Below are 265636 nucleotides of genomic sequence, written 5' to 3'. Positions count from 1 at the left end.
CCTCCTGGCCTTTGCCCAGGCTGTGTCCACTGCCTGACGGGCCCTTCCCCCAGCGTTATTCCAGGGTTTCTCTGCCCTGGCACTGCTGACATTTGGGGCCAGATCATTCTTTGCCATGGGGGGCTGTCTGTGCTTTATGAGATGCTGAGCAGACCCAGTAGATGCCAGTAAAACCACCCCCAGTTGAGAACCACTGGTTTAGAGTATCCCAAGCTTTTCACTTTGCAAACCAAATCCTTGGTTTTTGCACATAATACCCACCCCCTAAGAAAGCCATGTTTGGAAAGATGCCATCACACTATGGGTTCTTTCAAGTAATGATTCACAGCCCATTTTTATCAGCTGTCAGCCACCAGGAGAGTCAACAGGATAGACTATCAACTAATAAACGGAGACAAGTGATGGGAATATAGAAATGCCCTTTGTCAACCACCAAGAAGGTAGCTGGTTCAGGCAGGATCATAATAGACACTAAGGCTGATGATAGGAGGGGTGGAAAGAACAGGTGATTGGTGTAGACACAAAGGATCTGCTCGCAAAATACCTACCAATGACAAAAGGAAAAACAGAGCCTCATGGTGGAGACCCTTGTTGTCAAGGCGTGAAATTAGAGGACACAAGACCACCCTCACTTCTTTTTTTTTTATATTTATTTATTTATTTATTTGGTTGTGTCCAGTCTTAGTTGCAGCACGTGGGCTCTTTAGTTGCAGCAGGTGAGCTCCTTAGTTGCATCTTGCCAGCTCCTTAGCTGTGGCATGCGAACTCTTAGTTGCAGCATGCATGTGGGATGTAGTTCCTGGACCAGGAATCAAACCCAGGCCCCCTGCATTGGGAGCGTGGAGTCTTAAGCACTGTGCCACCAGGGAAGTCCCAAGACCACCCTCACTTCTGACACCAACTGCAAGTTTAGGAGTCCTAAGACCACCCTCAGGTTCAATAATTTTCTAGAAGGATTCACAGAACTCACTGAAAATTGTTATACTCACAGTTACAGTTTATGACAGTGAAAGGATATAAGTTAAAAACAGCCAAGAGAAAAGTCTAGGAGAAATCTAGGCATGGGTTTCCAGAAGTGCCCCCCTCCCCCCACAGTGCAGTCAGGAAAGAGTTATTTTCCTGGTAATGATGTGTGACAACCCACATGGTGTACTGCCAACCAAGGAGGCTCATCCAAGACTCAGTGTCCAGAGTTTTTATTGAGGGGTCCAAGGTCAACTGTCCATGTGGCTGACCTTTAGTCTCCAGATCACCTGGAGGTCAAGCTGAGACCATATGGCCTGAGGCCCCCATCATAAATTAGACTATTTGGTGTGGCCCAAGGTTCCAGGTAAACAAAGACACTCTTCTTAGGCAGGACATCCCAGAAGTTTAGAAGACACCTCCAAAGAGTCAATGGCAAAGGCCAGACTCTCTTTGAATCAGGTTCAATTCTTTACTACACACAAGATAACACCCAGTGGAGGACCAGATGGCAGGGGGGCCTCCTGATGTGGTGTCCTGAGAAGAGTACATCATTGATTCTGTGGTTCTGCCAAGAATGTAGGGCCTGACCCTGGACATAAGGATATACTGATAGCTCCAGATTGAGGGTCATCTACAGAATGAAAAGTCTGTATTCTTTTTTCCCAACAGTTTTATTGAGATATAATTCACACACCATACGATTTGACCATTTAAAGGGTCCAATTCAAGGGTGTTTTTAGTATATACACATGTATGTGCGACCATCATCACAATCAATTACAGAACATTTTCAATTGGCTCAACACTGTAAATCAACTGTACTTCAATTAAGAAAATAAAATTTTTGGGCTTCCCCGGTGGCGCAGTGGTTGGGAGTCTGCCTGCCAATGCAGGGGACACGGGTTCGAGCCCTGGTCTGGGAAGATCCCACATGCCGCGGAGCGACTAAGCCCGTGAGCCACAACTACTGAGCCTGCGCATCTGGAGCCTGTGCTCCGCAACGGGAGAGGCCGCGACAGTGAGAGGCCCGCGCACCGCGATGTGGAGTGGCCCCCGCTCGCCACAGCTGGAGAAAGCCCTCGCACAGAAACGAAGACCCAACACAGCCAAAAATAAATAAATAAATTTATTAAAAAAAAAAAAAAAAAAAAAAGAAAATAAAATTTTTTAAAAGTATTGTAAAAACAAATGATTGGCACAGCAATGTAAATCAACTATATTTCAATTAAAAATAAAGAAAAGTAGGGGGCTTCCCTGGTGGTCCTGTGGTTAAGAATCCACCTTCCAATGCAGGAGACACGGGTTCGATCCCTGGTCAGGGAACTAAGATCCCACGTGCTGCAGGGCAACAAAGCTGGCGTGCTCTAGAGCCCATGCATCACAACTAGAGAGAAGCCCACGTGCCACGACAAAGATCCCACCTGCCACAACTAAGACCCAACACAGCCAAATAAAAAATTAAATAATTTTTTAAAAAAAAGTATTGTAGAACATTTTCATCACTTCAAAAAGCAACCTCATACTCTTTAGCTATCATAACAGCTCTCCATCCTCCCACCAGCCCTAAGCAACCACTCATCTGTCTTCCGTCTCTATTAAATCTCTCTTTAAAACTATCAGAGCCATGAAGGCCAGGGAAAGATTGAGAAATGTTCTAGGCTAAAGGGGCAGTTGGAGTCCAAATGGAGTCTGGAGACTGCCCGGTGGTGCCGCCCTAGTGGTGGTGTTGGATTCATGCAGTGGCAAGCAGGTTTTGTAGGAGAGTGTCCTTGTTTGGGGGATAGCGTCAGGGTGATAGGGCAGCATGTCTGCCAATTGTTCTGGGATGATTCAGAAAGAAAAATCGCTACGATGAGTGGAGATGTAGAGAACAAGGAGCAGGGGGCAAACATGATAAAATTCCACCTTCGGGGAATCCAAGTGAAAGGGGGTTCTTTGGATGGTTCTTGCCATGTTTCTGCAAGTCTGAAATTATTTCGGAAGAAATTATGAAAATGATTTAAATTTTTATTTAATTATTTTAAGTTATTGAAATTTTTAAAAATCATTTAAATTTTTATTTTTCTTTATTAAAAAGTATTTTTTAATTTAATAACATTTATCAGATATATTCATATTACTTTTTCTCTCTAATTTTTCACATATATTTGCAATCATTGCAATGTAATCACTACTGTATTGCATTTTTTTTTTAATTAATAGATTTTTTTTTTGAGCAGCTTTGAGTTTACAGAAAAGTAAACTGTAAAGTATAGAGTTCCCCTTGCAACAGTTTCCCCTATTATTAACATTTTGCACTGGGATGGTGTATTTGTTACAATCGATGAATGAATATTGATACATTACAACTAACTTAAGGCCACAGTTTACATTAGGGTGTTGTACATTCCATGGGTTTTCACAAATGCAAGACGTCATATAGCCACAATTACATGATCCTACAGAATAGCATATTCTTTTAAAATTATTCTAAAAGAGAGAGAGGGGGAGAGAGGGAAGAAGAAAAGGAAGAAAAAAAGTCAAAGTCACTCTCCTGGTCTTTCTCCCTCTCGCCTGTGCTGGAGCCATCACCCTCTCCTGCCCACGGTCAAAGATCAGCTCGACAGCAATGGAGTGGGGAAAGAGGTGGTCAGATCTGGTCCACTGCCCTTCAGTCGTGTTACATTCCAGAATCCAACCTGAGCCAGGAGGCCCTGCCCCGCCCCCCTCCTGAGCCATCAGTCCCCAGAGACCCCTCAGCCCCAGGACCCCACTTGGCAGATTCACTGTCCTTCTGTTTTATTTTACATAGGACACTAAAAGCACACGCAACAAAGGAAAAATAGATTAATTGGACTCTATCGAAATGTAAAACGTTTGTGCATCAAAAGACTATCAAGAAAGTGAAAAGACAATGCACAAAATGGGACAAAATATTTGCAGACCATATAGCCGATAAGGGATTAATATCCAGAATATATGAAGAGCTCTTATAACTCAACAACAACAACAAAAAAGGACAAACAACCTAATTTAAAAATGAGCAAAGGACTTGAATAGACATTTCGCCAAAGATGATACACAAATGGCCAGTAAGCACGTGAGAAGTTGCTCAAAATCCCTAGTCATCAGGGAAATGAAAAGCAGAATCACAAGGAGATACCACCTCCCACCCATCAGGATGGCTACTATCAAAACAACAGAAACTAACAAGTGTCCATGAGGATGTGGGGAAATTGGAACCCTCGTGCACTGCTGGTAGGAATTTAAAATCGTGTGGTAGCTATGGAAAACAGTCTGGCAATTCCTCAATAAGATAAATATGGAATTAGCATATGATCCAGCAATTCTACTCGTAGGTATATACCTGAGAGATTTGAAAACAGGGACTCAAACAGGTACTTGTACACGCACATCCACAGCACTAGTCACAACTGCCAAAAGGTGGAAACAGCCCAAATGTCCATCAGTGGATGAAAGGGTAAACAAAATGTGGTCCATTCATACAATGGAGTATTACTCAGCCATAAAAAGGAATGAAGCACTGACACAGGCTACTATATGGATGAAATCTAAAAACATCATGCTGAAATAAAGAAGCCAGACACAAATGGACAGATAGTGTATGACTCCATTTATGTGAAATATCCAGAACAGACAAATCCGCAGAGACAGAAAGCAGATTAGTGGTTGGGGGTGGGGGGACAGGGGGCGTGCTTCAGCAGGGGATGGGGAGTGACTACTCATGGGGATGGGGTCTCTTTTTGGGGTGATGGAAATGTTCTAAAATGGACTATGGTGGTAGTTGCCCAGCTCTGGGGATATACTAAAAACCATTAAGCTGGACCCTTTAAAATGGGTGAATTGTATGGGATGTGAATTGTATCTCACTAAAGCTGTGATTCAAGAGAAAGAAGCCCCACGCACGGCTCTTTGGCGGGAGCACGGCTGGCAGGGAGGGTCTGGCACTGCTGGCCACAGCCAGGCCCTACGTGCCTCTTGGGCAGCAACCTGAAGCCCAAGAGGGAGCTGGTTAATTTGCTTTGAATTTGGATCTAGAAGTCCATCCTGGCTCCGGGTCCCTGTGCTGAGAACGGCTTCCCTGCCTCGGGCCTCCGCCCCTGCCCCTGGGATGCCAAGGTTTTTCTCTGTGGTGCTGTTGCAGGAGTGACAGCTTCTCCTTGGCTCAGGGGGAAAATATGCTGAGATTCAGCATCATATGAACCTGGACAGGCCACAGGGGACGGTTCTGGTCTGTGCCGAGCAGGAGAGCTGGGTCCAGGCCAGCATGGCTCCGCAGACACAGGGGACCACTCAGAAGTGGAAACCCCAGGGCAGGAGCTGGGATTTCCTCTCTACCTCTGGTCATGCATGGGGCAGGGGCTGTGGGACCTTCACTCACAGAGCCTGTTCACCTTTTCCTACCTGCACTGCAGGGCAGCCGGGGGGGTGAGGGGAGGGGGGCAGGTGGGCGCACATTGACCTCTGCAACACGGACAGATGTGGGGAGGTCATATTGGAAATTTGACTACTGGCTGCTTTCAGGATTCAAAGGAAGTAACTGCTAATGGGGATGGGGTTTCTTTGGGGGGTGAAAAAATGTTCTAGAACTAGACAGAGGTGAGAGTTGCACAACATCTTGAATATACTAAATGCCACTGAGTTGTTCCCTTTAAAATGGTTACTCTTCTGGTATGTGAATCTCACCTCCATAAAAGAAAAAGAAAAGAGAAGAAAAGTAAAGGAAAAAATCCATCTTGCTGCTGAGGAACCCAGGGTGGCCAGGGTTTCAGAGGGACCTGATAAAAGAAATTTTCACCTATTGAAATATAGGGAAGTCATTCTGGCTTATACAAGAGTTAACTTGAATTTTATGCTAACTAAAATAGCCTGTTTGTGGCCTATCATACATATGTTGTACATCTGCTTTAATTATTTAAGAAAAGGGGATGTTGACCAGAAGTAAAGAGTGTCCACGTTAAAAATAAAGATTAAATGCCCCTCTTCCTGGGATGCCAATGCTGGTCTTCCTTTGATGATGAGTCCCTTCCCAGGTGCAAGGCCATGCTAACTCGCTGGGTACGTGCTGGTCTGTTTTTTTTTTTGAACCACTGAAGAAATGTAACCCTGACTTGTTAAATGTTCTTTGTTCTGACCAGATAGAAAACTGTGCTGAAAACGCTGCTGCTCCGGAGCAGCTTCTCAGAGTAAGCTGGGAAGATGGCTTCCGGGCTAGTCCTTAGTTTGGCTCAAATAAAACTCTTTTCTATTCTTATTATAGATTGTTTATTGATAACAGACCCCTGTATAGGGCAGCCATTCAGTGGAGCAAGTGAATTTTGGAGCCAGATGTAAGTTCAAATTCTGACTCTTGCATTTACCAGCTGTGTGACGTGTAAGAAGTCAAGCCTTCTAATTGCCTCGGCTGTCAAGGGGAGATCACAACACTTCCTTGCAGACCAGTTTGGGGATTAAAACTCAATTTGGAGGGACTTCCCCGGTGGCACAGTGGTTAAGAATCCGCCTGCCAATGCAGGAGACACAGGTTCGATCCCTGGTCCGGGAGGATCCCACATGCCGCGGAGCAACTAAGCCTGTGCGCCACAACTACTGAGCCCGCATGCCACAGCTACTGAAGCCCACGCGCCTAGAGCCCATGCTCCGCAACAAGAGAAGCCACCACAATGAGAAGCCCGCGTACCACAATGAAGAGTAGCTCCCGCTCGCCACAACTAGAGAAAGCCCACGTGCAGCAACGAAGACCCAACGCAGCCAAAAATTAATTAATTAATTAATTTAAAAAATTTTTTTAAAAACTCAATTTGGAGATTCAACTCACTGGGACAGTGCCTGGCATATAAAAAGCACTTGATAGAAAGGAATCATGTCCATCCAATGGAACACAATCCATGAAGCAATGAAAAGGAAAGAAATACTGACACGTGCAACGATATGGACAGATCTCAGAACAATGATGCTAATTGAAAGAAGACAAAGAGTACTTACTGTACAGTTCCACTTATAGAAAATTCTAGAAAGTGCATACTAATCTAGAGTGACCCAAAGTGGATGCTTGAGAAAGAAGGGGAGGGGCAGGTGGGAGGGATTAGGAAGTGTCCTGTTATTGTCTTGTTATTGTGATGTAACAAGAAATCTATATCTGGTCTTCATCCCCAGCTCCTGGCACAGAGCTCCTAAAACACCTGTCATCTCCTAAGTGATAAGAGCAACAAGAGTATCTGTTGTTAAAATATTTGGTTTCCGTCCCCAGTTTCTGAAATAGGAGTGTCTTTTGTTGTTCATAACAAGCCACTTTCAACCACACCTGAGCTTCTGGTACTAAGATGACTTCCAGAAAGCACCTAAAGATGAGGGCTGGTTGCCCGGGGAACTAACCACACAATTAGAGGGTTGGACCTTTCAGTTCTACCGCCCGACCTCCGGGGAGAGCAGAGGGGCTGGAGGTTGATACTGAATCACTAATAACCAATGATTTAATCAGTCGTGCCTATGTCGTGAAGCCTCCATAGAAACCCAAAAGGGTGGAGTCAGAGAGCTTCTGAGTTGGTGAACACGTGGAGGTGCTGGGAGGGTGACCTTGTCCAGAGAGGGCACGGAGGTTCCGTGCTCCTTCCCACATACCTTGCGCTGTGCATCTCCTCCATCTGGCTGTTCCTGAGTCGTATCCTCTATTTAAAAAAACAAAAAACAAACAACAACAACAAAGTAATTGTAAAGTGTTTTCCTGAGTTCTGTGAGCCATTCTCGCAAATTGTTGAACCCAAGAAGGGGGTCTTTGGAACCCATGATGTATAAATGGTCTTTCAGAAATCCTGGAGGCCTAGCCTTGCGACTGGCACTGGAAATAGGGCCAGTCTTGTGGGACTGAGCACTTCACCTGAGCGCCCCACGTGTGGGGTTTGCGCCAACTCCAGGGGGGCTAGTGTCAGAATTCCTTGGTGTGGAAAACCCACACGTTTGGTGTCAGAAGTGCTGCGGGTAGAAGACAGCAAACAGTTTTCTTTTAGGTCCTGAGGGACTTTTGGGGGGGTGACGGTTGTGTCCGCTCTCTCGATTGCGGTGGTGGTTTCACGGGCAGATACATGTGTCAAAACTTAGCCAGTTGAATACATATGTGCAGTTTATTGTATGTCAGCTATACCTCAATCAATCTGTTTATAAAAAACATACTTTTCTGATGTTTAGAGTGCACATAATTTTATTTGTTGCTGTTTCATTTTTTGTTTGGGTTTTTGTTTAATTTTTAATTTTTTAATAAATGTTTTTGATTTCATCATTATAATTTTAATCAGTAGGAATTTTAATGTCACATATACTTTTTAAAAATATAAAGACTTTTAAAAGCTGTATTTTACAATATGATATCAAGAACACAGAGCTGATACAGGTTGTATAGGTAATCATTTTGACTATGTAAGAAATCTGATCAGAATACTGTTATGGTGAAAGAAAAGCACCTTCCTTTTAATCATTCATATTCAGCAATAGTGAAAATGCTCTATGTATGCACTGGCTCTGAATAACATGTTTCATTTCTGTTTCAAACTTGCTATGCTATTATTGTTTTGATGATTACATAGTTCAACATAAAAAGGCATTCCCACTCAGATTCTCAATAATAAGCCTGATAAGGCAGATAACCTCCCAATCATAAAAGCTTTTAAGACAAGTATTATGCAAATAAAGCATGGATATCAGACTCACTATAATTGGGATTTAAAAGACAACTATAAGAATACTGCACATTGAGGCCTATTGTGTTTTTGTGCACTCATCTTGCATTCCCTGCCTTTCTTCCTCCTCTTTGAAGTGCTAAAGTGTATTTATACTAGAAAGTTACTAATAGACTTAATATGAGAACTATGAGTTTGAAAAAGCAAGACTTTCTAGATAAGAAATCTCCAAGTATTTTCTATTTTATATTTTTATGACCTTCTTTATAAAGTGTTTTATGTGCAACACCTGCAGACAGAAATAAATCTACATTTCACTCAAACCCAATCGAATATATCAGATACAAAATATAGACATGAAGCAAAGTATGATAGCAGCAGTGATTCTTGGGGGCAGCATGTGCAAAATCCAATCTTTTGCTATCTATTTACATCACAGTGGTCAGAACAGAAATGTGCTGAAACTCCCTTTCCCATTCCACTTGAACTGGTTCCCCACAATTGAAACAAACATCTCCTGTGACATTAAGTTGTCATCAGCTTGCGTGATCCCCAGTTCACTCAACCTTTTCTTCTTCATCTGGCCTTTTTTGTGTGGAGGCAGCAACTAGTTCATTTACAATTTCGCAATTGCTTTCAACTTGCTCAGAAAGGTCAGCTCTCACATAAAGCTCCATTTTACCAGTTGCACATTGAATCAGCTCTTCTAGATCCACTCTTTCAGCTACATCTATCTCTCCACTTGTCTGAACTTTAAGTGCTTTATTATCTTCAGTTTCATCTTGGGCTTTTTCTTGCAGGTCAGAGAAAATTGTAGGTTTCACCAAGACAACACCATAACCTTCGTTATTATGTATGACATTATTCACCATGGATATTTTGGGAATGTCATGATGTTCATCTAAGAAGTCCTTAATGAGGATCCCTTCTTTGCAGTGATCCCTTCCTTGCAGTGATGGATCCGATTGTCACTCAGGGTGCACTTACTCCCGGGATATATTTCTATACCTGCACCCTTGGCACCATATAAATCTGAGCTCTTCATTAAAAATTCTGCTGATGTTCGTACTGTGACTCCTGTAGTTTCACACTGTAGTTTTCCAATGTAGTCTTGCCACGGTGAATAATTAAGATTCCTTCCACGGCATCATGCTGAACAAATTTTATGCTTGGGATTTTAATATCCACACCCGTACAATCCACAAAAGTGTCTCCTTTGCCTCCCTTTTCTATCACAATATCATCTGGTAGACCATACCCTTCCAACTCAATGGAGTCAGCAATGGAGAATGTACCATGTACCACGTAACGGCTGGGACAAACAATAACAGTGTTGCCCTCATAGCAGGCATTTATAGCAGACAATGGATCACTATGGAACTGAATTTCTATGTCTTCCTTACAAGGCTCTGGACAAAGCTTATCCCTGAGCAGGGACTACAGCAGACCAGTCGTCATGGTGGAGGAGACCACATGGGTGACCTTCTGGCCATTTGGACGGATGCCCTTTGCTTGTATATTAGAATTCTTCTGATAACCAAACACATATCTCAACAAAGGATTCTCAATGAGTTTTAGCTTTCGCTTCAACTGTTCGATCTCTGAATACAATTTCAACCCTTCCAGCATGGAGATGTTTTCCTGCTCAGAATCAGAGTTACAATTTGACAAACAGCTTCTCAGATTTAAAAATTTCCTGTAATTCTCCTCACATTGAGTCAACAGATTTTTTTTTTTTTATTTTATTTATTGATTTATTTTTGGCTGTGTTGGGTCTTCGTTTCTGTGCAAGGGCTTTCTCTAGTTGTGGTGAGCGGGGGCCGCTCTTCATCGCGGTGTGTGGGCCTCTCACTATCGCGGCCTCCCTTGTTGCGGAGCACAGGCTCCAGACGCGCAGGCTCAGTAGTTGTGGCTCACGGGCCCAGTTGCTCCGCGGCATGTGGGATCTTCCCAGACCAGGGCTCGAACCCGTGTCCCCCGCATTGGCAGGCAGATTCTCAACCACTGCGCCACCAGGGAAGCCCGAGTCAACAGATTTTGATAGTCAACAATAAGTCCTGAAGGAACTTGGTCTTCAAGAATGTCATAATGCAATCTCAGTCGAGGTTCAACACATCTAACAAAATAATCATACTCATCCTCTTCTTTTTCAGCCCAACTCCTCCAAACGTTCTGATAGAAAAACCTGACATGCTCGATTGCAGGTGCTGTCTGGTCAAATACTCCAGAATCATCAACCACCACCCACAGCTCCTGCAACCAGTGTTCCTTCAGATCAAGGAGCTCTTTCATACACTCCAAAGTAAAAGTGCTCACTTGAGATTCACAGAGGTACGGGTCCGGGTCAGCAAGCCTCACCACTGCCTTCAAGGCTGCAAAGTCCACATCTGTGACTGCAACCAGCACCTCGAACACATTAGTGTGCCAGACTGCCCGCCGTCCAGATGATTCAAGGACCTGCTCTAAGAACTCAGCTGTGAATTCTTTTACCTCAGAGGCCTTGCAGTCAGCTAAAATGTAATCTTGATAAGCGCTGAATCACTCATAGAACAAAAGTTGACTTTCTGGCACAAAACTTGGTAAACTAGTACCTGGTTTATCATGATTGCTACAATCACTGCAGGAATCTTCATCTTCGAACAAACCTTTCTCGAGGGGCCCCGGCTCCTCTTCCGCAGCCCAGCCGGTGCGCTCGGGGTCCGGCGCCATAGCCTCCGACCCCAGCCCGCCACCTGCCAGCACCCCGTCATCCTTTTCAAGTTTCCGCGGGCAGCCACCCAGCCCAGTAATGCGATGACGCAGCTGCTTCTCTAATAAATTTTTAAAGGTCACACTCTGTTTACACTTATTACAAAATACTGGCCATATTCCCCTACATTTATTTTTTTAAAATGGAGACGCAGGAGAATGGGACACAGGACCAAGACTTTCAAGGAGGGGGAGACATCTGAGAACTCTGCCGAGTGGGACAAATGGGCCTGAAACATTCTCTTGGACTCTGCCCTGCCTGGGTCTGGGAGAAGCCAGCAGTCCCCAGATGCCCCTCTGAGCACAGCGATCTCACATAGTGCCCTGTCGACAGGAAGGAGTTTGTGCCTGCTCCAAGGAGCATGGGGAAGTGCGGAGGGTTGAGTCTGGCTGCTGTGGACCATCTTGGAATGGGGGTACCCAGAGATCAAGCCAGGCTCCTCTCTTGGCCCCATGGGGCCCATCCCATCTCCTCGGGGCTGGGAGTGCACACAAGCCCGGTGAGGGCAGTGATGGGCAGGCGGTCCCCGGGCCAGCCATGTCCAGCCCGTCAGTTCTCAGGTCAGATACGGGACCCGGGGCAGTGTCAGCGTGGCCCTGAAGGCCTGCAGATGCCTTGCCTGCACTTCTAAGCGCATGCACCAGCCTTGCTATTCCACACTTGACAGCAGAAACATCTGATAAGATGTCCCCAGAATCACCTCCCTGAAACCCCAGTTTGCTGGGTTTTCTCCTTCAGGGCAAAAGACACACCCTCCGTGATCATCAGACCCCAGACCGCTGGTCAGCTTGTCTCCCTTGGGGCCCCCAAACAGCCACGTTGTCGCTGGGACAGACCCCAGGCATCCCCTGCAGGCCACCCTTGGGGGACCACTCAGTGATGCACCCTCTGCACCCCTGCGGCTCCTTCTCAGCTTTCAGGTCCTGTTCAGTGCTTCATCATTGTGAAGCCCCTCCTGGGGTGCTCCCTCACCTGGGTGACTGTGCCTCAAAGTGAATCCCCCTAACATGTGCTGTCTGCACCCGCCCACCTGACCTGGGGGCTGTCTATACCTGCCCACCTGACCTGAGGGCTGTCTACACCCATCTACATCACCCAGGGCCATAAACCTTCAGGGAGAGTGCCATCTGAGGCCCTTCTTACCAGCACCAGAGACCTCAGCATGGCTCAGAGTCAGACACCTCCAGGCACCGGTGTCAGGGGGGTCGGCACCTTTGTCTGTCCCTTGGGCTTCAACCTGGCCTCGATCATTCATTCTTGGGGTCTCCCGAGAGGTGAGAGAGCAGGAACCTGCCTCAGATGGCAAGCCAGTTCTGAGATCTGATGGAGGAGAAAACCGAGGGCCAGACAATTCAGTCCCACATGGGCGTCCTGGCTGGTTCTGCCTTCTGGGCAAACAGGCTGGAAATAAAAGTGCCACAGTGAACACTCTGGCTCTGCCAGCCAGGCTGTTTCTGTCCTGGGGAAGATGCCAGCTCAGTGCCAGGAATGTTCTGGACACGCCCTGGGCCAGGAGAGAACTAAAGAGTCACTAGGCCACCAGCAGCTCCAAGCACCCTCTGCTGTGTGGGTGGACTCACCTGGCTCTGCAGGAGACTGGGTCAATAGCGGGCAGGGCCTGAGATGGCCACTGGGCCAACAGTACTGCTGACGCACTTGCAGGGGGACAGGGGCAGGCCCCCCCAGATGAGGTAGGTAGGTGTACACAGCTCCCAGGTGATGTGGGCAAGTGTAGACAGCCCCCCAGGTGAGGTGGGCCGGGGTAGATAATCCCCCAGAGTGTGGTGGGCAGGTGTAGATAGCTCCCAGGTGAGGTGACTACTTCTTCCCCTTCTCCCCTTCCCTCACCGAGTACTATGGAAACCGCCCACAAGGCCAGTGAACCACCTGCTCAAAGATGGACCAGGCTGGCCCAGCCCTCAGCAACTCACAATATTTAGGAAGATCAGTTCTAACAGGTGAGTTCCAGAACCTCTGACAGCAGGGCTCACATCCCAGGGCATCAGTGGGGACCGAAAACCGGGATATAAAGCCAGCCCCAAGCCCAGGGCATAGTCCATGGTCCGTAGAGGACAACTCTTCCCACAGCACAGGTGGGTGGCCTCCCAGGTGTGACACAGGGACCAGGCAGCCCAGGAGCAAGACAGACCAGCTCCCAAGGCAGCTGCTTTGCAGGAGGAGACAGTTCACGGCTCCTTCGTGCAAACCTTCCGAGGCTCCCTCATCACCCTGGCTCCCCAAGCCCATGCCGCCCCCCGCCCCCCGGCACTCAGCCTCCCGCTGCCCTGTGAGCCAGAAGGGCTCATGCCCACCTCCCCCAGCTCATCCCTCCTCACCTGCCACATCTCGTATGGGCTTCAGCTCTGGGGACAGGCCTCACCCCTCTCCTACCTCTATATGGAGATATAGTTCACTTCCTAGAAAGTTCACCCAACTGGATAGATACATGTAAAGAATAAAATGAGAACATTATCTAATACCACACACAAAAATAAACTCAAAATGGATTAAAGACCTAAATGTAAGACCGGATACTATAAAACTCCTAGAGGAAAACATAGGCAGAACACTCTTTGACATAAATTGCAGCAATATGTCTTTGGATCTTTCTCCTAGAGTAATGGAAATAAAAATAAAAATAAGCAAATGGGACCTAATTAAACTTAAAAGATTTGCACAGCAAAGGAAACTATAAACAAGACCAAAACAAAAAAGACAAAAAGACAACCTACAGAATGGGAGAAAATATTTGCAAATGATACAACCAACAAGGAATTAATCTCCAAAACATACAAACAGCTCATACAGCTCAATATCAAAAAAACAAACAACCCAATCAAAAAATGGGCAGAAAGGGCTTTCCTGGTGGCACAGTGGTTAAGAATCCGCCTGCCAATGCAGGGGACACGGGTTCGAGCCCTGGTCTGGGAAGATCCCACATGCCGTGGTTCAACTAAGCCTGTGCACCACAACTACTGAGCCTGCGTGCCACAACTACTGAAGCCCGTGCACCTAGAGCCCATGCTCCACAACAAGAGAAGCCACTGCAATGAGAAGCCCGTGCACTGCAATGAAGAGTAGCCCCCACTCACCACAACTAAAGAAAGCCCACGTGCAGCAACGAAGACCCAACGCAGCCAAAAATAAAATAAATAAATAAATGAAAATAAATTTTTTAAAAAATGGGCAGAAAATCTAAACAGACTTTTCTCCAAAGAAGACATACAGATAGCCAGTAGGCACATGAAAAGATGTGCTAATTATTAGAGAAATGCAAATCAAAACTACAATGAGGTATCACCTCACATAGGTCAGAGTGGCCATCATCAAAAAGTCTACAAATAATATATGCTGGTGAGGGTGTGGAGAAAAAGGAACCCTCCTACACTGTTGGTGGGAATGTAAATTGGTGCAGCCACTATGGAGAACAGTATAGTGGTTGCTTAAAAAAACAAAAATAGAGCTACCGTATGATCCTGCAATCCCACTCCTGGCATGTATCTGGGGAAAACCATAATTTGAAAAGATACGTGCACCCCAGTGTTCACTGCAGCACTATTTACAATAGCCAAGACATGGAAGCAACTTAAATGTCCATCGACAGATCAATGGATAAAGAAGATGTGGTATATTTATACAGTGGAATATTACTCAGTCATGAAAAATAATGAGATAATGCCATTTGCAGTAACATGGATGGATCTAGAGATTATCATACTAACTGAAATAAGCGAGACAGAGAAAGACAAATATATGATATCGCTTATATGTGGAATCTAAAAAAATGATACAGATGAACTCATATACAAAACAGAAATAGATCCACAGACATAGAAAACAAACTTACGGGTACCAAAGGGGAAAGGGAGGGAGGGATAAATTAGGAGTTTGGGATTAACATATGCACACTACTGTATATAAAATAACCAACAAGGACCTACTGTATATAACAGAGAACTATACTCAGTATTTTGTAATAACCTGTAAGGGAAAAGAATCTGAAAAAAAGAAAAAAAATAGATATATATGTATGTATAACTGAATCACTTTGTTGTACACCTGAAACTAACACAACCTTGTAAATCAACTAAACTTTAATAAAAATAAATAAATAAAATTTAAAAAAAATAAGAAAGTTAACCCATTTAAACTGTACAATTCAACTGTTTTTAGTATTTTACAGAGTTGTGCAACCATCACCATAACCTATTCTAGGACATTTCCATCACCCAAAAAGGAGACCCCCGTCCCCATTAGCAGTCACTCTCTAATCCCCCCTGCAGCCCCTGGCAACCACTAATCTGCTGTCTCTATACATTTGCCTGCTTTGAAGATTTCATGTAAACCGAATCATACAACGCGTGGACTTTGGGGCCTGGCTTCTCTCACTCAGCATGATGTTTTCCAGGTTCCTTCCTGAGGCATGCTTCACAGCTTATCAAAGTTGGTGGAGAAAACCAACCATGGTTCTGCTGAGGACTGGAAAGAGCCCCACAAAGTCCCTGATGTGAAAAAGACCGTCAACAACAATAATAGCATCAATAATAATAATAATAATAATGGTTGGCCTTTATGATTGTGGTTCATCATATACCACATACTGGGTATGAATCACGTCATTTTTCTTTTTTCTCATAACCACCTCGAGTAAGGATGACTGTTCTCTGCAGTCCTCACATGAGGAGGCTGCGTCCGGGAGATGGTGGCTGTCCAGTGACAGAACCAGAATCTCACCGCCCTCCTCTCTCCCTCGCCCACGTCCCCCAGCCAGGTGCTTCCCTCCTGCGCCCTGCTCTGGGCACTCAGCCTGGAAGGCTGTTCCCAGCAGCCTTTGCATGGCCCATTCCTTCCTTGGGGGGGTGGAGCCCTGCAGCTCCCTGCACCTACAAGGGTTCCCCGGGATGGCAGCCTGGAGACTAGGCACCAGGCAGAGAACTTGGCCCCAACTTAAATGTTCTCAATGGAAAAAAAAAAAAAAAAAAAAAAAAAAAGGGCTTCCCTGGTGGCACAGTGGTTGGGAGTCTGCCTGCCAATGCAGGGGACGCGGGTTCGAGCCCTGGTCTGGGAAGATCCCACATGTCGCGGAGCAACTAGGCCCGTGAGCCACAACTACTGAGCCTGCGCGTCTGGAGCCTGTGCTCCGCAACAAGAGAGGCCGCGACAGTGAGAGGCCCGCGCACCGCGATGAAGAGTGGCCCCCGCTTGCCACAACTAGAGAAAGCCCTTGCACAGAAACGAAGACCCAACACAGCCATAAATAAATAAAAATAAATAAATTTTAAAAAAACATTATTAGATATAAAGATATAAAACTCAGTGTTAAAAAAAAAAAAAAGATCAACAAGGAGCTGTTTCTCAGCCAGATGTATTGGACAAATCCGTGAGCATCTTAAAAAAAATTTTTAGAATCCTCTGCTGGTATTAGTGCATGGACTAAACTCTGCATTGCATATCGTAGTTTGTCATCTGCTGATAATTTACTATACCAGAATAGTGTTGGGTTGGCCAAAAAGTTCGTTCGGGTTTGGCTGGTCTGGAAAACCCCGAACGAACTTTTTGGCCAGCCCAATAGAACTGAGTTCCCAACTTAAGTCTACACTACTTCCATTAAGATACAAGTCTCTAAGAAAATGTCTTATTTACCATTAATCCACAAATGATTTGTTTCATAGTATTGAGATTAATTTGCTGTTTGTCAGTAAAAAAGTAAATGCTGTTAGAATTGAAGGAGAAAAAGAGCTTGACCCCTGTAAGTGAGTTGAAATGTATCCCCTGGCAAAAAAAATTATATCCTTAGTCCTACTTCTTGCCCTGGAACTTGTGAATGTGATCTTATTTGGAAATAGGGTCTTTGGGTCTCCAGCTGTCAAAGGAGACGCAGGGAGACAGGAGATGCAAAGACATTGCATGGGACGGGGGTTAAAAAGGGTTACAGGAAAGAGTTCACGAAGAGTGGGATGCGCCCCAAATCACTTTTCCCCTGTGTGACTAGATTACAGGCAGTGATTAGATCACAGGCGGTTAGAAAGTATAGCTCATAAATGTTTGTCTGTTCGAGGGTCATCATGTAATTTCACAAGTCATTTTGCATAAAATATCTTCAGAATTCTTCAAGACATGTCCTATTCTGCTTCATAATTGCAGAATAATTGCAAATTGCTTTGGCTCAGCCATTGCCTGGGCCCGCCTTGCAACTCCGCAGATCTGCCCCCCTCCCTGTTTGTCCCTGACACTAAATCTGTGGATGTTGATCCCAACGGCCTCGTGTTCCCGGGCCTCTCAAGACAACTCAGGGGGGCTGATGCAGACACCGCCGTGTGACTGCACAAATCGCTGGCCCGTGGCCAGGTCAGCTCTGGACCCGAAGGCCAGGAGCTTCTAGCTCTCTGCGGGCAAGTGTGGTGCCAGCAGGAAAATCTTTGTTTGGTTTGTAAGTTGAGCCAGCCCACTGTGGAAGTGATGGAAGGGATAATAAAGATGGAAACCCTTGTGGTCATGGTGTGGTCAAGGCTCTGAACTTGGCTTTGATGGGCAACGTCGCGGGCATGGCCCTAGGGGGCTCTGCAGAGAGTTGACGGACATGACCCTCGACCCTTTCGCTTTCTGAAATCATCAGACATCTGCTGAGTGAGCTGTTTGGGAACTGGTCCCAGGCCAAGGTCGTGGAGGGAGCGGAGTGTGGGATGCGGGGCAGATAATCTCAAGGGCCCTTTTCATCAGGAACACACATGAGTCATTTTTAATCAATCAAAGAAAAGAGACCAAATGCAGTTAATGAAGGCTCGCATACCATGCTGTGATGAAACTTCCAGAAGTCGGATGGGCAACATTGTAAAACCTTGGAGACAGCTTAAATGTCCATCAGAAGGGAGAATGACTAAGTAAATAAGGTTACCTCCCCACAATGAGATATCAGGGAGCTGATAAAAAGAGCAAAGGAGAGCTACGTATGCTGACACGGAAAGATATATGACATATTGTTCAATGAAAGAACAATCTGCAAAACAGTCTGTATTCCTACAGCTGCTGTAACAAATTACCACCAGCCTGGTGGCTTAAAACAACATATACTTATTCTCTTACAGTTCTGGAGGCTAGCAGTCTGAAACCAGTGTCATCAGGCTAAGTCAAGGTGTCGGCAGGGCTAGTTCCTTCTGGAAGCTCAAGGGGAGAATCTTTTTTTAAAATATTTATTTGGCTGCGCCAGGTCTTAGTTGCGGCACGTGGGATCTTCGTTGCTGTGTGTGGGATCTTCGTTGCGGCATGCAGGATTTTTTTTTGTGTAGTTGCGGCAGTTGGGGTCTTCAGTTGCGGCATGTGGGATCTAGTTCCCTGACCAGGGATCGAACACTGGCCCCCAGCATCGGGAGTGCAGAGTCAGCCACTGGACCACCAGGGAAGTCTCTCAAGGGGAGAATCTTTGCCCTTGACTTTCCAGGCATCTTAGGCTGCCTGAGTTCCTCGTCGAGTGACCCTTTCCTGGATGGCACCCACCTCTTGCTTCTGTTGCCACATCTCCTATTTCTGTGTGAGACTGCCTTCTGCTCTGCTTCCCTCTCATAAAGACACTTGCTTGTGACTACATTTAGGACACGCCTGCAAATGCAGAATAATCTCACTATCGTCTCAAGATCTTTAATATAATCACATCTGCAAAGTCCTTTTTGTCATAACCATGATATTTACAGGTTTTGAGGATAAGGACACAAATATCTTTGGGAGGGGGGAGGACATTATTCAGCCTACCACATTCATCCTTGAGGGTGGCTGAAATTGTGTCTAGTTCTACTGACATATCACAATTTATTATGTGTCATAACATAGTGTATCAGTCAGGGATCAAGGCGGGAAACAGAAGCCACTTGAGATCTTTTAACAGAAAGGGGTTTAATACAGGAAATCCACAACAACTCAACTCTGCCACTGGAGAATGAAAGCAGCCACAGACGATATGTAAATGAATGAGCATGGCCTTGTGCCAATAAAACTTTATTTATAAAAACAGGCTGCAGGCTGGATTTGGCCTGGGGGCTGTAGTTTGCCAACTCTGGGTGATACCACACCAAACAATGCAAACAAATGACATAGCCCTCACTTTTCTGCTCCAAACCCCCTGTAGGCTCCTGGTCTGGCCAGAGCACTCTTGCCCCAGGGCCTTCGCACTGGCTGTTCCCTCTGCCTGTAATATACTTCACCTGGATACTCCCATGGCAAAACTCCTCACCACCTCCTCAGTAAGAAGTACAATTGCTGTTCTGACACCTTGATCTCCTCACCCTCCTAGCCTTCTCAGTTGTTGTTGTTTTTTTTTTGTTTTTTTACTTTTTCATAATATAGTTAGTCCTCTGTATCTGAGGATGTGGAGCCCACCAATACAGAGGGCTTACTATACTACACAATTCTATATAAGGAACTTGAGCATCTGCAGATTTTGGTATCTGCAGGGGGGTCCTGGAACCAATACCCCGTGGAAACTGAAGGACAACTATGCAGGAATACCTCATTTCATTGTGCTTCGAAGCTACTGTGTTTTTCACAAATGGAAGGTTTGCAGCAACTCTGCACCAAGCAAGTCTATTGGCGCCATTTTTCCAACAACATTTGCTCACTTCATGTCTCTGTCACATTTTGGTAATTCTCGAAATATTTCAAACTTTTTCTTTCCTTTTTTAAAATATTTTTTGGCTGTGTTGGGTCTTTGTTGCTGCACATGGGCTCTCTCTAGTTGCGGCAAGCAGGGGCTACTCTTTATTATGGTGCGTGGGCTTCTCATCGTGGTGGCTTCTCTTGCTGTGGAGCATGGGCTCTAGGCGCGTGGGCTTCAGTAGTTGCAGCACGTGGGCTCAGTAGTTGTGGCTTGTGGGCTCTAGAGCGCAGGCTCAGTAGTTGTGGCACACGGGCTTAGTTGCTCCACAGCACGTGGGATCTTCCTAGACCAGGAATCAAACCTGTGTCCCCTGCATTGGCAGGCGGATTCTTAACCACTGCACCACCAGGGAAGTCCATCAAACTTTTTCATCATTATTATATTTGTTATGAGGATCTGTGATCAGTGATCTTTGACTTTACTACTATGACTCACTGAAGGCTCAGACGAGGGTGGGCATTTTTTAGCAATAAAATATTTTTAAATTAAGGTATGGACATTGTTTTTTAGGCATCATGCCATTACACTCTTAATAGACTACAGTATAGTGTAAACATAATTTTATATGCACTGGGAGACCAAAAAATTTGTGTGACTGGCTTTATTGCGATATTTGCTTTATTGCAGTGGTCTGGAACCAAACCCACAATATCTCCAAGGTATGCCTGTGTTTATTCCTTTCTGATATACTATATAACTTATTTATTGTGTTTATCGTGTCTTGGCCTTCTCCCCTCACTAGAGGGTAAACCCCACCAGAGCAGGGATCTTTGGATCAATTTTCTACATATGAATACCTTTTGGTTGAATGAGTGACAGTTCTGCGTGCGTGTGCCCGCACATGTGTGTGTGTGTGTGTATGCAGGCATGAGTGTTCATAAAGATACATACACATATCAGGAAAGGTCCACGCCAAACTATTGGAGAGAAACTAGGGAGAGATTCTCTCTTTTTATCTCACATACTTTATAAGAGCCTGGAACCAATAGAAAATGTATAAAGGGAAAACACTTAATTTGGGCATACCTTTTAGTGAGGAAAAAAAACCCAGGATTTCTGAGTGAAAATGGACAAAATAGCCAGGGTCTCTTTGTAATCTGTTTTGGTCTTAGAGTTCACGTTGTGATGAAGCCATGTGTTAAAATGCCCTGATGAAACAAATGGGCAGATCTCAGCGTGGGAAGTGGGAGGAACAGACATATCTGGAGTCCCCTGGGGCAGGCCCTGGGCTGGGGGTGCCATCCAGAGTCAGTGTTGCACCCCAGATGGGAGGGGGCTGCACAGGGAGACCTGAAAGTTCAGCTACTTCAGGTGCGCTTTTACCAGCTGGATGAATGTCCTGGGGCTGCCATAGCAAAGTACCTCAAACTGGGTGGCATTAAACAACAGGGATTTCTTCTCTTATAGTTCTGGAGGCCTGAAGTCTGAAATCAAGGTGTTGGCAGGGCCATGCTCCCTCTGAAGGCCCTAGGGGAGGAACTTCCTTGTTTCTTCCAGCTTCTGGGGGCTCTAGGTATCTTTGGATTGTGGCCGCATCACTCCAATCTCTGCCTCCGTCTTCACACGGCTTCCTCCTTCCATATCTTCACACTGTCTTCCCTCTATGCTTGTCTCTGTGTCCAAATTTCCCCTTCTTATAAGAACACCAGTCGTGTTAGATTAGGGCTCGCCCTAATGACGTCATCTTAACTTGCTTAAGTCTACAAGACCCTATTTCCAAATAAGGCCACATTGCGAAGTACTGGGAGTTAGGATTCCAACATGTCTTTTTTAGGGGACATGATTCAACTGGTAACAGAGGCCGTGTCCTCTTCACAGGGCACCAAGAGATGATAGGTGTCTGTCTGTCTGTCTGTCGGGGACAGCTGAGGGTTATGTGTGCCAGGCCTGCCAGGTGGACTCTCATCCTGCAGCCGCGGATCCTGGAGAAATGCTCACCTCTCTTCTCTACCTCCCAGTAGCCTCTGGCCAGGTGAGCTAACCCGCTGGAGTCAGGAGACAGAACAGGCTTCCACTGTGAATAAACTGTTACCCAGCATATCATGCCCATCACACGCTTATCAGAAGGGCACCCATGATGGCTATAGGGCAATTACTGGAGGGAGAAAACAGCATTCTCAAAGACTCTTATTTTGCTAAAATGTTAAAAGTGAGAGGAGGGAATTCCCTGGCGGTCCAGTGGTCAGGACTCAGAGCTTTCATTGTGGTGGCCCGGGTTCAATCCCTGGCTGGGGAACTAAGATCCTGCAAATCCCATGGCGTGGCCAAACCAAAAAAAAAAAAAAAATGAGAGGAAAATGAATCTCTCCCACGGTATGAACCAGAACATTCTCACTCAGCACAGGGAGAAGGAAAGAGAACCACAAAGGAAGAGGAAGGACGAACGCCCGCCTGAGCCCCCTGTGACGGGATTAGCAGGACGCCAGGATTCGCCAAGCACAAGCCAAATCCCACCCGGGTCCGCAGCGACGGCGTCCTGGCCTGAGTTCTGCATCCACAGCAGCGGTGCTCACTGTGTCAGCAAATGCTCCTAATTGCTTAGGGTCAGCGGTTCACTGAGCTAATCCTCAGGATATCAGAGGTCTCTGCAACCGCTGAGGGGGGCTTCCGGAACTCCCTGGAACCCAATCAGTTCCAATTAGCCGAAAAGGCAGGAATGTGGGCTGTGGATGGAGCCGGGATGAAAGGGCTTCTCAGCAGGAGAGGAAGTCTGGTCCAGGGGCTGCCTCGTGGAAACAGGCGTGGGCTCCGGCCACAACCAGAGGAGGAAGGGAAGGAACCCGGGTTTCGTGGTCAGTGGGGTCTCCCTGTTTGGCGGGGCTGCCAGGCCATGGGATCAAGCAACACTACCCTTTATAGTTAATTTGATCATTTAAAAGCCACGTTTCAGTAAGCTAGACAGAGAAGGACAAATATTGCATGACTCCACTTATATGAGGTCCCTGGAATAGGCAAATCCTTAGAGATGGAAAGTAGAATTGAGACGACCAGGACCTGGGGGTTTGGGGGTGCGAGGCGGAAGGGGAATTTAGTGTTAATGAGCAAAGAGTTTATGACGGGGCTGACAAAAATCTTCTGGGTATAGATAGTGGTGATGGTTACACAACATGGTGAATGCATTTTATTCCTAATTGTGCACTTACAAATGGTAAAAATGATAAATATTATGTTATGTGTAGAGTCTATCACACTGCATTCATCCAAGGCAAAGAAAACAAAAAACAAACTGTCTTGTGCATAGAAGCCAGCTTCCTCGGAAGTGACCGTCACCGTCCCTGTTTGCAGGGGACGGATGTGCGGTCCAGGGAGATAGCTCTGTCTATCCCACGGTCACCTGGCGCACCATGGGGCGGGATTCAAGTGCAGCCTCTGGCTCCACAGTCCCTCACCCCCACCCATGTTCACTGTCATTCCTCGAGGTCAAGTGGAGTCTGCAATTCGCCTGCGTGAGCCCATTCCAGCCCCTGGCTATGGCAGGTCCTTGGAAAGGAGTGTCTGAACTTGAGTTATGGCAGTGAGATGGTCCAGATCCAGATTGTTCTGCCTTGTTCTGATAACGGCCCAACCAGCTCTCACCAGTTAATTCAAGGCTTTCTCACTCATCCGGGTGGATTCCTCCCCGCCTCCCCTCGCTCACTCCAGCGCATACACATGGCGGCCACAGCTTCTGCCTTGGATCGAGGCAGCCTAGGGAGGAGTTTGAAAGCTGCTTCTTGTCCAGACTCACTAAACAATCTTAGGCCAGAGGACCACACCCCAATCTGTGCAGTGAGAGGGTCAGCCCAGGAGACAGAGGTGGTCCCTGGCAGCAAAGCCGAGGCACCCTCTTTTTCCTACAGAAGCCCCTTCATGTATCTGATTGAACCCTGTGTTAGTTTCCTAGGGCTACTGCAACAAATAGCCACAGACTTGGTGGCTTAAAACCACAGAAATTTATTCTCTTGCAGCTCTGAAGGCCAGAAGTCTGAAATGAAGGTGTCAGCAATTTATGGTTACCAAAGAGGAAGGTGGGTGGGGAGGGATAAATTAGGAGTTTGGGACTAGCAGATACAAACTACTATATATAAAATAGATAAACAACAAGGTCCTACTGTATAGCATAGGGAACTATATTCAATATCTTGTAATAATCGATAATGGAAAAGAATATGAAAAAGAATATATATATATTCTTTATATATTTATATATATATATATATATATATATATATATATATATATATATATATATACACATATGACTGAATCACTTTCCGGTACACCAAAAACTAACACAACATTGTAAATTAACTGTAAAATTTTTTTCAATTTAATAAAAGAAAAAAAGGTGTCAGCAGGGCCATGCACCCTCCTAAGGCTCCAGGGGAGGAGTCTTCTTGCTTCTTCCAGCTTCTGGGAGCCCCCAGCATTCCTTGGCTTATGGCCGCATCACTTCAATCTCTGTCTTCACACGACTTTCTTTTTTCTCTGTCTCAAATCTCCCTCTGCCTTTCTCTTATAAGGACACTTATCACCAGATTTAGGGCCCACCCAGATAAACCAGATGATCTCATCTCAAGATCCTTCACTTAATTACATCTACAAAAATCCTTTTCCAAATAAATTCACAGTCACAGGTTCCGGGGGTCAGGATTCGGACGTAACTTTTGGGGGGGCCAACATTCTCCCTACTACGGCCCCCAAGCACATTCTCCGTGAAGGCCAGGTGTCTGCCTGAGCCTCACCAGATCTTTGGGCAAATCTCCTTCTTTTTATCTCCCTCCCAGGTAGTGCCCAAAACAGACCCAACCTTCTCCTGATGCAGAATTTTCTTTGAAGACCAACAACCCCAGTATTGAAACCTCCATCACGTGAATCCCCTGTTAAGACTCCGTGCTTTCACTGCAGGGGGCGTGGGTTCGATCCCCGGTTGCGGAACTAAGATCCAGCCTGCCCCACGGCGCAGCCAAAATAAAAACCTCCACCACAGTTCACCATCACTCGAGTGCTCCACGTGACGTAGTCAGACAGGCTACACAAGGCCAGGCAACCATCCAGGGTGCAGAGCTGAGAGGTTCCAGGAGAGAGTTGGGGCTCATCCCCCACCCTGACGATGCGGGTGCAGCACCAAAACGTGAAACAAAGCCATAAAGAGTGATGACATTCAAGGACACTTGTTACAAAAAGATGCCCATGCTATTGCAGATGGCAGGTTACCAGTGTATATTTCCACTTCATTTTTGTCTGAAATTCGAGTGGAATTTTATGCTTCAGAATGTGAGTTGTGCTTATCTCTCACTGGTGACAATTCTGGATGATTTGCGACCCTCCTCTTGATGATCTCAATTTTCTGCAATGAACCTGTCAAAAGAATTCCTCTAAGATATAAGAAATACTGAAACACGAATACAATCTGTGAACGTCGAGGTTTTATTTTTTTTAAAGTGTGAAAAGACATGAGCAATTTCATCTGAATTGATGGGTGATGGCCTGGGCAGGACAGAACTGGCCAGAGGGCTGATAAAGGTGGATGCTGGCAAGTCAGGGACTTGCTGCCCCCTAGAGTCCGTCTGGAGAACCTCAGCACCAGGACCAGAAGAGGGAAGATGGAAGGGCATTGAAGTCAGGCAGAAAGGCTGTGTAAGACCCCTCTGCACAGTGTTCTGATGCCTGCAAGCCCCCCTTCCTCATCTCCTCCTTGAAGACCTGGCCTGGCAGTGGCCCCTCAGGGGTGCTTTGCTCCCCCACCCGCACCCAAGAGCAGGGGCGCTGTCCACTTTGGGCCCCCAGTTTACTTCTCAGCTGACCTGAGTTCCGTCCCCTCGACAGAACTGCCACCCAGCTGAGGACATTGCAGAGAGTGGGTGCCCTATCTCACCTCCCAGCCTGGCCGCCTGGCCAGAGTGGGCACCTCAAAGATAATTGGAGGCACAAGTGACCTCAGGACTGCATCTCTGTGGCCTCTTCCTTCTGGTCTCATCTCCTCTGTCTAGTTCAGTCCATTCTGTGTGGACTAGAGGTTCCAACATGTGGTCCAGCAGTTCCACTTCGGGGTACCTATCCAAAGGAAACAAAATCACTAACTCAACAAGATATATGCACCCCCATGTTCACTGCAGCATTATTTACAATAGCCAAGACAGAAGCAACCTAAGTGCCCGTGGATAAAGAAAATGTGAGATATGTATATATGTAATGGAATATTATTCAGCCATAAAAAGAAGGAAATGTTGCCATTTGTGACAATATGGGTGGAACTTGAGGGCAGTATGCTAAATGAAATAAGTCAGATAGAGAAAGACAAGTACTGTATGATCTCATTTAGAGGTAGAATCTTTTAAAAAATGGACAAAGGATTTGAATAGATATTTGCTATGGACTGAATATTTGTGTCCCCCCTAAATTCATAGTCTGAAATTTAAATCCCCAGTGTGATGGTATTAGGAGGTTGGGACTTTGGGAATGATTAGGTCATGAGGGTGGAGTCCCCATGAATGGGATTAGTGCCCTTATAAGAAGAGATACGAAAGAGGAAATGATCTCTCTCTCTCTCTCTTTCTTTTCTGCCATGTGAGGATACAGCAAGAAGATGGCCATCTATAAATCAGAAAGAGGGCTGTCACCAAGAACCCAACTATGATCTCAGACTCCATCGGCCTCCAGAACTGTGAGAAATAAGTTCGTTGTTTAAGCCACTCAGTTTATGGTAAATTTGTTATAGCAGCACAAACTGAGACAACATTTCTCCAAAGAAGATATACAAGTGGTCAGTATGCACTTGAAAATGTGCTCAACATCACCAATCATTAAGGAAATACAAATCAAACCCAAAATGAGATACCACCTGGAATGCACTAGAATGGTTACAGTCAAAAGTCAGATAATAACAAATTTTGATGAGGATGAATTAAAAATTGGAAATCCCTTAATTGCTGGTGGAAATGCAAATTGTGCAGCAACTTTGGAAAACAGTTTGGCAATTCCTGAAAAAGTTCACCATAGAGTTCCCATATGACCTAGCAATTCCACATTTAAGTATATATACCCAAATGAAATGGAAACATATGTCCACACAAAATTTATTCTTGAATAGTCACTTCAACTTTACTGTAACAGCCAAAAAGTGGAAACAACCCAAATACCATCAACAGACAAATGGATAAGCAAAATGTGGTACATCCATACAATTGAATATTATACAGCTATAAAAAGGAATGAAGTTCTGATTCACACTGCAATGTGGATGAACCTCAAAGCATCATGGTGAGCAAAAGAAGCCAGATACAAAAGATCACATAGTGTATGAGTCCATTCATATGAAATGTCCAGAATAGGCAAAGCCACACCTACCGAAGGTAGACTAGTGCTTGCCTAGGCCTGGGGTTGTGTGTGTGGAAGGGTGGGGAAAGGGTCTGAATGCTAGAGTATGGTGATTCTTTCTGAGGTGATGAAAATACTTTAAAATTGATTATGGTAATGGTTGCACAAGTCTGTGGATATACTAAAAATCATTTAATTATACACTTTAAATGAGTGAATTATGTGGTTTGTGGATTATATCAATAAGTATATAAAAAAAAAAACCTTGTAGGTAGAGGTCAAAAAGTAATAATAGACCCACTATTATATTCTCACCCCCAAGTTAAAGAGTTGCTGCTCCCTGATTGTAACTTCCTTTTTTTTTTTTTTTTTTTTTTGGCTGCATTGGGTCTTTGTTACTGCGTGTGTGCTTCCTCTAGTTGTGGCAAGCAGGGGCTAGTTTTCGTTGCGGTGCACTGGTTTCTTATTGCGGTGGCTTCTCTTGTTGCAGAGCGTGGGCTCCAGCACACGGGCTTCAGTAGTTGCAGCACACAGGCTCAGTAGTTGCGGCGCGTGGGCCTTAGAGCACACGGGCTTCAGTAGTTGCAGCGCATGGGCTCTAGGGTGTGCGGGCTTCAGTAGTTGTGGTGCACAGGCTCAGTAGTTGTGGCTCGTGGGCTCTAGAGTGCAGGCTCTGTAGTTGTGGTGCACAGGCTTAGTTGCTCCACGACATGTAGGATCTTCCCAGACCAGGGCTCAAACCCGTGTCCCCTGCATTGGTAGTGGATTCTTAACCACTGCGCCACCAGGGAAGTCCTGTAACTTCCTTTTTGAAAGTAACCATAAGTTTGTGTGTGGCAATTGTTGTCTTGTTTTTTGACAGTTCTACCACCTGTATGAGGAGCCCCCATGATATATTTTAGTTTTGAAAAACCTGAGTGTCACCCAGATAAGACCTAGCTCCGTTCTATTCCAGCTGCCCATGTTGCTATTGAGAATTCAGACATCATGACTTTCTGTTTCTTCTTCTCTGCAAGTTTGAAAATCTTTCCTTTAGTCCCTAGTGTTCTGAAACATACGCAGACTTGTTCAGTGTGAAAGGCAGCTTCTAACATGGCCTTTGGGAGATGATTAGGTCATGAGGGTGGAGCCCTCATGAATGGGATTATTGCCCTCATAAAAGAGACCCCAGAAAACTCCCTTGCCCTTTTCACCATGTGAGGACACAGCAAGAAGACGCTGCCTATGAACCAGGAAGCAGCCCTCACCAGACACTGAATCTGCTGGTGCCTTGAGCTTGGATTTCCAGAACTGCAAGAAATATAGTTTCTGTTGTTTGTAAGTTGCCCAGTCTATGGTATTCAGTTATAGCAGCCCAAACGGACTAAGATAACCTGTTTTCAATTCTTTGGGGTATATAACTAGGAGGGGAATTGCAAATGTATTTAATGGCAGAAGGAGAGTGTGAAACAACTCTGATTTTCAGGTAGTGATGAGCATGGTGGCAAATTTTGTTTCAGGTATATGAAGTTAAAAATCCCTCGCTCCTTATTGGAAGGGTCAGAAGAAGGAGCTGGCAAAGAGTTTTGGTGTGATGGCAGATTTGGGGGGTATTGCAGGGTTAGGGAGGATGTGGGGAAGTGGGGGGAGTTTATAACTCCCCCACAGAGATGGTCACTTCCTTCCCTGTGTGCCCCCAGAGAAGAGCTGTGTCACCATGGTGGCACTGCTTTTTTGCATTATTGCTTTGTTTTGTGATTGTTTCCCCCGCAGTGCTCTGACAGCAGGATTTTCAGAGAGGATTTGAGTATGCCTTGAGTTGTGTCTTCTTATCTCCCATCTGCTATGATAGCCTCCCCAACCCCTCCTTCTAGAAGCAGTCACCAAATTGATATGAAACCACAGTTTTTCTGATTGTAGACCTGACATGTGATCATTACCAAAAAAATGGAAAACGTAAACCAGGAGGGCGGAAGCTCACTCATGATCTGTCACTCAGACCATCACTGTCAGCATATTTGGTGTTCAATTCTAGTCAGTGTGCTCATTCTATAAGAAGTCTTGGAAGGTCCCTCGCCAGCGCAGCACTTTTTCCAACTCCTTGCATGCCTGCTTCTCCAGCAATAGTGGACAGCTTTTCTCCTGCATGGGAGCAATTCACAAAAAGCAAAACTCTTTCTTGGCCCACAAACTGTCATTCAAAAATGGTGACAACTTTTGAGTCCCACAGGAAAAAGCTAACTACGTTCTTTTACACTTTAGATTTCCTACTTTACTGTTTCGATTGGGGTCAGCAAACTTTTACTAGGTCAGATGGAAAGTACTTTAGGCTTTGCAGGCCAGATGGTCTCTGTCACAAAGACTCAACTCTGCCATTATAGAGTGAAAGCAGCCACAGACCATATGTACCCAAATGGGTGTGGCTATGTTTCAATAAAACGTTATGTGAAGGCATGAGAGGAAGTTCAGATTTGGCTTGAAGTCTGTAGTTTGCCAACCCTTGTCGAGATTTTTGCCAGACTTTGTGTTAATTCTCAGCCCAGTCATGGTCAAGAAGCAGTCACACAGAGCTGCATTCTCGTCTTTTCTTCTGCAATGAATGAATGAGGTCAATGAATGAAGACGGTGTGGCTGATGGGGTGGGGGTGGGGGCAGGCACAGGGAATGGGCCTGCCCCATCATAGGGGTTACCACACAGAGCAATTCCAACCCTTGGGGTCACTGCGCAATGCCCAGACACGTTTTTGGTTGGGGGAATGCTACTGGCATCTGGTGAATGAAGGTCAGGGATGATGCTCAACATCCCTCAATGTGCGGGATGGGGACTTCCCTGGTGGTGCAGTGGTTAAGACTCTGCACTCCCAATGCAGGGGGCCCAGGTTCAATCCCTGGTTAGGGAACTAGATCCCACATGCATGCTGCAACTAAGAGTTCGCATGCGGCAACTAAGGAGCCCACGTGCCACAACTAAGACCTGGTGCAACCAAATAAATAAAAAAAGAAAAGAAAAGAAAATGTGCAGGATGGCTTCTGCTGCAAAAAAATGATCTGGCTCCAAACATCAACAGTGCTGAGGTTGAGACACCATAACTTGAACGTAAGCATGGCAATTTAGAAAGCCTGTTTGCTTGAATTCCATGCATGAATTTCTTGTGGAAATGTGATACATGCAGATGAGAAAATACTTGACCAAAGCAACACAAAATGCAACAGGAATCACAAGCAAGCATCCCTCTAACCTCAGGGTCCCCAGTGTCCCCACCCTGGACACAGCTTCTCTCAACACATTTTTGTTTATCTTTCCAGATTTTTAGAAATTTTAACACAAATTGTTCCACACCCTACACATTATTTTGACCAGTTTTCATTTAAAAAGTCATGGCAATCTTTCCATGTGATTCATCTTCACAATGAATAGTTTTTTCTTAAATAGTTTTAAGTTTAGTTCCTAACATGACAGAGTGTATTTTACATACCATCCGTTCATTCTGCAGCCCTCTGGAGCCCTTGTTTAATTGAAGCATGCAGTACACCACTGCCCATTTTAGACGGTGGGTGGCATAATTTCACAATTGTTAATAGAGGCCAAAAGATGAAGGGAACTACAGGGAAGATGAATAGTCTAAAAGCTGCTGGAGAAAGAAGAAAAAACAGCAGAGGGAAAAACAAGCATATGGCAGATTATCAGACACTTATATCCTGAATATAGGGCAACAGGAGGGTTTGGCCTAAGTGCTAGAAGTTTGGACTGTCATTGGTGGAGATGGGGAAGGCTGCAGAAGGAGGGTTGTGTATGTGTGCATGTGTGTGCTTATCATTGTAAAGTGTACCATTCAGTGGTGTATTTTTTCCTGGGTCTGTCATAACAAATTAACACAATCTGGGAGGCTTAAAACTATGGAAATTTATTCTAACCATTCTGGTGGCCAGAAAACTAAAATCAAGGTGTGGGCAGGGATGGTTCCTTCTGGAGGCTCTACGGGAGAATCCTTCCCATGCCTCTCTCCTAGCTTCTGGTGGCTGCTGGCAATCCTTGGCCTTCCTCAGCTTGTAGCTACATGGCTCCAATCTCTGCCTCTGTCATCACATGGCCTTCTTTTCTCTGTGTCTTATGTCTGTTTTCCCTGATCTTTTCTTATAAGGTCACCTGTTATTGGACTTAGGGCCCACTGCCAATCCAAGATGATCTCACCTTGAGATCCTTGTGTTAATTACATCTGCAAAAATCCTTATTCCAAATTCGATCTCATTCTGAGGTTCCAGATGGATGTATATTCTGGGGGTCACAATTTGACCCACTACAAGTGGTTTTTAATATATTCAGAGTTGTGCAACCAATACCTCTATCTAGTTCCAGAATATTTCATCACCCTACAGGAAACCCCACACCAATTAGCAGTCACTCCCATTCCTCTCTTCCCCCAGCCGCTGGCAACCACTGATCTGCTTTCTATCTCTATGGGTTTACCTATTCTGGACATTTCACGTAAATGAAATCATAAAACACTTGGCCTTTTATGTCTGGCTTCTTCATTCAGCATGTTTTCAAGGTTTATCCATGTTGTAGCATGAATCAGAGATTCACTATTTTTTATGACTGTGTAATATTCCATTGCATAGATGCACTACATCCTGTTCTTCCATTCACCCACTGATGGACATTTGGGTTGTTCCCACCTTTTGGCAATTGTGAATAGTGCTGCTATAAGCATTGGTACTCAAGTATCTACTTGAGTCTCTGGGTTCAATTTTTTTAAGGTCCATACCTAGGAGTGAAATGGCTGAATCACATGGTAATTCTACGTTTAACTTTTTTTTTTTTATAAATTTATTTATTTATTTTTTAGCTGTGTTGGGTCCTCGTTTCTGTGCAAGGGCTTTCTCCAGTTGCGGCAAGGGGGGGGCACTCTTCATCGTGGTGCGTGGGCCTCTCACTATAACGGCCTCTCTTGTTGTGGAGCACAGGCTCCAGACGCACAGGCTCAGTAGTTGTGGCTCACGGGCCCAGTTGCTCCGTGGCATGTGGGAATCCTCCCAGACCAGGGCTCGAACCCGTGTCCCCTGCATTGGCAGGCAGACTCTCAACCACTGCGCCACCAGGGAAGCCCTACGTTTAACTTTTTGAGGAACCGTCACATTTCCACAGAGGCAGGACCACTGCCCACGCTTCTGACACCTATTGCAAACTGGAGGGTTCCCAAAACCATCTCAGGTGGATTTGAGATGGTTAATTAATAATTAACCAATAGTTAATTATTGGTTAGTTAATAATTATTGGTTAATCAATAGTTAGCTATCAGTTAATAATTAACTGATAGTTAATTATTGGTTAGTTAATCAATAATTCACTAGAAGGACTCACAGAACTCATTGGAAGCTGTTATACTCACGGTTACAGTTTATTACAGTGGTAAGATACAATTAAAACCAACCCAAGAAAGAGATGCACGGGGCAGGGTCCAGGAGGGGTCCAAACATGGGGCTTCCAGTTGCTCTCTCCCTAGAGACTCACAGACGGCAATTCCCCCTCCCAGCCACACTATGTGACAACACACACCAATGTTGTTCACTAGGGAATCTCACCCAAGCCTCAGTACTCAGAGTTTTTGTTGGGGCATGGTCATGTACAGCTGCATGGCTGACTTTCAGTCTCTTCCAAAGGCAGTACTCAAGCCCCCCATGGCCCAAAGTCCTCATGCACACAGATACTCCTATCCAGCAGAACATTCCAGTGGCCTAGAAGTCACCTCCTAAGAGCTGAGAGCAAAGGCCCAATTTCTCTTAGGCAAGGTTAGTTCTTCACCATACACATGTATTGAAGAGTTTCTTCTGCTATTGTTTTCTCTCCTGTCTTCCTGGATTGTGAATAATTACTCTCCCCCCATTGTTTAAGTTTTTGTATTGTGGTAAGAAATACATAAAATTTACCGTAGTAACCATTTCTAAGCATACAGGTCACTGGTGTTAAGTATATTCACATGGGTGTGCAACCATCAGCACCATCTTGCAAAACTGCAACTTTTTCAGACTTTTCATCTTGCAAAACTGAGACTCTGTCCCCATTAAACCCTAACTCAGAAACCACCGTATAACCGAGGTCAGAGAATGTGGGATTTGCTAGAATGACCCTGGCTCATGGAAACATGGGGGTTGGGAAGAGAAAGGATGAAAGTGTTGGGGGTGAGGAACCTTGGATTCTTGGGTGAACGTCAGCTTAGCTGCCATCAGTTAAAGATAAAATTTACCACTGAAATGTAGAGCTGGATCCAACTCCACTGGTGCTTAGGGAAATGCAAATAAACAAGAAAAATGGTGAAGTCTAACCTCTGGCTATTGTTATGAGCAGTAGCCCTAATGAAAGTAAAGAGAATGTTTGGTCACACCTTCCTGCCAGAGCAAGGTCAGATTTCTATAGATCTGAGCTTTGGCCACCAGCCCATGAAGGGAAAAGTTATGTGGGGACAACAGAGTGCCTCTTAGGCCTCTGGTCACCAGGAAGGTAATCCACATGACATGCGGGCGGGCGAACCAAGAAACTACTGATAGTGGGATGGGGTGTAATGTCAAAAAGTTGCTTGTAGATGGGAACTGGTAGCTGTCAACGGAGGCAGGCTCCATGGGAACCAGGAAGACTGCCAGGGCCCACGTGGTGTAGACAGAAGCCCAAGCGTGGGCTGGACCGATCCTCTGTGCCATAGTCCCGAGTGGGGTGTAGATCGCAGCTATGGCAAAACCGCGTAGGCGTCCCCCAAGGATGGCCACTGGGACTTTGGACTGGATGGGGAATTTCCATTTGAGGGCCAACTCTGAACTTGCTGTGGGTTATTGAACAGAACTGCCCTGTGACTGAAGGACATGAAATCATCTTGAAAGTGAAATACAGTTTACCCTTGAACAACACGGGGTTAGGGGCTGTGCGGTCGAAAATCTGCATAGAACTTATAGTCTGCCCTCCGTATCCGCAGTTATAAATCGTGGATTCAACCAACCACGGATCGTGTCGTGCTACAGTATTTACTACTGAAAAAGATCCACGTATAAGTGGACCTGCAATTCAAACCCACAGTGTTCAAGGGTCAACTGGACTCATAATGTCTGTGAGGTTCTGAGGCTCAGGACCAGCTCTTTGGAATAAGTTGGGACAACACGCGCCTTCCACTGCCCCTTACAGAGAAACCAAGGCTCAACTGCAGAACACTTTTATTTGTTAAATTATCAAACGAGATTATCATACGAAACAATAACTATACGGCTAGGCTAAGTGTATAAAGTGCTCAAGTTTCCAGAACATCATATGTGGGTCACTGCAGGTCCACCCCCTCTCCCCACCCCAAACAAGGGGCACAGGACGTGCTTCCTTCCCCATGGTGTGCAGGAAGGTCCCCACTCCGGTCGGGGACACAGCCTGCGTGTGGATTCACGGCTCGTCGTGGCCCGAAAGGAGCAGGCTCCTTAGCTCTCCCTGAGTTTCCCCACCAATGGCCTCTTCAGGATTGAAATACCACTGGCTGGGGGCCTTGGGGCCCTGGGCCTTTTCCCAGGCCTCCTGGTTGATTAAGGCTGCCTCTTTACTCGCCTCGGCGGAGAGTTCCATAACGTGGGTAAAGCTCCTGTGGAAACAAGACGATGATGAAAGCTTTTCACCCTCTGTGCCCGAGCACCTTCGCAGCTGCGATGTCGGGGTGGGGGGGGCCGGTTCGGGGTGACCCTCCTTGGGCTCGTGGGAAAGCGGCGGTGAATAAGTTTTGTCTGAACAGAACTCAAACAGGGAAGCCCTGAGAGCAGGACCGGGCAGGTGTGAAAGAAAAGAGTTGTTTACTCGACAAATACTTAGGGAATATCAACACTTTGACAGGAACCATCCTAAGAGTGGGAGGCAGAGCCATGAACGGGGGACCATCCCAGCAACCACACAAAACAAACGGCAGTGGGGAAATCAGCACAAAACGAGCGTGTTTCCCCATTCACTCCTGTGACCCTGGCCATCTAGAACACTTTGGTGTGTCTGATTTCATCCCGGGGCACATAGTAATGAAGGAGATGCCATAGCAGGTGGTGTTTATCATGGGTACCTTTCAAACCTCTCAGGCACCTCGGGAAGTACATTTGGCATCGTAAAGGAGAAGAAAACTACATTCTTTTTTGGAAGAGGTGGAGGAAAGCCTCATGGTTAGAAATGTCCTGGAGGAGAGAGAGAAGGGGACCGGGTGGCTTTCGGGGGCTGGACATGGACTGAATGGACCTGGGCACTGGTTACACAAGGGTGCCCAGTAGTGAAAGCCATTGAGCTGTACCGTTACAATCTGTGGCTTTTCTATATGTACTTATACATCAATAAGAAGTTCCTGGGAATTCCCTGGCGGTCCAGTCGTTAGGACTCTGTGCTTTCACTGCCGTGGCCTGGGTTTGATCCCTGGCTGGGGAACTAAGACCTCATGAGCCACACAGAGCGTCAAAAAACTATCTGAGGGCCCCCGAACTGCTGTGTTACCCCAAGGAAGTGATCGCCCCCTTCTATTTTGGCTGCTCAAGAACGCACACAGGAGTTTTGGTTGGGTTGAAGGCATCTTGCCCATTCCCCTCTCCCTGCCTTGCTGGACCCTCGTACCCTCGGCCCCTGCAAACACCAAAGCTGCCCACCCTCCGGAACACAGCACACCTTCCACAGGGCAGCCGCCAACAGCCCATCTCTGCCCGACGAGGAGATGCGGGGAGAGGGGCGCTATCTTTTTTTTTTAATATTTTCTGTAATACCTTTGGAGCTCCAGATCCTTCTCTTGGGTCATTTCCTTGAGTTCCCTCAGCAGGTCCAAGGCCGTCGCGTTTTCTTCTGAGCTGCTGATGCCAAGTTCTCCCAGCAGATGGCATGTGGTCGTCAATTCCCCCTGCAACTTGTCTGGAGGGGAAAAGGGGTTGTCAGCCATGGTTTCAAGGTGCCCCAAGCAATGGATGCACGAGCTGGCTAGCTGACTGTATTTTTCTCCTTTTGCTGGAATGCTCTCATGTTATGCAGGAATTGTGATGAACTCAAACGCAGAAAGGGTCGTGAAGGAAGATATTCGTGCACTGGTACTGCCTCTGTGCCCCTTTGCCTGAGACCACGGGGCTCCAAGATGGTGGGCCATGTGTGTCTGCCATCCAGGCAGTCATCGGAACATACCTGGAATGGTGCACTGGTGTCCTCAGCAGAAGCAAATCCAAAAGACAGAGAAGATCTGGGCTAGGAGTAACTTAAGAACAAACCCACGGTTCCCACTCCCGGTTCCCAGCACTTCTGCCCCCAACGCCCCCCCAGCAGAGAGCCGCCTGCAACCGCGCTGGGTGCCCCCTGCTCTAACAAAACCAGCATCTCTCCGAGGCCAGCACATGTCCCAACTGTAAATTATAACACCTGGGGAACCTTGTAAGTGTTCTTACAAACACATACCTTCTTTGCCAGGGGACTGAACTGTGTCCTCCCAAAAAGACATGTTCAGGTCCTAATCTCAAGTACCTGTGAACGTGACCTAACTGGAAATGAGGTCTTTGTAGATGTAACGGAGTTAGAATGAGGTCATTAGGGAGGGGCCTAATCCAATAACTGGTGTCCTTCTAAGAAAAGGGCAGTTTAGACACAGAGGCGCTCAGAGACAAGGCCATGTGAAGACAGAGGCAGCAGCACAACACTGTAAATCAACTATACTGCAATAAAAATTTTAAAAAACAAAAAACAAAACCAAAATAAAATAAAATAAAATAAAGCTTGGTGACTTCCCTGGTGGTCCAGTGGTTAAGAATGCTCCTTCCAACGAAGGGGACGCAGGTTCGATCCCTGGATCCCACGTGCCGCGGGGCAACTGAGCCCACACGCCGCAGCTACGGAGCACACAAGCCACAACTAGAGAGCCACAGCTACAGAGCCCACACACTCTGGAGCCTGCACGCCGCAATGAAGAGCCCACACGCTGCTACAAAAAGATCCCGCGTGCCACAACTAAGACCCGATGCAGCCAAAAATAAACAAATAAATAAATATTTTTTAAAAGCTTAATAAAAACAATAATAATAAAAAAAAAGACAGAGGCAGAGTTTGAAGGAATGCTCCATGAGCCAAGATTGCCAGACCACTAAAAGCCAGGAGAGAGGCATGGGATGCATTCTCTCCTAGAGCCTCCAGAAGAATCCAACCCCAATGACGCCTTGATTTCGGACTTCTAGCCCCCTAAACTGGGAGGGAATAAATTTCTGTTGTTTTAAGCCACCTGGTTTGTGGTATTTTGTTACAGAAGCCCTAGGAAACTCAAACAGTCCCCAATCCCAACTCCTGGCAACTATCTAGGGCATTTATCAGAGATGGAGACCAAGAGATATAGATGTGCAGTTGGCTGCCGTAATTATAAAATTAGAAACCCGGACACAGATGATGGTTCAACATGGCTCAGTTTTCAAGGTCCCGTTTCATACATATACTATTTCACGTTAGAAAAGGCTTGATTTTACAGTAGTAAAATCAAGCTAAACATGTTCAGGTGGCTCATGAGAACTTTGCTTAGAAATAACCAAACTCTACGTCATATGATACAGCAATCCCAATCCTGGGCATATATCTGGACAAAACTATAATTCAAAAGATACATGCATCCCTATGTTCATAGCAGCACTATTTACAATAGCCAAGACATGGAAGCAACCTAAATGTCCATGGACAGATGAATGGATAAAGAAGATGTGGTAGGTATATACAATGGAATACTACTCAGCCATAAGAAAGAACGAAATAATGCCATTTGCAGCAACACAGATGGACCTAGAGATTATCATAGTAAGTGCCGTAAGCCAGAAAAAGACAAATATCATATGACATCACTTATATGTGGAATCTAAAATATGACATAAATGAACTTATCTACGAAACAGAAACAGACTCACAGACACAGAGAACAGACCTGTGGTTGCCAAGGGGCAGGGGGAGGGATGGAGTGGGAGTCTGGGGTTAGCAGATGCGAACTAGTATATATAGGACCCACTATATGGCACAGGGAACTATATTCAATATCTTGTGATAAACCATAACGGAAAAGAATACAAAAAAAAGAGAATGTATGTGTATAACTAAGTCACTTTTCAGTACAGCAGAAACTACCACAACATTGTATTGGTAAATCAACTATACTTCAGAGAAAGAAAGGGAGGAAGGGAGGGTGGGGTGTGGGGGAGGGAGGGGGGAGGGAGGGAGGACCAAACTGTAGGGCAGCTGTAGACTTGTTTGGGGAAGATACTTGTTCTAAAGAGAATTTTAGGATAGAGGATGGCACTCTTCACACTTGCCGCCTTCTTCAAGTGAAGTATTAGGTGGGAACGCTGTACAGGAAAGGGACCCTCTCAGCTCTGCTTAGAAGGCAGGACAGGGTTGGGGTCGGTGGCCCTGTTGTTCCCCAGCCGCCAAAGCACCTTTGTAGAGACTGCAGGCTCCCCAGGATGCCTTTCAGCAGGACGGGAAATCACTGCGGGGGTCCTACAGACCTAGGTTCAAATCCCAACACAGTCCTTACTCAGGGCATGACCCCAGACAAACCGCAGCCTTGCCCCCTGTGTCCTCTGCCATTTGATGGGGTACGCGCCATCTACCTGAGAGGAGGCCTATGACCTGACACGAATGGATAAAGGTGCCCAGGACACAGGAGATGCCAACACGCACTGGGAGGTTCGTCCCACCCCTTGCCGGGCAGTCGCCCCGTTTCCTACCTAAGAAGCACTGCCCGTCTCCATCCAGGTGGACCGATCTCACAGGCAGTTCATGCCTCGTGGTGTCCAGGGCTGTCGCAAACGTCTTGTATCGTTCCTTAAAGCAGCCAGCTATGGCCTCACAGGGGCTCAGCATCTCGATCTGCAGGCAGAAGGGGAAGGAGCCTGTGGGACGAGGCCCGGCACTCACCTCCCCAGAAGTTTACCAGATGGCACCTGTGAGGTTAAGACACAGCACTGTTCTGCCAGGTCTCCCAGAGAAACTTCCAAGGGTGTGGTGGGCTCTCCCCTCACTCCCAGGTGCCCCCAAGATGGCCCGGCCAGTAGCAAGGTGGCTTGGACCTCCTCACCAGGAACATGTGTCCGCCTTCCAGCTTGTTCCAGGGCTGGGCCCTCAACCGGGGTCACAGTGAGGAGGGCCCGGAAGGCTGGGCCCTCCTGCTTCAGAGCACTGAGCTGACATGCCTGCCCCCACCAAGGCCATGCCCGGCAACCCCCTTTTCCCTTGTACACGCCGTCTGGGGGTTGTAAGGATTCATTTGTTTGACTGTCTTTCCTTTCCCTTCCATTGTGAGTTCCACGAGGACAGGGAGCCTGTTCTCAGCTCAGGGCCAGGCCGCCGGGCACACTCATGTGTACATGCTGGGTGTTACGGGCTGAATTGTGTCCCCACAAATTCCTCTGTTGACATCCCAGCCCCCAGCACCTCAGAATGTGACCTGATTTGGATACTTTACAGAGGTAATTCAGTTAAGGTAGGGTCATTAAGCTGGGCCTTGATCAGTATGACAGGTGCCCTTACAAAAGAGGGAAATGTGGAGACAGACACTCAGAGGGAGAGAGCCAGGTGACGAGACACAGGGAGAAGATGCCATCGACAAGCCTAGGAGAGAAGCTGGGACACATCCTTCTCTCATGGCCCTCGGAAGGAACCAACCCTGCAGACACCTTGATCTCAGACTTACAGCCTCCAGAACTGAGAGAGAATAAATGTCAATTGTTTAAGCCGCCGCGCACTCTGTGGTCCTTTGTTATGGCGGCCCCAGGATACATACTTACTGGGTGAGGAGCCCCATTCCCTGATCGGCCCTTTCTAGGCTCCCAGGGTTCGCTGTGACCTTCCGTGGCGTGGACACTCCCGTCCCAGCACTGACCACACAGCACCAAGCCCAAGTCTCCCACCAGCACCCTGGCCCAACTGGGCAGGTCTGGAGTACATCTGTGTCACCGGGCACAAGTCTCAGGACACAAGTCACAAGAATACATGCCCATGTGTGTTGAAGAGACAGAGCCCTCTTGCTGGTTGGTTCTGACATTACCGCCTTGTCCTCTGATAAACTGTCACACAGCAACACCCAGTGGTGTCAAAAGTCGGGCACAGAGTTAGAGCCAGGAAAGGCGCGACGCTCACGATAAAGGCTCCCTCCAACCACCCCACCACCACCCCCATGGGACAATGCTGCCGGGATGCGCCTCTTGGAGGCTGCGGTCACCCCTGACCTGCGCGTCCAGGACATCTGCCAGCTCCCGCTTCCTCTGACAGAGGAGAAATTGGCGCTTCAGCTCATGGGCTTTTTCCTGGAGCTTCTCCTTCTCTTTGCACATAATTAATAAATTCTTTTCTGCCTTTTCTTCGAATGCAGCAAGACCGCTTTCCATCTGGGAAATGCAAAACAAAAGCTCAGGCCAGAGGGGAGCTCACCTCCGCGGCTGACAGTGGCCACCCTTCCACCCACGACACGCGTGCAGGAGGCTCCATCCTCACCTTCAGGGTCAGCAGAGTCAGGAGTAGTGTTTGGGATTCCATCATTTCCATCGCTTCGGAGAGATCCTTCAGGAGAAGAAAAAGATACTCCTGGTTCCCCGCGAACTGGTATAAAGCCAGCTCTCTTCCCCGGGGAGGGGCAGAATCCTAACACGTCTGTACTTTTTCTCAATCAGTAATTCAACAATTCTAGACTGTGTATCGACTCGTTTCTATTTCCTCATTTAGTCTTTCGAGTCCTCTGTGAAAAGGAAGGTGGCCCTTCCTGCAAGCTGGGCCGTCAAGCAAGAGCTGAAGGGCACCCACCAACTTGTTGCCTTGCCAGAACCAGGACTTGGGGTTCCCACCTGGGTGAGACCACAGCCTGGCCGCCCTCCCTGCCGTGAACAGGGCCTGGCCTCATGTCTTCCCTAGCGTGGCATTGGCAAACAAGGCCTCAATCTCATTTTTCACATGATCCTGCATTTGTATCCCCTCCTGTACATGCAGCTGGGGAAACTGAAACTCTGCAAATCCTCTAAGGATGGGTGAGGGTTTTGTTCTAAAAGGCACAGCTGGCTTGTTCATTCTTGGAGCCCCAGGGTTTCGAGGGGCACGTGGCACAGGGCAGATTTAGCCAACCTGCTATAGTGGCTTCTTCCCTCTCATTTCAGAGACTTACTGGGCTCTTTTTCCTCGAGGCAGAAAATGATGATGACTCAGCTTTCTTTGACATCGTTTTTTCTAATTGTGGAGTCTTTCGGACCACACTTTTGTCTAAGATCAAGAAAAGCGTTTTATCCATAATTTGAAAAGATACATGCACCCCAGTGTTCATAGCAGCACTATTTACAATACCCAAGACATGGAAGCAACTTAAATGTCCATCAACAGATGAACGGATAAAGATGATGTGGTATATATACACAACAGAATATTACTCAGCCATATAAAAGAATGAAATAATGCCATTTGCAGCAACATGGATGGACCTAGAGATTATCATACTAAGTGAAACAAGTGAGACAGAGAAAGACAAATATCATATGATATCGCTTATATGTGGAATCTTTAAAAAAAAAAATGATACAAATGAACTTACAAAAAACAGAAACAGACCTACAGACATAGAAAACAAACTTATGGTTACCAAAGGGTGGGGGGGGGATAAATTAGGAGGTTGGTATTAACATATACACACTACTGTATATAAAATAGATAACCAACAAGGACCTACTGTATAGCACAGGGAACTATACTCAATATTTTGTAATAACCTATAAGGAAAAAGAATCTGAAAAAGAATAGATATATATATGTATAACTGAATCAATTTGCTGTACACCTGAAACTAATACAACATTGTAAATCAACTATGCTTCAATAAAAAAAAAAGAAAAGTGTTTTTAAGGTGAGAAGAGCATATTTTGGGAGCCCTCAGACATGCATTGCAACCCCCAGCTGGGGAAAGGACAGGTACAGCCAATGACTTACCATTAATGGCCGAGAGATCCAGGTCAGGTGGGGCAGTGCCGTGCCCTTCCAGCAAGGTAGACTGCAGGTCGCCTTTGCCAATTCCACTGCTGTCTGTGGGCCCAATGAGAATCCCCAGAAGTCAGCACAGTCAGCAAGATACTCTATACTTAAGCCCAGGAGCAGGTAACTTTTCTGTACAATATCACCTGCTTCTAAAAACTCAGTTTCTTACGAGGGAGCAGTAGAGAAGGCTGAAAAACCTTTGGAAATTCCCACCCATCAATTTGAATATATTTTACAGTAGAACTAGAAAAGAGATGCAGTCTTTATAACTGAAAGATACAAATAAGGCTTTCTGCTTGGTTTAAGTACAAGATGCTGTGTACAAATGAACTTATTTACAAAACAGAAATAGACCCAGAGACATAGAAAACAAATTTATGGTTACCAAAGGGGAAGGGGGGGATAAATTAGGAGTTTGGGATTAACATATACACACTACTATGTATAAAACAGATAAACAAGGACCTACTGTATAGCATAGGGAACTCTACTCAATGTTTTGTAATAACCCATAAGGGAAAAGAATCTGAAAATATATATATCTCTGTGTGTGTGTGTGTGTGTGTGTGTGTATATATAAAAAATATATATATATGTATGTATAACTGAACCACTCTGCTGTAATACCTGAAACTAACACAACACTGTAAATCAACTATACTTCAATTTAAAAAAAAATAAAATAAAATAAAAGATGCTGTGTTCAGGATATAAGAATCTAATAACACATGATATACTTGTTCTGCCCTGTGCTTTTTTTTCCTTCTCCTGTAGCTTCTGGACTGTTCGTCTTCCCTGGGAGTTCCCTTCATCTTTCAGCTTCTATTTAGAAATGTGAAACTATTCCTGATATCATCTAAAATGGGCACTCAGTGTACTGCACGCTTCAACTAAACAAGGGTTCCAGAAGGCTGCAGAAAGAGCAAATGGTATGTAAAACGCACTGTTGTGTTAGCAAGTAAACAGCAAACTATTTAATGAACAACTATGCAGTTGAGGAAACGAATATGTGGAAATGAAAAGAGTGAAGTCACAATACGTATAAGTTATGGTACCATTTGTGTTAGAATTTTTAAAAAATGCTAGGTAGATAAATAAAAATCTATCAAGAGTGGTTGCCTCCTAGGTGAGAAATGGGAACTAGAGGTGGGAGACGATGACTTTTTATTGCGTTTCCACTGGTTTGAATGTTCTGTCATCTCCATGTATAGCATTTCCATTAAGAAAAGTAATTTCCTATCAAACCATACAATGGAACTCAAACAAGCAGTCCCTCTCAATTATCATGACTATGTTTAAATTATGGTTTCTCAGCCTTGGTACTATTGACATCAGGGACCAGATCATTCTTTGCTGCGGGCAGTCCTGTGCACTGTTGGGTGTCAAGCAGCATCCCTGGCCTCCACGCACCAGCATCCCATACCTCCCCCCTCAATAACCCACAGCTGAGAACCCTGATTCATTTATTTATTTATTTATTTTATTTATTTATTTTTGGCTGTGTTGGGTCTTTGTTGCTGCACGTGGGTTTTCTCTAGTTGCGGTGAGTGGGGGCTACTCCTTTGTAGTGTGCGGGCTTCTCACTGCGGTGGCTTCTCTTGTTGCAGAGCATGGGCTCTAGGCGCACGGGGCTCAGTAGCTGCAGCACGTGGGCTCAGTACTTGTGGCTCGCGGGCTCTAGAGCGCAGGCTCAGTAGTTGGAGCACACGGGCTTAACTGCTCTGCGGCATGTGGGATCTTCCCGGACCAGGGATCGAACCCATGTCCCCTGCATTGGCAGGCGGACTCTTAACCACTGTGCCACCGGGGAAATCCTGAGAACCCTGATTTTTAAATGTGGCAGGCCCAGTTTTTGACCCCTCTGGCCATGCCAGCTTTCCCAGCTTCACACATGGCCTTCAACCCCACTGCATGAGAAAAGACTAGAAGGCTGGTTCCAGCTCCATGTGCTTGCTTCTCAATCATGCCTGGGTCAAGGAACAGCACAATTTCTGACAAACATCCAAGCCAGGATCAGCGAGCTCTAGCATGTAGGCCAGATCCAGCCCACTTCCTGTGTTTGTAAATAACTGGGACACAGACACACCCATTTGTGTACACATTGTCTGTGGCTGCTTTCACGCTGCGATAAGGCAGAGTTAAGTTTCTATGACAGAGACCGCCTGGCCTGCGAAGCCTAAAATATTAACCACTGGCTCAGAAAAGTTTTGCTGACCCTTGATCTGAACGATAAAGCAGGAAATCTAAGCTGTAAAAGAACATACTAGTATTCTACTATGGGACTCAAAGTTGTCACCATTTTGAATGAGGGTTTGCAGGCCGAGAAACAGTTTTGCTTTTTGTGACTTGCTCTTATGCAAAAGAAGAGCTGCCCACCACTGCTGGTGAAGCAGGCACCGGAGGACTTGGATGAAGTGCTACTCTGGAGAGGGGCCTTCCCAGACTTCTAGAATTGATGCACACTGACTAGGACTGAAGAGCAAATATACCAACAGCGATGGTCCGAGTGGTAGATCATAAGTGAGCTTCCGCCCTTCTGGGCTACATTCTCCAATTTTGTTTAATAACAAACACATATCATGTCTACCACCAGAAAAACTGAAAGTTTTTCATATCACTTTGGTGAAAGCTTCTAGTAGAAGGGGTATGGGGAGACCATTACGAGGAAGACCCAACCCAAGGTAGTGAGAGGCAGGAAAATGAGGTCTCATACCCTCTCTGAAAGTCCTGCTCTCAGAGCTCTGGTGGGGAAACAGTCACATGATCAAGGAACTGGTACCCCAAGGGAGCACCATGATGGCAATGTGGCTCTTCTCTGGGGTCACACAGAAAGGAAATGACTCCCCCCCCATTCCCCTGCCATCCCCCTTCAGATCTTCATATGCCCCAAATCTGTCTTTACGCTGAAACTCTCTGCCAAGCTCCTTTTCCTCATACTTCCCAGAAAGGAAAGGGAGTTTTAAACTTGCATACTTAAAAACAAAAACAAAAAAACAAAACGCTCATCACTTCATAAGCCTTGGTGCTGTTTCACACCCTCCTTCCATCTTTACGTACCTTTGCTCTTCTGGAGTGGGTTGGGTTTTCTTCCACCTTCAGGCATCTTCCCACTGGCCTTTAATGCATCTGCTGCAGGAGCCTGTTAGGGGAATACATGACATTCAGGGGACAAGACACTTTCCTTCCACAAGAAGGGGCCCCTCTTCAGTTTGCAAGGTCTGCATCTGCTCTTACCTTGAGGCAAGGGATAGATTCAAGGAGTTCCGACATTTAATTGCATACATACAGGATGAACTAATTTTGTCAAAAGGATACCCTCACATGCATAGAACATAGGAAACCACCAAAATGTTTGCTGGTGATGATCTCTGACATGGCAGATTACAGATGACTGATTTTCTGTATAATTTTTAGTACTGGCCAGTTTAGGAAAGAGAACATATTACTTCGGTTGTCAGAAAAAACAAAGCTTTTGTACAGATATTAATCTTCAAAACTTATTAAAAAAGCAAGCAATGCATGGAGCTAGCAAGCCACTATAACAATATAAAAGCAAAAAGAGGGAATTCCCTGGTGGTCCAGTAGTTAGGACTCGGCACTTTCACTGCCAAGGCCCAGGTTCAATCCCTGGTCAAGGAACTATGATCCCACCACAAGCCACGTGGCGCGGCCAAAAAATAAAATAAAAAAAAGCAAAAAGAAGACCTTATAAAGAGTGAGAATATTTTGATGTACAGACACCACTCCTATTCAACCTCGCATTGGAAGTCCAGGAATAAGAAATAAAAGGCAAACAGGTTACAAAAGAAGAAATAAAACTCTCTTCTTGCAGACATGACTCTTCACATAGAAAATCTCAAAACATACTAAAAAACACTACTAAAACTAACAAGTTTAGCAAAGTTGCAGGATACAGGGTCAATATAAAAAGATATTTCTAGCAATGAACAAGTTTGGAAATTGAAATTAAAAGACAGCACCATGGGACTTCCCTGGTGGTCCAGTGGGTAAGACTCTGAGCTCCCAATGCAGGGGACCCAGGTTCGATCCCTGGTCGGGGAACTAGATCCCACACGCGTGCCGCAACTAAGAGTTCGCATGCCGCACCTAAGAAGTCTGCATGCCACAACTAAGAAATCTGCACGCCGCAACTAAGAGTCCACATGCCACAACTAAAGATCCCACGTGCCACACGAAGATCCTACATGCCGCAACTAGGACCTGGAGCAGCCTAAATAAATAAAAAAATAAATTAAAAAAAAAAAAGTACCATGTAAAAGTTCCGAGCAAAGAAAAAAATTTTGTAACTATGTGCGGTGATGGATGTTAACTAGATTTACTGTGATGATCATTTTGCAATATTTGCAAAGATTGAATCATTATGTTGTACATCTAAAACTAATATCGGGACTTCCCTGGTGGTATAGTGGTTAAGAATCCACCTGCCAATGCAGGGGACACGGGTTTGATCCCTGGTCTGGGAAGATCCCACATGCCACAGAGCAACTAAGCCCGTGTGCCACAACTACGGAGCCTGTGCTCTAGAGCCCGTGAGCTACAACTACTGAAGCCCGAGTGCCTAGAGCCAGTGCTCGGCAACAAGAGAAGCCACCGCAATGAGAAGCTCAAGCACCACACTGGAGTGTAGCCCGCACTCCCCACAACTAGAGAAAGCCTGCACACAGCAACGAAGACCCAATGCAGGCAAAAATTAAAAATAAATAAATAAAATTAAAACTAATATAATGTTATATGTGAATTATTTCTAAACAAACAAATAAAATTTCTTCAAGAAAGAAAGAAAAAAAAAGATAGTACCTTGCATAATAGCAATAAAAAAACACCAAATACTTAGTTGTAAACCTAAGCAAACATGGGGAAGGTCTGTATGCTGGAAATTACAAAAACACTGATGAAAAAAATCTAAGATCAAATAAAGGGAGAGGTATACCATGTTCATGGATTGAAAGACTTGGGTGTTTTTAGGATGTTATTCTCCCTGAACTAATGCATAGATTCAATACAATTAAAATCCCCGAAGTTTTGGTAGGAAATGGCAAGCTAAGGCTAAAATTCATATGGAAAGGCAAAGGAACTAGAAGAGTCAGTTTTGGAAAAGAACAGAGTGGGAAAATTCACACAACCCAATTTCAAGACTTACTATAATACAAAGCTACAGTAACCTGGGCAGTATGGAAATGGACTAAAGATAGACATGTAGAACAATGGAAAAGAATAGAGTCCAGAAATGATGCATACATATATAGTCCATTGCTTTCCAACAGAGGTGATGAGACAATACAACAGGGAAAGGAAAGTCATTTCAACGAATGGTGTTGGAACAAGAGGACATCCATACACTTAAAAACGAACTTTAATTCCATCATCACACCAGATACAAAAATTAATTCAAAATGGACCACAGACCTAAACTCATATAGAAGAGAACATGGGAGAAAATCTTTATGGTCTTGGGTAAAGCAAAGATTTCTTAGGACACCAAAAGCACATTTCATAAAAGCAGAAATCGATAAATTGGACCTCATCAAAATCGAGATCTTCTGCTCCTCACCAGACACTTAAGAGAATGGAAAGCCAAGCCACACACTGGGAGAAAATATTTGCAAATCACCATAAAGAGTTGGTATCTAAGATATAGAAAGAGCCCTCAAAACTCAATAATAAGAAAACAAACAACTCCATTTTTTTTTAATGCGCAAAAGATTTGAAAGGACACATCACCAAAGATATAGGACTGGCCAATAAGCACATGAAAAGATGCTCAATATCATTAGCTGTTATGGAAATGCAATTTAAAACCACAATGAGATACCACTTCACACCCACTAGAATGGTTTCAGTCCTAAAGTACTGACTCTCCTCTGTGGCTCATGGGAATGTAAAAAGGGGCAGCCACTTTGGATAACAGCTGTGCAGTTACTTACAAAGTCAAACAGACATTTACCCTACAATTCCCCTCCTGGGAGAAATGAAAACACATCCACACAGAATTCTGCACAGGAATGTTTAAGGTGCCTTTATTCCTAATTGCCAAAATCGGGAAACAAACCAAATGTCCTTTGCCAGGGAATGGCTGTGCACACTGTGGTCCATCCATACATTGGAATATTCTTCAGCCATCAGAAGGAACTAGCACTAACTGTAAAAGACAATGACAGGGAGGGACCTTTATATGAAAGCAACCAGACTGCAAGAGTCTGCATCCTGGGTGGCACCTTTTAAATGAGCCTACTGCAAAGGCAAAGTTACAGGGACAGAAAACAGATCATGGTTGCCTGGGGTGGGGAGGGGCTGGTTCCATGGGAGCACAAGGGGACTTTGCGGGGGGCGGGGGGGGGGGTGGTGGTGACAGAGTGTTCTCTATCTTGACTGTGGTGGGTCTGTGACTGGATGTGTTTGTCAAAACTCAGAGAACTGTACGCTGAAGAGTGACACTTCCTCTATGTAAATTACACCTAAATTTAAAAGATGAAAAAAAAAAGAAAACGGAGAAGCTCTTAAAGATCTAAAATACTAGAGCATGCAAACACAAGGAGGTGCTGTAACCAAGTCTGCCAGGCAATGTTAAAATTATGAAGTGTGGACTAGTATCCTCTGTTGAAAATCATTTCAATACTGTAAACCATGGACTCTGGGTAAGGATGTGTCAATGTAGGTTCATCGACTGTAAATATGCCCCACTCTGGTGTGGGATGTTGACAATAGGGAAGCTACGCATGTGAGGGGGCAGGCAGGGGGGTGTATGAGAAATCTCTGTACTTTCCACTCAGTTTTGCTTTGAACCTAAAACTGCTCTAAAAAAATTAAGTCCATTAAAAAAAAATCACTCCAAGAAGCATATCAGTTTGCGTAAAGGTATCCTTTTTCTTCAAGCCAAATCTTAAGCCACATTAACCTGCCATTCACCCTATCAGAGTAAAAGAAAGGCAGCAGAAATTAATATTTAACTAAACTTTATCATAAACAAAGATTTGGAAAATGGAATAACACAACCTTCACCACACTATCAGTACGTACACACTGAAACAAAATATGTCATTGGGTAATCTAATGATTATTTTCATTAAACATCACACAAAGCAGGTTCCCAAGTTGTTAAGTGTTCCATGCCATCATTTTCAATGGTTTCATCATTTCTGTGGTGTGGCTAGTTCACTGAACTCTTCCTGTAACACTGGGTGATTCAGCCATGTCTTTTTTCCCCTAAAACCCTTTCTCTAAAACTCTACGGGTATTTTTTACAATACCAGCCAAGGCCAGGTAACCACGTGCCAGGCATTAGACAGAACTGTTTCAGGACAGAATCCAGAAAGGAATTACCGGGTTGAGAGACAGGAATAATTTTATGATTCACTAGAGATCATGGCTTTGCAAAAGAGATTCTCAAAGTGATCAGCCACCCACGACAGAGATCCCTGCCTTGGCACGAAGGGCATGACAGCCCCAAAGGCAACTGGACCAAGTCCCCAAAATGCTTCTTTCAGGACCAGGCTGTGTCTGGCCAGCGTGACTTGTCTCAGAATTCCAAGTTTGTCAAAACTCTGTTCAGAACTGTTTCAAACGTACATTGTATGTTACCTTTTTGGTGGTTTTCTTCTCATACTGCAAGTACCGGGACTCGACCACTCTTCCACCTGTGGGGGACACACTTGGTTTATAATTAAACTATGACATGGACTGTGAGGACCCACCATGCACCTAGGATGCCCACCCCCCACCCCGAGAGCTGCGTGCTATCAGCCCTCCCCGCTCAGCCTCAAGCACGTATGGGACACCTACTGCATGCAAGAACATATATGGAGGGAGTTCCCTGGTGGTGCAGCGGTTAAGAATCCGCCTGCCAATGCAGGGGACACAGGTTCGATCCCTCGTCCAGGAAGCAACTAAGCCCATGCACCACAACTACTGAGCCTGCGCTCTAGAGCCCACAAGCCACAACTACTGAGCCCTCATGCCACAACTACTGAAGCCTGTGCACCTAGAGCCCATGCTCCGCAACAAGAGAAGCCACCGCAATGAGAAGCCCACGCACTGCAACGAAGAGTAGCCCCCACTCGCCGCAACTAGAGAAAAACCCGCACGCGGCAACAAAGACCCAGCACAGCCAAAAATAAATTAAAAGAAGTAAATAATAAATTCTCTTTTAAAAACTTTTTTAAAAGAACATATATGGAACACCTACTGTATGCAAGAACATTTATGGGATACCTGCTGTATACAAGCACCAGGGCTAGAGGCGGAGACACAGAGACCCACAGGAGCTACGATCGAGGAAGATCAGGAATATGTGCCAAAGATCAAAACAGAAAGTGGACTCAGGGGCAGGGCAGGGAAAGTAAGAAAGATCTTCCAAAGATGGCCACCTGCTCTCCTCCTCTTCCCTCCCCAACTCACTCCCTGTGGTCATGACCCCAACTGCCCTTCTCCCACCCAAGCCCATCTATGACCCACTCATGGTACTGCCTCTCACATCCCCCACACCCCTCACCTAGCTCAGGACCGCTCTCCTGAGACACGCTAGGCACCGATGCTCTTCTTGGACACGTCTGTATCCCTTGGTGACAGCCCAGCCCCAGGTGCCCTTCCACCCTGACACTGGGGCGCTGAAGGTGTGTGAAGGAAACCCATGTGTCCCCCCAACCTCCAGGGGCTCTCGCTGCAGCCCCTGTGATCATCCACAGTCCTCTGTTCTGATCCCCCAGAACCCTCTCCCAGACCCTCCTGCCCACTTCCTACACCGGGCCATCCCTCTGGTCAGCTGGTAACCTGTTTCCTACTTCATTGGGAAGACAAAAGCAGCCCCAGGAGATCCTCCCACCTGGGCATCTAGCTGCCTCCCAACCTCAGGGCCATATCCTGGGCCCCCCATGTGGAGCGACCTCTGTGCTTTAGGGTAAAACAAACCCCCCACCCTGGGTGCTAGAGCCCAGCCCTCACTCCATTAGGAAACTGCCCTGGCAACCCCTCTCCCCCTGCCCCACCCTGTATCACCCCACTTCCTCTCTCCAATGGTCACACTACTCATCCCCCCCTCCCCTCCCCCCCCCCACTTCTCTGCTCCCCTTTGCCATGCCGGATCCTCTTCTTCTCCTCCCTCCTTCCCTTGAATCCCCCCGCACCCCAGCCTGGCTCTCACAGTCACCACGGCACCAGAGAAACTCCTTTCACCCAGACCACAGAGATCTCCCTGCTCTGATGCCCACCCGCCCCTTCTCAGTCCTTGTTCTGAGCCAGCGGCAGCGCTGCACACAGCGCTCACTTGCACCCTCCTTCTTTTTCTTTTTCTTTTTTTTAATTTATTTTATTTATTTATTTTTGGCTGCACTGGGTCTTCGTTGCTGCATGCAGGCCCTCTCTAGTTGCAGTGAGCGGGGGCCACTCCTCGCTGTGGTGTGCGGTCTTATTGCAGTGGCTTCTCCTGTTGCGGAGCACGGGGTCTAGATGCATGGGCTTCAGTAGTTGTGGCCCACGGGCTCAACAGTTGTGGCCCACGGGCTCAGTAGTTGTGGCTCGTGGGCTCCAGAGCGCAGGCTCAGCAGTTGTGGCACACAGGCCCAGTTGCTCCGCGGCATGTGGGATCTTCCCGGACCAGGGCTCGAACCCGTGTCCACTGCATTGGCAGGGGGATTCTCAACCACTGTGCCACCAGGGAAGCCCTGCACCCTCCCTCTTGAGACGCTCTGTCCTCCAGGCTGACTGGCCCTCTGGCAACTGCAGCAGGCTGTCTTCCGGGTCCATTAGCTGGTGAAGGGTGAGTGCCTCCAGACACCTTGCAGGTCCCGTGTCACCTGTTCCTCCAGCCAGCGGGCACATGCCACCCCTGCCGCCTTCACGACTCTGCTCGGCCCAGCCCCTCCCTTAGGCCGGAAGCTACCCCCATCCTGCTGTTTTATCCACAGCCACTGTCATTGTCCAATACACCCTGTGTCTCCTTATGTCTCCTGATTCACCGCCTGTGTCCAGGGTGGCAAGCCCCCTGAGGGCAGGGATTCTTGTCTGTTTTGCTTGCTGCCACGTTCCACCACCTCACAGGGAGGAGGTGCTCAGCAATGTGTCAAATGCATGATTCTGCGCTTTTCCTAGGTGCCCCCAGAGCTCAGGGGTCTCCCTTTTTACCAGGGAGAGTGATGTGGTCAGTGTCACCTGCCTTGACAGTTCAGTCCCGAGACTGGGATTTCAACTACATTATCTTCATGCCCTAATTTGCATCCTTCTTTAGATGGGGGTTGCAGCCGCAAGCTTGAGTGGAAAAGAGGTACAACCACAGTTAACAGGCTGCCTGGAGCTGGACACAGAGGTGTTGGTTGCCCCGGGCGTGCCCCAGGCAGGGATGAGCCGTGCCTGCAGGGAAAGTGGCTCAGACATTCAGGCAGGAGGCACCTAAGGGTTGAGGCCAGGACCAGGTGGGGTCCAGGGGAGAGAATCGAGCCACACCTAGGGTCTGCCACTGGATGTCCAGTGAAGGATTGGGGCGAAGGACACCCCCAGTTCCAAGAGGGGGAGACCATCCTGCATTGGGTCTTTCTAATACCATCAGCAAAGGGTAGGAAGGAGGCTCTGGGTTCCTTGCACAGTTGAAAAGCAGTTTCAAGTTTCTGGAAAACTAGAATGCACCTGTTTGTTTTCAACAGTGGTGGATTTTCCACAGAAGCAATGTTATAATGAAGGATATAATTTGCGTCCAAGAACTAGACCCTGTGTAAATATAACAGATGTTACAGACCAGATCATCCAGCGATGCTGTGATGCTGTAACATATAAACCTCCAGCCATTTGGAACTGGAATTCTGCTCCAAGTTCTCTGAGACCTGCACTAGTGCACAGGCATAAAACAATACTTCATCATTAACAGAGGCCTGAGATCCAACGTGGGAGATGCTTGGGTCTACAGCCCCAAACTGGGCACTGCCAAGAGTCAAGGGGGGCTGTTGACAGTGACCCCGGACCCACAGGTGGACATCGGACGTGTGGGCACCCCCAAGGGTCTGACGCGCTTACTGAGAAGAAACAGACTTTGATGTTTCCTAACGAATTCAGCTCACACTCTCCTCACCCACACTTCCAAGTGATGAGTCCTGGGTACAACCCGTGACCCCCATGGCCGGAAGGGCCCACTGCCCTAGATGACCCCACCAGGTCCTGCCACACCCCTGGCTGCAGGGCTGGGTAACCAGACTTGGGGTCCCCAAAGGTGTGACTAGAAAGGGGTAAAGCCCCAGCTCCCCTGCTCTGGCCTGTTTTTCTCTTCCCCAAAAGCACTTACTTGGGGGGAAGAAAAAATCAGTTTTTATTCCAGTGTATTCCATTTCAAAAGGGAGATTCCAATTTTACTCACCTTGTATTCTTCTTCCTCTCGTCTTAGCACCGCTAGGAGTACTGGGACCCCCTGCAGAAGGCTTCCTGAAAGAGGGAAACGGGGGTCTTGTTAATGCAGTTGGATAGAAAGCTCAGGGAAGCCAGCCAGGAACCTGGGCTTCCTCGGGACAGCCCAGTCCCAGCACCCACCACCCATGCCCATCTCTGCGAGGTGGGGCCGCCTCCATGGCAGGAGGAAAACGGAGCCCCAGCCCCATCACCTGGGGACAACACCTAAGTGAGAAGAGCGAGCATTTCTGCCGAACCTCAAAGGTCTCGATCTCATTAATTCGTCGGGCGTTTGTGTGTCAGCTGTATACCACTGAGGATACAAGGTGAACAGCAGACAAAGCTCCTTCCCTGAGAGGGATGACCAGCATTTTCCTATCAGGCAAGCGTGAAGAGGGAGCACTCCAGACAGGTAAACGGGTGGGGATTGGGGGTGAGTGACAAAGAACCATTTGCTCAGGTACATGAGGAAGGATATTCCCAGACAGGGATCACCAAGACCATGGGCACAGGCGCAGAGGAGAATGATGCGGAATTGGAACTGATCAGCCCTATGGCTTAGCTGGAGAAGACTGAATTTGAGGAGGGGGTGAGGGATGATACAAACATTCAGTCCCTAACAGCCTGGCAGACAGGAGGCACTTGATAAATATTTGTCAGACAAATAACTCAGGGGTGCTCACTTGAGGGCAATTCTGACTCTTAGGAGACATTTGGCGATGTGTGAAGACACCTGTGATTGTCACAACAGAGGGGGCTGTTATCGGCTCAGTGGGTAGAGACCAGGGATGCTGCTCAACACCCTACAAGGCACAGGACGGCCCCCATCACAGAGATGATCGCACCCCGGATGTCAACACTGTCACGGTTGGGGGACCCCTGGCATGGTGAAAGAGTGATCGAGAGCGCGGGACGGAAGTCTGCTGCAAAACTCCTGTCAAGAAATAATGAACCCTGGGGCTTCCCTGGTGGTGCAGTGGTTGGGACTCCGCCTGCCAATGCAAGGGACACGGACGGGTTCAAGCCCTGGTCCGGGAAGAGCCCACATGTCGCGGAGCAACGAAGCCCGTGCGCCACAACTAACTAAGCCTGCACTCTAGAGCCCGCGAGCCACACCTACTGAAGCCCGCGTGCCTAGAGTCCGTGCTCCGCAACAAGAGAAGCCACTGCAATAAGAAGCCTGCGCACCTCAACGAAGAGTAGCCCCTGCTCGCCTCAACTAGAGAAAGCCCGCGCACAGCAACGAAGACCCAATGCAGCCAAAAATAAATAAATAAATAAAAAAGAAATAATGACCCTGAATACTATTAAGTCCTAAAAAGGAATGAAGTACTGATAATGCTGAAACGAATTAATCTCAAAAATGTTATCCGGAGTCAAACAAGCCAGGCACTAAGGCCACGTGGTGTATGATTCCATGGATATGAAATGTCCAGAACAGGCCAATCCAGAGAGACAGAAAGCAGACTGGTGGTTACCAGGAGCAAACTGAGGAGCATGAAGGATGGGGGGGGGGGGGGGTGGTGACTGCAAATGGACACAGGGTTTCCTTCTGGGCTGATGAAAATGTTCTAGAACTAGGCAGAGGTGGTGATTGCACAACGTTGTGAATGTCTTAATGCCATCGAATTGCTCGCTTTACAATGGTTAATTTGACGTTATGTGCATTTTGCCTCAATTTAAAAAAAGAATGAAGCCTGACATGATAGAGGAGAGGGTCCCATGAAGTAGGAATCACTGACTAATCAGCTGGTGGGTGTGGGAGAGTCAGGGATGCCTCCCAGGTGTCCAGTCTGGGCGAGCGGGATGCCAGGCAGGGGTCTGGGCGCTGTAAATCCTGCTGTCGTCACAAGATGGGCTCCACTGGTGACAGCAGTGGTGGTCCCCTTGCTCAGCTCACTGCAGCCACCTTCTGTGTAGTGGGCTCTGGGGACTCCAACGTGAGACCCAGGCCATGCTGGGGGGCACCTCCAAGCCACAGTGGGGAGAGGCAACTTAACAAATGCTGGCTGGGTGCCAGCTGCTCTGCTCCTTCATGGAATCCTCCCGACCCTACAAATACCTAACTGTTCGCCTGCTTTATCTTTGTTTTCCAGACAAGGACCCAAAGCTTATACAGATCACCCCTGGGGAGTCTCAGAGCTGGAAAGAGACAGAGCAAGGATTCCCTCTGGGGTCTGAGCCAGGGCTCTGGAGCCAAAGCAAATGGACTTAGGCCAAACCTGCAGGGACACTGGGTGGGGGAGGGGCGTCACTACATATATTCCAGCCTCAAGTACTTCCCCTGAACCTCGGAGAGGCTAACGTCAATCTCACAGCTAGGACAAGGGGCTGTGGAGTAAACAAGTGATTTCACATGGCCCACTAAATTTTAATTCGCACAGGCACAATAAACATCGGCAGAATGAACAAAGCCCAGGAATCACGCCCGGCACCAGGTCATTGTTCGACGTCTGTCTCCCTTGTTCTTGTTGTGTGAGCCCGGGCAAATGACCTTCCCTCCCTAGGCCTACATCATCTCATTTGTAAATGGGGAGAATAGAAAAAAGCGTGTGGGAGAATGAAAGGAGATACTTCAGTGGTCCAGCAGTTATCCACTACAAAGCGGTAATCGTAATAGCGACGGACCACACTTAGGGGCCAGCCACTATTCTAAACGCTCTTAAGCCTCACACTAGGCCTACAAAACTGAACGGCAGCGTCATCAGCCCGGTTTCGCGACGGAGGAAAGCGAGGCACAGAGAGGTTAAGCCACTCGCTGGAAATCGCCCCGGATCGAAACGGCTGACCAGGGACCCGAACTCGCCCTAACGTCCTGAACCCACGCTCCCGAGCATGCGCAAGGCCGCATCCCACCTCCCAGAACTTGCGCATCTTCGGTGGTTCTTGGAGGAGTCAGAGCCGGACTCACGCCAAGGACCCTCCCTCCCCAACTCTGCTGCCCCTCTGTCCCCAGCCCTTGACCAGGGCCCTCCAGCTGGCACCCATAAACCCAGACCCACGGCGCCTCGACTCACCCAGCACCACGCCCCGAGGTATCCGCCATTTTCCCGCCTTCAACTCAAAGGCCGGGTCTTCAAGTCGAATCCCCCCGCCCCCGCCCCGACCAGGCCATATTGCGAAGCTACGAGAGGGGTGGCCGCGGGCCGTGTAGAGCGTGGCTGTGGGCGGAGCGGGCGCCTCCTGCGCGCGCGTCTCTCTGTCCTCCCCTCACACTTGGTTTCGCCCAGCAGCGGCAGGGGGCGGTGACGAGGCCGGGTCGGAAGTGATGGGCGGGGATTCGTGTTTCTCCGCCCCCTTGGCGCCCTGGCGTCACGCCCCCGGGCCCTCCCCTCCGGAACCCGGAAGCGGGAGCGCGCGGGGGAGCGGCGGGAGCGGCGGGCGCGGTGGGGCGGAGCGCCCGAAGAGCAGCGGGCTGGCTGCCGGGCGGGGACCCGGGCCGGGACCGGCGGCGCGCGGCGGCCAAGGCCCAGGTGAGTGCCGGGCGGCCGCGGGTCGAGTGTTTGATCTCGAAGCTCGCATCGGCGGGCTGCCTTGTAGAGGGACGGGGCTAAGGGTTAGTTGGGGGGGGCGCGAAAGCAGGGGTCGAGGAGGCGGGAACGAGCTTGGGGGGTCGTGGAGAGTTTGCTGGAGACGGAGTGGGAACGGGACGATGAAGGAGAAAGTTGATGTGATGGGCCTGGTGAGGGAGTTTTTGGGCGGGTGTGGAGGCAGATCTTGTGGCTTTGAGCAGCTTCTCTGAAGAGGACGTGGCTTAAGTGGTAGTTGGGGGGTCGCAGGAAACGGGGCTGGGAGGGGGAGAAGCAAGGAGGCGGGGTTGAGAGGCCCAGGCTGGGGGTTGAGAGGAGCAAGGCCGGTGGGGGAACAGCCGGGGTGCGATTGGGGGGGAACGGTGCAGGACGGCCTGGGGGCGTCTGCCTACGGTGAAGAGGTAGAGGAATGGTGCCTGAGGGAGGGCAGCGCCTGGGACTCAGTGGGTGCTCAGTAAATGTGAGGGGCTCTGAACCCACTGGTGTGGTGGCCGGCCGAATTGGTAAGAGGGGAAATGGGGGATGGGAGGGGAGGCAGAAGGGGGGTAGAAGCCATGGCAAGAAGTGAGGTCTGGTCCAGGGAGAGCCTGGGGAGAAGGGGAGGAAAGGAAAGGACTAGAATGGCCCCGTTCAGACATTGGGGTGCAGACCATGGAGATTTGGGGGCCCGTCTTACCCTCTTGATTCATCTTATCCCTGACTTCACCCCCAACTGCTGGGTGACCCAGGCTAGTTTCAGCGCCTTCTGGGCGGTATTCAGGACTGGAAAACCCAACACTGTCCTCCTAAGAGCGGACTGGCTAGAGCCTGGGGGTTCTAGGGAGCAAGGAAGGAGCTCTTGGGCCCACCCCCACCCCAGCTGTGGGGCCGGAACTGGGTTTCGGGGGGGGGGGCGGGTGCGCACACACCCGCATGTGCTAGGCTGTCACCACCTCCTCCGAGTTGCATCCTTGGACTTAAATGGGTAAAACGACATACAGGAAATCTGTCCCCCGGTGGCTGTGAGCTCAGCCTGGGAGAGGCACGGTAGCCGCAGGCAGGCGCCTTGTAGGCCAGGAGTCTTTAAGGGAAAGCCTCTCCCACACCTCTTTGTCTGAGGTGGGAGCTGGTGGGGACATTGTGCCTTACAGTTGGAGGGTCCCAGCTCCTACCTTCCTGAGGTATGTTCTGGTCTTGGAGTCTCCAAACGCTTAAGGCATCCAGGAGCAGTGGGAGGTGACATGGGCAGCTGGAAAGTTGTCTGATGGGCCTGGCTCTAAACCGTTTTGATCAGCATTAATTTCTCTTCTTTCTGACCCTGGGGATCCTTGTCTGGGACCTGCTAGAAGGGCCAGGGAGCCTGGGTTTATAGTGCGTTCAGGACACGAGTCTGGATAGCTTGAATGTAAAGAGGGCCACAGAAAGATAACCACCCCGTTCACTTCTAGAATGTTCTGGCCCTTATGGAAGCTTCCGTAAGCAAGACCCTCAGCCTCGCTTGCCCCAGAACACATGATTAGAGCCCACAGTCATGCCTCGTGCAGGTTCTGAGTATGGGCCTGCCCTGGCTGGGACACTCCCACTCCCCCTCTCCCCACCCCCATGAACTGGACCAGAATCTTCTGGTTCCACAGCCCTGCTGTTGTCTCCTTCCTCCGGGAGTGTGGCCAGGCAGGCTGTCATGGAGGGTCTTGTGTTGGGGGTCCTAACCTCCGTCAAGTCTCTTTGTCTGTTTCTTTACTTGCAAAATGAATGGATTGGCCTAATCAGTGTTCTGCAACTTTGAAACCCAACCTTGGTGTCTCCAGCACACAGCCCTGTCTAGTTTTATGGAGCCCCCAACGGGTGAATCCCCACCGCGGTGATCCCACTTTTGTTGGGCTTTCCATCCTACAGTTTATATCCGAATATGATTATCTTACTGCTTCCTTATCTTTCACGTGGGAAATTGCAGTGCCAAATGTGCTTTTGCACATCATACCTGTTCCCAGGGTTTCAGCTGTATCCTTCTGGCTGGAAATCCCTGGGTGAGACCCTGCCTCAGGTCCAGGCCTGTGACTTGGTGAAGCAGGTGGGGACTTGGGAATCTCCCCATTCTGTTTCACTGTAGGATCCATCTTCTATCCCCAACAGAGGCTTGTTAACTTGCCGCTTCCCTTTCCTTGTCTCCCTGAAGTTGTGTGTCTTGGGTGGACCCAGAGTTCAGTGAAGCAAGGGCTGATCACGCAAGGTGCTGTGGGCTGGGTCCCAGGGGCAGAGATGAGCCCTTGTGCCCTGGGGGAGGGACATTCTAGTGGGCCGCCCTCCCCAACAGGACTAATGGAGTTCAGAGTAGTTGGTCAGTGCAGCAACACAGGTGGCACAAGAAGTTGTGGGGACAGAATCAGGAACGACCAGCACAAGCTTCAGGGCATGGGGGATTCCAGCAAGTTTCCTCAGGAGAGGTGGCTGGCCCTAAGCCAAGCCTTGAAGGATACAGAGGTGTTAAACCAAGTGGGGAAGAGGGAACCACATAAGCACGTCCATGTGCAGCTCTTTATTGAGCATCTTCTGTGATAGACGCTTTTATACCCAACTCTTTTATTCTGCCAACCAGCAGCAAGGGGATTGCAGTTCCTATTTTCTCGATATAGAAACTAGGCTCAGGCAGGTGACAGCTTCAGAGATGGCTCCCTGTGCTTTCTAGAAGTACGAAGGATCATTAGTAACCTCACTTTGGCGAAGACCAAATTGCTACAGCAGTTTCTCAACTGCAGCACCATTGACATCTGGGGCCGGGTCATTCTTTGCTGTGGGGGCCACCCCGTGCATTATAGGATGTCGAGCAGCATCCCTGGCCTTCACACACGAGATACCAATAATACACACCCACCCCAAGTTGTGACAACCAAAAATGTCCCCAGACATGGCTGTGTGTCCCCTGGGGGACAGGAGCACTGCTCTGTAGTAAAATCTGGTTCCCGCTCCAGGCCCACCATTGCCTCAGTGGGTCTTTGGTGTTTGCTGGGCTCCCAGCAAATTGCTGCCAAGGGCAGGCGTGGGGAAAAGAGGCCAGCAATTGAATTCTGCCATCCGCTCGGTTCTTAATCTGGAGTCCTGATAAAAAGGAGACACCACTGGGAATGGACTGAGGGGGAGTTAGAGAACGTGCCCCGAGAATGTTCAGCAGAGGAGGAAGAGGAGGTGAGCTGGGGCCGTCATCACTCGCTGGCACAGCAGATGCCATTGTCTGTCTCTTCTTTGTCTTCCCACTGACCTGTATTTCTGCAGGAACTGTCCTTGTCTCGGAACAAATTGTTGCTTTTCTTCTGAGATTAGAGGTATCAGATTCTCCTCTCAAAGACCTACTTTGGAAGTAGCCCCAGATCACTGTGGCTCTTGAAGCCATGTTATCTTCTCCCATTTGCCCTCTTGGCTCCAGACGCCAGTCCGTCCTCAAGCACAGACTAAGTTTTACTCTTCATGTGTCCTCCTCTGCTTGTTCCCCGACCATGACATTGCTGCTTTAACTCCAGGGGAGGAAACCGCACATTCTGGGGCCGTCTGACCCCTTCTGGATGCTGCCCTCCCCCCAGTCCCCATCCACCAGCCCTTTGTGCACCCAGCATCCCCAACCAACTGTGCCAGGCAGCCCCTGCTCGGCCTCCCCGCCGAGCAAGACAGGCCCTTCTCTCTGCCCTCGTCCCGGAGACGGAGGGACAGAACAAAGGGCTCTGTCTGAGCACCGCCGGGCCCCCAACGAGCCAGCGCACTGCCGGCCGAGGTGCAGAGCCCATCACTTCACCTCTTTGCTTTTTTTCATGTTGGCCCAGAAAGGGCCTTGGAGATTAGGCATGTCTCAAAAACTCAGCCGATGAGTTTGGGTTCTACTCATTTCCTCGTTGAGACTCTGAGCCCGAGCCCCGATGATAAATAAAGTAGTGATTCAAGGGTTCGGCCTGTGGCTTAGTCGGAGCAATGAATAAGCTGTCCTGGTCTGACTCATTCGTTTACATCCCAGCTCTGCCCCGTTTCTTAGGGTTGTGTGTGCGAGAGGGGAGCCAGCTCCAAGCATTTCATGACTGTCACTGCTGCGTGTACAAGTTTCCTGGGGCTGCCGTAGCAAAGTACCACAGGCTAGGTGGCTTAAGCAACAGAAATGTATTGTCTCATGGATCTGGGGGCCAGAAGTCCAAATCAGGGTGTGGGCAGGGTTGGTTCCTTCCAAAGGCCACGAGGGAAGGATGCATTCAGGCCTCCCTCCTTGGCTTGTCGACGGCTATCTTCTCTCTGAGTCTTCACCTCTGTGTGAGTCTTCACCTTACTTCTGTGTGAGTCCGTGTCCTGATTGTCCCTTTGGATCAGGGCCCACCCTAATGACCTCCTTTTAACTGAATCACCTCTTTAAAGGCCCTGTCTCCAAATACAGTCACATTCTCAGGTCCTGGGAAGTAGGACTTCAACATAATGAATTGGGGGCGTAGGGGGCAGGCACACAATTCAGGCTGTAACACTGGGTAAGAGACAGATTTCATTTTTATTTAGTGAGGGAATTTTCAATAAATAATGGTAGTTATAGAGAATAAGCTCGTTTAGTTTTGTCTCATTTATTTAAATAAACATTTTAGGGTAGCTAGGCAGGTTGGCCATGTCAACTTTGGAAGTGCCCTGTTAGGGAATTTTCCAGATCTTGCGCAGGTCCTTATACTTGGGGTGACAGTAGAGAGGCAAGAACAGAACTCAGGGGGAGCAGACCTCGTGGGACTTTACAAGGGGTGTGTTTAGAGCCAGGCCTGGGAGACAGTGTGTGCCCGCCCAGGGGCCGGCCAAGGTTCATAATTGGGGTGTACGGGGGTCCCTGTCCTCAGTATTGCCAGGGTCAAGAGGGGAGTCCAAAAACAACCCATTCATGGAACAAAGTGACTTTGGGACCGGCTGCTGTCACAGGTGATGAGACAAAAGAAGTTTCTGGAAAATCTGAAAGTCATTCCGCAAAAAGCGTTAACAAGCCAGGTGCAGATTTGGCTCTCAGAGATACTGAGGGAGTGGGAATAGCCCTCATCTCTCTGCTCAGAGCACAGATGTCCGGCCAGCAGTCATGTCCACAGAAGTCAGTTTACCAGCCCGGTGAGGGCCGTGAAGTACCCGGCACCAGCGAGCTTGGAACGGGAGCCTGGGCCTGGCTTGAGCTGGCTGATGGAGGAAGAGGAAGGCCCAAGGGCCCTGGCGTGGTCATCTGCCTCCAAGGCCGCTGTTACTGCTGCTGCTTCCTCGCAAACAAAAGCAGGACAGTGTCAGCATCAGGACCGACTGGGGCTTTGCCGCTATCTTCCTACTCATCTCTCAGAGCCTGTCCATCCCATTCGAGGGAGGACGGAACCTGGTGAGCCCAGAGGAGACTTTGAGATTTTGCTTCTCAGATCCTGGGGACGCACCTGGGGCTTTCATTTCCTGGCAAGCATGCCAGGGTCCCAGGCCACTGCTTGGGAAGATCACCAGAGTCCTTGGCTGTCACGCGGAGATCCTGTTTATCAGAACGCATGACACAAAGAAAGTGTAAGAGCGTAGGCTGGCCCATAGACCCTCAGGGGGCTGGTCCCTTTCCTCCTGGTGGTCTCGAGGAAGTCTGCCCCCTGGTTTAGCAGGGAGAGGAGAGGATGAAAGTGGGGAAGCTAAGGAACAGGGTATCTGGAGTGGAGAAAGTGACCTGAACGGGGGCAGGTGGCCCTAGGCCCCAACAGCTGGGGCAGTCACCCCACAAAGCCAGCTCCCTCTCTTGATCCCTCCTTCTAAATATTGTGTAGTCGGGTGAACATGGGCTTGGAATCATGCTAACATCTTGTGTGCCTGTGAGGCCCTGGGGAGACCCTGAAGTGTGCAAACATTTTTCTTATTTATTTAAAGCATGCTTTCTCAGCCTTGGCATTGGTGACGTCTGGGGCTGGATCATGCTCTGTGGTGGGGCCGTCCTGTGCACTGTAGGGTGTTGAGCAGCGTCCCTGGCCTCCACCCACCAGATGCCAGTAGCACCCGCCCCCCAAGTTGTCACAACCAAAACTGTCTCCAGGCATTGCCAGGTGTCCCCTAGGAGAAGAGTCACACCCAGCCCCCGGTGACCGGGCTGGCACAGCAGCCTCCAGAGCCCTACCCGGGGATCTGAACTGCCTTTAAAAGCCAAGCGGGGTTCCCTTGTTCTCCGGGAGCTGCTCAATCTGGTCTCAGGCAGGGCTTTTGTGTGTTGTCACCGCAGCTCTGCCCGTATAAGGTTCTCAAGGTGGCTTTCCACCAGGGCATGATGACAGGTGGACCATGTCATTGGAGAGGAGGGTCCCAAAGGGTTCTCCTCTGCCTGCCCAGACCCACTTCCCAGGCTACTTTCCATGTCTTTATGAGCCTACCGGTCAACAGGGAAGGACCCGGAGCCCAGCCCCCCACAGGGCCTTGCAGCTGTGCCTTCCCCTTGTAACCGGAACCCACCTGTGTCCCATGGGCCTGACCCGAACCACCATCAGTCCCCCCAACCCACACCTGCAGGAGCCGCCGAATACCTGCCCCCCACCCCAGTCTGCCTGCCACACTAGGCTTGGCTGATCCCTTCCTGATGTCACTCATGTCTCGGTCCTCCCTGTCTCCAACTAGCCAGGGTTCCCTATCAGACTTGCATGAAAATCCGGACTCCTTCCCATGTTCACAAGGCCCTGTGGGATCTGACCTTCCTGACCTCGGCCCTTCCCCCTCCTGCCGGCCACACTGGTCCCCTTGTTCTGAGGCCAGTCCCAGCTGCCCCTGCCCATGGCGCTCACCGCCCTCGCCTGGGCCGCCATCGCCAAGCTCAGCCCGTCCATCCTGTCTCACTGAGCAGGCCTCGGCAACTATCTCCTCTGAGCGCCTCCCTGCCTCCTGGTTAATCCAAAGTGACCAGCCTGCTCTGGTCAGTTTCTGTCCCCATGACGGCACTGCTGACGTCCAGGGCCAGATCATTCTCTGCTGTGGGGGCCTGTCCTGCACATTGTAGGGTGTTGAGCGGCATCCCTGGCCTCCACCCACCAGATGCCGGAAGTACCTCCCCTCCCCCCACCCAGTGGTGACCACCAAATATGTCTCCAGCCATTGCCAACTGTCCCATGGGGTAGGACAGAATTGCCCCCCCCAATCCCCACCCCGTTGAGAGCTGCTGCTTGAACACACTGCATTTTTCCTGTCCAAAGCACTATTGCTGTTGGAAATGCCTCGTCTCTGGTGGGTTGATTTGTCAAGTTCCCTGAAGGCCAGACACTGCCACATTCTTACTCTATTTTGCTGTCAGCCTGGCCTGGCCCGGGGTGGGGTGTGGGCAGTGGAGAAACATTTGTTGACTGGACAGACTTTGAAAGAAGACAGCCTCGTTGGGGACATAGCCGCAGACCCCAAGGAGAGGAATCAGCCTCAGGGACAGGTGAATGGACCAGGCTGCCCCAGCACTTGCCTGGAGGAAGAGCTTTCTCTAGGACTCAGACCGGTTGGGCCAGACTGGAAGGCCTAGGGGAACGAATTAGGGAAGTAAGGGACAGTCATGAGAGGGTGTTTGGGATGGGCTTCTCCAGGGATATTTAAGTAAGGCAAAAGAGAGGTGGTGGCCGTTCCTGACCATGGCCTCAATCAGAGCATCCAGTATCTTCTGCACCAGACCCCTGGATTCGTGTCCTGGGGCTGCCGTAAATTGGTACCACAAACTGAGTGGCTTAAACAATAGAAATTGATTCCCTTGCAGCTCTGGAGGCCAGAAGTCCAAAACCAAGGCATCAGCAGGGCCGTGACTCTCCAGAGACTCCGGGGGGAGACCCCTCCTTGTCCCTTCCAGCTTCTGGGGGCTCCGGACGTTCCGTGGCCTGTGGCTGCATCCCCCCTCACCCAACCTAAACCCTAAGCTGTTCTCCAGCTCTGAGCTGCCAAGACTGAGAAACATACTTCTTTTGTAGCTATTTCTCAGCATGTCCATCTTTCCAATAACTTCATGTGATCATTTCCCTAAAAAAATCCCAACAGGTTCAAGGAAACACGTGTGGAAAAGTGGAAACGCGCTGACTTCTAAACGGTGTTTCCTAACTGATTCTGCTGTAACGCCGGCCTTCTCCTTTTAACTTGAGGATGATTTCATCCGATAAACATGTGGCTTCAAATTATGGCCTTATATAAACGAAGCGGCTATGCTACACTTTTTGGAGGCCCCCGTCCTCCTTATTTTCCAGTCAATTCCAAGTCATTCCCCAAGCTGTTCGGCAGAACCTCACTTTTTCACGCATGAGACCTTGGCCGGGCCTTGAGAGCGGCTCATTCACATTTGTCCACTCACCCCGAGGCCCGAATTTTTGGTTGCCTCCCCCTCTTCCCTGTGCCTCCTTTCTCTGAGAGCATGAGAGAAAGGCCCTGAACTGAGGCTCACATCCCCTCCAAGCGCTGAAAGGACACCAGTATGGCGTTTGCAAAAGCCTTTTTAATTTTTCAATGTTCAGGTTTTTCAGCGGGAATTCATTTTATCGTGCACAGAAGATTGGCCATTAGTAACATTTAGATTCACAGTGATCTGCAGCCACCACCTCTATGTAGTTCCAGAACATTCCCATCACCCCAAAAGGAAACCCTGTCCCCATCAACAGTCTCTCCCATTGCCCCTCCCCCAGCCCCTGGCAACCACTAATCTGCCTTCTGTCTCTGTGGATTTGCCTATTCTGGATGTTTCATGTCAATGGGATCATACTTAGTATCTGGCTTCTTTCACTCAGCATGATGTTTTGGAGGTTCATCCACGTTGTAGGGTGTGTCACCGCTTCATTCCATTTTATGGCTGAGTAATATTCCACTGGGTCGGTGGACCATATTTTGTTTATCCACTCATCCTTTTTTTTTTTTTTTTTTTGGCTGCTCCGGGTCTTAGTGGCGGCACTCGGGATCTTTGTTGCCATGTGCAGGATCTTCTTTGCGGCATGTGGGATCTCTTAGTTGCAGCATGCGAACTCTTAGTTGCAGCATGCATGTGGGATCTAGCTCCCTGACCAGGGATCGAACCCAGGCCCCCTGCATTGGGAGCTCGGAGTCTTAACCACTGGACCAGCAGGAAAGTCCCATATCCACTCATCTTTTGATGGGCATTTCCCTTCCTCCTTTTTGGCTCTTTCATCCAGGAATTTTATAGTCTGCCAGTTTGGTTTCCATTTTGTGATGAGGGCATAGTTCTCCGATGAGTTCCAGGTAGACGGAGCCTATCCGTTTAGGGATGGGTTTTGCTTCCTGTTCACATTGCGTGTGCTTCTGTGAGCATTAGTCAGAAGGCAGAACAGGCATTTTAACTTCGGGGCATTTGAAGAGGCGGTTTGGCTCAAAGACAGACACATGGGTTCTCAGGACCTGCTGCCCCCAACACACGGCCACAGCATGCAATTGCCACTTCGCCGAGCTATCCCCCCTGGGGACCCAGGGCCCCCAGTTCCTCAGTCCCAGACCTGCTTCCTTTCATTCCAGACACAGTCTGGGGATTCTTGGGGTGCAGGTTTCACATCCACTTGTGGAAAGGACCTTAAGCCACAGCATGACTGGCTTCCAGGTCTCAGGCTCTGTTAAGACTCCGTGAGGAAGACGTGCTTAGAAGCCAGAGAAAACAGCTGAGCTCCTCCAAGAGAGATGTCACTGTTTAAGGACATCCCCTGGAGTCGTGGTAATCACAGTGTGGCACCACGCAGGTATCAACAGCCCAGAGGCAGACCCGCGTGTGTAACATAACTTAACGTATGATCTTTAACAAAGGAGCCTCCCTGGTCTGGGAAGAGATAGATTCTTTAAGAAAAAGCATTAAAACAATTGCTTCACTCTTTGGAGACCATCTGGATTCTCCTTGCACTTCCCATACTGTACTGGGTTGACTGGTGTCCCCCAAAATTCATTCCACCCGGAACCTCAGAAAGTGACCTTGATTAGAAATACGGTGTCTGCGGATGTAAAGGTCTCAAGGTGGCTTCATCCTGAATCCAATAACTGGTGTCTTTATAAGAAGAGGGGAGGACACAGAGACAGAGAAGGCCTCCATGTGATGTTGGGCCAGGAAATCGGAGTGATGCACCTACAAGCCAAGGGTCACCAGAAGCCAGGAGAGTCATGGGATGGTTTCTCCCTCAGAGCCTCCAGAAGGAGCCAGCCCTGCCCACACCTTGATTTTGGACTCATCCAGACATGTCTCTTGTTTTAAGCCACCTGGTTTATAGTACTCTGTCACAGCAGCCCTAGGAAACTCTCACACCCTCCAGTATAATTTCCAGATGGATAAAGACGGAAATGTAAAGAGTAAGTCGAGGGAGGGAGAGGAGTACAGAGTGTGGTTCCATGTTCATCAGCTCTGGGAGGGGAATGGGTGATAGACATCATGAAAGAAATGACCCACAGATCTGACTGCCTGGAAAATGTGGTATTTGTATCAAAAAACACCATACACAAAAGTAAATCTGTATGAATTAGATTCATCAGACGTCGCAAAGAGTTAATACCCTTCCTATACAAAGAGCGCCTCCAAATCAATGAGCTAGGTAGGCATGGTTCAGTGGGGAAAAAAGGGCAACTGACATGAACAGCTTCCAGAAACAGAAAAATCGTTACTGAATACAGTGAATTCTCAAAAAACCCAGCCTGACAAAGGATTATAAGTGACAAAATGCTCTTTTGTGCCCACTGATGGCCATGGGTTGGGAAAAAATATTGATCCTCGGTGCCAGTGAGGATGCTTTGAGGCAGCACTTCTCAGGCTGCTCCGGGCAGACCTCTCACTTGGGTGGGCCTCTCCGGAAGTCACTTTGGCAGAAGGGGTCAGGGGCCTTCATAGTGAGGATGTAGAGCGGATCAGATCAGCCCAGTGTTTAGGTTCAAGTGGTGCCACCTGTAGAATGAGGAGTCTGTGGGTCTAAGAGGGTACATCCGCATTGGGAACAGAGCTGCCTGGGATCTGGTGGAGGGGTCCGAGGGGCATTCCAACCTGAGGACGAGGACAGGGGACACGGATGGCATTGGAAGGAGGCAGCAGTGTGGGGCCGGCCCCCGTCTGAGATGCAGGGGAGGGAAGGGGAGGGCAGGGTGCCAGGCCCGTGGTGATGGCCTGGTCAGTGTCTCATGGGGATGCAGCCTGGGCTGGGGGAAGCAGACTTCCCCCTGTGGGTTGGGGGCTTTGGGCAGCTTCTCCGTGACTGGAGGGGGCCTGCAAGCCTGGGCCTGGCTGGGTGGGGAACAGCCAGAGTATGTCCAAGAACTGCTCCCTGCAGCAGCCAATCTACCAGAGTGGGGGCTGTGCTATATGGGCCTTGATGGCCAGGGGCTGAGGGCTGGCCAGAGGGGGTCCCCGAGGGGCTCTGTGTTGGGACACCCACACCTAGACCGATGCTTCCAGGCACTGCCCTGCAGTGGCCCAGAGGATGGAGACAGCGGTCCCTCAGGGGCCCTCCTGACCTCCTGGTGAGAAGAGAAGACTGTTCTGGGGACAGCAGACAGGATGTGGTCAGTGGGAGGAGCAGGGAACAAACACCCTGGGTGTTTGGGGCTGGAGGTGGGGTGGGCGTCCCTGGGCGCGAGCTCAGCCCCTGATGGGGGAGTGCAACAGAGTGGATGGGCTCCAGGGGCAGGTCCAGGTGACACCTGGTCCCCACGGCTGCAGAGCAAGTGAGCAGGACCAGGAAAGACGTGATTGGCAGGAGCTTGGTGGCATCTTTGGAGAGGGGAGCAGTGGTTTCTACTGCACGGGGGCATAGCGGACCGAGGGACAGGTGGGAGCAGGAAGGGCCAGCTCCAGGCTGCGTGGAAGCCAGGAGGGAACTCGACCCTGGGCTGGAGAAGGATTTACTAGTGCCTCTGGTTTTCAGGGCCATGAGCTATTTCAGTGGGAGGGTCCTCCCCCGGGAAGGGGGAAAAGGGAGCCGCTCTGAGAGGAGAGTGCAGGCTCCCTGGGGAGCAGGACCAGGTGAGGCTGGCTGGGCGTGGGGAGGGCCCCACAGGCAGGTGCAGGGTGGAGTTTCCCAGGATGCAGATGTGGTGGGCCTGGGTGGGCTATGGTGGCTGGAGGGGCAGCTGCTGCAAGGTGGGTCGGCTGGGCCCTGCGGGGACTCCCGTGAGGGCCCCCAGCTGGTGTCCACCCTGCCCCCCCCTTCTCTTTGGCCGGCCCGTTCCCTGCAGCTCCAGCGGTCAGCAGGCCCCTTGAGCAAGGCTTATCTATTAATACTTCCTCCTGGCCTGGGGGTGGGGTGTGCATTGGCTGGACCTGTGACTGCCCCCATGGCCCCCAGTCTCAGAGTATGGAGTCCCCTGCTCCTCCCACCAAGGGGCCCAGAGCTGTAAAAGTCCCCCGTGGGCTCCGAGGGTGCCTCATGATCAGTGAGCCCTGGAGGATGTGGGACAGCACAGAGCTCAGCGGGCCACACAGCCTTCAGCCTGTCCCAGCGTCAACCAGACCCTTGTCAGGGCAGGTGACAGAGGCCCCGCGGGCAAGATCACGTGGTTGGGCCCTGATGGCTTCTCCTCGCTCAGCCCAGCTCGGTGTCCGCTGGGAGGAGAAAGCAGGCGCATCCATGTGACCTTTCTGCCGCCTGCATCCAGGCAGCTTGGGCGTGAGACCATCCAAAGCCCCTGGTCCTTGAGCTGGAACGTGCCCCCAGAAGTTGTGGCGCTCGTGAGCCGTGTCTCCACGAGTGCGTGTCACAGAGGTTCAGGCTCTGCCTGAAGCCCTGGGTCTGCGCGCGCGTGTGTGTGTGTGCACGCATGTGAGTGTGGGTGTGTTCAAATGAAATTCTGTGCATGTGTGTCCACATTTGTGTGCGTGCGTGTGTGAGCACGGTCGTATGAGAGTGTGTATTCAATCACGCGTGTCCGTGTCTGCACGTGTGCTCACATTCGTACATGTATGTTCACAAGCACACACGTGTGTTCATGTGGCCGTGATTAAGGTGCAGCTCTACAGTTTGGGCTCCTGCCTCTCTCACCAGGCTTGGAAGCGCATAAACTACCCACCCTCCACAGCCTTCTGGGGCTGCCCAGGAACATCCTGCAGTTAGCTCTCAGAGTTTCCAGGGGACGGTCAGGTGGGCGGCACCACCTGGCACCTCTGAACACAGACAAGTTCATAGATTCCCAGCCATTTCCTTGCAGTGGCATCTGAGGATCTCGGTGGCTGGGCTCGAGGATTGGGCATTTTGAAAAGTAAGCAAGAGGTTTTTAAAAGTTGCACTCCTGGGGAATTGGGTCCTTTCATAATCCACATGCTTTGTTTTAAACAGCTTTATTGGGTATAATCGATACACTATAAATGGCACTTATTTGAAGTGTGTGATTGGATGAGTTGTGACACATGCAAGCACCCAGGAGCCCACGACCACGATCAAGATAGTGAGCACATCCATCACCCCAAAACTCTCCCTGGCTCCTTTGTCCTCCCGCCCTGTCCCCCTCCTCCAAGCAGCCAACAATCAGTTTTCTGTCTCTAATTAGTTTACACTTTTTAGAAATTTACGTACAGTTGACCCTTGAACAACACAGGGGTTAAGGATGCTGACCCTCATATACACATGCAGTCAAAAATCCATGTATAAGGACTTCCCTGGTGGTCCAGCGGTTAAGACTCCATGCTCCCATTGCAGGGGGCCCAGGATCAATCCCTGGTCAGGGAACTAGATCCTGCATGCCACCTAAGAGCCCGCATGCACAACTGAAAGAGCCCACATGCCGCAACTAAAAAAGATCCCACATGCCGCAATTGGAAAAAAAAAAAAAAAGATCCTGTGTGCTGCAGCTAAGACCAGTCTCAGCCAAATAAATAAATATTTTTTTTTTTTAAATTAAAATTAAATCCGTGTATAACTTTACAGTTGGCTCTCCATATCTGTGGCTCTCCATCCTGGGGTTCAACCAACCACAGATTATGTACTACTAAAGTACATATTTAGTGAAAAAATCTGCATATAAGTGAACCCACGGAGTTCAAACCCATGTTGTTCAAGGGTCACCTGTATGTGGAATCATATATGTACTCTTGAAAATTTTATTGAGATGAAATTTGTATAACGTTAAATTAACCACTTAAAGTGAACAATTCAATGGTATTTAGCATATTCGTAATGTTTTGCAACCATCACCTCTATCTAGCTCCAGAACTTTTCCATCACCCCAAAAGGAAACCCTGTGTCCATCAGGAGTCTCTCCCCATTCCCCCACCTCTTCACTTCCCAGCCCCTGGGAACCACTGGTCTACTTTCTATTTCTATGGATTTGCCTGTTCTGGACATTTCATATAAATGGGCTCATACAACATGTGGCCTTTGGTCTCTGTCTTCTTTCATTCAGCATAATGTTTTCAGAGTTCATCCACATTGTAGCATGAATCAGTAACATTCCATTGTGTGGATGGACCACATTCTGTTCATCCATTCATCAGCTGATGGAAATTTGGGTTGTTTCCACCTTTTGGCTATTGTGAATAGGGTTGCTGTGAACGTGTGTGTGTCCAAGTATCTGTTTGAATCCCTGTTTTTAAGTCTTTTTGGGTCCATACCTAGGAGTGGAATTGCTGGGTCTATAGGTACTCTTTTTCGTCTTCTGTCTTTCACTCAGCACACAGATTCTGAGATTGTTGCGTGTTGTTCCATGCTGTTGTGAGGACTGTGTTGTGTCCCTTCTCACAGCTGAGTCATGTTCCATTGTGTGGCTGGTTTATTCGTCCATTCACCGGTTTGTGTACATTCAGGTTGTTTCTAGTCTGGGACTTTTAGAAACAATGCCATTAAGAACATTCATGTAGGGACTTCCCTGGTGGTGCAGTGGTTAAGAATTCGCCTGCCAATGCAGGGGACACGGGTTCAAGCCCTGGTCCAGGAAGATCCCAGGTGCCGCAGAGCAACTAAGCCTGTGCACCATAACTACTGAGCCTGCGCTCTAGAGCCCGTGAGCCACAACTACTGAAGCCCGCGCGCCTAGAGCCCGTGCTTCACAACAAGAGAAGCCGCCACAATGAGAAGCCCACGCACTGCAGCAAAGAGTAGCCCCCCCTCACCGCAACTAGAGAAAGCCCACGTGCAGCAACAAAGACCCAACACAGCCATAAATTAATTAATTAATTAATTTTAGAAAAAAAGGACATTCATGTACAATCTCTGTATGAACATCTGCTTCATTTCTCTTAAGTCCTAAGAGTGGCTCCTAGGAGTGGGTCACATGCTAGGTGTATAATTAACTTTTAAAGAAACTGCCAAAGTGTCTCCAGAGTAGATGAGCCCCACCGTTTCATAGAATTTTTCTGCAGGATACTGTGGCTTTTTGAATAAAGACACTTATCAATGTTCACATCCATTTATCTGCTAATTCTACATGAGTGAACTGATCCCAAGGAAATGCTCAAACTTGGACATGAAGATGTGTGTCGAAGAACTCAGAAATCATGTTTCAAAGCATATTTCATGACACGGAGAAATGTTCATCTGTACCAACATACCACATTAAGAGCAATTCAGGTTTTATTAAAACATGTAACATCTATTAAACTGGAAGGAAAAATTCCAAAGTTACTTAATAATTTGGGGGAAAGTTTAGAAAATTAAATATTCCCATCTCCCCCAACCTTCCTACCTGTTGCCACTACCTACCTACCTGTTTGTAGCAGCTTCATAATGTCTAGTTTTGTTCAGCCTCACCCATCCCCCACCCTCCTAACACTGCTGTGGGACTCAGTTTCCCAGAACCCAGATCGTCTCAGCCTCTGAGTCATGCTTCTGCCCAGGGCAGAGGTCTGCATACTGTTTCTATAAAAGACTGGAAAATAAATATTTTCAACTTTCCAGGTCTTAAGGTTACTAATCTGTGTCATGACTATTCACTTATGCTGATATAACAAAGGCAGCTGTGGACAGTATGTACATGAATGGGCAGAGCTTCATTGTGAATTCCTCTTCATCCTTCAGAACCCCTCTTAGATGTTACCATTCCCCTAAAGCCTTCTCTGGCTCTTGGGAACAGTAACTTCTCACGCTCATGGTTGATATTCTCTCACATTTGTTTGCATATCAGCTTCTCCCGCTGGGCTTTGAGCCAAGGTCTGGTTCATCTTTGTATCTTCAGCCACGCTTGGGTGGCACACAGTGGGCCCCCATGTGACCCACACTGCCTTTCTGCCTTTAGCTCCAAGACACAAAATGAGCTGTTGCCAGCATTGGCTGCCTTTTCTCTCTTTCCCGAAATGTCTTTAGGAGCAAATGCATTTTGTCCAGGGAACCCTGTTACATTAAGTCATCATGTCTCCCCAGTTTCCTCTGCCTGGGATGACTCCTTGGTCTTTCCCTGTTGCTCATGACCTTCACAGTCTTGGGGAGGACTGCCGGGCGTCCCACAGGATGCCCCCAATGTGGGGCTGATGTTCTTGTCATGATTGGAATGGGGTTGTGGGTTCTAGAAGCAAATGTACTCTGAGCAGTTCTCTCGAGCGAGTTTTTGGGGGCCCTCCCTGACTTCATCCTCCTCAGTGGGGTTTCAGGTACCCGGGGGTTTCAAGGTCCCTGAGTTTCGGGGCAGGTTCAGTCTTGCTCATCCCAACCTTCCTCTCGCAACCTTCCTCATGTGTTTTGGGGACATAACCAAGGCCCATGGGGCCGCGTCTTCGTCCGCTTAGGGATCTGCCAGGGGAGGTTTTGTCAGAGAGGAGAGTCCAGGAAGGGCTGAGCTCTGAGATGGTTGTGGCCATTGGACTTGAGGGTTGAGAGGCTGGTGGGGAGGGACGGGGCCTGGGACGGAGCAAACTCCAGGGGAAGGGTTTGATCTTGGCAGGAGGGGCCTGGTGATGTCGCTCTGCAGGAGCCACAAACCTTAGGTGAGTGTCACGTTTAAGGACAGATAAGGCTCTTCGGCCCTTCTGGCTCTTCAGGAGAGCCCACGGATTCAGGCCATGGGTCTGAGGCTGTCTGTCCAGAGGTGAATGTCAGTGTCCCCCCACCCCCACCTTCGCCCTTCTGATTTTGCCACCCCCCTCCCTTCCAGCTCCAGGACGCGCGCCCCGAGCCCGGGAGGCATGCTGAGGCCAGGCCGCCGGCAGGATGAGTGTGAAAGAGGCGGGCAGCTCCGGCCACCGGGGGCAGGCGGCCTACCACCTGCACATCTACCCGCAGCTGGCCACCAGCGAGAGCCAGACCCCGTGCCAGGCCTCGTGCCGCGTGACAGCCACCAAGGACAGCACCACGTCCGACGTCATCCAGGACGCCATCACCAGCCTGCAGCTGGACGGCAGCAAGCGCTACGTGCTGGTGGAGGTCAAGGAGACGGGCGGGGAGGAGTGGGTGCTGGATGCCAACGACTCGCCCGTGCACCGTGTGCTGCTGTGGCCACGGCGGGCGCAGGACGAGCACCCCCAGGAGGATGGCTACTACTTCCTGCTGCAGGAGCGCAACGCAGACGGGACCATCAAGTACGTGCACATGCAGCTCATGTCCCAGGCCACGGCCACCCGGCGCCTGGTGGAACGTGGCCTCCTGCCCCGGCCGCAGGCGGACTTTGATGACCTGTGCAACCTCCCCGAACTGACCGAGGAGAACCTCCTGAAGAACCTCAAACACCGCTTCCTGCAGCAGAAGATCTACACGTATGCCGGGAGCATCCTCGTGGCCGTCAACCCCTTCAAGTTCCTGCCCATCTACAACCCCAAGTACGTGAAGATGTACGAGAACCAGCAGCTGGGCAAGCTGGAGCCGCACGTGTTCGCGCTGGCCGACGTCACCTACTACGCCATGCTCCGGAAGCACGTCAACCAGTGCATCGTCATCTCAGGCGAGAGCGGCTCTGGCAAGACGCAGAGCACCAACTTCCTGATCCACTGCCTCACCGCCCTGAGCCAGAAGGGCTACGCCAGCGGCGTCGAGAGGACCATCCTCGGTGCTGGTCCGGTGCTGGAGGTGAGCGGGACCGCTCGGCGGGAGGGGCCTTAACACGTGGGTTTGGTTATCGTTCAGATAACGGCCGTGGAGGAAACAGTTATACTCACGTTTTCCAGAAACAGGAGGCTTGGCACGCCATGCAGGGCCACACAGGGGGACACCAGGGCTCATCAGGAGGCAGCAGGAGCCAGGGGAGGGTGTAGGCAGGAGTCTGTCGTGGTTTTCGCGGGAAAGGTCCGGTGAGGCAGGGTAAGCAGGCTTAGGGTGGCTAGTTTGAATAATTTCAGAGTTTGGGAGCATAAGGGCTGCCCTGGTTGTCTGGTACTTGGCCCTGGGGTGATCAGGGCAGGGAGAGAGTAGCCCTGAGTGTGAGAACGTGATAATGGTGGGGGGCGGGCGTAGGCTCTGAAATGGTTGGTTTGTATTTGGAAGGCGTGTTTGTAGGAGAGTCCTTTGCTCTCTCTAGGACTCGGCCAGCCCTGGCGGGGGCAGTCCCTCCAGGATCAGCCAGGCCCCAAGTGTCAAAGCATCAGAATAGAGAAAATAACAAGGCCTGATCAATGCCTTGATGTCCTCTTAATGTACTCCCAATGTCTGGAGGGGCGGCAGTCTGCACTCTGGGTCCCAGAAAGAAAAGGATGGCGTGTCCAAACTGAATAGTTCATGGCGGGGTGTTTCTGGCAGGGGGTGGGACCGTGGGGTAGACAGAAGCCAGCAAGGTGAGTTCAGGCCTGGGGGCTGGGGACGGGCTAGAGGAGGGGCTGCTTGGCAGTGCCAAAGAGTCAGCGGGGGAGGAAATGCCCCAGCTTCCTGCGCCCTCTCCAGTGTTCCCATTGGCCAGACCCCACAGGAGTCACGGATGTGTCACTGTGTGTGAGCCTTCTGGACATGGGGGCAGTGGAAGCGATCGCAGTGATCACTCACTCTCAGGGTCTTAGGACAAGATGCATCCACGTCTCAGAACATAACTTAACCGTCGTCACCTGGTGAGGGCCAGGGCCGCGTATGGGCCCGGGGTGTGCGCCTCTGGGTTTGGGGTCTAAGACTCTGCTTGCTTGCTTTCTGCTTTTAATAAGATTTTGCAGTGATTAAATGATTTTAAGTATGTAACTTAAATAGTTAAATTTTATTAAATATAATGACATAAGTCACTCTATTTCTTCGAGCAGTTTTAGGTTTATAGAAATACTGAACAGACAGTACGGAGAGTTCCCGTATTCTCCTGCCACTCCTGCTCTTCCCCCTGTCATTAACATGTTGTATTTGTTAACAATTGGTGAGCCAGTATTGACACATTATTATTAACTAAAGTCCACGCTGTACATTAGGATTCACTCAGTGTTGCACCTGCTGCGCGTTTGTTTGGACAAATGCACAATGTCACGTCATCCCCCTCCCTCCCTCCAGCTCCTGGAAACCACTGATCCTTTTACTGTCTCCATAGTTTTGCCTTTTCCAGGATGCTGGATGGCTGGAATCACACCGTCTGTAGTCTTTTCAGACCGGCTTCTTTCACTTAGTACTAAGGTTCCTCTGCATCTTTTCTCGGCTCGAGACCTCATATCTTCACGTTGCTGAGTAACACCTGCTGGATGTGCTGCAGTCTGTCCATCCGCAGGACCCCAGACCCTCTGTCCGAGGAGTAGGCTCGGGGTGGGGTGGGGGAGGGGGTAGGTTCAGGGGTCCCACCCGCCCTGAAACACTGACCTCCAGCTTCTTACTGAAATTCACTGAAATCCCATCTGAGCTGTGCCGGCTGAATACGCTTCAGTTCCTCTTCCTCTCTGACACTCTCTGAGATCATGAGCAAGAAATTAGCTGGGGCTGTACAGCCTGGCCCCGTGCCAGCACGCATGGCCTATATCTGTCTTCTCCTATATATGTAAAGTAAAGATTCATTGTCATTTTTTGCGCAAGCATTTCAAAGACTACCTAGTGATCTGGCCGCAGAACGGACGCTTTTCTCTTCAGTGCTGTGTACCCTGCATACGTTCCCTCCTCTAATCGTCCATTCATTCTGCAAATATTCCACGTGCAGGCACCGTTCTTGGCACTGGGCTATGCAGTGGCCAAAATCAACACAGAGGCCTGCCCACAGGGAGCTGCCACCTGGTGACGAGGAGGCAGGCAGCGAGAGAGACAGCGGCCTCGCATGTGAGCTAAGAGCCAATAAGAACAGTGGGCAGGCTCACAGAAGAAGGGGTAAGGGGGCAGGGGTGAGAAGGTGATGCCGAGCAGGGCCCCGAAGCGGGTGGGGCGAGCGATGCGGCGTCTGGGAGGGGGTCACGGCCAGTGCAAAAAGCCGGAGGCTGGACCGTGCCTGGCGTGTTGAAGAAAGTCAGGGGCCCTGGAGGGCACGGGAAGGAGCCGGCGTGGGGTGAGCAAGGGGCAGAGCAGGAGGTGGTGGGGACAGGGAGGTGACAGCAGATCATTCAGGGCCTTGCAGGATCACGGGGTGGGCACTGTGTGATGTGGGAGCTATGGAGGGTGTCCCAGGTTCAATCTGGCTCCATCCCAACTCTGGAACTCAGCTGCCGTGAAACCACCAATAGCCCCACTGTCCTCCCAGCAATGGCCGGGGCCCATAACAGGTGCTCTAGGACGGCATAAAACAATGCAGGCCCTGAGTGACTTTAGAAACTGGGGACAGGAACAAGAGGACGGACCCAGCAATTACCGAGCAGGGCATTTTGCCAAGTGGGCCCTTCACCCCTCACAGAACCGGGCAGGCGGGTGGGTGTGACAAGGTTTGATGAGGATGCCAAGCCCCAAGGTTTCAGTGCAACACAGCGAGGAGACAGGTTTGGCCCCGCGGTGCAGCTTCCTTTTCTAGCTGAGGACCATCCAGGGCACCGGGATGAGGTTCCTGGCGCTGCCCTAACAAAGTACCACAGACTGGGTGGCGTCAGAGAGAGGAATTTACTCTCTCTCACGGTTCTGGAGGCCCGAAGTCTGAAGTCTAGGTGTGGGCAGGGCCACACTCCCTCCGAAGGCTCTAGGGGCAGATGCTTTCTTGCCTCTTTGCACTTCTGGGGGCTCCAGGCAGGCGCTCCTTGGCTTGTGTTGCTCCGATCCCAGCCTCTGTCATCACATTGCCTTCTCTTCCTATAAAGACACCGGTCATCATTGGGTTTAGCGGCCGCCCCAATCCAGGATGACCTCATCCTAACTAATTACGTCAGCAAAGACCCATTTCCACATCAGGCCACATTCACAGGTTCCAGCGTCAGGACAATATAGACGAGCCTTTTGCGGGGGGGGACACAAGTCAGCCCGCAGCAGTCCCCCGCCAAGCGACAGCTGGACGTGTCTTGTGCCTTCTTCCCCAAGGGCCGCCACTGGTGCTCCTGGGGGCCCATCCGTCCTCCTGCTGGCCTCCATGCTCCTCCCCTGCCGTTGCCCCGAAGGATTCTGGCACATTCTACGAGGGCCGTTAGTCACCTCCGTGGCGGGTGTCTGCACCCCGTGAGTCAGATGCCTCTGACCTTGCCCGGCTGCCTCCCTCGAGCCTCAGCAGTGGGGGCCGGCAAGGCCACATTTCCCCAGGGGTTAGGAGCTGCTGGAGGGCGGTGCCCATGCCAGCCAGCTTCCAAAACAGGCTTGAGCCAGATCCACGTCACAGCCATAAATGTGCTTCCTGAGGCGACCATTTGGAAAAGGGAGAAGGTTGTTTTAGTTTAGAGCCAGGCTTTGCAGCCAGAGCACCACTGACGTCTGGGGCCAGGTCAGTCTCTGGGCTGGGGGCCATCGTGTACACTGTGGGGTGTTGAGCAGCACCCCTGGCCTCCACCCACCTGATGCCAGTAGCACCCCCTCCCCCCAGTGGCAACAACCGAAAAATGTCCCCAGACATCACCAAGTGTCCCCTGGGAGCAGAATCTCCCCTGCGTGAGAACAGCTGCCTTAGTCACAGCTTGTAATCCGACAAGACCCAGTCACCGTTTCTTTCAAGCGTTGATGGTTTAGAAATTGTCCATAAGTAAGTCCCAACCATTCTGAGCTAGCTTGAGAGTTACTTTCTAATAACAGGAATAATTAGCTACCGTGCCTTCGGGCCCACTGTATGTCAGGCTTTGGGTGCCACGGTCTTCATCCATCGTCTCTCTGAGGACTCACAACAGCTCTGCTCATTTTAAAGACGAGAAAACAGAGCCCCAGAGAGGTGTGCTGGTGTGCAAATGTCCTGGGGCTGCCATCACAGAGTACTATAAATGGGAGAGGGTGGAGGTGGAGGGCTTAAAACAACAAGAATTTATTCTCTCACAGTTCTGGGGGCCAGAAGTCTGAAATCAAGGTGTAGGCAGGGCTGGCTCCTTCTGGAGGCTCCGATGGAGAATCCATCCCGTGTCTCTCTCCTGGTTTCTGGTGGCTGCCAGCAACCCTTTGGCATTCCTTGGCTTGTGGCCTCATCACTCCAGGCTCTGTCTCTGTGTCCATATGGCCTTCTCCCCGTCTGCCTCTGTATCTCGAATCTCCTTTCTCTTACAAGAACACCGTCATTGGATTTAGGGCCTACCCTAAATCCAAGATGATCTCACCTCAAGATCCTTACTTTAATTCCATCTGCAAAGACCCTGTTTCCAAAGAAGGTCCCACTCACAGGTTCCAGAGGTCAGGACTTGGACATATCTTTTTGAGGGACACAAGTCGACCCAGTACAGTCTGGGTACCCCAGGCCACACTGCAGGCAGCCACAGCCAGACCACCGTTAGAACCCAGCCTGAGTCTAAGTTCACGGTACCCCTCTGCACCTTCGTGAAAGATTTCCTCTCTCAGCTCGGCTGGGGCTGCAGGAAGCCGATCGGGACTTTTTCTCAGTTCCCTGAAAGGAGAAGTTGAGTTGTTTTGAGGTTTGGGTATCGCCGGGCACCCCCCCAGGCAGGGGTTGCAAACTTGCTGTGCAATTCTGACCAGAAAACAGGAAGGCGGCACTGTGGAAAGCCGGTGCCAATCAGCTGATCTGCCCACCCGCTGCAGTTAACTGTTACTGTCACTGTTTCACACGATGTCGCTCGGCCACCCTGCAGCCTGCCCCCTGAACCGCCCCCAGAAACGCGACGTTTGTGCAGGAGTGTTACCTTAGCTCAGAAATACTGAAGGTGCAGAAGGCAGGCTCACCAGGGCAGTGCAGTCTGGGGTCCGTTACCCATGCCGGGTGCCCTCTGAGAACCTGGCGACATTGTGATGCAGCCGCCCTGGCATCAGCCACTGGGCTGGCCACAAAGCCCACCCAGGACGTGCCCCTCTGCCTCGGCATCAGGGCTGAGGGTGTAGGGTGCTTAGGCCAGGGTTCTCTTTGTCCTTCCTGAACTGTAACACACGCCACTGACATTTGCCAACGCGCACAGGGTTTTAATTTCGAAAGCAGAAATGAAACGAGGATCCTTGCTGGCTGGGCCATTTTCCCAAGCAGCCAGAGGCTGGGGTTTCGGGACCTCCATGTAGCCACTGTGGCCTGGCCCACGCAGAGAGAGAAGGCTGGGAGATGGTGGCACCCCGAGCTGCCTGGCACACCCACAGGAGGCTGGTGACCAGGACAGCAGGGCGTGGGACCGAGGGTGTCCTGGAGCTCTCTGCTGCCCCTGACCCACCTCGGGGGCCCTGAAGGAGCCTGTCCTGGGACTGGGATGTGTGCCGGCCTTGGTCCTGAGCACCAGCCCCGACTGAGGGCCCCACAGACCCAGTGTCACATGACCCCAGACTCCCCCAGTCTCCGCCCACCCCTCAGGCCACTGGGTCTGTTCCCTCTACCCTCTGTCAGCACTGGCCGGCCTACCCGAGCAGGTCACCCTGAACCAACATGCCATCATTCACCTTGACCTTCACCCGCAGCGACACCTGCCCAGAACATGTCTTTCCCTCCCACAGGGTGAGGATGGGCCAGCCTCTGCCCGTCACTGGGGACACACGGGCAAAGCCACTCAACCGGTGTGACACAAGGTTCCAGAACGAGGGGTGTGCCTCTGCAGTTAGGTTTTCTGTTTAAGAGCTTTGTTGAGGTATAATTCACCCATTTCGAATGAACAATTCAGTATTTTTTTTAACAGATTCACAGTGTTGTGCAACCTTCACCTCTATCTAGCACTAGAACATTTCCATCACCCTCAAAAGGAGACCCCATGAGCAGTCACTCCCCGTCGCCCTTCCCCCAGCCCCTGACAACCACTGATCTGCTTTCTGCCTCTGTGGGTTTGCCTGTTCTGGACACTTCATGGGATCACACGAGATGTGGCCTTTTGTGTCTGGCTCCTGGCGCTCAGCTTGGTTTTTTCCGGGTTTATGCGCACTGTAGCGTGTGTCAGTGCTTCGCTCCTTCTTCTGGCTAACAGTCCACTGTATGGATAAGACCACATTTTTTTTACCTCTCACCAGTTTTCTCAGGATTTCAGTCCTTTATATGGCTGACTCTGCAGTTGAGTTTCCTCCTCAGTCCTGACCCCCTCCCTGCCCCAGCCAGGCCAGCGTCCCCCCATCAGTGTCCCCCGCCGTCAACAACGGGAGGGTGGAGGGTGTGGGGCGGAAGTGGAGGTGATGCCACTGGAGACTCTTGGGATGGACTGAGCCGAGCCGGGGAGGAGAGCGGAGCCCTGGCCAGCAGCCTGCTCCGGGTGTGCGGGCCTCCCGGGCGTGCCGAGGGCGGGCCAGGGGCGGGCAGACACACCTAGGTCCGTCCATCCGTGTCATCCATCTACATGGGCCTGCCACACCTGTGAAGAGGCTGGTGGCCAGAAGGGGGCTGGCGTTCGGGAGCAGTGAGAAGTGAATGTGTGGCGCAAGCCACCCGAAGCCTCGAAAAGCAGACCGGGCTCCCCGAGCCAAGGTATCAGATCAGAGCAGACAGAGTCCAAGGGGGAGGAGGAGGCGGGCTCAGAGATGGCTGCACAGCGCTGTCGGGATCTGCTCCCCGGACGCTTGTGAGGACTGCGGTCTGGGATGCTTCATCCAAGGGATGCGCCGGCAGCACAAAGACCCCCTTGACCCCAGCCTTGTCAGGCCTTAGAGGTTGTCCAGTCACGCAGGAGCAAGCGGCAAGCTGGGGCACCTCCCGGCCTTGCTCATTAGCTACGGGAGGAGGTAAGTTTGCCAGGAGGAGTGAATGTTGAGAAAAGGGCATGGGGCCACGGACAGACCTCTGGGGACCATTTTGGGGGCATGGGCCCCAGCAGGGAGGAGACTCAGGATCAGGTCAGAAGGAGGGAAGTTACTGATGTCGCACCTCTATCCCCACGCCCAACCCGCAAAGGGGGCCGGGGCATTCACAGCAAGAGGGGTATCCGGGCTGGGAGCCTTTATCTGGGGCTTGTCTGTCTGTCTCCAGGGTCCTAGGGCCCCAGAGGCCCAGATTGTGTCTGCTTTGCATTTTGGGGTGTTTCTCTGGTCTGTTGATGGGAAAGTCAGGCGTCAGCAGGCAGCTGGGTGGGGAGGCAGCGGGATTAGGCTCGGGAGAGTCTGGGGCAGCAGCATGGGGCACTCCAGGGAGAGATGTGCCAGCCAGACATCCCCCGACCCCCAGCCAGTGGTCAAGGCTCAGCTGGACCTGGGCTGTCCTCGAGGCTGGGTGGCTGGAAGGTCGGCACTGTGAACATCGGGGTCAACACTCTACGCAGGGGAAGGAGGGGAGTGAGAGCCAGGCCAGGGTGGGCTCCCGGGCGAATGAGCATTATAGGGAGACAGGCAAGGATGGAGGAGAGGACGCCGTGGGGCCTGGAGGCTGATCGCTGAGAGCCTCAGAGGGTTGTCCCACCCGGGCAGCTACAGGGAGGGAGGAATCGAATTTCTGGCTGCTTCTGTGCCCCTGAGTGGCTTCCCCAGGATGTTTGGGTAAGTCGTTGGGGGGCCCTGGGTTGGCGGAGCAGCCCGAGGGAGGGCAGGAGCTGAGGCTGGAATCCAGGGTAGGAGGGAGACAGCAGGAGGGCCGATCCCACAGAGGATGACAGGGTGAATGAGGCCTCGTGTGGGGTCAGCTTCAGGCCTCGCAGACAGAAACGCAGAGGGGCCAAGGCTGTGCTTCTGCGCTGCTGACACCTGGGGCCAGATCCTTCTCTGGGGTGGGGACCGTCCCGTGCACTGTGGGGTGTTAAGCAGCACCCCTGGCCTCCACCCACCAGATGCCAGTAGCACCCCCTCTCTCAGTCAGGACAATCATAAATGTCCCCAGACATCACCAAGTGTCCCCTGAGGGGCAGAATCACCCCCGTTGAGAAGAATTTTTAGGCTGACTGCAGGCAAAGAATGATTTCAGTGTTACAGATGTCCTGTGCCCAAATAGGTTCAAATTTGGGGGTGAACATCGTGCTGTTGTACTTACACGTCAACCCAGCTGTGCTGAGTTCTGTCTCACCAGCTTAACAAGGGGTGGCTGGCGGGTGGGGATGCAGTTTCTGGCTGGCGATCTGCTTCGTTTCCGGGAACAGGTGGCTGGTGCTTTTTCCTGCCCTGTGGCCAGCGACGGCCAGGAGAACGGCCACTGCCCACCCACCACCAGAAACCTCACCTCTTTCTCACCAACAACAAAGCGTGTTCGGATGCAAGGGTCAGGTTTTCCATCCAAGTTTGGTCTTCCAAGTGCACTTGGGGCGAAATCTTCAAGTGTTATTTGAAAAGCTGCTCATCAATACAAAAAAAAAAAAAAATGCAGTCACTCACGTGGTGACCCCCAGAGCTGAGAAGTCACACACTCCCTGCGGGTTTTCTTGCAGGCGAACGTCATGAAAGAGCTTTAGTGGATTTTGGGTGTGGTTCGTGCTGGTTCCTATGCGCTGGAATTTTGTCATCCCCTCCACCCCTGTCCTCCTGCGGGGTGACTTTCTGAACCTCACGCCAGGTGCTGACTGTGGTTCAGCTCTTCTTTAAGTGTCTCCCCAACAGGAAACAAACCAGGGCTGCCATGGTGGTTTTTGCTGCCAGGGAGCACGCGTGGTTATCCGCCCCACTTCGGTAAAATTGTGACATTATTTTGTTATAGCTTTTGGTTGCGCCTTGGTGCTTTGCTTTGCTTTGTTCAGATAACGGTTCATTTTTTTAGTATCTTTTTCCCTATTTGACGTATAATTTCTTTTTGCATGTACCAGGGATTGGCCCACTACAGCCCACAGGTTAAATCTGCTTGTTTCTACACATAAAGTTTCATTAGTACTCAGCCACGCCTGCTCATTTACATATTGTCTGTGGTGGCTCTCAAGGCAGAGTGGGGCAGTTGTGACAGAGACACTGTATGGCCCCCAGAGCCAAAAATATTGAACCCCCGGCCCATTACAGGAAAGGTTTGCCAACCCCTTGTACTTTGTGCACATGGAACATGCTAGAACATTCCAGTTACTTTCTCTGTGCACACTTCTGTCTTCTGCTCTGCTCTCCCTTCCCAAACATAAGGAAACCAGGTTCCCACCCTCGTTCCAGATGACTCCTGTCACCAACTCAAATTTTCTGCGTTGGTCTGTGCCACATGTGTATTCATATATTCATAAACATACACCTATCTACAGGGGAGTCTGAAAGCGGTCTTGGGGGGGTCAGAAAAGAAGGACTTGGATGTAGGTGTCCCAGAAGTTCATCTCATAAGTTCACCTTTCACCTCTCCCTCTCCTGCTCGAGCGCTCTGTGTTCCACAGGCAGCTGGGAGCGCTTGTGCAGCCAGGGTGTTTGAGCTCTGGCTGGGGGTAGTGGGAGCTGTGTGTGGGGCCCCTCCCGATCTCGCATATCCAGGAGGGGCCCTCGGAGGGTTTCCAGCCGCACCCTGGGCCCTAAGACCACCTGCATCCTGCCTGCAGGGCAACACGGTCTGCCGGGGCAAAGCAGGACGAGGACACCAAGCAAGACCCCAATGCCTCCCGGACCCACCCTCCCCCCCCCAACTCCAACCCCTGGACCCTCCCTCCACAAGCTGCCAGGAGAGGCAGCATGAACTCACTGGGGCTGATGGGGCCAGGCCAGAGGTGCACACCCAGGGCCACAGCACCCCTGGAGGAAGCTACCGTCTGGGGTGCCAGATGTGTGCCCAGGAGGATGCGCTGGAGCTCACGGCAGAGGGATAATTCAGCCAGAGAGATATGAGCATAAGGACAAGCTTCTCGTAGCCTGGGGTTGGGGTGGCTATGTTGCCAGCCCTGGTGCTTAGTACGTACTAGCAGGCATGGGTGTTCCCAGCTCACCACAAGGATGTTACAAGATGTGGAAAATGGTGGGAGCCGCTACAAGGAGCCACGTGGATCGGAAGGAGGGAACGGGGGCAGAGTGACAGACAGCCCAGAGACTGCCCAGCTGAGAAGTAGGGCCACACCAGAGCAGGATGGGGGTACAGAAGGGTGAGAGGTTGTCTTTGGGGGTGTGGAGAGGATCGGGGTGCCCTACAGCCATGAGTGCCTAGGCCTTTGATAAAGGGGACCTTGGAAGCGTTAGGGAGGGGACGGCCACCTGGAAGCTGTGGCCCACCGGCATTCTCTACCCCTCCCATGCCCTGCAGACCCGCGAGGCTGCCTTTCTGGCCTGCTGCCTAAAAGGGCAGAGCCCTGACGCATTGCAGTAACCTAAGGCTATTTTAGACCAAAGTGGAAGTTATATTTTTGGGAACATTGCATCTAAGAGAAGAGTGAAATTATGGGTGTATTTTAAGCAACCAGAAAGGCTTCCTTGGAATTTGCCAAAAGAGTTGATTAAAAGGCAAAGCATAGCTCCGGGCCCAGGGCACCCCTGCCATGACCACCGCCCTTTCAGAATATTCTGGGCACTTTGCTGCACCAGGGCTGGGTGGTGGGTGGGGATGTCCGTCCATCATCTATCAGCTACATCTGCCTCGCTGTTTGGATGCAGCCGGGCGTCGAGTGACCACAGGGCCTGGCAGCCGATTTGTTTCCTAGCGATTATCCAGGATGGAGTGGCTTCAGGGCCCTGTCCCCAGCATCACTGGGGAGTTTCCCTCTGGAAGTTTCCTTCTGTGTCATTCAGCCGCTGCTGGCTGCAGCCAGTTCCCAAGGCCAGGCCCAGCAAGACCTCAGTTACCTGAGGCCCAGAAGTGATCTGTCTTTTGGAAAGGCCAAGGGGTCAAGCCCAAGGCTCTCGGTCAACCGCCCAGCCACTGACCAGCCCTGCGACCCCCGCTCATGGCTGTAGACCGGCTCCTCCTGGGTGGGGGGGGAAATGGCCACCCGCTGGCAGTGGTCAGGCGCCCGGACCCAAAGCCTTCCATGATGTGAGCTATCAGGATACGCTAGGTGGTATCCTCACCCCTTTAACGGAGTGTAAGTCACAGCAACCTGTGAGTATTTACACACTTCCACTTAGCCCTTCCTGAGGGGCCAGGAATCTCCAGGGCAGCCAATTTTTAAAAAAATTTTTTTTTAATTGAAGTATAGTTGATTTACAATGCTGTGCCAATCTCTGCTGTACAGCAAAGTGACTCAGTTATACACATACAGACGTTCTTTTTTTTCATATTCTTTTCCATTATGGTTTATCACAGGATATTGAATATAGTTCCCTGTGCTCTACGGTAGGACCTTGTTGTTTATTCATCCTGTATATAATAGTTTACACCTACTAATCCCAAACTCCCGGCCTTTCCCTCCCCCACCCCCCCTCCCCCTTGGCAACCACAAGTCTGTTCTTTATGTCTGTGAGTCTGTTTCTGTTTTGTAGACAGGTTCATTTGTGCTATATTTTAGATTCCACATATAAGTGAGATCATATGGTATTTCTCTTTCTCTTTGTGACTTACTTCACTTAGTATAATAATCTCTAGTTGCATCCATGTTGCTGCAAATGGCATTATTTTTTCTTTTTTATGGCTGAGTAGTATTCCATTGTATATATGTACCACATCTTCTTTATCCATTCATCTGTCAGTGGACATTTAGGTTGTTTCCAGGTTTTGGCTATTGTGAATAGTGCTGCTATGGACGTAGGGGTGCATGTATCTTTTTGAATTACGCTCGGTTCTTAGCCAGGGGTGATTCTGCCATCAGGGGACATTTGGAAACGTCTGGAGATGTTTTTTGGTTGGCCAAGGATGCTGCTCAACATCCTACGGTGCACAGAACAGCCCCTCTACAAAGGATGGTACGTCTCCAAATGCCAGTAGTGCTGAGGCCGAGAAACCTGCTCTAGTTTAGGGGCCTTTAGGATGTACAGTTGAAAATCAGGCCTGGGACTCTGGACAGAGTCTGCAGGGAGCCGTGTGGATCCAGGAGCCACTGCAGGGACAGAGCTGCTTATTGGAGGTGTGAATATTGGTGAGATTGTAGGGAGGGGGAGAGAGAAGATTACAGGGACCTGCAGCCCCAGAGGGAACTTCTCCAGTTCTGCCAAAGTGCCTGGACCAGTTCTTTCCCCTCAGCATGTGACTGTGTCCCTCCCCTCAGAATTTACCACCTCCAGGTCCTCTGGGCCAAGAGCCACCTCTGCCAGGAAGCCCGACTCAGCAGTGCATGTGCTGTGTGACCTACAGCAAGTTGACCTCTCTGCTCTGCCTGCTGATCTCTCCTGCCCCAGGGCCTTTACACATGCTGCACCCGCCTACGTCATCACCTAAAGGCCACCCCGAAGCCTCCTGGGAGAGGCAGAGGAGAGCTCCAGAAGGTCACGAGGCCAGCAGAGTCCTAGCACAGAACCAGCACAGTGTGGCTCCCTGCCCCACACCCTGAGGCTCTGAGGGGCCCTTTGGTGTTCAGGGCCCACTTGTTTTCTGCAGAAGCTAGTCTAACTTAGCAGCCCCAGATTTCAGCTATGACAGAGCAGGGAGTGAGTGCGCCCTGGGATGAGGTCCTGGCAGTGCTGAGGTTGGGGGGACACCTCATGGGGATCCAGCCCTCCTGTGCATGGGCAGCCTTCTGCACCCGTTCCAGAGCTGCCCCATAAAGAAGATGGGAGATGCCAAGGAGGGGCCCCCCCACGAGAGAAGCGAAGGCTGGGGCAGGCCTGTGATGGAAGGTCGAAGGGAGGATCGCATCCACCCGAAAAAGAGGTGACTGGAAGCACTTTACCCCAGAGCACTGGGGACATCAAAGGGCCTTTGGACCCAGTGATCCTCCTGGACTCAGGCCAGCACCAGCCGTGGCTTCCCCAGACCCAAGGAAGATGGAGCAACCCACCAAGGCAGGCCTGGCCATTGCTCCTCCTGCCCCTTTTCAAAGAGTGGATACAACGGAGATCACTCAGCCATGAAGAGGAATGAAACACTGACGCACGCTACAACGTGGATGAACCTCGAAAATGTTATGCTGAGTGAAAGAAGCCAGACACAAAAAGTTACATATTTATGGTCCCATCTACGTGAAGTGTCCGGAACAGGCAAATCCAAGGAGACAGAAAGCAGATTAGTGGTTGCCAGGGGGCCGGAGGAGGGGGAATGGGGAGTGGCTGCTCACGGGGACAGCATTTCCTTTTGGGGTGATGAAACGTTCTGGAACTTGATAGAGGTGACAGTTGCACAACATAGCGCACATGTCAAATGCCACTGAATCGTACGTTAAAATGGTGAATTTTATGTTATATGAATTTTAGCACAATTAAAACAGAAATGCAGAGCAAGCTGTACACATCCGGAACACTCCCCGTCAGGTCCACAACATCCACCCCTCGGATTCCTTCCCATCGATCTTGCAATGGGCAGACAGGAGCCCAGCCATGCTAGAGGCGGTCCTATCAGCTCTGGCCTCTGGGGTGGCCCCAGGGGTACCTGAGCTCCATCTCCCAGGGCCTCACCCCAGCCCCTGATCCAGCAGCAGGATGTGGGACTGGCTTGAAGTCAGACCTGAGCCCCATCCCTACGGAACAGGCCCCCTTAGGTGGAATTTCTCGAGCAAGTGTGGGAAGTGCCTCCAGAATGTTTCATCCAGCCACTTGTCTTGAACATCACCAGTTCCACCCATGAATGTTTGAAGTGGAACATTCATTATGCTAATTGGCAAAACCCTCCCCCAAAGTTGAGTGACAATAAAATTGGCCAGAGCGGGTTTGCAGTGGCTGCTCCCGTGGAGTGTATCCTGGATCAAGCAGTTTAAGCTTAAGCCCTGACATAGTAGTTTATACCAGGGATCTGCAAACTGTTTCTGTAAAAGGCCACATTAATTAGCATTTCCAGATTTTAGTGCCACACAGTCTCTGTCACTACTTAGCTCGCAGCTACTCCCTCTGTATCCTAGAGCAAAAGCAATACGTAAACAAACGGGTCGGGTCGTTTGCCAGTAAAACTTTATTTGCAAAAACAGGCAGTGGGAGAGAAGCATCAAAGATACCCAGATTGAAAGACATTTTACAATATACTCAACCTGTCCTCCTTAAAACTGTCAAGGTCTCAAAAAACGAGTCCGAGAAACTTGGCGTGGAGCCGTCAAGGAGATGTGAGGACCGAATGTAATGTGGGATCCTGGGACAGGAAAGGGACATTAGGGGGGGAAATGAGGACATCCGAATGAAATGCTAACTTAGTTTAATAATAATATATCAGTCAATATTGGTTCATTTGTTCGTTGTGACAAATGTGCCACCATAATATTAACAGTAGGGGAAACTGAGTGTGGGGTACCTGGGAGTTCTCTGTAATATTCTTAGAAATTTCCTGTAAATCTAAAACTGTGCTAAAATTTAAAAAGTTATTAAAGAAAAAAAAGGTATCAAGCCAGATTTGGCCTGTGGGGCATAGTCTGTGGACCCCCCGCCAACACAGACACACACACACACACACACACACACACACACACATACACACACACACTTAGACAAAATCCCACCACATCCATGAGATGTGCAAAGCAAATCTCAGGTAAGGTCCTGGCAAACTGAACTTTGACCCCACACACCTCTGCCCTCTCCTCCTCCTCCATTTCGGTCGGCTGAGCCATCACCACTGGTCTTTGGTGCTTTCCTCTATCGCCTGCATGCTCTCTATCACCATATCCTGTTGTCTCTTCCTCTGAAATATTTCCTACCACTGCCCGGGCTCCAGCTGGTGGCCCCGCTGGTATGTACAGGTGACAGTGTCCAGAAGCCGGGGTGGTGGCCACGGTACTGGCTTCCCAGCCGGGCCTGCATCAGAACAAAGCACAACCTCTTGTCAGGACTGGGGCCAAGCCGCCGAGCCCAGTTTCCCAGATAATCCCTTGCTTCTCGGGGCTGTGAGGAATCACAGCTGAGAGGTGGCTCTGGACGATGATTGTTCTTCCTGCGCCTGTTCCTTCATCATCACGGGGGCCTGATTTCTTCTCCCTCTCCCCTCCACCTTACAGTGCCTGGCTGAACAAGGCTACCGAGTGGCAGTCAGGATGTGAATTGGACCCATCTGGGGTTGGGGTGCTGGTGGGGAGTGGCTGATCTCGGTGAAACCCTGGAATATGAAAGTTTCCTGTCTATCGGGGCTGAGCGTGAGGAAAGCTGTCTAATTAAACTAAGTATACTGGGCACGAAGCTCTTTGCTCTGTCCCGCTCTTGACTAGCAAGACCCCTACTCCAGGTGTTCAAGAAAGAGGGAGGGGTGTAAGTAGACATCCTCTTGCTTTGTTTCTCCCTAGAGATACTTCATTCTCATAATAAACCCTAGGGCAGTAGTTCTCACCCTTCCAGGAATCAGAATAGCCTCAGGCTCTGGTTTAGGAATTTTGACTCCTTAGCCTTTCCAGAAATTCTGCAAGTCTGGGTTGAGGCCCAAGTCTGTATCTTTAACTAGTCCCCACAGCTCGTACTTGGATTCTCAACCTTTTCTCTCTCTCACCGTAACCTACCAGAGCAGCAAGGTAGTGGTGACTCATGGTGGGGGGCGGGGGAATCTTGACAATTCTGACTCTCCTTCCCCAGAGTTGTAAGCAGGGGAGCCCCAGGATGACCGGTTTGCTCACCCCAGGTATGGAGGGTGGGCCCAAGGGGAGCCTGGGGCCCCAAGGGGCATCCCCCTCCCCAAGAGTTTGGAGAGAGGCTACAGCACCTGTAGGGAGGGTGGAGGGAGCTCTGGAGACCACAGACTGTCCCTCCAGCCCACCCCTGGGAGCTCAACTTTCCTCACATATGCCAATGCTTAGTTTTGCTGCATGGAAAACATCAGAAGTCCTTGCTGTTCTCATCAGCAGCACCATGCAGTTTGGGATTTGTGTAGGGAGACAAACATCATCCTAAAATGAAACCTTCCATAATGAGCCGCCCACTTACGGAACAAGCCCTCCACTCACACTCCCCACTTGGCTCAGCCGAAGTATGGCTCCCTCCAGTCCGCCGGGCCTAGTGGGTCCTCTCTCCCAGATGCATCCCACCACACAAATGCAAACCAAATCAGTTGCAAAGTGAGGTTGAAAAATCTTGCAAAAGGTGCATGATTTCAGGAAGTCATCAAAAGTGACCTGGAGAATTGCTCTGACTTCTAGTTACTCAGCCACACTCACAAGCAGCAGATGGGGAAGAGAGCTAGTGATGGAAGCCTGAATTTCAGGAGGGAATGAGTCCATCGTGTTGCTAAATCTAAACAGGTTCATTCTGCCTAAACGGAGAGAATTTTCAGCTTGGCTCACAAAGCAAAGTTCAACTCCATGCCTTATGAACAAGACACAACTAAACCAAAGTAGTTCAGGAAGCTAAAAGTAAAGGGACAGGCACAGATGTATCAGGCAGATAGAAACAGGATAGAACACAGCTGCAATTCTGACGTGTAAAAGGTAGAGCTCAGGCCTCTGAACATCGCATGAGGAAGAAGATTCATCATAATGCCAAAATCCTCAATTTACTCTCAAGGTATAATAGTTGTCAATATCTATGCATCATACAACACAGCAGCTGCTTTTACAAAGCAGAAATTATAAAAGATACTGGGAGAAATAGTTACAAACACATAACATAAGGCTCGTTGAGTGGACAGCAAATAAGCAGGGATGTAAGATGCCCAAACCACACATTTAGGCAGATCTTGTGGCCGTGTTGCAAACCCTTCACTCCAATATGAGAATAAGTCTTAAGTGTTCAGGGAATGTTCACAAAACTCATCCCTATATCAGGTCACAGAGAAAGCATCTAGAATTTCCAAAATGGGAAATATTACAGTCAATGCTCTTAACAATGCAATAAAACTAGAAATTAATTTTTTTAAAGCCCTTCCATATGGAAAAAAAAATTTTTTTAAGAAAAAGTAGCCTTCTGTTAAGTCTTGGATGAAGGGGGAGTTATAAACCAAAATTGTGGATTTTCTGAAAATCAGTGACCAAAACTGTATATTATCAGAATCCATGAGATGTGTTTAAAGCAGTAATGAGAGGACAATTCGTAGCCGTAAACACTTTATATCCATAAATATGAACAAATGAAAGTAAGCGAATTAATTTCCCAACTCTAAAACCTGAGAAAAAGAACCAAGTAAACCCCGAAGAGAATGATTTGGGTATCAAATGGATAAGATGAGCCCTCAGGGATCTTGATGAATCCCTCAAATATTTTTGGTACAGTAAGAACCAAGCAAGACCCTCCCCCATCAAAGCTTAATTTGTTCTTTATTCTTTCTTTGTTCTACACGTGGTTTCATTTATAACCTAAACCAAAATTCAGTGAAGTATGAGATACAATAACTTGCTTCATACTTGATTTCTTTTATCTTTTTTTTCTAAGATTCTATCACCCCACCTCCCCGCCACTCACTCCATGGCACAGTTTACCATGAAACTTCAGCCCCTGGTAGGAATCTGTCCATTTCAAAGGGCCTTGTTCTGGCCCCAGGAGCCCTTGTTTTCAGCGTTTCTGTCCACACTGTGGCTGACAGTCAGTGCCCTTCCGGATAAGAGTAACAGAGCCTGTTACAAACTGGGGGCACGGAGATGGGGTGAGTCTTATGTGCTGTTGGCACTCAGCTCTCTCTACGTGCCTCCATCCGCCTGTCTGTCCGTCCATCCAGCCTGCCAGGTGTCCCAAGCCCTGTGGGCAACAGGAAGAGAACAGAACCCGGGCTAAGGCTGGATGTCAGCCAGGCCCTGGGAAGTTTCCACTTCCTCATCTGTGATTTGGGGAGCCATGAGGTTGGGGGTGATTCCTCCACTTCCTGCCCAGCATCCACAGGCCCACTGAGTCTGCAGCTATCACCTACGTGGGCTGGCAGGGGGTCGGGGGTCCCATCTTCCTCCCCACAGCCACCGCCTCTCACCACCATCATCGCCACCCCCTTCCCACCGTCATCCTTGTCTTCACCCTCCCTGGATCCATCTCCCTCCATCTGTTCTCTGCACAGCAGCTCTGTGGAAATCACATCAGCCGTGCTTCTCCTTTCCCCACCTCCCACCCGCTCCGCTCCCAGCTCCCAGGGAGCTTTTCTGTCTCTCCACACAGGCCCTCTGAGCCTGTGACTCCACTGGCCCATTCTGCCCTCCATGCTTCCTGGTCCTGCTTCTCTGTGTCCCTACTGTGCTTTGGGGGGAGACCAGTCAGCCCAGGCAACACTCACATCCTGTCATGCTCACCTTGCATGTCTGAGTGTTGGAGTCTTCTCCCGGCCCCAGCACTGTCCTGGCCCCCTTTGGGAGAAGGGGACGTTTAACCGAGAGCCTCTAGAACAGTGGCTGGCACACCTACCCTGTAAAGGGCCCAAGGGTCAGTATTGTCAGCTCTGCTGGACCAGTCTTCACCACCACGACTCAACTCTGCCATAGTCCAAAAGCAGACACAGACCGTCCGTAAACAGACATGGCTGTGCGCCAACAGAACTTTATTCATGGTGACTGCAAGTTGAATTTCATATCACTTTCATGTGTTGTGACATATTCTTTTGATTTTTTTTTTCAAGCGTTTAAAAATGTGACAACCATTCTTAGCTCACAGACCACACAGAAACAGGTGGCTGGCCGTAATTTGCTGACCCCGGTAGAGGTCAGTGTCTAAGCCTGCCACACACCCCGCATTCCCCCCATCCTGGGCATCATGTAGGTGTCCTCCCCATGGCCACGTCCATTCATGTACGGGTCGTCTGTGGCTGCTCCACGCTCCCACAGCAGAGTTGAGTTGTTGCAGCAGCGCCCCAAATATTTATTAGCTGGCCCTTCATGGAACAAGTTTCCCCCCACCTGGTTCACACAGATGGTCCCGTTTCGTCCTCAAACAACCTGAGAAGACAGGGGTTTACCCCTTCATTTTACAGGCGAGGAACTTGAAACTCAAGAGCAGTGAACTAATTTGTCCGAATCCCCTGCTGATGCAGAGCTGTTCTTCCGGGCTCCTCACCAGAAGTAGCCCTCCACCCCGCACACACCTGGGGGTTATTTTCCTGGCATTTCCACACAGGAAAGCCCCAGCCTGACTGGATGCCCCCGCGGATGTTTGCTCAGCGGACACAGCAGAGCAGATCTCCAGGGCGCCTCGGTCCACGGGCCGTGGGACGCCTCCCAGCTCTCCTCCTGCGGGTCCGACAGTCGCCTGTGTCCCCAGATGGACACGATCTGGGCATGGGCTGAGTGCTGTTTCACGTAGAAAGGTACGCCTGGAACTTGGAGAGCACTTGGGAAAATAAAATAACCCGAGTTCCAGCGGTGGGGCTGCCGTGCCAGGGCTGGTTCCCAGTCACTCTTGGGTGTTGCCTTTCTGCACCCATACCCAGGGCTGGAACAAGAAGGCCCCTGCAGGCCGGTGAGCGGGGGACAGTCTCCCTTTCAGCCCCATTTTTAGGCTTCACAGTGGCCTAATATTTGCTAGTGTTCTCTTACCATTCTCAGCCTCTCCTGGCAACTGTGGTCACTCCTCCCTGGCCTTGACTGGACACAAGAGATTTGGAAGTCCTGTATGGCATGGCTTGTGGTCCCGGGGTGGGGAACAGAGGCTCTGCCCAGATGTGGCATCGCAGGGGGAGGGGCAGTGTCAAGGTCACAAGAGGCAGTGGGCAGCCGCCAGGGTGTCGGGAGGTGGTGACATCTAAGCCATGGCCAAGGTGGACGTGGAGGGGGCGTCCCTGTCGGAGCACCACCAGGGAGGAGGCTCTCTGAGGCTAGAACGGTGCCAGACACAACGGCAGCCGACCAATACATTGTTGTCAAGTGAATGAATGAAACCACATGTACAAAAGCACCACACACTTGGGAAGGGAGGTCCCTGCGGCTAGATCAGGAAAACAGAAGGCCAACCCCACAACCAAGACGAAACCACTGCAACAACTGAGGACGGCTGCAGGTGTATCTGAGGGCAAAGGAGTAATCCCAGTTCAGGCCACCTCCGCCTGGCTGGAAGGACCACCACCCTGCAAGGTGAGGCTGAGGGACTTCTCTCCAGGGAAACCCCTACTCTGGGGTCAACTGTCAACACAGGAGATAGCAAGCACGTTTGCCTTGGTGAGCTCATTCCGTGGGGCTTTTCAGTTTTGAAATCTGAAAACAAAACACTGTTTGCCTAATGCAGTCCATCTCAAGGCTTGTCCGGTTTTCATGTGGGATGCACAAGAGACCAGGTGTGAACTCAAGGCTCGGGAATCCGCCTGCCGGGCTGCCGGGGCAGGCAGATGCCCTGAAAAGTCTCAGGCCTGCTCACCTGGCTCCCAGCTCTGAGAACCAGCCGGGACCAGGGACTGAGTGGCTATGGGCATGGTGTGGGTTGGGAGTCGGGGCACTGGGTTCCAACCCAGGGCCATGTCAGCCACCTGCTCTCAGACTTCGGGGAGGTCAGTTGACCTCTCTGTCCCTCAGTTTCCTCATCGGAAATGGGGAAGGCAGGTCTGTCCCTTAGAGGAATTCGAACAAAGGAAAGAGTCACAAGCCCGCAGCACTCCTAGCGTGGGGCTGGTATACACCACAGGTCATTCTTTGATGTTATATCACCGTTCTTCCTAAAATACTTATTGTGCATTCCAACAGAGAGAAGAGCCATCCTGTTTAGATAGAAAATGCACTGTCTAGAAATTTCTGGCTATGTAGGCTGCTCAACCCTGGATGTCTTTTTTTTTTTTTGGCTCTGTTGGGTCTTAGTTGCGGCGCGCAGAATCTTTCATTGTGGTGCACAGGCTCTTCGCTTCATTGAGGTGCACAGGCTTCTCTCTAGTTCTGGCGCGCAGGCTTAGTTGCCCCGCGGCATGTGGGATATTAGTTCCCCGACCAGGGATTGAACCGGTGTCGCCTGCATTGGAAGACAGATTCTTAACCACTGGACCACCAGGGAAGTCCCCAACCCTGGATGTCTTTGATTTAAAAAAGCTTTTTCAGTCTCCCCAAAGAAGAACCTCAAAGACAGAGGCAGTTAGAAGACAGCCAGACATCCCCTGGCTCTTGGCATCCTTGTCAGGGTTGGGGGGGGCCACCTGGAGGGGGCACACGATCTGAGGAAGTCGGGGTACGGCTGCTTCGTTCATTTTACCTAGAAACCGTGCTTGGGGATGGGGTTGAATTAATGGGTCATCTCTTTATGGTTTTTTCCTTTCGTTAGGTAAACTTTTAGCATGGTTCTATCTTTTTTTCCAAGTGTACAGCTTATATTAGAAACATGTCTTTTATATTATAAAAGGGAAAAAAAGCATTTCAAAGAAAGTAGAGGCCTTTCTCGAATAGCGTTTTGCCAGAGCCGTGGATCGTCTGACGTGATGGGAAGACAGCATGAGCATGTGGCCACGCCTGCCCCAGTGCCAGATTATATCGCATCACTGCTGGCACCCAGGTCCCGCTTCATCCCTTCCATCCATCCCCAACCCCACATGATCCACCGGGCACACCAGCCACCCTTGTGCTTGGAGGCAGTGCATGGCCCCGGGAACAGCTACAGAATAGCTCCCCTGGCTTCGGGTGCCAGGCCAGCATTTCCTCCTCCTCTAAGGGACGTATAATAGCACCAACCGGATATTTTTAGATCAGCTTTGAAAAGTCACAGTGTGTTGAGACCGCATACCAGACGCATGAGGTCACTAGGCCCCGCGCTGGTAATCGCAGAACCAGAGAGATGGTGGGCCCTCACATCCCGAAGACATTCCCGCTTATCCCCAGGACGCCAGGCCTGGTTGTTTGCTTAGAAATCGCCACAGAGACTTGTCCCGAGTTCAGAAGGGACCACTATGGCTATTCCGGATGCAAATGTGCATTCCTGGGCTGTCTCTGCGGAGGCCCTGAACACAGGCGCTGCAGGGACTTAGGACTTGCCCCTGGAGGGAGCCCACTCGGTGTCGGGCACCCCTCTGCCATCTGTTTGAAGTTAGGACAGGCAGGACTTGGCATGCTCGCTCGTGGGAGCTCGTTTTACCACAAAGCAGGTCTGTCCTCAGCTCAGACACCACCCTGCAGGGTCTGGAAGGAAAGGAGGAGACAGATCTGCTGTCTGCTTTTCTCAGAGCTGTGGCTTTACCCCATGGGCTTTACCCCTTTAAAAGCTGAACTTAGAGGGAACAGGAGGTTAAACCTGGAAAGACAGTTTTCTTCGCCAGGGAGCCCATCAATGCCTGCAGTGCACGTGGGGACCCTCATGACAGGAGGGAGCCCCAGACAACCCGACCCTGCAAAACCCCTTTTACCTCCATGTGTACACAGCAGTGCTTCTCAACTCGGGCAATTGAGCTCTCTCTGGGGATGTTCTGGGTTGTCCCAGATGCTACCGGCATCTGGTGGGTGGAGACCAGGGATGCTGCTCAATACCCTTCAGTGCACAGAACAACGGCCACACCCTGAAGGTACCCCCTTTGCAGTCGGGGCCAGGTTGCCTCTCTGGGGCCGCCTCCTCCTCTGTCACTCCCCTGCTTGGCAACTTGGCGGTTGGTTCAGGTTTTACAGCGAGGCCCGTTTCTGGGGTCTGGAGCCCCAGGGGCAGCTGGGCAGGAAGTCACTCATCCTGTGACCTGATCAGCCAAGAGCATGACAGGCGCATGGGCCCAACCGGGGCCTCAGCCCTGATCGCAAGCTCTGCTGAATGGAACCATTTTCCGAGGAAGTACCCCAGGCCTTCCAGCAGATGCTTTTTTATGGGGCTTCTGCCTTCAGGCGGTCGCACCAGAAACTCTGATCAATGAGGGACCTGCATCCATCCCCCCTGCAGAATGAGGGCTTCAAGAACGTCCCGGCTCCTCTCGGGGTCTCCCTGTTCCTGGCTCCCCTGAGAGCCTGGCCACCTCTCTGCACCCTGCCCTTGTCCCCCGCCCCACACACACATATCCCATAGCAGACCTTGGCAGTGGCCCTCCCACCTCCTTCCAGCTGCGGCCTTCCTCCCTCCAACCTCCTCTGCCCGGCTCAGCCTCCTCAAACGGGAACCGTGTGAGCCTGACACCTTTTTCGTTTCTGCTAAGCTTCCCTTTTCGCGTGTGCCTTCGGGGTGTCACGCCCCCCCATGCCATCTCTGCCTCTTCCCTTCGTCTGCCCGGCCTCACCACCCCCTGTTCTGCTGGCCTCTCACTCCCCCAAAACAGGGAACCCCACTCCCCAGATACCTTTCCTGCCCTGAGTCCCCCCCCCAAGGCTCCACCACACCCTCTCCGTGGCTGTTCTCCCTGTCTGGGTACCATGTGGAAAGGAGGTACCCCAGGAACCTGGGTAGGGGACAGAGGGTGTTCTCTGTTGTAATCTGGATGGTGGTCACATGGGAGACCCCATGGGGACTTCACCAAGCCACAGGCTCTGAGCACTATGCAGCCTTTCCTCTACATACTGGGAATGAAGCCCTGATTCTTACCACAATGTGGTTGAACCCCGAAAGCATCAGGCTAAGGGAAAGAAGCCGGACGCAAAAGGCCACCTAGTGTATGCCCTCACTTATGTGAAATGTCCAGAACAGGCAAATCCAGAGACAGAAAGCAGATTCGTGGTTACGAGGGGCTGGGGGAGGGAGGATGGGGAGTGAGTGCTCATGGGGACGGGTCTCCTTTTGGGGTGACGGAAATGTTCTGGAACAGACAGAGGTGATGGGTGCACAACATCGTGAATGTACTAAATGCCACTGAAGTGTTTGCTTTTAAAAACTCAGTTTTATGTTATGCCAGTTTTACCCCAATTAAAAAAAAAAAAATTTGCAGTGAACCAGCTTGTCATCCCATGGAATTGCAGGACCCCTCCAGCCTGGGACCTGTCCCCACGTCTGCTCCCTCACACGGCAGGTGTCCAGCCTGGAGCCCGTATCAACCCAGGGCCTAGCAAAGTCCTTCTGGAAGTAAATATTCTGGATAATAAATATTTTCAGCTTTGCAGGCCAGATGGTCTCTGTCACAGCTACCCTGCCATCACGGCACAAAAGCAGTTGTGGACAATCAGTAAATGAACGGTCCTGACTGTGTGCCAACACACTTCATTTACGGATGCTGACATGGGAATAGGATTTTTACATGGCAGGGAATATTACTCATCTTGGGGTTTTTTGTTTTTTTGGGTTTTGGGGGGGTTTTTTTTTGAAACCGTTTACAAATGTAAAAAGCACTCTTGGCTGACAGGCAATACAAAAACATGCAGTGGACTGGATTTGGCCCACAGGCCGGAGTTTGCTACGTGAACAATTATTACTGAAAAAGAATTCTGACGACTGGCATTTCTAACGTCCAGGACTTAAAACTTGAACCCCTCCCACACCCCCAAACACAGAGATAAAGAGTAAGCCCGTGGGATGCGCTGGGGCTACCTACCTTTCTGTTCTCCAGGTCTCACCTGGAGTCTCTGCGTGACTTCCAGGGAGCCCCCAGGCTCCAGGCTGAGGCCTGTAGAAACTTCATCCTCACAACCTGAAAACCTGCTTTTGTTTTCCTCCCAGGCCTTCGGGAATGCTAAAACGGCTCACAACAACAATTCCAGCCGATTTGGGAAATTCATCCAGGTCAACTACCTGGAGAGCGGCATCGTGAGAGGGTGAGTCTATAGCCACCCACGCTGTGCACTCAGCCCTCGGTCTGAGGTCCTGAGCTTCCCTGCGGCGGGGTGCCAGGACTGAGCCAGCAGAGAGCTGGGTGCTGAAATCGTGGGCTGGCAGGCATTTGTGAATCGTACAGGGAAGCAAGTGTGATTTTCAGTCGTTGATGTGAAAGTCTGAGCGGTGGGTCGAGGTGGGAGTGTGGGTGGGGGAGGGGCGGCACCTTCGTAACCAACCCTACCTTCCCCGGGGCAGCCCCGTGGGCCCAGGCACCCATGGAGTAAGTATAATGAGCTAGAGGTCCTAGCATGATAGAGTTTGCCAAGAACAGGCAAGGGCACGCCACAGGTGCCCTGGTCTTGATGTTTCTAATTCAGTGGGTCTAAGGATGCCACAGGGAGAGGTGATGTGGACTCTGGCATTTGCCAAACATGCCCCTTTAGCTAGAAGGAGACGTGATGCTGGGTAGCAAAGTGAGGCAGTTGTCCAAGGAAGTACTCAAAGGAGGTGGGTGGGCGGGAGGGAGGGTATGTAGATTGATGGATGGATTCATGGGTGGGTGGTCGGATGGATGGATGGGTGGAAAAATGGATAGATTGATGGATGGATGGGTGGGTAGATTCATGGATGGGTGGATGGATGAATAGATTCATGGATGGATGGATGGACGCATTGGTAGATGGGTAGATTCGTGAGAGGATGGTGGGTAGATTGATGGATTTGGATGGACAGACGGATGAGTAGGTGGGTGAGTCCATAGGTGGTAACTGGATTGTGAAGTTGACTGCCTGGTGGAAGTTAAAACAGGTCTACATTTTGTGCCAGAAATGTGAGTTCCTTAGGTGAGGGCACAGTTAAATTCAACTAAATGTGTAATGTTGAAATTGTGTTCCAAAAAAAAAACAGAAAGGAAGAAAGAAATTGTGTTCATTTGCACTCTGTGCAATGGTTATACTAATGAAAATATCTGGCAGCTTTATGCAATGAGTTAATGTTACAAGGAATTATCTATTTTGTCATAACGTCATTTCAGAATTTAATAGTATAGGATTTTTTTTTCTTTAAAAAAATTATATTCTGGATAGTTTCAAGTAGTTAAAAAAATGTAATTGTGATTTAATACTGCATAGGGTTTTGGATATTTTTCTAACAGGCAAAGGTCTTAGGAGCCAATAAAACTATGTCACAGTGGGAAAAAAAAAGGCTTTTAGGCACAGTCCATTGCCTGGTGACTCGAAGGAACCCACCCCCTCCACATTCTGACGTGAGGGTCTGCGGTGGCAGTGGGATTTGCGAAGGCACCAGGTGATGTTCTGAGCCGCAGGATAAAAAGCCTTAAATGTTAGACGTGGGGAGACCCGAGCAACAGGCCCCTGGAGGCCGTGAGACGGCACCGGTGCTTCAGGACGGGAGAGGTCCTCCAGGACTTCAAAGTATCCAGGTTCTTCTGTCCATCTAAACGTAACTGACGATCATTTCAGTTGATGGTGCCTGTTCAAGACGAGGACAGAAATGTTATTTTCCCAAATCCTTCAGCCTCTGGCTTCTTTCCTTTTTCCCACTGCCCGAGCTCTGATGGGCAGTGGTGCGGGAGAGAGACCCTCAATAAACGCAGCATCTGCTCTGGCCCCTTAGCCCTCAGGGACACTTGGAAGTGGGCCTCAGCCCCCCATGGGCTGTCCAGTGGTCCCTTCCCAACTACTGCTGGGCCCAGCTTGGCATCTGCATGGGCGGAGCCACCCACCTGTTCCCACCTGCCCCGCAGGTCTCAGCCCTTTCTCCACAAAGACCCTCACTCGTTTTATTTTATTTTATTCTATTCTAGTCTACTCTAATCTACTCTGTGCTGCGCTGCGTGGCTTGCAGGATCTTAGTTCCCCGACCAGGGATTGAACCCGGGCCCCAGCAGTGAAAGTGCTGAGTCCTGACCACTGGACCGCCAGGGAGTTCCCCCTCACTCCTTATTTTAAATCTGCTTTTCTCCCATGGGTCCATATTTTGCACAGTTGTATCTGCCACATTGCAGAGCCTCTGACCAGCAGGAAAAGCCCAGTGTATCTTACTGGGTAGAGGACACAGAAACAAACTGTTTCTTTAGTTCCAGTGGCTCCTTGGGAGCAGAGACACCAAAAGGCTGCCACATGTTTTCCTGGGTCTCAGGCTGGCTCTGCAGGCCAGAAGCCAGAGCCTTTGCTGCCAGTGGGCACCGCTCCCCGCCTTCTCCGCCCAGATCGCTCCTTCCTGCGTTCTCCATTTCATGTCCTGTGGCTGCTGAAACAAAGTACCACAGACCAATTGGCTCAAAACAATAGTTTATTCTCTCACGGTTCTGGAGGTCAGAAGTCCAAGATCAAGGTGTGGGCAGGGCCACGCTCCCTCCAGAGGCTCTAGGGGTGGATCCCTCCTGGCCTCTTCCAGCTTCTGGGGGCTCCAGGCATCCTTGGCTTGTGGCCACATCACCCCAATCTCTGCCTCTGTCTTCACGTGGTCTTCTCCCCTGCGTCTCTCTGTGATCTCCTCTTCTGTCTTTTGGGACACTTGTCCTTGGATTTAGGGCCCATCTGGACCATGGAGGAAGATCTGATCTCCAGATCCTTCACTGAATTACACCTGCAAAGACCTTTTTTTCACAGTCACAGTCACGTGTTCCAGGTAGACATGTCTTCTGGGGGCCACCATTCGATCCAGCACAGCAGCAGGGCTGGCCCTCAGCTAAGTGGCCAGCGGGTCCCACCTCAGCTCCTGTCAGGCTCCGGACCACTGTGGCCCTGGGTGACTGGATCTCATAGACCAGCTTCAGAGTCCAATCTATGGCGTCAGATTCAGGAAAGGAAGTCCTGCCTCGGCCCTCGACTGTGGCCTGCCCACACTCGGAGGAGGGAGGTACACTTCCTATCCAGGGAGCAGCTGCCGCCAGCTCACGAGGAGCAGGCCCAGACCCGGTTCTGCTTTTGGGCAGGTGACACTTCTCGATGCCACTTCCCGCTGAGGCCAAGGGTCAGGGGCAATCCAAGTCTTCCCCCAGTTCCCCAATTTTGCAAGGCCTCGTCTTCCTGTGGGCTCAAGGGCTCAGTGCCAGCGGGATCCCTGGCTCCCTCAAGAACCCCGTAGGGGCCTAGGCTCCCAGAATGATCAGCAAAGGGGAGGGGCTATGGCCAGTCAAATGACAGCTCGGGGGCTTCCCTGGTGGTGCGGTGGTTGAGAATCTGCTTGCCAATGCAGGGCACACGGGTCGGGGCCCTGGTCTGGGAGGATCCCACGTGCCGCGGAGCAACTAGGCCCGTGAGCCACAACTGCTGAGCCTGCGCGTCTGGAGCCTGTGCTCTGCAACAAGAGAGGCCGCGATAGTGAGAGGCCCGCGCACCGCGATGAAGAGTGGCCCCCGCTTGCCACAACTGGAGAAAGCCCTCGCACGGAAACAAAGACCCAACACAGCCATAAATAAATAAACAAATAAATAAAAATTTAAGGAAAAAAAAAAAATGACAGGTCGGTGCCCCTGAGGGGTCTCTGTCCTCCCGCATATGCCGACACAGTACAGGGAATCGGCTACAGACTGAGATGAAAACGTGAGTCTAGGAACAGAAGCAGCCTTCTCCCCCAGGAAAACAAACTGCTGAGAACTACAAGTTACTGGCCAGTGGAAGGAATGGAAGAAAATACGGGTTTGAAAGAAGAGACAGCACAGGCTGAGCCCTTGGAAACCCACCCGTGCAGGTTGTGTGTGCGCATGTGTCTGTGCAAGGCTGCAGACAGAAGACTGCCGTCCTGTGAGAGAGGCTGGCAGCATCCGGCAGGCCCTGGGCCAGGGGCCCGACCCTGCCACCCCTCGGGCACCAGCCTCCTCTTCTGTGTAACAGGATGGGTTCAGATGAGGGTGACCTGCAGACGTGTGCAGCTCACACACGTGGTGATAGTGGATCCCATGAGAGGCAGGGCCACTGCCAGGCTCAGGTCCCTGCCAGGCCACCTCCCTCCTGTGGGGTCCCAAGCAACGTGTGGCCTCTCCCAATTTTTAGCACCTCATCCAAGCCATCGGTGGGAGCCACAGTGCCCATCCCTGGGGGCATTTAAATCCAGGTCATTGAATCCCTGCAAAACAGTGCCTAGAACCTCGTAGTAGATCTCCAAGGAGTGTTTGATGTCTCTGTTAGCATTGAGGATGTGGCCGCAGACATGCCTTGTTCCTGCCCCAGAGCCCACATAGCCTCATGGACCCAGGTCCTTCAGATGTCCATCAACTGATAAACAGATAAGCAAAATGTGGTGTGTCTGTACGTGCAGACTATTATTCAGCCATAAAAAAGTATGAAGTTCTGATACACGCTACAATGTGGCTGAATCTCAGAATCATTGGGTTGAGTGAAAGTAAGCAGACACAATATTCGGTTGACCCTTGAACAATGCAGGGGTTAGTCGAAAATCCAAGGATTACTTAGAGTTGGTCCTCTGTATCTGAGGTTCCTCCAAATCCACGGTTCCTACGTATCTGGTTCCACATCCATGGATGGAACCAACCTCAGATCACGTAGGACTGTAGCATTTACTATTGAAAAAATCCATGTATAAGCAGACCCACGGTTCAAACCTGTGCTATTCAAGGGTCAGCTGTACTGTACATACTAAATGAGTGGATTTATTTATTTATTTATTTATTTATTTATTTATTTAGGCTGTGCTGGTTCTTTGTTGCGCACGCGAGCTTGTCTCGTTGCGGCACGCGGGCTGTAGAGCGCACGGGCTCAGTAGTTGTGGTGCAAGAGCTTAGTTGCAGTATGTGGGATCTTAGTTCCCTGACCAGGGATGGAACCTGGGCCCCCTGCATTAGGAACACGGAGTCCTAACCACTGGACCACCAGGGAAATCCCCTATTTTTTTTTTAAATTCTAGAACATCCAAACTAATCTTTAGGGGTTGGTCAGTGGCTGCTTGAGGGTGGGTGGCAGGGAGAAATGACAAAGGGCCCACAGAGACATCTCAGGGTGATGGATGTGTTCAGTATCTTGGTCATGGCGGTGGACTCACAGGGATTTGCATGTGTCACAACTCATCCAGTCACACACTCTAAGTCTATTGTGCATCAATTATGCCTAATAAAGCTATTTTTGAAAATTACGTGAAAGGACCCAGTCAAAACTCATCCCGTTGCACACTTTGAGTATGTACAGTTTATCGTGTATCAATCATCAATAAAGTTGTTTCAAAAAGAATAGAAAAGTGAATCCATTATTTTGTATTTCGATTTTCAATTAGAGAAACATTTCATGGCTGGGGAGATGGTGGGAGCAGGGTTCAACCTTGCAGTGTTATTCGTGGGCACATGGGTCCAATCGTTTCAATTCCTGCCACCTGTGGGGCGTCCTGTGTGATGCCAGGTTGGGCTTCCATACAGCTGTCATCCCAAATCTGGTCTGGAGGGCAGAAGTGGCCAGCCCAGGTTCCTTATTTTTATAGATGGTAGTCGTAGGGCGAGGCACATTTATGATGATTGTATTTACCTTTAGAGTAAGATTTTCAACGTTTAGGTTGCTTGTTTACCACACTCAAGGTGATTACCTTTAGGTCCCTGTGTTTACCGTGGGTCCAGGGATGTTAATCTGCAGCTGGCTTTTCCATGGTAACAAATCACTCTTGTTCTTCAAGGAAACAGTATTAACGTGTAACACTTGTCCTTCTTTTTCCTCTTGATGACAGAGCTGTTGTCGAAAAGTACCTGCTTGAAAAGTCTCGCCTGGTGTCTCAAGAGAAGGATGAGAGGTAGGGGGATATTTCCTTGGTGATCCATCATGTCTGCCTTCTTCCCTATGAAGGAGAGAAGCAGATGTCCTGAGATGGGGGAAATCTACAGGAGGCCATGGCGGATCTCCTGGGAGCGTGAGCTTTGCCACCTTCTTGTGCCTCCCCGGGGCTTTTACTGGAGTAGGTGCTCAGATGTCTGCCAGAATGTGGTTAGATTAGAAGCATCTCTGATCCACCAGTGAGCAAGACATATGCCCACCGCCTGAGGAATCTACTCGCTGGAGGAGCTCCTGGTTTGATTTTTGGGTTTGTTTTTTTTTTTTTTTTTTCTTAAGACATTATAAGAATCGACTTATTGTCTCAAATTTGTACATAGTCGAGCTGCTGTTTCCTCCCTGGCCTGGTCTCCAAAGCAATATTAGTAGTGGTTTGAAGAGTAGCTGTCACTCGGCCTCCAAAAACAACTTTTTTCTCCTAATTTTGACCTACAGGAACTACCATGTGTTTTATTATTTGTTACTTGGCGTCAGCGAGGAAGAGCGTCAGGAATTTCAGCTCAAGCAGCCTGAAGATTATTTCTACCTCAACCAGGTAAACAGCCCCGAGGCCCAACCACAAATGCAGCCTCTGTTCCCCACGGGCTCTTTACGCGCTGCTGGGGGGGTCAGAGGCCATCCGCCTTGGCCCTCTCTAGCCCCCAAACCGACTCCAAGGAGGCCCAGAGGGGGGCGGCATAAAGGACCCCATTCATTCCCCACGTCCTGGGCCATACCCCATCAGTTCCAGCCAAAATCATCCTCGCACGCCACCCTCACCAGCCCAGAAGTACCCAGAGCACTGCCGACTTTGTTTTTCAGCATAACTTGAAGATTGAAGATGGGGAGGACCTCAAGCACGACTTTGAAAGACTCAAGCAGGCCATGGAGATGGTGGGCTTCCTCCCTGCCACCAAGAAGCAGTAAGTGGGCGGGCCCAGCTGCCCTGCCATCTCCCACACAGGCACCCCTCGGGCTTACCAGTCACTCTGAGATGTGACCCACCCCCTCGTAGGAGCCTCACTAAGGAGAGTAGCGCAGTGACAGGGGATGCTCGTCATTAGCCATTGGGAGATGCCAATTAAAACCACAGGGCTTTTCAAAGGTCATTCATCATTTTAAAATCTTTTTTTTTTTTTTTGGCTGCATCACTTGGCTTGTGGGATCTTAGTTCCCCGACCAGGGATCGGATCCGGGCCCTCGGCAGTGAAAGCACAGAGTCCTAACCACTGGACCGCCAGGGAATTCCTCCATCATTTAAAAATCTTAAGCCCCACATTAACAGACTAATTAACAGATTCTGTTAATTAGCAGAAAACTACACTATCTCAGTAGATGAAGAAAGAAATCTAATAAAATAAAATTTACTCAGGTATATTTACCCAAAAAACAAAAAACCACAGGGCTTTTGCCCGACAGTGTGGGTATACTTCACAGTACGGAGCTGTACACTTAAAAACGGTCAAGAAAGCAAATTTTATATGATGTGTATTTGACCACAATTAAAAATTGTTTTAATTCTTCAAAACCACACAGGGTGTTCTCCACACCTGCCCGGGCGACCAGGATACCCAGAGGGAACATCTCTGCCGAGCATGGTGCTAGGGGGGCACGAATGGGGCCAACTGCTGTGGACAACCATTTGGCAGTTTCTACTACGGATGCGTGTACACAACCAAATGCATGCATTTGCTCACCCAGAGACACACACATGAAGGCACACAGCAGCCTTGTTTATAACAGGCCCCAAACCTGGAAACCCTCCCAAATGCCCACCAACCAGAGATTAAATAAATAAACACATTGTGATATATCCCTTCAGGGGTCAGCAAACTTTCTGGAGAGCAACAGATAGTAAATATTCTCAGCTTTGTGGGCCACATGGTCTCTGTGGCATGTTCTTTGCGTTCTGTTTTCTTTCTTAACGACCCTTTAAAAATTGAAGAACCGTTCCTCCCCACCACCCCACCCAGCGGGATCTTAGTTCCCTGACCAGGGATTGAACCCGCGCCCTCGGCAGTGAAAGTGCAGACCACCAGGAATTCCCTTAAGAACCGTTCTTAGCTAAGGGGCTGTACAAAAATGGGACCCCAGTTTGCCAACTACCTGGACAACCCCACACACAGCAGTGGTTCTCACTGGGGCCCCAATTGCGCCCCCAGGGGACACTTGGGCTTGCCTGGAGACATTTTGGAGTGTCACACTGGAGGGGTGGGAGGGGAGCCAGGTAGGTAGAAGCCAGGTGCCAGCAGTGCGGAGACTGAGAAGTGCTGGTCGGCAGCATTGACAAGGGACAGTGCTATACACGGTAACACGCCTGGCTCTCCCATCTCACACCTTTTCAGTAAGAGGCCAGATGCAAGTACACGTGATTTCACCGAAGTCAGGTTCACAGACGGTGTCAGATGTCAGGACAGTGGTTCCTCTGTGTGGGCTTGGTGGGGCCGGGGGGATGGTTCCAGGGCCCAAAATGTTCTATTCCTTGGTCTGAGTGCCAGTTACAGGTATCTGTACATTTTGTGACACTTCATCAGAACTCTATACTTGGGGAATTGTGTGCTTTTTTTTTTTTTCTGTATTTTTTTTTTGTATGCATGTTATGGCTCCATAAAAAGAAAAATTTTAAGCTCCCCCCAACACCACTACAACCAAAAAAAAAAAAAAATAGAGATATGTGCCTCCCAAGTCCTATTCCACAAAGAGAGTCCCCAGTGGAGGATTGGACATCTTTCAGATTTCGTGTGTTCTGACTGGAATTGCTGGTTTTACGAATTCAGCCTCGTTCACTGGAAACTTGGGCCCAGTTCACTGGAAACTATTGCTGTCTCACGACTGGGGAAGGTGCCCCGACCTAGGTTCCTTTTCTCCCCCAGGATCTTTTCCATCCTCTCGGCCATCCTGTACCTGGGCAACGTCACTTACAAGAAGAAAGCCACGGGCCGAGACGAAGGCTTGGAGGTGGGGCCCCCCGCGGCGCTGGACACACTGTCACAGCTTCTGAAGGTACTGCCCCCTGTCCTCAGCCACAGCGGCCACCGAGGCCCAGAACTTCCTTCACTGACTGCACTTCTGTAAACTGGGGCCTGCCTGCCTGCTTCCTCCCCCCACCATCTCTGCTGTGTCCCTTCCTCATTTCTTTTTTTTTTTTTTTTTAATTGAGGTATAATTAACATATGACATTATTTTAGTTTCAGGTATACAACATAATGATTCGGTATCTGTATATGTTGCAAAATGATCACCGCAGTAAGTCTAGTTACATTTGTCACCCTAGGTGGCTACAGGGTTTTCTTTTCTCTTGTGATGAGAACTTCTAAGGTCTACTCTCTTAGCAACTTTCAATTATGCAATACGGTAATGTTAGCCACAGTCGCCATGCTATACACTACATCCCCATGACTTATTTTATAAGTTTGTGCCTTTTGACCACCTTCACACATTTTGCCCATCCTCCATCTCTGGCAGCCACCATTCTCTTCTCTGTATCTATGAGCTTGATGGGGAGTTGGGGGTTGCTTTTCGTTTTTTAAAATTCCATATATAAGTGAGAGATTTTTTTCCATTATAGGTTATTAAAAGATATTGAGTATAGTTCCCTTTGCTATATGCTATACAGTTGGTTGTGTATTTTATACATAGTAGTGTGTATACTTTATTTTTTTATTTTTTTATTTTTTATTTTTTTTGGCTGCGTTGGGTCTTCGTTGCTGCACACGGGCTTTTCTCTGGTTGTGGAGAGCGGGGGCTACTCTTCGTTGCGGTGCACGGGCTTCTCATTGCGGTGGCTTCTCTTGTTGCGGACCATGGGCTCTAGGCGTGTGGGCTTTAGTTGTGGCTCGTGGGCTCTAGAGCGCAGGCTCAGTAGTTGTGGCGCACGGGCTTAGTTGTTCCACAGCATGTGGGCTTTTCCCAGACCAGGGCTCGAACCTGTGTCCCCTACATTGGCAGGCGAATTCTTAACCACTGCACCACCAGGGAAGCCCCGTAGTGTGTATACTTTAACCCCAAACACCTAATTTATCCCTCGCCCCACCCTTTCCCCTTTGGTAACCATAAGTTTGTTTTCTATGTGATTCTGTTTCTCTCTTGTAAATAAGTTTGTATCATTTTTTAAATTATTTTTAAATTTCTTTTATTTTTGGTTGCATCGGTTTTTAATTGCGGCACGTGGGATCTTCATTGCGGCATGCGGCTTCTTTCTTGTGGCGCATGGGCTTCTCTCTAGTTGTGGCGTGTGGGCTCAGTAGTTGTGGCTCACGGGCTTAGTTGCCCCATGGCATGTGGGATCTTAGTTCCCTGACCAGGGATCGAACCCGCATCTCCTGCATTGGAAGGCGGATTCTTTACCACTGGACCACCAGGGAAGTCCCTGTATCCTTTTTTTTTAGATTCCACATATAAGCGATATCATATGATATTTATCTTTCTCTGTCTGACTTACTTCACTTAGAATGATAGTCTCTAAGTCCATCCATGTTGCTGCAGATGGCATTATTTCATTCTTTTTTATGGCTGAGTAATATTCAATTGTATATATGTGCCACATCTTCTTTATCCATTCATCTGTTGATGGACACTTGGATTGCTTCCGTGTCTCAGCTATTGTAAATAATGCTGCTGTGAACATTGGGGTACGGGTATCTTTTTGACCCTTCCTCATTTCAGAAGGACTCCCTCTGGGGCTCTCCCATCTCAGCCCCTCACTTGAAAGGCTCTTCAAAATTATCGTTTATATATATATATAAAACTGAATCACTTTGCTGTACACCTGAAACTAACATAATATTGTAAATCAACTATACTTCAATTTTTTAAAAAAATCATCTTTTGATCAGCGAGGTCATTTTGTGATTGGACCATCCCCTCGTCCGCTTGTCCTCAACCCCAGGAGCACTGGGCAGTCGTTTGGGGGGTACTACTGTCATCTGGTGGATGGAGGCCAGGGATGCTGTTTGACATAATGGAATGCACAAGACAGTCCCCCTACAGCAAAGAATGACCCAGCCCCAAATACCTGTGGTGCTGAGGCTGTCTTCTAAGCATGCATTCCATCTGTGCCTCTTAAAGTGCACCTGCGTCAGGGAGCCCCAGCTCCTGTTGTGTTCATGAGGATGAGTGAGCACATCTGCTGGGAGACCGGGGCTGCTCTGCTGCCCTAACACTTGATTTCTGATGGATGGGACTCGGCAGTCGGGGAGAGCCAGGCCCCTTGCTCAGCCCCTGCACCCAGGCCAGGAACCCACTCCAACAGCGACAGCTTTAACACAGGTCGCCAGGCAGCACCTGGGCCCGAGGCCCGCAGTGACACCCAGGCCTGTGTCACCACACTGTCAGGGCCATCGAGCAAGCCTGTGGGTGGGGATAATTTTGAGACACACCAGGCGTAGCACACACTGTGGATTGGCAGCCCTGAGGGTGGGCTTTGGGCCCACTTCCCGGCCCAGCTACTGGGTGTCCTTCTCCCTCCCTCCCCATGCCTTGCCTCAGTGACACAAGGATCCAGTCCATGAGCTCTCCAACTTTCCTCCCCTTCTCTCTCTCTTTTTTTTTTTAAATTAATTAATTAATTTTTTAAATTGAAGCATAGTTGGTTTACAGTGCTGTGTTAGTTTCTGGTGTATAGCAAAGTGATTCATATATATGTGTTTGTGTGTGCGTATGAATATATATATATATTCTTTTTTAGATTCTTTTCCATTATAGGTTATTCCAAGATATTGAATATAGTTCACTGTGCTATACAGTAGGACCTCGTTGTTTATCTATTTTATATAAAAATAGTAGTGGTATCTGTTAATCCCAAGCTTCTAATTTATCCCTCCCCCCCCACCCCTTGACCCTGAAACAGGTGAAGCGAGAAATCTTAGTGGAAGTTCTGACCAAAAGAAAAACGGTGACCTCCAATGACAAACTCATCCTTCCCTATAGTCTCAGCGAGGTGAGTGCTGCCCTAGGCTTCCGTGAGGTGCCAGGCCTGGAAATATGAGTGCTCAGGGCAGAGGGGGAGTCCTTTGGGAACAGCTGGAATGGGTAGTCTTTTTCCTGCCCCTAAGGTGACAGAGGAGAACCCTGGCGACACTCTGGTTTTCGCGTGAGCTCAGGTGTGGTGCAAAGCAGCCTGTACAGCTCGAAGGCCAGAGCCGGGGCCACGTGTGTTGGTGTCTGTGTACAGCTGCTCAGTGGGCACGCTGGTTCCCACCAGCAGAGGATAGCCACCTGTGGCCCACAGTCCAAACTCTGCCCCCTGCCTGCTTCTGTCAATAAAGCTTTATTTTCATACAACCACACCCATTCATTCACATGCTGCTCTCCTGCTGCAGCGACAGAGCTGATCCTATTGACTCACTGGCCCTTGCCCGAAAAAGCTTGCCGACCCCAGGGCTTGAGCATGACCTTTACAACCGTTGTGTGGGTCCCTAAACCTTGATAAGGCACCTCTCCCTGGCCTTTGCCCCAGCCTCGACGTTTTCTCTGTGATGTGTTTTTCTTGTGTTTTTACACCTCTAGACTTGTAGCTTGGGGAGCAGCAGGAAAGTACCTAGCCGCGGTTGGGGGGGGGGGATTTTTAGCTGGTGGTGGAAGCTGGTCAGGCATCTGAAATGGGTACTGCAGACAGCTGGAGCCCCTGTGGGCAAAGGCACCCAGCCGTGGTACGTGAAAGGTGCCGCAGGTCACCTGAGCCTGCAGCACGGCTGCTCCCCAGAGGCGCCAAGCTGAGCAGAAAAAGACCAGGTACAGGGCTGCGTCCTACACGGCTCCATTTCCACAAAACCAGAGGGACTCGTTCTAGATCTTGATAGCAGGCCAAGTGAGTCTTGTCACAACTTAGATCTGAGAACATACAAAGAAGGAATTCCTTTTATGTAAATTAGACCCCAACAAGCCTTTTTAAAAAATGGTAAAGACCATCACTGCTTTTAGGCACCCAGTGGTGGGGCCATGGTGCTCCCAGAACCACAAGGGACCTGGCTTTGAACCCAGCCCAGCCTCCTGGTTTGTTCTCCCACGGTGCCCTCCCTGAGTCTGCGTTCCCACCCCAGCAGTCCCCAGGGTGCTCTGAGGCCAGCCAGCCCATGAGAAAGACTTGGCCAAACCGCAGGCTGCCAGGTCAGGGCTTCACGCTTCATGCTTGGGTGGGCCAGGGCATCCAAGCTGACAGGACAGCGTGCAAAGTGAGAAGGGGGCTTGTCAGATGAGTTGGGTGTTTCAAGTCACCACTTCAATCTCCCTGTGCATACAGACCTCAGGGCCTGCCCTGCCAAGGTGTGACACCCCCTCTGTGCCCACAGGCCATCACCGCCCGCGACTCCATGGCCAAGTCACTATACAGCGCCCTGTTTGATTGGATCGTGCTGCGGATCAACCACGCCCTCCTCAACAAGAAGGACATGGAAGAGTCCGTCTCGGTGAGGACTACACACCCTCGGCAGGCAACCCATGACATCAGCTGCAGTCGGTCGGGCACAGGCCAGTTCCTCCCAGGGCAGGGCCAGGGAACCAACGGGATGCGATTCTCAGGGCCCAGCACAGAATGAAAACACAGGACTCCGGGCTTCCACTGCAGGGGGTACCGGTTCAATCCCTGGTCGAGGAACTAATATCCTGCATGCCATGCAGCGTGGCCCAAAACAAAACAAAAACCAAAAATCAAAAAACCATAGGGCTCCTTGTTTAATATTACAGGTTCTAAGGCCCTCACCACCAGACAGGTTGCTCCTGAGGGAGGGCCCACCAGTAATAACCATTCCCTCTCTCTCCCCCAGTGCTTGTCCATCGGGGTCCTCGACATCTTTGGGTTTGAAGACTTTGAGAGGAACAGTTTTGAACAGTTCTGCATCAACTACGCCAACGAGCAGCTCCAGTATTACTTCAACCAGCACATTTTCAAACTGGAGCAGGTAAGGAAATACCATCTTATTCGCGCATCCCACCCAAGGAGGAACAGAACGAGCCAGAACCGGGATCTCCCTTGGGACCTGGTTTGTCATCAAACCCGCCCCAGAATTTTTCTCTGCAAGAAAAGGGAGGGTCTGGGAACATTCCCACCAAGCCCAGGATGAGGCAAACGGCAGGGATATTTGGGGCCACAGGTCAATTTTGTACCTTCTCTCTGCTCAGACATGAAAGTCCTTTTGGTGGGAGAGAAACTGAATTGCCTTGTAAGGATTTGCTTCAGTCGACCATAAAGATATCCTGTCTTACGCGTCTTCTCACTGAGAAATAACCAGCCGTCTTTACCCAAGTATCATCCTTCCCATGATTGATTCTGATGGGGAAAGAAAACTGATGGGTTTATAGAGATGTTTAGCTAATTTTACTATTACGCCTTTTGGCTGAAACTCACATTTCTCACTTGAAATATGGCTGGTCCGAATTGAGTTGTGCAGGAAATGCAAAATACATAGCGGATTGCAAAGACATAGCTTGGGGGCAAAAAGGGAATGTAAAATGCCTTGTTGGTAATTTTCTATGTCAATTACATGTTGACATACATCATACACCTTGGGTATGTTGGGTTAAATTAAGTATATTGTTAAAGTTAACTTCACCTGTTTCTTTTCACATTTTTAAACATGGCTGTTAGAAATTCGAAGTGACATGGGTCTCTCACATTATATGACTATCGGACATTGCAGTTCCAGAGCAGGGGCCGCCCAAAGTTATTGGCACGTGGCCACGCCCATTTGTTGACATAGCATCTGTGGCTGCTTTCACGATACAACAGCAAAGCTGAGTCATTGTGTAGACACCATCTAACTTGTAAAGCCTAACATATTTACCATCTGGCCCTTTACAAAGAAAGCTTGCTGACCCCTGGGGGGTTTTACGTGTGATTTTCAGCACTTTGCTGTGATACAGTAAATCCCCTACATTACGAATGAGTTCCATTCCGAGGGCGCGTTTGTAAGTACAATTTGTTCGTAAGTCCAACAAAGTTAGCCTAGGTATGCAACTAACACCATTGGCTATATAGTACTGTACTGTAATAGGTTTATAATACTTTTCACACAAATAATACATAAAAAACAAACAAACAGGGACTTCCCTGGTGGCACAGTGGTTAAGAATCCACCTGCCAATGCAGGGGACAGGGGTTCGAGCCCTGGTCCGGGAAGATCCCACATGCCGCGGAGCAACTAGGCCTGTGCGCCACAACTACCGTGCCTGTGCTCTGGAGCCCGCGAGCCACAACTACTGAGCCCACGTGCCACAGCTACTGAAGCCCACGCGCCTAGAGCCCGTGCTCCACAACAAGAGAAGCCACCGCAATGAGAAGCCTGCGCACCGCACCGAAGAGTAGCCCCCGCTCATTGCAACTAGAGAAAGCCCGCGCACAACAACGAAGACCCCATGCAGCCAAAAATAAATTAATTAAAAAAAAACAAACAAACAAACACAAAAAATAAAGAAAACATTTTTAATCTTACAGTACAGTACCTTGAAAAGTACAGTAGTACAGTACAACAGCTGGCATACAGAGGCTGGCATCGAGTGAACAGGAAAGAAGGGTTACTGACTGGAGGAGGGAGAGGAGGTGGGCGATGGTAGAGCTGAAGGATCGTCAGCAATAGGAGACGGAGGGCAAGCTGCCCAACCACTTGTAGAGGACGCACACATGTGACAATGTACGCCAGACACGTGAACTAACTTAAGTGATTGGACACGCAAGTGCACGTTTGCATCTTTGCAAGTTCGCAACTTGAAGGTTCGTATGTAGGGGACTTACTGTAGATGTTTGAGAATGTGCGTTCCTGTGGCTAACTGTTCATTTATTGAATAATTTTCTATTTTTATTGTTATATTCCTGTTGGTACATTAATGTGCATTCTATGTTATTTGCACATTTATATTTCAATATGTACAGGCATGCGTAAATAAAACATGTTTTTTATGCAACGTGTGCTACGTAAATATTAACCTGTCCATGAAATGATGAACTTACCGGATACCCCTCGAACCCTGCAGGAGGAGTACCAGAGCGAAGGGATCTCGTGGCACAACATCGACTACACAGACAACGTTGGCTGCATCCATCTGATCAGCAAGAAGCCCACTGGCCTCTTCTATCTCCTGGATGAAGAGAGCAAGTGAGTGTCCACGGCCCAGTGCGTCCGCTGGCACTCATTCCGGCTCTGCAGCCCCAGAGCCTTAACCCAAATCCATACCATCCCAAGAACTTCCAAGTTGCTCAGACTCATGCGGCCACAAATCCTGACCTCACGTTTGCAAAATACAGTACCATCCACCACAGAAATATTAACACTCGAGATAGCTATGAGCTTGGAAACACACCCTCCTGGGAGTCCTCGGGAAAGTATTATGGGACCTGAATCTAGAAACTGGGCACAGGCTTGGTGCGTCCTTGCAAAGGGCAGGGCGTGGAATCAGGGGCCCAGATGCGAGACTCTCCACCAAGCCTGCCGCCCCTCGTCCTCAGGACACGACGAAGGCTGGAGAAGGTATTTTTAAGGTGCTTCATGCTTGGTCACCCAGCCAGAGTTCCTGAAATCGCAGATAGCCTAAACCAACAGAAATGTATTCTCTCACAGTTTTGGAGACGAGAAGTCCAAAATCAGTATTGGTGGGCTGAAATCAAAGTGTGGGAAGGGCCACCCTCCCTCCAAAGGCTCTAGGGGAGGATGCTTCTTTGCATCTTCCAGCTTCTGGGGGTCCAGGTGTTCTTGGCTTGTGGCCGTATCACTCGAATCAATCTCTGCCTCTGTAGTTACATCATCTTCTCTCTTTCTGTCTCATCCCCTCTTATAAGGACTCCAGTCCTATTAGATTAGTGCCAACCCTAATGACCTCCCTTTTTTTTTTTTTTTTTTTTTTTTTTTTGGTCATACCACCACGCAGCTTGTGGGATCTTAGTTCCCCGACCAGAGGTTGAACCCTGGGCCCTCAGTAGTGAAAGCTCTGAGACCTAACCACTGGACTGCCAGGGAATTTCCCCCTGATGACCTCATCTTAACTTGATTACATCTAAGGTCACATTCACAGGTTCTGGGGGTCCGGATGTGGACAGTCTTTTTATCAACCACTTTATCAGGCCCCTTGTTTGCTGCTGAAGTCCCCTCAGGGCTGGTGTGAATCAGGCGTACCTCCTGTCTCAGACCAAGTCCCGTCCAGGACAGGACACATCCATCCTAGGCCGGGATCTGGGGAGAGAATGTTTAGACAAGGGAAGAGGCAGGGTGCTAGGAAGGGCTAAATCATCACTCCCAGGAAACTCCCAGAACCGAATCTGGGGGAAGCGTGCAAGACAGGGCGGGGCTGAGCAGGGTCGGATTTGTCTTTGTTTAAAATCTTGCTATTTAAAGAAAAAAAAAAGAAAATCTTGCTATTTTAGTTCATCATGGAGTTGGGGGAATGGGGGCAGGGGCGGAGAAGGCATTAAATTGAATTTTCTAAAATAGTGCGTTAAAATGTTATTTATTTCCACAACTGAGTGAATGGATCTCTCACTCTCCACACCCTGGCCCTGGCAATGATGTGCCTTGTAGCTACAGAATCTCCTCCTCTGCCCCCTGTTAAGCCATGGAGCCAGGCATCGGGGATTTGGAGGCACGTCTTGCTGCCTGTGTTTTGCGGTGAGGCCAGGCAGAGGCTGGGGATACCAGAGCTGGCTGTGGCATTTCCTTCCAGGGAGGCCAAAATAGCCAGGTACAACAGCTCCCTTATTCTGCCCCCAGCCCCCTTCCCTGCTTCATCCCGGTCTCCCGGCCCCTCCCTCTAACAGAGGAGCACGGGCAAGACCCACTCCAAGACACAGCACCCAGGTGCAGTTGGACCTGAGACCAGAAGTCACCCCGTCCTGAGATCATTCCAGGAGCTGCCCATGGTAGGCCCAGGTCCCAGTCTTGCCTGGACCGCACGTTCGCGTGAGCCCTGGGCTGCTCTGCCTGTTCCAAGTTTGCTCCACAGCCCCAAGTGCATCACTTTGCTCGCGGCCTCTTCAAGCCAGGTGTCAGGTTCCCGGCCCTCGGCCCCGTGCTCAGCCTGCAGCAGCCCGAGCACCCGCCCACCTCATCCATGGAGGGCCCGCGACCTGCAACACAGAGTGGGTGACCGGCCGCAGTTCCTGCAGTTAAAGGTCTTACATCCTCTTCCCAGCTTTCCCCACGCCACGAGCCAGACCCTGCTGGCCAAGTTCAAACAGCAGCATGAGGACAACAGATACTTCCTCGGCACCCCCGTCATGGAGCCGGCGTTCATCATTCAGCACTTCGCAGGGAAAGTGAAATATCAGATCAAGGTACGCAGCCATCCGCTGCCATCATCAGTCAAGTCACGCTCTGCCCGGGAGGCGGGAAGGGGACCGCGTGGGTACCCTGGAGGCCCCTTCCCTCTGGCACTTGCTCCGTCCCTCCTCTTTATTGCTTTTGCTGGGCGAGGTTCCAAGGCTCTCGGACCCAGTGTCAAACCCCTGGCTCTACTGTCGAGGGCTCCACGGGCAGGAACCACCTCTCTGTTGTTGAGATGCACCGCCCACTAGCCCTTCCCGTGCTGGCCCCCAGGGCCTCAGCCGGCACTGGCAAGGGACCACCCGCCTCCATCATCCCTCCTGCCACCCCCCCCCAACCAGGACTTCCGGGAGAAGAACATGGACTACATGCGGCCGGACATAGTGGCCCTCCTGCGGGGCAGCGACAGCTCCTACGTGCGGGAGCTCATCGGCATGGACCCCGTGGCCGTGTTCCGCTGGGCGGTGCTCCGGGCTGCCATCCAGGCCATGGCCGTGCTCCGGGAGGCCGGGCGCCTGCGGGCCGAGAGGGCTGAAAAGGCTGCAGGTAGGAGGGTCCCCAGGTCACTGTTGAGAAGAGGACGCTCATAGTCCTTTGCAAAGTGTGAAATTTCAGTGCCTTTAGCACATTCCCAAGGTTGTACAACCAGCACTTCTGTCTGGCTCCCCAAACTCTTTTTTTTTTTTTTTCTTTTCCGTTATAGTTTATTGCAAGATATTGGATATAGTTCCCACTGCTATACAGTAGGACTTTGTTGTTTATTTTATATATAATAGTTTGTATCTGCTAATCCCAAACTCCTAATTTATCCCTCCCGCCACCCTTTTCCTTTGGTTAACCATAGGTTTGTTTTCTATATCTATGAGTCTGTTTAGTAAATAAGTTCATTTGTACTATTTTTCAGATGCGACATATAAGTGATAGCGTATAAAATTTGTCTTTCTCTGTCTGACTCACTTCATTTAGTATGATAATTTCTAGGTCCATCCATGTTCTGCAAATGGCATTGTTTCATTCTTTTTTTTTTTTTGGTAATCTTTTATTTATTTATTTATTTTTATATTTATTTTTGGCTGTGTTAGATCTTCGTTTCTGTGCGAGGGCTTTCTCTAGTTGAGGCAAGTGGGGGCCACTCTTCATCGCAGTGCGCGGGCCTCTCAGTATCGTGGCCTCTCTTGTTGCGGAGCACAGGCTCCAGACGCGCAGGCTCAGTAGTTGTGGCTCACGGGCCTAGTTGCTCCGCGGCACGTGGGATCTTCCCAGACCAGGGCTCTAACCCGTGTCCCCTGCATTAGCAGGCAGATTCTCAACCACTGCGCCACCAGGGAAGCCCCCTGTTTCATTCTTTTTTATGGCTGAGTAATATTCCATTGTGTAAATATACCACATCTTCTTTATCCATTCATCTGTTGATGGACATTTAGGTTGCTCTCATGCCTTGGCTGTTGTAAATTAGCTCCCAAGGTCTTCTATCGTCCCAAACGGAAAGTCTGTAGCGGGGTGTATAATTTAACCTCCTCATCCGCACAAGGCAGGAAGGTGTGTCACCACTTTTCTGTGAGGATAACCTGAGGCCCAGAAGAGCTGAGTGGCTCCCCCAGGGTCACTCGGCTCCAGATACCAGCCACGGCATGCCGTTTTAGGAAGGGTGTCGACTAAAGGAGGACCAAAAGGTTAAAGCCTTTTGTGGGGAATGAAACATTTCACGGTTTCCCGTTCTGCCCAAATTTGAGTGTCAGGCCCTTTTTTTTTTTTTTTAAACGGGCTCAAGTCAGGATCACAGCCTCCATGGAAAAGTTACAAAGCCCTTCAGCTGCAGGTGACCCCCACCCCCCAAACTTCATCTGCTCTGTATCCCCAGCAGGTCTGGGCAGCTCTCGTGCCCGAGGTCACCTGGGAGAGCTGCAGAGAGGAGCCAGCACCCCATCGGAAAAACTGTACCGGTGAGCGAGACCTTGATTTATCCCAAGTGAAGCCAGTAGGCCGCGGCATTGTTTAAAATGGCGCCAGAAACCCGACACTCTGAACCCAGGTCGGGGTTGACCAGAATAAGGAACACAGCAGCCGCTTGAACCAGAAAGACCCAGAAGTAATGGCATCTGGTGGCCGCATTTCTGCGAGGCAGGCCTCGTGCATCATCTGCGTTGGGGGGATGTGGGCGGCTCAGTTTACAAAGGATCTTTTCATGGCTGGTTGTGACCGTTGGCGGGTGGGGCCAAAGGGCTGCTGGTCTCACAGAGCAACAAGCTTGATTTAAGAGCACGTCCGCCCTTAGCCTGCCTGGGGTGTCCCGAAAGCCGATCGGCTAAGTTACTTCACTCTCATTCAGAAACACAGATGCACCGTTGCCTATAAGGTGACACAGGGTGTCTTGTGGCCACCTAGCAATGGCCAAGGGTCCTCCACGTACCCCAGTTGCTACTGAGTGTAAAAGTGAGCGGGCTTGTGCTTCCAGGATTAAAAAAGGCTACACTGGACAGACATCTGAGGCCATGACAAAGCCAGGGGAGGGACCCTTCTGGCAGCCTGAGAGAGACAGGCTACATTGAGAAGGGACCACTTGGGCCAGACAAGGCAGGCAGGATGTGCTAGCCGTGGGGGCAGCATGTGCAAAGGCCCTGGGGCAGCTGAGTCCCCAACCTCTTTCTCAAGACTCAACAAATTCCCCAGGAGCGAGTCACTAAATTTCGAAACATGAAAAAGTCATTTTATTTTTGAACATTTTATAATAAAAACTCCCTCAGGAGATTCACAAACGCATATGTGTGGAGGTAGAGCTAGCACCTAGGTAAGTGACCCCATGTCGTTTGTCTGAAAGCAGCGTGTCATTTTCCTGCTTTTAAAAAGGTGCATTTTTAAATCACCTTTTTCACCCAAAAGGAGGCAAGAGAAAAAAAAAAAACACTTCCCAGTATTTGAAAGTGGCCCCTGACCCACTTGGTCTCCCCAGGGCCTGGCCCCCGGGCTGCGAGTCCTGCCCCAAGAGCGCATTTAGTTTATACAGATTCTCCCTTTCAGCTGCTCAATGCTAGATTTCTCATTTGACGGCTCTGAGGAGTTCGATATTAACGCTTTTGAGGACATCATTGCTTTCTATGAAAGCAAGAAGTAAGTAGAAGCAAGGGCCTTCGAACCCAAGACCAGGGAGGCACGCCCAGAGGAGCCGTCATCCGAGGTGCTCAGCGCAGCATCCAGAGCAAGAGAGGGGATCGGCGAGCCGAGGGGCACTCTCGCCAGCTTTGGCCATGTCGGGGAGGTGTGGGCTGAAGCCAAGGGCCTCGTTGTCATCAGGAGCTCTGGCCGCTGCACTGACCGCTCAGGGTGTGGAGGTGAAATATGACCCCTCTGTTGTCTTTGCTCTGTGCCTCCCTGGAGGGTGAGGGAGCAGAGGTAAGTGTGGCCAGTCCGGCCCTGGGCATGGTGCATGGAACACAGACAAGGGGCTGCCGATCGGGGTCTTCCCAGGCCAACTGCTCAGAGCTTAAACATGTATTTAAAATAACTGGAACGAGGAATTTTTACAAAAGAGAGAAAGTCCCAGCTCATCCTACAGCCATCACTACCTACCTCATTTCTAGACGTTCTATCCAAAACATTTGTCATCTAGACATTTTTGGCGAATGTCCATTTTCAGAGCATTCAATTTTTGTCTCTAAGCCATTCTCATCCTCACACCTAAAACATATGCTCAGCCCTGAACCCACAGCGACTGAACAAAAGAAAGCTAATAAGGTTGAATTTTGGGGGGTAAGGATCTTCAGCTAGTGCTTCTCACCCTTGGCACTCTGCCGGGTCACCCTGTGGTAGGGCCGTCCTGTGCACTGCAAGGAATTGAGAGGCATCCCTGGCCTCCACCCTCCAGATGCCAGTAGCGCCCCCTCCCCCAGTCAGGACAGCCAAGCGTGGGGGATGGGGGGCAGGGGGCGGCATCGCCCCCGGTTGATAATCCGCGTGTGAATTCCAATTTGTTCTTCCCAAGGCATTTCTTGAAGCCCACAAGGAGGCAGCCCACAGAACCATCAAGAGAAACTAATCTGCTGCTTCCCACAGAGACCTCCCCGGTCTTCTGTTTTCAGTAGCCCCTTGATACTTTTTACAGACTCCAAGAGGCTCTTAAACGTGAGGCCTTTTCCAGCGATCCGAGATGCCATGTTGCAAACTCTGTTCAGCCGGAAGTGGCCCCAGCCCCCTGCCTCCCAGGAGGGCTGAACCCCTCTTCTTGGTGCAGGAGGGAGTGGCAGCAGTGTTCAGGCTTCCCCCAGCTGCATGTTTTGGCTCCAGTGGCCTGGGGACGGTCCCGACCGTGCCAGGGACCCCGAGGTGGCGGGCCCGCTGCTCTAACTTGGTCTTCTCTCTATCACTGCACCCCTCCCCCCCACCCAGCGATTTGCATGACCAAATCATCAAGACCATCAAAGGATTGCCCTGGCAGGGTGACGACCCCCGTAGGCTTCTCCAGTCCCTCAGTCGGCTCCAGAAACCCCGCACCTTCATCCTGTGAGTCCCCCCTGAGGCTGTGGGCACCCCCCGCTCCCCCACAAGTGCAACGACCGCCTCCCCGCTCCAGACCCCCGGCCCGGCCCACGTGGGCTTCCTGTAACACTGAATCAGCCGCTCTAAACGCTGCGCTGTCTTGTGGTTCTGTTCTCACACCGGCCGTCGCTAAGTGGTCCCCGTAATACTCCCTCCCCAGTGTCTGCGCTGTGACCCAAATCCTTGCCAGCTCCCCAGTGCCCAGCACAGCTTCACAGGAATGCTCCCCCACGAAGCATCTGATTTTCTGCCCCCAAATGTGCAGAGCAAGGCTTGCTTCCCCTCGCCCCACCCCCGCCTTTGCCACTGTGAGCTTATAAAGAAGCTGTCAGAAGCAGGGTGTGCGATTTTGCGGGCCTCCGCGCATCCCGTGACCCTGTTTTGTGGGCGTGATGTGATAAAAAGGGCCAGAAGCCACACAGACTAGGTTTGGACCTCCCACTAACTCACTGCATGACCTGAGTGCTCTGAGCATTTGGGCTCTGTCTGCAAAGCAGGGGTGATGACTTTCATACCCACATACCAGGTGGGCAGCAGCCTCAACCGATGGGCACAAGCAACCGCTCGGGGCTCAGGCCAGCAGAGAGCAAAGCTTGTGCCTGCCATGGAGCCTGTTTGCAAAGTCATTTTTATTATGCCTTATTCCACCCCACCGGGATTAACATGAAACCTGACACACACAGAACCTCACAGCCGAGCATCTTGCAAATCTGTGGGGAACCATTTATTTCCTCAGCGGGTCTTAAAAACAGGCCAAGCTGCAATTTTTTTAAAAATCTTCCTCTCTGCAAGATTCCATAAAGTGTCTAAGAGTGTGGGGTTCATCCCCCCCCCTCCCTTGGCCAAAAGATCAGCTTTCATTTTTAACCTTGTGCCAGTTCGAATCCAAAGGCTCCGCTACCCAGGCCCCATCTCAGTTCTTTGCGAGACAGACCCCTGCCCTGCTGCCGGGGTGGGGGTCTGGAAGGGCCTCTGTGGACCGGCTTGATGTTTGCCAACGTGTAGCAAATAGAGCCGGGACACCTGGTAGGTGTCAGAGCCTCGCGGGATCCCCCGAAGCCCCATTTGGGGCATCCCACCATCGTTCTGCGAGATCCCAGCTCCCCCATAGCCAGCCCTGTGCTCTGCCCTGTAGATGACCAGCCGCCCCTTCTCCCAGACGTCCAAGTGGCCCCCAGACCAAGTGCTCCTGCCACCCCAGGGGCAGCCGCTGGCCCAGTGAGGCCGGTGTGCACAGTCACAGGAGTGACAGCCCCCCACACGTGTGCAGGGCAGCCCACCAGGTCCCCGGCGAGGCGGCGGCCTCGTTGCACTTGTGCCTCTGGACTCTCTTCCTCTCTCTGTTCTGACTCCATCTAACCCGCAAGGTGTGGCTTGCTGAACTAACCCAGATCCAGACATTGTGTTCCTTCTGTTCACAAAACCATTTTTAATATTTTGACAGGAAAAGTAAAGGTATCAAACAAAAGCAGATCATTCCAAAGGTAAACACATGCGACACCGTCTGACACGGCCTTGCGAGCGCCTGGCTCAAGTTTTTCTGGAAAACTGGGGCGGGGGGGCGGGAGGTGGCTTTTAACTTCTCAAGCTTCTTTGACTCCTTCCCTTTCCTATCATCTCCCCCTTCCCCTCTAGAAAACAGTGTCTCCTGTGGAAATGATACAGAGGTGTCTTTGTTTGGGTTTCCTAGAGGCAGGGCCTGTGATGGGGATCTTTGCACAAGTGGTGTATAAGGGGGAGCTCCCAGGAGAAACCCGAGGTGGGGGAGGGAGGGGGAAGCAGTCTGGGCAGGGTCCGGACTGAGCCAGGAGGTGGGCTCAGCCTGATCCCCCGGGGAGCCCAGGAGTGTTTACCACAGAGCTTAGCTCGCCAAGAAGCGATGGGACCCTTCTGTCATATCCCCACATCAGGGCTCTTTAGCTGCAAGCCACCTCCGGAGGGCGGGATGGCTGCAGCGCCTCGTGGGCGTCCAGGGAGAGGAGGCCCTTCAGCCAGGGTGGTCCTGTCAGGAAGGGGGCAGCTGTGCACCGCTGGCAGCCAAGACCCCAGCAGCCGGCCTTGGGTCAAGTGCACCCAGACGCTCTGTCTAGTCTCTACGTACAGCGTGCAGACGGAGAGTAAAAGCAACCCCTCAGTCTGGCCAACAGGTGGGACAGCACTAGTCCCCCTCGTCAGCGACAGTAAGGGTTGGCCCATGAGGGAGGGCTGGCCGGATGATCGCACGTGGAAACACGGGGTGCTTGGCATCCCTTGAGCTGCGAGGAAGGAAGCCAGCACTCCGTAGCTCTTGGCTTTTGGGCACTCGGGCCACAAGAGGCTGTAATCAGCCCGCCCGGAGACAGCGCCATCCACAGGACACAGCCCAGGCTCAGTCCCCCTGTCACCCCCACCAGGCCCACCTGCCCCCACCCTGTCTCTGACAACACAGCCCCAAGACTGAGCCTCAGAGCTGCTACCCGGGAGGGGCATTGTTGTGGCTCCGGGGACGTCCGAGAGGCCTCTCCCAGTGCCCGCTGGGGCTTTGGGAGGGCAGGCCGGACCCTGTGTTTCTATCCTAGAACCTGCTGGACTCCAAATCCCTGAAGCTCATCATCAGTATGACCCTGCACGACCGCACCACCAAGTCCCTGCTGCACCTGCACAAGAAGAAGAAGCCGCCCAGCATCAGCGCCCAGTTCCAGGTAAGTGGCCCAAGGGGGCAGGAGGCGGTGCTGAACTCAGCCTGACACTCACGTGGCTGGGTCAAAACAAACCCAACACAGGCAGCTTACTGTTATCCCGGGGGCTCCTGACCTCGTCACAGCTTGACATTTGGGGTTGGGTCATTCTCTGTGGTGGGGGCCGTCCTATGAGTTGTGGGGTGCTGAGCAGCATCACTGGCCTCCACCCACCAGATACCAGTAGCGTCGTCCAGTCATGACAACCAAAAAGTCTCCGGATCTTGCCAAATTCCCCTGGGGTAACAGAATCACCCCTGGTTGAGAACCACCAAGTTAAAAGAGTCATGAATCAGCATGTGAGTTGATGTGACCACCGAACTGTGTCCTTAGGTCATGTTTCCCTTTTTTTACCTGGTTGCCAGGAAGCTCAGGGACACTTTCCTTCTTTTTTTCAGTGGGGTCCAATGGCCGCTGGCCCTTTTTTTTTTTTTTTTTTGTAATTACCTCATGTAGGAACTCCCACAAATCCTTTTTGGAAACAGCAGGCCAGAGACTAAAACCACTGCATCCATGGTCCCTTCTGAGGCTGACCCGTGTTTTAAATCCCTAGAAAGAGTCTATCTGGTTCCGCCACCTTCCCCCCACTTTTCACCTGACACAGAAACAGGAGCTGGATGGCCCTGGGAAGATGGTGGCTCTCAGCCATGGGCACCCCTCAGCTCCTTTGGGGGCTCCCCGGGGTAGCACAGCCTCTGGTCAGAATGTCCCGCTGCAACCTCCCATGTCCCACATCAGCACAGATGCCCCCCCGCCGATACAGGCAGGTGACCTGGCTCTCCTCCCACCGAGGAGTGTACCCCTGGGGGTCCCAGCTCAGCACCTTCCCCCTCTCTCCCCAGACGTCCCTTAATAAGCTCCTGGAGGCGCTGGGGAAGGCAGAGCCCTTCTTCATCCGCTGCATCCGCTCCAACGCCGAGAAGGTGAGGGGCTCCCACATCTCGGGGGAGGTGAAAGCCAAGCCGAGGTCTGGTGGCTCGCCACGGGGTGTTCCTGTTGGGGGGGGTGGTGCTGGGAAGCGGGAGGGTTGCTCAGCAGAGTCCTCAAGGAAGCAAGTGTCCACACAGGTTTTGGGAACTGTAAACGTGTGCTGTAGCTGGCTGGGGGTAGAGGGGGGTCAGCAGGAGGCAGCAAGGGCAACCTGGTGACCAGCCAAGAATAGAGACATCCTCTGGAACATGGCGGGGCCCCAGAGAAAGTTTGTTCAAAGAGGTACAGCTCGGGGGTGCTCTTCAGATATATCCCAAAGGCAATCAGTGCAGAGAATGTGCTGGAAGGGAGAGGCTGAAGTCAGGCAGCAGGAGCACAGAGCCTGCTACTCATCCTGAACTTTCTGGAAAGAGCACCAGTGGGGGCCAACAGTGGCGGGCTCAGCCCTTGCAGCCAGGCTTCCTTCTCCCCAGAGGTCCACTGGCCACTCCATCCCCTCAGGGACTTTGCTGGAGGCCATTTGGGACCTGGGCTCCCTCCCAGGCACAAACCGATCTCCGAGCAAGTGCCTCCTGGCCACTCCGTTCACCCACGCTCTCTGTCTCCACTCTTCCTGTTTCCCTGCCTCTCCCCTGCTCCTGGGACGCTCTGCTAACGTCCAGAGCCCAGCTTGGCCCTGCCAGGTGCCACAGCTTTCCGTCCCCAGGCGAGGACCTGGACTCACCCTGTCTCCCCTCCCTTCCCATTCCTGGTCCCTCAGTGGCGTCTCAGAGATTTCTGTCCCCCTTCCCCACCTTCCACCAGCAGCAGAATCAGGCCTGTCTTCTCCACCCATTCGGATTTTGCCTCAGCTTTGGGCAACTCGGGAAACACTCCATCAGCACCTACTTTGGACATGGGCCATGCTTGCATATAATTCTTTGCTGTAGGGGGCGCTATGCTATGCTTTTTAGTGTACTGAGTAGAATCCCTGGTCTCCAAGAGCCCACCACATACCAGAAGCCCCCCCAACCCAATCATGACATCCCTCCCCTCATGCCATTCCCTCCCCCTCCAACCACTTAAAATAACCCCCACCAGCATGGAGTCCAGGCCTCTGAGCTCTGGGCTGGAAGCTCACTGATCCAGCCTCATTTCAGCCCCTCCTCCCCCTCACCCCCACCCCTCCAGCAGCAAGCGTCTCCCTGCATCCCTGTCCACCCCTCGGCTTCCCCTTCCTCCTTCGGGCCTTCACCCAGCTGCTCCCTGCCCGCCTCCCCTGCCCGTCCTCTACTCGGCCCTCAGGACTCAGCCCAGGGTCCCCTCTCCTGTGACACCTCCCACGGGGGGCCCAGCAGTGTGTTCTGTCTGCCAAATCCCCACTACTCACCCTGATACGTGGCACAGGGTATGAGTTTAACAGGTTTGGGAAGGGGCCTTTAGGAAATAACTCTTTGCAGCAAATTATCTTGAGTGAGGCAGTGAGAAGTGGCATCTGTCTCCCGGACAGCAGGGAATAGAGCAGATCAGATGGCCAAGTTTTCTAGAAGAGATGAATGCCTTAGGCATCACTGCTGAGTGTCCCCATGTCTTTATTCCAAAAAAAAAGTCTGGAGCAAGGAAAAAAAAAACAGATCCTCCAGGTGCCCGCAGCTGCCAGGTTGGGGACATTCCCAGATCAGCCCCAGCCCACGGGCGTGCCCTGACTGCATCCGTATCTGGAGTCCTGAGGGACAGCAGTCACATGGGACTAGACACCTCTTCCCAGGGATCCCGTCCCCAGCCACCTGCAGGCATCTGCCCTGATTGCTCGATCCTGTTTCAGAAAGAGCTGTGTTTCGATGATGAGCTGGTGCTGCAGCAGCTGCGCTACACAGGCATGCTGGAGACCGTGCGGATCCGGAGGTCGGGCTACAGCGCCAAGTACACGTTCCAGGTAGGATGCTCTCCTGCACATGCGTGGCTGCCTGGGACACTAACCACCTCCAGAAAGAGCGCTTCTATGGAGCATGAGCCTGGCAGGTTACTTTCCATTAGGGTTTCTCCATGCTGGCTGGCACTGTTGGCATTTGTACCAGATCATTCTTTCTCACGGTGGGGGACATAGTTCCTCACAAGAGGTGTGTTAAACCAAGTGGGGAAGAGGGAACTGCACAAGCAGATCCCTGTGCAGCTCGGCCCTTTATTGAGCATCTTCTGTAATACACACTTTTATACCCAGCTCTTTTATTCTGTCAACCAGCCGCAAGGGGGCCCTGGTTCCTATTTTCCCAAAATGGAAACTGAGGCCCAAGGAGGTGATGACTTCAGAGATGACTCCCTGGGCTTTCTAGAAACACAGAAGATCACCAGTAACCTCAAATTGGTGAAGACCAAATTACAGCAGTTTCTCAACCACGTCACCATTGACACTTGGGGCTGGGTCATTCTCTGTGGTGAGGACCGCCCTGTGCACCACTGGGTGTTGAGCAGCATCCCTGGCCTCCACCCGCAAGATGCTAGGAACACTATTCCCCTGAGTTCTGACAACCCAAGATGTCTCCATGTATCACTGAATGTCCCCAGGGGTCAACATGGCCCAGGTTGAGAACCCCTGGCTCATGCTGGGAGCTGGCAGCAGCTGTGTGGCGCTCGAGTGAGCCCTGGGCCTGAAACCAGAGGTGGCAGCACCTGGTCCCCATTCAGGCTTTACCCGTATGGCCTCAGGGACATGGCTTCATTGTGGCATGCCTCCCTTTTTCATCCACAGAATGGGAATATCGTCTTTCTGAGCCTGCATAAATAGGAAAGGCAAATTACCGAAAAGGGAGAAAAGGCTGGTGTGTCTCATTAATGGCTTGGCTCTTAAAAATTTGGCGTAATTGTTTACTTAAAAAGGGCATACCTTGGGACTTCCCTGGTGGTGCAGTGGTTAGGATGCCATGCTTCCACTGCAGAGGGCACGGGTTCTATCCCTGGTTGGGGAACTAAGATCCCGCATGCCGTGCAATGCGGCCAGAAAAACTGGGGCAGTGGGGGGACATGCCTCCAGCTACGATTCAGCCTTATAATGAGCCAGACTGTGGGCCCCCCAAGAGCAGCTCCATCTCCTGGCTGCCCCCCAACAACGCCAGCACCCAGCAGGTCCTCAATGGTCACTGGCCGACTGACTGAAAGATCGGTGCTCTATGTCTGCGACAGTCTTTCTTAAGCTTTAGACTGTTTCAGAAAGTCCAAGATTTTAGCTTTGTCAGTACTGTTCACATCAAACCAAGTTTTGCCTTCGGAAACTCGGCTTGACCAGGGAATTGCTGGAGCCCCCTCTTCTTGTCGGGTGGCAGAAACACTCACGCAGATTCTCCTTTCTCGGCCAAAACCACCCAGGATTTCACGGAGCAGTTCCAGGTACTGTTGCCCAAGAATGCCCAGCCCTGCAGGGAGGTTATCTCTGCCCTGCTGGAGAAGATGGACATAGACAAGAGGAGCTACCAGATCGGCAAGACCAAGGTCAGTGTTTGCACCCCTCAGGGTGGCTGCAAACTGTACCCCACCTTCTGCCACACACAGGGTCCTCCCACGGCCCAAGCCACTCACTGAAAAATAAGGGGCTCTGCTGAGGAAGTGCGTTTTTTGGGGCCCAGCACGTTATTTCTTCCTGGAAGGCAGAGGGGCAGACCTAAGGTGTGGGGCTCAGGCATCAGACCATCACACCATAGAACAGGATGTTCAGGAACCAGTCAGTAACCTTTGTAATGTCTGGCAGCTCCCCAACAGGGCTCTACCAGATGTGACAAGTCCCCTCACAGCGCCCCAACGAGTTAATCATATAGAGTTACCATGTGGCCCGGCAATTCCGCTCCTAGGTATCAACCCAAAAGAACTGAAAATAGATGTGCAAACAAATCCTTGTACATGTATGTTCATAGCGGCACTAGTCACTTGCCAAAAGGTAGAAATAATTCATGTATCCATCAACAGATGATAGAGAAACAAAACATGGGCCATTCCCTTAGTGGAGTATTACTTAGCCCTGATACACGCTTACGTGGATGAACCTTGAAAACATCATGCTGAGTGAAAGAAGTCAGACACAAAAGGCCACAGATTGTGTGATCTCATTAATATGAAATGTCCAGAACATGTAAATCCATAGAGACAGAAAGCAGATTAGTGGTTGCCAGGGGCTAGGGGAGGGGGATTAGGAAATGACTGCTAATGGGCACGGAGTTTCCCTTTGGGGTGATGGAAATGTTTCAGAGCTAGATAGAGGTGATGGCTGCACAATACTGTGAATGTACTAAATGCCAATGAACTGTTCACTTTAAATGGTTAATTTTATGTTCTGGGAATTCTATCTCAATATTTTTTTTTTTTTAAAAACTCCCCTTGGTCAGGTCAGTGAGCACACCAGCTTGGTCTCACGCACTCCCGGGGTGGGCTGAGCAGAGCTGCCGGGTACAGGGGTTCTGGAGGCCATGTTGACCCCTCCTGTGCCCACTCCCTGCTAGGTTTTCCTGAAGGAGACGGAGCGGCAGGCCCTGCAGGAGACACTGCACCGGGAGGTCGTGCGGAAGATCCTGCTCCTGCAGAGCTGGTTCCGGATGGTGCTGGAGCGCAGGCACTTCCTACAGATGAGGCGGGCGGCCGTCACCATCCAGGTCCTGAGGGGGCCCATGGGGCCGGGGGCGGGGGTGGCCAGGGTCTCGCCCTCCCAGCCCCTGAATGCCCCCTCCACTCTCAGGCTTGCTGGCGGTCCTACCGCGTCCGCCGGGCACTGGAGAGGACGCAGGCAGCAGTGTACCTCCAGGCCGCGTGGAGGGGCTACCGGCAGCGGGCAGCCTACCAACTCCAGAGACAGAGCATCATCCGCCTGCAGAGCCTCTGCCGGGGGCACCTGCAGCGCAGGAGGTGAGCAGAATGGGACCAAGCCCCCGGCCCCCCCCCCCCAGAACATTCCACTCACCCAAGTGTTGCCTGAGACACCGTCTGGCCAGTGGAGCTGTCTGGACACAGGGAGGCTGAGGAGGGGCTGGCAGGCATCTAGCCGTCTGGGCACACAGGACCCTAGAGAGACGCTCCAGGGCTGGTAGGTGGCACCTACTGGCAAAACCCCAGGTCACCATTGGCGGTACTCAGTCTCTGCCAGGGACCCCCGCACCACCACTGCACCTGCCCACCCCAGGCATGTTGGCAGAGCACCTGGATTCAGAGCTGGAGGGTTCAGGCCACCAGGACCAGCCATCGGGGGCTCCCCTCACCCCCGCTCACACACGAAGCCTGGGAATCCACCAGGCCAGGGACCCCAAAGGAATTCAGATCCCTCCCACAACAGACCTAATAAAGGTCCCCCTGAACCAGCCAGGCAGACGTGGCTATGACAACAAGAGGCCACTCCGTGTCTCCCCCTTCCCTGGCTGAGGAGGCTCTGCCTTTCCAGAAGCATCTCTGAGGGCCAGGGTCTCGCCACATGCCACCTGGCCCCCCACCCCTGCACCTGCAGGTAGAAAAGGGGTCCCCAACGCCCTGGGTGGATTTGTTCCTGAAACCACCCCCTTCACTTTCCCCCCACCAGCTTCAGCCAGATGGTGGCAGAGACGCAGAAGGCGGCAGAGAAGGAGAGGGAAGCCCAGCGAGCCGCCAAAGAGGAAACCACAGAGGCCAGGCCGGGCTGGGCAGCTGGGCAGCAACCCTCGCAGGGCCCAGAACCATCCAAGGACGGCGAGCATTTGGAGCTGGAGCCCGAGGTGTGGCCCAGTGACAGATCCCCCGTGGAGAGCTCCCAACCGGAGAAGGCGCCCCCAGCCCAGAAAAACGCAGCCGAAAGTCATGAGAAAGTGCCCAGCAGCCGGGAGAAGCGCGAGTCGCGCCGGCAAAGGGGGCTGGAGCACGTGAAGCTCCAGAACAAGCACATCCAGTCCTGTAAGGAAGAGCACGCCCTCAGAGAACCTTCCAGAAGGGCCGTCCCAGAGCCAGAAGAGAACCTCCCAGAAGACAGAAAGGAGGACAGAGAAGATGAAAGCCCTCGGGATGCAAGGACGGACACAGGGATGGCTCCTCCTGAAAAGCAGCCCGAGGAGCCCCCTCAGCCCGCGCCGGGCAGCCCGGTCTCAGCTGAAGCCCAGGGCGGGAGCCCCAGGCCCAGCCACGTGGAACGACCCACCAGCCTGGCCCTGGACAGCAGGGTCGGCGTGCCAGCCCCCGGTGCCACCCCGGAGACTCCCAAGGACAAGAGCAAGCCAGGGGTTGGCCCGAGGGCCCAGGACAGGCCCGAGAGCCCGGGAGGCTCCACCCAGATTCAGCGGTACAGGGACCCAGACGCCGAGCGGCTGGCCAGCGCCGTGGAGCTGTGGCGGGGCAAGAAGCTGATGACCGCTGGCCCCAGCACCATGCTGAGCCAGTCCCTGGACCTCAGCGAGCGGCACCGGGCCGAGGGGGTTGCCCTCACACCCACAGGGTAAGCCCTGTACCCTCCTTTCTCCAAGGGCTGGGGTGGGCGGGCAGGGTCGGGGGATACATAGCCAAAGCCTGGAGCAGGACCGGGGCAGCACCATGCGTCCCAGAAACGCGTGAGGCTCTGTGCCTGAGAGCTGACACCAGGTGGGTGGGAGCCCCAAGGAAGAAGGGCCCAGGGGGCGGGGAAAGGCTCGGGGAAGACAAGGCACCTTCCGGGGACCCTGAAGCCCCTGTCCAAATGGGCCCAGTTCACACAGAAAGCCTCCAGCCTTCTGGAAGGTGGCCCCTTGGGTTGAGGTCCACCCCCCTCCCCAGCCTGCCTGGACCTCCGTTTCCTCATCAACAGTGGGAGTGATTACACGCACCCAGAGGCTGAAAGTACCTCTCGACACACTTGGACCCCAGTTGGCTAAATACTGGTGACTCCGAATCACCAGCCCATTGTCCCAGAGGGCTGCCTGTCCAAAGGAATAAAGAGATGGAGGAAGATGCCGGCCTTTTGCTAGGACAGGCTGTCTTGGCCTTGGCACAGTGGACCCCTGGGGCCGTCTCGATCTCTGTGGTGGGGGCCGTCCTGGGCACCGTGGGGGGCAGAGCAGCATCCCTGGTTTTCGCCCACCAGATGCCAGTAGCACTACCCCCTCCCTCTTTGTCATGACAACCCCAAATGTCTCCTACTCACCCTTGTCAGTAAAAGCCACATTTCTGTGATCTCGCAGGGAGAGGCGCATTTCCTTATCCACGAGCGACGTCTCCAAGCTCCTCTCGTCCCCGTCCCAGACCAAGACTCAGGTAAAGCTTTAGGTGGCAGCTCTCACCACTGAGGGTCCAAGCGCCACCGGAAGGGAACGGTGGATAGAATGCATGGCAGCACCGGGACCCACACCTTCCCTCCGGAGAGGCCGCCTGCCTTTGCTTACCCAGCCCCCCTCCCCTACAGCCTTCTGCAGAAACCACAGACGGGGAGCCCAGCACGAAGAAGCTGGCCATCCAGAAGAAGAAGTCGGGTGACGCATCCTTGGGGACAGATGCTGGGCTGTCCCCAGGCTCCGTCGATTCTAAGTAAGTGTGGGGTTTTGGGGGTGGGCTCAGGCCACCAGAGGACACCCAGGGTGTCCGGGTCCTCCAGTCCCAGAGCAGTCTGATCTCCTAAGCTGATCACACTTTTTGTACTTTTTTTTTTTTTTTTTTGGCCGCACGGCTTGAAGGATCTTAGTTCCCTGACCAGGATTGAACCTGGGCCCTGGCAGTGAAAGCGCAGAGTCCTAACCACTGAACCACCAGGAAATTCCCATAAGCCGATTGCACTTATATGAAGCTCTTTTGGGGAGACGTTCGCTTAGCAGTTCCGTGAGGAGAAACCCATGCGGGAGCTCGGGTTGTGGCCACATTGGGGTGAAATGATTCCCATTGAAACCTAGAGCCAGTGTGGGTCACCTCCTCTGAGGCCACAGACAGACAGTGTCCATTTGACTGTTTATGGAATGAGAACCAGCTCCCAGCTCCTCCGTCCCCACATCCGGGAGCCCCTCCTCGGTCCTTAGATAGCAAAAACTGGGCCAAGGCTCTGTCCCCAGAAAGCCTCTGCCACAGTGCTCCAGGCGGTTCACAGAGCAGAGGGGTTGGGCCCTGGGACAGGGGAGCTTTGACCCAAACTCAGGACGGGAGCCTGAGGACAGTGAGGAATGGGCTGCAGTGGGAGGAGAGAGCCCCCTGCTTTCAGGAGACCCCACCACCAAAACAAAGTACCACAAACAGGGTGTCTTCAAACAATAAGAGTTTACCCTCTCGTGATTCTGGAGGCCAGAAGTGTGAAATCAAGGTGTGGGCAGGGCCGTGTCTCCCTCCAAAGGCCCTAGGGGAGGATCCTTCCTTGCCTCTTCCAGCTTCTGGGGGCTCCAGGCATTCCTTGGCTTGTGGCTGCATCACCCCCCACCCTCCAGTCTCAGCCTCTGTCTTCACATGACATTCGTCTCTCCCCTGTGTCTTCTCTTTTTCTGTCTCTTATAAAGACACTTGTCATTGGCTTTAGAGCGCATCTGGGTAATCCAGGATGACTCAGAATCTTGAGATCCTTCATTTAGCGTCTTAGTCCATTCGGGCTGCTGTAACAAAGCACCACAGACTGACCTGGAGGCTGGAAGTCCAAGATCAAGGTGCCAGCAGATTTGGTATCTGGTTCATAGACACATAACTTCTTGCTGTGTCCTCACATGGCGGAAGTGGTGAGGGAGCTCTCTGGTGTCTCTTATAAGGGCATTAATCCCATTCATGATGGCTCCACCCTCGTGACCTAATCAGCTCCCAAAGGCCCCACCTCCCGATACCATCACACTGAGAGTTAGGCTTCAGCATACAGATATGGGGGGACACAAATATTCAGTCCATAGCATTTAGTCACATCTGCAAAGACCATTTTCCCAGATAAGATCATGCTTATAGGCCCCGAGGGTTAGCACATGGACATATCTTTTGGGTGGAGCCACCATTCACCCCATCACGTACCCAGTATCCATAGTACATGATTTGGTATTTATTCTTTGAGGTTTTTTTCCCCTAACCTTGTGCCTATAAAATAATCTTGGGGGAGGGGACGGGGGTAATTTTTTTTTAATATGAAAATGGGGTCACGCTGTGACAGCTCAGCATCTCACTCTTTTGCCTGACTCCCCTGTCAGTTCACACAGATCAACCGTATTTTTAGTGGCATTCCCTTCCAATGATAACCAAGAAAAGGGCTATTTCTCATTACAGTAAGTGGACCCTTGCTTTGGCCTCACATCTGCCTTCATTTCCTGAGGCTTAAGCGGAATCCCTTACTTTGTCCTACAGATCCACGTTTAAGAGACTTTTCCTGCATAAGAACAAGGATAAGAAATACAACCTGGAGGGCACAGAGGAGACAGAGAACACAGTACCCGGGCAAGTCGTACTGGAAGCCGCCGCCATGAAGAAGAATCTAGAAGGTTGGTCTCCCGCAGCCTCAGGGACGGACAGCAGAGCCACTGGGGCCCCTGAGGACCGTCCCTAGATGGGGCCTTGAGTCAGCTGTGGGCCAAGCCCTGGTTGCGGGGCTTCGGGACTGGTCCCCATCCCCGGAGGCGCTCTCTGGCCGTGGACCTCAGTGTGTGACAGCACAGGGCCTTGGTTCTCTGCCCTTGTGACCATGCCCCAGAGGCCAACCTCAGTCCTCCCCAGGAACCCACTGCCCTTACCAGCCTCTCCTGCCTCCCGCCCCCCTCCGTAGCCCCCTCCAGCCACCAGCACCGCCACGCCACTGGCGAGAAGCACGCCAAGGAGCCAGGAGGCAAAGGGAAGAAGAACCGAAACCTCAAGATTGGCAAAATCACGGTGTCGGAAAAGTGGCGAGAGTCGGTGTTCCGCAAGATCACCAACGCCAACGAGCTCAAGTACCTGGATGAGTTCCTGCTCAACAAGGTGGGCCAGCCGGGGCCCCGGGCCTCCCCAGAGGGCCGTCACCACCTGGCAGTTTTGCAAACCGTCAAACCAAAGCCTTTATCAGGCGGGAATGGAAAGTCCAGGTCCACGGTTCCAACACACAGAAAGTTCTGGAAACCACACGCTTGTTCCTAAGTTTGGCATCAGCTGCTTTTCTGTAAAACCTGGCAGGGGTTCCCGAGAGATCGCTTGTAGCCTACATTCATCCTGCTCGGTGGGGATGCTTACATTTTGCTACAAAATGTGTGTCTTATTATGGGGGGGCTGCACAGAACGTGTGGAAGCGAGTCATACCTGAATCACCTGATTCTGGGACCCCCGCCCCTGCCGGAATCATCTAGAGCACACGTGCATGTGCACACATGGGTTGGGCGCCCAGCAGAGGCATTCTGTCCTGCAGTTCCTGCCCAGGAAGTTTGAGATCCGCTGTTTAAAGACACTTGGTTTGCTGTCTCAGAGCGCCCCTTGGGGGCGGTGGCCCACTTTCTCACACATGTGAGAAAAGGGAAGCACTAGCATCCAGAATAATCTTCCAGGCAAGGCACCTGACACACCCGAGTCCTGTCAGGCTGCTCCTAGGTCCTGCAACCTTTCCTTGTCCTGCCGCTCAGCTGCAGCTGACCGCGAACAAATTATTTTATTTAGAACCCACTTTTACAAAATGCATGCAGTTCCAGGCAGTGATTGAGCACTTAGCGTGTGAGACAGAGGTGAAGAAATCACAGCCTGCACTCAGGGTATTCATGGCCGCAGCTGCAGGCAATCCCACAGCAAACAGTGTGGTGTTTGAGAGCTTCAGAGGGAGACAGCGGGCTGACAGGGACAGTTAAGGGGTGGAGGCAGCCCCCGTCCTGGAGCACAGCTGGGCATTGAGCGCCAGGGTGGGGCGGCAGGAAGGGCCCCAGTTAAACCAGTGTTTCTCAACCAGGGGTGAGTCTGCCCCCAGGGGACACATGGCAATATCAGCAGATGTTTTTGGTCCCCACGAGCTACCGGCATCTGGTGGGGGAGGCCAGGGGTGCTGCTCAGCCCCCACAGTGAGTGATCCCCGAGACATCAGGGCTGCCAAGAGGGCCGGGATGTTTCCCTGCAAGCCCAGGGGAGCCAGGGCAGGACTTGGGACAAGGCAGAGCTATGGCCGCCCAGATGCCCGGCCTGAGGTAACGAGGGGTCAGCACATCTCTCCCTTCCTCTCCAGATAAATGACCTGCGTTCCCAGAAGACTCCCATCGAGAGCTTATTCATCGAAGCCACCGAGAAGTTCCGAAGCAACCTGAAGACCATGTATTCCGTCCCTGTACGTGGAGCCCCCAGCCCCAGGGAGGGCCCCCGCGGCAGACCCCATGCCCTCCCCCGGGCACCCCCGTCTGTCTGTCTCACAGAGGGTCACACCCTGCATTGCCACAGAACGGGAAGATCCATGTCGGCTACAAGGACCTGATGGAGAACTACCAGATCGTCGTGAGCAACCTGGCGGCCGAGCGCGGCGAGAAGGACACCAACCTGGTCCTCAATCTCTTCCAGTCGCTGCTGGACGAGTTCACCCGCGGGCACACCAAGAACGACTTCGAGCCTCCCAAGGTGGGTGCTACCGCTCCGGGCGAGGGAGGGTCCCGGCGCCAGGATGTCGCTGGGGTCGGGGTGTCCCCAGGGGACCCCACACAGAGCTGGCCTTTGTGCTCCCTCACAGCAGAGCAAAGCTCAGAAGAAGAAGCGGAAGCAGGAGCGTGCGGTGAGTATGTGTGTTCTCGCGTGCACGCGCACGGGTGTGCGCGTGTCTGGGTGTGCGCATGTGCACGCGGGCGGGCGTGTGTTTTCCTACCCGGCCCTAAGGGACCCCGGTCCTGAGATGCCGCAGGCAGCGTCCCCGCTGTGCGGCCCCGTGGCGACCCCGTTGGGGGTCCACCTTCCCACTCGGCCCCCCTCCCCCACTGCTCCAGGTCCAGCAGCACAACGGGCACGTGTTCGCCAGCTACCAAGTGAGCATCCCCCAGTCCTGCGAGCAGTGCCTCTCCTACATCTGGCTCATGGACAAGGCCCTGCTCTGCAGCGGTGAGTGCCCCTCGCCCGCCGATCGCCCACCGCACCCCTGACCCCCCCAGGCCCCCCGACTCCCACCGCACAACCCCTGACCCCCCACCATGTCCCCAACCCCTCACGGTGCACCCGGGCCTTCACCCCAGCTACAGGGCCGATCCTCCCAGAGCACTGCCCCTCACCACAGGGGCAGTAAGGCCGCACCTCACCCACTCAAACCCCCAGCTGTTATGCTGGGGCAGAGGCCGGTCCTCAACTGACCCCCAGGCCCCCCCCCAACTCCGCAGCCTCCCCTCTGCACGCCTACCTGGGCGAGTCACCCTGGGCCCTATCTCCGGGTCTTTGTTCATGCTGCTCTCGCTGCCTGAAGTGCCGGCCCCTCCCCCATGTGCCAGGCGAGGCCAGTCAGTCCCCACAGGGACCCTGAGAGACAGGTGCAGCCCAGGGTGACCCAGCTGGCCCACAGTCGGGCAGCCAGGAGGTGGTCAAGGCCGGGTGGGAAGCCAGTCAGCCCCCAGGGGCCCAGGCTGGGTCAGGCAGGCCTCTAGCACTGCTGTTTTCCTGCCAGGACCAGTCAGGGTTGGCTTTCTTTTCGGGCCAGGGTAACCTCTCCCCTTGGCCCCTGTGTGAGGAGCAGCCCGCCACTCCGTGTCCATCGTAAATACCCAGGCAGTTGTCACTGTCCTGAGACACGGGGACAGGCGGCCACGGGACCCGTGGGTCCCCGATGCGCTGTCGGTGACCACCCTCTCCCCCTCCCCCACCATGACCTCCTAGTGTGCAAGATGACCTGCCACAAGAAGTGTGTGCACAAGATTCAGACCTACTGCTCTTACACAAGTGGGAAGAAGGTGAGCCCGCTGGGGCTGGGAACTTTCCAGAACACCTGGGGGAGGCCGTTCTGAGAGATGTGGAGGAGAGGGTGTGCGAGGTGCCAGGCCAAGGCTGGGTGTCAGGTGGGAGCACAGAGCTGGTGGGAGGGGCTGGCCCCGAAGCAGAGCGCACCCCGGTCCTGTCAGAGCCCCCAGAGGGCCCCCCAAAGCTGGGGCCAGGCTTGTGTGTGCACCCCCAGGCCTTGGCCCTGCTCTTCCCTCCTCCAGGTGGAAGGAAACCCCTACCCTGCACGAGGGAGGCGGGGTCCTACGGGCTGGCACAAGCCAGGATCAGCTGGGCGGAGGGGACTGTGGCACTTCACACAGGGACCCCCTGCCAGCAGCCATCCGGGGACCTCCACAGCCCGGCACCTCTGGCAGCCGTGCAAGAGAGGACGAGGAGCAGGGGGGGACGGCGGCCACAGAGGAAGCCGGGCTGGCGGGGGGGTGACAGGGAGGACAACCAGCCCAGGCCCGACCCTCACCCCCATCCCCGTCGTCGCAGATCGAGCCAGGCACTGAGCCGGGCCACTTTGGCGTGTGCGTGGACAGCCTGACCAGCGACAAGGTCTCAGTGCCCATCGTGCTGGAGAAGCTTCTGGAACACGTGGAGATGCACGGCTTGTACACCGAGGGCCTCTACCGCAAGTCAGGTGCCGCCAACCGCACGAGGGAGCTCCGGCAGGCGCTGCAGACAGGTGGGTGCTGCGGACGGGTAGGTGTCAAGGGCAGGAGGGCGCCGCGTGGGGCTCCAGGCTCAGCCCTCCTGCCTTCCCCGAGCTCACCGGCCGCCGCGCCCTCCCCGCAGACCCCACGGCGGTCAAACTGGAGAACTTTCCCATCCACGCCATCACCGGGGTGCTCAAGCAGTGGCTGCGGGAGCTGCCCGAGCCCCTCATGACCTTCGCCCAGTACGGCGACTTCCTCCGCGCCGTCGGTGAGTCCCACCGTGGTGAGAGCCGGCAGGTGGTCGAGGTCGGGGGTCAGAGCCTCGAGCATGTGCTGTGGCCGGTCAGGGAGGAGGGACCCCCGTGCCCCCAGCTGAGAAACCGGGCCCCAGACAGTGCGAGGCTCCCCGGCGCCCTGGGGCCTGTCGGGTGAGGGCCGCAGGGAGCTGACCCCCGGGACCCTCCTAGAGCTGCCAGAGAAGCAGGAGCAGCTGGCCGCCATCTACGCCGTCCTGGAGCACCTGCCAGAAGCCAACCACAACTCCTTGGAGAGGCTCATCTTCCACCTGGTCAAGCAAGTGCCTGCCCTCCTGTTGCCCCGCTCTCTGGGGGGTGGGATCCCAGCAAGAGCCCCGCCACGGCATTCCCCGGGCTGGCGATCTCTGGTGGCTCCACACCAGGATGTGAGCCCATACTGGGGGGTCCAGGAGGGGGCCCCCGGCTTCTTTGTGGCGCCTCTCCACCCTGCAGGAGCGAGCGTTTCTCACCTGCCGGCTGCGGCAGCACTTTCGCAGGATCTGGACTCTGGGCTTGGGGCTCCCTGTGGCCACCCCCTAACTGCCGCTTGCTGCACAGGGTAGCCCTGCTTGAGGACGTGAACCGAATGTCACCCAGCGCGCTGGCCATCATCTTTGCGCCCTGCCTCCTGCGCTGCCCCGACAACTCGGACCCGCTGACCAGCATGAAGGATGTCCTCAAAATCACCACGTGAGTACCAGGACCGGCTGGCCGCCACCCCCCAACATGCGCTCAGGGCAGCCGAGCCAGGGATCCCACAACTAAAGACGAGAGCCCTCTCCAGAATCCTAGGACTGGCCTGGCCCCAGTAGTGTGTAAATGTGCCTGCAGAGGAAAGTCTAGAAGAACACAGCCCGATCACAACGGCCCCGGGAGGTGTCCTGAGCACTGGGGTCCTGCGTAAACTTCGTTTGGTCTCTCCACCCTTCTTTCTTTGCTAACGAACACACGTGACTTTTGTACTAAAACCGAACTTCTAACAAAGTCTGCGTGTGTGCTGGCTGCTGTGAGCGGCGAGCAGGGCTCTCCTGACAGTCGAGGGACAAGAAGCAGCCTGGCCTCATGGTGGCATCGTAGGGCTCACACGTGCCCAGACCCGGGTGGAGACCTGGCAGCACCTCCTCAAGCAGCAAGAGCATCACTTCTGAGTTCTCTTGAGGGTGAAAAACCAAAAAAGGGGAGAAATCCCTCATCCTCTGTCCAGGGTGAGGGGCAGATGGTGAAGCCCCACATTCCCAGCCTCTGGGAGCAGTGAGAGCCTGCAGCAAACAGAAGCGGTTGTCTCGAGGTTCCTTCTTCCCTGCAAACGATCTTCAAAAGTTCTCAGAAAGTGCCTCAAGGGACTTCCCTGGTGGTCCAGCGGTTAAGACTCCGCGCGTCCACTGCAGGGGGCACGGGTTCGATTCCCGGTTGGGAAATTAAGATCCCGCATACCTCGCAGCACAGCCAAAATATAAAAATTAATTAAGAGGAAAAAAAAACTCAGAAGGAGGTCAGCAGACATCCATCACTAAAAGGACATTGTTTAGACTTCGAGTTGTAAAAATAAGAACCTGGGGACTTCCCTGGTGGCGCAGTGGTTAAGAATCCGCCTGCCAATGCAGGGGACACAGGTTCGAGCCCTGGTCCGGGAAGATCCCACATGCCACGGAGCAACTAAGCCCGTGCAACACAGCTACCCAGCCTGCACTCTAGAGCCTGCGAGCCACAACTACTGAAGCCCACGCACCGCAACAAAGAGTAGCCCCCGCTCGCCGCAACTAGAGAAAGCCCACGCGCAGCAATGAAGACCCAACGCAGCCAAAAATAAATAATAAATAAAATAAATAAATTTTAAAAAAAAATAATAAGAACCTGTCACCCAAGGCGGTTTCAGGAGGCAAAACACAGGAAGGCCCGAGGGCTATGCCTGACAGTGCACACCCCACACCCCGGGCCACACTCAAGAGATCAGTGAACAGCTGCTGGTAAGCAGAGTGGAGGAGAGTCCAGTGTGGCCCTGACACTACCTGGGCAGCGGTATGCTGTTGACGGATTTGCTTCCAGCATGTTCCTTGGGTGTTTTTTTTTTTCTTATGTGGTCATGACAATGGGAAACCTGAGTTATGACTGCCTCTCCATCCAGGCTGAGTCCATCCGGTCCCACCACACCCTCCCTCCCTGCCTCGGTACTGACCACTGAGGCTGGCCCTGACCACTGAGCAGATGTGCCTTGGGTCACAGCGCAGTTCTAGAGCCCTTGGGGCCAGCTGCCTGCAGCCCCTGGGACAAATCACCCAACCTCCATGGTACTGTACTTCCTCCTTCAAACGAGGAGGCTTATTAAGACAAGGATTCAGGCTCAGAGAGGTGGGGTGAGCTACACGAGGTCACACAGTGAACTGGGGCCACGATGGGAGCCACAGCCTGTCCATGGCCCTGCCTGGTCTCTGGGTCTCTGTCTCAGCCACCATGCCCCAGTCTCAGGCCAGCATCTCCCTAGATGCAGGCCCCCGTGTTGACCATACCCCCCGAGGCGGTAGCTGAGTCGCCTTCTCCACAGGTGCGTGGAGATGCTGATCAAAGAACAGATGAGGAAGTACAAAGTGAAGATGGAGGAGATCACCCAGCTGGAGGCTGCCGAGAGCATCGCCTTCCGGAGGCTCTCTCTCCTGCGACAAAACGCTGTGAGCAACGCAGGGCGGGGCTTCAGTGGGGGCGGGGCCTTGTGGGAGTGGGGACCGGTGGGCGGGGTTTGGACATTGGGCGGGGTCTCACTTATCCGTCCCGCACACTCTCCCAGCACACCCTGGGCCACCGACAGCCTGACCTGGGGCCTCGTGGAAGCATGTTTAAGGGCTGATTCCTCACCTCGGCCAAAAGACCACCATCCTAGCTCAGCCTCAAGGCCAGCTGCCGCTCTCAGCAGTGGGGGTCCTGTCACCTACTTGGTGGTGGTCCTGGTCATCCTCCAGCCATGTCCCGGGCTGACCTGGGCCCCGCCCACAGGCAAACGTTCCCACAGCAGAAGTGGCCTCACAGTGGGGGGTAGAGGGATAAGGGGCCGGTCCTGGGCTCCTGTGGGAGGGTCCTGTCCTTGTCCCGACAGTCAGACGTGGCCTTATGCCCATGACTAGCGCCTATGCCCTGGTCATGGCCCTGTGTGGTCACCCACTCTTCATCTCTCCCCCAGCCCTGGCCTCTCAAACTGGGGTTTTCGTCTCCTTATGAGGGGGTCCTGGTATGTACGCGTATGGTGGGTCCTCCTCGCATGTCTCCCAGCGCGGTGCATGCTGGGGTTCCTCTCAACCCCTAGGGTCCTCGTAGGATAGAGCGAGCGTGTCCTAACCTTCTGGAAGTGCATGCTGGGGGAAACCCATTGCCTGCTGATTGCCTGTGCTGAAGATGACTAATGAGCCACGTGCCAGCCACTCGGTCCCTGCATGATCCCCGGAGAAGCCTCTCTAAGCCCAGCCATCCACGTCAGAACTAACCTCCCCCGGAGCTGCTCGCACCACCCTCTCTCCATCCACAAGCACTGACCCCCACCCACCCAGAGGGGCCGGCCAGACCTGCCGCTTCTCTTTGCAGATCAAGAACCCCAAGACCCGGATGAGCAGCAGCGGTGGCCTGGAGGAGCTGGGGGTGCTGCCAGAGGAGGAAGTGGCCGGCGGTGAAGAGGATCGCGAGAAAGAGATCCTAATTGAGCGGATCCAGTCCATCAAGGAGGAGAAGCAAGTGTCTCTCCGAACCCTTGCCACACTCGGCCGCCCTGTCCAGCCCCCATCCACTGGCCCCCCCCTCTATAGGGGATCTGGCTGTTAGGAAGCTGATGGGCTAGGCTCAGTCCCGCGGTCCAGTGCCCACCTCACAGGGTGCTGCTGTCCTAAAACACAGCCTAAGCTCGTTAAACCCCCTGCTTGACCACAGGGAATCACAGTGGCCTATAGGGAGAGAAGGGAAACAGAGGGGTGATGCCTGAACTTTGTCTTAAAGTTGGCCTTAGCTAGGGCGATCCACCAGTTTGTTGTCCGGTCAAGATAGAAGTATGAAGGGAGATGCTGTTTAAAAATTATGCCAGGAGAACAGGTGTAATCCAGGCCCCCTGGGCATCCTAGTCTTAGGAATAGGGTAGGGCACTCCAGGCAGAGGGAACAACATGTGCAAAGGTCCTGAGGCAGGAGCCCCTCACTAGCTGAGTACTAACTAGGCCAGATGCCTGGCTTCCCTCAGCAGCCTGACACCTTCCTCACATGAGCTTCACTGAGTCAGGGGCATTTTGGGCCAGGTGTGCTTTTGGGGTTGGGTTTGGGGTGCTGGGGGCAGGGAGTCCCCTCCAGGACCAGGATGACCTACTCTGTCCCCTGCTGGCCTGGCACTTTTCCGTGGGGTGGTCTTCCACCATGGAACAGCCTTGGACACTGTGACCCTCTCATCCCCAGGGAGGACATCACGTACCGCCTGCCAGAGCTGGACCCTCGGGGCTCCGATGAGGAGAACCTGGACTCAGAGACATCAGCTAGCACCGAGAGCCTGTTGGAAGAGCGGGCTGGGCGGGGGGCCTCGGAAGGTCAGTATTAAGGTAGCGTCTGCTTTTTTCCTTCCCATGTCCACACCCAGCAGGCCCCCGGGCGAGGGTCCATCTGCCGGCCCTGAAGCTGCAGTAACCCTGCCATCTGTCTCTCAAAAGGGCCCCTCGCGCCTGCTCTCCCCTGCCCCAGCGCACCCACCCCGAGCCCCCTCCCTGAGGCGGCCGCCCCTCCTCGACGAAGGCCGTCGTCCTTCATGACGGTTAGAGTGAAGACCCCCCGGCGGACCCCCATCATGCCCACGGCCAACATCAAGCTCCCGCCCGGCCTGCCCTCCTATCTCCCTGGCCGGGCGCCAGGTGCCCAGGAAGCTGCCACCCCGGTGAGGCGCCGAGAGCCACCTGCTCGCCGCCCAGACCAGGTACACTCTGTGTATATCACACCCGGCACCCACCTGCCCATTCAGGGCCCTCAGGAGCCCCTGGACAAGGACGACCGGCCACCCGGGACCAAGCGGAGGTACTCGGACCCCCCAACCTACTGCCTGCCCCCTGCCTCGGGCCAGGCCAATGGCTGAGGGCCCACAGCTGTCAGAGTCCGCATATCCAAGGACGGCCCGGTGCCAGAGCTGGGTGCCAGAGCTCCAGAGCCAGCATTCAGTGGTCTGAGAAGGATCTGGAATGAAAAGCTCCAAGAGCGATGTGAGGTGGGCACCGACTCCAAGTGAGTGCAGGCAGGGAGAGGCCGGCTGAGGCCCAGCTGCCCTTGCTGAGCCCCTACATCGCACGGAGTCGCCCGCCCAGAGCACCGAATCATGGCGGGCAGCCTGGCATCTCCCACCTCCCCTTTTGTACGTTTTTCTGGTCACTGTTTCTTTGGGCGTGGTTTACATAACTTTAAACTGTAACAGCCTTAACAGAAGACCAAATTGTTTTTTTATATGTGTATGTACAAACTTTTATATTAACGCCCTGCATCTCCCTTATAACCTGGACATGAGTCTTCAGAGTAAAGGCCACACAGCCGCGAAGCTTTGGAGGCTCAGACCCACGCTGAGGGACAGCTCGGGGGACAGTCTGAGGGCTAGGACCCTGCACGAGGGGTTTGAACACTTGTGGCCCCTGACTGCCCCAAGTCTGTCTTGGACTCGTATTCTGGCCCGGCCAGTGGCCACCTGGCCGACGTGCATTTGAGGGAACAGTGAGCCTTCGTGGTGATCAAGACTGTTGGCTGGAGCCAGGACACGAGGTGGTAGGCAGCCTCCACTCCAGGCACCACAGACCTCACATCCCAGGGAGACTCGAAGGTGGCCATCACTCCTTGGTCCACTGTGCCCTGGACACAGGAGGCTGGAGGAGGCCACCCTTGGCACTGCCCGCCCCATGTGACAGAACAGGAGCCCGCAACTCAGGACTGCTCATGGGTGGGGAGGGCAAGGCCTGGGGTTGTATGTCCCTACAAGTCTACAGTGACAGCCTGGACATCTGGCATCTCCGGAGCGGGGCTCCCCTCTTAGGCTCAGCCCACTCTCTGGACACATGGCCCCAGGTCTGGAACAAAAGGCACCCACAGGCCGTGTGAAATTAAAAAACAAAAAGTGCCTGAGAGGTGTCTGCATGCAGTTCCTACTCAGGCCAGCTCCAGGCTGAAAGAGCAGGGGTTGGCGGGTGGGGGTCAGCCCTGTGGCCTCAGCCAAGTGGGGTACAGGGCAGGGATTGGGCCCCTTGCCTGGAGGGAGCTGCCTTGTTTCTCCAACTGACTTTGCTGTTTGTTTGCTGGAATTTCACACATACTTTTCACACAAGGGACGTGGGCTTTACTGGAAGTTCTTTTTATTGATCCAGAAAGCTGGGAAAGCAGGCAGCTCCTGGCAGAGCCACATTCAGTGAGGAGAGCCTGCTGTCCTGGGAGCTGCCTCCTGTCACACCTAGCCTCTCCCCAGCTGGGGCTTAAATGTCAACTGATGGGGCCATCCGCCCTGGGTGGGGCGTGGGGGGTCAGTCCTGGTGGACCCACTACAACCAGAAGCAACACTACCAGCACCACCACCCCCAACCGCCACAGAAGAGCTCCCAGGTTGCAACCAAATGGGCAGTTGTGGGAACTGGCTGGCAGGTGGGTCCTTTGGGGCAGGGGAGTTGGAGACCGTGACAAACCGGAGTTTCAATGGCACATGCAAGGAAGAGTTGGTGGGCTAGTCCAAGGCCACACAGCTGGAGTGGGGCGGGGCTGGGATTCAGACCCTGCCCTGTCTGCCTCTAGAGCCCCCCTTTAGCAATACCCTGAGTTTGGTCTCATCCATGGTACTTTACAGGGCACCAGGCCCACCGGTGTGACCTGGACACAGGTGACCTGAAGGATGGGGAGATGGTTAAGGGCTGCACGCCAGGCTTCAGTCCCTGTGAAGCCCCCATCCTCACCCTGTCCACTCCAGGAGGGGGGACTCGAACAAGGGGCCTTGTCTTCCTGGGGACGCAGTGGGGGTTCCGTCCATGGGGGTCTGGGCATGGGGGGTGACCTCTTGCTCCCAGGTTTAGCCCATGTCACTGCCACACTGCCAGTTTCCCAAGGGAGGAGACAGGTCCAGAAAAACTTAAACGCAGAAGGCCACGGTGGGAGGTGGTGTCAGTCAGGGCTGGGACGGGATATCATAGCTGCAAAAGTTTGGAAATCATAGCCCGTAAGTCTTGGATTCCTAAGTCCCAGGTCAGAGCCTCTCCCCCAGGAGAATCTTCCCCTAGGCTGCCTGGATGCGGAAGAGCTCAGTGTGGGAAGAACCCAGGAAGGAGTGGGGAGCGGGGGAGGAATTTTGAGCAGGGGGGAAGTAATGAGCATGTCACGCGTCGCACGTGGGCCTGACAACGAAGGACTCGACCCTTTCAACCCTTCCGGAAGGGTTAAGATGCTCGCGAGGATAAGCAAGCGATTGAGTCCTGAGTAAATACGGACTGGATGGCGCCTCTAATTGAAACAAGACAAGAGTGAGAGAGCAAACGCCCAAACAAGAACGAGAAAGCCCCAAATAAGAATGAGAGAACAAAACAGGGCACTTCCGCCCGGAAGGAGGCCAACGAAAGGCACTTCCGCCATCTCTTAAGATGGCGCCGGCGGAAGGGGCGGGGTACCGCTGGGTGGTGATGGCAGCGTCGAGGCTGGAGCTGAACCTGGTGCGGCTGCTGTGCCGCTGCGAGGCGATGGCAGCGGAGAAGCGGGACCCGGACGACTGGCGTCTAGAAAAGGTGAGGGAAGCCCGTGTGTCCGCGTAGAGCCCGAATCCCGGAGGGTGGTCCCCGCAGCCGGAGGCCACCGGGCCCGACTCCCCCACCCCGCCAGCCAATGAGGCCACGCTCCTGCCGGTTGGCTCCGCCACGTCCGTTTGCGCTGCTCCCCCACCTCCTCCCTGGGGCTCAGCTGGTCCCGCCTCCTTGATACTTGGTTCCTCCCGTTCCAGCCCCGCCCCCGTCCTGGCCCCGCCCCTTGGTGGCTCTAATCCCTTTGAGCCAGACGGTGGTGGGGGGCACTGGGCTGACACCCCACTTTTCGTCCCCAGTACGTGGGGGCCCTCGAGGACATGCTGCAGGCCCTGAAGGCACAGGCGAGGTGAGTGCAGACCGCCACAAGTGTTCAAATCTGGGGCAGGGAGTAGAGTACCGGATCCCTGGTCTCCAGTCCCTCCCCGCTAAGACCCTTCCCTGAACTGGGTACAGTGGGCAGGTTTTCTTTTTCCTCTTCTCCCCTTCTAGCAAACCGGTCTCCGAGGTAATCAATGAATATTCTCGCAAGGTAGATTTTCTGAAGGGGATGCTGCAGGCAGAGAAGCTGGTGAGTAAGGGGCACCTCTGTCTCCTCAGCCTTCATCATGCTCACCTGGGACCTGCCCCTCTGGTGACCCCTCTGCCCTCTTCTGCAGACCTCCTCCTCAGAGAAGGCACTAGCCAACCAGTTCCTGGCCCCTGGCCGAGTACCAACTACAGCCAGGGAACGGGTACCTGCCACGAAGACAGTACACCTACAGTCACGGGCACGGTACACCAGTGAGATGCGGAGTGAGCTGCTAGGCACGGTAGGGCTCCCTCCCTGGTCCCTGGGAAGCTTCGGTTGGGGACAGGAGTTCAGTGCCTGGGGGTGGCCAGAACAACAAATACTGTCAGGTGCAGGGATCCTAGGGGGCCCAACAGACTCTGCCCTGGACCATGAGAGAAAGCTTCCCAACAGAGAGGCACTGCAGGCAGGGCTTTGCTAGGTGAATAAGAGTTTTGGTACAAGGCAAAAATGGCACATCTCTGCTTAAGCTCCAGAGTTGGCCACACATAGATGAGTTTTTTCATCTGTAAAATAGGACGACAAATGCCTCTATGAGCACTTTATGTGGATCAGCTAAACCCTGCAAAATATGAGCTATTGTTTTCAGTTTGAAGATGAGAAAACTGAGGCTCAGAGGGCACAGGACTTGTCCAGGGTCCTGACTGAGGGTGGGCAGTTTCTGGGAGCAGAGAGAACAGGTCTGGGGGCATGGCAAGGTGGGTGACTTCATGCCTCTCCTTTTTTCCCACAGGACTCTAGTGAAGGTGAGTCATCCTGAGCAGAAAAGGACTCAAGGCCTGGGACAGACGTGTGTCCTTGCTGCCCCACACCTCACGCCTAACCTGGCTCCCACAGGGTCTTCCACAGCCCAGGGAGAGTGTGTCCAGGGGCATTACCGAGTTATGCTTGGAAGCGGTGCCAGGACAGAGGAGGGGCCCCCAGAGGAAACAAAGTTGGACACTCCCAGCCCAAGGGGCCAAGGCTGGCTAGAGGGAAGGACTTGGGACCTAGGGGAGCCCAAATGAGGAAAACTTCCTAGAAGGGAGTACTTTGAAGCCTGATCAGGAGCCCGCCCACTGGGGAGCAGACAAGATGGGAAACGGCATTATGAGTAGCAGACACATCCCAGGCAATGGTCAGGAAGCTGGAAAACAACAAACCCATTCTCTCCTTCTTCCTGCTTGGCCTGTTTTGCTTCCAGAGCCTGAACTGGATGTGAGGAAGAGAACGTGAGTATTTTCAGCCCTTGGGCAGCATTGGGGGCAGGGGGGTTGGACAGACCTTGGGCCACTAAAGCGTCACCACGAAGCATCTAAACCACCAATCAGGGAATTCCCCAGCAGTCCAGTGGTTAGGACTCCGTGCTCTCACTGCCAAGGGCCCGGGTTCAATCCCTGGTCAGGGAACTAAGATCCCACAAGATGTGCGGCATGGCCAAAAATAAAAATTAAAATTAAATTAAAATTAAAAAAATAAACCACCAATCAAAGGCCACTTCTGAGGATGCTCTTCCCAGAAACCAAAGCAAAAAAGGGGAAACAGCCCCAAGCAGGGCAGTGGCTGGAACCACAACCTCTGGGTTCCTTGAGAACATGTTAGTTTCTTCCCTCCTCCCCCCATCCCCCTTCCTACCCACCTGTCTACCCATCTGTGGGGTCAGTGGGGTGGCAGGGCCCAGGCCAGGGGATGAGAAGCAGTCAGCAGCCGAGCTAGACCTCGTCCTGCAGCGACACCAGAACCTCCAGGAGAAGCTGGCAGAGGAGATGCTAGGCCTGGCACGGAGCCTCAAGACCCACACACTGGCTGCCCAGAGTGTCATCAAGAAGGACAACCAGGTATGAGGACTCTGGGAACTCTAAAGCCTCTGCCCTGGGGCATCAGAGAAGGCTTCCCAGCAGAAGGTCTCTATGGCTGGGGCTTGACTGGATGAATAGGAGTTTGGCAGAAGGCAAAAATGGCATTGCCAGCAGAGGAAACAGCACTGGCAAGGGCCAAGAGGTGTAGATTTGCTCCAGTGCAGTAGGAAGAGGCCACACTTGGACCCAGTCCTGTTGACATTCTCCCCACCTCACCCTCAGACCCTGTCACACTCACTCAAGATGGCCGACCAGAACCTGGAGAAGCTGAAGACAGAATCTGAGCGGCTGGAGCAGCACACACAGAAGTCAGTCAACTGGCTGCTCTGGGCCATGCTTATTATCGTCTGCTTCATCTTCATCAGCATGATCCTCTTCATCCGTATCATGCCCAAACTCAAATAAAGACCTGGCCTGGCCCACCTCACCTGTCCTCTCTCTGCCCTCCACCCCTGTCCAGGGGTACCTTTGCGGTGGGCAATGTGATGGGAAGGCCCTTGGTGCCCCTGAGAGCCACAGAGAGCACATGAGCAGGGGAGGAAGGAGGTCAGGCTGGGGTTGGGGGGGGGAGTGACTCAGCAAACCTGCCTCCCGTTCCCCCCTGATACCTACCTCACACTGGACGAGGCAGGGCCCCTAGAGGCCCCAGGAGCTCCCAATCTGATAGAGTCAGAGTCAAACACATTCCTGTGGGGTCAGAGTAAGGTCTGGAGGGTGGGGGAGGAGTGGGGCCATGCGTGGAGGCCAGCCTGGAGGAGGGGTGTCAGTGCTGGGCCTTCCTTGGGATTGAAGGTGATAATTCAGAGACAAGGCTTAGCCCACCCGCTGCCACAGCCTAAGATCTTAGGACATTGCAGATGCTTCACATAGGCATTCAGCAAACACATGAGAATCAGTGGAGACCCTGCCCTGCCCAGGTCATAGTCTGATCATTTCAGACAAGAACTGGGTGGGCATTGGAGTTGGGACCCTGGAAGGGATTATTGAGCACGAGTCCAGGGGAATTGTGGGTCCTGGGCACTGCTTACCCCCACTCCAGATGTCAGGGGCAAAGTCTGTCCGGGGGGTGACTGAGGGAGCTTGGTAAGGAAGAGTGGACAGGAGGCGTCCCAAACCATGGTAGCATGAGCACTGTGGGACATGCACGGGGTTGCCCACGTGGACCCCACCCCCACCCCCACCCCATCAGCATGGGTGTAAAACCACCAGGAAGAGCTTTTAAAAACTCTAGTGGCAGTTTTTACAGCTTTTTTGAAAGCTCTAGTGGCAACTTTTAAAAAATAGATCATAAGGAGGCTCATGCTTGTGACTCAGGGATGGTTCATTATTAGGAAGCATTAGTGGCCACATTAATGCACCAGGAAGCAAAAATCATAGGGTGAAATGGTACTTTGTACTGTTCACAGCATCCATTACTCAAAGTCTCTTAATTAAAAATAAGGAATAGATGAATGTTTTCCTCACTGAACTGAAAAACCTCAAGCCAAAGGCAGTGTTGAGTTTAACGGGCAAATACTCGAAGTTTTACCATCAAAGTGAAGAAAGTGAGGTGGGGATGGGGGGATGCCCACAGTCCACCCACTCCCTCCCTTGATTTAATATTGTCTGGAGATGCTAGTCAATGCAACTAGACAAGAAAAAGAAATGAAATTTTAAAATGAGAAAAGAGGTAAAATTATTTGTAGATGATGCAACCGTCTATATAAAAATATCCAAGCAAACTAACAAAAAGCTATTTCAATAAGAGAATTTAGTAAACCAGCAAGAGACTTAATGAATATTTAAATTAGTATACTATATGCAAAAAAAAATAGCTGCAAAATATATTGGAAGATCCCATTTATAATAGTAGAAGATACACTATCTGGTTAAATTAACATCCTTGATATACAGAAAGCTCCTAAAAATCAACAAGATAGAAAAAAAAAGATTGCAGGAAATAGGAAAAGAAATACAAATGGTTTCTGAATTTTTTCACACACCATATTAGGCAAGATTTAAAACTTTGAAAGTACACTTACAGGAAACTGTGATACCATTGAGGTTGCAAAGGTTGTGGGAAAACCAGCTGATTAGAGCATCAATGGCACAACCTCACTGAGGAAAAACTTGACGGTATTTTTCCAAATTAAAATACACAGGTCCCTTTTGCCCTGGCAATTCCGGGCAATTCCACTTCTAGGAGTTCTACATAATCCTCCACAATCGGCCACAGAAATGTGCACTTGAATCTTTTTTCTAGAGTATTGTCTGTAGTGAGGAAAATGTGTCATTGAATTAGAATCTCTCTGGAAGGAGACACAATTAACTGCTGCCTCTGGGGACAAGGGTGGGTGAGAAATTCACTTTGCCCTACGCCTCTTTTCTATCTGAATTTTCTAAACATGCCTCCAATAATTATTTAAAGAAATATTTTAAAAATATAACCGCTGGAAAAAATACATATAACCTCTGAGTAAATAGATAAATACAAGTTCTCCAAAACCACCAGTTTTTCAGACAAATAAACTGAGGGTCGGAAAGGGTAAGTCACCGGCCCCAAACACACAACAGGTAGCGGTCTCTGTTGGACTCGGGGCAAGGGTGCGGGTCCGCTTTCAGGTTCGCCAAACCCCGCCCCCTCGCCGCCAGCCCCGCCCTATACCGCCAGGCCCCGCCCCCGACCTGCGGAGCGACCCAGCCAGTTGAGTCCAGCCTGTAGTTAATGCACTACACGGACTCGAGCGCCTCTCTTCGGGAGCGGACCCAGACTCGGAGCCCCATACGCTGGGACAGGTGACCCCGGGAGGGAGTGGTTCGTGCGGCCCGCTGCCGGGCCGGAGATCCCGGGGGTCTTCTCGGGGGCGGTGTCCACGGGCTCCACATACCCCTGCGGCAGAGGTTGCGGCCGCGCAGGGGTTAACGCGAGCCAATCCTGGGCTGCGCGGTGACGTAACGGTTCATAGCGCTCTTTCGGGTTACGCACTGGGCGGCGGGGCCTGGGGATCTCTGAAGGCCGATGGCGTGCGTCTATGGAAATGAGGGCGGAGCTGGAGAACGCTTCCGCTGGTGAATTGGCCGCTCCGTGAGCAGCTTCCCCGTGAGTCCTCCCCGCCTCCAATCGCATCCTCCTCCTGTGTCCACAGTCCGCCCGCCGACCACCCCCGCCACGCGCGGGCCACGACTACTCCCGCAGGACCCGCCCACCGGTGCGGGGACGCCCGAGCGGCACCACCCCGAAGCCGATGCCCACCCGGGAGGCCCCGCAGAGCCGCGGCTCCCGGGGGAACTTGCAAACCCGCCCGCCTGGCCCTGGTCCCCCGGTGAGTCTGAACGGGAGGAGTGTCCCCAGGCTGAGCCTAGGCAAAGGATTCATTCCCCCCTGTATAAGGGATCCCGGCTGACCCTCGTTAACTCCAAACCATGATTCCTGCGGCATCTGCAGCGACTGGTGCCTGGAGGCCTCGAACCCAGCGCGGCCCGCCCTCTGTGCCAGCCTCAGCCCGGAGCACACGGGACAAGGCCCAAGAAGATTGTATTCGAGGATGAGCTGCCCTCCCGGACCCTCCTGGGCTCCAAGAAGTCTATTAGAGCCGTCCCCGGGGGACATGTGCCTAGGACCCACCCCGTGCCTGACTATGAGCTGTGAGTGTCCCCCCTGTGGTTCCTGACTTCTGGGAACATGGAAGGAGCACTGAGGCTGGGGCTTTGACAAGTGAATAAGAGTTTACCAAATAGTAAACAGAGCAAAAGGGCATTTGGGGCTAGGAACCCAACATGGACAAAGAAAAATTACACTGATTGGGGAAAAGAGAGGAATTCTTTACACTCATACTCTGACCCCCTGTCAACCTGGTAGTAAGTACCCACCAGTGAGCAACGAGAAGGATCGGAGCCGCTACGCTGCAGTGTTCCAGGACCAGTACCCAGAGTTCTTGGAGCTCCAGCAGGAGGTGGGCTCTGCACAGGCAAAGCTGCAGCAGCTGGAGGCCCTGCTGAACTCACTGCCCCCACCCCGAAGCCAGGTCAGCACCCAGGTGGAAACCCCCATCCTACAACCCTTCCAGGTAGCCCAGGCCTCCGGAAACCCACTGGGTTCAGATCTCTGGGCCTCTTCCTCCTCCAGGCTGGGCGGGCACCACAGCACATGAGCCAAGATCAGCCCTTGACAAGGTCCACTTTGTCTGTCTGAGCCTCAGTTTCCCCATCCCTCCTTGGGTTCTGTGCTCCCTGAGCACCCCCTTCCTTCTCCTTTGGCAGAAGGAGGCCCATGTTGCTGCCCGTGTCTGGAGGGAATTTGAGAAGAAGCAGTTGGTGAGTCATGCCTCTTGAATCCTACAGCCTGTCCTTTGCACCCCCCTGCGCACACACACACACACACACACTCCCATGAGGCTGGGACACGTGTGCCTGCCCAGTTTCAAGGAAAGAAAACTGAGGCTCAGAGAGGAAAATGCAAAAGGTCAAGCAGCTTGAGAGCCATAGGCCAGACTGCCACAAGGACTTACCTGGATCTTGCCCTGCTCAGGACCCCAGCTTCCTGGACAAGCAGGCTCGCTGCCACTACCTGAAGGGCAAACTAAGGCACCTCAAGACGCAGATCCAGAAATTCGATGACCAGGGAGACAGCGAGGGCTCTGTGTACTTCTGAGTGTCCTGGCAAACAGGCAGAGGGAAACGTTGGAGTCGGGGTGCCACCCTGCCCTTGCTTCTCTTCCTACCTCCTGGCCTTAGCTCTTGCTATTGCCCTGCCTGGGGTAGCCGTCCCTGATTTCAGATGCCTTCGCCCTTGAGGCTGAGATCTGATGGTCCCTCCTCCAGGAAGGCTTCCCAGGACCTCCTCCAGGACCCCCATGGAGATCCCAGATCTCAGCCCATCCCCTGGAAGAGGTCCTGCTCTTCATCCCAGTGGAATAAACATTTATTAAATACCGACTGTGTACAGCTGCTTGAAACCCCTGATTTCACTCGTTGTCACCAAAAAATTGTTCTTTCATTTTCCAGAGGAAAAAAATTAAGGGTCTGAGAAAGGGACTTGTCCAGGATCTCTGGGTGAGCTGTGAACCCTAGTCTGTCTGGGGGGGCTCCCTCTCCTCTAAGAGCCTTCAAGTGGGAAGCAGAGGGGCTGACATCTAGCATCACCTCCTCGGCCAGGAGGGTCCCCTGATGTCCACTGCATGCCAGGCCCTGGGTAGGGTGGATGGGACACAGGTAGCACCAGGCTCTGTGTGGGGCCCTGTGATGGTGGCCCAGCAGCTACTTTGAGCCTTGGCCTCCCAGGGGAGCCACAGGGAAAAGGGACAGTCAGGAAGACTGTGGGCAGGGAAGGCAGTGCCAGCCACTGGGTCACAGAGAGGCCTCAGTCCCAGGACTGATCCTCAAGGAACCCATGTCCTTAGGGAAGACAGCCCAGTGTGACAGAGCAATGACAAAGGGCTGGACCCGGACAGCAGAGTCCTAACAACCAGGGAGGCTCAAGATGTCTTCCTGCCGAAGAGGCCATATGGGTAGGGTTTTGTAGGAGAAGTAGGAGTCTTTGCCTGACAAGACCTGTTAGGATCAAGAGGTGCCACCCACCACCACGATCTGGGCCCTTTCTAGCCAACCCCTAGAGCCACAGTCCTGGCAATACATTCCATAGGTGCCTTTCCCACCACAGAGCTGAGCCACAAACTTCCGAGGACAGGGTGGCAAGCTCCCTGGTGCTGCATCACTCCACATCAACTCAAGTCCACATTTCAAAGTCTGTCCTTAGAGGTCCTCACCTTCCAAATGCCAATTTCCAAAACAGTCAGGAGTTTTTTTAGTTACATGTGAGAAGAAACCAAATTCAAACTGGCTCAGGCACAAAAGGGGAAGTCTGGGCTCATGGAACTTAAACACCGGAGGGTTTCAGGTATGGCTTGATGCAGGGGCTCCAAAGGCATCCTGGGAAATTGGTCTTTCTCTTTTGGCTCTGCTTTGCTTTAATGATATCCTCCTAATTCCCAATCCTGCCACTGAATCTCATTGGCCAGCTTTGGGCCACGTGCCCTCCCTAAAGCAGTCGCTGTGGCCAGGGAAATGGAGGGTTCTGTCTGGGCTGAGATCATGTGACAAAACCAGCCCCAGATGTTTCTCCCGAGGATACTGAGGCCCAGATACCATGATTAAGGGCCGACCAAAGAAAACAATAAAGGGAATTCCCTGGCAGTCCAGTGGTTAGAACTCGGCACTTTCACTGCCGTGGGTCCGGGGTTCAATACCTGGTCAGGGAACTAAGATCCCGCAAGCCTTGTGGCGCGGCCAAGAAAAGAAAAGAAACAAGTGTTTGGTCTAAGGCTTATGTTAATCTATAAGGCTCACCCTCATAGGCCAGAATCTGAATTCAAACCTGAGCCATCTGCTAAGCTCAACTCCTACAGACTCATTGGCTGACCTCGGGCCCCCCTTCCTGCCCCCAGCTGCAGGTTCCCCACAAAACTGTCCAACAGAAACAGCAAGTAGGGCTGTTGTTAGATTGTGGGTGTTCCAGATGGCTGGGAGTGGGTATCCATGGTAGGGTGCCCTCTGTGCCACCCTCCCCTCACAAAGATGACAGAGGCTGTGCAGGTAGGAAACTTCTTTATTATTGGCCTTGATTCATCCATCATGTAGTGTCCAACGTGGATTACGTGTCCAGAGGATCCGCCTGGTACACGCTACCCCTGCCCGGGTGCAGCTGCCCCTCCAGTCCAGATGCCAGGACTTTGTCCATCACACCAGAGAAGCCACTGCACCATGAGTTCATGCTTGGGGCACCAAGGGACATGGCTGTCCTGGGATTGGACCCTCAGTCTCGCCCCTCATCTTGACCAGGGCTTCTGGGGAAGACTTGGCTGGAGCCTAGACAGTCTCTTTTTGGTTTCATGATCACTTAGAAAACAAAAAAGACAAACATTTCACAGTCTTTAAAAAACAGGAGTCTGAGGAGGGAAGCCGGGGTCCTCTGCCTGGGGACCCCCACTGGAGGCTTGAGCATACGTGTCCCTGGAGGTCTGCAGACCCGGCCCTGTCCAGTCACTGGCCCGAGCCGTAGGGCCAGTTGAAGGTACTTCCCGACAGCAGCATGTCTCGGATCAGCGTCTCGATGGGTGTCTTGCCCACCAGGCGCATGAAGAACAGCTGGGAGATGAGGGAGGCGGGGACGGCACGCAGGGCAGGGAGGCGCAGCAGCAGGCGCCCAAAGCGCTGGGGCTGCGATGGGTACTGGGCCCGCACATACTCGGTGAGGGCCACCTGGGCCTTCTCCTGCAGGCTCTCCACATGCGCCGGGTCTGAGAGGCCACAGGCATCTGGGGGACAAGGGAAAGGTCAGAAGAGGAGGTGGCGGGAGGACACAGGACCCCAGGGCTGACGGGGGAGGGGGGGCACCACTCAGGGCTGTTGATACAGAAGGAGGGCACTCAGGAGGTGGGAGATGGGGGCCTAGGGCACAAATGGCAGTGTTGGTCCTCAAGAAATGTTAAGGTGGCCTCATCCAAGGACGATGACACAGGGGTGCAGGCAGTGAAATCTCAAGGGTGGAGGGGCCCTGACTAAAGCATTTAGCAGGGAGACAAGTTCTAATCAAGCTCAAGGGGAAGAAGAGGCTGGGGAGGGGACTTGGGGAGGAAAGCAAAGCCTAGAGGGGGTATTCAGACACCCCAGAGGGACCTGCGATGTGACTGAAGATGACAGCCCCATGAATGGGAGCAGAGAAAGTCTCCTGGGGAAATAAGGAGGGGCAAAGCCATATTTATTGGATGAAAGCCACCTCCCGGAGTAGCCTGTGTCTGGTTCCCCGCATCCCTGGCCCAAGGAGACACCTAGTGGGGCCTCCTTCCAGAATGCAGAGCCAGCCGCGCCACCACTCCCTGGAATAAAGCAGGGCTTTGGCTGCTGGACGGTTACCAAAGACACGTAAGGAAGCGCACGGCTCCGCTCGGAGTCCCGCCCCTCGGTGGGAGGGGCTCCAAGCCACACCCCCTACCCTCTCCAGCTCAGCGAGGGGTGGCCCGTGGAGGCGGGTGGCCCCTGGAGGCGGGTCAGGGGGCAGGTTGGGAGCCCTGGGTCAGAGGTCTAGGGGCCCAGGAATCAGGGAGTGGAGAGCCCAGGGGAACCCAGAACCAGGTGTCAGGGCACCCCTGCCTGGCAGCCCTCCATAAGTGGTCAGTAACAAGAAGAGAACCCTGATTTGGCAGATGAGGGTCAGAGGGTTTGGGGAGGACAGAGATCAGGGAATGAGGGCCAGAACCAGGTGGGGGGACCTCTCCTCCCACGTCCCCCCACCTGCCATTCTGCTGTCAGTGCCCACTGAGCACGAGATGAGTACCTTGATGAGGGGGTGAAGGATGGGGGGTCTCAGGGAGCCTGGGAATCAGGGAGAGAGGCTGTGGGGCCGTGAGTCACGGGTCCGGACAGGGATCGAAGGTCTTAGGGAGACCTGGGATCGGGGGTGGGGCCATCAGGGTGTCACACCGCCCGCATCACCTTCTCCACTGTCCCCCATCAACACTCAAGGCGCTTTCAGGGACGCAAGTCTGGCTAGCTGTGGATCAGGGAGTGGAGGGCTAAGGGGGCCAGGGTCAGGATCTAGGTCGCACCCCTCCCCCCCACCCCTCCCACGGCCTCAGAGCCCCCCATTCCAGGTCATCTCACCAGGTGTGAAGAGCGCGATGGCCTTGAGGCAGCCGTACTCCGCCGAGTCGACCTGCAGGCGGCCCAGCTTGTCCACCTGCTCCTGGAAGGCGCGCACCTGGTCCATGAAGGCCACGGCGCGCTCGGCGGCCATGGGTGCGGCGTGCAGGCCGGCGGCGGCCAGTAGCGGCGCTGTGTGCAGGGGCAGCGCCGCCTGCGCCGCGTTCAGCACGAAGAGCTCGCTCCAGCTGAGGCGCAGCAGCGCCACCTGGTCAGCCACCGGCAGCTCGGGGAAGAAGGGCGCGTGGCGCGCCCACTCCACGGTGCTGAAGAGCAGCCGCGCAGCCAGCTCGCACACGTTGTCGATGCCCAGCACCGCGCCCGCCGCGCCGCCCCCTGCGCCGAACGCGCCCGCTGCGCCCGCGCCGAAGCGCCCAGCCGCCGCAGGGTAGGGCTCTGCGCGCAGCAGCTGCGCGATCAGCTCCGACACCGGCTGCCCCGGGAAGAGGTCTCCGCCAGCCGCCGCCAGCGCAGAGCCCGGGGGGCTGCCCGCGGAGGCTGCCACGGCGCCAGGCAGCGAGTGCGGAATGCGGCCGCGCTGCACCGCTGCGAGGGGGAGATGGAGATTGGGGGGGGGGGGCGGGAAGGAGGGGAGATAGCCAGCCCCGCAGGAAATGGGGGAGGGACAGGAGAGGGAGGAGGGGAGAAGGGATTGGTGGGGGGATCAGGAGATGGGAGAGAGGGAGTGACGAAAATGGGATAGGAAGGGGATTGAGGAACACGGGGAAACCAGAGAGGGGTGAGTGGGGTGTGAGGAAAAGGGAGTGGGGAGGGAAAGGAGGGGGAAGGTGGGTACCCGGAGAGAGTGGGCGGGGGCCAAGTAGGGAGGAATAAAGGGAGGAGATAAAGTTATCAAAGGGTCACTCAGCCCCCTCCCCTCCAAGCCCCCCAGCTCAGCCCTTCCCTGGACCCCCAATCCCCACCTCATGGGCACAAAGCTTGTTGGGATGACAGAGGCCAAGGTCTTGCATGCCCCACCCTGCTCTGCCCTGTGCCCTCAGCCTGAGTCCATGTCCAGCCACCATCCAACTCCTACTTCCTTCAGAGAAGGGCCCTGACCCTGGGAGGGGGGGAACCTTCCCAGGTGGGAATGGGACCACTGGGTGAGGGCTAATTTAATTCGCACTTGGCCCCCTCCTACTGGACTGTGTGAGCTCTCCTCTGCAGCCAGGGAGACTAAACCTGTCAATCATGTCCTCATCTGTCAATCACAGGGGTCCAAGAGCTGAGAATGGGTCCAGGGAGCGATCACCTTCCTTCCTAGGACTTGGGGCACATGGCCAGCCTAACCCTAAAACAAGTGATCAGTATGGGCTGAGCACTGATCTCTCCTATGGAGGTGGGATATTTCCCTACCTCCCAGCCCCACCCTCCAGGTCATGGCCCCCCAGAGCAGGTCTCATCTCTCTGGGTCTCTGCAGTGACCTCAGTGCCAAGAGTGGAGTCCTGGCCAGTAGCAAGTGCTCAGTAAACATTTGTTTCCGTCAGTAGCCTTGCCTATGAGGGGGGAGGACCAATTGCTGGCCTTGGCCAGTGCCCCCAGTGATCGGGTTGGTGAGAAGAGGGAAGCTGAGGTGCAAAGAGGGGAGAGGTGGCTGCATGCCAGCCTGGCCTGTGCCACAGTGGGAGGGGCGGAGGGGCTGACTGGGCTGGATGCCAGGCAGAGACTAATTAATGAGTTTTAATGAGGTGGAATGCCCTGTCTCACCACCTCCATGAACTTCTGGTCAACCCACCATGAAGCAGATGGGGAGGGGGATGCAAGTGGGAGCCAGGGGCTAGCAGAGTTGATCAGGGAAACAGGGGCTTGGATTCAAGCCTTGCTCCATGTGATTTTGAAGTCTCAGAATCATCTGTCAAATGGGTGTAGCCAGATGAGGCCCGAGAGTGAATCCCAGTCAATCCGGGGCCCACTTGGTTCTAAACCCCACCCCCACCATTCTTGCATCATCCAGCCTCGTTCCCACCTTAGGGCCTTTTGCACCTGCTGTTCCCGCTTCCTGAGAACCCCTTCCCCAGCTCTTCCTCCTCATTCAGCCCAGACTGTGGGTTCAAATCCCAACCACAGTTCTGTTGCTCTCTGTGCTGTCTTCCCATTTATAAAAAATGCAGTTGCTAATAAAAATGGTGATGATGATAAGACGAATCACTGAATTTACATGAGAATGTATCTAACTTGCTTAGAATAGCATTTGGCACTTAGTAAGAGCTAAATGGATAGTAACTCAAGCCAAGAAACATTTATTAAGCACCTTATGTGTTTCGGGGCTGGTCTAGGCACTGGGGATATGTCAAAAACCAAGACAGACAAAAGTCTCTGACCTTGAGGAGCAGAACATCCTGATAGAGGAGCAAGTAAATTATAAAGCAAGATAGATGGCCCGAAATAAAGAGGGGGTGGCGAAGGGTAATCAGGAGGGCTTCTCTGAGGAGGTGTTGTTTGAGCAAATCTTAAAGGAGGCGAGGGAGGAAGCCATGCAGGTGTCTGGGGCAAGTGTTCCAGGCAGAGGGAACAGCCTGTGCAAAGGCCCTGAGATAGGGCTGTGCTTGGGGCATGAGCTGAGATTATTATTTCCACCCCGAGACTTTGGAGATCTGAAGCCCTGATTTGATGTATATCAGGAGTTTAGGTCAGATCAACAAGTGGAGGTAAAATCCAGGTTGGTGGTGGGGCAGAGAGACAGTCACACCCCAAACTTAAAATGACCAAAGGGAGTGATGAGACGGTCTTAAGAGAAAGACTCTGAGCAGCTGTTCCCAGCTTCTTCCACAGAGGCCCAGCAGAGAAGAAACCATCTTTAGAGCAGGAGAGACTCAGGTTAGATGCAGGGAAGAACTGCTGGCCTGGCTCATGAGAGTCCAGGCAGAGACATGAAGCCCAGCACAGGGGCCATCACTGAAATGGGCCAGATTTTGCTCCCAAGCCCAGACGTCCACGTAGAAGTCTCCGGGTTCCACTTGAATTCTAAGAGTGCTTGGTGGAGTTCTAGACCCAGCTGCCCCGCATGGATCCACCCAAGTCCCCAGGGCAAGGACAAGAGGCTGGGCCTCCCTCTGGCTCCCAGTGCCCCGGGTCAGGCGGAAAGGTAAGCTGCCCTTTGCCTTAGTCAGGTGAGTTCCTGCCTTGGGCAAACACAAGGCAGGGGGTGGAGGGTGGAGGGTGGAAGGAAAGCAAATCAAATAAAAAAAATACATCCTTGTTCAGAGAGCTGTGGCCTGGCTAGAGGGCAGGGGGGTCACCGGGGTGGCAGGGCCAGGGAACCTGCCTCTGAGGCCAGGGGGGCCTGGGGAGGGTGGGGGGAGAACAATTCTAAAATGGGCCGGAGTCAGGGAGTCCCTTGCATCCCAGTTCTGCAGCAGCCATCAGACAGCCACGGATAATTGGATTCCTCCAGCCCAGGGCCAAACCCAGGCCCACGGGATCTCAGGATCATTGGTGGTAACGAGGTTAGCAGGCACCAGACCCCGCCCTCCATAGCTCCCAGACCCCAAAAGAAGGAGCAAAGGGCAGGCCGTTTGTTCATCCCCTGCCCGCCCCACCCCAGCAGGTACTCACCCTCCTTCCTCATGCCCACCCGGAAACACTTCTTGAGGCGGCAGTACTGGCACTGGTTCCGGTGATGCTGGTCAATCTGGCAGTCACGGTTGGACCTGTGGGCATGCAGAGGTCACCATGGGGGTTACCGTGACACCCACATCCTGCCCCTGGAGCCACCTTGTGAGACGCCTTTGAAGGCTGCCACTGAGAACCACCAGCCCCCCCCAACCTCGGCTGGGCAAGTGGCCCCAAAGTGGCACAGAGGCTAGGCCTGCAAAGAGGAAAGGACAATTCGGGTGAGTGCCACAGATGAAGAGCAGTCTGTGGCAAAGCAGATTAGCACACCAGGGTGGATATGTTGGAACTGGGTTTTGAAGGATGAACAGAAGTTCCCCAGGGAAACAGAGGCAGTTCCAGGCAGAGTGGGCAACGAGGGCAAAAGGTTGGAAACGCCAAAATAGGAAGGCCTAAACAGTTTCACTGTACTTGGTCACTGTCAGGCCAAGGGTCAGGGTCTTTGTCCCAAGGGCAATGTGAGAGCAGAGAAGGAACATGTTCAGGGAGCAAGGCTTTGTGAGTTGACTAAGAGACCAGGAGCCAGGCCAGTCCTCTACGGGGTCACGGGACTGTGGAGCCCCAGCATTACTGCCCTACACAAGGCCGCCACGAATGAACGATGAATGAACGAACGAACGAATGAGTGAATGAACAAATGAACTCCTGTACCCCTTTAAGATCCCAAACCCCTTCTCTGGAAAGAACGTCCAATTCCTAACTGAGTCCAAGAAGCTTCCTCTGGGTGGCCCTTGGGGATTGTTGTTGCCTCTTCCAGGGATGGGACAGGTGGCCCCGCCCTGTGAGGCAATGAGTTCCCATCCAAGGTCAGTCCCAAGCAGGAAGGTTCAGGCCTTCGTTCTTCAAATGTCCCCAGCACCTTTTCCCCCTGGCCCCTGCCCCTGTGGTCCCTCCCTATCTCTCTCCACCCTGGGCTCAGGGCCTTTTGAGGCCCAGGCCTGGGGCAGACACCCTGGAGTCCCAGCTGGGCACCAAGAGGGTACCCAGAGACAGTCACAAAGTAAAACACTTAATGAAGTTAAAAATCAAACACATCTCAGCTGCAGACACCCAGCCCTGATCCTTGGGCTGTGACTTCTCCACTGAGCCTTGGTTTCCTCATCTGGAAATGGGAGGCCAGAGGCCAAGTCTATATGGGATGCACTCATTCTGGAGAAATTGGGGGCGTGGGGGGAGGGCGTCAAGACCCAGGCCCCAGCTGCGAGTCCCAATGGCAGATTTAGGAGAGCTGAGGCTCTGGAGGGCCTCTGTGTCCTGCAGCGCCAGCCTCTGAGCCCAGGCCTCTGTGTCCTACCAGCCTGAGCCCCCAGAAAGAGGCCCTCCTAGGGCAAAGGGAGCTCAGGCAGAACCAGAACAAAGCCCAGCAGGCACGCAGTGGGAGGGTCCCGGGCAGCCACGTGGAAACAGCCAGGCCTGGGGCAGGCAGGCAGGCAGGAGCCTGGCTCAGGGCCCTCAGACCTCAGGGGAGGCCCTGAGCCTTCTGCCTCAACTTCCCCAGTTGTAGAGTCAGGACAGATCTTCTGTCCCTCCAGATGAGGAAACAGTAAGTTCTACCTGTTATCCCACCTAAAGAGCACGCTTTGCCAAACCCCACAGTCCAATTCAGCCTCCTCCCTGGGCTCTGGCTTCCGGTCCAATTTGATCATAGCCCTCTCTTGCTCACACACCCTTCATGGCTCCCCATTGCCCTCAGTCCAGCATTTCAGACCCACTCACCTCTAACTTCTATGCCTGGGTGGTCTTATCTTGCATCACTGCTCTCCAAACCTGCCACTGAGCGTTTGCTGGAGCTACACTCTGCAGGAGTGCCCTTTGCTTCTATCTGCTAAACCCCTGTTTCAAGGCTCACCTCCGGTGGCCTTCCTCTCTGACTCTCAGGCAGAGCCCCTTGTTCCCTCCTGGGACCCCAGACCATCCCTCCCTCTGGCCCAACCCACACTCCACACGCTGGGGACACCTGTGTCTCCCCCAAACTGGGAGAAGGCTGGGCTTGGAGCTAGGGTCTTTTCCAGGGGGCCGGCATCAAACCACCCAGGCCAGGCCCTGAGGAGACTTTGCTGAATCGATCTGAGGCTCAGAGAGAAGCAGTGACTTCACCAGGTCACACAGCAGAGACCTTCTGAAGAACCTGCCAGCCCCAAACCATGCCCCCTCTCCCCGACCTTGGTGCTCCCTGTTCCCACTCTTAGGGAGCCTCTGGGACCCCAAAACTACCTGAGCCCCTCCCCTGCCCTCCCTAAAGACCTGGCCAGAGAGCAGGCAGTTATTCCAGCAGCAAAAATGAGGCCAAAGTCTGGTGGCCCAGTTAGCACTGGAGGAGAGAGTAAGCCAGCTCCCCCACACACACAGCCACCCCAGACAGGCTGGACCTGGGGCCAAATTCCTGCTTCAGGTGCCCGGGGCTCCGCCCAGTGGGCTTGCCAACAAGCCCTCCACCAGCAGCTCTTGCTGGGGACACCCTGACCCAGACTCAGCTGCCCCTCTCTTCCCAACCCCACAGTTCCCCTTGCTAAGCCCCAACTGGAGCAGGGTCTCTCCCTGGGTGACCCAGGGCAGGCACCAAGAGCGTTCTGGGCCTCGGTTTTGCCCATCTGGAAAATGGGACTCTCCAAACTGGCTCTACAGAGCCCAAGCATGTTCCTGGAGGATGCAGAGTAGGGGCTTGTCAAGGGAGCAAAAGGAGGCTCAGCAAAGAGTGGTGGGAAAGGGAGCCCTGGCCTGGACACTCAATGCCAGCGGCTTCTCCCCCCAGACCTAATGCCCCAGAACTAAGGAGAGAAGCTAGCACGGCCACACCCTGTCAGTGGGGACTCCAACCTAGGACAGCCCAGGGCTTCTTCTTGGAAACATTCACGCCCACCCTGTCTCAGAGCCGACCAAAGTTTCAGGGATTTTCCGGGAGCCCAGCTCTGCACCATCTCCTGGCTGGGGCGGGGGGTGGAGGGGGGGCGAGCAGCCAAGATGCGGTCAAATCCCGCCACCCACCCGGACCTCGAGCAGGAGTTTCCGGTGACCCAAAGCCCAGGGTGAGCCAGGGGTGAGTTGAGGGGGGGGCGGGGGTTCCCCCGGTGAGCAGGCCCAACCCCACAGCAGGGGCCCCCACGCGAAGAAGGCTGCCCTGTGCCACCCCAGTTTCGCTCCCGCCGCAGCCTCGGTGGTCAGGGCGACTTTGGAAGTGATATTTGACCCCAAGGGCGCGCCGTATCGATCCGCGCGGCCGCAGACAATGGCCCCTGGACACTGTGAGCCCCACAGTCCAAGTTCCACGTTTGATTCCCGCGGGGTACCCCACGCGCCGAGATTCCCAAGAGAAGGGATGCCCTGGGGTCAGGGACCCACCCCTGACAGCACCCCAACCCCTCCCCGCGCGGAGCTGACCCCTGTCCGGAGAAAAGGAAGGGAGGAAGGGGGAGCAAGTAACTAGGGCGGATGCCGCAAGGGACCACCTGAAGGGGGGACCTGCATCGATACAGCGCCGACAGTATACACAATCCCAGGAATGTAATGGAGAGGGGGAAAAGGATCTGTGCCCCTATCTCAGACGGGAAGTGGAGACCCAGGGAAGGTCAGCGCCAGGCCCAAGGTGACCGAGCAGGTCAGAGGCCCGGCCCACAGCGGGGCCGGGTGCCCGGCGGCAGTGCGCTGATAGGGGGCTCACCGGCAGGTGTAGCTTAGGTTGCGGCGGATGCTCCGCTTGAAGAAGCTCTTGCAGCCCTCGCAGGTGAAGACGCCGTAGTGCTTGCCGCTCGACTTGTCCCCGCACACCACGCAGTCCACCTGCAGCCCCGGCCGCTCCTCGTCGCCTGGCTCAGCGTCGCTGGCGGCGCCGGGGGGTGAGGCCGAGTCTTCCTCCGCCGCGCGCGGGTAGCCGCCCGCCTTATCCACGCCGTTCGTGTCGCCGCCGCCGCCGCCGCCGGGGCCGCCCCAGCCGCCGGTCACCATGGCCATAGCCCCAGGGCAGCGGGGCCGGGGCGCCCCCTCCGCGCTCTTCCCTCGGGGCACCCCTCTCGACCCGGGGGACCCTACCCGGCGCGCATCCGGCCCCGGCGCGCGGGGGGCACCCGGCTGCACCCCCCAAAAAAGTTTTGCAGCAACTTCCTGCGGCCGGTCCGCGCGCCCGGGAGGAACTGGTCGGGCCGGTTCCAGGCCAACTTTCCCACGCGAGCGCGGGGCCAGGCCCGGGGCCGGGGGGGCGCGCTAGAGGTGCTGGCCGGGGGCCCCGGGGACTCGCGCCCCGCCGCCCTGGGGCCCCGGCGGGGGAGCTCGGGCCATGGCCTGGCCCAGGCTGCGCAGGGGGCGCCCTCTGGCCTGGCCGCCGCTCGGCCGAGGGCTGCGGCCAACTTAGCGGGCTGCCATCCGAGTGCGGGAGGCCGGGGGGAAAGTTTGGCCGCAAGTTGCTCGGCTGCCCGCGGCGGGGGGGAGGGGCGACGGGCGCGCGCCGGGGCCGGTCACCGCGCCCCCTGAGTCCCCCAGGCCCCCCGGTGGCCGCTCGGGGCCTGCAGGGCCGCGGGCAGGCGTTTCCCGAGCTGCCGCCCCCGCTGCGGCCGCGCCCGCCCGGCCTGGGCCTGTGCCTGGGCCCGAGCCTCGCTCTCGCCGCCTCCGACCCCGCGCGCCGGCCTCGCGCTGCGGCCGGTTTGACACACAACGTTCCATTCGCGGGGCGGGCGGGGGGTGGGGGCGGGGGCAGGGGCGCGCGCCGCGGGCTGGGGGCGGGCGCTCGTTGCCCCGGCGACGGCCGCCCTTATAAGGACATGGGTGGCCGTGCGCGGCGCCCGGCGCCCAGGCCGGCGGGAGGGGCGAGGGCGGAGCGCGGGGCCGCACGGCCAGACCCTCCTCCCTCCTCCTCCCTCTCCCACTCCGCTCCCACCCCCGCCCTCGCCCAGCTCCAGCCTTAACCCCCGCCGAGCCGCGGCGGGAGCCTGGGCCAGTGCTGCCCTCTGCCCTTCCGCAGCCTCGCCAAGATGTCTCTCTAAGGCCCTCCCCTCCACCTCCGGCCTTGGACGTTGTGTAGCTCAGCCGCCCTCGAGGCGCCCCTCGGCACCACCCCCCTGCATTCCCGGCAGAAGCAATAATGGGGGGCCGGTTGCACCCGGGGGGCACGCCCCTGCGCAACACACACACACACACACACACACACACACACACACACACCCTGGGGCATTTCTTTGCACAGTTGCATGATGGATTGTGTTTGCTTCCTCTTCCAGAAAGTCTCCGCGTCCGACCCCCACCCCACCCTTTCTCTGCTTGGGCTAACACCTGGTGCTCGGAATCTCCGGGGGGAAGGGATGTTGTGGTCTGAGGCCGGCGGGGGCGCGAGGTCGGGGGGCGGGGGTGGCCTTCGCCAGAATTTCAGGCCTCTGGGGGCAGGGCGCCCACCCGCCCAGCGAGGCTGGAGGCGACAGGAATTCCCACCACCCCTGCGGGGCCTGCCCCTTTCCCCTTTAATTTCCTTTTCTTTCTGTGCTTCACAGAAAGGGCTTGGCCGGGGGCCGGCTGGACTACAGATGTCTCTTCCAGGCTCCCCAGAGCCTCCCAGTTGCCGTTCTGCCTCCACGTCACACACACACACACACACACACACACACACACACACACACCCCAAGACCCCGGGGTGGGGCAGCCAGCATATATTAAGCACTCTTTGTATGCCACCCCAGCCGCCCTGGGCAAAGAAGCCTGGGCCTCTGTTTCTGGGCCTGTTAACATTTAACCGGCTGGAAAAGCCCTTCCTGCAGTGACCTTTCACCTTGGAGTCCTGCAGGTCCAGGCACCCGGCCTTATCTCCTGCCCTGCCCTGGGCTGAGCTGGACACCAGGACACGTGGCAGGGCCTCTGAGGCTGTGGGCAGGAGAGCAGTGCCCTCTGCCCCCACCAGCTCCTACACCCTCGTCTCTCAGGAAGCGTCCTTGGGAAAAGCCATTCCCCTCTCTAGATGACATCTGAGGGGGCACCCTCCGTGACTAGGGCAGGAGATGTTTGGAGATCATGCAGCACTTAAGACGATACCAAGGTTCTGGAGAAACCAGGCAATAGATGCCCAGCCCTGGGCCTCTGGGCCTTCTGGGGAGGGTCTGGCTGGGTGTGAGGTGGGGGAGGTTTTAACAAGTACAGAAAGCAAGAAGGACTAGGGTTAGACACGAACAAGGACTTTCCATGGGTCTGAGTAGAGTGGAGTTCTCTGCCCTGTAAGCCGCTCTAGGGGAGGGGGGCCTGGATGGTTAGAGAGGACCCTTTGGTTCTGGGGGTGCCAGGGAACGTGGGGGCGCTGGCTGGGTTTTGAGGTGAGGACGGGAGTCCTAGGTCCCTGGTCTGGACTTTCTAGGATCCTTGGTGGGGTGGGGGGAGACATGGAGGTGGGTGTCTCAGAGAAGAGATGAGAGAGGGAGACTTGTGAGAGAAGGCTCAAGGAAAGGAGTCAGAGGGGGGCTGGAGAAGGGAGGAGGCAAGGAAGTGGGGTTTGAGGGCCACAAGTCTGGAGGAAGGGAGTTCCTAAGTGGCGGTCTGGGGACCGGTTGGAGACTGCGAGAAGGTCTGCAGCAGATCCCAGAACCTCGGATTGGTCCAACCCTTCGGCGGCCGCCCCGCCCCCTCCCAGTAGCTCCACCGCCCCCACACCCTGGGCCCTCCGGGGGAGGGTCGAAGTCCTGCCCCGCCCCCCTGACCCCTGCCCGCGGCCCCGCGGTGACATTTGACCTTGCAGCGGCCGCGGACCGGGGACAAAGAGGCCTGGGCCCATCTGCCGCGGGGGCACCCGTGGGAACCGCAAGACCCGGCTCCCGGCGGCCTGGGAACCTGCCCCCGCCCCCCAACGGCGACCTCAGCTCCTGCCTCCACCTCCAGCGCGAACTCCTTCCCCACCCTCCAACAGGTGACCTTGTCTCCTCTCGGGCCCCCCCCTCCACGGGCAACCTGGTGGGACTCGGGGCTAAGGGCACTTAGACTCTTAGGGAGGGAGAGGGACAAGAGGGGGGTAAAGTCGGCTCCTCTGTTCGGCCACTGGCGACCTTGCCTGCCTGAGTTTGCCTGCTTTCTGCAAAGCCCGCCTCGGTCCAGAGAGAGTGCGCGGGGTTCGAAGGTCACCAGCCCCAGCGCTTGCCCGAGGAGTCTGTGGATCCGGAGGACCAGGCTGAGTCCCGGCGGCTTACTAGCGCCGACCTCAGGCCAGCCTTGCCCTCCCAGGGAGAGCCGGTAACGCCGCGCACACACCTGCACAGGTGCTGCCTGGAACCCCGCGCCCCGCCCCACCCCACCCCACCCCCCCCCACCCCCCCCACCCCCCCCACCGGGCTGAGAATGAAAATCTTTCTAATCCCCGTCTTGAGTTTCAGCTACCGCCCAGGACGGGACAGCTGGCCACTAATCCGGAGCGGCAGAGTTGAGCCCAGCCCCCCTTTCCCAACCCTGCCAGACCCGGGTGGAAGGGCAAGGGGTGTGGCCTACGCAAATAACATGCTAATCAGTTGCCTGCTATTAATCTGACACTAACACCTCCCACAGCTCCCATCTCTGGCAGGTGAAAGACTGAACTTCTCAGCCTGGCCAAGGGCCATCCAGGCCCTGGAAGGCAGTGTGCCTCTTTGCCCACCATTAGCACCTCTCTGAGTTCCTCATCAACAGCTGTACAAACCCCCTGAATGACTGCTTGCAGCTTTTCTTCCCTTTGCTTTGCTCACCACCCAGAGGCCCTTTACCTTAGCTCCACATTCTTTGAATGCAAATTCCAAAGCCACCTCTGATTCCTTCTCCCTCCACTTTCACTCAGGGAGCAATGCTCTTCCAGCTAATGTTCCACACCCTGAACTGTTCAGGCTTCAGTCTTCCTTCTGGGTTATGGGTATCTTCCTCTTGGGAACATCTGCCAGGCCAAACCCAGCATTTCCCTGGGAAGGAGGTGCACAGGGGAAGGTGTGCCCTGCCCCAGTGGACTCCTCCCTGGGCTTCTGGAGACAGATGAGGGTTGGAATTTCAGCTCTGGCTATGTAACCTCACTGAACCCTGAATCTCCCCAGCCAGCCCTGGGAATCCTGTCCCCACAGCCCAAGCTGCTTCTGGCATGACCCTGCTGACGTCTCTTCACATGCCACATGGTGTCAGGCCAAAGATACCAAGTTTATCTCAAATGCCTGGCCACTATCAAGCCCCAGACACCCAAGTATCAGCCCCCATCACACCAAACACGCCTCAACATGCAAAGTCATGCCACATGACATAACATCACTCCAGAACAGTTTATGACATGACCTGCCATAACTATCTGGCACGTCCAGACACAACCAGAGCAGGGCTTATAGAAAGGTCCCCCCTGGCCGGGGAGGCAGGCAGGGTGGTCTGGGCCTCCCCAGGGCCCTTGCGGTGGCTTCCAGCACTGCCAGCTCCTCTGCCTGTCGGGCTTCCATTAGTGCCACCTGCTGCTCCAGCTTCCGCCGTTGCTCTTCCTGCTTCCGGTGGGCACCACGGAAGGCCATGACCAGGGCACTGGAGGGAGTAGGAGCATGAGCCAGGAAACAGCCCCCCATTCCACCCAAGACAGGGGCTATGTACTCCCAGCCCCAGACAGGAGCTTTTTGAGATTGGGTCTTCCTGGGGTCCCAGAATCACTCAGCAGGGGCTGACACACATCAGGCACCAGAGGAGGTGTAGAATGGATTGAAGCTGCCACCCACCTTACAGGGGGGAAGCTGAGGCCCAGGGAGAGCCAGGGATGCTTCTGAGGTCACATAGGGGGACCCACCTGTGAGCTTTGCATAAATCACTGTTCAGCTCAGTACTCTGAGCACGTCTGGCTCGCCCCTTCTGAGCCACCTCTTCCAGCTCTTCCCGCAAGGACTGCAGCTGCTCCCGCAGGCCCAGAGCCCTGGTACAGGGGTGGAGAGAGAGGGGCTCACAGCCATAGCCAATCTTGTCTTCCTTCCCTCCTCCCACCCACCTGCCCAAGATGTTTCCATGTGAACACAACTGTATGCAGGTGTATACCCAGCCCTGCACGGCATGTAACACCCCCACGGGCTCTCACATATTTCCCCTACCCAGGCCACATATCCCCCAGCACAGGACCCATATCCCCCAGCACAGGACCCAGGCACACACCGGGTGAGTGATGCTGACAGCTCCTGGGCTAGCTCTTCTGGGTTCTGCACTTTGCTCACTTGGCCTCCATCAACACCCCTGCTGCCACCAGGGACAGCCGGAGGGCCCTGTGGGAGGCAGCAGGGAGGGTAGTGACACTGGCCTAGGCTGAGTGTGTGCTCAGCCCAAGTTGGACATCGAAGTTGCCCAGATTGTGGTGGCTACAGCCCCTGCTCTCACAGAGCCCCCACTCTGGTGAGATACCCCAATAAGGGTACAGTACCCAATAAGGGTACCCCAATAAGGTACAGGGAAATAAATAATATCTCATTTTCAGGCAGTCCACGAGGACTTCCTGGAGGAGGTGATGTCTGAGCTCAGACCTGTAGGAGGTTGAGGACTTAATTAGAAAAAGAGGGAAGTGACTGGTGTTCCTGGGAGGGGCACAGCACTTACAAAGCCTTGGAGGTAGGAGAGATGATTCAAAGGAGGGTTCCAGAAGCTGCTAAGGCTTTAAGCAGAGGACAGACATGATTAGACAGTGAGGGGCAAAAAGGAAAGCCTCAGGGAGGAAGCTAGAGGGGGGAAAATGAATCAGCCTGGGGGTGGGAAGGAGGAGGCACAGGTGTGACTGGAAGACACTAAATCCCTTGGGGCTTATTGGGCTAAATACCCTCAAAGAAAGAAACCTGCAGCTTAAACATTCAACTCCTTTTTTTGTGTGTAGAAATGGAAACTGAGGCTCAAAGGGGGCTATGATTAACCAGGACCACATAGCCAGTAATATACTGCTATCCCTACCAGGTCCAGGCAGGGCCACTCACCTGGGACCACTCCTCTTCATCTCCACTGCTCCCGCCTCCACTGCTGTCTCCACCACTGCTGTTGGCCCCACCAGTCCGGAGCTTTGCGCGCTCCCAGCGCAGCTGCTCCAGCAGGAGCACGTGGGCTGGGCCCTGGGCTCGGAGGGCAGCCTCCCGCAGCTCCAGAGCCCGCTTCTCCCGCCGCAACAGCTGTAGCCGAAGCATCAGGTCTGCTAGGGTCTCCTAAGAGACCAAGGAGAGGGTAGAGGGTTTGCACCTCTAGTGTCAATTGTTGGGAAAACAGGCTCTAGGAGGCGCCCACTGAGAGCAGGTCAGGCAAGAACCCCAACCCTGACCATGATCTTGCAAGATGGGAAATATCATCCATAAAAACTACAGCTGTAGAAATGGCAGTTCAGAGAGAGCAAGTATATTAGACAAGGTCAAGTAGCAGTTAAGTGGAAGTGTCTGAGTTTCTCCAAATTCAGAACCTCAGCTTTCATGCCAGGTTATAAACCCCAGATTATGTCCCCTGCCCCTATCTCTTTTCCATAGGAGGGGCATTTTGGAAAGCCAGATTGGGAGTCTTGTGAGAAACTGAATTCCAGAGGACGAATTCCTAGTCATCCCTCAAAACCCCAGCTCCAACTCTCCTCCCTCCAGGAAGCTTGTCCCCAGCCCAGCAAAACTCTCCCTTGCTACTTGGTCCCTGAATCACATCTCTCTCAGACTCAGCAAAGGGTTTGGTCCCACCAGGAAAGACTGACACAGTGGCCACAGCCCATGTGTACCCGTGTGGCCACCAGGTCCTCCTGGATCTGCATCTTCTCCAGCCGGGGCAGGGCTGGGCCAGGCTGGGTCCCCAGAATGGCCTGCACCATGGCTTCTGCACGGGGCACAGCGGACATGGGTGCCAAGGTGGGACCAGGCTCTGGGGGAATCTTCACCAGAGCACGGCGTTCCTGGAGACGCTGGACGTAGCCCTGGAGCTGGATAGCCACCTCCTGTGGTGTGGGCCTATCCACACTGCTGCCCTCGGGGCTACAGGAAACAGAAGAGGGGCCTATGTCAACACTGCTGGGCATGGTTGTGCTAACTTCGTGCCAACCCTGGTGGGCTTCATCAGCTTCCATCTTACTGACTATGATGGGTCCTTCCTATGCCATCTGTGCTGGGCATGGTCAAACCAACATGGTGGGTACCATAATGTAAACCCCAATGGGCAACATCAGCCATCAATGATGAATGATGGATGAACACCATCATGCCGATGGGCACAGTCACTCATGTTATCATGGTGGATGCCATCACACCAACCCAATGGGGACCATCACTCAACTTGCCAACCCTGTCAGGCAGCATCATGCCAATGCCAGTGGGTACCAACATCAAGCCAACCCCATTAAGCTCCATCATGCCATTTCTAATCAGTGGGCACCATCATCCATCTTCATGCCAACTCTGGTGGGTCCTATAGCAACCCCAATGGCTGTCACCACTGTGCCAACTTTGTTGCGTAGCAACCAGCCAACTCCAGCAGGCCTTATGCCAACCATAGGAACCATGCCAACCCCCAACATGTGGCCAGTTCTGGGAGCCCCATTTTCTCCAATCAGAGCCCCGCTCATTGGCCCACCCAGTCCCCAGGGTTCCCAGGGGTACCTTGGACGTGGATCCTGCAGTATCCCTCCATCCATGGCAGCCTCCTCTTGCACCAGAAGCCTCTGAGCTTCCTTCTCAGCCGCCTCCATGTTATCCATGAAGGCTTCTTCTCCTGCTCCTGAGTCTGCCTTCCGAAGAGTGAGCAAGGCCCCATATGCCTCCTCACAGTGTTCACTGTGGGACACCAGTTCTGAGCGCTCCAGGACACCCATCTTGCTGTGTAGGTGACATCCTCACTTGCTCCTGGACCCCTCACTACTCCTCCCACCCCCACCCCTGGGAGTTTGTAAACTCCTTCAGCACTCTTGGACTAAAATTGCCTTAAGTTAATTTCCGTGGTGAGGGAAAGTACTTTCCTGCGAGGGCTCTGTCTCTCTCTGGGGATTGGGGCTATCCTCTGAGGACACCCATTTCCCGCCCAGTCAGTGATATCATGGGCAGGGTGCACTGACCTATACTGCAAGGCTAGACGCAATGCAGTGGCCTCAGCCTCCCGCTGGCCCAGCCGCATGCTGAGGCCCTCACACCGGCCCTTGTACTCCTGGAGCACAGCTGACAGCAGACGGTTGAAGCATTTGAGCTTCTCAATGTTCCTGCCTCCAGAGGTGGGGAAGAGGCAAAGTGAGAGGCCTTGAAGGGCAGTTAGAACCCAGTTGATTTCTACCCTTCCCCACCCCAACCCAAATCCAGCTCCAGACTCCTGGCTTTATAACCCAGCTGGGAGGCACCAGTGCCTTTATGAGCTCAGCATTTGTGGCTCTTACCCCTGGAGATGCTCCATCTGGGCTTCCATGATGTGCATCTCGGGGGCAAGGAGCTGGGTGGGGAGAGGCCCAAGCATCTGGGTGCTGGAATCACTCTGGAGGCGCCGGAGCAAGGGGTGAGCCAGGGAGAAGGGATCCTGCCAGAAGAAGGTGACTTGATTCACCCAGATTGTCATTGAGAGCCCAGCATCACGAGTTTAGGTCTTTTCCAACCCCAGAAGTTATTGGATCACATGACCAGGATTTGAGTCTCATGGCCCTGAATCCTAAGGATCTTAAGATCATGCATGATTTTCAGCTTCCCACACTCACCTGAGTGCCCCAGGTCTCCCCGTCAGCCCCAGAGCTGCTGGAACCACTACCCGAGCCGCCTGCTTGGTCACAGGAGGGAGGTGGGAAGGGCTTCAGCCTCAGCAGGGAATCCTGCAGCTCCTGGACCTGTGGGGGAATGGGGGATGTCAGGCCTGGGTGCTCAAACCACCCACCATCCTTCTCTAAGACCTGTTCCTGGAGCAGTGGCAAGAGCCCCAGGTGGAAGGTAGGACCCCCAGACACTCATCCTGCCAACCCCCTCCCTGTATAACCTTGCACAAGTCACTCAGCCACTCAAGACTTCTCTTTCCTTAGACATACAGATGGCCGACAGGTACATGAAAAGACGCTCAACATCACTGATCCTTAGGGAAATGCAAATCAAAACCACAATGAGGGGGCTTCCCTGGTGGCGCAGTGGTTGAGAATCTGCCTGCCAATGCAGGGGACACGGGTTCGAGCCCTGGTCTGGGAAGATCCCATATGCCGCGGAGCAACTAGGCCCGTGAGCCACAATTACTGAGCCTGCGCGTCTGGAGCCTGTGCTCCGCAACAAGAGAGGCCGCGATAATGAGAGGCCCGCGCACCGCGATGAAGAGTGGTCCCCACTTGCCACAATTAGAGAAAGCCCTCGCACAGAAACGAAGACCAAACACAGCCATAAATAAATAAATAAATAAATAAATAAATAAATAAATAAATAAATAAATAAACCCAAAAAGTTAAAAAAAAAATTCAAGCAAACATTCAATAGTTGGATGATTCTTAATTTAAAAAAAAAGAAAAGAACAGAATTAAAAAAAAAAAACCACAATGAGATACCACCTTACATCAGTTAGAATGGCAAGCATCAAAAAGACAAGAGATAACAAGTGTTGGCGAGGATGTGGAGAAAAGGGAACCCTCATGCACCGTTGGTGAGAATGTAAATAGGTGCAGCCGCTATGGAAAAAAAGCATGGCATTTCCTCAAAAGAGTAAAAATAGAATGACCACATGATCCAGCAATTCCACTTCTGGGTATTTATCCAAAAGAAACCAAAACACTAACTCGAAAAGACATCTGTACCCTCATGTTCATTGCAGCATTATTTACAAGAGCCAAGACATGGAAGCAACGTCCGCTGATGGATGAGTGGATAAGAAGATGTGGTATATACATTTATACAATGAAATATTATTCATCCGTAAAAAAAGAAACCTTGCCATTTGTGACAACATAGAAGGACCTTGAAAGCACTATGCTAAGTGAAATAAATCAGCCAGATAAAGACAAATACTGTATGACCTCACTTATATGTGGAGTCTAAAATAAAACAAGGGAATTCCCTGGCAGTCCAGTGGTTAGGACTCAGTGCTTTTACTGCGGTCACCCAGGGTTCAATCTCTGATCGGGGAACTGAGATCCCGCAAGCCGTGTGGCCCGGCATAAATCAATCAATTGATCAATCAATCAATCAAAATTTAAAAAAATTGAACTCACAGATACAGAGAACAGGTTGGTGGTTGCCAGAGGCAGGGGTTAAAGGGTGGGTAAATTTTTTTAAAAAAAGACTTCTCTTTCCCAGCTGGTAAATGTGCTCCACTCTGTAGGGAAATGAGCCCCACTCCTCGTGCTGGGCTCCTGTAGCCCCAAGTCTCACCTCCTGTGTCCCTCCTACCCTGACATCCCCTGGGCTCTGAACTTGGACACAGAACTGTCCCTTTAATGGCCCCGTGTGGGTGGCTCATGGCATTTTGAGCTGATCAAGGCCCAAACAGCTCTGGTCTCCCTCCCACCAAACCTGCCCCTCCCGCAGGCTCCCTATGTCTCACTTCCAGTCTCCTAGGCTCCCAACCCAGGGCTCGTCCTCAACCCCTCTCCAGCTTTCACACCCCACCTGCCAGCTCCACCTTCAGCATCACCCAGAATCTGCCCACTTCTCACCACCTCCACAGCTTCCATCCTTTACATGTCTGGACCAGTGCCTCCTCCTGGATCTCCAAGATTCCAGCCTCTCCCTCCACTAGCTGTTCCTCCCACGGTGGCGAGAGGGCGCCTGTGAATGCCTGCATCAGGTCTCCACCCTTGCTTGCTCGGAACCCTCTGTGGCTCCCACCTCACTCAGAGCAAAAGCTCAAATCCTCCCTGCAGCCCGCAAGGCACTCCAGGATCTGCTCCCACCACCTCCGTACCCTTATCTCCTCCTGCTCAGCCCCACACTGGCCTCCTCACTGTTCGTTGAACACAGTAATCACACTCCAACCTCAGGGCCTTTGCATATGCTGTTCCCTTTGCCTGGAATGCTCTTCCCCAGCTCCTTGCATGGTTCCTCCCTTGACCCCCTGTGGTCTTTATTCAAGTGTCGCCGCCTCCTCACTGGGCCTCTCTGATCACCTTAACTAAGGTTGCAAGGGACCTTTGCCTCTTTGGGGTTCAGCAGCCAAGCCTCCACAAAAGCTTTACAAATGAACAAATGATTGAATGTGTCCTACAACAGGCCTGCTGCCTCCCTCCCACCAGGGAGCCCTGGGAGGCAGGCCTGCCCCACTCACCTCTCTCTGCAGCATCTCCTTCTCAGCCTGGAAGGCCTTCAGGGAGTTCTGTGTGCGGATCAGCTCGTCCTCACGGCTGCCCAGGGCCAAACGCAGCCAGGCATTCCTTTCAGTCAATCGGGCTGCATCCCGCTGGCAGCTCCCAGCCTGCTCCTGCTCCAAGCAGGGCTTTGGTCCCCCCTCGCTTCTGTCCTTTGCCTCCAGCGGCCCAGGACATCTTGGGGGCTGGTGGCGCCAGGCAGCAGCAGCCGCTTCCAGAGAGCTCAGAGCTTTCTGGAGAGTCTGAAACACGTCAGGGGCTCTGGGTCCAGAGGGGACATTCTCCCTGTCCCATGAGGCTGCCTCTGGGGCCTGGTGGGCTTCCTGGGCAGGCTCATAGGGCCCCTCGGGGGCTGGAGCAGGTCCCCTGCTAGAGTCCCCATCAACTTCTTTGTCAGTCCTGTGAAGAGGTGAGAGATGGAAAGTTCTGGAAATGGGGTCATCTGGGGTAGCTAACACAAAGAGGCTTTGTAACAAGGCTGGGACTGCATCACGCAGGGCCTTGAAAGTCAGACTGAGGGCAATAGGAGCCATGGCATGTGTGTGAGTAGGGGAGGGACATAAACAGATCTATGGGTGGGAAAGATGTGCCAGGCCTGTAGTGGGGGACACAGACCAAGTGGGCCTTACCTGCTCTCCAGGCCCTGCCCTTTGGCCTCCGTCTCAGGGCCCAGCGGCTCTGGCTTGCAGCTATCCTGAGATGGCACAGGGCCCGGCTCGGAGCTCCCACTGGCTGCCTCAGCCTCTTCTGAACTCTCTGCCACAGGGTCCAGCTCACCCTGCAAATGATCCCCAGAGCTGAGCTCTGAGCCAGGCAGGTCTGGGTCCTGGGGTCTCGCAGAGTTGGGTGTGGCAGGGAGGGGGGACACTTACGGGCAGAGCGTGCCTCCCTCGCCGGCTTCGGGGCCGTGTGGCCCTGGCACTCATTGTTATCCAGAAATCAGTGTCCTCTGAATCCTCCTCCTTCCTCACCCCCTAAAACCACAACCTGATCTCAGCTCAAAGCAAATGATAGCCTCAATTTCCTGTTCTGTGATATAGGCATTGATTTCACTTCTCCGAAAGGATCTTGAGTTATCAATGTTGATTTGGCACACTTGAATGCCTCCCTTGACGGTCAGCTCACAACCTCTCAAATTTGCCCTCACCTCTTCTTTCTTTTCTGCCTCCTTTATTTTTCACTACCTCTTTGCTCCCCTCCCTCCCCTATCTGGGCTTGGGACGAGGACTTCAACAGTCCTCTCTCCTCCCCAGGGCTCTCCTGAACCAGAGGTTCCAATCCTGGGGTTTGGTCCCCTCAGCCCGCTCTAATTCCCTGTTCTTCTGGGGGCACCTTGGTCAGAAAACCAAGTCCCTGGACACTCTTGGGGTCACTCTGGCCACTGCCTACTCAGGCTTGGCCTGGCCAAGGCCAGCCTGGGAGGGGCCAGGAAACAGGAAGCCCACTCCCCGGCCATGTGACTTGTTATTGTGCAGTTTCCTCTTCAAGGACAGCGGCTTCCTCCAGCCCCAGCAGGAGGACACATGTCCAGCTCCCACGATGTCAGTCCCTCCTCGCCTCTGCTTCCAAGCCCATGGCTCCTCCATTGCTGACCCTTGGATTTTATTTCTCGGAAGCTAGAATGCTCCCCTGGGCTGATGCTCTCCATCTGGCTCCCCTGTGAACTTCTTTCCTCTGCCTATCCCTTCAGTGTCAGGGTCAGAGTTCTCATTCCACGTCAAGTCACAGACAGACCTGGGATTGGTACCCCTGAGCAAGTGATGGTCCCCTCTGAGCCTCAATTTCTATATCTTCCTACAGTGTCATGGGAGTTTGTTGTTTTTTTTCAAAACAAACAACTTTTTATTGAAGTATAGTTGATTTACAATGTTGTATTAGTTTAAGGTGTAAAGCAAAGTGACTTTATTCTTTTCATTCTTTTTTATTCTTTTTCAGGTTCTTTCCATTATAGGTTATTGCAGGATATTGAATATAGTTCCCTGTGCCATACATAGGTCCTTGGTTTTTCTTAAAATCTATTTTATATATAGTAGCATGTACCTATTAATCCCAAACTCCTAATTTATCCCTCCCTCCTCCCTTCCCCTTTGGTAACCATAAGTTTGTTTTCTTTTCTTTTTTTGTCCCCCCTCCTTTGTTTTTTGGCCATGCCATGCAGCTTGTGGGATCTTAGTTCCCCGACCAGGGATTGAACCCAGGCCCTCACCTGGGCCCTTGGGTGAGGGTGCAGAGTCCTAACCACTGGACCGCCAGGGAATCCCCAGTAACCATAAGTTTGTTTTTTATGTCTGTGAGTCTATTTCTGTTTTGTAAATAAGTTCATTTGTATCATTTTTTTAGAGTCTACATATAGGTGATATCATATGATATTTGTCTTTGTCTACTCACTTCACTTAGTATGATAATCTCTAGGTCCATCTATGTTGCTGCAAATGGCATTATTTCATTCTTTTTTATGGCTCAGTAATATTCCATAATGTGTGTGTGTGTGTGTGTGTGTGTGTGTGTGTGTGTGTATACATATATACCAGTGTTATGGAAATTTTAACAAGCGGCCAGGCACCATCGGGAACTGAATCATAAGGCACCCTCCTTGTTCCCTACTACCTCTCTGACCATCCCATCTCTGCTTCCTCTGCCAGCTACTGTTTCTTCTCCATAAATGCTGGATTCCTCAGAGCCCAGATGGTCCCTAAATCCTGCTCATTTTTCCTGCATCCACCTCTAAAGGGCCTCCTCCTCATCTCCATCCATAGTCACAGCCCAAGCCTCTCCTCCCCAACCTGGATACCAGCCCAGCTCCCTCCCTGGGTTCCCCAGCCATCCCTCCACTCCCTTCCCCACCAAGGCCGCAGAGATCTCACTGTTCACCTACCTGGCTCATACACCCTCCATAGCTCCCCATTGCCCTTGGGAAACATTTCAAGCTCTTCAGCCTGGCATTCAAGGTCTTTAAAAAAATTATGCCTGCGGCTGGCACCAATGTGTACTCCACACTCTAGCCGCTATAACCTCCTCTGTGAACCGCTGAAGTTTCTCAGTTCTCTCACACCCTGGTGCCTTTGGCCATGCCTTAACCTCTGCCTGAAACACACCTTCCTTCCTTCTGCACTTCTGTGTAAACTGTGCAGAGCCTGGGATAGCCTGAATCTTCCTGGTCCCACTGACTGAAGCTATGAGGCTGAATCTTCCTGTTTCTGTGTCCGCAAAGGTAGTAGCGAGAGAAGTTGCAATTCTCTGACTTGAGGGTACCCGGGGCATTGAAATTCTCACTCTTAGCTTCTGCTCTGGCCATATTAACCTGTGAGAGGTTCCACCACTCCAAGGCTCTTCAAAGCCTCCAGACTTTTGCCCAGGCGGTTCCTTCTGCCTGGAATGAACTTCTTCCTGTTTTTCTAGAAAATTCTCCATCCTTCAAGGCTCATTTTCCACAGCCCCTCTGGGCTGTCACTGAACCAGAGCCTGGCTGAGGTGGACAGGCTTAGCAGACTTCAACAAATAAAGAAACTGAGGCTCAGTTTTTAAATGGTTATGGAGCTGAAGGGAGAAGTGTGCATGAAGAAGGGTGGTTTGAAATAGTTCTGGCTTAGTATTTTTTATTTTTTGCAAATAATTGTGAAATAAGGAGCAGAATTAAATAATTGGGAGGGCCCTTGGGCTCTGGACCCCGCCCACCTCTGCCGCAAAAACCCCTCACTGAGGTTCAGTCAACTCTATTAATTACCAATCAGCCCCACCTCTTCTAAATCCCACCCAATTCAGTCCCGCTAAGTTTAATCACACTGCAAACTAGGACTTCTCCATCTTTCTGAGCCTATCCCATTGAAAGCGCAACTCCACGCTGCCTCGTTATGGTAAAAACGCTAACCCGCGCAGCCCGAATCTGCCAGAAACATAAAAGCTCCGCCTTATCTGACTTTAGCCAATCACATTCCAGATCTCGCCCCCTCAGTTCCGCTCCAGTCTATCGCAATCCAAACCCCACCTCCTAGAACAGTATCAGCCTATCAGCTTCCAAGGCTCTCCAGCCTCGTCCCATACATCTCTCCTCTAGGCCTGCGGCCTGCTGAACTACATTTCCCAGGAGGCGTGGCGGCCGCGCCGTACCACTTCCGGCTGCTAAAGACGGCGGCTTCCTAGCGAGTCGCCAGCTGAGTCGGAGGGAGGCTCAGGCTACGGTGAGCAGGAGTTGGGTGGTGAAAGCGTGCGGGATCCGTCCCTAGAGGCCCAACTTCCCTAGCCCCAGAAATTCAGCCCCTCGCTTGCCCTGAGGCTTCCGCCTTCAGCTCTGGTTTCTCCTGCAGTCTAGCCTCCATCCCTCTTGCTGCAGCTAAGCTTTGTTTTCCTTAGAGGTTGTGGGGACTGCAAGGCTCAGAGACCATCCCCGGCAGCCCGCACCCGTTGCCCAGATGGGCAAACCGTTCCACTGGCGTCCTGTTTTTCCTCAAAGGAATTGTAACACCAGATCTGCTCCCCTTCCGTGTGCAGACACCCCCTAGGCAGCCAGCGCTCCACTGCGGAGGAGAGAACCCTGGAAGTTATTATTCTTTTATTCACCAAGACGTCTTCAGTTTCAGGTAACAAAAAACCCAACTCAATCTGGTTTAAGCAAGAAAGGGAATTTAGGCATAGCTGGATTCAGGTGCTCAGAAGTGTATCTGTCGTTTTTTGGGTGAGCATCACTATAGGCAAGCTCTGTTTTCCCTCTTGGAGGCAAAAGAGGCTCCCAGCAGCTCTCGACTTGTAACTTCGCAGCTTTGCAACACTGACGAGTTCCTTTTCTCTAACAGCACTATTGGAAGTCTCAGAGCTGCCCCTCACTGGCGTGTGTTGGGTCATGTCCCTATCTCTGAGCCATTCACAGTGGCTCACTAGCCAAAAGGGGGAGGGGAGGGGTTAGCCCCACAGAAAAAAAATGGGAGACTGTTATCTCGAGTCAGAGTGGATGCTGGGCTGATAAGTGTTAAAGGCACCCATCCTACAGATGAGGAAACTGAGGCCCTGAGAGGAGTTACTCTTATTGTCAGTAAGCGACTCATGCCCTGTTCTCCTGCCCAATAACCAAATGCTTTTAAAACCCCTAAGGGAAGGATCCTGGCTTCCCCCATACCTGCTCCATCCAGCCACTCAGGAGCCATGGAGGTGGCGGAGCCCAGCAGTCCCACTGAAGAGGAGGAGGAGGAGGAAGAGGAGCAGTCAGCTGAGCCCAGACCCCGCACTCGCTCCAACCCTGAGGGGGCTGAGGACCGGGCGCTGGGGGCCCAGGCCAGTGTGGGCAGCCGCAGCGAGGGCGAGGGTGAGGCGGCCAGTGCTGACGACGGGACCGCCAACCCTCCCGGAGCCGGTCCCAAGCCGTGGCAGGTGCCTCCACCAGCCCCAGAGGTCCAGGTGCGGACGCCAAGGGTCAACTGTCCAGAGAAAGTGGTAAGTGAGGGTCTTGACCAGTGGCTTCGAGGTGTTAGGGAACCTTGGGTTACACATCGTCTTTTAGGATCCGCTCTGGAAAACGTTCTCTTCGTTCTAGTCTCCTAGGGCTGCCACAACAAGTTATCACAAACTCGGTGGCTTAAAACAACAGAAACTCATTTTCTCACAGTTCCAGATGCCAGAAGTCTGAAATGAACGTGTCACATTCCCTCTGGAGGCTCTAGGGGAGGAGGCTTCCTTGACTCTTCCAGCCTCTGGTGGCTCCAGTTGTTCCTTGGCTTGTGGCTGCATCACTGCAATCTCTGTCTCCGTCTTCACATAGCCTTCCCCTCTGTGTCTCCCAGTCTTCTCTTTTCTTTTTTTCTTTCTTTTTTTGTTTTGTTTTTTTTGGCCGAGTGGCATGCGGGATCTTAGTTCCCTGACCAGGGATCGAACCCGTGCCCCTTGCAGTGGAAGCGCAGAGTCTTAACCACTGGACCGCCAGGGAAGTCCCCAGTCTTTTCTTTTATAAGGACACTTGTTCTTAGATCAGAATGATCTTATCTCAAGATCTTTACCTTAATTGCATCAGCAAAGACCCTAATTCCAAATAAATTCACATTCTGAGGTTCCAGGTGGATATATCTTTTAAATTTATTTATTGATCTTTGGCTACATTGGGTCTGTTGCTGCGTGCAAACTTTCTCTAGTTGCGGCGAGCGGGGTCTTCTCTTCGTTGTGGTGCGCAGGCTTCTCATTGCGGAGGCTTCTCTTGTTGTGGAGCACAGGCTCTAGGCGTGCGGGCTTCAGTAGTTGTGGCGCACGGGCTTAGTTGCTCTGCGGCATGTGGGATCTTCCCGGACCAGGGCTCGAACCCGTGTCCCCTGCCTTGGCAGGCAGATTCCTAACCACCGCGCCACCAGGGAAGTCCCAGGTGGATATATCTTTTAGAGAGCCACAATTCATCCCACTATTCCCGTGTTTTCTTGTTTCTGTGTTAAATGTTCTCTGGTTTGTTTGTTCACTCATCAACCTGGACTCCTAGTCCAGTGCTCTTTTCCCTCAGCTGCCTCCTTCTAAAGTGGATGGCTTGGCTGGGAATTGGGGGTCATCATATGGCCTTTTCCAGTGGGGCTGCTTGGAGAGGGCCAGCAGAGGGGCGTGGAGGCCTGCATTAATGTTCAGTCGCCAGGTGCTGCTGGTCACAGCTCTCACCACCCTTCACCTTCATTGCAGATCATCTGCCTGGACCTGTCGGAGGAAATGTCGCTGCCAAAGCTGGAGTCATTAAATAGGTGAGAGGGATATTTGGGGGCTTGAGCTTGCAGCTATGGCTGGGAAGGGCCCAGCCCAACAAATGCAGGGCTGTCTCTCTCAGACTCACCCCTGGGGCCTGGCGGTATTGGAGAGTAGCAATGATAACTGGTAATGATACAGCTGCGGCCCATCGGGGCTCTGTTCTAAGCACTTGAGAGCTATCACACGCCACCCAGGTCACAGCCATGACTCGGAAACTCAAGAAGCAAAATGACTTGCCCGAGGCCTCCCAGCAAATGGGCAGAGCCAGATTCAGACCAAGGCCTGGCTGACTCCAAAACCCTTGCCCCTGAGCAGCTAAGTCTCACTGGGGTCAGGCAGCAGGGCCTGGATGGGGCCTGAGGACGAGCCCGCCTTTCCCTCCCTGGCACTCGTGATGACCCGCGGCTGAGCAAAGGTGGGGTGCCTCCCACAGATCAGATGTGAGACCCAGGCTGGCCAGAGGGACCCATCGGAGAGGGCAAGAGCTGGAGAGGGGTCAGCTAGGCTGGGTTCGCGGCTGGGCTCTGCCACCCCCACTGCCGCATGACCTGGGCCTTAACTACCCGGTCACTCTCTGGCTCTCCCCAGCTCCAAAACCAATGCCCTCAACGTCTCCCAGAAAATGATCGAGATGTTCGTGCGGACAAAACACAAGATTGACAAGAGCCACGAGTTCGCGCTGGTGGTGGTGAACGATGACACCGCCTGGGTGAGGCTGGGGCAGGGCTGGGTGCCCTCGGGTCCCCTGGGGCTGAGGGAGCACCTCGCTGAGTCCCATGCTTCCCTGCAGCTCTCCGGCCTGACCTCTGATCCCCGAGAACTCTGCAGCTGCCTCTACGACCTGGAGACGGCCTCCTGCTCCACCTTCAGTATCCTTTCCACACAGGGAGCCCCGGGGAGTGGCCTGGCTCGGCCGGGCTCAGGTCTAGATCCCAGCTCTGCCGCATCAGGCTTGGGCCAGCCACGCCTCTTGAGCCTCAGTTTCTTCGTCTGTAAAATGAGAGCCACAAAACCTCCTACCCCACAGGGTCGCTGTGAAGATAAAGTCAGAGTACAGAAGCAAAAACAGCTGATTTGGACTCTGGATGTCAAAAATGCATCCACTTTGGGAACACTTTATGAAGGGCTAAGTACACAGTCAGTGCTCAGCAAGTGGCCGTATGTGACTGAAAAGTCACAATCATTGCTACAGCCCCTTCAACCTGGGCATAGCACATTTTATATTAATTTGAACATTAAAGGCACACTGCAGCCCAGAACTTAAATATAATATGATCCTTGTGAGTTACAAAGAAAACAGTAATGAGGGGAGGGGGACAGGGACACCCATAGCTCTTTCTTTGTGAGGAGAATGGCCCTAGCCCTGAGGGAAAGGGGGCTTTGAATCACTAAGGGCCTTCAGGGCATCTGATGATGCCAGCCCCCTAGTTCATGATCTGTGCTGAGGGAAAACAGGCTCAGAGAGGGCAAGCGACTGGGACAGGGTCACACAGCGTGTGTCCTGGCAACCGGCTCAGAGGCACCTGCGCTCTCCCAGCATCAGGAGGGAAGCCACCCACCCCTGCCCACCTATGCGCTGCTCTGCTCTCCTTAGCATTCCCACCAGATCTGGAAGGTCTCTTCAGCCTCATGTAAGTCCCCCATGGGGAAATTATTGTTCACCTTTGAAGAGAAGAACCCCTTCTGGGTAAAAGCTCCAAACAGCCCAGAAATAGTCCTTTAGAGAGGCCTAAAGCCTTCCTTTCTCACCCTTTCTCCCTGGATCAGTTGCTCACTTACCTGTCTGGAAGCATTTTTGCAAAAGAGGTTCCTTCTCACATCTCGCCCTCTGTGTTATTCTCTGACAGCCCAGTGGTTCTCCACTACTTTCTTATTGATTGATTGATTGATTGACTGTTGCGCTGGGTCTTCATAGCTGCGTGTAGGTTTTCTCTAGTTGCGGCAAGCGGGGGCTACTCTTTGTTGCAGTGCACGGGCTTCTCATTACAGTGGCTTCTCTTGCTGCGGAGCATGAGCTCTAGGCGCATGGGCTTCAGTAATTGCAGCACGCGGGCCCTAGAGCACTTGGGCTTCAGTAGTTGCAATGCATGGGCTCAGTAGTTGTGGCGCGTGGGCTCAGTAGTTGTGGTGCACGGGCTTAGTTGCTCCGCAGCATGTGGGATCTTCCCAGACCAGGGATCAAACCCGTGTCCCCTGCATTGGTAGGCGGATTCTTAACCACTGGACCACCAGGGAAGTCCCTCCACTATTTTCTTTTAACCTGGAGGCAGCCAACTTTTTCTTTAAAGGACCAGGTAGTAAATATTTTTGACTTTGTTGGCCACATCGTCTCTGTCTTGGCAACCAGACTCTGCCCATTTTAATTAGAAAGCAGCCACAGACCATAGGTACGCAAGTGGGCGTGGCTGTGTGCCAATAAAATTTTATTTGCAGGCACAAATTTGAATTTCACATTTCTGATTGTCACAAAATACTCTCCTTTTGGTTTTCTTTCTTCCCAACCATTTAAAAATGAAAAAGGTTCTTAGCTTGTGGGCCCAAGTATTCTAAGCCCTGTTTTTGCCAGCCCCTTGATGGTAGCCAAGGAGCTTGTTTTGCCCATCTCAGCAGATTTTGCGAGTGAATCTATGGGGTAAATTCCTAATGGAGAACAGGCTGGAACAAGGTGGTGTGTGTTTTTAATTTTGCTAGACTTTGCCAAAGCACTTTCCCAGGAAATTAACCCTGTTTACCTCCCCCAGCACCCGGGTTGATCATACGGCTGAAAGTTCTGCCCATCTGATAGGTGCGAAGAGGCCACATCTTACTTTGCTGTGCTTTTCTTTTCATTCATTTTTAAGCCATTCAGTATTCCTTCAGTAATTTGTCTATTTATTCCCTTTACCTATTTTTCTAGGGGGATGTCGGCTTTTTTCTTGTTGGTGATCAGATTTGTTTTTTACATATTAAGGACATTAGCCCTCTGTCTGCCTAGTGCCCTGTACTCAATGTGAGAACCATATGTGGCTGAGTGGGAAACTGGGCACTGACTTTGCCTATAAGATGTGGTCCCTGCCTCAGAGTCTCCTGGCCTGGTAGGGCAGGTCCAGCTCAACACAGTGATGGGGGACGCTCAGGATGCTGTGGGTGGCCTGAGCAGGCCCTAGCTTTGGGGTCAGCAAAACCTCTGATGGAGCAGGAGAGGTCAGGCAGAAAGGCGAAGCTGGGGAGGTGCTGGGGCAGAGGGAACAGCATGTGGGAAGGCTCAGAGGCAACAGTGAACTTGGGAGGGGTCAGGTGGGGCCTCACATACGCGGTGAGGAGCTGGGCTCTCTGAGCGTGACAATAGGGGTGGGCTACCAGGGTGTGCTCTGACCTGTCCCCCATCCCTGCTGCGCAGCCAGCAGAAGACCGAGTTGCCAGTCACAGAGAATGTGCAGACGATTCCACCGCCGTACGTGGTCCGAACCATCCTGGTCTATAGTCGTCCACCCTGCCAGCCCCAGTTCTCCCTTACGGAGCCCATGAAGGTGAGGGAGGCCTGGGAGAGGGAGGGATGCCTACAGCCAGCACGATGGTGGTTAGACACTAGGAGAGACTTCCTGACCACAGGAGCTGGGGTGCCTAGAGTCAGGTTCCCAGAGTCTTGGGCAGTAGCTGGGGAATTGTGATCATGGGGGCATGGGGTGACCAAAGTCCCAAAGGCTGGCTTTCTTCCCCTGCAGAAAATGTTCCAGTGCCCGTATTTCTTCTTTGATGTTGTTTACATCCACAACGGCACCGACGAGAAGGAGGAGGAGATGAGTTGGAAGGTGAGAGGCTGCTGTGGGTGTGGGTGGCAGGCGGATGTAGGTGCAGATGGGATGGCTCCGAACCCACCTGCCCCGGCCTTGAGGGAAAGGGGGGCTTTGAATCACTAAGGGACTTCAGGGCATTTAATGCCAGCCCCCTAGTTCATGATCTTTGCTGAGGGAAAACAGGCTCAGAGAGGGCCAGCAACTAGGCCAGGGTCACACAGTGTGTCTCTGGCACAGTGGTACCTGGCAACAGGCTTAGAGGCACCTGTGCTCTCCTGGCATCAGGAGGAGGGAAGTCACCCGTCCCTGCCCACCCACGCACTGCTCTGCCATTAGTCTTCTCCTTAGCATTCCTGGTCCTGCTGGATCATGGTCATTCAACTACCATTTCCCACATGTCTTCAGTGAGCTAATGGGGCTGTTGGGACAGTGGCCCATGAGCATGTAAGGTCCTGTCCACCTCATCCCCAGCGCCCCCTGCTTCTCTCTCTTCCTGCCTTCGCTTTCTCTGTGTCCTTTGCCTGGAGCACACTTCCCTCCCTGCCTTGCCAGGCTCTGCTGGTCCTTTACATCCCAGCCCTGAACTAGTTGTGGCATCTCGAGTCGGCCACTTATCTCTCTGAGCCTCACTTTACCCAGCTGTGAGCAGAGGGGGTTGAGCCCAGCTCCTACTTATACTTCAGTACCCAAACGGGAAGTCCCTACTTGGAGAAAACTTCCCTGCTCCTCAAGGTAGATCAGCATGGGGGCTGGGGTCATTGTATCCGACTGTGCCTCTCCAGACTAGGGGCTCCAGCACTGAGACCTCTTGGGGTCCCTAGCATTGAGTGGGTGACAGGAAATGTTTGCTGAATGTGGGAGTGTTTTCTGCCTTGCAAACTCCTCTTTACCCTTCGGAACCCATTCCTGAGGCCCCCTCCTGGGAGGCCCTCCAGGACAGGGAGGGCCTGTCAGGGGAACCTCTGCCTGAACAGCCCTTCCTTGGCCCCATAGGACATGTTTGCCTTCATGGGAAGCCTGGATACCAAGGGTACCAGCTATAAGTACGAGGTGGCGCTGGCTGGGCCAGCCCTTGAGCTGCACAACTGTATGGCCAAGCTTCTGGCGCACCCACTGCAGCGGCCCTGCCAAAGCCATGCCTCCTACAGCCTGCTGGAGGAGGACGACGAAGCCTCCGAGGTTGAGGCCACCGTCTGAACCATCCCTGTACATCCAACCTTCTAGTACGATGAAACACTTGGCCGAGAATGCTGGTTCTCACACTGGGCTCTGTGGGACCCCCAGAGGGAGGTCTAGGAGGTATCCAAGGCACCTGGGGAGCCCTGGAGGAAACCTAGGATTCCAGGAAGCATCCCAGGGGCTCTGGACACCCGTTCCCTATGTTTCCCAGCCCATATCCCACTCCCAGTTTTTCAGTTGTGATTCTTGTTGTGCCCTGTGTGATTTTTGTCATCAAAATAAAAATCTGAGAATCCCTAACCCAGGTCCACAACAGTCAACTTGTGTTAATTGGAATCTTTTTTGTTGCAAGTGATAGAAAACCCACCCACTGAGCAGAAAGGAGAATGGCTTGGTTCTTGTGGATAAGAAGCCATGGTGCAGCTTCAGGCTTTGCTGTATCCAGGTGCTCTGACATTGCCATTGGGGAGGGCTGAAATACCCTGCATGGTTGGTGTTCAGTGTGCCTTGCTTTCCTCCCAACCCGTGGAAAGGGGTGAGATGGCTGTGACTGCTCCCCAAATCCCAACCCAGGTGAAGTGAGGGCTCTCCCAGCACCCCTTATGACTGGCCTTGCCTAGGTCATATAACCTTGCATTGGGCCAGTCATGGGCCAGAGCTGTGGTACACTCTGATTGGCCAGGACTCCATCAAGCTTCTCTGGGAAGGGAGGTTTATAGTTCCATCAGGAAATAGTGTGGGTGCTCCCCAGAGGAAGGGAGACAGATAAAACAGGTACATCACTCAACTATCTTACTGGATGATGAGCAATTGTGAAAAAAAGCTTACCAGCTAGGTTTTCTCAGTTCCTTATCAAACGAAAATAGCTTTATCGAGAAACAGCTTTTCCTTCCCATGAAGATTTATTAGGCACCTGTGTGCCAGGCCCCTCGTTCAACTTCACACCAGCCTGGAAAGGATTATTCTCCCATTTTGCATATGGGGAAACTAAAGCCCTAAGAGGCCCAGGGCTCCAAAGTAATGGACTCCCGACTCCGCGGAACTGAAAATGGGCAACACAGAGCTACTGCAGGAGGGAGCTATTAATTGAAGCCTAACATACTATCAGGGCTGCGTGCGCTAATGGAGGCCGCCTCTGCAGATGGTTCCGGAAGACCTAATGCCTTGTGGGCACCATCGGCCCCGGGAGCGTAGCTCCACCCCTTCCAGCAGGCTGTGTTAGTGTTTACGGGGTTTTGAGAGATAACGGCACACGACGACCTCCACCCTACCGGGCCCTTATCGGCTGCCCCTAGCCCTGCCTGGGCACTACTTGGTGTCGCAGGCTCGGGCCAGCATTAGAGCTCCTGAACCTAGATGTGGACGACAATGCGGCGCGGGTCAGCCTGGCTGGGGACACTGCACTGCGCCGGGGTGCGGGGACCCGGGCCGAGGGGCGGAGAGGCGCGTGCGCACAAGGGCGCCGCGGGAAGTTGGAAATCGACAGGCCCGGCAGCTGGTCTGGGGGACCGCCGGGGCATGGGCTCGGCGACAGGCCTGGCGCGGCGGCTGCGGGCGGCGCTGCGGGAGGAGGAGTTGCGGTGAGGGCAGGGCACGGGGTGGGCGGGCCAGGGGTAGGGGGCGAGTGTCGCGGTCCACTCTGACCCTCTGTCCTTAGGGCAGTGGAGGAGCTGCTGCGCCGTGGTGCTGACCCCAACCTGGTGCTCGAGGATGGCGCGGCGGCCATGCACCTGGCGGCCAGAGCCCAGCACCCGCGGAGTCTGTGTTGCCTCGAGGCCCTGCTGCGCCGAGGCGGGGACCCCAACACTCGGTGAGGCAGGGTCTGGGCTCCGGGCAGCTCTTCCGCGAAGGAGAGGGGTCTCCCGAGTCCGAGGGAAAGACCTGGGAGTCCTGGAGAGGGCGTCCCACGGTTCAAGGATGCAGACTCAATGCCCGGGGGCGGAGCTTGGGGAATCTGGGGAGGGATCTTGAGGGTCCAAGGGCAGAGGCAGGGTACCAGACCGAGGGTGGGGTATGAGGTTGCGCTGAGGCCAAATGGGGGTCAAAGGTTCGGATCTGGTGGTAGGCGCTCTAGAGTCAGAGAGCAGAGGTTTGGGTCCTGGCCCGAGGGCGCAGGATCTAGGTTCCAAGTGTGGTGTCTCAGGCTGGAGGGCGGAGATGGGGGCTGAGAGCCAAGGCCCCGGGCGGGGGGTCGGAGGGTGGGGGCGGAGATCGAGTTCCCTCCTCCACTGACCCCCTCCTCCTCTCCTGCCCCAGATCGGCCGAGGCGCTGACACCGCTGCACGTGGCCGCTGCCTGGGGTTGTCGCCGCGGCCTGGAGCTGCTGCTGAGCCAGGGAGCGGACCCCGCGCTGCGCGACCAGGTGGGGGGTCCCAGCGCTGTTTGTAGCAGGGCGAACCCGGAGGGAGGGAAAGAGGAAGGAAGGGAGGAAGAGAGGGAGGGAAGAGGGCGCCCCCTGCTGACCGCCCCCGTGCAGGACGGACTCCGGCCTCTGGACCTGGCCGAGCAGCAGGGGCACCAGAACTGTGTGCGTGTCCTGCGGGAGCTGGAGGCTCGGACCAGGACCCCGACACGGACCCGGGCAGACCCCCAAGAGCCCGAGCCCGAGCCAAAGCCTGGCAGTGAGTGGTGCCTGTGCGGCTGGGGGTGCTTAGCCTCTGATCTAGCTTTGCGGGTCTCTGTGTGTGATGTCCACGCTCTCCCACTGTTTCTGTTTCACGACCAGGGTCTCTGGTCCGTCTCTCTGCCTCCGACTCTGTCCTTCCTCTTTGCGATTGCAGCCGCCTCTTTCTGTCTGATCTGACTTCCATCTCTGTCTCTCACTTCCTCCTCCCCTCCTCTCTGACTCCCACTCTTATCCCCTGCTCCAGGCCCAGGCCCTTGGGGAAAGGGGCTCAATATCAGCCCCTCTGCACCTCCCAGTGTGACACTGGACTCCACAACACTGGGCAGAGGTGATGGCAAGGACATGAGCCTGGAGGCTGGCCCTGGACCCCCCAGCCTCCTTGCCCACCCTGAGATTGCTGACACAGATGGCAGCTTGGAGTCCCCCCTAGGGCGCTGGGACTGCAGCTCAGTTACCTCCTTTGTCACCGCGATTGAGGCCTCTGGAGCTGAGGACCCAACCGCCCACACGTCCCCCTGGGCTGGTGTCCGACCCTCCCAGAAGGTGCCAAGATCTTCGGGTACCCCACAGCAGGAACATCGAGCCTTCGTGGAGGACAGGGAAGCAGAACTAAATGCCCGTCTGCAGGCCCTGACTCTGACCTTGCCAGATGCCTCCCCCTCCCCCAAGTTCTTCCCAGACAGGAGCCCAGCCCATAGTGCCCCTTGGGAACCACTGCCTGGACCCTCTGACTTCCACATCCCAAAAGATGACCAGTTGTCCCTCGACAGTGATGTGGCTGCCCTCTGGCTGACAGAGGATGAGGCGAGCGCCACAGGTGGCAGGGACCCCATCCCCTCTTGCCAGTGCCCACCGGGCCCCACCATGTCTGACCTGGAGCTGCTGCAAGGGCTCCGGGCACTTGGCAAGAGCCGCGGTACCATCACGTCCTTCACCCGGCCGTACTACCTCCGCCCACTAGAAGAAGCCCAGGCTGCTCCTGGTTAGTATCCAGAGTCCAAGGAGCCTCCAGGAGTCCTCGGAGACCCGTGGCTCTCAGTGCAACCTACTTCTCCCTTCATCTCTGGGAACCACCCTTTCCTTTGTCTCTCTTGACTCAGTTTCCCCTCCCAGGCCCAGAATTCTCAGGGCACAGCCCAGAGCTGGCCAAAGCCCTGCGGACCGGCCGTATCCCAGATGCCCAGGCAGATGAGGATGCACTTGCCAAGCAGTTTGAGCGGCCAGAACCCACCAGACGGTGGCGGGAGGGGGTCATGAAGTCCAGCTTCACATATTTGCTGCTGGACCCCAGGTACTTGGAACAGGAATGACCCAGAAGTGGGAACTGGAAAATTCTGAGATTGGTTCTTATCTGCTGTGTGTCCTTAGGAAGGGAACTGGCCCTCTCTGGTCATCAGCTTCTTTATCTATAAAAGGCAATTGGATCCAATTCAAGCTGCTGAGTGTCCTTGGCGAACAGCCACCCACCCTGCCTTTTATAAAACAGGGGTCACTGGACATGGGTTGCTCTGTCTTTAAAGACTGTCTCTGGGGCGACTCTCATCACTTTTCCCTCTCTGAGCCACCTACTTCATCTAGGAAGACTCAGAACCTTCCAGCCCGAGCCTCCTCACTGACACTGGCTGAATGCCTTCGGATTTTTGTCCACGCCATCTTCTACGTGGGCAAGGGAACACGGGCCCGGCCGAACGTCCACCTCTGGAAGGCCCTTAGCCACCGAGGGTGGCCAGGAAAACAGGTGTGAGGATAAGGACCAGGTTCATGGCAGGGGCGGCACAGCTGCGGGCAGGTAGAGGAAAGCGGGACTTGGGGGGCAGACCTCTGACCCTGCCCTGGCTCCCCCCAGGCCTGCCCCAAGGTGCGCCAGATCTTAGACATTTGGGCCAGTGGTCGCGGTGTTGTCTCCCTGCATTGCTTCCAGCATGTGGTTGCTGTGGAGGCTTACACTCGAGAAGCATGTCTTGTGGATGCTCTAGGTAGGTGCCTGGCTTGTGGGGTTGGGGGGGGTCACATGAAGGGCACTTGATCTACTGATTCCCTCACCCCTTGCCCCTCAGGGCTGTTCATTCATTCAATGAGCAATTATTGAGCACCAATTATGTACCTGCACATGCACAGATTTTGCTCCATTGATTTATCCCTGCTTGAGGGCAATACCCAGTGGGTTTACTGGCACATACTTCTGCCTGGGGTTCCTGGAGGCTGCCTTCATGACCTTACCCCTAATCTCCCCAGGGATCCAGACGCTGACCAACCAGAAGCAAGGACACTGCTATGGAGTGGTGGCTGGCTGGCCACCCACCCGGCGCCGCCGCTTGGGGGTGCATCTGCTGCACCGTGCCCTCCTTGTCTTCCTGGCTGAGGGTGAGCGAGAGCTATGGCCCCAGGACATCCAGGCCCGTGGCTGAGCACTGGGGAATTGGCCATCCAGCCTAGGTCGAGATCAGGGTGTTTGAATGTTCCAGCTTCCCCGCGCTGAGAGCAGCCCCCCATCTCCAGCTGCAGAAGGCTGGTGGGGGAGCAACAGGACAATCTCTCCCTTGGGCTGAGGGAGGACTTTATTACAGATGGAACTGCTGGAGAGGTAGTGAGCTCCCTGTCATGGGTGGAGAATAAGGGGATGTGGGAGGAGAACAAGTAGACCAGAAGGTTCTTTGGAACACTCTGGTGCTTTGAGACATGCCAATGCTTTGGCACTTTGGTCCTGTTTGGGCAAACAGAGTCCATTTTTATCTCCCTGACACAGGGACCCACAATGTAGGCTGGGCTGGGGGCTTCCTCAGCCACATGAAGGGAATCTGCCCAGCTCAAGAGTTAGGTTTCGCTGCTTCCCAGCTGTGGGACCTTGGACCAGCAATTTCTCTGTCTGAGCCTCACTGTCCTCAGTTGTACACAATGGGGAAAGTGCGAGGTTCTACCTCAGGGGGTCACTGAGGAAATCTGATTAAACCGTCATGGGGTAAAGTGTTTGGCTCAGAGCCCTGCTGAGCCAGAGGCGGCCCTGCAGGCGGAAAGTCTCTGGGGGAAAGCGGGGGGTGTCGGGATGTTCTCGAGGTACCGACTTGTGTATTGAGGGGTGGGCAGAGCTGGGGAGGTCATCGCGGTGTGGGTGTGAGACGCCAGCCCTCCTTGGCATCACTGTGTGACTGGAGCCTCCTGGCGTTGCTTCTCTGAACCTGTTTCTTCCACTATAAAATGGGATCACTAACCCCATCACTAACCTCTTTGCTCTTTATGCAAAGAGCTTCAGTAAGTGCCAAGCCACTCTCCTGGCGAGGTGGTGGCAGGATCATTTAAATTTTCCAGGACTTGCTTCTTCAAAGCAGTCCAGTGGGTTTAGGGACTTGGTGAGATCCGCTGCCTCATTGGGTTCGTCACCTGCCTGTCATCGTGGCTCAGAGAACCAGGTCCTGCAGGGGGCGGGCTAAGGTTCCACCTGCCTCCTGGCCTCCACTGCTGAGCCCCTGGCTACTCTGGCTGCTATGGTAATTAGGGTTCCTGCCTCTGGAGTGGGCCTGGGCTCTACCATTTTAACTGAGCTGAAGAAACCTCACTCCCAGCTTCCCTTTCCTCATGTGTAAGACAAGGAATTCTCCCAGACACCAAGTAGGTGCTTGATAAAGTGATAGCAATTAAAACAGCATGCTGGGACTTCCCTGGTGGCGCAGTGGTTAAGAATCCGCCTGCCAATGCAGGGGCCACGGGTTCAAGCCCTGGTCTGGGAAGATCCCACACGCCGCAGAGCAACTAAGCCCGTGTGCCACAACTACTGAGCCTGCGCTCTAGAGCCCGCGAGACACAACTACTGAGCCCGTGCGCCACAGTTACTGAAGTCCACGTGCCTAAGAGCCTGTGCTCCACAACAAGAGAAGCCACTGCAATGAGGAACCTGCACACTGCAACGAAGAGCAGCCCCTGCTTGCCGCAACTAGAGAAAGCTCACGCGCAGCAACGAAGACCCAATGCAGCCAAAAATAAATAAATAAATTTATTAAAAAGAAAAACCAAACAGCATGCCATCTCCCAAGAATACACAAACAGAAAGAATCCAGAGACATCCCTCCCCCCGCCAAAAAAAGAGGCCCAGAGGAGGTGGGATTTGTCTAAAACACAGGGTATCCCAACCTTGGCCCTACTGACTTTTGAGACCAAGTGCAGTGGGGGCCGTCCTGTACACTGTAGGGTGTCAGGCAGCATTCCTGCGCTCCACCCACAAGATTCCAGGAGCACCTCCCCCTCCAGCTGTGGTAATCAAACATATCTCCAGAATTTGTCAACCAACAACAGTGCCCCTGTAAGAACCCCTGGTTTAAATTAAAGGGGGGCTCACAAACCAGTGGGGAAAGGACCAAAGGTGCAGCAACTGAGGGGACAAATCTCCTCCCACCGGCCACACAAACCACGGGTAAACCTAGATATACATACATTAGAATAAAATATAGAGGACCAAGAGCACAGCCATGGAGCAGGGAAATCCAGAGAAATCTGGATTCAAAAAAGACAGATTCAAAATAAAAATCATCTTCGTAACAAAAGCAACTCAAAACCAAGTTATAAGATAAAATGGGACAGTAAGAGGTACTAACTTGCTGTGTGGTGTGGAGTGAAGGGGATTGAATGAACCTATGGGTGTCAGGCACTCAGCACAGGGCTTTGCATACAGCTGACACAATTATGGCTACTGTAACCAGATGCAACCGTCCTCGGATCCTCACCTCAACTTCAGCATCGACCTCAGTTGGTTCTCCTCCTCCCCTCCAGGGACGGGGAGCTCACCCCCTATCTGCCTTCTGCTCTGGAAATAGTGCCCAAGTAGCCCCTGCATTTTGAGGAGGGAGGGGAACTCGGGAAGAAAGCCTGGACGGCCGACATCCTCAAGTCTCTGTGGGCCAGCCCTGAGGGGGAGGCACTCGACTCAGTTCAGTCTGCACTTGGGGAAACTGAGGCTCAGGGCGGACCCGCGCTGCGGTCACCCAACACAGGCCTGGAGGCTCAGATTGTCACTTCTTTTTATTGAGTTACAAGTTGAGATGTGCGGGTTCGGTGGTGTCAGCCCCCTCCCAAACCCTCCCTCCTTGGGCCACAATAGCTCCCAGCGCCGAGGAATGGTGGGGTGGTAAGGGGTCTCGGGCATTGGGGCGGGGTCTCGAGGGTCCCTGCGGGGCTCGTGGGTCCCAGGATCAAGCACGGCGAACACGGAAGACAGAGAGCGGGGTGGTGGCCTGCCTCGGCCCTGGCGTTGTGGGGTAGGGGGCTTCTGTACAAGGTCATCCTCCGCGGGGGTCCCGGCTATGGCCCCGAAAAACCGATGGGTCCCGCAGGACTAGCAGAGAGCGGTGTGTCCACCTGGCTCCCACGAACGTCACGTCCTGCCCAGCCGGCCTGGGGGGCGTCTCCCTGACCTGACCCCGCCCGCTGGAGCGAACGGCCCGCCCAGGTGGTCCGCGCGGCAGACCCACAACTCCGGCTCCGGGCTCCTCCTCAGGCTCGTCGGCTCACTAAGCGCTACCCTGCCAGCTCAGCGGCTACTTCTTTTCCTCTGGCGGCGTGGGCAGGGGCTCGGGCAGGGCCTTGGGCGAGGGCTCGGGCTCCCAGAGCAGGAATTCGTGGAGCAGCGTGTTGACCGTTTCCGGACACTCCAGCATCACCATGTGGCTGCCTTCATCGATGAGCTTCAGGAAGGCCAGGAGCAGGATCTGCGGAGGACGCGGGCTCAGGTCAGGCAGAGACAGGACGACGGAGCTCGGGGCCAGGCTGCCCTGGGACACCCCCCCGCCCCCCCATCTATGCATGGCCTCCAACATCAGGAAGTCCTTCTTGCAATCTACCCTATATTCCTCCACTTCCACCCAAGGGGGATCTGGAAGATGGCCTGTCACCCTGCTGGAGCCCAACTGGATATTCATTCATTCCCCGTTTATTAAGTGCCTACCATATGTCCAGAGCAGGATTTCTCAACCCGGGCACTAATGCTATTTGGGGTGGGATCATTCTCTGGGATGGGGACTGCCATGCACTGTAGGATGTTGACCAGCATCCCTGGCTTCGATCCACTAGAGGCCAGTAATAGCATCCCACTCCCCCGCCACAGTGTGACAATTTAAAATCTCTCCAGGGACTTCCCTGGTGGCGCAGTGGTTAAGAATCTGCCTGCCAATGCAGGGGATACAGGCTCGAGCCCTGATCCTAGTTCGCTCACCATGGATCAAACCTGTGCCCCCTGCAGTGGAAGCACGGAGTCCTAACCACTGGACCGCCAGGGAAGTCCCATGAAGAGTGCCTTTTAACGTGCAGTGGGGACAGCACATAAACCTACCACCTGTCCAAGGCAGCCCCACTTTCTGGATTCCACCTTTGACTCTCCTTCTAAGCTCTGACGTCCCTGGGGCTGGAGCACAAGGCAGAGTCCCCCTGGACTGTGCCAGGGGGATTTGAAGGGTGTGGTGGCCGGAGTGCCATACCTCAGCCATGCGCTGGTCTTCCTCCACCGGCACAAACTTGTCGTGCATGCCATGGACGAGCAGGACGGGCACGGTGAGCTCGGCATGGTAGACCTCGTCGCCCTCGGGCCAGTACTGGCCACTCATCATGGCCCGAAGCACAAAGGAAGACACATTGAACGCATTGCCCTCCTTCAGCAGCTGCTTCTCTTTGGCCCCTTGTCGGGCGAAGCCAGCCCTGGGGGTGGGGAGGCACTGCTGGAGCCCTCATGCCAGCTCAGCCACCAGGGGTGCCCCCATGCCAGCCCCAGCCATATAGCTTCCCCTCCCATCCACCTTGGGGAGATGCCAGGGGAGGGCCAGCTCACTCACTTGAGGAAGCTCCAAGCCAGACAGGGTGACAGGCAGTGCAGGACGCACGTGGGCATGTTGAAGATGGAGCAGAAGCTGGGCTCCAGTGCCGTGGGGCCCCCACCGTTGATCATGATCATCTTGTGCACCAGGTCTGGGTACTCATGCGCCAGGAACGTGCAGAAGGAGACACTGCCCCATGGGTGGATGGTGGGGAGGGTTGAAGGGCAGTGGTCAGCAGGATACAAGCAGTGAAGGGGTTAATGCCCTCCCCTCATCCAGAGGCATATCCTTGAAGGCCAAGATTCTTCCCCTGGGGTCCATGGGCACCAAATGGGTGTGAGGGATGGGTGGGGCATCTCGAATGCCCTGAAATTGTGAGACTGTGTGTGTGTGTGTGTGTGTGTGTGTGTTGAGGGTGGATTTTTTTTCTTTTGGAGAAAGGATCCAAATACAGAACTTTTATCAGATCCGCAAAGTCATCATAACCCCCAAAGGAGTAAGAATTACTTATTGCCAAGTGTTAGGAAAGCTATTTGATTAAACAAACCCTTTGGCTTCTCAGAGAAGGTCCCTGTTTCCAGCATATCCCTTCCCTTTAAGGATCTTCTCTCATTGGCCCCTGGGTGTGGCACATCTGCCTGCCTTATGCAAGGTGGAAGGGTGCAGGTACCTCTCCTCATTCCCCCTAAAGCAGAGTTTTTTTTGCAGACTATGGCCTGTGGGCTAGCTGCTTGTTTTTGTAAACTTAAGTTTACAATCTTGTAAATGTGTAAAATATTTTATAAATAAAGATTTATTAGAATAAAACCATGCCCATTTGTTTACAATTATGTCTGCTTTCTTTCTACAACAGTAGACATGTGAAGTTTCAACAGAGATCAACCATTATGGCCTGCAAACCTAAAATATTTACTATTTGGCTCTTTAAGAAAAAGTTTGCCAACCCTTGCTGAAAAGAGGGACAGGATACAAGCAGGAGTCAGGTGGACTTGACTGTCCCAGTGACTCACTGTGTGCCCGTGGGCAAATTGCTTAACCTCTCTGAGCTACCATCTCCACATTTGTGACATAGTAACTGTGCTGACCTCATAGCATTGTTATGGGGTCACAGGAATTTCCACAGGTGGGTGCTCATTTAATTGGAGGAATCATTTAGCATAAGCATCCACTTTGAGGTATGTTTTCATATAAGCAAATAGGAGCTATGCTACTTCCCAGTCTGGCTTCCTTTCTTTTGGAAACTTATGTAACATTTCTTTTTCTTGTCTAGTTGCATGGGCTACAACTGCTAAAACAGTGGTTCTCAACCTGGCTGGCTGATCAGATCCTGCCTTTCCTCCTGGGTAAAGGACAGAATGGTACCACTTGGCAGTGATCAGGCACCCAGGCCCAGAGCCTTCCATGGCGTGGGCTCTCATCTAAATGATAGGTGGTATTATCTGTCACCCCTTTAAGGAAGAGTGAATTATAGCAACCTGTGCCCTTGTAAACAAAAATTATGGGATTCCAATTAGTCTTTCCTTGGAGCCCTTGGGGTCTCCAGAGCAACCAATTTTTGAACTTAGTTGAAGACAATGGTTCTCAGCTAGGGGTGATTCTGCCTACCAGAGGACCTTTGGCACTATCTGAAGGCATTTTTGATTGTCATGATCATCACTAGACCATTGTGCTAGCGGCATCTAATCGGTAGAGGTCAGAGATGCTGCTAAACATCCTACAGTGCACAAGAAAGCCCCTCACAGAAAAGAATTACCTGACCCAAAATGTCAATAGTTCAGGGATTGAGATACTGCTTTAAAACAATGTGAAACAATAGCATTGGTGGCAGGAATCCCTGTTTTGTTGCAGATGTTAGTGGGATTTTTCAAGAAGGGAAATCAGTATTTTGTGAGTGGGTGTCCAGTTCCTGCCAGTCCCCACCCCTCACCCTCGTCCCCACCCCAGTGTTGGCTCACCCGTAAGAATGCCCAATGAGCACGTTTCGCTTCTTGGCATAGCGCTTGAAGATGGCACGCATGTCCTCTGCCAGTGCATAGAAGGTGTAGGCGGCGGCCACCTGGGGCGCTGAGCTGGCCCCGTGGCCGGCCAGGTCGGGCGCCACCACCTCGTAGCCCAGGCGCACAAAGAAGTCCAGCTGTTCCTTCCAGATGGCCAGGGAACCGCCGACACCGTGGATGAAAAAGAGCACCACATCGGCCTGGGCGCCCTTGCAGCTGGTGATGCGCTTCTCACAGTCAATGTGGATGGTCCGCTTGGGGCGTCGGGCTCGCCGCCGTCGTCCGCCACTGCCACTCCCAGCACTGCCTGGGCCCGAGCGGCTATCGCTGCCCGCTGGGTCAGCCAGCTCTACCTCGAGGGCGGCTGGTGGCTCCCCAGAGCCGTTCTGCCCGTGCAGGAGGTCAGCTCGTGGTGCCCGGCCCAGGTTCTCCACCAGTAACCGCCCGTTGCGGTACACGGTGATTCTGCGCTGGCAGTGGACCAAGCCAGATTGGTCCCCCTGGGCGGCGTCTGACAGTGGTGGAGGTGGGGTGGGGAGCGGAGCGGGTCCAGCATGCTTCACCCGCAGCACGCGGCCAGGCTTGACCTCCACAAAGGTGTAGCCATCACTGGACTCCACACTCTCCAGTGGCCCCACAGCATTGGGTGGCGCGCCCAGCAGGCAGCAAAAGATCCCATCGGTCACCCCGGTCAGCATGGTGTGTCCTGTGAGTGGGGTCGTGACAGCCAGGTCAGAGGCCATCTAAACAGGGAGCCTTCCACTCCCATAGCACCCACTCCCCACACCTGGGTCAGGTGAGTTGCACTGCGAGGCCCCATCTAGGCTCCAGTTTGGGGGTGGCCAGAACCAACCACGCACTGAGATGTTTTGTCTGGTCAGTGCCTGTGTGGCGTTCGGCCACCCTTCTGGGCCAGCCTAGTCTATCCTAGAGAGAAGGTCGTGGCTGACACCAAGAGGCACTCATTGGGGGTGGCTTCCCGGAGGAGGGGACATTGTGGCAAATGTGGCCCATCCTTGAGGACCCTCCAGCTCAGGTTTATAGCAGTTATGCCTTCCTAAACCCATTCATTCATTCGTCCATTCATTCATTCATGCACTGTTTCCTTAATTCACTTTCACTAAATCATCATACCCTGAGGGTTCCAAAGGCATCTAAAAAGGTGCAGATCCCAATGAGCCCCCATCCCAGGCCTCTAAACCTGGCTTCTGAAAGGTGAGACCCTGGGAAAGGGGTTTCAGGACTGAGCTCCAGAAGCCCTTGCCCAACTCCCCAAGACCATGGGTGCAATGGGTCTGTTTCACAGACCTACAAGCTGAGGCTCAGACACTCTGGGAAGAAGGTGCTCTGTCCCCACTGCTCAGTACCTTGAGTTCTGGGGAATCTGGCACACAGCCCCCAGTGGTGGAGATGAGGATGGAGAAGGTAAAGCCCTGGCTAGGGGCCTCCAGGCCTCCATCCCGCTCCCTGGGCCACGGCCCCCACTCCGTGTCCATGGCAACTGCAGGCAGTTACATAACTCGAGGGGGATACCCGCGCAGCGCACCCCCATTGTTTAGGCCCTGGTGATGGGACCAACCCCTCCCCGTCCCCATCCTGGGCTCCGCGGGGATAATGAACGCGGAACACCCGGCCTGCAGTGGCCCGTACTTGCTGAGGAAGGGGGAGCAGGCCGCGCCCCCCACCTCCGGCGGGGTTCCAACCCGGGATTGCCAAAGGGGGCGCAGATGCGCCACGCCAGACCCCCTCCACAGAGCCAGGCCCCCGCCTCCTGGGTGCCCGTCAACCCTGCGGCGGGGTCGAGGCCACTGGGGCTCCGCGGCTTCCTAAGGGCTTTGTGGACAACCCCCCTCCAAAGTGAAAGACCCAGGGGCCTCAGTGTCCCCTTCCCACGGCCCGGTCCCTGCTCACCTCATCGAGGGCCCTGGGGCCCGGGGCAGGGCAAAGGGGTCCCGGGCGGAGAAGCCGGCGTCCGCCTGCGGGCGCCGTTTACATGGTGGCGCGGGGTCGGACCGGGCGCGTTTACGCGGGCGGGCGCGGGCCCAGGGCGGTCAGTGCGGGGACATCCCGCTATCGCCTAGCGAGACAGCCCTTTAAGTGTCTCCCCGGGGCGGGGGGGGGGCGGGACCGCGCGCCGACTGACTGGAGCCTCGGCCAATCGCAGCTGCATAATGACCTGGCCTAGTTAGACTGCCAATCAGAGGCGGCAACTCCGGGATCAGGGCGGGCTCTTGGGGCAACGGCTCCGCCTCCCTCAAGGCTTAAGGAGGTGGAGGGAGGGATTGGGCCTGGTTAACCGCCGAGAAGGGGTCGCAACCTGAGGTTTTCCGGGCCCCTCCTCGCCGCAAAGAGGATCTCCTCGGCTAGCCTCTGCCTCCGAACTGCCCTGTCCCCTCCAAACGGAGCCCCCATGCCCCTCTCTCTGTGCTGACCTTTCCGTTCTACAGTCTCCCAGATCTTTGCAATTTCAGGTGGGGAAACTGAGGCTCATAAATGGCACAAGGTCACAAGGCAAGCTGGGGGGCAGAGATGGGACTTGGAACCACGGCTGTGTGATTCCAAGTTCTGCAAATTGTTAAATTCGTTAAACCATTAAACAGATATCTTGGAGCTATGGGTAGTTAAGGAATTGGAGTTTCACAGATAGGCCAATTTAAATGGTGACCCTGGTCCCAGCTGGAGCCAGAAAGCCCACGGTTCAAATCCAGCCTCTGCCCTTTGCTGATATGTGACCTTGGGCAAGTCCCTTCCCTGAGACTCCGTTTATTTCTCTATGGAATTAATTCCCTCATGAGTTTGCTCAGCAGGGAAAGTGCTCCATACATTATTGGCAATATTACTGTCCTGCTGTAGTATTGTAGTGGTTTGCTAAACGATGGTGCAGGTAGGATGGGCTTCAGAGGACAAGGGGTTAATCATCCCTTCCCCACTCCTATCCCCTGGAATTTGCTGCCAGAGCTGGATTAGGTCCAGCCACCCACTCTTGCCCACTCAGGGTGCTCCTGGGAGACTAGTTCATTAATGCAGAAAAAACTCCCCTCCCCCTTCCCAGGCTGGGAGATGCTGGGGTGCCTGCAGGGACTCAGCTGCAAGCCTGGCCCTTGAGGGCGCCCTGGGCTTCAGGGAGAGTCTGGGGAGAGCTGTGTTGGGGCAGTGTTGGGCCAGAGGGAGGGACAGGACTGGGGAAAGGAGAGTATCTGAGGAGGATTTTAAAAAGATGAATAGGGGAGCACCAGGCAGGGGAGGTTGTAGCTGAAATTTAGGGGGTGTGTGTATGGCGAGAGCGGGCTTCCAATGCCTGCCAGATATTTTCCCTGGGGCAATGGGGAGCCGTAGAGGGTGTGTAAGAAGGGAAAGGGCTCAGATATGCGTATTAGAAAAATAGGGCCTGAACGGGGGCACCGCCAAGGGCAAGCCTGCAACCGTTGAGTTCTGCAGATTGAGAAACTGAATGACCACCCCAAGGACATCCAGCCAACACCAACTCAGACCTCCTGGGCTTCCCGCCAAGGGGTGGAGACTTGGCTGGGGCTAAAGGAAAGCTTCCAGCCGTGTGCCGTCTGCGTGGCTCCTGCTGGGGGTGGGAAATTCAACCAGCCGTTTCCTGAGGCTGCCACCAGCTGCGCCGCCGTCACCCCAGGGTACCCTCTGTAGATCTACAGGAGAAGGAACTACAACTCCCAGCAGACCAAGGGACATAATGTCTTGTACGCACGCGCATGCGGAGGAGGCGCCGTTCGCCTGTCACCTGCTGGTCCACAAGAAGAACTACACTCTCCTGTGGTCATTTACGCTCACGCCTAAGATGCGGTGCGCCTACGTAGAACTACAACTCCCGCGGCAATGAGGGCTCCGCCTAGAAGAAACTGCATTTCCCAGAAGTCCTCGTTCCGCAGCGGCGGAACCTGTGGGCTTTGGAATAGCTGCCACCGGACGGCGTGCCGGCGGCGGACATGGCTTTCTCGACCAGATCGGTGGGTCGCCTGCTGGGGCCAGTCAGTAGGTCAGCGGCGCTCTTGGGTGGCAGGTGAGTCCTCAGGGGGACCCCTTCCCAAATCTGGGAGTAAGGGCGGCGTCGGGGGCTGGCCCCAGCTGTTTACCAACCACATGACCTTCCAGTGCCTTGCAAACTCCTCGAGCGCCTTTTGCTGCCAGGCTCCCTCCGGCATTGATCGGAAAGCCCAAGCTCGGAGAGGTTGGGCGCCACGCAAAAGTCACACAGCGCCCCCTCTAACCTTCCCCGGCAGGTGGCTCCAGCCCCGGACCTGGCTGGGGCTCCCCGACGCCTGGGGACTCCCCGCCGTGCAGCAGACCCGGGGCAAGGCGCGCGGGAACGAGTATCAGCCGAGCAACATCAAGCGCAAGAACAAGCATGGTTGGATCCGGCGCTTGAGCAAGCCAAACGGCGTCCAGGTCATTCTTCGCCGCATGCACAAGGGTCGAAAATCGTTGAGCCATTGAGCAGCGCGACGCTGCCAGCTGGACCCCCCCCCCTCATTAAAGCATTTTTCCTCGCTGACCACTGGGACTCGGACGGACATGAATCCTCAGATTTCGGGGTTGGCCCAGGGGAAGAATTGTGGGATTAGACTGGAAGAGGGAGTGGGAAGTCAGACCTTGCCAAATGCCTTTTTACGCTTTTGAATTAGGAAGAATTTCGAACATGTGCATCAGTCCACAGAATGGTACAGTGAACGCCCTTGTAACCCAGTACACAGCTCTACCCACAACCTATCCTGCCCTCTCCTGAGGTGCAAATCTCGGGCATCAGGTTATTTCTTCTGTAAATATTTCAGAACTCACTTCTCTAAGATAAGGGCCCTTTAATACATATTCACAAAGCTTTTCACAGCTAAAAAAAAACAAACAACAAAACCCAACAATTCCTTCGTATCATTAAAAATCTAATAAATGTTCAAATTTTCACTTGTCTTATAAAATGTCAATTCTCACAGTTCTAGGAAGGCTTGTGGAGAGGTGGGAGGGGTTTGAATCCTCCACCTGCCCCTTGGGGATGGGCTCTGTGACCTTGAGCAAGATCTTAGCCCTCAGGTTCATTTGGTTCCAATAAAATGGGACTTCCCTGGCAGTCCAGTGGTTATGACTCCAGGTTTCCACTGCAGGGGGCGCGGGTTCCATCCCTGGTTGGGGAATTAGGATCCTGCATGCTGCGCGGCCAAAAAAAATAAATAAAGCGGATCCATCCTTAAAATGAGATGCTCATTTCTCCTTTGCTGTGATGTTGGTGTAATAATACTTAGTAGCTTCCACTTAGTAACTTATTGAGTACTTCCTCAATAAGTTCTTGTTCCCTCCAGGCTGTCAGGCTGGTGGTGGTGGTGGGGGGGGGCGGTGGCTTGATTCGTACCCAGGCAGTTTGGACACAGTGGAGTCAGGGCTGGGAGGATGATTGTGAGGACCGTGGAGCCCAAAGGAGACACTGGACTTTGCCCTGGGAAGAACGCAGTCGGGGAGGGCTTCTTAGAGAAGGTGGCAGGGTCTGGGAGGGCCCAAAGGGAGGAGGGATTGGACGGGTCAGGATAAAAGGTGGACGAAGGAGGCCGGAGGGGCCCAGAATTTGGGACCGAGGAGGCGGGACTGGATCCTTGCGATACTGGGGAGCCAAGGTAAGTGTTTCAAAAATGCTCTGTCAGCTTAAAGATATCAAGCGGCTAGTGTGGGAGCAGTTTAGATATGCCGAAACCTAAGGTTGGGACCCCAGGGAGGAGGCTGGGAGTGTAACGGTGGGTCCCTATCCTTCCGAGGCTGCTGTGAGAACCCCATGAGCCACCATAGAAAAAACCGTAGCAAACGCTAGAGAGACCGGTGGGACCTCCGGGTGTTGCAGACTACAAATCCCAAGGGGCTTTGGGGGCGCGGCCTCCGCCCACTTCCGGATTTCGCTGCTCTTGGCTTGCAAGTCCCGGGCGGGGTTTTGCTCGCTCAACTGAACTTGACCACGAAGGGAGGCGGCGTGGCGACCAATGGGCGCGTGACTTAGACGGATCTGGCCAATGGGAATGCGCAAAGACCGCATAACTTGGAGGCAGGGCCAGAGGGCGGACCAACGACTGAAGGGCGGCCGCACCAGCAGTGTGGGCTGTGCCGTGGCTAGAAGTTACTGTGCGGCGGCTGCTAAGGAGGCGGCTGTGGTGGCGGTGGCGGCGGCTGAGGCGGTGGCTGAGGCGGCGACGGAGGAAACAGAAGATGGTGAGGGTGGCCGCCGGGGCCGTACTCCCCCTCCGCTCGACAAAATGGCGCCGCGGGCCCACCCACCTCCAGTAACCCCCGAGGCCCCTCACCGCCCTAGCCGGCCCCCTCGGGCCCGGCCCCGCCCCTCTCTCTGACCTGTCACCTTCGACCCCCCCGGACCCTGCTGTGAGCTTCTTGCTGACCCCGTCCTGGCTCCATCTCCGACCCCTGACCCTATCTAGGTTTCCAGGCCCTGACAACTCATTCATTTCCGGGTCGCGGCTCCCCCGGAAATCGCCTGGGGGGTGGGGATGGGGTCCCCCGAGACCCCCAACTGAGGCCTCGTCCTCCGGGCGCCAGGCCTGGGCCTTTCCTGTTCGGGAAGGTTTGGGAGGCCGGCCTGAGCGTCGGGGCGGGGAGGGGGCTTGACATCGTGACATGCGGGGCTTTATCGCCAAAGGAAGTGCGACATCGCGAACTGCCTTGGTCCCCCAGAGCCCTGACCCCACCTCCAACATTCCTGTCCCGACCAGCTCTAAGAGGGAGCGACTTCATCTCTCCAGTCACCAGGTCCTATCCCTGTTAAATGAGGGTAGCAATAGTCCAGACTTCATAGGGTTGTGATAATTTGGGGAACTGACGTCTTAAAGGGCTTGGGACAGTGAACGCTCAACAGATGAGCTGGGTGACTCGGGGATGGTGACATTCCCTCCCAGCTGTCTCCTCATCTTGAAGTGGGGATAATGCCAACTTTTTGGGAGGTTAAAATCCCCCTTGGGCCACTCACTCATCCTGGGATTTGGGTCTGGTGGTTCTTTGGGGTTTGGGCTCTCCACCTGTGAAGTGGGACACAGCCTCACAGTTGGGCTGAAGCCCCCTTCATTCCCTCCACTCTTTGGCATCCCCAGGGCTGACAGAGGTGATGGAAGCTTTTGTCAGGGCAAGTCAAACCCCATTGTTCCTGGACTCAGGGTCCCAGCCCACAAGCCATAGTCCTTGGGATGTGGTGGGGAATAGATAAAAGACTTCTTGTCAGGAAGGATATGGGAGAGTGGTAAGTGGGTTCCTAGCACGTGGGTCCCCAAGCCTGGGTGTTGTCCTTGACTCCTCGCTGCAACCTCATTGTCCACTCCCAGTTCCTAAGAAGATTCTGTTGGCTCTGCCTCCAAAACGAATTCTGAATCTGTCCACAGCTCCCCACCCTGGTCCCGGCACTGCCACCTCCCGCCTGAACACCTGCTCCAGCCTCCTCCTTGGTCTTCTTGCCTCCATCCTGCCCCACCGGCAGTTTGTAATTCACCCAGAACCAGAGGGAGCTTTTAAAGATGTCAATCAGATAATACCACTATCTAGCTTGCAAAACAGTCGGGGGGCTTCCTGTTGTAACCCCAATGAAACCCACCTCCCCCCCTCAGCCTCCAAGGTCCCTGCCCAGCTCTGTGACCTCATCTCCACTCTCTTCACCCCTCCCTGCTGTGAGCTCCAGCCACAGTGGCCTTGTTTTCACATCTTCACACTCAGTCCCTGCCACCCCAGGGTCTTTGCACCTGTTACTCCTGCCTGGATTGCTCTTCCTCCTGTGAATAACATCTGCTCAGAGGGTCCCTTCCTGACTGCAGGAGGCCCCCATGCCTCCTCTCTCTGCACACCATTTCTTTTCCTCATCTTGCTTCGATTGGGTCACTGGCAGGCTGCCCACACAGGGACTGGCACACAGATATGCAGTGAGTGTTTGCTGAGGCAATGGATAGCTTCTGGGCCCAGCTGTAGCCAGGATTTGTCTGGCTGAGGTGAGGATTTCTCCCTGTGTCTGAGGCCTGGTTTTCCTGCTTAGCTGACAGGAAGTACTGGCCATGCTCTGTCTGCATTCATTTATTCAGCATACATGCATTGATACTAACAGCTGCCCTCAGGGGTGCTCTGGGCAAAGCTCTCTCCCTGTGTTGTCTTACTGAAACCCAGAACAACCCTGGGAGGGGTCCCTCTTGTAAACCCGGTTCACAACTGGGGCGGCCAGACTGGGAGGTCACCTGCCCCAGGTCACACAGCCAGGGAGGGGCCCATCCAGGATTCAGTGCAGGCCTGGGGCTTCGGAACCTCTCACCACTCTGCTGCCTGGCCCCATGTTAGCCCTATCAGGGACCCAGGGTTGAGCCAGCCCTGCCCTGCTTTCTGCTTCAGGGAGGTGGCAGTCCAGTGAGGGAACTGGATGTGTAAACAGATGACCTCGTTGGGGTATGAGCGTGGCTCTGGCAGAGGCTCCCTGGTAGAGGCTCCCGAGGTGTGGGGAGAGGGAAGGGGGAGGGGGTGTTTTGAGCTGGCTGGAGAGTTTGGCGGGTGTTTCCCACATGGAGGACGGAGGGACATTCCTGGAGGGTGGCACGGGCTGAGGAGGTGTGTGGCAGGAGGCTGGCGTGGGCCAAGCCGAGCCAGGGCTGCGGAGGGGTTTGAGTTGGGGCAGGGACCCCTCCTCTCCTTTAGGTCTCAGGCCTGCATCACTGCATCTGGGCAGTCCTCCCCATCCCGCAGGCCAGCCAGCCTTCCCTACCCCCTCCCCCTACTGTCATGGGCCTCACATGGCACCCTGTGGTGCCCTGTCCTCATGGCCACTCTGCATTCACTGCATGGCTCTTTGACCCACACTCGTGTCCCCATGCACTGGCTGTTCCCTGGGGCCAGAAGTAGGTTTGCTGTGGCTCTCCGCAGTGCTCTGGTGCCTGGTGTGGGGCCCACCACACAGCTGGGTCCTGAGAACACCTTGCCGGATGGATGAAGCTGGCCCCATAGTCTGGGGCTGAGCTGAGGCAGGGGTCCTGGGACAGGGGAGGCAGGTTTGAGGGACTCTGAGCTGGCTCTGGGGCCGTAGGTCACCCAGATGTGAGGGCCACTTCCTGGGTGGGAGCAGGAGGCCCATCCACGTTCCAGCTCCCCTGGCTCACCCATCCCGCTAGGGTCTTGCTGGGGCCCAGCAGAGGAGGGGTTGGGCCCCACAGGGGTGAGGACGCCTGTTTCCGCCGGCACCAGAGGGTGATGGGGGATCCCCTGAACAGCAGCTTCCCCGAGAGCGCAGCGCCTGGGTCAGGCATGGCGATGGAGCACCCGAGGGAGGGTTCACATAGCCTGTAGGCTCTGAGCCCTCGGCTTTCAGGCAGAAAGCAGAGGCACTGGCATCACAGAACAGGAGCTTGACCTCTGAGGTTCGGCAAACCTGGGTTCAGTCAGCTTCCTTGTTTTCTCGTTGGGGCTGGGGGACCTCAGGTGAGTGTTACGTGATCTTTTTGCCTCAGTTTCCTCGTCTGTATGATGGGGTGACTCCAGCTTGGGAAACCCCTGGTCCTCCCCAGCTCTCCCTCTCCGGGCCTGACGACAGCGTTGCCCTCCTGCTCTGCTGGGAAGTCACTCCCTGCCCCAAGTTCTCAGCCTTCATCCCTCCCCGGGGTTCTTGTGCCTCAGTTTCCTGAGGCGGACACAGCTCCCCTTGGCCTTTATTCACCCCCATCTTGTGGCAGAGACCTGCCCTCCACCCAGAGTCAGGGTCTTCCCCTTCCAGAGCTCTCTCCCTTCCTTGCCCAGTTGGTGCCAGAGCGTCAGAGAAAAATGACTTTCCAAGAGTCAGAGCTGTGAATGAATCTGTCGCTGGCTCCCTGGCACCTTGTGGGCCTGAAACCTCTGGTGCCTGAACCCCTGCCCCAGGCAGCGGGGGCAGGGAGGAGCCAGCCTGCTTCCTTTAGGCTTCTGGCCCTCCCCCCACTGGGAGGCATTCTCCCCTTACAGGGCAGCCTTTGGATGTGGGGACCCCAGGAGCAGCCCTCGAGCCAACCCTGGTCCACACAGTGTTTGCTGAAAAGCTCAGCCAGTTTTAAAAAGCTGGCACTGGAACTTCCCTGGTGGGCCAGTGATTAAGACTCTGCACTTCCAATGCAGGGGTACACAGGTTCGATCCGTGGTTGGGGAACTAGGATCCTACATGCCACGTGGCGTAGCCAAAAAAAAAAAAAAAAAAGAAAAAAGCTGGCACTGACACACTGAAACTTGGGTTTCTGAGTTTTCTCAGGATTCGGAAGCTCGGTTGACCCCAGGCTTCGGGTCCTGTGTCCCAGCAGCCCCTGTGTCCCAGCTGCCATTTCCCCTTCACCCAGCCTCCTGCTCCCCCACCCCCATGTATTGTCACATGGACCCTCAGTCTTTCTTAGGGTGGACAAGTCTCCATCCCAGGCTCTATCAAAGGTGTATAAATGGAGGTGAGACCACGAGTTCAGTATTCAGCTAGCACAGAGGACAGGTCTGCAGTTGGAAGGGCCCGGGTCTGGCTCCCCACCCCACTGCTTGCTCCTGACTTGATGCAAGTGTCCTGTCCTGTTTGAGCCTCGGTTTCCCTGCTCCTTGCCTGGTGACAGGTTTATTGTGAGGACCCTGTGGGAGATCATACCCTTACTCTGGGGTTGGTTACTTTGTTCTGGTCATAAGAGTGGACACATCAGGTGGCCAACTCAAGGGTGAGTTCTAGAAAACTTGAATGACAGAACAGAAAGAAGGAAACCGGAAGTCGCCCGGTAGGTAGCCCACCCGGTCACAGGTGCTCCGGCGGTGGCCCAGCCTGCTGCCTGATTTCTCACTTACCATCTTCCCTGTCTTCTAGGCAGATTTTTTGAAAGGACTGCCTGTCTACAACAAAAGCAATTTTAGTCGATTTCATGCCGACTCCGTGTGCAAAGCCTCGGTGAGTACCTGGGCCGTGAGCTGCCCTCGGGGAAAGGGCCGGGGATGGTGTGCAGCCCCCAGGTTGGGGTCTTGCCAGAAAGAGGGGCCGAGCTCCAAACCCAGCCCCACTTGAAATCCTCACACGTCTTTTGATCTGCATTGGAGGGCGGGTGCCGAGTTGAAGGGTGAGGGGACCCCAGACCTGTCTACTCTCCTAACCCACGCCTTCCCAACTCTCCCACAGAACCGACGTCCCTCAGTCTACCTGCCCACTCGGGAGTACCCGTCCGAACAGAGTAAGTGGCCTGTGTTGTTCTGTCCCATCCTGGCTGCCGAGGGGAAGGGCCAGAGGGTGGTGCAGGAGGTGACCTGTGGGGAGCTGGGCAGCTCCCAGCCCTTGGGAGCAGCGGGAAGCCTGGCTTTCCCTGGGACCCTCCTGATGTCCACACCGGCATCCACGTCCAGCCCTGCAGGGTCCCAAGCTGGCCCTCGTCTGCCGCTCGCTGGCCCTCACCCCCACCCCCGCATCAAGTCAGGCCTCCCCTGCTGGCTCCCTGTCACAGGTCTCGAGACTTGTACCATGGGGTGGGGGACCCAGCCCCGCCTGGGGTGGGCAGCTTGGGGAGGGGGCGTCTAGGCAGAGGGACCTGCAGGGAAAGGCCTGGAGCCTACAGAGCAGGGGGATCTCAAGGTTATTTATTGTGGTCACGGTGTTTTCTTTCAACCGTGAAAAAATCCTGGACTCTGCTGGGTGCGTTCTGTGGTCACTGGGGCACAGCATGTGGATCTGTGCTCCTGGTCTGTCTGGGAAAACACCCACGTGACCTGGCATGCCGGGGCTCATTCCCCTGCCTGAGGGTGGAATCCGAGCTCAGCTTAAGACTCGGCCTCTCTCTGGGAAGCAGGGACCCTGTCAGGGCAGCCAGCTTGGGCTCATGGTAGTGGCCTGTGCTCAGGAGGGAGAATGCTTGGCTTCCTGAAATCTCCTCCAGGGTTGGGGGTGGTGACTTGAGTCACACAAAGGCCACCCAGGGCAGGGACAGCCCAGAGGCCAGGAAGGGGTAAGCTCGTCCTGGGAGGCAGTGCAGGCTGGGATGGGGGCTGGGCCGCCTGCAGCCGGCTCCCCACAGCTTCTTCCTGCAACTTTGTCTGTCTTTCCTTCTCAGTTATTGTGACAGAAAAAACAAACATTCTTTTGCGCTACTTACATCAGCAATGGGACAAAAAGGTAAGGCACGTGGGGTTCGAGTGCTGGGACTCGGGGAAGGAACACAGTGCCCAGCAGGGGGCTCTGAGTAGCGGAAGGACACCGGTGGCTGGGAGACTGGGTGTTCGAGTGGGGCCTTGAGGGCTGAATAGGAGTTTGCTAGGTGATTCAGGAGAAGGAAGAATGCTCTAGAGGAATGGCTATGCAGAGGCCACAGGGCTCTAGTGCTCAGGGACAGGCAGGGGCTTGGTAAGCTGTACTGAGGCCCGGCTCCCCACAATTTGTGGGGAGCACGCCCTGGTGGCAGATAGACTTCAGTGTTGTTACTTGGAGTCTTTGTTCAATGATGAAAAGTACACACGATTAAAAATCCAGGCCCTACTAGGATGCGTAGCTGCTGCGAAAAGTCGTCGCCCCCGTCCTTCCCATAAGAGGCCACCTTTCTGACAGGATATTTTTTCTTTTTCTTTCTTGAAAATCTGCACGTGTAGTTTTGCCGTGTGGTCAGATTGTTTTTTCCCCATAATAGTGAACAGTGACCTGCTCTGGGCCAGGTTGGAGGGGGACCCCATGATGAAGTGACTGCTTAGAAAACCCCAGCTCCTGGCCGCCCCCGCCCCACAAGCCTTGATTCCCACCAGGGAGGAAAGGAGGTTTTCCCAAATCAGCACGCTTTTCTCTTCTGTGGCAATTTGGGGGCTTCCCCGGGTGGCTCATGAGTGCCCTTTGCCCTCCGGCAGGGTGGATGGCTTCTCTGAGTGTCTGAGAAATGCTGTGTGGGGGTTACTGAGAGTTGTGGTGACTCCTTGAAGTGCTTGTCACAGGCTGGTGTCCCCAGGGGACCATGGCTTGGTGGGGCAGGTCCAGGGGGCAGAAGGGTCTGCCCAGCCACGGGCCCTGGGTCGACTGCCCGCCTCCAGGCCCGGCGCTGTGATGTGCTGGAGCCCCAGGGCCAGCCTCAGATTTCAGGAGCTCCCCCAGCATGAAGACTCACAACCCCTCCGCTTCCCCTGCCCCCCAGAACGCCGCCAAGAAGAGAGACCAGGAGCAAGTGGACCTCGAGGGTGAGAGCTCGGCGCCGCCCCGCAAGGTCGCACGGACCGACAGCCCGGACATGCACGAGGACACTTAAGACTCACACTCCCCCACAGGCGCCTCCTGTCTCGTCTGCTCCTCGCCCGCCCGCCCGCCCGCCGTGTGTAAGCGCCCCGCCCCCAGCCCCTCCGCCGGCCCACCCACGCCCCACCGTCCACACCACTTCCAACCTCATAGGAGCCGATGTATTTATTTTCCTTGAGTTTTTATTTATGCTGTAAAATGTACCAAGCGATGGTTAAAGGGGACGTCAGACCCAGTAGTGTGATGTTGGTAGATGCTTTTAAAAAAAAACAATTGTTACTCACCTCCCCCCCTCCAGTTCCCCCTCCTCTTGCCCCCCAGTTCTCCTCTGGAAAACTGGAGCGTGTCTGCGAGGGTCTAGAGCCAGGCCCCTGCTGCAGCCGGCCGGCAGGGGTGGGGGCCCTTCTCCCGGCTCCCACTGGCTGGTTCGGGCCTTAAAGACTTGCCTTGTCTCGAGTTCCACCGGGACCTATTCTGTGCCCAGACCTTGCTCTGAGCATGCGTAAGGGGGAGAAGTCAGCCCTTCCGGATCTTTCTCTTAAGTCATTTTATCATGGACTAGTGCGTGCTCCGTGTCCACCCCAATAAAAGGATCTTTCCTACCCGACCTCGCGTCTTTGCTCGGCGTGCCTCAGCCCCAGAGGATGGAGCCACTGAGAGTCGTCCCATCATTACCAAGAGGAGCCGAGAGGGGCCCCCAAACGCTGGGACCCCAGGACCAGCTGGATTCTCTCGTGGGCCTGCTGTGGCCATCTCGCTCAGAGCCAAGACCTGCCCGGACCCGCCCCTCTGCCCCAGCCGTCAAGGTGTCCTTGAGGACCGGGACACCCCAGAGAGACGGTCCGTGCTGCCAAGGATGGAGCTGTGGTGGGCCCCACGCCCATGACACTGGCGAGCAGGGCGGCATGCCCACCAGCCTCTGTGGAGACAGCCCAGGTGGCCCGGCCTCACGCCCTCAGAGAGGAGGCACGCGGAGCGCCGCGGGACGCCCAGCCCCAGTGCCCTCAGTCGGCAGGTTCCACGGCTACTCCCAGGAGCCAGCTGGACTGGGCTTGGGGCTGAGCCTGGGGACGTAGGGGGGCATTCGGGCTCCAGCAGAAGGTTTGAGTTCCTGACCACTGGGCACAGGGCCAGGGGAATGCCGCTGCTTCCCCCGCCAGCCCTGAGTGGGAGCCAGAGTGCTGGAGCTGATGGCTGGGGTGTTGGGGGCGGTGAAGGGTTGGGCTGCGGTGTGAGGGACACAGAGGCTGCAGGGGGTGCCTGCCCCAGGTTGTCACCGTGGAGGGCCCAGCCTGAGGCAGACTGCTCCGGCCTGAGCTGCCCCGTGCCTGCTGGGTGGAAGGCTCCAGGATTAGCTGCCCAGCTGCAGGGCCCATCTCTGGGCGCATGTGCAGCGGTGTTCAGTTCCTGTGGTCATAAGGCAGGTGCTTAGGAAATGCAAGCTTGACTGTGGTCGTGCCGAGGAGGGCTAAGTCCCTGGGGGTTCTCAGACCAGCTTGGAATCCCCAGTCCCAGGGGTTGGCCTGACCCTGGGCAGGCGCATGGTGTCGCCATTTGTTGGTGGCAGAGTAGCTGGCAGGACTTCAGCTTCAAAGGCCGTGGGGCAGGGCAGGCGCAGGCTTCAGCCTGTCCTTCCCCGAGGCTTGCCCACACCTCCCTGGCCCCAGGTTCCCCTTTGAGGGGCTGGGTTCTGTCTCCTGCCAGTGCTGTCCACGGTGTGGGCAGGGGTCCCATGGCCTCCCTGTGGTCTCCCCAGCACAGGCCCCTCAGCCGGCCTCCACCCACCCCTCTTGCCTTTACTCTCACTTTGTTCCCCCAAACACCAAACCCTGCCTTCCCACACCTCTGTGCCTTTGCACAGGCTGCTCTCCTGCCTCCAGTAAACCCTGACTTCTCTTTCATGGCCCCCCAACAAGTGCCCCTTCCTCACACTGGCTCCCCCAGCCCTGCCTGGGGTGGGGCCCTTTGGGCCCTGAGCCTTTGTATGTGGACACACCTGAGGGTGGGAGAGGCCACGTCCATCCCTGATCACACAGTGAAGAGTCCCAGCGAATAGGGTCTGACAGCCGTCCCACAGTGGGGCATCCCAGCCCTTCCCGGAAGCCACACCCCAACATGCCATCCCCTCAACATCGAGACTCGGGCACCAGGTGCCTTCCGACTTCCACACCTAAGTTCTCCCTGCAGCCCTTGACTCCTCAGATGGCAGCCTGGGACGCAGGTGTGCCAGAAAGGGTGGCCCTGAACGACTGAGGCTGACTCAGGACCCAGGCCCAGGGCCCAAACTGCTGAGTCCTATCAGCACTTTGAGACTTCTTCCTTAGTCTAGGAGGCCGAAGATGGGGCCTGAGGCTCTGCAGCTCCTCCCAGGGGCCCCTGGGCCTGGATTTTTGGAGTTTTCCAGCCATGGCCTGGAGACCCAGTTCTTAGGAGGAGTTCCCCAAGGGTCATAGACTGGGGGGGGGGGAACCCACCCTAGGCCTGCCAGGCCCCCAAAGAGCTGGCCCCAACCTTGTCATTGGGCCCCTTACGTCCCTTTTCCACAGCTCCGCCCTTGGGCACTGTTGAAATATACTTTTTATTGCATTTCTGCCGTTTTACAAAAATATGACAAAATAAATTAAAAACAAATAAATAATCGCCTATTCTGTGTGTGTTTTCTGTTGTTTTTGGGGGGGTTTCCTTTCCTGTCCCCCCATCCTGGTCGAAAGGAAAACGGCAGATAGAGGGGCCCCAGGCCCCCGGCCCTGCCCCAGGAGGGGGCAGCCAATACTGGGATACATCGGGCCCGACCGCAGCGTTTTCTGGGTGGCGGCTGCCGCCCCGTCCGTGATTGATATTGCATATGAAAACAGGAAGGCAGGGCGGGCGGAGCTAATGCCAGCCGCTGGGCCAGCACACGGCCTGGGGACTGGGGCTGGGACTGGAGCTGGGGTTGGGCGACGGTGCCGGGGGCTCCGGGGGCTCGGAGGTGGGAGGCGGCGGCGGGAGGCTGTAGAAGCTGGCGTCCCCCGGCAGGACGCCAGCTGCCGGGGCGGGCAGGGGCCCGGCGAGGGCGCAGGGCGGACACTCGGCGGCGGCGGCGGCGGCAGGGGCCTGGCGGGGGGCGGCGCCCTCGCCCCCGCAGCCCCACGGCCCATCCCACTGCCAGCAGCCGGCGGGTGGCGTCGGGGGCCGGGGCAGCGGTGTTGGCGGCGGCGGCGGCGGCGGCGCAGGGCTCCGGCTGCGGCGGGTGAGGAGGGCCGGGGCGCCCTCAGGGGCCGGCGCTGTCCCTGCGGAGGCGAGAGGGGCCGTTCCGGGGAGATGCCGGCCCCGCCGCTGGACCCCGCTGGGGACCCTGCCCGCGCTCCCTCCGGGCTTTCAGGCACATGGAGGGCCTTATTGCTTCTGATCAGTGACAAGGGGTGGGCTTCTTCGGGTGCATCCCCCGCCTCTGGGCACTGGGCCCCTCCCGCTCACGGAGAGAGGACGGTCTGAGGAAGTCCCTCTGACTTCTGACCTATATCCCTGGTGCTACAGCTGCCACCTCTTGGGCTCCCTGGGATGGGCTGCTGGACTCCGGGCTGGGACGGGGTGGGAGGGGCGGCAGTGAGGCCTGTGGCTCTGCTCAGCACACGTGTGGCTGCAGCCCTGAACTCCCTGGGTGGGCAGCCCCAGCTCCACCTCCCAGGAAGGCCACCTCGAACAGCTGGGCTGCAGGGTGGGGACTTGCATAGAGGCCTGGGGGTCCAGTGCCCCCAGAGTGAGCTGGGTGTAGGGTCTCATGGGGGCAGGAGAGGCTGGGCCAGGTGGTGAAGGGGCCTCCCTCATCTCTCCTGGCACCGGAGCATGGCAGGCCGTGCGAGGGGCACTGGGACGAGGGGCTTTGGCATCCCTCCCCAGGGGTGAGGAGGGTCAGGCACAGGGCTCCAGGCTCTCCGGGGTCCCGGAAAGACTGGGTAGGCTTTGACCAAGAGGCTCCACGTACCACATACCCAGGTCCCCAACCGGTACCGGGAGACTGGGCCTCCTGTGTCCCCTTCAGCCCCTCTCCCCAGGCCTGGACACCCCACCCCTATCCCCAAAGCCCGGCCCGGAGTCCCCACCCCCGAGTTAAGGCTTGTGACCTGAGCCTTCCTCTTCGGGCCGGGGTGTGTCCGGCTCCTCAGCTGCGGCCTCGTCTGCCGGCCCACTCCGCTGGGCTCGGCTACCACCACTGCCACCGCCGGGGGTCCCGTCCTGCCGGGCCTGCCCGCCCGCCCCGTTGGACCCGGCCTCAGCCCGGGCCCCGCCGAAGGGGAAGAGCTTGCCGGCGTGGAAGGCCTTGGGCGGCGAGTGGCTACGCTCTGGGTCCCGCCGGGTCTCGGGCGACTTGAGGAATTTGAAGCTGAGGAAGGCCGGCAGGCGGGTGTCACTGCCTGTGGGAGACGGGGCAGGGGGCGGCCGGGCAGTGAGGTTGGCCCCCGCGCCGGCCAGCGAAGATGCAGCCCCGGACGACAGGAACTTGCCCTGCAGTGGGATGATCTGCTTCAGCTTCATGACGTTGTTAGGTGCCAGCAGGGACCCCGGGCGCTTGGGCCGCTCCGGCCCATGGCCTCCTGCCGCCCCACTGCCCTTGGCCTTGGCCGAGGCCTTCTCTGGGGCAGCAGGGTCCAACCCGGAGCCCTCAGCCCGAGCTTCCTCCCGGCCACTGGCGTCGCGCTCCCTCCGGGCATGATGTTCCGCGTGGCGCTGGCGCTCCTCCTCCTCCCGCCTCCGCCGCTGCTGCTGCTGGTAGCGGTGCTGGGCCTGGCGCTCATGTCTCTGCGGGCAGAACGGAGCCATTATGGGGACTGGGAAGAGCAGGTGGGTGAGCAGGCACCAACCCAGGCCCGGGCCCACGCCGGTGCTCTCCTGCGGAAGTGGGGAGAGATCCGAACGCTTCTTGGGTACCAGCTGCATCCCTGGACCCACCCTGGGGCTCTCTGCAGAAGTGGGGAGAGATCTGAACACTTATGGGGCACCAACTGCATCCCTGGACCCATGCCGATGCTTTCTGAGGACTGAGAAGAGAACGAACATTTACTGGCCACCAACTCTGTCCCTGATCCCCTGCAGGCACCGTCTTAGGAACTGGGAGAGTGTAAACAAATATCGGGCCTCAGTGGTTCCCTGCTTTCTGGAGAACTGGTGAGAGACAGAGCTGTGACTGCCCCATCCAGTGGCCGGTAGCCACACACGGCTTTGTCAATTTAAATAACTGAAAAGAAAAAGCCTGTTTCTCAGTGGCACCAGCCCCGTTTCAAGTGCTCGTTGGTCATCTGTAGTGAGGGCCTACATGGGCAGCACAGATATAGAACGTTTCCATCATCGTGGAGAGCTCCATCGGTTGGCACCAGTGAGCTCCCTGGCCTTCTCTGCAGCTTTCTGAGGAATGCGGCAGAGGCTTGGGCTTCTAGGAAGCGTCAGCTGTGTCTCTGGCCCCAAACAGGGCAATGCTGGGCAAGCTGGTGGATGACAGTTCGCGAGTGCCAACCTGGTGCTGGATGCCACCAGGATCCCAGAGGGGACCGGGCCCCCTTGGAACGCTAATTATTACACCAGGCTCTGAACACCCACCCTCCTGCTAAGGACTGGACGGCCAGCCAGGCTAGGTGGAGAAGCCCCACGGAGCAGAGATGTAAAGCGCACTGACCCCGGCCCACATACCTTGAAGGCCTCCCGGCGCTGGTACTCCAGCTTGGCCATCTCCTCGGCCACCCAGCCCGGGATGTCGGGGATGGCCACGTGGATGAGGTACTTGAGGAGCAGAGCGAAGTGCTGAGGTGACAGAGGAGGAGGCTGCAGGCACGGGGACACCCACCCGCCGCCTGGCTCCCCCAACCCGGCCACCAGCCCCACCTCAAGCACCACCACGGACACGATGGCCGCCTCGGGGCTGAGCCAGGGGAAGAGGCGCTGCAGCTGCCCACACTGGCCAATTAGATAGCAGTTGACTACGATTGCCAGGACGCCCATGACCTCCATCACCTTCTGCAGGGGGACAGGCGGGCTCAGGGGGGGCCCGGCCACCCTCCCCAGCACCTGCTCCACCTTGGTGCACCCCGACTCGGGGCCCTCAGCCCTCCCCCCACCTGCCACTGGCCAATGCTCTCCACCCGCTGCCCAAAGGGCCGCTGCAGCCCCGTGCACAGCTTGAGGGCATCACTGCGGATCTCGATGAGGTTGTTGATGAGGGCGCAGAGGGCAGCCAGGGGGAAGGCAGACGAGAAGAGCACGACGTAGCCAAACTGCACGAACATCTCCTGATAGTCCTGGAACGTGTCCTGTGGGCGGGCACCTGGGTGGGGCCTAGGGCTCTCCCTCAGCCCAGGACACCTCCTCCCTCAGACCACCTTCCTCTCCTCAAGCCCACCCCCTAGATTATTCTGCATGGACCCAGAGCTCCCCCTCGGGCAAGTTCCTGACCACATGAAGGGTCCCGTTATTCCTTCCCATCACCCCCAGCCCCTCCACCTCACTGTGCGCTGCGCCCCTCTGAGGGCCCTGCCTCTGCCCTCAGGCGCCCTCCTCACCTCGTATTTCTTCATACAGCTCTCGAGCTCGGCCTGGGTGAGCTGGGCCGAGTGTTCCTCCTCGGGTGGGTCGATCCAAGATGACCGATTCTGCCGCCGCTGCTTCCGGGCTGAGTCACCCAAGCCCGGCTCTGGGTCTGGGCCCCCATCGGGGCCCTGGTCGCGGCCCTCACCTCTGGGCCGGCAGAGCAGGACAGCTGGGGGCTCCCGTTCAGGGCTGCTGGGAGCCCCCTCGGCCTCATCGTCCTCCTCGGCCAGCGTGAACACGCCAGCTTCCAGCCCCTTCTCCACCATGGTGGGGCTCCCCTCCTCCAGGAGGGCCTCCGGGCTTGGGCCCAGCCGCCGCCGCCCAGCCCCCCGCTCAGCAAAGCTGACCTTCTTCAGCCGAAGCCCGCAGTCCAAGAGGCCGCCCTCCTCGCCTTCCTCCTCATCCTCCTCCTCCTCTTCGTCCTCATCCTCATCCTCGTCCTCCTCCTCCTCCTCCCTGCCCCGGCGAGGCCCGTCCCCCACCTCCCCACCTTCCCCCGCTGGCCGACGCTCCATTGTGGCCTCCTCCTCCTCCTCAGGTGCCCCGCAGGCCCCACTGAGACACCTGCGGCCCCCCACACCGCTGCTGCCACCGACACCCTCTTCAGCCTGGGGTTCGAGGTGCCGTGCAGGGCGCCGGAGGCTCAGTAGGCCAAGCAGGGCACGGGCCAGCTCCCAGGCAGCCCGCAGGCCAAGCTCGCCACGGCCCAGCCGCCGGTACAGGTGCGGCTGCAAGACCTCTCGAACATTCTGGAGGAACTGGCGGGTGATCAGCAGAGTGGCCAGCATCTGGGGGCAGGAAGGGGGTGGAGAGAGGCCACGTGGGGGGTGGGCGGGGCTCTGGGCACCGGGACACACTGCAGGGACTGGGCGCCCGCCCTCCCGAAAAACGCTTCCAGACACACCCTGAACCCAATTTGGATGTCCCTGGACACGGAGGCAACCCCAAACTGCAGCTGGGCAGGTCACAGCACTCCTAGCCAATCTCCTGGGCAGGCAATGGCTTCCCTGCTTGCAGCACCGCCCAGGAGCTCGGCTGGTGCCCAGGGCCTCCGGGGGCTCCTGCCACCTGCGCCCCATCAGCGGAAGCCCATCCCCTCAGAGCATGCACCCTCGGCTTGGTGTGAGGCCCCCAGCACAGCCACACTGCCCACCCCGGCGAGGCCCCGAGGGCTCGCCACCTGCCAGTACTTTGGCCCGAGCCACGAGCAGGAGGCCCCGGAGGGAGAGGAGGAGCAGGCGGAACCGCAGGGCCGCGAGCGGGACCAGCACCGCCCAAAGCTGCCGCTCGAGGCTCTGGGACAGGGACAGGACGATCAGGAGCTGTGGAGGGACCGACGGACAGGTGGACAGACAGATGGGGGGGCGACAGGCAGAGAGAGGACACACAGACGGACAGAGAGGAGAGAAGGATGGAGGAGGGGGGGAGGGGCTGGAGAGCCCATGGACCCGTTGGGCCAGGTCTGGCCCCCCCACTGGCTGCCATGGGGGGCACTGCTTCAGGCCGGGGTCTTACCTCTTTCAGGCGCTCCATGTCCTTGAGGTAGAAGCCAATGTAGAAGAGGCTCAGGTATGAGTTGACAAATTGGAACTGTGGGAAGCAGGCAGGTGGGCGGTCACCCTGCCACCTCTGTCCCCAGGAGCTCCCGTGTGTCCCCTGCAGAACCCCTGCCTGCCTGCTGGCCACCACTCACCAGGACAACCTTGATGATGAGGTGCTTCTCGTAGGCGCTCTCCAGCCGGTAGTTCTCTGGGGGCCAAGGAGGCGAGTGAGGGGGTGGCCCAGACCGCCATGGGCAGCAGGCACCCCGCAGAGCAGCGGGGCCCTTCCTCCTGGGGGGTGGGCAGTGGGACCTCCCCTCGCAGGGCATACCCATGTCGTTGAGCCAGATGGCCAGCTTCTTGTAGCCCTCGGCGCTTGCACTGACCAGCAGGGCCAGCATGACTTTGGGAAGGAAGCGGGCGAGACGGGGCAGCCCCTTCACACTCAGCACCAGCTCCTGCAGGGGCAGGGCATTCACAGGTCACCCCGGCAGCTGGGCTCAGCTCACAGCACACCTGGACAGGTGGCCGCCAGGTCGGGGCCAAGGCCAGGGCTAGGGGCTGGAGGTCACCTGCAGTTGGAAGCAGCCGAGCATGAGCAGGAACACACAGGCCAGGCAGGTGAGGCACAAGGGGAGACTCACAAGCAGCTGGAAGAGCAGCCGCTTCCAGGGCGGGTAGTAGAACTCCTCGGCCCGAGTCACGGGGCTGATGCGCCGCACGCCCTGGCAGAGGGTGGGGGCCCGGCCCAACATGAGATCAGAGGGGCTGCCTCTGCCCTGCACCCTTCCCGACCCTTCGACCTCAGTGTCTCTTTGTCATGCTCTGCTACTGCGGTGCCCCCGCCTAATGCACCCTTCCCAGCCCCTCAAATCCAATTTCCCACCCCTCTCCCTTTGGGCATGGAGAGTCCCCCACTTGGCATACCATCTCGGATGCTGCAGCCCTACTTCACCCCTCCCTTTGTTCTTGCAATGCTCCTCGCCCAGTGTTTTCTCTTTTTTTATTTACCCCATTCTCGAAGTCCCTGGACTCAGATCCCCCCTGACTGACCCTGAACTGGGGCCGTGGCTCCTCCACAGCTTCCCCGGGTGAGTCCAGCGTCCCCCACTTGTAGGCCAGCTCTGCTCCCCTCCGTTTCCACTCCTCCAAGAAGAGCGTTGACCAGACCACGTTGAAGAGGGCAAAGACCACGCAGGATACATCCCGGCTTGTCTGGGGGTGGCAGAGGAGGGCTGAAATGTTGGCTGGCCCAGCCCAGGGAGGAAGGTGTCTTGGGTGTCCCAGTCCCTGTGCAGTCCACACCCGGCACCTGATCAGCCTCCGTGAAGGTGTACAGGACAGAGCCGAAGACCGCCGGGTACACCATTGCCGATGTGTAGAAACCCAGCCAGGCGAAGTACATGGCAATCTTCACGCCAAAGTAGTCGCAGATCTCATCTGCCAGGGACAGGGGGGTCCCAGTCAGCCCTGACTGCCTCCTGGGACCCCCCACCCCCACCCCCCGGCCGGGACCACACCTAGAGGCTGGTTTTCACACACAGCCTGCACCCATGACTTCATGAGGCGGTTCAGGATGCGCTGCTCGTGCACTGGGAACACCTGCTGGATGATCCCGCGGGCCGCCAGTTCAGGGACTGTTGGGGGACAAGAACCCTTCTGCCTGTGCTGGGCCTGCCCAGCCCCCCTCGGCTGAAACCCAAGTCATAGCTTTCTGCCTGCTCTTAAACTCGCAGAGGCTCTTCCCAGGAGAGGAGTTCTTGGTGGAAGGAATATCCGGTTCTTCCTCAAAATTTGGGAGGTGCAGGGGCAGGTGGGGAAGGGTGCAGGAAACCTGAGAGGGTGGGATCCCAGTGGAGAATCACTTTTTTTTTTTTTTTTTTTTTTGGCCACACCGCATGACTTGCGGGATCTTAGTTCCCCGACCAGGGATCGAACCCGGGCTCCCTGCAGTGGAAGTGTGGAGTCCTAACCACTGGACCACCAGGGAATTTCTCCGAACCACTTTTTAAAATAGAGCTATTTGGCCTCAGCTCATTGCTCCAAACGTCTGAGGAATGGTGCAAAGCTGGCATTAGAAGGTGAACTTGCAGCAGCTGGTTTCCTGGAGGGGAAACTGAGGCCCAGGGCTGCACCACAGAGTACGTGGAGTGCTGTCCATGGTCCTGCCCCTACCTTATCCCAGACCCAGAGAAGGGTTTCTCCTGGACCTGCCTCCGAGGGGACAAGCCCCACCCCTTTTCTGAGGCCACACCCCTTCAGCTCATTGATTGATCTCCAGGCCACGCCCAACTCTTCAGTAGCCCCTGATTGGTTGCATCTAGGCCTCACCTTCCTAACCCTCCTACTTTGATAGCTGTCCTCTAAGAGCCCCAGCCAACTCCCCACATATGATTGGACGGTTGGGACCGCCTTACTCACTGATTGGCTGGTCGTCCAGAAAGCGCACATTGTGCAGTGCCTCGCCCTGCTTGGCACGGAGGTTCTGCAGCCAGAAGCGGATGATGCTCTGGCGCTCCTGCAGGGGACAGGGCGTGAGCACAGGGAGCAGCCGCCCACGGGCTAGGAATGTGCGCTGGGGGCCAGAGCCGGCCGCACCTGGGACGTGAAGAACCGCAGCTCACTCTCCACATTCTCGTAGATGAAGTCCTCCTCGCAGGAGAAGCCGCGGGTGCCCCCGCCAAACTCAGTCTTCACTGCTTTGCGCAGACCCAGCTCGTCGGCCCCTCTGAGTAGGCTGCGGGAAGGGCAGGGGAGGTGGGATCACGGGGAGACCCTGGCTCACCATCCTGGAACTAGGGATGGTGTACCCAGTGGCCGTCAGGGACAAATGCAGGGTGGCTAGACCTCGCAGTTGGTGCTTGGAAGGGCGGGGAGCTGAGTAGCAGGGTCAGCGAGAGGCCAGGGACAGGGACTCGCCTCTCATACGTGGCGGTGACGAAGAAGGCGTAGGCACGCGTGTGGCGATGGTGGCGGACTTGCACGATGAGCTCGGGGATGCCCACGCGGATGTGGTTCAGCAGCCATAGCAGCGTGTGGTCATCGGTCGTGTCTGCCAAGGGGCACAGGGACCGATAGCTCTTGCCACGAGTGGTCCAAGGCCTCCTGCAGACTCCTACTCAGGGGAGCCCAGCTCAAGGGAGCTCACTCTGGACCCTGGGGGGATGGGCACAGGTACCTGGGAAGGTCATCAACACGTCGCAGTTTTCTGTGGGCACCGTCTTCATCCATGCCTTGTGGGACACCAGGTACCGACCCACCTGCAGGAGCCGCTTCCCAAAAAGCTTATCTGGGGAGCAGGCAGGGCAGGCTGGGGTCAGGCCATTCCCGGATCAGAACCCTGGCCTCCAGTCTTGGTCCCTCCAGCCCTTGCTCCCGATCACACACTCGCCAGGGCTCCTCGGCTCTCAGCTTGGCATTCAAGGCCCTGCGAGCTCTGGCCTTGGCTTGTTTCCTTCCCTCCACGTCCTTGCACCAGCCAGGCCCTTCTCCAGGAATGCGCTTCCCCCAGGTCCTCCCTTACAAATCTTACTCATTCTCGAGGCCCAGCTCCGCCTCCAAAACCACAATCGATGGGGCGCTCACTAGCAGATCTGAGCGCCTCACCACATTATGTCAGTGCGTCCTCATAGCTGGGCGCGGTTCTTACCCCCATTTCACAGGCGAGGAAACTGAGGCCCAGAGCATTTAAGTCACGCGCCCAAGGTCACACAGTCGAGCAGGGATTCGAACCCAGGACTGTACGATTCTGTAGCCTCTGTGGAGAGGCTCTCTCAAGCGCATCACTGCTCGGCAGCGATCCGGTAGCCCAAGGGGTGACTGGGCTCAGCCCCGGGCTGGGGTTCTAGGAGGGGCGTGTCGGTGTCTCTGCGCTGGGACCCCCCACCCGCTGCACAGTCCCAGCCGCGCCCGCCCGGCCGCAGCCGCAGTGCCGGAGGAGCGGGCCCCTCGACTGGACTCCAGACCGGGACCGCTGACTCCAATCCCCCTCCCCGTACAGCCGCCGCGAAACCCCAGGCACCTGCCACCCTGTCAGATCCAGGCGCTGAACACATACCCAGAACTCCGGACGCCGGGGCTGCAGGCTCGCCGTCCGGCGGGGGCCTCTTGCCACGCTCACCCTCCAGGGACGTGCCCCCGGCGCCGGAGGCAGCTTCGGCCATTGCGAGGGCAGGTCAGGTCAGGGGCTGCGGGCGGCTCAGGCGCTGGGGGACCGCGGGCTCATGGGGCGGGTGCAGCCACGGAGCGCGCCAGAGGAGGAGACAAAGGCCGCGCCCGCCCGCGCCGGCCGCCGTCCCCGCGTGCCCGAGCGCTGCTTCTCGTCCCCGCCCGCGCCGAACCTCGATTCTCCTTCCCGGCCCCGGGCGCGTTTTTCTCTGGTTCTCGACTCCGCCCGTCTTGTTTTCTGGGTTTCGTTCTCGCCCGCCCACCTCGCTCTCTGGTGCTCGTCCCCGCCCGCACCGAACATGCATTCTCTTCCCGGTCCCCGCCTGCCCCGGGCCTGGATTCTCCTCCTCGGAGCCTTAGTTTCGCCATAGGTTTGGAATCTGAGATGGGCGTGGGAGATTCCTGGTAGCAATAACTTCAACCACCACAGAAAGGATGAGAATAAATATATCAGGTCCTGCATTATGGCCTTAGCACATGCTGTTTAGCTACCTAGGTCACTCTTCACGCCCTCTTTGTCCAGTTAACCCCTGCACCCTTTAGGATGTAACGTCCTCAGGGAGGACCCGATACAGTTACCAAGTTTAGCAAATAAAAATACAGTCCTCCTAGTTAAATGTGAATTTCAGATAAATGAATAAATTTTTAGTATATCCCAAATATTGCATGGGACATAGTTATACTAAAACGTTACTCCTTGTTTATCTGAAATCCACATTTAACTGGGTGCCCTATATTTTGCCTGTCACCCGGACCCCCTGACCATCCTGTGTAGCCTCCTCCGTTAGACTGACAGGCCAGCGAGGGCAGGGACCCAGACTGATTCTTAGCGGTCACACGGTAGGCGTTTGATGTATACTTTTGACAGATGGAACAACTCGGAGACTGCGAATGTCATCATTCGCCCGTCTTTTACAAATGAAAAAATTGAGCAGGGCGAGGCGTGAGGTCATTAGAACTGTGTCCTGTTCCAGTCTTCCCGACGTACAGGCGGGCTGCCCGCTCTCTCCGTCCAAGAACCAGAAAATTAGCCGCGAGAAAACACCCCCGGAGACCCCGCCCATCTGGTGCCCGGAATTCCACCATCTGCGCTTTATTTCGCGAGCCGGCGCTGTCCTGGGTTAACCTGAAAGTAATCTTTGAGACTCCCCTTTCTGGCTTTCGGGGAGCCAGAGACAGACCGGACACTCAACTCTGCAGGAGCAGACCTGGGCCAGAGTAGCCCAGAAGGGAGAGAAGACTGTGCTGGGGGTCCTTGGGAGGTTTCCTGGCGGAGGGGGACCTTGGAGCTAGGCACTGAGGCAGAGTTTGTCAAATGAAGAAGGGTATCCGAGGCCGAGGGTACGGCGGGAGGGAAAGATGGGGAGGGGCGAGAAACTGTAGAGTTACGAGAAAACAAGTAGAAGTCTTCCCAGAAATTTGGACAAGATTTTCCCAGGGCCAATGCGTAGGTTCCCCGGAGCTCATCACTCCCGCCACTGAGATGCTCTTCCTTCGACTCAAACACTCGCCTCTCTATAATTCCCACTGCTCTATGCCAAGCCCTGTCCTTACTTCCACCCCTCATTTCCGGTGTCTAGGATCCCGGCCGCTCTAGGATCCTAAAAATTCTGTCCCGGCCGCTCTAGGATCCTAAAAATTCTGTCTAATGTTGCCGGTGGAACACCCTTTCGCGGCACCCCGGCGTGCGAGCCCCCTGCCTCTTTCCCTGGCATCAGCCAGTAGGAGCGAAGATCTTCAGTGGGTGGGCGGTACGTCGTCTAAGGGGCCCAATGGTAATCGAGAATCGTTGAGCACTTTACCAGTCACGCCGCGGAGTGGGCGGGGCTTCCTGCCTGGACTTGCAGATTCCCGGGCTGGGCGAGCAGGCGGGTCGCTGGTTGAGAATCCATGTGGCGGGGGCTGTGGACCCTGGTAGCCCGGGCGGCACGTGGGCCTCGCAGGTGGGGCGACCTGGGGAAGGGGTGTGACAGCGTAGGGCGCTACTTGGGCCCCAAACCCTCTCCCTGGGATCTGGGGGCGCAGTTCCCTGCGGCAGAACCACCTTTCCCCTTCTTTCAAGCCCCAATCTGTCCATCCCCCTGCCGCAGAGCCCACATCTGGGTCAACTTCTGCTCTCAGAGATCTCAATCCAGTCATCTTCCGGCCTCAGACCCTCCAGTCTGTCCATCCCCCAGCCTCAGAACTTCCAATTGGGTCAGCTCCCGACCATCGAGCCCACTATCCACCTGCCACTCTGACGGCAGAACTTCTCAGATGCACTGACTGACTCTCCTCCTCTCCAGTCCCAGACCGTGCACGCGCCAGGGCAGTGGAGCCCCGGCCCCCGGTTCCGGAGCCACTATCTTCGCGCTGAGCTCCGGCCAAGGCCGCTGCGGCATCGCGGTGATCCGAACCAGCGGCCCCGCCAGCGGCCAGGCCCTCCGGAGCCTCACGGCGCCCCGGGACTTACCCCCGGCCCGCAAAGCCTGCCTGCGCCTGCTCAGCGACCCCCGCTCTGAGGAGCCTTTGGACCGCGCGCTGGTGCTTTGGTTCCCGGGTGAGGGGCTCCAGATCCAGAACCTCATGTAGCTCCGATGACCCAGCTTCCTCCTTCCAGGCGTTGCCCAGGCTGTATCCTCCTGACACCTATCTCCTCAACATACTAGGTCCCCAGAGTTTCACGGGTGAGGATTGCGCGGAGTTCCACGTGCATGGAGGCCCGGCTGTGGTGAGTGGTGTCCTGCAGGCCCTGGGTGAGTCTGCAGCCTTGGGTTTGAGGTATGGCTATGTTGGTGGGCCTAGGTAGGGGCCAGGGGGGCTCAGGACCCTGGACCTTCCCGTAGGCAGTGTGCCAGGGCTGCGGCCTGCGGAGGCAGGCGAGTTCACCAGGAGGGCGTTCGCCCACGGGAAGCTGAGCCTGACCGAGGTGGAGGGGCTGGCGGATCTGATCCATGCAGAAACCGAGGCACAGCGGCGACAGGCCCTGAGGCAGCTAGATGGGGAGCTGAGCCATCTCTGCCGCGGCTGGGCCGAGACCCTCACTAAGGCAAGTACACCATTCGCTCATACCTTGCCTCAGAGACCCTACCTAACCTAAGCACTATATTAGCGCTTCCTGTCTGTGAGCCTCCAATCTGACCCCTTATGTCGGGCTGGACCTGGGCACATTGAGGGGTAGGTTTCTGTGTGATCACACTATCCACCCCTCCCTCCCTCAGGCTCTGGCCCACGTGGAGGCCTATATCGATTTTGGTGAGGATGACAACCTGGAGGAGGGCGTCCTGGATCAAGGTGGGTCTGCCTGGGGGGGCGGAGGTGGGGACATCTGGCATCTCAGCCCTCAGAGGCTTCCTTACTCCCTCTCCTTTCCTCCATCCACAGCTGACAGTGAAGTGCGGGAGCTGGAGGTGGCACTGGGCGCACATCTTCGAGATGCCAGGCGCGGACAGAGGCTCCGCTCAGGGGCTCACGTAGTGGTTGCGGGACCTCCCAACGCCGGCAAGAGCAGCCTAGTGAACCTGCTTAGTGCGTGGTCAGGGGGCGGGGCCCAGGGCAGGGGGAGTAGGTAGCCCCAGGGCAGGGGGCTAGGAGGGGGCGGGTGGGGGTGGGTGGCTACAGAGCTTTCAGGGATGGGGAAGGGGCCAGGGAGGTCAAAGAAAAGGTCCAGCCCCCGGGGGGGGGGGGGGCGTGGTGGGAGGGGTGTGGAGCCTTGGGGGAGGGGCTCCCTCATCTCCACTCCGCCCCCTTCCTCTGACCCCACCCCCCAGGCCGGAAGCCTGTGTCCATCGTGTCCCCGGAGCCGGGGACCACCCGAGATGTGCTGGAGACCCCCGTGGACCTGGCCGGGTTCCCGGCGCTGCTGAGCGACACGGCGGGGTTGCGGGAGGGCGTGGGGCCTGTGGAGCAGGAGGGCGTGCGTCGCGCCCAAAAAAGGTGGGCAGGCAGGGCGGTGGGAGGGGGAAACGGGGCCCTTCCTCTTCTGTTTCAACCGGTTGCATTTATTTTTCATTCTTCCTTAATGACGAAAGGCTACTAAGCCCCATTAAGTGGGGACCCAGCTATTTGTGGAGGGCAGCTTTTTAAGTTCGGCCTCTGCCCCTGCTCCTGCCCAGTGCTCCTAATTGCTCAACTCTGAGGTCCACGCTCCGTTTTCCCGCTTCCCCAGGCTGGAGCAGGCTGACCTCATCCTGGCCGTGCTGGATGCTTCTGACCTGGCCTCTCCGTCCAGCTGCAACTTCCTGGACACCGTTGTCATCCCTGCGGGAGCCGGGAGCCCAAATGGGAGCAGCCAGCGCCTCCTGCTGGTGCTGAATAAGTCGGACCTGCTGCCAGCTGGGGGCCCAGACCCCAGTCCTGACCTGCCCCCTCACCTGTTGCTGTCCTGCCTGACTGGCGAGGGGCTGGATGGCTTCCTGGAAGCACTGAGGAAGGAGCTGGCTGCATTGTGAGCCCCCCTTGCCCGCTGGGCAACCTCCCTCTGTCCAAGTTCAGGGGCTGAGCCACTGGCTTTGGGCACGAACCTACCCTGCCAACTCAGTTTTTGTATCTAAAAAATGGGTATGATCATCCCCCCCCCTTTGAATTTTGAGAGAGACCCCATCCTTTGTCCCTTCCAGGTGTGGGGACCCATCCACAAGCCCACCACTTCTGACACGGGCGAGGCACCAGCATCACCTCCAGGGCTGCCTGGATGCCCTTGGCCACTACAAGCAGGCGAAAGACTTAGCCCTGGCGGCCGAAGCACTTCGGGTCGCCCGAGGGCACCTGACCCACATCACTGGTGGAGGGGGCACCGAGGAGATCCTGGATATCATCTTCCGAGACTTCTGCGTGGGCAAGTGAGGGGGCGGCCAAAGCTCAGACCCAGGCTGGGTGGACACCCAGAAGCCTTGAGGCATCTGGGAACAGCTTAGGCCAAGTGGGAGTCTCAGCCCCTAGGGGAAGAACTTGACCCCAAACGGTGAAGCCTCTGTTGCTGGTTGTGACCAAGCTACAGCTGTCCAGATTCCCTAGCAGGGACTTGCTGGGGGTTCAGGCCCAGGAGTGGGGCTGAAAGGAGGTCTCTTTTGGCACCTGATGCTGGGGGACTAGGAGTGGAGGGTTGGGATGGAGGTCGGAGGGTCTCAGGGGTCTTTGTTTCATAGTTTTTAATTTATTTTGCAAATACCAAAGGAATGTAAAAAACTCAGGTGATCTGGAAACGTTTAAACACCCCCTCCCTGGGGTCACGGCTTAACTTGCATACTAACAGAACTTTCTCTGCATGTTTGCATACTTGTGACTGCACCTATAAAGTATGTTGTATCTTGTATTTTGTACACAAATTGGTGTTTATTGCTCTGCAAGCTGTCATTCATTTTTGTAGTATTAATCTTGAAACTTTGCTTCTTTTTTTAAAAAATTTTAATTTTTTTTTTAAACATCTTTATTGAAGTATAATTGCTTTAATAGAAATTAATTTTTAAATTTTATTTTATTTAATTCTTTTATAAGTTTATTTATTTATTTTTATTTTTGGCTGCATTGGGTCTTCGTTGCTGCATGCAGGCTTTCTCTAGTTGCGGCAAGCGGGGGCTGCTCTTCGTTGTGGTGCACGGGCTTCTCACTGCGGTGGCTTCTCTTGTTGCGGAGCAAGGGCTCTAGGCACGCGGGCTTCAATAGTTGTGGCGTGCAGGCTTCAGTAGTTGTGGAGCGCAGGCTCTAGAGCACAGGCTCAGTAGTTGTGGCGCATGGGCTTAGTTGCTCCGCGGCATGTGGGACCTTCCCTGAACAGGGCTTGAACCCATGTCCCCTGCGTTGGCAGGTGGATTCTTATTTATTTCTTTATTTATTTATGGCTGCGTTGGGTCTTTGTTGCTGCGTGCGGGCTTTTCTCTAGTTGAGGCCAGTGGGGGCTACTCTGCGTTGCAATGCGTGGGCTTCTCATTGTGGTGGCTTCTCTTGTTGCGGAGCATGGGATCTAGGCACGTGGGCTTCAGCAGTTGTGGCACGTGGGCTCAGTAGTTGTGGCTCACGGGTTCTAGAGCTCAGGCTCAGTAGCTGTGGCTCACGAGCTTAGTTGCTCCGCGGCATGTGGGATCTTCCCAGACTAGGGCTTGAACTCGTGTCCCCTGCATTGGCAGGCAGATTCATGTGGGGTCTTAGTTCCCCGACCAGGGATTGAACCCGCACCCCCTGCATTGGAAGCACGGAGTCTTAACCACTGGACTGCCAGGGAAGTCCTGAAACTTTGCTTCTTTTATCTTCAAAGTGACTTGCAAAATCCCTACTTCCTTTTCATGCTTAGTCATTCATTCTGTGATTCATTCACTCATTCAGTGAATATTTATCAAGCACCTACTATGTGTTAGAATTGTACACATCATTTGATGGGATCTTCATAACAGCACAATGCAGTGGATATTTTGTTACAGTTTTATAGGTGAGGAAACTGAGGTTCAGAGAAGTAGTTAGTTGCTGGAGGTCCCCAGCTTTGGGATTTGCACATAGGTCTGTTCAAGTTCAATTTGAGTTCACTGCAGGCCTTCTGGGTGACAGGCCGAGTGCAGGGAGCTGGGATCATGGAGCGGAATAAGTAGACATAACTCCTGCCCTTGTTAAAGAAGAGACACAGCTCCTTTTGGTGAGGTCTGATGGCTGCTGGGCAAACTTACAATGAGGAGACCTGACCTGGTCAGGGGTGGACATAAGGGCAGGCTGCCCTGCAGAGGTGGCATCTGCACCGAAATCTGAAAGGTGAGAAGAAGGAAACCAGATGGGAGAGGCTAGCAAGAGCATCCCAGGCAAAGGGCACGACACGTGCAAAGGCCCTGAGGTGGGAACATCACGGTGTGTCGAGGGACAGCAAGGTGGCTAGTGTGGCTGGAAGTAGAGTGATGAGGGCTAGAGAGGGGGAGAAGAGGTCCAGGAGGAGAGGAAGATCCTGATAGCAAGGCCTTTGATTCCAAGACTTATGGGTGACCTGACGTGGCGGTGATGAACCAGCAGAGGGCGCTTTGCTCTAACAAAGAAGGTGCCTGGCAGTCCTCCAGTGAAGCTCCGGGCCCCTAAATCCCCAGAGATCCAAGCTTCGACACCCACCTGGTGGCATATGAATGGTTAACTCCCCTTTTGCCAGAGCTGGACATGGAGTCTCAAATAGGGTCAGGATCTTTTCCAGAATCAGAGAAAAATCACCTCCAATAGTTGAAGATACAAACTCCGGTTTCAGGGGACACATGAGCAGAGAGGCTGGGAGGTGTCCAGGGCCCACCACCCAACTAAAGGGACCTCCGACCCCGTTTCTTCATGACTTCATTGCAATATGTCACAGTCTGTTGATTTGTTGGCTTGTTCGACAGCTGCTGCCCCCCCCAACCCCCCACCATGAAAGGCTTCTGGAGGGAAAGGGTCACTCCATGAGTTTAGTGCATGGATATTACTATTATGTCCATTTTGCAGAAAGACAAGAAGAAGCAACAATGTGGGTCAAGAAGAGGTGGGTGCCCAGATGTCCTCTGTGTGGGCAGGGCCTTGAGGGCTCCCAGGAGGGGTGAGTGGGGTCTGGGTGGGGGAGATGCTTTTGGGGAAGGATGCCTGGGCCCTGGCACACAGTTGGACTGAGGTCCTTGGCTACGGTCCCTTTTTTCCAAGAAGGGAGAGGCAGTCTGTGGGAAGCAGCCATGGGGGTTATTTATAGAGGTCACAGGAAATCCCCAAAGAGTCAGAACCTCACCCAGCGGCTGGACCACAGGGTCTGCCAATTACTCCCTGACTGGTACTCAACCCCTACCTGGCTCCCAGGGGGGTGAGGATGGGGAGGACACCAGCCTGGAGAAGTCAGAGCTACAGGGTCATGGCTGGGAATAGGGAAGGATGGGGCCCAAGAGGTACCCAGAGGGAGCAAGAACTCTACCTGGGGCATCTAGGGGGGCTGCCTGGAGGAGAGATCTCTAGGGCTGGGCCTTGGGGGAAGAAGAATTTGCAGGCAAGAAAAAGGCATTCTAGTCTGAGGGCACAGCACAAAAGTCACTGAGTAGTCAAAGAGTCAAAGGTCCAGGACAGCTGGAGGCAAAGGCGGCATTGTGTGTGAGGAGGGAGGGCACAAGAGAGCTGAGGAACTGGGCTTTGTTCCCAGGGTAATGAGGAGCCATGGAGGGTATGTGAGCGGGAGAGGCACATGGTCAGATCCCATGATGAATAGATCGGGTGTGGGGGCTGATTAGAAGGATGATATTGGGGTGCTCTGAATGGGAGAGACCAACCAAGAATCAGAGACCTGCGCCCATGGGTCCAGAGAGTTAAGGATGATGATGATTATTATTTTGGCCCCAACCGCACTGCTTGCGGGATCTTAGTTCCCCGACAAGAGATCGAACCCTTGCCCGCTGCAGTGGAAGCACGTAATCTTAACCACTGGACCGCCAGGGAAGTCCCTAGGGTGATTATTATTACACTTATTTCTAGGTGAGTAAATGGAGGCTGAGATTGACTGAGCCAAGATTCGAATGCAGGAACGTCAGAGTCTGGAAGCCAAACTCAGGTGTCCCATGGTTGCTGGGACTGGCTGCTGTCAGCATCCTCCCCAGGACTCCAGGCTGCTCAGGCAGTAGGCTCAGGGTCAGGGACGTCCCTGCTTCCTTGGGGCCTCCAGACTGGCCCGTCTGGGCGGCCAGGCCTGGCTGACCCTCCTGCCCTTGCTTGGCGGGGCCCCAGCCGAGTGTTTCCTGCAGCGGCCCGTCTCTCGCCCGGGTTTCTGTATCCAGGAAATATCGCTCCTTTGTCCCTCCTGACTAGCCTGCCCTAAGCGTGGCGTTGCCAGCCTCGGCTCCTCGTGATTCATCCCCTCCGTGTCCAAGGTCCCAGGGGATGGGCTGGGAGGGAATCAAAGTGGAGAGACAGACAAGCTGAGATTCTAGACCACAGTTTTTAGGCCGTTTACTACCAATGGCCATTTGCTTTGTTTCCTGGAGTTTTCACTTCTCAGGGATAAAGTCCCAGGAATGGGGTTACTGAGCCAAAGGATTTGTATGTCTTCGCTTTTCTTTTTTTGGCCACGCCACACAGCTTGCGGGATCTTAGTTGCCCGACCAGGGATTGAACCCGGACCCTGGTCAGTGAAAGGGCAGAGTCCTACCCACTGGACTACCAGGGAATTCCCTGTCTTCATTTTTATTAAATATCATCAAACTAATTTCCAGAAGGGCCAGGATGAGATGTGCATTTCTACCAGTCACGTAGGAAAATGCCCTTTTCTCTACATCTTCACCAACAGTCGGTATTATAGCTTTTTAACATTTTTTTCCCCAGTCTGTTGGGTACGTTGTGATTTCCCTGTGTTCCTCTAATGTGCAAAATTTCCCCGGCTTCCTGCTAATTTAGTGATCGGTGAGTTGAAGTGCTCCCTAACTGGACACTGGTGCCCTTTCTAACATCCCATCTTCCCACCAAAAAACCTCAAACGAAACAAATGCCTGGGACTTTTGTGATATTGTTCTGGAATCATTTTGGCGAGGAGGAGTTCCTGCAAAACAGGCTGTGGTACCTCAGTAATTGTTGTCTGTACCTGGGGGAATCTCTGCAAACCTAGCAAAAACAAAAGCTACAAATAGATAATCTGCTTTTTCAGAAACCGCTTTTTATTTGTATTTATTTAAGAAACTGCTTTTTAAATATCTGCTATTTTTTTTTAAAAATAGGAAAAAAATCTGCTCTTTTAAAAAAACACTAAATTGACAACAATGCTGTCACAATGTGGGGTTTTGTAGGCATTTCATGAAACCCTTATTGACTATGATTTTGCCATTTGTCTTCACATATGGAGATGCCTACAGCTTGGGGGAAGCTGGTGTCTACTCACGTTTGTTCCAGGTTGAAGGGTCTTCTGACCTGGGGACGCTGGGGACGGGATTCTTTTTTTTTTTTAATTTTACACTTTATTTATTTTTGGCTGTGTTGGGTCTTCGTTTCTGTGCGTGGGCTTTCTCTAGTTGCGGTGAGTGGGGGCCACTCTTCATTGCGGTGCGCGGGCCTCTCACTATCGCGGCCTCTCTTGTTGCGGAGCACAGGCTCCAGACACGCAGGCTCAGTAGTTGTGGCTCACGGGCCCAGTTGCTCCGCGGCATGTGGGATCTTCCCAGACCAGGGCTCGAACCCGTGTCCCCTGCATTGGCAGGAAGATTCTCAACCACTGCGCCACCGGGGAAGCCCGGGGACGGGATTCTTCAGCTTTCATCTTATTTCTAGTTTTTTTCTCACTCGGAGCCTGGTGGTGACTTTTCAAAGCAGAAATCATGACTCTGGAGTCTTTGAAGGGATTTGATAACATTTATTTAGTGCCACTAACATTTATATGGGCCACAGGCAGGGCTGGATATGGAGGGGAGAGAGAGTGAAGGGGCAGCACCCTCGCGGGCTCCGAGGGGTCCCCTGGACCAGATGCTCCCTCTCTTGGGGGCCTGGAGACTCTCAGGGGAGGACGAAGGTGAATGTCTTCCTGTTCTCACTCCCCCAGACCTGGAGCGCTAAGATGCTCCAGATGAGTGGCATGCTGTGGGTGCCTTGACCCGCGTGCACGAAGGGATGTGATTTTGGGCAAGGGCTGGGCAGAAAGTGCGTGTGTGATGTCGCCGTGTATCTCTGTGATGTCATTGCCTTGTCTCTGTGTGACGTCAGCACCATGTCTATGTGATTGATGTCACTGCATCTGTGACGTCGTCCCGGCATCTAGGGGGTGAGGGATTGTGTGGTGCGGAGAGAGTGTTAGGGGGTGTGGGTGGGGTGTGGCGGAGGATGAGCAGAGGACGCAGGTCAAGGGCGCCCACTTTGGTGCGCGCGCGTCGTCTGACTCCACCCTGGCTGTGTCCCTCGCCGTGGGCGTCTCGCTGCACCTAGTCTCCAGACCGGTGAGTCGGGGCCACCCCTCGGTCCTCGGGGCCTAGAGCCTCCTCAGCCACTGGGGCAGGAAGGAGATGGGAATACAATAGTCAGTCAGACAGACAGACGGCAGGACAGACCTCGCCTGGGCCTGCCTCTTACCCTGGGCCCCTTCTTGCTCCCAAGAACCCTAGGGCTCCTTCCGGTTTCAACCTCCCCTTAGATTTCGTCTTGTTGAACCTCTCTGTGGGACACAGGTGGGACTGAGATGTGTGCCTATCCATTATACAGACTGAGGTTCAGAGGGGCCACCTCCTGCGCTCCAGGCCTCTGTTGCAGTCTGTCTGACTCTCTCCCCTTTGCTCCCTAAGGCCCTGGGGATCCTGGGTGTTTGCCCAAAGTCCCTGGACCCCCGTCCCCCAGGAAGGGCCTCAGTTTCCCTCTTTGGTCTACACAGAACTGACCTAGACCTGGCCCCTCACTCATTCCCAGGAGGGTTTTTCTAATGAGCCTGCCCCTACTCACATGCTCCCATGGCTCCCCAGCGCCCTCGGGACAAAGCCAGGTCTTCTGTATCTGGCATTCAAGGCTCCACCCACTATGCCTCCACCAGGCCTCCCCACTGGGGAATCAAAACCTGACAAAGTACCCCACAAATTCTCAGAGCCATCACTTCACTTCCGCCCCTCCCCCTTGCCTTTGCAGGAGCCATCCCGCTGTCTGGAATGCCCCTCCCCCTCCTCGGCCTGCCAAAGGTTCTCACAAGGGGTCAGAGGTTGGCTCAGAGGCTGTTTCCTGATGGGGGAGGTGGGGGCCTCAGCCAAGTCCTGCTTCCGCTGGCCCCCTCCCTTCCTTCCCTGGCTCTTCCCTGGGGCCCCCGCAGCCTCATGTTCCTTGGCTGGCTCTGGTCCCCCCCTTCCCAGCTCCAGGCTCTGTCCTCTACCAGGATTCACAGGCTCCAAGGCAGCCCTGACAGACATCCTTTAACCACTCCTGCTCACCAGCCTGCAAGGGAGGGTCATCCCTGGCCATTTTCAGAGACTGGGGCTCCTAAGCCCCATCGCTCATCTGGACCAGCACAGTCGCCTTCACCCCTGTCCCAGGTTCCCACCTTCACCCTCCACAACAGCGACCAGAATGAGCCTGTGAACACCTGAGTCGGGTCACATCCTCTGCTGTTCACAGCCTTCCCAGGGCTCCCAAAGTCCTCACTGCAGCCCCAAGGCCCTGCCTGATTTGTCCTGACCTCACCTCCTCCCACTCTCCCCTCCATCACTCAGCTCCAGCCACACCAGCTGCCTCACTCAAACTCACCAGGCATGGATGGTCCTGCCTCAGGGCCTTTGCACCCTTCTGAGAATCCCCTCATGGCTCCTCCCTCATCTTCTTTAGTTCTCTGCTCAAATGTCACCTCCTCAATGAAGCCTGCCCTGGCCCGGCCCAACCCCACCCCTGTGGAAAATTCCAACCTCCTCAAGCTCCCTCATCCCTCTTCTGTCTCACTCATCACCAAGGGTCCCTATCACAGCTCACTCATCTGGTTTGTCATCCATCTCCCCCACTAGACTGTCAGCCGCACGAGGGTGGGGATTTGGATTTCTGTGCCTTATTCCTCCCTGTGTCCTCAGCACCCAGCAGCTGCTCGAGAAATATGGGTTGAATGAAAAAACAAATGGTCATAGTGATGGCAGTGAACTTGAATCGACACTTGCTGTGTGCTCGGCTCAGAGCCAGGGCTGAGCTCCCATCTTCAACCTTCCACATTGCGACTTGTGCCATCTCCAGCCACGTAGCCGCTAAACCAATATTCACTTAATATGTGTCTTCATGTCCATTGTGTTGTGTTTTTTTAATTTAAATAAAGTGATCTCCAAAGGATACTCAGTCTTACCAAGTAAAAGAAAGCTGGTGCATTTACCATTAATAGAAAACCACTTAAAAATGTTCAATGAAAAAGCAAGACCATGTCCTCAAGTGCAGCTGACGCCGGAGCCTGGGTCTGCCCTCCCTCTGTGAATACGGGAGAACTGCAAGGGTCTGGGAGGCATTAGGGTGAGTTAGCAGCAGCACAGACTTTCTTGAGGCCCAGAAGGAATAAGAGTGGAAAAGGAATCAACAGTCCCCATCATGGGGTGGGTGATTTGATGCGGGGCCTCGGATCTGGTCCCCTGTTGGGTGCATATAAAATTTGGACGTTACGATTCAGTCACTCACTGGCTGTCCACTGAGTGCCTGGCCGAGCTGGGGCTCAAAACCAGATCCGAAGACCCCAGCCTGCTCATCCCCGGCCCCTCTCTCAGAGGAAGGCAAATCAAGGCGGGAGCCCATGGGCCAGAAGCCCTTCCTGTGATACTGCAGAGAGAAGCAGGAGGGGCCCAGGCTTAAGTACACATTGTTTCCTCCACGGCGGGGGGCGGGGGGGGGTACGTCATTTGGGGTAAACAATGTCAAGAGCTTCCCCATCCTCAGCTGGGACCGGGACAGGCTTGGACTGGGAGCCTGGCTCCAGCCCTGACTTGCTGACGCATGACCCCGGGCTGATCACTTCCCTGGGGCCTCAGTTCCCTCCTCTGAGAAATGGGGATAATAATAGAACCTCCTTCCTTGCCATGATGGCTTCAGGCCAAGATGGAGAGAGGAAAACTGTTTGTTCAGAGCAGGGTCTTCTCCCTACCCCCTTGCTTCCCTCTCTGCAGGCCGCCCAAGGCTGAGGTATTTCTCCCAGGCAGAGCCATCCAGAGCGAGGGGACCCAGTTCCGCAAGAGGGTGAGCTCCCCGTCAGGGGGAGTATGTAAGAAGAGGCATAGTGAAGATGGAGCTGGGTGGGGAGGACCATGGGGAATTAATGACAGACGTTTGGAAAGGGCTTTGTTTAGCACCCTGGGGCTGAAATAGACCTAGCTTGACAATAGCCTGGTGGCAAAACTGTTGATGGCACAGGCTTTGGGATCAGAGGAGTCTGAGAAAAATCCCACACACCTCCTCGAACCTCAGGTCCTAAACTGCAAATGGGATGCAAATCCTAGGTCAGCAGTGTGGTCCTGAACAGGGTAGGGGGTGGGGGGTGGGTGGGGGGAGTGTAGGAGCGACCCTGGAGGGAGCACAGGGTGTTCTTGGAGCTGTGGTCTGAGTCACCTTCCCCGTGACGCACAGGGTGTCATCCAACAGATGACCAGGCCCTGGGAGGCAGTGAGGGGGTCAAAGGCATGGAGCCATCACCTGATCGTGTGCCAGGCACCCTTGATGCTCCCCACTGAGGCCCTGGGTTCCTTGCTCCAGCCATGTGTGGACAGCACTTGACGGCTGGCAAAGCATTTGCATGCCTTTGATTTCAGAGACCCCCATTTTTGTAGAAGTAGAAAGTGCGGCTCAGAAGGGTGGAGTGAGAGGCCCAGGGTCACTCTCGGACACTGCTCTCCCTCTTCCCCTTCCTCGGCTCCGTTCACTTCTGCCACCCTAGTCTGGCCACAGGGCCTTTGCCCTGGCTGTTCTTGCCGCCTGGAGCACTGTTCCCCTTGCCTTCCCCCGGGCCAGCTCTTGTCTAGCCTCCAGCTCAAAGGTCCCTTCCTCACCCAGGCCCTCCCTTTCCTGTCTGGAGTCTGATCGCCTAGGTTCATGTTCCAGCTCTGGCTGTGTTACCTGGGGCACGATGCACACCCTCTCTGTGCCTCATTTGCTTCATCCAGAAAGTGGGGATAACAGTAGCTCACCCACGGATTAGGATTCTGAGGACTAAATGAGTTAATTGGGCAGAGTGCTTAGGACTGTGCCAAGATCACAGTAAGCATCCAATCGTGGTAGGTTCTTGGCCACTCTTCTTACCCTGCCTCCTTCATTGTCTCTTTGGCCCACTACTCAGGGAGTTTCATGAATGGAACTGTGTGTGTCTTGTTCACTGCTGTGTCCCCTGGGTCCAGCATAGGGCCTGGTATACAGCAAGTGCTCGATTAAGGAAGCAACAAGTGTGATACGAGCCTCCCTCCACCCCTAGTCCTGTACCCAGCCTCATCCAAAGCCTGAGACTGAACTATCTCAGCCTGTCCAGAGCCTCACCTGGCTGATGCTAAGACACTGCTGGCAGGGGGTCGCTGGGACTCCAGGATCCTCCTCTTGAATTCCTCCAGCCCAGCTGGGTCTGCCGAGAGAGGGAGGGGTCAGCCCCGACCTAATGCCTTAGTAACCCCCCCACCCCCCCACCAACCCCCCCACCCACCCACCCCCGGCTCCAGGGTCAGGGAATGGGCTGGCAACCCAGGATACAAGGTGGAATCCGTCCCCCTTTTCTGGCTCTGCCCTCTGTCACTCACCAATGGGCGGGGGATTGGGGGCAGGGCCTGCAGGTCTTGGCACTGGTATTGGCTGCGACTGTGGGAAGAAGGGTGAAAGGAGGTTGGTGGAGGCCAGGGCTCCCAAACACGAGTCCCAGGGAGTTTCCTGCCTCTCCACACCCTTGGAGACCTGAGTTCCTTCCAGGGCAGAAAAAACAGACAGATACCCATGGAGAAGGACACATGTGATGATGGATATATAATCACCTGTAGACACCTGCCTTCAAATGACTGGGGACTGCAGGGACCGGCTTCCCTCGGCAGCCCCCGGAGACCCCACTCTGCAGGGGTCCTGCCACAGTCTCCATTAAAGCCTTGGCGCCAGCCTGACTCCAATCCAAGACCCCAGTTGAGTCCATCCACCCAACCCAGCCCAACCCTGAGAGAATCTTTCCAAACCTGAAATCCCAAACCAGTTCTGAACTCAGTCACCTAAAATCGGATCCCAACCTGAAAACTGAACCTCCCCAGTCCCAATGACAAACCTGATCTGATCATAACTTTACATCTAACGCTGACCATAACCCATCCCCTAGACCCAGCCGCTATGAAAAATCTACCCCCCACCCCCATTCCCTCAGCCCCAGCCCTGCACTCCACTACGACCACCCATAAATACCTTCCCAATACCACACTCAACCCCAGCTCAACCTTAGACCTCAGCCTCCACCTGAGTTAGAACCCCAGCCCAGCCTCAGCCCAAGATCAACATCCACCCGGCTTCTACACTAGACCCAGTCTTGACCCGCACTCGAACCCCAGGCTCACCTAATCCTTCACTTCAAATATATCCTAACACCAGCCACCCTAAATGCAACCCAATCTCATCTCCTAGCCCATGGTCAATGCCAATTCCAATCTTAATGCCCATGAAGTTCTGAATCCGCCCTTGGCCCCAAACTTCTAATCATCTCTAGGCCCACCAGCCCCCTACACCTGCCTGAGCCTCAACTCTAGCCTCAACTCAATGCAATCCCAAACCCACTGAAACCCTAGATTCACTCTTCACCAAATCCTTGATCCAAGAGCCACCCTGCATGTGACCCCTGACCCACCTTTTAACCTTTCCTCACAATCCAAACTCCAAACTCAACCTAATTTTAAGACTAATTAAATCTTACATGGAACCCTAACCTTAACCCAAATCAACTCTAGACACAGGAGTCACCAAGAACTCACCTTGACCCAACTCTAACCACAAATTTAGAGACCACATCAAGCCTTTCTCTAGACCTGCCTTAACCCTCACCCTAACCCCAGTATCACTTCTAATCCTCAACCTGGTGCCCCCTGATCCTTCAACTCAACTCAAACCCATCCCAACCCTGACACCAACACTGGATGAGTCCCTAATCCTAACCTTAAGCCAATTTTGAGGCCCACCTGCCTTCCTAAACTCAACTCCAATCCTTAACCCTTTCTTAATGTCATTCCCAATCCAAACTCCACCCCAATCCTAATGCCAATAAAATCCTTATGTTAATACGTAACCATAATCCTAAAGCCAATTCTAGACTCACAGTCACCCATGTCTGATCTCAGCCTCAAGCCTAAATCCACCCTCAGTGTCTCAGCTCACCCCAATCCCAAAGCAACCACAATCCTAGATTTGCCCCTCACTCAACCCTGGACCTGACAGCCACCCGACCTCCAACTCCAGTCTTAACCCGACACCAGTTTCTCAATGCTGATCCCCATTCCAAGCTCTGCCTCAATCCTAACATCAGTGAAACCAGTGAAATTCTCAAGTGAGTCTAAGTAACCCAACCTAGACTGGGAAGCCAACCTCAACACCAAGATAAAAAAAAAAAAAAGAAAAGAAAAGTTCAAACCCAACTTCAACATCGCCATCAACTTGGCCTCCAGACCCACCCCCAACGCAACCTGAAGCCAGGGACCTCTGGCGCACCTTAGCCTTGATGCAGGTGTCCAGGGCCGAGTTGCTGACCGCCAGCTGCATCTTGAGCTGTTCAGCCTCCCGCTTCTTCTCCTCCAGCTCCTTGGCCAGGTTGTCACGCTCCTTCCGCAGCACCGCTTTCTCCTCCAGGGCCAGCTGGGTCTGCCGGGCACATTCAGCCTGGAGCTTGACCTCCCGGGCCTGGGCCTCCTTCTCCACCTTCTCCTTGGCCTCCTGACTGGCGCGCAGACCCTGTTCGGCCTCCAGCTTCTGGCGCTGGAGGTCCGAGTTCTCCCGGGTCACGCGCTCGATGCCAGCCCGCAAGCTCCGGGCCAGCTCCTCCACCTTGGAGCTCATGAGGGTGGGCATGTGGTCGCAGATTCTCCGGATGGAGGCCAGTTCTGAGCCGATGGGATGGAACATATTGTAGCCCAGGCTGTCCAGGGAGCGCGGGATGATGGAGTCCCTCCAGAGGTTGCGCAGCTCCATCTCGAACTTGTCCTTGTCCAGCGGGAGGCAGAGGTCCTGCACCTTCTGCAGCCGGTTCTCGGCCAGCTGTCTCTCCTGCCGTTGCTGCTCCCGGGCTTTGCTGCACTCGGCCAGCTGTTCCTCCGTCACTCGCTTGCCCAACCCCAGACCGTCCTTGTCTTTGGTACATACCACCTTCTCCTTTGCCAGCTCCACCTCCAGTGTCTTGGCTTTCTGGTTCAGTGTGAGGGCCAAAGCTAAGGGTATAGGACCATAAGAGTCAGAGAAGGTTGGGGGTTGCCAAGAGACTGGGTGGGGAGTCAGCTACCCTTCTCTCCACTGTCCATAACTGTAACCCTAACCCTAACCCACTCACCATCGCAGCTCTTGTTAGTTTCCTTGAGGTGTTCTTGGCATTGTTTCTCGCTCAAGATGATGGCAGCCATGTATCGCTGGTTGTTCATGTAGATCACCTGCCCGGATGAGACACAGGACAGAGCTCAGTGTCCAGTTCCTGTGGGACACCCCTGCCCCTGGCGCTGCCCAGATTCTCAGGGCTGGGGCCCCAGATCCAGCACCTAGGTGGTCTGTGTTGGCACAGTTCACAAGGACATGGCTTCTCTACAGGGGATGCTGGTCTGATCTTCAAAAGTTGTTAGGATTATAGACAATGGAATACTACTCAGCCATAAAAAAGAATGAAAATTTTGCCATTTGCAGCAACATGGATGGACTTGGAGGGCATTATGCTAAGTGAAATAAGTTAGACAGAGAAAGACAAATACTGTATGATATCACTTATATGTGGAATCTAAAAAATACAACAAACTAGTGAATATAACAAAACAGAAGCAGACTCACAGATAAAGAACAAACTAGTGGTTACCAGTGGGGAGAGGGAAGAGAGGAGGGGGAATATAGGGGTAGGAAATTTAAAAAAGGGTATTATAGGATTGTATGAAATCATGTGTGTGAAACTTTTGAAAACTGTAAAGCACTATAGAATTTAAAGGATCTTTCATTCATTCAATTAAAAAAAAAGTTAAAAGGAACCCCACCTGGACTTCCCTGGTGGTGCAATGGTTAAGAATCCGCCTGCCAATGCAGGGGACGCGGGTTCGATCCCTGGTCTGGGAAGATCCCACATGCCGTGGAGCAACTAAGCCTGTGCACCACAACTACTGAGCCTGTGCTCTAGAGCCCGAGAGCCACAACTACTGAGCCCACATGCCACAACTACTGAAGCCCGTGTGTCTAGAGCCCGTGCTCCGCAACAAGAGAAGCCACTGCAATGAGGAGTCCACACACCGCAACGAAGAGTAGCCCCCGCTGGCCGCAACTAGAGAAAAGTCTGCGCGCAGCAATGAAGACCCAACGCAGCCAAAATAAATAAATTAATTAATTTTTAAAAACCCCACCTCTTTCCCTAGGCATTTTAGTCAACCAAGATAAAAATAGTTATGATTAATACTATTTGGCAATAAAAAGGAACAAAGCACTGATACATTCTACAACTTGAATTAAACTTGAAAACATTTACGGCCAATTAAAAACGGATTTTGGTTGCTCTGTGTGGCTTGGGGGATCTTAATTCTCCAACCAGGGATTGAACCTGTGCCCTCGGCAGTGAAAGCGCTTAGTCCCAACCACTGGACCACCACGGAATTCCCCAAAAAACAGATTTTTTTTTTGACAAGAATGCTGTTATGGGCTGGATTGTGTCCCCCACCCCAAATTCCCATGTTGAAGCCCTGATTCTCAGGACCTCAGAACGTAAATGTATTTGGAGACAGGGTCTTTAAAGAGGAAGTTAAGTTAAGATGAGGTCATTAGGGTGGGCCCTAATCCAATATGACTGGGGTCCTTATAAGAGGAAATCTGGACACCCAGACATGCACAGAGGGAAGATGATGTGAAGACACAGGGAGAAGACAGCCATCAACAGGCCAAGGAGAGAGACATGGAACAGATCCTGATAGGCCTGGGAAGGAAACAATTCCGCCAACATCTTGATCTTGTGCTTGTGCGAAAATAAGTTTCTGTTATTTAAGCCACCTGATTTGTGGTACTGTAAGACAGGCCTAGCAAACTAATACAGGTGCCAAGATCGTTTCATGGGAAAGAAGATTCTCTTCAACAGGTGGTGCTGGCACACCTGGACAGCCACATACTAAGGAATGAATTTGGACCCCTACCTCACACCATATACAAAAATTACCTCAAGATGGGTCCAAGACCTAAATGTAAGGGCTTAAGCTATAAAACTCCTTAGAAGAAAACAGGTGTTAACTCTGCATGACTTTGGATTTGGCAATGGTTTCTTAGATATGACACCAAAAGCACAAGCAACAAAAGAAAAAGCAGATAAATTGGACTTAAAATTAAAAACTTTTGTGCTTGAAAGGACAACGTTAAGAAAGGGAAAAAAACAACCCATAGATGGGAAACTATTTGCAAATCATGTGTCTGATGATGAGAATAGTAACCAGAATATATAAAAGTAAACTCTTAGAAATTAATAATAAAAAACAACCCAATTGAAAAATAGGCAAAGCATCTGAATATACATTTCTCCAGAGAAGATATATAAAAGGTCAACCAGCACATCAAAAGGTGTTCATCATCTTCAGTCATCAGGAAATGCAAATGAAAACCGTGATGAGATATCACCTCACAGCCATTAGGATGGCTATAAATAAAACAAAAAACAAGAATGGACAAGTGTTGGTAAGGATATGGAGAAACAGAATTCTCAGGCAGTACTGATGGGAATGTAAAAATGGTGGAGCCACAGTGGAAAGCAGTCTAGCAGTTTTTCAAAAAGTTAAACATAGAATTACACTGTGACCCAGCAATTCCACTCCTAGGTATATATACCCAAGAACAATGGAAGCATATGTTCACGCTAAAACTTGCACACAAATATTCACAGCAGCACTAATCACAGTAGCTAAAAGGTAGAAACAACCCAAGTGTTTCATCAACAGATGAATGGATAAAACGTGATCAATCCATACAGTGGAATATTATTCGACTATCGAAAGGAATGAAGCACTGACACACGCTACAATGTGGATGAACCTTGAAAACATTATGCTGAGGGTGAGAACCCAGACACAAAAGGTCATATAGTGCATGATTGCATTTAAATGAAATATCTAGAGTAAGTAAATCCATAGAAACATAAAGCAGATTTGTGTTTGTCAGGGGCTGGGTGAGGGGGAATGGGAAGTGACTGCTGATGGGGTTTCTCTTGGGGGTGATGAAAATGTTCTAAACTGAATTGTGCTGACGGTTGCCCAACTCTGTGAATGTACTAAAAATCATTGTTATGTACACTTTTTTCTTTTTTTCTTCATCTACACTTTTTTTTTTATTATTATATACACTTAATTATTACTATTCTTTTTGGCCGCACCGCACGGCATGCAGGATCTTAGTTCCCGGACCAGGGATCGAACCCGTGCCCCCTGCAGTGTCCCCTACAGTGGAAGTGTGAGTCATAACCACTGGACCGCCAGGTAAGTCCCTGTTATGTACACTTGAAATGGGCCAATTGTATGGCATGTGAATTACATTTTAACTTCATAACGTTTTTTATGTCTTTAAAACTTTGGAACAGAACGCTCTGCAGAAATATAACAAGTAAAGGTATGAAGGGTGAAGAGGGTTTGCCTTTCTGTCACTTTTTGTCCTTACTCCTTTGGAAGCTGGCCCTGTCCTAATGACCTGGGGATGGGGAGGACAGAAATAGCTCTGGAAGCTCCAGTGACGTCTGTTTTCAAAAGCCTTAACTACAGAAAGGGAAGATCTCAGGGTGTGAGTTGGCTCCAAAGATGAAGTGAGAAAGAGGTTTTCTTCCAGTTGGAGGAAATGGCTCCCAAAAATACAGAAGTATTTTTCTGCACAGGTTCTCAGATGTCAAGATGATGAGAAGAATATTTACTTAGAACTAGTGCAATCTGACAATACAAAAAAAAAGTATCTTCTCTTGTTAAGGAGTGTTCAGGTACATCTTTATGAAGTAATTCAGGAGTCTCTCCCTCACTTTCCAGTAGCCATGGTTGCCCTGGACTCAGAGGAAGAGAACTAATTGATTAGTGAACAAGTATAAACAATCTGAAGGGTTTTCTGGAATATTTGTTAGGACATAAAGCAAGGAAGCTCTCAAAGACTAGTGGAGTTCCATCAAAAGACACAGGAGCCAGATTGCGGGTGTTCCTACGGCCTAGTTCAGGATAATTTGACCATCAAAAAGATTATTACGAATGCTAAATAAAGAAAATCCATGAAAAAAAAAAATCTCTCCCGCATGCATCCTGGGTGGAGGTGCTTCCTTGACCCAGGCAGAGTGGGGCATACCCTAAAAAACCTACACTGAGTTAATCTCCCCTTTCTCTCCCAGGGTCTCAGAGCCAGAAATGCAGCTGCATTTGCAGAGAATTTAAGAAAAAAATCTGTCTCATAGCACCACCAGGATCAGGGAAAGATCAAAATTCGTACTTGGTACCATGAGACATGTGGGGCTGCCGTGGCAGGGGTGGGGCTACTCCCCAGCATCAGTGCCCGATTCCTGGGGGTCCTTGGAGAAAATCCTGAAGTTCCAGGCCAGAGGAATTTGTCAACTTGGTGGTGGGGGGTGTGGGGGAAAGCTACGATTTTCAAAATTTAAAGTTGTAAAGAGGCAGATTCTTAGATTTCTAATATTCTATGATGGGGCCGTCCGGGATTCGGAGATGCGTGTGAGTGTCTAAAACTTTATGATAAAAACAAAAAACCCCCCAAACCAAAAACAACAACAAAAAAGGGATTTCCCTGGTGGTCCAGTGGTTAAGACCCTGCGCTTCCACTGCATGGGGCATGGGTTCCATCCCTGGTGGGGGACCTAAGATCCTGGCGCAGCACGGCCAAAAACGAAAAACAAAAACCAAAAAACAAAAGAATAAAACTTTATGATCCTGCGATTCCTAATGGCTCCTGGACCGGAAGGCCATGTGTGTCCTGAAAGATCCAAAAGGGCCAATTCCCGGGAACTGAGAAGTCTGAGGGGGTTGCCCTTGTCAGGGGTGGGGAGGATTTGAGAGGGTACATGGTCCAGCCCTGTGGTCTGAGGGGGGACTTGCCTCATTTGGGGGTCTGAGGGGGACTCACCTTATTCTGAGGATCTAAGGGGGACCTGCCCTGTCCTGGGGGAATGAGATGGGGAGACCTCACCCTTGCCTGGGCAGTTCTGAGGGGAACTGTGCACATCCTTCCTGCCCAGTGGCAGGGGCTGGGTGGTCTGAAGCCCCAGAAAAGGCCTTTTCTTTCCACGGTCCCCTGCCCCCAAACAGCCCAGACACCTCCTGTGGGAGAAAGAGAGCCTGCCCCTCTCCCCAACCCTTCCCTTCCCCTGCCCACCCCTTCTCTCACCCTGTTCCAGCCAAAGCCTGAGGAGGCACCCTCTCTTCAGTGTCTCCCAGGAACGGGACCTCCTCAGAGGAATTGTGTGTGTGTGAGAACATGGGGGATCTTATTGAGTGCGTTTGACAGGAGTTGGGGGTACGAGGGGGGATGACAGTCTCCACGAGACCCAGGGTTGCCTGTTTTTGCTCCCTGATGCCCCCCGCCCCCCAACAAGCCACCTCTTCTCTTAGGCCTCCATTTCCCCTGTGCAAAACGGTTTTAAATCTTCTCCCTACTTCCTGGGATTCAATGAAGAGATAATATTTCCTAAGCGGACATCCAGCCTCAGGCAAACCTGAGCCATCCATACTAATTACTAAGAACCCAACCCTCTGGGCGTTTATTAAGCCAGCTCTTATTTGCAGCTAGTGTGTGCTGGTACATTCTGGGTGCTTTATACACATTAAGCCACGGGCCTAGGTCTGATAACAGACCGGATGCCCAGTTCAACTTGAATTCCAGATAGACCACAAATCATGTTTTAATCTAAGTATGTCCCAAATATTGCATGAGATATACAGACAAAGTACGCATTGCTTCTCTACATGGGCTCGGCACGCAAAATGTAGGGTTCGTGACTGTCCCTGTCTCATGAACGAGGAAAGTGAAACTCAGAGAGGTGAGGTGACCAGCGCGGGGTTCCCTGGGACGAGTGTCCGGCCTGTGGACTTACCCGGTCGGCCTGACACTGGCGGAAGCTGGCGTTGATTCGGTCCAGGTCACGGCGGGCATTTAGCAGCATCTGCATGATGGCATCCTTGGCACGGGAGGTGAGGTTGAGCTCCTTGGACAGGTTGGCCTGAGAAGCTGTGAGCCCCACCACCTGGCCGTAGAGGCCGTCAGCCCGGCGCTCGGTGGCCTGCAGGTTGGATTCGGTACTCACGTGCGCGTTGCCGTAGACCATAAAGAGGACAAGGCCCAGGATGATGAGGAACTGGATGAGCGAGACAAAGAGGAAAAAATAGCGCAGATAGTACCAGCAGCCCCTCGGGCTGCCCCCTGCCCGTGAATAGGACCCCCCGTGCTCCATCGCCAAGCCCATCTCCTCCCAGCTTCTGCCCGGTGCACCGGCACTGCTCTGCTGGCTGGTCTGCTCTGGGTGGTGGCTTCTGCCCCTTCTAGACCTTGCCACGGCAGGGGGGAGGGGGGAAGTGTTTATATTACTCCTCTTAATACTTCCTTTGCCTGGCTCCTTCCTGGCCAGGAGGAAACGGGGGCTGTGGGTTATCACAACACTCCCACCCGGGCTGTGAAGGGAAGGGGGGAGGGCACCAAGTCACGTCTGGGCCTCTCTGATTAACACTGGGTGGGGCACCGGCTAGGTGACCAGGCGTCCTTGGCCTTGCTGAGCCTCAGTTTCCCCACCTGCCCTTGCTTTGTGCCCAGAGCTGGTCTCACCTGCCTATGACCTCATGTCAACATCCCCGTCATGGGGAGGAGGATACCAAGACGAAGGGAGGAGAAAGGACCGCTTGGGTGTCTCACTCTGGTCGTTTACAGAGCTGGACTCACCTCCCCTCAGGGAGGGCTGGCTACAGATGTGTGCTCATCTTTTTTTTTTTTTTTTTAATTAATTAATTAATTTATTTATGGCTGTGTTGGGTCTTCGTTTCTGTGTGAGGGCTTTCTCTAGTTGCGGCAAGCGGGGGCCACTCTTCATCTTCATTGCGGTGTGCGGGCCTCTCACTATCGCGGCCTCTCTTGTTGCGGAGCACAGGCTCCAGACGCACAGGCTCAGTAGTTGTGGCTCAGGGGCCCAGTTGCTCCACGGCATGTGGGATCTTCCCAGACCAGGGCTCGAACCCGTGTCCCCTGCATTGGCAGGCAGATTCTCAGCCACTGCGTCACCAGGGAAGCCCTGTGCTCATCTTACATGGCAGTGCTGATTACAGGAGCAAAATTGTGCGGAGTGCTTAGCTGAGGGCCAGGCACACAGTAGGTGCTCAGTAATTGGCACAGGAAGGCCTCACAGAGGGCTGATGGGTGGGTGGCGGTGGCGCGGGTTCCCCTAGCTGTCATCCCACCCAGTGCCCGGCTCATGTAGGCGCTTAGTAAGCACAGGCAGCAGTGAACCTGAGGCCAGGGTGAGCTTGAGTGAGGGGCTTCTCCTGTCTGTGTCTCAGTTTTCCCCTCTGTGAGATGAGGTGGGCACAGTACCAGGTCCCAGGGCCGGGGAGGGGGCTGGGAGAAATGATTTGCCGTTGCTATTATTACTACCATTTCCTGCTGGAAAACTCCTCTTGGGGCTCTGTGAGATGGTGAAGGGGAAGCGCCAGATAGAGGGGGTCAAGCTTCACTGTGGGTCACCCCCAGGTGGGCAAGGAAGGGATTTCGGGACCAAGGAGCAAAGAAGGATTCTGGGTATGCCCTCCTACCCGTCCCCCCAGATCCAGGAGCTCCAGGGAAAACCCCTATGCTGGGTGATGCCAGAGGCCCCACCAAGAGCCCCAGGCCTGGCGGTGAGGGGTCCTCAGTCTTGGGGAGACAGAGTGGGACACAGCCCCTAGCCCCATGGGGTCAAGGCTGACAGGAGGGAGGGACAGGATCCGAGGGGAACGGGGCAAGGGGATGGAAAGGAGGCTGGACCATGGGTAGGTGACGATAACACAGTTGCTGGCTACTGCCTGTTGGGGGCACAGCAGGCTGCAGTCGGTGGCATGGGGACCCATCCCCCTATTAGCCAGGGTAGTGGGGTGGGGGGTAGTTGAGCGGGGAGGGGTCCTCCAGGGTGGTGATCATCAAGGAGGTGGGAATTGGGTCGGGAAGGAGGAAGTTCCCAGGGATGGGCAGGAAACCCCTGTCTGACCTTTGGCCTTTGCAGCTACCCATTGATTCCTGATTCCGGACCCTTCCCAGCCACTACTGGGAGGGAGGAGGGTTGGGGGCTGCAAGTGGTGCCCAACCAGCTATTTCTCTAGGTTGGTCAGGCCCACCCAGAGTCCCCTGGAACAGAGTAGGAGGAGGACATCTCCCATCTGCATTAATGGGGAGTCATGTAGGCTGAGTGAATACATGGTTTCAATGCAGGCCTCTGGAGTTAAGTTCTGGCTGGGCCACCTACCGCTGTGAGACCTGGGACAAGTGATTTCTCCTCCTTGAGCCTCAGTTTTCTCCTGTCTAAAGTGGAGGCAACAAAGCCAGTTGTGAAACACTTGTCACAGTGTCTGGCACACAGTCAACCTTAATAAATGGTGGTATTTTTTTAAGGTGGGGCTGGATCATGTGCAGCCTCTGATGTGAGGCTGGGGAACTGAGACACAGGGGAGGGACACTGTCCCAGCTGCTGTTGCCCTGGGCCTGTGGGATCACCAGGGGAAAGGGGGCATGACAGGGGTAGAGCCTGGGTGACAAGGGTCCAGTTGAGAGCTCAGGCATGCGGGCAGGCTTAGGCTAATGCCAGGTGGTGTGACAGTCTTGGTGTGAACTTAAGATTTTGGCTATTTTCACTGTATATTGAAGATGTTGCATATATGTATGTATGAACATGATATCTGTTGTCAAGGGAAAAGAAAGGCAACCATAAACTCCTAGAAAACGAAAAAGCCACTCTAGACCTGATGTGCTACAATTTTGAGCAACTGTCACAGTGTAAGAACAAGAGTTTTCAATATACACACTAATGTCTTTTGTATCAAGCTCAAAAATAACATTTTTTTTGGCAATTTGATCTCACAACTTTGGTTTGTAATGTTTCTTTTTCCAATAATTTGTTTTAAAAGCTAGATTTTTTTTAAATGGAAAAGGTAATGATGAAACTTCCTCTTTTTGCTCACCATTATGACTTTGAGATTGATTCCTTTTGACCGCTGTTTAGGTTTTCAGCACATACATTACCATAATAATTACCAATGGACACTTAGACTGTTTCTAAATTTTTTGTTTCAATGAACAAAATAAGACTTGATATCAAATCTCCACAAGTGAAATTGCTGGGTCCTAAAGCAATAACATTTTACATTTTGACAGCTGTCATCAATTTGTCCTCCAAAGAGGTTGTTTCCATTGACACTCCTGCCAGCAGAGTCTAAAATTTCTAAAAACAGACTCTCTGAACACGTTCTGCCTGAATTCCTGGCCAGAAAATTCCAGAGGGAGGAGGTGAGCAACTGGTCCTCGAATTCACATGAGGTCAAATGCATCGAATGATGTGAGCATTTGGTTTTTCCCTGAAAACCATTTGTCATAGTCACAGGAAATTTTGTGCATGAATCTCTCTGAATTCCCTTGGAGGGTCATCATAAAACCTGACTTCGATTTTAATTATTTTTTTCTAAATTAAAAACAAGCCATTTGGTTTATTTGATTGTTTGGGCAGAGACGGGAAGACTGTCATGAGGAAGTCAGCTCTGTGTCACTCTGAAGACTGACATTGAAGTTCTCAAGGAGACACGAGGTTTTTAAAAACTCTCACAGAACTTCAGGAAGGTTCTGGAGGAAGTGATATTTCTGGCGAAGAAAAATTTCAGCAAAGTTCAGAAAACCCTCCACTTTTATGCCAACGTGTTTGGGTTTTGGTTAAATGCAAAGGAAATTAAGTTTTGGGCTTTTGGAGTTGACAGAGGAGGCAAGGAGAGCCCTTTGTGGGGGGGAAGAGCCTGTCCTCTCCGGGCATCCGTGTTCCTTGTTGAAAAAAGGTGACCCACTTTCTTACCTGGGACTGGGGGCCAACAAGGTCAGGCTGCTGCTGTCCCCAGTGCCCTCCACCCAGCTTGTGCCAGGCTTCCCCTTTCCACCCCCCCTCCCACACACTCCTGTTTCTGTAGCCATGGAGGGACCCCAGGGTGACCATGAATAGGGGAGGCCAGGGCAGGGACCTGGGAGAGTGTGCTGGGGACAAGGTGGAGACACAGAGGTAAAGACTCAGAGACAGAGGGACAGACAGAGACTTTGAGTGGTAACTGGACAGGTGGAGACAGGGAGGTACAACAGAGCAAGGGCAGGCTTGGGGCTGGCCCTGTGGGGAGGGAGGCAGGTGGGGTCTGGAAGGCAAGGCAGCTGGGGGATTCTCCGTTCTGGCCGGGGATTGGGGCCTGTTCTCTCCAAGTTGTCCCCAGTTCTCACCCACTCCCTATCCTATGGCCTCCCATGGAGATCTGCAGCCCCCAGCCTCTGCCCCCCCTCTTTTCTCCCAACTGTCTCTGACACCAGATCTGATAGTACCCTTCCTGCTCACACCCCACCCCCCATGGCTCCCCATTTCCCCGGAGCTGATTTTCAGGGATCTGGCAGGTATGGCCAAGGTGAAGCTAGCAGAATAAGTGAAAAGTAATGATAATATTTTAGGTCCCATTTACAGCCCTGAGCCCAGCCCTTTGTGTGCATCAGCCCTGGACCCCACAGTGAGGGGTCTGAAGTCCCTGGGGCCCCAGACAAGGCAAGGCCAGTCTCAAGCCCTGGCTGACTCCAGAAGGAGAAGCTGTTTCCTGCTCACTTCTGGATTTACGCCAGAGTTGCAGGGGGAGGGGCGTGTCTCAGACCCATCTTCCCAGCCTCTCAAGTTCTGGGCCCTCAGCCAGCAGCAACCAGGTCTGCAGACTGGGGCGACCCCTGGTGGCCAGCAACGGAACAAAGAGGTTAGACTCTCATCCCTCCCCTCAGCCTCACCTCCTCCTTTGGGGGGCGGCCCTCCAATTCCACCCCCCCCCACCCCAAGTTGGTCCTCTCCCAGTAAAGGCCCTGATCAGGCACCGCCAAGCCACCTCCAAGGTGGGTGGGGGGATAACGAGCAGGACTGGCTGAGGGGGGATCAGAGTTTCAAGTGCTGCTGTTCCCCTCCTTACACCAGCCTCTTCAGAAATTTTTCCAAACAAATTTTAATTACTTTAAGGGTAATACATGCACATGATTTTTAAAATGCAAACTTTACAAAAAGGTATACAGAGGAACATGAGACTGCTTCCCCCGCCGATCCCCAGATCCCTGATTCCTTTTCCAGAGGCCACAGCTGTGACCAGTGTTTCCTTCAGAGATATTTGGATAAAAGTTTCCCCCAGTCCCGAATTTTAAAAGACGTACACAAATTATTGCTCTCCTGCTTTTTACATTAATGCGTCTCAGAGAAGATCAGCTTTGGCCTTTTTAACAGTTTTATAGTGGGAATTCCCTGGTTGTCCAGTGGTTAGGACTCTGTACTTTCACTGCTGAGGGCGCAGGTTCAATCCCTGGTCAGGCAACTAAGATCTGCAAGCCGGGCAGCTTGGCCAAAAACAAAAAATTAAAAAACCCACACAAACCAGTTGTATAGCATTCCGTGGTGTGGATGGACGGACACTCATTTAAACAGTCCCCAACTGATGGACACTGAGGTTGTTTCCAATTTTTTGCAATTACCAAGAATGTGGTAATAATGTCTTCATTTCTCCTCTCCCCCACCCTCATCTTTTTAAAAGTAAACTTTTAACTTTGGAATACGTTTAGATTTACAGAAACTTTGCAGAGATAATACAGAGAGTCTCTGAATAGCCCTCATGCAGCTTCTTCCAATTTCTTTGTCAAAACTAAGAAATTAATCTTTGTATATTACTATTAACTAAACTCTAGACTTTACTTGATTTCCTCACTAAGTGTTTTTCTGTTCCAGGATCCAACACAGGATTCTCCACTGCATTCAGTCCATCATTTTGTATGCATTTAAATATGGTTGTAGATTAAAAATTGTTTTTAATTAAAATAATATGGTTGCAGAAAAATTGCCTGAAGAGCAGTTGATGGGTCAAACAATATGTGCACTTTTAATTTTGAGAGATTCTGGAAAACTGCCCTCCCAAGTGGTTGTACCAATGAGCAGTCCCACCAGCAGTGTGTGGGACTGCTTGCTTCCCAACAGCAGTGCTAACACAACGTATTCACAAACTTTTAATTTGTTTTTATTTTTGTCTTTGACAAACTAAAGGGTAGAAAACGGTATCACATATTTTTCAGTTTGCATTTCTTCCCTAGCAGTGAGATTGGGCCCCTTTTTTGTATATTTCTATGCAGGCTGCCCATGTTCTTTGCCCATTTTCTACTGAGTTATTTTTTGAAAAATTAATATAGAATAGATCCTTACACAATAAGGAACGTAGTTTATTCCTGGATATAAAACACTATCTGAAATGGATCTTTCTTTTCTTTGAAAGGATTTTCTACCTAGTTGTTTAGATATAGGAAAGTTTCCATTAATTCTCTTGGGTTTTCTATATATAGTCATACCAACAGCAGATAATATTATTAGGTTGAATTGTTTCTGAGGCATTCCTGCCAAAAATGCCAATTAATCATGAGGAAACATCACAAAAACCCAAACTAGACACCACAAAATGACTCGCTTGGGCTTTTAAAAAAATGCCAGTGTCATGAAAGGCAAAGACAGATTGAGGAATGTTCCAGATCAATACAATGTGTAAGCCAGGATACTCTTTTGTTACAAAGGACATTATCAGAACAGTTGGCAAAATCTGATTACAGTCTGGAAATTAGAATCTAAGTGTCCATCGATAGATGAATGGATAAAGAAGATGTTTTATATATATATATATGTATACACACATACACATAATGGAATATTACTCATAATATTCTCATAAAAAAGAAATCTTGCATTTCAACAACATGGATGGATCTATAGGGTATTATGTTAACTGAAGTAAGTCAGGCTGAGAAAGACAAATACCGTATAATCTCACTTACATGAAATTGTTGCTATTTTGATGACCTTTTCAGAATTTTTCTCATTTGATCCATTAGTATGGTGAATTTTATTAACAGACTTCCAAATACTGAACCATCTCTGCGCCTCAGGCATAAGTCACTTTGTTATGGTGTATCTTAAAAATGTGTTACTTGGTTCTCTGATAAAATTCCATTTGGGAGTTTTGTACCCTCTTCATAGGGAGAGGGGTCTGTAGTTTTCCTATTGTGCCATTTTTGTCAGCTTTTGGTGTCAAGGATATGCTGGCTCTCACCATTCCGATCACTCATTTTACAGGCAAGGTAAACTGAGGACCAGAGAGGAGAAGTAACCCCTTCAGGTCACTCCGAGGTCAGGGCTGGACCCTAAGTCTTCACGTCTGTGGGATGAGGGCAGCACTGTCCTTGTCCTTAGAGGGGACTTAAGTCCCAGCTCTGCACTATCTCACCTTGTGACCAAATGGGCCTCAATTTCCCCATCTGCAAAATAAGCACTAGATGGTCAAGGAGAGAGGGTCGGGTCTTCTTTCTGCAGTTTCCGTTCAGGGCGGCTGTCGGTCGAAAGCTGAGCGTTGATGGGTGTCGACTGAGCATCTCATCCAGCGTGGGTACCTCTGTAAGTGTCCCAGCAGGGCCCCCAGTGTCTGTCCTCGTGGCCTCGAGCCCTGATCCAGCTGGGGTCTGACTCACCCTCGTGCGCGCCGCGCTGGTCGCCTGCAACCCCCGGAGGTTCCCGGGCGAGAGCGCGAGCGGGGGCTGGGCCGAGGTCGGGACCCGGAGCGGGTCCGGGGGTGTGGCACTCTGCGCTGGGGGCCCGTCTGGGCTTCCAGGGCGTAACTGCCGGGAAGGAGGGAGGGTCCCGTCAGCACCTGGGCCCCCCTTCCCCAGAGACCCTCCAGCATTCTTCCGCCTTTCCTGGGAACCCCCCCTCCCCAGAGATCCCATGCTCCAGGATCCCACCCCTGGCCATTTCCAGGACCCCTCCCCAGGGACTCCCAGCCTTTTCCCCAGAAGCTCCGCCTCCAGGCCCCCGGCCCCTCACTCGATACTCGATTTTTCTTGCATCCTCCACTTGCACTCCCCGCCCTCCCCGGAGCCCCCAATATGCGCCCGACCCCAGGGACCCATGCCTCCAGAGTGCCGGCCCTAACGTGGGGGATTCCCGTCCCCAAAGAGCGCCTCCCCCGCCCCCCAGGTTCTAACCCCCTGACCTTCACTTTGACTCTCCACAAGGCCCCGCCCACATGGGCAGGGGCAGGGGCATGGGCTCGCCCTCCCCCGGACCCTTCCCGCCCATCCCTCACTCACACGTGCTCGCGCAGCGCCGCCTCCCGGGCTGCGCAGGCTTCACCCTCGGCCTCCGCCGCGCTCGCGCGCCGCTGCACCGCGTCCAGCCGCTGCGCAGACTCCGTGGCCACCGCCTCCCAGCGCGCCAGGGCTTCTGCGGGCGCAGGGGCAGAATCAGGCTGGAGACCAGGCTCCTGCCCCTCGCACACCGGCTCCGAATTCATAGTCTGCCTACTATTTGCGTGGTTTATTTTATTTGAATTAAGTTTGTGTGCTGTTTGCCTGACCTTTACGTGTTATTTGCATAGCTTTTCATAGGTTTACATTACTTTTGGGAATCTCTACACGGCGTGTGCATATTTTGTTGTATTTGCATTGTTTTCTGACATTCGCATGACCTTTGTATATTATGTGCATTTCTTTCACAAGTTTTCGCGTTCGTCTGCTTTACGTTTGCACCTGTACGTGTCATTTGCATAGCTGGGAACCTTCTAGGCTCCTCCCACCTCTAGACCTGCCCACCACTTTGCACCCCAACACACCTGTCAGCGCCCCGTTCTCAGCCCCCATCTGGGTCCCCTGAGCCTTGGCCTCGTCCATCTCAGTCTTCAGTGTCATCAGTTGGGTCTGAAGCCGACTCTGCGGAGTGGAGGGGAAGTGAGGGGGGAAGGGGGAGGGGGGGAGGGGAGAAGGAGTGAATTGGCCCCGCCCTTTCTAGGGGAGACTGAGACTACACTGGTGTTCCTTGAGCTTTATTTGGACCTTTGGGGTCCTGTAGTTGTAAAACACAGACGTGGCCTCTGAAGTCTGGGGTACCGAGTGGTGACAGGTGCCTGCCTGGAAGGAGGTCTTTGTCCAGGTCAAACGGCCCCTACTCCAGGCCAACTAGATGTAGAAAAGGTTTAGCTCTGCCGACAGGATCTGGTTCCAATCCTAGCTATATCTAGACTCACGGACTGGGGTTTCAGACCAGCACAAGCCAATTTGGTGGTTGACAATTGGGTTTCTAGGGTATACTTAGTCACCTCTGTGAGACTGTTACAGTAGAAGTGGAAAATGGGGTTTTTCTTTCCTACTAACAAGCCGGGAAAACAAAGGAATGAGTGAATGGCTATAGAAACAGCAAAAGCAGGCCTATAAAAGTTAAGCAATCCTAGTTTCACTTTAACTGTTACTAATCTGTAGTGCATGCAACTAGAATTGTCCTACACAAAGCTAATTCCTTAATCACTCTCTGACTCTGTGAATTATATCCTGCACCTGGCATTCTTTTCTCCCACACTCCCTTGTAACACTCCCTTGTAGCTTTCCTCATTTCAGAGAGAAGGTCACCAGCGATAATCTTGGAGATGACCACACCCAGTTACGGAGCTGCCTGATGTCAGCTGTGGCCGTTTTGAAATTTCCCAGAAGAAGAATGCAAGTCCATCACTGCCTTGATCCTTATCACCTACCCCAGACTACAAGCCCTGACTATAAGACTTCTCCCTATTCCCCCAGAGAGGGGGGCACAGTTTTTTTGAGGTGCTAGCCTGCTGTGTTCCCTCTTTGCCTGGCAAAGAAATAAAGCTACTCTTTCGATTTCCTCCAAAACTCTGTCTCCGTATTTCTATTTGGTACTGGTGTACAGAGGCCGAGATTTCGGCAACAAGACATTCTGCAAAACCACTGGCCTGGCTTCCTCAGAGAATCCTCCATCGAGAGGCAGAGACAGAATTTGAACCCAGTGCAGGCTGCTCTTAACCTCGGCTACCCCAGGCCTTTCCCTTAGGCAGTCAGGAAAGGTGTAGGGATGAATTTTCAAAAGGCATGAATTTTCAAAAATTCATACACTGCCCAACCTCTGCTGCGCCTGGGACACAGGGGTACACAGTAGTTAATAAACGTGAATGGTTGGGACATTGAGGATGATTCTTCTGCGAGGCCCAGGGCTGGGAAGGGTTAAGGAAGGGTTTGAAGGGGGTGGCAGGAGGAAAAGGGAGGACCTGGCTGGTACCTCCCCCAAGAGGCCAACTTTAGCCTCCTAATTACAGGTGACATGAATGTCCCTCTCTCGAAATAGGGCTGCTGTACACTGGCTGGGAGGTGGGATGTTGAGTGGGTACCTAGGGGGAGGGTTAGCACAGGGCCTCCCCAGGTGGGCTTAGGGGTCTGAGGCTTCCCTAGCCTCCACCAGTGATCTGGCAAATAGCAGAGGACAGTGGCACCTTCTTGGTCAGAAGGTAGACTCAAGGATGAACTGGCATTGTAGGAGTTGGAAGGAATCACGTGTGTATTCTTATTTGCCTCCCTCAATTGAAGAATGGCGGAAACCAAGGCACAGGGCCGGGGAGGGGGGAGCCCCAGGGATGTGTGTGCACCCTCTCCCCCCCATATTCTGGATTCCCCAGCCCCCCACCCTGCCTACCTACCTGGCGGCCCTCACAGGCCCTTAGGGCCTCCTCCAGCTCCTGTCGGACACCCTCGGCCTGGTTCAGCTGCCTGGTCAGGGCCTCCTCGCGCTGGGCAGCCTCTGCCAGCCGGCGCCGAAGTTCCTCGACCTCGGGCACCAGGTCTCCAGGCGGCGCCGTGGTGTTGGCCCCTGGCTCTGGGCAGCGAGGCCTCCGGGAGGCCGAGGCGGCCAGATTCCAGGCCAGCAGGGCTGCTCCAGCCGCCACCGCTGCCAGGAACACCGCGGCCCCGCACAGGGCGAACACTCGCCTGGCGCGCCCCGGCTCCGGCCCCGGCTCGGCCATGCCACCGCCGTCCACAGCTCTGGCCCCAGACGGCCACGAGCATTTAATTGGCACCTTGGGGCGCCAGGGACACCCACGGTTCCGCCCTGCCTGGCGGTGGCTTCAAGTTTGTTGGGAGGGGCTGGACCCACGCCAGGGGCCAGGCCAGGCTAGTGGAGCCCAGGACAGGACTGGGGGGTTCCTGGATTCCAGTCTGGCATCTGCATCCCACGTGACCCTCTGAGCCTCAGTTTCCCCCTCTGTGAAGCGGAGATGACAGTAGCTCCTGCCCCGTAGGACTTTGTGGGAATCACTTGAGCACATCTGCGCAAAAGCACCCATTTGCACAGGGGGCACTTGGCGAGGGTCTGGGGGTATATTGTCCCTATTCTGTTCATGGAAAGACCAAGCCTAGAAGACGGGAGGCTACTCAAGCATTTGAGGTCGGCCTGGCTCAGGCTGCCACACTTTTTGTGACTGGCTGTGAGGACCAGAGGGTCGACGCAAGGGTGGATCGGTCCCATCTCCCTGCCCGTTCTCCACTAGGCCACCAGGGGGCGATCTTACAACGTGAATCAGATCCAGGCGAGTTTACACCGTTCCCCAGACTTCCCTCTGAGTCATATCCTCCTCCTCCCCCTCCGCCCTCTTTCCCCTTATCTCCTCTTGGCCCTCCTCCATTTCCACCTCCCTTTCCTCCTCCTCTTCTTCCCCAGCAAGGCCCCTAGCAGGTCTGTGATGTCACTTCCTGCTCTTAGCCCCCTCCAGCCCCCTCCAGCCCTCCTCAGCGCTCTTCAGGCCAGCGCATTACTACCCCAGGGCTGCGTGAGAGCCCTCTCCTCCCTCTTTGCCCAGTTAACAGTTCCTACCAGCTCTCCCCTGTCCACCAGTGTGTCTCCTCCTCCAGAACCCTCCCCCTTCCCCACTAACTCAGGCCCCTTTTGATCAGCTCTCTCAGCTCTGCTGTCATTTTACCTGTGTTTGGTTCCTGGCTGCCTCCCCCATCAGACTGGGTGAGCCCCTAGAAAGCAAAGCCTGCACCTGCCCTGTTCACACTGCCACCACGTGGGCCTGGCACACAATAGTTGTGCAGAAATGTGAGCTGAGTGAACACTATGAACTAGAATCTGTGTCCCTCCCTGACCTGCCCCGCCCCCTCCCCGCCACCCAGTTCCACATTAAGAAACCAGAGCCCAGAGAGGCTAAGTCTCAGGCCAGGGACACACAGCAGCCACAGGTCACTGCCAGATTCCTGCTGAAGCTGGAATCCCCCCAACAGCCAGCCAGGGAAGAGGGGCATTTTTAGGAAAGAGAGACGTTTATACCCTGGCCATTGGGTGGGAATTTAGGGGAAGAAATTGAGCAGGTCAAACCCCGTAATATTGGGGCAAACCTGCCCCCTCCATCAGCAAAACACAGCCCAGGTATGGTGGGGGTGGGAGGCGGAGCTGTTTTGGGACTTTCCAAGCTGGGAGCCCAAGCTGGGTGTTGCGGGGGAGGATGTTGAGTGGGGATGGGAAAGGACTGAGGTCACGTGAGAAAGGTTTGCTTCCCGGCAATCAAGAGAACCTGCTGGAAGCAGAGGGTTCCATTGCCTGAGCAGCTGAGAAACCCTGAGAGAGTCCAGTCACTTCTCTGGACCTCAGTTTCCTCATCTGTTAGATGGGGCTGCCGATGGGGGTGGTGGTGAAATGACTCAGTCATTGTAAAGGGACTCCATGGGAGCAACTGCGGAGCCGCCCTGTGAGCTGGGGACACAGAATTGACGGGGACCCAAGCCTCACCTTCTAGAGCCGAGGTTCTCACCGGAATTGATTCTGCCCCCCAGGGGAAACTTGGTAATGTCTAGAGGCATTTTTTTTGTTGTCACAACCTCGGGGTAAGGTGCTATGGGCCTCTAGTGGGTGGAAGCCAGGGATGCTGCTCAACATCCCACAGTACACAGGGCAGGCCCCACAGCAGAGAATGGTCCAGTCCAAATGTCAAGAGTTTGGAGGCCGAGAAACCCTGCTCTAGAACTTCAGAGTGGGGAGCTGGTGCTCCGAGCAGCAGGTGGAGACTAGCTGAGGCCATGAGGCAGGAAGGAACTTGACAAATCAAAATGCAGAGAAATGGTCACAGGGGGTGGAGCAAGAGGAAGTTAGGGGCCGGGGGTGGGGTCGGGGGGGCGTCAGGGGGGCCTGTGGCAGGGATGGGGTTTGGAGGGCCCTGGGAGGACAGCGGGAGCCATGGAGTGGGGGGCCCGACCATCTGGGCTCGGGACCATGTCGAGGGCAGTGCAGAATTCTGGGAATTCTGGGCAGATGCAAGGGACCTGCCCCCACCCCCAGCCATGCACAAGAAGTTGCCCGGACAATAGTCAGGATTCCAGGGGAACTTGGAGGAAGGTAGATAACAGAGGAGGAAGGAAGTATGGGCCATGGGAGGATCCAAGAAAGTGGGTTGAAGGGTTTATCAGATGGTAGGCTTCAATTTTGAACACCTTCCAATTTTTTTTTTTTTTTAGCCGTGCCATGCAGCTTGCGGGATCTCGGTTCCCCAACCAAGGACTGAACCCGGGCCACGGCAGTGAAAGCTCAAAATCCTAACCACTAGGCCACCAGGGAACTCCCAGTGGCCTTCAATTTTGAGAAGCAGAGAGGCTTTCTGGAGGAGGGGCTCCCAGAGCTGGGTACTGCAGGATGAATAAGAGTTTGGGGGATGGAGGAGGAGGCATTGTGACACAGGCCTGTGTGTGTCTGCAGATCCAGGTTTGATCCCAGCCCTGCACTTTCTGTGGGAAGGGATTGGGAACCAGGACAAAGTGTCCCTCATCACAGCCTTGGTTTCCTCATGGGACCGCCGCCATCAGAAGATCCCGGCGAGATGAGAGCAGAACACTGCAGGCAGGCTGATGAGGGTGTAGAGTTCTTCAAGACGATCCAAATGGAGAAGAGCGCTGGGGAGGCAGTGGGGTGGTGACTGCCAGAAACGCAGGGATTCCTGAGAACATTCTAGAGCAGGGAAAGCTGGATGTGGATGTCAATGGGTGTCCACCCTGGCCCGCAGGGCAGGCCCCAGATGCTTGGGGGTGACACAATAACACTCCAAAGACTTGAGAGTAAAGTTTTTCCCCCCCTAGAGGGGTGTTTACTTTTTTGGAGCCCAAAGACCCCAGAAGAAAGTGACTTTCTAGAAACCGTGTCAGCAAGAAGCAGGTGCCCCACCTTCCACCCCCGTGCCCTCCTCAGCTCTAGGGCAGCCTTGGGCCAACTCCGCTACTTCTCCATGCCCAAGGTATCCCTCCAGAGCTGCCCCATGGACCCCTTAGGCTACCCCATCCCCCCTCTCCTCCCCACAACCGTGTTGCCATGTGGTCCCCTCAGAACGGGCCAGGTCAGGAAGCCTCAAAGGGGGAAGCAGAGAGGGAACCGGACCAGTCCAGGTTGTGGCCTAAAAGACATCAAAACTGGGACTCAGAGGCAGATACAACACGGGCTCCGCCCCCCCAAACCCTGCCCCGCTCCAGGACCGCCCCCCCATCCCCTCCCTGCTCACTGGGCTCTCCCTCCCTCTCCAAGATTCTTCTCCTCCTCGGTGCCCAGCCCTCTGCCCCGCAGGTAGGCCACCTCCCCAGACCGTGACCCATCCCCGACTCCCATCCTTTCTCCCCCGAGCTGCCCCCTCCTTACCGGCCGGCTTTCTGGGACCTCAGATCAGCAGAGCCTTGAGGACCACGACCACGACCACAGCGAACAGGACGCTCCAGCAGCTAGAAGAGTTGTTCTCAGCTGAGGCCTCACTCCCCCTTCTGGAGTAGAGATCGGGACAACTCAGGCAGCTGCCGGGCCGGCTCCAGCAGCTGGAGGCTGCGCCCCCAAGAATCTCCACTCCTCCCCCACCAAGTCACTGGGGAGGAGAGCTGGCAGCGGCCACCCCATGGCTGTGTGACACAAGGGACAAGGCTGGGACTTAAACTTTGCCCCTTGAGCAACGGGGTTTTTCGAAGCCAAGGGTGTCGCGAGTCTTCGGGGTGGGGCGAAAGGGGAGTGTCCGGGGGGGGGCGGTCTTCTCGGACCTCAGTCGCTGCACCTCCTCCAAAGTGTCTTCCAGCTTCTGGTTCAAAATGTTGACCTCTCCTGGTGGGGTCGGGTACAGAATCAAGGGGCGCGTCAACACACTGACCGCGCCCACTCACCTGGCTCCAACCCGGGACAAGTCCCCGCCTCTAGCCCCGCCCTCATTCAACCCACGCTGGGAAACCTGGCGTGCTCCCCTCTCTGCTACTCCAAATGGAATCTGGCCCCATCCCTCCCTCCCGACCCCAACCCTGGGACCCTCCCTCCTTAGTCCTTTTCAATATCTGGCCCACCCCTCCGAGCCGCCTCCGTGGAACGCTGGCCTTGTGCTTTTCTCACCCTGAAGCTCCGCCACCCGTGCCTGCTCCATCTTCAGAGAATCCCTCAGGGTCACCTGCGACGCGGGGGTGGGGGTGGGGTGTGGGAAACTGGACTTCTGTCCTTGGGCCCTGGACCCCTCCTTAGGCCCTGGGATCAGAGGAGCTCGGGTCCAAACCCCCTTCAGTTTCCACTCCGACCGTCCCCTGCACCTCAGTCTCCCACCTTGAAGAGTGGCCACAACCTCCCACCCTCCCAGGGCCACCGATAAGGGTGTGATCCTCGAAATGGGAGTTTTGAGGCCCTCCCCAAGAGAATTTGGAAGCTCCCCATGCCCAAACTCTAGGAGAAGTTTCCAGATCCGCCGGGCTATTGCCCAAGAAGATGGAGAGGTCCTGCCAAAACCAGAGCACAGGGGGGATTTCGGAGTCCAAGTAGAGGTCCAGTGGGAGTTTCAAGGTTCCCCCATATCAGGACACAGATGAAAATTCCAAAGTCTCTCAGGATGCAGTGGAAGTATCAACAGCCTCTTCTTTCTTTGGGACCTGGAGAGGTCCCGATCCCAACCCCTAGAGGGGACTTCTGCTCCCCCAAGACTGGGGCCCGAGGGGAGTTTCTAGCTCCC

General features: G+C 53.6%; 17 protein-coding genes and 1 non-coding gene across 34 annotated transcripts in view; 8 read left to right on the top strand and 10 right to left on the bottom strand.

The window, feature by feature from the left end:
- Nucleotides 1-9081: 9081 nt before the first annotated feature.
- Nucleotides 9082-13448, bottom strand: LOC133090670 (SHC SH2 domain-binding protein 1-like). Its single transcript, XM_061189042.1, is given in 8 exon segments — nucleotides 9082-9228; nucleotides 9230-9592; nucleotides 9595-9734; nucleotides 9737-10369; nucleotides 10679-11149; nucleotides 11231-11449; nucleotides 12969-12984; nucleotides 13380-13448. Coding segments are annotated over 8 exon segments (2058 nt in total).
- A 21048-nt stretch (nucleotides 13449-34496) lies between these two features.
- On the bottom strand, nucleotides 34497-56949 carry HAUS8 (HAUS augmin like complex subunit 8). Of its 2 annotated transcripts, none has more exons than XM_061188681.1 (11): nucleotides 56723-56949; nucleotides 53677-53741; nucleotides 49908-49975; nucleotides 45378-45459; nucleotides 42276-42368; nucleotides 41464-41558; nucleotides 40803-40868; nucleotides 40538-40696; nucleotides 39038-39179; nucleotides 36068-36209; nucleotides 34497-34923 (listed from the first exon to the last, which is right to left on the bottom strand). In XM_061188681.1, the coding sequence occupies exons 1-11, from the start codon at nucleotides 56749-56751 to the stop codon at nucleotides 34731-34733; spliced, it is 1134 nt and encodes a 377-aa protein (XP_061044664.1). In that variant the 5' UTR covers nucleotides 56752-56949; the 3' UTR covers nucleotides 34497-34730. The 2 variants fall into 2 exon arrangements, with proteins under 2 accessions (XP_061044664.1, XP_061044665.1); XM_061188682.1 differs by having other exon boundaries at nucleotides 49920-49975.
- A 146-nt stretch (nucleotides 56950-57095) lies between these two features.
- MYO9B (myosin IXB) lies at nucleotides 57096-145235 on the top strand. Of its 11 annotated transcripts, none has more exons than XM_061190272.1 (42): nucleotides 57096-57178; nucleotides 74216-75123; nucleotides 99748-99842; nucleotides 105538-105600; nucleotides 106074-106173; nucleotides 106440-106540; nucleotides 108491-108620; nucleotides 111466-111555; nucleotides 112907-113023; nucleotides 113381-113515; nucleotides 115584-115705; nucleotides 117732-117873; nucleotides 118204-118408; nucleotides 119727-119805; nucleotides 120881-120970; nucleotides 122246-122359; nucleotides 123840-123879; nucleotides 124954-125076; nucleotides 125955-126035; nucleotides 127847-127957; nucleotides 129385-129507; nucleotides 130509-130658; nucleotides 130742-130908; nucleotides 131573-132454; nucleotides 133173-133245; nucleotides 133394-133515; nucleotides 135286-135419; nucleotides 135701-135891; nucleotides 137111-137209; nucleotides 137320-137493; nucleotides 137603-137644; nucleotides 137853-137964; nucleotides 138727-138800; nucleotides 139327-139519; nucleotides 139630-139758; nucleotides 139958-140063; nucleotides 140345-140476; nucleotides 142329-142452; nucleotides 142959-143006; nucleotides 143357-143499; nucleotides 144208-144335; nucleotides 144456-145235. In XM_061190272.1, exons 2-42 carry the CDS (start codon nucleotides 74272-74274, stop codon nucleotides 144869-144871), a joined length of 6552 nt encoding a protein of 2183 aa, XP_061046255.1. In that variant the 5' UTR covers nucleotides 57096-57178; nucleotides 74216-74271; the 3' UTR covers nucleotides 144872-145235. The 11 variants fall into 11 exon arrangements, with proteins under 11 accessions (XP_061046255.1, XP_061046256.1, XP_061046254.1 ...); XM_061190273.1 differs by having other exon boundaries at nucleotides 119724-119805; nucleotides 137606-137644; XM_061190271.1 differs by having other exon boundaries at nucleotides 119724-119805.
- Nucleotides 104633-104705, bottom strand: TRNAR-CCU (transfer RNA arginine (anticodon CCU)). Its single transcript has one exon. It is a non-coding gene; the product is annotated as a tRNA-Arg (tRNA).
- A 2149-nt stretch (nucleotides 145236-147384) lies between the features above and the next one.
- USE1 (unconventional SNARE in the ER 1) lies at nucleotides 147385-150381 on the top strand. Its single transcript, XM_061188680.1, has 8 exons — nucleotides 147385-147533; nucleotides 147845-147894; nucleotides 148038-148116; nucleotides 148205-148357; nucleotides 148850-148862; nucleotides 149300-149327; nucleotides 149759-149933; nucleotides 150177-150381. Exons 1-8 carry the CDS (start codon nucleotides 147393-147395, stop codon nucleotides 150357-150359), a joined length of 822 nt encoding a protein of 273 aa, XP_061044663.1. The 5' UTR covers nucleotides 147385-147392; the 3' UTR covers nucleotides 150360-150381.
- Nucleotides 150382-152643: 2262 nt separating this feature from the next.
- On the top strand, nucleotides 152644-154868 carry OCEL1 (occludin/ELL domain containing 1). The gene is made up of 6 exons (XM_061188679.1): nucleotides 152644-152729; nucleotides 153080-153256; nucleotides 153379-153578; nucleotides 153793-153958; nucleotides 154194-154247; nucleotides 154462-154868. The coding sequence occupies exons 2-6, from the start codon at nucleotides 153179-153181 to the stop codon at nucleotides 154582-154584; spliced, it is 621 nt and encodes a 206-aa protein (XP_061044662.1). The 5' UTR covers nucleotides 152644-152729; nucleotides 153080-153178; the 3' UTR covers nucleotides 154585-154868.
- A 1651-nt stretch (nucleotides 154869-156519) lies between these two features.
- Nucleotides 156520-166859, bottom strand: NR2F6 (nuclear receptor subfamily 2 group F member 6). The gene is made up of 4 exons (XM_061188678.1): nucleotides 165902-166859; nucleotides 162187-162281; nucleotides 158592-159176; nucleotides 156520-157246 (listed from the first exon to the last, which is right to left on the bottom strand). The coding sequence occupies exons 1-4, from the start codon at nucleotides 166189-166191 to the stop codon at nucleotides 156972-156974; spliced, it is 1245 nt and encodes a 414-aa protein (XP_061044661.1). The 5' UTR covers nucleotides 166192-166859; the 3' UTR covers nucleotides 156520-156971.
- A 3596-nt stretch (nucleotides 166860-170455) lies between these two features.
- USHBP1 (USH1 protein network component harmonin binding protein 1) lies at nucleotides 170456-178795 on the bottom strand. Of its 2 annotated transcripts, none has more exons than XM_061188673.1 (12): nucleotides 178300-178795; nucleotides 178057-178205; nucleotides 177388-177826; nucleotides 174854-174979; nucleotides 174542-174678; nucleotides 174230-174370; nucleotides 173778-173993; nucleotides 172907-173156; nucleotides 172137-172358; nucleotides 171334-171440; nucleotides 170978-171100; nucleotides 170456-170721 (listed from the first exon to the last, which is right to left on the bottom strand). In XM_061188673.1, the coding sequence occupies exons 1-12, from the start codon at nucleotides 178351-178353 to the stop codon at nucleotides 170532-170534; spliced, it is 2154 nt and encodes a 717-aa protein (XP_061044656.1). In that variant the 5' UTR covers nucleotides 178354-178795; the 3' UTR covers nucleotides 170456-170531. The 2 variants fall into 2 exon arrangements, with proteins under 2 accessions (XP_061044656.1, XP_061044657.1); XM_061188674.1 differs by having other exon boundaries at nucleotides 173778-173951.
- Nucleotides 178796-181500: 2705 nt separating this feature from the next.
- On the top strand, nucleotides 181501-189407 carry BABAM1 (BRISC and BRCA1 A complex member 1). Of its 3 annotated transcripts, none has more exons than XM_061188675.1 (10): nucleotides 181501-181605; nucleotides 181916-182004; nucleotides 182513-182851; nucleotides 184070-184128; nucleotides 184721-184841; nucleotides 184923-185001; nucleotides 185739-185763; nucleotides 187512-187641; nucleotides 187837-187923; nucleotides 188902-189407. In XM_061188675.1, exons 3-10 carry the CDS (start codon nucleotides 182564-182566, stop codon nucleotides 189103-189105), a joined length of 993 nt encoding a protein of 330 aa, XP_061044658.1. In that variant the 5' UTR covers nucleotides 181501-181605; nucleotides 181916-182004; nucleotides 182513-182563; the 3' UTR covers nucleotides 189106-189407. The 3 variants fall into 3 exon arrangements, with proteins under 3 accessions (XP_061044658.1, XP_061044659.1, XP_061044660.1); XM_061188676.1 differs by having other exon boundaries at nucleotides 181528-181605; nucleotides 181878-182004; XM_061188677.1 differs by having other exon boundaries at nucleotides 181537-181605; nucleotides 181778-182004.
- Nucleotides 189408-190443: 1036 nt separating this feature from the next.
- On the top strand, nucleotides 190444-194121 carry ANKLE1 (ankyrin repeat and LEM domain containing 1). The gene is made up of 9 exons (XM_061188671.1): nucleotides 190444-190667; nucleotides 190745-190897; nucleotides 191344-191449; nucleotides 191564-191715; nucleotides 191992-192695; nucleotides 192827-193004; nucleotides 193292-193451; nucleotides 193560-193689; nucleotides 193949-194121. The coding sequence occupies exons 1-9, from the start codon at nucleotides 190444-190446 to the stop codon at nucleotides 194119-194121; spliced, it is 1980 nt and encodes a 659-aa protein (XP_061044654.1).
- Nucleotides 194122-195727: 1606 nt separating this feature from the next.
- Nucleotides 195728-202598, bottom strand: ABHD8 (abhydrolase domain containing 8). The gene is made up of 5 exons (XM_061188670.1): nucleotides 202416-202598; nucleotides 200463-201210; nucleotides 198526-198696; nucleotides 198175-198391; nucleotides 195728-197409 (listed from the first exon to the last, which is right to left on the bottom strand). Exons 2-5 carry the CDS (start codon nucleotides 201200-201202, stop codon nucleotides 197239-197241), a joined length of 1299 nt encoding a protein of 432 aa, XP_061044653.1. The 5' UTR covers nucleotides 201203-201210; nucleotides 202416-202598; the 3' UTR covers nucleotides 195728-197238.
- Nucleotides 202599-204390: 1792 nt separating this feature from the next.
- Nucleotides 204391-205716, top strand: MRPL34 (mitochondrial ribosomal protein L34). Its single transcript, XM_061188669.1, has 2 exons — nucleotides 204391-204531; nucleotides 204752-205716. The coding sequence occupies exons 1-2, from the start codon at nucleotides 204458-204460 to the stop codon at nucleotides 204963-204965; spliced, it is 288 nt and encodes a 95-aa protein (XP_061044652.1). The 5' UTR covers nucleotides 204391-204457; the 3' UTR covers nucleotides 204966-205716.
- Nucleotides 205717-206518: 802 nt separating this feature from the next.
- On the top strand, nucleotides 206519-214330 carry DDA1 (DET1 and DDB1 associated 1). 2 transcript variants are annotated; one of them, XM_061190270.1, is made up of 5 exons: nucleotides 206519-206714; nucleotides 211340-211416; nucleotides 211642-211693; nucleotides 212564-212625; nucleotides 213626-214330. In XM_061190270.1, exons 1-5 carry the CDS (start codon nucleotides 206519-206521, stop codon nucleotides 213734-213736), a joined length of 498 nt encoding a protein of 165 aa, XP_061046253.1. In that variant the 3' UTR covers nucleotides 213737-214330. The 2 variants fall into 2 exon arrangements, with proteins under 2 accessions (XP_061046253.1, XP_061046252.1); XM_061190269.1 differs by having other exon boundaries at nucleotides 206635-206714; nucleotides 211336-211416.
- Nucleotides 214331-216282: 1952 nt separating this feature from the next.
- ANO8 (anoctamin 8) lies at nucleotides 216283-226179 on the bottom strand. Its single transcript, XM_061190268.1, has 18 exons — nucleotides 225883-226179; nucleotides 225004-225114; nucleotides 224745-224877; nucleotides 224424-224562; nucleotides 224247-224343; nucleotides 223346-223462; nucleotides 223138-223265; nucleotides 222879-223040; nucleotides 222398-222550; nucleotides 222157-222283; nucleotides 221978-222033; nucleotides 221800-221874; nucleotides 220257-221072; nucleotides 219816-220007; nucleotides 219583-219714; nucleotides 219391-219501; nucleotides 217830-218505; nucleotides 216283-216995 (listed from the first exon to the last, which is right to left on the bottom strand). The coding sequence occupies exons 1-18, from the start codon at nucleotides 225986-225988 to the stop codon at nucleotides 216598-216600; spliced, it is 3729 nt and encodes a 1242-aa protein (XP_061046251.1). The 5' UTR covers nucleotides 225989-226179; the 3' UTR covers nucleotides 216283-216597.
- A 1665-nt stretch (nucleotides 226180-227844) lies between these two features.
- GTPBP3 (GTP binding protein 3, mitochondrial) lies at nucleotides 227845-231069 on the top strand. 2 transcript variants are annotated; one of them, XM_061188668.1, is made up of 9 exons: nucleotides 227845-227935; nucleotides 228278-228531; nucleotides 228641-228727; nucleotides 228818-229020; nucleotides 229193-229265; nucleotides 229356-229499; nucleotides 229742-229907; nucleotides 230140-230418; nucleotides 230591-231069. In XM_061188668.1, exons 1-9 carry the CDS (start codon nucleotides 227883-227885, stop codon nucleotides 230814-230816), a joined length of 1485 nt encoding a protein of 494 aa, XP_061044651.1. In that variant the 5' UTR covers nucleotides 227845-227882; the 3' UTR covers nucleotides 230817-231069. The 2 variants fall into 2 exon arrangements, with proteins under 2 accessions (XP_061044651.1, XP_061044650.1); XM_061188667.1 differs by having other exon boundaries at nucleotides 229193-229499.
- Nucleotides 231070-236259: 5190 nt separating this feature from the next.
- PLVAP (plasmalemma vesicle associated protein) lies at nucleotides 236260-250114 on the bottom strand. Its single transcript, XM_061190267.1, has 6 exons — nucleotides 249640-250114; nucleotides 243898-243994; nucleotides 243066-243778; nucleotides 241136-241193; nucleotides 240882-240963; nucleotides 236260-236907 (listed from the first exon to the last, which is right to left on the bottom strand). Exons 1-6 carry the CDS (start codon nucleotides 250006-250008, stop codon nucleotides 236901-236903), a joined length of 1326 nt encoding a protein of 441 aa, XP_061046250.1. The 5' UTR covers nucleotides 250009-250114; the 3' UTR covers nucleotides 236260-236900.
- A 7206-nt stretch (nucleotides 250115-257320) lies between these two features.
- On the bottom strand, nucleotides 257321-260656 carry CCDC194 (coiled-coil domain containing 194). Its single transcript, XM_061188665.1, has 4 exons — nucleotides 260333-260656; nucleotides 258464-258560; nucleotides 257943-258075; nucleotides 257321-257471 (listed from the first exon to the last, which is right to left on the bottom strand). Exons 1-4 carry the CDS (start codon nucleotides 260654-260656, stop codon nucleotides 257321-257323), a joined length of 705 nt encoding a protein of 234 aa, XP_061044648.1.
- A 3080-nt stretch (nucleotides 260657-263736) lies between these two features.
- BST2 (bone marrow stromal cell antigen 2) overlaps nucleotides 263737-265636 on the bottom strand; it is a 2587-nt gene continuing 687 nt past the window's right edge. Inside the window, exons 2-5 of the mRNA XM_061188666.1 lie at nucleotides 265033-265087; nucleotides 264693-264753; nucleotides 264307-264425; nucleotides 263737-264067 (exon numbers count right to left, since the gene is read on the bottom strand). Coding sequence (XP_061044649.1) covers nucleotides 264326-264425; nucleotides 264693-264753; nucleotides 265033-265087 — 216 coding nt within the window. The 3' untranslated portion in view covers nucleotides 263737-264067; nucleotides 264307-264325. The remainder of the gene's footprint in view (nucleotides 264068-264306; nucleotides 264426-264692; nucleotides 264754-265032; nucleotides 265088-265636) is intronic.

The sequence above is a fragment of the Eubalaena glacialis genome, chromosome 4, assembly GCF_028564815.1.
Source record: "Eubalaena glacialis isolate mEubGla1 chromosome 4, mEubGla1.1.hap2.+ XY, whole genome shotgun sequence".
In the NCBI taxonomy this organism is placed as follows: domain Eukaryota; kingdom Metazoa; phylum Chordata; class Mammalia; order Artiodactyla; family Balaenidae; genus Eubalaena; species Eubalaena glacialis.
Note: the sequence above shows the minus strand (reverse complement) of the source record. Positions and strands in the feature narration are given on the sequence as shown.

What these genes read in the sequence shown, in the direction of transcription:
- HAUS8 (XM_061188681.1), bottom strand. Translation starts at nt 56,751, where the DNA reads ATGGCGGATACCTCGGGGCGTGGTGCTGG. An exon ending in GGATCTCTCGGCCATTAATG is followed by an intron (nt 41,559 to 42,275) that starts GTAAGTCATTGG and finishes TCTTGATCTTAG; the next exon opens with ACAAAAGTGTGGTCCGAAAG. An exon ending in TGACTCTGCTGACCCTGAAG is followed by an intron (nt 40,697 to 40,802) that starts GTGAGGATGGAG and finishes TGCATTTCCCAG; the next exon opens with ATGGAAAGCGGTCTTGCTGC.
- MYO9B (XM_061190271.1), top strand. Translation starts at nt 74,272, where the DNA reads ATGAGTGTGAAAGAGGCGGGCAGCTCCGGCCACCGGGGGCAGGCGGCC. An exon ending in GGGCACCTGCAGCGCAGGAG is followed by an intron (nt 130,909 to 131,572) that starts GTGAGCAGAATG and finishes TCCCCCCACCAG; the next exon opens with CTTCAGCCAGATGGTGGCAG. An exon ending in GTTGCCCTCACACCCACAGG is followed by an intron (nt 132,455 to 133,172) that starts GTAAGCCCTGTA and finishes GTGATCTCGCAG; the next exon opens with GGAGAGGCGCATTTCCTTAT.
- USE1 (XM_061188680.1), top strand. Translation starts at nt 147,393, where the DNA reads ATGGCGCCGGCGGAAGGGGCGGGGTACCGCTGGGTGGTGATGGCAGCG. An exon ending in ACGACTGGCGTCTAGAAAAG is followed by an intron (nt 147,534 to 147,844) that starts GTGAGGGAAGCC and finishes TTTCGTCCCCAG; the next exon opens with TACGTGGGGGCCCTCGAGGA. An exon ending in GCCCTGAAGGCACAGGCGAG is followed by an intron (nt 147,895 to 148,037) that starts GTGAGTGCAGAC and finishes CTCCCCTTCTAG; the next exon opens with CAAACCGGTCTCCGAGGTAA.
- OCEL1 (XM_061188679.1), top strand. Translation starts at nt 153,179, where the DNA reads ATGCCCACCCGGGAGGCCCCGCAGAGCCGCGGCTCCCGGGGGAACTTG. An exon ending in CGCCTGGCCCTGGTCCCCCG is followed by an intron (nt 153,257 to 153,378) that starts GTGAGTCTGAAC and finishes CGGCATCTGCAG; the next exon opens with CGACTGGTGCCTGGAGGCCT. An exon ending in AATTTGAGAAGAAGCAGTTG is followed by an intron (nt 154,248 to 154,461) that starts GTGAGTCATGCC and finishes TGCCCTGCTCAG; the next exon opens with GACCCCAGCTTCCTGGACAA.
- NR2F6 (XM_061188678.1), bottom strand. Translation starts at nt 166,191, where the DNA reads ATGGCCATGGTGACCGGCGGCTGGGGCGGCCCCGGCGGCGGCGGCGGC. An exon ending in AACCTAAGCTACACCTGCCG is followed by an intron (nt 162,282 to 165,901) that starts GTGAGCCCCCTA and finishes GCATGCCCACAG; the next exon opens with GTCCAACCGTGACTGCCAGA. An exon ending in GGTGGGCATGAGGAAGGAGG is followed by an intron (nt 159,177 to 162,186) that starts GTGAGTACCTGC and finishes TCCCCCTCGCAG; the next exon opens with CGGTGCAGCGCGGCCGCATT.
- USHBP1 (XM_061188673.1), bottom strand. Translation starts at nt 178,353, where the DNA reads ATGAGTGCCAGGGCCACACGGCCCCGAAGCCGGCGAGGGAGGCACGCT. An exon ending in CGTCTAGCCTTGCAGTATAG is followed by an intron (nt 173,994 to 174,229) that starts GTCAGTGCACCC and finishes TCACCTACACAG; the next exon opens with CAAGATGGGTGTCCTGGAGC. An exon ending in CTGCAGGATCCACGTCCAAG is followed by an intron (nt 173,157 to 173,777) that starts GTACCCCTGGGA and finishes TGTTTCCTGTAG; the next exon opens with CCCCGAGGGCAGCAGTGTGG.
- BABAM1 (XM_061188675.1), top strand. Translation starts at nt 182,564, where the DNA reads ATGGAGGTGGCGGAGCCCAGCAGTCCCACTGAAGAGGAGGAGGAGGAG. An exon ending in AAGCTGGAGTCATTAAATAG is followed by an intron (nt 184,129 to 184,720) that starts GTGAGAGGGATA and finishes GGCTCTCCCCAG; the next exon opens with CTCCAAAACCAATGCCCTCA. An exon ending in GGCCTCCTGCTCCACCTTCA is followed by an intron (nt 185,002 to 185,738) that starts GTATCCTTTCCA and finishes CATTCCCACCAG; the next exon opens with ATCTGGAAGGTCTCTTCAGC.
- ANKLE1 (XM_061188671.1), top strand. Translation starts at nt 190,444, where the DNA reads ATGTGGACGACAATGCGGCGCGGGTCAGCCTGGCTGGGGACACTGCAC. An exon ending in AGAAGCCCAGGCTGCTCCTG is followed by an intron (nt 192,696 to 192,826) that starts GTTAGTATCCAG and finishes TTCCCCTCCCAG; the next exon opens with GCCCAGAATTCTCAGGGCAC. An exon ending in GAGGGTGGCCAGGAAAACAG is followed by an intron (nt 193,452 to 193,559) that starts GTGTGAGGATAA and finishes GGCTCCCCCCAG; the next exon opens with GCCTGCCCCAAGGTGCGCCA.
- ABHD8 (XM_061188670.1), bottom strand. Translation starts at nt 201,202, where the DNA reads ATGCTGACCGGGGTGACCGATGGGATCTTTTGCTGCCTGCTGGGCGCG. An exon ending in CTCATTGGGCATTCTTACGG is followed by an intron (nt 198,697 to 200,462) that starts GTGAGCCAACAC and finishes CCCATGGGGCAG; the next exon opens with TGTCTCCTTCTGCACGTTCC. An exon ending in AAGACCAGCGCATGGCTGAG is followed by an intron (nt 197,410 to 198,174) that starts GTATGGCACTCC and finishes CGTCCTCCGCAG; the next exon opens with ATCCTGCTCCTGGCCTTCCT.
- MRPL34 (XM_061188669.1), top strand. Translation starts at nt 204,458, where the DNA reads ATGGCTTTCTCGACCAGATCGGTGGGTCGCCTGCTGGGGCCAGTCAGT. An exon ending in GCGGCGCTCTTGGGTGGCAG is followed by an intron (nt 204,532 to 204,751) that starts GTGAGTCCTCAG and finishes CTTCCCCGGCAG; the next exon opens with GTGGCTCCAGCCCCGGACCT.
- DDA1 (XM_061190270.1), top strand. Translation starts at nt 206,519, where the DNA reads ATGGGAATGCGCAAAGACCGCATAACTTGGAGGCAGGGCCAGAGGGCG. An exon ending in GACGGAGGAAACAGAAGATG is followed by an intron (nt 206,715 to 211,339) that starts GTGAGGGTGGCC and finishes TCTTCTAGGCAG; the next exon opens with ATTTTTTGAAAGGACTGCCT. An exon ending in ACTCCGTGTGCAAAGCCTCG is followed by an intron (nt 211,417 to 211,641) that starts GTGAGTACCTGG and finishes ACTCTCCCACAG; the next exon opens with AACCGACGTCCCTCAGTCTA.
- ANO8 (XM_061190268.1), bottom strand. Translation starts at nt 225,988, where the DNA reads ATGGCCGAAGCTGCCTCCGGCGCCGGGGGCACGTCCCTGGAGGGTGAG. An exon ending in GCTGTATGAAGAAATACGAG is followed by an intron (nt 220,008 to 220,256) that starts GTGAGGAGGGCG and finishes GCCCGCCCACAG; the next exon opens with GACACGTTCCAGGACTATCA. An exon ending in GCCCGAAGAGGAAGGCTCAG is followed by an intron (nt 216,996 to 217,829) that starts GTCACAAGCCTT and finishes TCGCCTCCGCAG; the next exon opens with GGACAGCGCCGGCCCCTGAG.
- GTPBP3 (XM_061188667.1), top strand. Translation starts at nt 227,883, where the DNA reads ATGTGGCGGGGGCTGTGGACCCTGGTAGCCCGGGCGGCACGTGGGCCT. An exon ending in GCTGGTGCTTTGGTTCCCGG is followed by an intron (nt 228,532 to 228,640) that starts GTGAGGGGCTCC and finishes TCAACATACTAG; the next exon opens with GTCCCCAGAGTTTCACGGGT. An exon ending in AGGAAGGAGCTGGCTGCATT is followed by an intron (nt 230,419 to 230,590) that starts GTGAGCCCCCCT and finishes TGTCCCTTCCAG; the next exon opens with GTGTGGGGACCCATCCACAA.
- PLVAP (XM_061190267.1), bottom strand. Translation starts at nt 250,008, where the DNA reads ATGGGCTTGGCGATGGAGCACGGGGGGTCCTATTCACGGGCAGGGGGC. An exon ending in ACACCTGCATCAAGGCTAAG is followed by an intron (nt 241,194 to 243,065) that starts GTGCGCCAGAGG and finishes TTCTTCCCACAG; the next exon opens with TCGCAGCCAATACCAGTGCC. An exon ending in CCCCAATCCCCCGCCCATTG is followed by an intron (nt 240,964 to 241,135) that starts GTGAGTGACAGA and finishes CTCTCTCGGCAG; the next exon opens with ACCCAGCTGGGCTGGAGGAA.
- CCDC194 (XM_061188665.1), bottom strand. Translation starts at nt 260,656, where the DNA reads ATGGCCGAGCCGGGGCCGGAGCCGGGGCGCGCCAGGCGAGTGTTCGCC. An exon ending in GGGCCTGTGAGGGCCGCCAG is followed by an intron (nt 258,561 to 260,332) that starts GTAGGTAGGCAG and finishes TCCACTCCGCAG; the next exon opens with AGTCGGCTTCAGACCCAACT. An exon ending in GCGGCGCTGCGCGAGCACGT is followed by an intron (nt 257,472 to 257,942) that starts GTGAGTGAGGGA and finishes CCTTCCCGGCAG; the next exon opens with TTACGCCCTGGAAGCCCAGA.